General features: G+C 39.4%; 3 protein-coding genes and 1 long non-coding RNA gene across 6 annotated transcripts; 3 read left to right on the top strand and 1 right to left on the bottom strand.

Annotated features, from left to right (window-relative positions):
- The first annotated feature begins 45,738 nt into the window (after positions 1-45,738).
- On the top strand, positions 45,739-46,710 carry mc4r (melanocortin 4 receptor). The gene has a single exon (XM_026292865.1). It carries the CDS (start codon positions 45,739-45,741, stop codon positions 46,708-46,710), a length of 972 nt encoding a protein of 323 aa, XP_026148650.1.
- Positions 46,711-56,658: 9,948 nt separating this feature from the next.
- LOC113122013 (uncharacterized) lies at positions 56,659-57,098 on the top strand. The gene is made up of 3 exons (XR_003294813.1): positions 56,659-56,784; positions 56,893-56,956; positions 57,039-57,098. It is a non-coding gene; the product is annotated as an uncharacterized LOC113122013 (long non-coding RNA).
- A 17,071-nt stretch (positions 57,099-74,169) lies between these two features.
- Positions 74,170-165,854, top strand: drosha (drosha ribonuclease III). Of its 3 annotated transcripts, none has more exons than XM_026291909.1 (32): positions 74,170-74,276; positions 75,044-75,896; positions 75,980-76,048; positions 76,724-77,018; positions 78,455-78,596; positions 79,797-79,957; positions 81,047-81,127; positions 82,823-82,909; positions 83,229-83,315; positions 84,926-84,997; positions 85,349-85,430; positions 86,156-86,230; positions 87,126-87,295; positions 89,305-89,429; positions 93,777-93,876; positions 96,993-97,100; positions 101,276-101,383; positions 115,037-115,175; positions 115,272-115,332; positions 115,624-115,683; positions 117,672-117,771; positions 119,696-119,798; positions 125,998-126,068; positions 133,633-133,677; positions 139,720-139,877; positions 146,408-146,513; positions 147,754-147,895; positions 152,575-152,657; positions 154,215-154,318; positions 156,757-156,849; positions 157,872-157,918; positions 165,250-165,854. In XM_026291909.1, the coding sequence occupies exons 2-32, from the start codon at positions 75,046-75,048 to the stop codon at positions 165,378-165,380; spliced, it is 4,056 nt and encodes a 1,351-aa protein (XP_026147694.1). In that variant the 5' UTR covers positions 74,170-74,276; positions 75,044-75,045; the 3' UTR covers positions 165,381-165,854. The 3 variants fall into 3 exon arrangements, 2 of the variants coding, with proteins under 2 accessions (XP_026147694.1, XP_026147693.1); XR_003294725.1 differs by having other exon boundaries at positions 74,175-74,344; positions 157,317-157,918; positions 165,250-165,350; XM_026291908.1 differs by having other exon boundaries at positions 74,175-74,344.
- Positions 165,855-169,957: 4,103 nt separating this feature from the next.
- On the bottom strand, positions 169,958-221,058 carry LOC113121574 (cadherin-6-like). Its single transcript, XM_026292200.1, has 12 exons — positions 220,896-221,058; positions 201,322-201,704; positions 192,629-192,923; positions 189,893-190,012; positions 186,768-186,935; positions 184,524-184,711; positions 178,913-179,166; positions 174,441-174,577; positions 173,926-174,047; positions 173,113-173,230; positions 172,596-172,847; positions 169,958-171,429 (listed from the first exon to the last, which is right to left on the bottom strand). Exons 2-12 carry the CDS (start codon positions 201,556-201,558, stop codon positions 170,927-170,929), a joined length of 2,394 nt encoding a protein of 797 aa, XP_026147985.1. The 5' UTR covers positions 201,559-201,704; positions 220,896-221,058; the 3' UTR covers positions 169,958-170,926.
- Positions 221,059-288,358: the final 67,300 nt, after the last annotated feature.

The raw sequence follows: 288,358 nt of genomic DNA, 5'->3' as shown, positions 1-288,358 counted from the left end.
TACATTTTTCTACACCTTAGGAAAGTTCAGCTTTGGAAATAAATTCATATCTAAAGTGAGGCTGTTATTTACTTTTCCTGCCTAGTCGGTCAGAACCAATAACACTCACTCAAAGCCTTTTCCCCTCCACCAATCTACCTGACAGGGCAGTCTATTGAGATTTCTTTTATTTGTTATTGCCACTGAGCCACTAGCTGTGGCACACACCCACATTTTACAGATGAGAAACATGATCTTTTAATGTATACAAAGCTGTTTTTAGGCATATTTGAAAGAGGCAGAACCCAGGATGCCAGTTGAAAGGTCGCCAAAAAGACAAAGATATATTTTTTAAATTAATTGCAGACTGCCAATACAGTTTTAAGTTTGTGACTGATGTCCAATGCACCGTTTATAATATTAAGTAAAAATAAAAATGAACATCACATTGCGCTAAAGAGATGATACTGAGAAGCACCTGCAGACTGTAGAAAGGGACATGTCATATGACTTGTTGGCTCTAGCTTTGTGACTCAGATTTCTGATCCAGTGTATGATGTTCTTCCAAGTCCATCCAACCTGCACAGTTGGGGTCTTGCAGAAACTCAGGCACACCACATAGGTTTAAGCACAACAACTAGACAGTTATGTTTAGGCATTAAAACATCTCGGTTAGGTTTAGGCAATGAAATGTCCTGGTTAGGCATTAAAATGCCGAGGGACCTTGGCGTGGACGCCTTCATCAAAACACTGGGGCTCTGGAGACCGGGACTGGACCTCGGCATGGGCACCTTTGCCAGAACACCGGGGTTCTGGAGACCAGGTCTGGAGCTCGGCGTGGGAAACTTCACCAGAATGCCGGGGCTCCAGAGACCAAGGGGGACCACCAGTGAGGACAGCTTCATTGGCACATTGGAGCTCTGGAGTCTTGACTGGAACCTCAGTGGGGACGACATGCTGGCAGCTGGAGTGGAACCTCAGTGGGGATGGCCTCATCGGCGCACTGAGGTTCTGGAGATTCTGGAAAGCTAGCAGAGAACTCTGATGAAGGGCTAGCCTGTCACTCAGATGAAGGGCTAGCCAGGGACTCTGACAAAGGGCTAACCACGGACTCTAGCAGGCTATCTGGCAGGACTCAGGTAGCAGACTAGTCAGGGAGTGAGGTGGCAGGCTAGCCAGCCGTGGGAACTGGAGTTGGGCTAGGCACTCCTGCCTAGCCTCGACGAAGGGGATACATCGGCGGAAAGCATGTCCAGCATGTCTCCAGCCACATGTTGGAGGCGGCGAACAGGGGGACTGCCGCTGCCTTGGAGGCATCGTGAGGAAGCTGCCTCACGCTCTCCTCCAGCTGGGAAGACAACGCTAACGGTTCCACATAGTCGGTATGGAGGAGGTCTGTCAAGGCTAGACGGAACGCCGCCACATATTCCTCCTCGACCATCTCCCCTATGCTGTCCGCTGGGTCCTTTTGCAGTGGGAGCATTCTGTTGTGAGGTAAGAATGTAGGCGTGGACCCAAGTGCAGGACACACAGTCTTTTATTTATTTCCAGGAAACCCAGGCTCAAAACTCCACTACTCGGCGTGCCAAAACTAACTTTGCCACTCAGCGAAAACAAACTTCAGTCTCCTGTTACGAGGGAGAATCACAGACAAACATAAGGCTAACACTAGCATAAGTGATCATGCTGTCCTGTTCAGTCTGAATCTCTTTTTGGATTCTGACGTGGGAGATGACCTGAAACCCTGCGCCATACAAACACATTGCTTCATCCACCTGGACAAAAGCGAAGGCGATATCCCTGTGTGGTGTGCTAAATGTCCAAAACCACTTTTGGAATGGCCTCAAGTGTTTGGGTTATATTCCCCCTGGAGCACCTCATCTTTGACCATGATGATTCTTTGACTATCAACTTTAATTACATGGCCAACGTCAAACCATGTACCATCACAAGTATCGCGTTCAAGTAAAAAATATTCCATGAAGGGAGTTTTTGGAACCAATGGGGTTTCTTGTGAAGCCCCTCACTGTTTCTCACTCTACCTCTGCAACAGACAACCTCGCACCACCACGTGTTGCAGCGCAAGCATCACAGGTCCCTAAATCACAAATGCTACAATAAAGTTAGAGATTAATGATTGTGACCTAACACCCAAGGAACACTAAGTAAATGATAAAACAAAGGGGAAAAAACAGCAATTTAGATTAGTTTTATCAGCTGATGAGAAAGAATTATCAACCTAATTTTATCAATTCAGGATAGGTTTTAAGGTAGGCTATTATTTATTGACTATTGATGAAATCAATCATAATATTTTTACTGTATTTTCAGCCTCCATTAACACACAAGCAAGCTATGTGATGAAAATGAAAAAAAAAAGAAAATGAAAAGCATTAGCTCTGTCTACTAGGTCTAAGAAGAGAAATGTGTTCAGGCATTCAGAAGACAAAGCCTTTTTATAGGTTAAGGAAAGACAAAGGAGCACTTTCAAAGATTTTCTATATTTCATGGTGTTGGCCACCCTGGTGTGCTGCTCTTTTATGGCCACCATGGATTTCATTGCCAAGGGGTTGAAACATATTACAAGAAAAAAGGCAGTAGTTTGAACGTGACTTGGCTTTTTCCTTCAACTATAATAAACTAACTTCAACTAACTTGCAAGTGACAGGGGAGATGGGTTGGGATGGGGAGAGAGAGAGAGACCCTGTTCTATTTCAATAAACTAATTTGTACACATTAACACATTTTCCATTGTACTTTCTGACTGGCCATTGATCTAATTAATTTGTGTGACTGTCCAAGGAAAAAGTGCTTCTTTCACATACTGTATGAGGTGGAGACTTTTCAAAAGACACTATTCCTTAATCCTGACATGTCTTAATTTCCTTTGACAGAGAGAAGCTACAGTAAATGAAATTACCTTCAATTAGTGCCCTAGAAACATACAGATGGTGACAATAAAATATTTTTTGGTTGCCAATCAGTCATGTGAGTGTTTCTGACAAAATGGACAATGTCAGCTAACAGAGATCTGTATTTGTATTTATTTGGCATCAATAATCTAAGAAGAGAGATTTCTAAAACTTCTAATTACTTCATTGTAGAATGGAAAAAAAAACTTTGCTTTATTGCACCTAAAGTTACTGATTTAGAAAATTTACTCTGGCAAGACACACAGTATGCCTTTATTAACCCAAGAAGGAGTGTCAGACTTGAAGCAATCCATTTATGGGTTTACTTAATATATGCAGTGAGAAGTCATTTAGTCTGTAGAAATTGGAATCCATACAAATGATTGAGTTCCAACCAAAATCATTGTTAGCTGAAAGCCCATGTCCTTAACACTAATGCATCAGTATGATGAAATCTCACGTAGGACATTTCCAGGACCCAGAGTGCACTGGCTGTTGTTTCACACTGCCGATGCTGGAAACCCTTTGGTTTGTGTCATTATTGTTCAGATTACACCAATTTTATTTTGAGTTTCAGAGACATTCATGTGAGAGAGCAAATGGAAACAAAAGCCACAGAATTTCCATGTGTAAAACATACAAAATATAATTACAATAGTAACAATAATAATAATACCACATATTTAATTTCAACAAGGACAACCGGTCAAAGTGAAACAAAACTGCCCAAGCCCCAAGTTCACTTTGTGTCAGTTAGTTTTACATAATTTGATTAATAACACATGGTTGTTTATTCAGCTGTGTAGACTGCTCTATCCTCTATCCTATCTTGTGGGTCTTTTCATATAGAGGGACTTTGTGTGAAAATAAAAGTTTTACAACTATTTATACCTGTAGCTCACTTGTTTCAAATTTGTTTAATTTTTCTCCGTGTAATTAAAGTAATTGGAGTCAGAAAACCTCAGGCAAAAAGAGTATAATTTCATCAGAAAACTATAAGACTGCAACCAATAGTTATTATCATTATCAGTAAATGACAATTACTTAATTTAATAGTTGTTTCATTGCTGTGAAATGTCAAAAATAGTCATTATTCACTAAAGCCCTGAAGTATTCATATTGATGTATTTTATTTATTAATTTATTTGCCTGACCAGTAGTCAAAACTGGAACTATCGAGTGAGGTTGGTGTATTCACCCAAATAACGAGTGAAGCCTGAATGCTGGCACTCAATCCTAACTTTGCTTCAGCTGCATCCTTTATTACCTGCAGCTGGAAGCCTGCAGTATAGCTCTTTCTTTTGGGTGTCATTTTCACTTGTTGTCACTAGGAGTGACACTTTCACTTTCACTTTCACTAGGAGTCAAAAGTAGACGGTTGCTGTTCTTTTCTCTCTCCTCTATCCACTCACCCCAACCAGTCGAGGCAGATGGCCGCCCAAACTGAGCCTGGTTCTGCTGGAGGGTTTTTCTTCCGTTAAAGGGAGTTTTTCCTCTCCACTGTCACCAAGTGCTTGATCATAAGGGATTTGTTGGGTTTTTTGTAAAGTGCCTTGAGATGATTTGTATTGTGATTTGGCACTAAACAAATAAATTGAATTGCATTGAATGGAATTGAGGAAGACCAAAGAGGAGGTTCATGGATGTAGTGAAGGAGGACATGAGGATAGTTGGTGTGGGTGAGGAGGATACAGAGGATAGGGTTAAATGGAGGCAGATGATTGGCTGTGGAGACCCCTGAAGGGAGCAGCTGAAAGGAGAAGAAGAAAGGGCTAAAATTTGAAGAAAAATTGCATTAACCTTTAGGTTTTGATTAACTCAAGTATTTCATACAGGACATTCTTGGAAAAGATTAATTTCTGTTTTTTAGATCATTTGTGATCCGACTTTGAAATATTCCATTGTGTCATATACAGTAGATACATTACACAGTGTTAGTCACTGTCTGAGGTATCGCTTTTCTACAAACTCCAGAAGTTCTGGAAAAATGCACATAGTGGATGTACATTCACATTCACTACTCTTATGCATATATTACAACAGTCAGTGGCGTTATATATCCAGATATTTTGCTTGCACTTTGTCACATTTTTCATCAACACACCAACTTTTCCACTACTGCCATGCATAAAGACATTTTACAATATTTTGACTATGTATTTTTTGGGAAAGACACTAAATATGTGTTTGAAGACACATTTTAACTTCCAGTCAATGGTATTTTAGCCAAAATATTCCCTTCCCCACCATTTTATTTAAAAAAAAATCCATTTGTTGTGTCATTTGTGGCAGCAACAGGGCTGAAAAAAAATGACCTGCCTGTCAACTACTTGTTCTGTATTCTGCCGCTGCACTAAATGTGTGTCTCCCATAAGGTTTTGAACCAGATGTGTTACCGTTTGTGTTTCTTGTTTTACAGCTTCAACTAGTGAGCTATGACAGAGAAGGTACCCACAGCAGCTTCCCTTCACAAATAGTAGACCGTACTCAAGACCAAAATTAAACCAAAAAGAAGTTGTAGCCTGCAAGAACTAAAACCTGAATTAGTATTGGTGTTGCTTTACAATCATGGCAATATCTGTTTACATTCATTAGGATAATAATGGGTTTTCTTACATCTGAATGAGCCATGAGAGATGCTATGATCCTCCTTCAATGCTCTCTCTTGTAGAAAAAACAAAATTCTCCTCAATAGTGAGGCAGTGTGTGTGTGTTCATCTGTTCTGGGGGAGTGGCTTTGGAGAGAAGGCAGAACTAAAGGGTGTAAGTTAGAGATTCCTCTTGCTGGTTTTTCCAGGATGGCTTGCTGTACTTTAAACACTGTCATGACTTAGGTATTTACATTTAACAGTGTAAGGCGACATATAAAAATAACTAACCAACTTGGGAAAACAACTGAACCTGTGCCATGGTTTATTTTTATTGTTGTTTTAATGCACTCTATGTATTTTATGCTGTATGCTTCCTTTTTCTCTCTGTAAGGTGACCTTGAGAGTTTGAAAGGCGCCATGAAATAAAATGTATTATTATTATTATTATTATTATTTGTCCTTGATTTATTTTGACTTTGTGTTCCTTAAATGATCATATTTTAGACTTTTGTCATTATGTTTCAGTGGGTTGAAGGGAGGCAAACTGAAAATGGAGACCTGCAACAAATGTCAGTGGCCAGACGGAAACCATTGACATAACTCATGCACTGTGCTTGTGCATGTGGTGTGCCAAACAAAATGTGGATCTTATTTATTTATTTATTTATTTGGGGAGAGGACACTTCCAGAAGTTCTGGAAAAATGCACGTAGTGGATGTACATTTACATTCAGCTCTCTTGATTGACTCCCTTCTTGTTCCAGCAAAAAAATAAACTGGATGATATTGATTTTAATCTCAAATGTAGACATTTAAGTTTTATTTTGTCTAAAGGCAGTATAAAGTTTGTTTTCCTTTTTTTCTCTGGTGTGCTGCTGTGCAGTTTATTCACAGCCAGCCCCTTGGTAGTGGTACCAACAAGGGATGACCATATGATAATCTCATTAATCAAAACACATTCCCAAAATTGCAGCTTAAAATAAGAAAACTATTACAATAGGAAGTTTTTCTTTTTTTCTTTTTTTTAACAAAAGTTGCCCTAAACACAAAAAACACATTCATGCACATTAAAATGTACACTTACAAACGTGTGGTGTTGTGAGCATGTTTTAATGTGCAGGCAGACATCACCCATGTTTCTATGCATGTGCAAAGAAATTATAGCATTGCGAGTTGTAGAAAGACAGAACAGAGTGAAAAACACAGCACAACAAAGCACATAATGAGTGTGTCCCCTTGAAATGATGTGATATTTATGTGGAAGGTCTCAGAAAACAAAGGATGCTTCAGAATCTCCATGCCACTTCCCATCCCATTCAAAAATGTATAGTTCTCTGTTTTCCCATCTCTCTATTTTTGTGATTTGCCAGAAAAGTGCTACAGAAAGTGTATACTGGCTGTATCTAACAAAGGAGAAGAGTTTTAGCAAGCAGAGCCTAACAAATCAATCTGGTTTTATAAATACATCTGCGTCTACTTTTTGTTTTTGACTTGAGGTGGGATTTAATTCTCATTACCTCCAACCAAATATAATTGCATTTGCGAAGAATATTCCCTGTATATATGTATGTGTGCATTTGAAATAAGTGTCTGCAATGACATTTAGTGAGCCACAAGTACATCAAGAAAACACTTCACTAACTAATTAACAATATGATAAACATGTATTTTTTATTATGTGTGGAAACTTTTTTAAATCCTGAAGTTCTGTTTATTGTTGTTGAGCAGAAAATAAAAAGTCTGCAAGTAATTATAGCTGTATCTTACCATTACATCTGTTGTTTTCCAATTTATATTTACACATTCAATTGATGGTTTGATTTAGAGTGATTGACAGCTGGTTTCAATTAGAGGGCATATTCTTAAATAGGACAGGCTATATTTTTGAAGGATTAAATCATGAGTTTATGGTGACTTTTGTTTTTATTTTTGTCAGAATGGCTTGGTGTTTATTTTTGTAAACTTATTTTAGGAGATTAGCTGGTTGTATTAGCCTAGCTGAAGTATAATGAGTTGGCAAGTTGCGATTCGGCTTACTTACTCAAAGACACTTTGACAGAAGATATTTATCACATTATTTCTACCTAAACAGGTAAAGTCATAAACATTGTGAACCCAGACTGGGAGCTTTTTATAAATTAGCCATAAAAAGTTAAAATCTGCACAAAAATTTGACTTTCATGTAATTTTCCTTCAGGCATTCACACTGTCATGGCCTCCTGATGGCAAAGACAAAAAGGCTTTCTGTCTTTGAACGTGGCAGGATTGTTGAGCTGCACAAGCAAAGCCTCTTGCAATGCACCATCACTGCCGAAGTTGGACGCAGTAAGGCATTCAATTTAAATTTCTTAAAAGATACTGAAGGTTATGGGACAAAAAAGTCAAGTGATGGACCCAAAACAATTTCACCTGCACTAAGTCACAGCATCCGACGTGCTGTCTGTGAAGACACTAGGTTGATCCTTGACCCAAATTAAAGCCCTTACTAATGCTGACTGCAGCCCTATAACCATAAAATGGCATCTGCAAGAGAAGAGCTTAAAGAACAAAAATCATCTTCAAATGCCAAGTCTCCTATCATGCCACAAATATGCCTATTTGGATATTGCAAGGGAGCACCAAACATGGGACACTGAAAGGTAGAAAAAAGTTTTATTCTCAGGATAAGATCTCGGATACAAGCGGCTGAAATGTGCTTCCTTCATGCTGCTCTTCCACATCAAGGGGGGCCGGCTGAGGTGGCTTGGCCATCTGGATGCCTCCTGGGGAGGTGTTCTGGGCATGTCCCACCAGGTGGAGGCTCCGGGAAAGACCCAGGACACACTGGAGCGACTATGTCACTCGGTTGGCCTGGGAACGCCTCAGTGTCCCCCCCGGATGAGCTGGAGGAGGTGTCCAGGGAAAAGGAAGTCTGGGCATCCCTGCTTAGGCTACTGCCCTAGATAGGTGGAAGAAGATGAATGGATGGATGGATGGATGCCCTTCATGAAGCCATCTTCACCACATGGAGCAAGGTTCCCACCAACCCTCCCAGGAAACAGTCGCATCAAGCATGCCGAAACAAACGTTTGATGTGATCAACAAGAACGGTGGGGCTACTCAATACTGAATCTTTTTTTGGCACTTTTAGTTCTGTTTTGGGGTTTTTTGGGGCTATGGTTTTAAACTTTTGATCAGCTGATGTACAGCCTGTTTGAGTTATTATTTTTATGTCTTGCTCCTGTTTCTTCTTTTGGCATTTTGAAGCACTACTAGCAACCTTGTTACGATCCAGAAGTGCGAAATGCAAATACTTGTAATGTTTCCCCCCGGTCTTAAGATTTTGTTCAGGAGTGTATGTCTAGAGATGATTCTTTGGGCCCTGATCTGTTAGAATGTATGTATGAGGTGATGAAAAATACTCGTCTCAGATTTGTGTATTTCCTTGAGGCACTCATGGTTTTCCAAGTTTTCACTGTTAAGAACATTTTACCTACCGCAATTCTGAGTTTGTAAATAAATAAAAAGAAAAAAAACTTCAAACTATCAAGTGTGGAAGAAAAAGAAAGCAAATAAAAAATAAATAAAGTATCATTCAACACATGCCTGTTTGTTTGAATTCCACATTTTGAAAATATTGGGCTCTGCATATGTTTTTGCAGCGGTAATGTATGTATTATTGTATCTGCCTCTAATAATACATTTAGTACAGTAAAAGATCCTGTCTCTGTTGGAGAAGAGGAGGAGGCAAATAGGAGATGTATAATAAGATGTCATCAGCATATAAACAAATATATTTGGACCCTTACATGTCATTAGTAAATATTGTATGGTTCTGTCTGATACTAACAGCTCAATGACAATCACTAAAAAGGAAGGGAGTATAGAGGGGGGAGTTATCATGGGTCCCACAATGAACTGCATCAGAAGCGTATTGTACGTCTAATGAAATAATAACTGCATTGTCGATAAACTTTTGTCCAAGACAATAAATAATAAATAAATAATGTATTACATTATATATAAAATGTATTTTAGATAACTTCTTTTGGTCAGGACGAATAATAAAACATGCATCCTTGCAGCCTTTTAGTCTTTTGGCCCAAACAAACATAACAATATGACTGATTTTACTGAAGTTTAGTCAATGTTCAGTTTGGATTTCCAAAACCAAATTTTCTTATATTTTATTCCTCCTGTTTTAGATTCTTTTCACTGGTTACCTATAAAATCCAGAATAGAATTTAAAATCATCAAATACAAAATCCCTTCATGATCAAGCTCCTTCATACCTTAAAGACCTCATAGTACCATATTATCCCAATAGACCACTTCGCTCTCAGAGTGCAGGTCTACTTGTGGTTCCCAGAGTTTCCAAGAGTAGAATGGGAGGCAGAGCCTTTAGCTATCAAGGTCCTCTCCTGTCAAAACAAGCTCCCAGTCTGGGTTCAGGAGGCAGACACCCGCTGTACTTTTAAGGTTAGACTTTCCTTAGACTTTACTTTTTGACAAAGCTTATAGTTAGACTTATGCTGCTATAGGCCTAGACTGCCTGAGGACTTTCCATTATGCACCAAGCTCCCCTCTCCTCTCTGCTCCTTTCACATTTATATGACACTAACTTTGTGCCTTCTCGCCTATAGTTTGTATATTTTTTTTTATTGTGATTTGAATTGAAAATTGAAATTGAACAGAAAAAGACAATTCTACTTTTGTTTTTGTAATTTTAGGATACTGAAGTGTTAATACAATAATACAATAAACTGATAAAAGCACCTAGATATAAAATTGACTTATTGTTTTTATAACCCCAGCAATCAATATGTCACCATAAACATCACTGAAAAGAAAATAATATTATAATTACTAATATTCAATTTACACTCAAACCAATAATCTACCTTTAAACTAATAAGCGCCTATTTAACACTAAAAGGAGAATAGCCAAAAACACTATGCAGATATCTTAATCCTTTTCAAGTAATGATACAATTCAAAACAATCACATAAAGGCAGACCTGCTACTACACAGACAATTTAGGTTAAATCATAGTAGGTCAAAGAAGCTCTGCATTATTTGTGTGCTCTAAACTGAAATAATGGCACAGCAACTTTGCTAGAATAGCTATATATGCCACTCTGCTTCTCCAGTGTGATATATGCAATTGCTTGGCACAGTCTGACTGAGCAGTGAGCATAGCGTGTACAGCAGGTGAATAAGCTTGTAACTACACTGCCAGAGTTAAAATAGTCTAACCTTGGTCAAACCAACTTTGCTTCCCATATCCAAGGTTAAACAGGAAAACAAAACACACACTGTAAGTAACATAATATTCAACTGTCAAGATATTGGACTCTAAGCACAGTCACTGGTCGACTTAGTTTGTAAGATGCTTTTATTGACCAAAGTAAGAATATTGGAACAAAAACATTAGAGGCAGGGGACTAGGCTCTCCATGGCAGTGAAGAAGGCTGGCTGGTCAGGCTGAGACGGAGGCGAGGTGAGGGGCAGAAGCTGAGATGTGGGCTTGATGGAGGATTGACTGGTACTAGGGAGTTTATAGCAAAAACAGGATCAAGGTGTGATACTGTTTCTTTTAAGAAAAGCAGAGAGGGAATAGGGCAAACAAGACTGACAGGGCAAAGACAATATTCATGTCTTGTGACAGGAGTGTAAATATGCAGGCAAACAAATATGCAGAGTTACTGTCAGGGAGCAGGGAAATGAAGATTCTAGTAGGCAGACAGGCAGAGTTACTGATGAGCAGACAGTAGACTTGGTCACAGACAGCCCGATTCAGGTTCAGGCAGGTACAGGAGGCCAGTGATCAATCCCGAGGGGAAGATGTCTAAGGCTGGCCACAAACTAGATGATTTTATGCCTGATTTTGATTTAAAGTGGTGTCAAGTGGTGTAGTTTACGGCTCCTAATCGAGTCGGAAGCTCAATTGTAAATATCAAACATGTTTGATATTTAAGATTGTTGGTTGGGGACACGCTGATCGAATAGAGCCACCACTACTTTTACATCACAAATGCGGCAAGCGCCAAATAGAGCAATGAGAAGCAAGACTTGTTTGTTGAATTATGTCAAGACGTACCACAATAGGGCCACAATGAAAAAGGAGTGGATCACAAAGTCATGTTTGATAACAGGTTTATGTGAAATCACATGTCTGTGAAATCAACATGAAATCATTACTACAAAGGGCAGGTGTGTGTGGTCAAATAAATAAATAAACAATTTCGCTTTGCCAAATACCAGTTTTGGAATTTTGGAATAGAAACTCACTGGCTACAAGAAGCGAAGAAACTTAAGTGAAGTCAACATATTTTGTTTAAGCTGCAATAATGTTTGGGGCATTAGTAAGAGCACACACACAGCTCTAATGGACTAACAAACAGTGGTATAGCATGCATTCAGAAAGCAAAGTGCATTATTACTATTTAATAAATATGGTTGCTCACTACCTGACGAATGTATGTCCTATGCTGTCTCTATGTTGTGCTTCCATTGCAAAATAGTATTTTCTCTTTAACGTAGAAAACTCACATGTTGAATGAACAAAGTTACGGGAACTACATCCTGTATCTTTAAGAGTTTTGTTGCTATGTGTACAACACCATCTTCCATAGGGGTTTGATATCATTCATTCTGAAATGTTGCAAATGCAAACCAGCATTCAGTGGCATTGTCTGTTTGAAAAGGAGAATATCTACCATCCCTGCTTACATGCTTGCTCTTGGCAGATTGGCAGTTCAGCCACAGACTTAACTTAGGGATGTGGACAGCAGAGCTCATTCTGCTGGACGATGAATTTCAGATACCAGGATGAGATTGTGGAATAGGACCAGCGTAATCCCAGGTCACCTTCAAACAGCATCACAATATCCCAGACAGCAGCCGACCCAGATCTCTTCCTCTACTTTCTCCATTCACTCATTCCTTGTCTGTTCATCTGTCTGTCTTTTTCATTTAGTTTTTTTTTCTTCCAAAACACCTCATCCAGTAAGCAATTTTGTCTTTAACTTGGGGGTTATCTGGTCAAAAATATACAGTATGCATATACTGCTACAGTGCTTCTAAACAGAGAGTAGTGCTGTTATAAAAAACATTTCACTTTCCCCATTCTCAGGCCAAATGTTTGTTGTTATTAAAAACAATTGATAAACTAAGGAAGGCAGTAATAACAGCACACTGTGAACTTGATGAAAAAATGTGATGATAAAATGTAAAAGCTTTTGAAGCTGATTATTTGTCATTGTAAAAGATGAGCGAATACATTAATCTTTAACTACATGGGTGATTTTAAAATATATATCACAGAAAACCACATAAATGGAGCCAGGACTGCAGAGGCATCACTGTTATCTGCTATGTTAGTCCAGTTTTACAGGACTACTTTATCTATATCAAACTAACAAATGGAAGCCGCAATACCTTGAAACAACAAACGCAGATACAAAGAGAACATGCAAACTCCAGACAGAAAGACCTTGTGAGGCAGCAGCGCTACAACGTATTTAAAAATGTAAAGTAGAGATGAAGGAGCAGCAATTGTAGGAGGCATGACTGCCTCCAATGGAGGTTACTGTTGGACTTGCTTTTTCTCTGCTGGAGAGTCTGGTGGAGTCTGGGCAGTCACTAGAAACATGTTTATGTCTCTCTAAGAGAGCCACTGCAGACACCTGTATTGTAGCTGAGCTAGGGCTCTTCTACAAGAAGCGTTCTTCTGTTTGTGGGAGAGCGTCAGTATATAGGCAAAGCTCAACTGTTTACCGCGGTTAATGTTACTGTTATTGTCATCACCAATTGAATTCCAGTCTTAGAACATACCATAGTTTGACAGTAAAGGTGAGACCATGAGTGAGTTGAGGGGTCTCATGGAGTTAAGACATATCTGGAGTAACAGCAGAGCAGAGAGCAGTGAACTCCACAGTGTTCAACATTAGAGATTACAGCTGGAACTTAATCATTTTTAAGATATAGAGAAATCTATTAACTTCTAATACCCGGAGCTGCAGATGCTGGGAATTTGTCTTAGGATATGGGAAGAAATCTTGAGCAAATGACTTCAACACTTAATCTTGTTACAGTTAGTCTAAGGTCAGCCTTGGAGGACCTGTCTGCGTCTAATTCCAACAGCCTTGCTCAAATTCCTGTCACTCTGAAATTAACCTCCTAAGACCCGAGCTTTGGTTTGGCTTGCATTTTAGATTTCTTCTAGCTATTTGGGGTTATATTTACCCAATAAATAATGTGCTTATGTTTTGTTATTGCTTTTGTTTTTGTTTTTTTTGTAATGCTCCCTCCAAAACTACTACTCCAAAATAGGAATGTCCTTTTTGTCTGTGGGAACAGTTGGATCACACTTAACCTTTGTGAAAGTTTTACAGTGCAGATAACAAAAAATATGATGTCCACGTATGTGGACGCCAGGCCATAGGAGGTTAAACACAGCACACACCTCCCATTCTTATCTGTACATTATGTTACCTAACCCTTCATCAAATAATTTCTCTTTAAAGCAGTTCAACATCCCCATTGCCATAATGATAGGACCTACAAGCTGAATTAGATTAGCTCTCTCTCTCTCTCTCTCTTTCTCTCTCCTAATCACAAAGAGTAATGACTAAGTAAATACAATCTCTACAAACAACACTGGTCATACATATAAAGTATATGTATTAAATCACTGAACTGTCAACCTCATCACTAGATGTTGTGCCATTGTAATGCTGGGCATTATGTAATAATATTGAAATAGTTTTTTTTTTTTTCTGCTTGTAAATTTCAAATAAGACTTTTATTAAAGCAAAACAGCAAATCCTGTATATGTGTATCTAGGTTTTTTATGTCATCAGTGTGGTGTCTTTGTTATAAAGTGTTTGCATTTCTACAGAATAAGTGATTTGGTGTTGAATTAATTCTTTGCAGTGTCCTGACTAGTGATGGGTTAAATGTAAAACAGATTATACATGTGAACTCGAGGCTCACCAGACAGACACAAAGCACATCCATGGAGCAATGCACTGAGAATAATGAATACTATATTACCCAGTAGAGTTGACTACCCGCATCCTTATGAACAACACAGAAGTGTACTTAATCAAAGCATGCTTCACAAATCTACAGTAAATCAGTGCTGTCCATTTAAAGATTGTGGCGGAATAAACTGATTGATTTATGGGCAAGCTGCTTGTTCATGCAAAATGTACATGTTTATTCCTTTAATTTTTTTCACATAAATTGCACAGAATGTTATTTTCTTTTAGAAAATCCTCACTTTATCTCTACAAAGCTGGTTTTAGTGTGTTATTAGTTAAAACCCAGTAGCAAATTTATTTTAACCAGGCATCTTTCATCCGTAACAACTGCTCATTAGCTTGAGCAGTGAAGTAGAAGGGAAAGCAGCATGCTACCCTGCCCTCTGGTGTTCATGTTTTGCACAATATTTGACTCTTGCCAATTCTAATGTGTACTTGTGAAGACAACATCAAATGTGTCCAGACCTGCCATTTCCATAATTGCTTTGCTTGATGATGATCCTTTTTGATGTGTGTGCATATTGTCAAGATATCATCATGAAAAATAAATGCCCTGATGTTGACAAGACAAAGGACAAGACAAGATGATTCATTTCTCATGTCTGAGGCATAAATCCTACATGAGGATGCTTATTCTGCACAAAAGGTGCAGACCTGACTTTTAGAAACAAGGTCGAACTGTGGTAAAAATATGACAGTCACTTCAGAAGTGTTTTAATCGCGTCAACTGTAAAAAATGAATAAAGGCAGACTAAGATCTAATCTTGGATTTAGATCGAGCTGGTGGAAACCTTAATATCTGCTCCTGATATTGCTGAACAAGACCACAGATGCATCTTTTGATCTTGGCAGGGAACTGCCTCATGTAGATACTGTAGATCAATGAATTAGACAGATATAAACTCAAAATGACACAACAGAATTCATACATCTTATTATTTTATACAATTAAAAGCATTTTCACCTGTGACAAATACACGTTTGTTTTTTTTGTAAGATTGAAACACTACTGCACAAAACATGTCATCTTGAAGTTGTAATGCAAAGTGAATAGAGTCCACTCCACTCAATGCCACAGTGTCACCCGATGAAGTGATGCAACTTACGTTATTTTTGCACTCTTGTTGATCTATAGAGACTGTCCCAGAGAGAAAGGTGTCATCTGCTTACTATAGAAAACTATCTAAAATGTATTATGCATTGTAAACTCATTCATTCATTATCTGTTAGGATCTGCGTACTGCTTCCTGTTTCGGGACTTTATTTTGAAAGGACTTAATATCTGTGGTTTCTCTCTTAGTTTTCCTGGCTTTGCTCTTGACATTAGTGCTAGATTATGTTCAGCTATTCCTTGTCTTGTGGTGTGTGTGTGTGTGTCTCTGTGTGTGTGCATGTGTTTATATATACACCTCCACTTGTCCTTTGCTCAGCATCAGATCCTTGTATGTGATGTGTATATGTTGGGCATATGTTTTGTTCAGGGATACCTTTAGGTGTGTTGTTCTTGATGGTAGGAGTACCAATGATGTAGCTTCTCCCCCTGTTCATGTTATATTGCGTAGCTGTGTTTGCCTTTTCAGTGAAGGATTCCCAGATATGCTTTAGTATTTGTTTTTGTTTTGTTCTTGAGTTTTTTCTGTTACCTGGGACTTCTGTGTTTGTGTTCCTGCTTGCACCTTTGAACCCTGCAAACACCCCAAATCTGTGAAATCTATATTAAATTTTCTATGCTTGCTTACTCTTATTTAGGGTCACAGGGATCAGCTGGAGCCTATCCCAGCTCTCTTTGGGAGAAAGGCAGGGGTACACCCTGGACAGGTCCCCAGTCCATCACCGGGCCACTACATATAAACTGAATTTGTTCAATTTTAAATACGGAGATTATATGGCTTTGACCCTACATCTACACTGCAATATATAGCCAGTATGTGAAAATGTGTTTTTCACACTCTTATCTTATCTCTTAGTTCACTTTAACCCTGCTGTTCATTTTGACCCATTTATACGTCTGAGTTCCCAAGAACGCAGGTAATTCTCTTGTTTTCTCTTTTTTTTATGTTTTATAGATGGTCTGTACTTGCTAAGATGATGTCTGCAGGTCAGTTTCATGCACATGCTTTCAAGTACTCTTTCATATTATGGAAAAAAAGAATAAAAGGTAAACATGAGCTGTGCTACACATTACAATACTGGGAGAGATTATGCCAAAGATAGATGCTATAACATTTGTTCCATAAGACTGACCGTGTTTCTACCCATGGGCAAACATGTATGGGCAGTCATTTAGAGATGCTCATTGCTTTTATACACATGCTGTATAGTGTAACATCAAAATTGTATTTACTGATAGATGTGTGATAGATATATTAACTGAGGTGAAACTTTGTGTTATTTAAAGGATGATTTCGATTGGCTTTGGTGATTTTGCTTTAGTGGCACTTTGTTGTCATCATTTTTGGCTTTAGTCAAACATTTGACAACGATTAGAGGAACTGCAATGTAATCTGATCCTCCCCTTTTTTTCTGGCACCACCAGTAGGTCAAAATGAAAAATCCCTAAATATACTGTGTATTTAAACTATACACTATACATCATGGTTCACAAATGAAGGATCAAATAGTGACTCTTCTTTTAGTCCCATTATCAGATTCACATACGTGATTCTGTGTCATTGGGGAACAGCCTTCTGGGCTCTCACTAATTAGTAGCTCTTCTTCATAGCCCTTCCTCTAAAGAACAATTCGTCTATGCTCACCTCAGACATAAGTTGCGGTTCGGGTGTGTTCTTCCCTATCTTTTTTTCAGGCTAAGCACTAAAAGTGCTATTGCAGTTAAAGAGCACACATTCATGGAAAAGAGGACTGCAGATTGCAATGTTACCACACTTGCAACGTGTGTGGCAAGTGTGGTACTGGCCACATCTTCGGGGACAACCTGGACCCCCACTGTGTGAGGTGTATTTGAGTGGAACATGCTTGCATTGCCCTCACTTCAAGGGCAACCCACATGTTCTGCAAGAAGCTTTGCCAGAAGGCAGAGTTCTTCCTGCTAAGCTAGTGGACAGGTCCACCAATGTGCCTTCCAGACCGCCACTGTGGTGAACAACATCGCTGTCCTTGCACCCTTTCTCTCTGAGCTGGTGATGGACCCTGAGAACCTTCTGCCTGATAGTACAGAGCAAGTTAGCAATATATCAGGCACTATCCTGTCACTCTGCGACAGCCAGACAATGGCGCATAGAAACACATCTCTCCCCCATTCCAGACACTGTCAAGAGGGATGTGGTGGTGGGTCGCATAAGCCATGAAGGCCTATTCAAACTAGTTAGTTAGACTAGTGAAGGAGCTCCAATCTGTTGCAGACGAATTGGAGAGATTACAGCACCACGTCACGGCCCCTCCTTGCCCCATGATGGTGGGGCAGCCGTGAATATTGCCAGAGGCCAAGACTTCCTTCTGGCCCCAGGACTCCCAATTCTAATCTCCACCCTCAACCATTGGTACCTCCAGCTCTGGCTCCTTTCCCCTCAGACCAGGTATCTCCTGCTCGTCGACGGCCTCTCAAATTGCCTAGGCTAGCCTACTCCTGGTCAACCCCAGCACCCAAGCTTCCTTGTAAGCAATGGAGGTTCTGATGGTGTGCGGGGAATGTATGTGGTAAAATGTGTTCCAAGCAATGTTCATTGTTCTTGCTAAGCACCACACTCCCTTCTCACAGTAGTCGTGTCTGGGCCCTCCATCAGCCCTTTTGGGCAGGGCTCCCTGTGGGGTGCCCCTGGTTTTTTTCTGGGTGCAGTGACAGCAGAGAGAGTCAAACAATGGGTGTCAGTGAAACCAGCAGAGGGGCTTCACATGACAGTTCGACCAATGTTGGCTTTTTAGTGCATGTGTTATTGCTGCCAACAGAAATACAAGACCTGTTGTTGAATGGAGTTATTTCCATTGTTCCGCCAGTGGATACGGCCTGTGGATTTTATTTCGACTATTTCCTGGTTCCTAAGAAATCAGAAGAGGTGAGGCCTGTTCGCAGTCTGACGCAGCTCAACAAATTGAAGGTTTCACATGCTCACGATGGCTCTGCTCCTGCAGTGTATACACCCAGGGGGCTGGTTCACATTGTAGACGTGTTTCGCTCATCGGGTGTGGCCTCATTGCCTTCTCTAGGTGTTCCCTCTGCTCTTCCTGATCCCTCCACTGTTGGGTTGGGTTCAGGAGGAGGTCACCTGGTAATACAGCAGCCCTTGTGGGTCTGGCCACTGAGAGGGAACTCTTAAAGGGCTTAAGATTTACCTACCATCCAGGGTGCACACGCTCTGTGTACTATGGCATTGTATGGGGCAAAATGGATTGCTTTTCAGCAATGGTTCACGAAAAACCGTGTTTTGACCATTGCATACCCTCTCCAGTTAGTACTGAAGAGGAATTTGGCATTTAGCCCTATCAAAACGAGGCTCATGCCACGAAGGATTCGGCTACAGATCTGTGTTCAGTCACCTGCTCACTAAGCATTTTCTGCCCTCTCTCTGTGGAACATCTGTCTATTGCGGACACTTACTCTGCACTGGGCAGCGAGCCACCGGCTGGCATCCATGCACCCTCCACTAGAAGAGTGTCATCCTTGGTGGCTCTTCTTCGTCGTTTGTCAGGAGAAGACTTGTTCCTTCATTCATTTCTATCTTGGGATGTTGCGAGTTCATCCCTGTCTCATGCTGTCCTGGTGGCATCCCAGTTGTAATCCAGCCTGCATGTCGAGGGCGCATATGCCTTTTCTTATATGGATACTAAGGAGGCATCCATCTGTCATCTCCGTTAGAGGAATGACTTCGTTTAGGGCTCAGTTCTTTATTATGCTGGTGCTTGTACATGCCAACTGGTGCTCACTTTGCTTCAGGCTGGACAGTCTGTTGCAGTTTCTTTTCTCTGGCTCTTCTCCTGGGTTATTGAGCCCAGTGAGGCATGGAGTATTTGTAGCTATTGCATTAGCAATAGCCCAGAGGGCTCCGCCCCAGTGAGACAGAATGTTAATTACATATTGTAACCCACGATTCTCTGAATTGGACACAGCCCTCTACCTTGAGTTGGCTGAAGAAAAGACTGGTTCTTAGGAAAGATCTCACCTGAACCGCTGCTTATGTCTGAGAATTGCAGAGGTAATTGAGACACTTGGTTCGGGCTCGGGGGCCCACACCAGGTGGCCATAGACGAATTACTCTCCAGTGCGCAGGTGCAAAGCACGGATAAGACCTATTAGCAATAGCTCAGAGGGCTGTGCCCATTTCACAGAATCTTTGGTTTTAATATGTAACGAATATTTTGTCAGATGTTTCTTAACTACCTAACATGAAATTCTTATTCAGTCATTCATGGTCATAGCAGGTTAAATTATAATCACTTTGTTGATTCTTCTAGCGCTATTATCAGATCAACATTTTGATTTGTCCAAAATTTTGGCTAATGACCACATAACTGCAAAACTGTCTGTTTGCAAAAACACTTAGAGATACAAGAATATGTTACTCTATGTATATACGGTATGTGAATTCTCTGAAAAGCCATTCTATGGAAATTGGTCAATTACTGATAATGATGAAAAATAGTGTTAAATGCTTTTTTTAGTATATTAGAAGAATTAAAACAGATGTCATTGCCTAAGTGTCCAATGATCTTTATGCAATAGTGAGCTTCCAAATCCCTGTGCAAAAAGCCAGGTCCATAAAACGTAAGTTTCCCAATTGCTGGTGTATCTACCCCAGCCAGTAACTATATTATATTTTCTACATATTCTACATCTTAACCTGTAAACAAGGCCTTATTGCTGAGTAATACCAATAACATCTAGTAGATTAGAACTCAATTTAAATCATTGGTGTTTATCATTAAGGTTATGATATGTGTAATGTTCTCTACATGTGTATGTATAAGTGTTGAGGATGTTGATGTAAATGTCTGTAGGTCATAAATTAAAAAAAAAAGTGAAAATGAAATAAGTGTAGGATTTATTTTGCAAATGAGAAAATTGGAAATGTGAAGTAATTCAGCAAATTTTTATGTCAAGTTTTATGTACAGTAGTTATTGTGAAGGTGGTAGCATATCATCATCATGCTCAGTAAAGCATACACAACCTTAAAAAAAGTTATCTGCAGAATCATTTTCAAGTATATTTAAATTTTTACTTATTAATTACAGTTGTGGTGCAAAAGAAAAGAAGTTTCTGACAACAAAGATAAAATAGAGTACTATTACAATTGGACATTTCTGAGCTGTGATGCTAATTGCTGGATTAATTTTGCCAGAAAACTTTAACTCAATTTAGATGTTTTGTATGTTAGTATGTTCAATTAAGTTGACCATCTTTGAAAGCTGTCTGAGTGTTTTTCTGCCCTTCAGTTCACATAATAAATCTAGCAGAATCCTTAAATAACATTTTCCAAATTAGAGTATAACTTTGAAAAATGTCTTTTAAAACATATTTTGATTGAAAGATCTTATTTTACTAAAACCACTAAAAGTTGCCAGAATGCAGTGAACTATTTTTCTATCATATTCAAGAAGTTCTCCAACCTAAAGATGGTCAGATGGTCAGTTCATTTGGAAACAACCCATGGTAGCATACCATGACTCTTCCTCAAGATACTGACAAACTGTTGAGATTGTTTTGACTGTTATGTGGAATAGATGGGAGCAATGTGGTCGTAAGAATCTTTCCCATCCCACATGACATGAACGTAGCTTCAGTATGTTTGTTGTGTCCTATAGTCTTTTTGAGTCTCAGTGTAGTCATTTGCGTCTCCTTGTTGTTTTGCATCACTTTCTGGTAATTCTAGTAAGTCTCTTTAAGGTGCATGGTGGTTGTTGTTACCTTGAGGACATTTTGCATCACATTGTGGCAGTTTTGTGCCTATTAACTGAGCTCTATGACGAAATTCCAAACAAGTAATAATACCTTGAAAGTGGCTCTCGACCAGAGGTCCCACTCTCTCAGGCCCCTGGGCCTGGTTTATTTGGCCCATCCGTTAATTTGTCCATGGCAACTAGTCTGTGTCACTCTAATGTAGACCTATGGCAACATGCACACCATGACATACTGGCATTTTGACATTTTAGTATGTGCTTGACAGCTATAAAACCTCTATGTTTAAGACCTTCTGTGGATGCCTGTATACTGCCTACCTGCGGCACAGCTACAGAAATAGAACCATCCAGAACTTGACAGTTGCATACAATGACAGCATGAGACTTCTGACCAAAACTCTGAGAAGCTGCAGCACAAGCCAAGTGTTTGTTAATTTTGGTGTACCGCCTGCTTCTGCTGTTATATAAATCTTATATATACCAATGTATGGGGAGTTTGCGTGAAACTACAATTTATATTGTTGATTTCAGAAGTGGTATTCTCTGAGGTCATCATTTCAGCTTACAAACTAAAAGATTTCTTCTTATAGTATTTTTAAAGCAGGATCAACAGTGTCTGGATCAAGTAACTTCTGAAAAAAATAGTTTGTCAGATTAAAGAAGATGCAGTTGCTTTCAACTGTAGATAATTATCAGATCAGACCTGATACCAGTACCAGTTCTCGCACTTTGCAACCAATAAATAAATATATAAATGACTGTAGATGAATATAGCATACTTTTTTATGTAGTGTTGTGCATGTACCTGTAATCCCTTAATGTCAATGCCATAAGTTCTTTAGAACAAATAACTCCAGTAGCCGCCAGTTTGTATCCCAATGTGCTCACAGCTGAGCAGTTTGTGAAAAGAATGAAACACTAATAAGTCTGAGCTGCTCCTCTGTCTATCTCTGATATGGACCATGTGCCACACACACTGCACACTCTGGTGCGCCGCATTTCCAGCTGACTGTTTTTAAATTTGTTCACCAACAAACTGATAACATGGATGTTTCACAGCGACTCCAGACCAACCCTCTAAAACTGACAATGAAATTCTGATCTTCCTCAGACTGACAAGCAATAGACACAACAATCAGCAGCAGAAACATATTTTCCATTTCATATAAGTGATGCTGTGATATAAACAGACTGTCTCAGACTGTCTTATCTCTGTATCAGTGAGTGATCAGGGTGTAGGATGGACAAATATGCTACAGTTCATGATTGCAGCCATACGCAATGCCAATGTGTTTACTGTGACACAAGGCAGGAGTTCAATGAACATTCAGTATGTTTTGGAGTTGGTTTAATCCTTTTGGAGAACATTTACTTTCTTGCAGTTTTATATGTATATATACATATGTGTGTGTGTATGTGTGTAATAAGTCATACTTATTAGTCATACTATTCTATGAAATCTACATGCATCATATAATTTTCTCAAAAATCTGTTTTAATTTTGATTTGCCAGTACAGTTTTGTTATTGATTTAAAAAATTAATTGTTTTTTTTTTTTTTTAGTTCTTATTTTAGTAAGTAACTACCCCCAGTGTGGAGGGGAGAGTGAGTCTAAGTGACTATCTGATTATACATCTGATTATACCCTGTAACATGAGCACGATACAAGAAGATACAATAAGACAGTTTCTCAAATAAACCAGTAGATGCTGCTCTGGGGCTGCTGTTTGGCTTCAGAGAGCTCTAAGCTTTCAGCAATGTGTACCACAGTCATACCTTGGATCTTTACTCAGAGTACCCAATATGCGACTGCGATGACAAATAAAAAAAGTTAGGGAAACAAGGGCAAAATCTGCTGCACAAAAACATTATGTTTCAATTTTCTCCATCAATTTGTCTTATTAGACTGTTTACAACACGAGCATACAAAATACCAGAAGTAGCAAATTTGAGAGAGAGCTAGTGGAATAAATGTTTTTCTTTTATTTATTTATTGTTCAGAGACATAGTTCATTACTGAGTAATGTGATGAACTCACTTGTATAAGTTAGTGAGTGAGTTCATTGTTTAATTTGTCCTGCTGAACAGAAAATGTGTCATTTCAACAGGCTACCTCAAATATCAGTGCACCCATTGCTCTCACTGACTCAATACCTTGACTGGTTTCTCGCACGAGGTTTCCATGACTACTCAGCTTCAAGGATTGAGTGAGAATAAGCAGCAACAGATGCTGTTGCTCCATACTGAATGACTAATTCTAAAGCTTTAAAATGTTCAGACCGAACCTGAAGTATTATCGTGGATGGGTCATTAAATACAGGTGAATGAACGTGAGTTGGGTGATGCTTGTTTAAGTTCTTTATTTCCCATAGTTATTTATTATACTCTTTAAATGTGTTGTAATTCTTTCCCCAAAATGTTCTTTTTGCTATTATCCTGGTCAGAGTTTACTGTTCAGTTGTGCCATATAAAGGCAGCTCTACCACACCCTCTGATTATTTTGACAATACAGCACAGCAGGAACTTGTATTGTATTTTGCTATTATAATGATGAGGAAAACGCAATAAACAAAAGGAGTCGAGATAATGAGGCACAAACTACTTCCAGGCTGTGTAAGAAAAGAACAAGATGTTTGCTTCAAATGATGAACGGCAGCACAGTCTCTCCAGGTGAAGAGTGAATGTAAAGAAACCTGCCTAGAGCTTCCCATGAAGATTTGAAGGATGGAAGTGTTTCTGTAATTTATGAGGAAATTATGCTTCTTGTGGACTTTATTTAATCTAATCTACTTGGACCTGTACAATGCCAATTTGTAAATCAATACAGAGTGTGCTTTTGTCAGAGGCACAGCTTATAAAAGCAAAATTTGGGATGAAAAACCTTTCGTTTTGAACCTCTCAAAATGTTTGTGTAGAGTTAGCCTTTGGGAAACTTTTCATAGAAATATGTGCTTTTGGTCAATTGCCAAAGGCACTCGGCAGTGCTGACCTTTGAGAGAACAGCCAGAGTACTCTTTATATAAATCCTAACTGTGAAAGTACAAAGTGCTCCATAAAAAGGATGTAGCATGGTTTAGAGTGAGTCAGTCCCGAGCTGATGCACTTTTCTACAAAATGCATTTTCTTTGAATTGAAGCAAAAGGCAGCCAAATGCCAAATTACATTCTCACCACAATCAAAAAATACTACTTGAAAATAGATCTATCTGATGTGTCAGTGCAGTGGTTTGGACTGCACCATGATCTGTGTGGTCAATTTTATGTATCAGCTGAAATAAAGTGAAAACACTGGAGCTAAAACATCAGACTGATTGAACGAAACCAGGCTAAAAACCATCCATTAATGATATTTTAAGATGGTTTAGATAATATCGTCACACAAATATCTCAGAATTTAATAATTTTAAAAAAATCACAAATAACAGTAATAACACTAGTCTAATGTGGAATCAAGAAGACAACAATGCTTACAGTATTAACACCAGGTGCAAACAGAAATTCCAGTCATTAAGATGATAGAATCCAGAAAATGTAATAAATGAAATGTTTAATGTGTCCAAATGCAGATCTATGAGCTGTATATGGGTCTGTACTCGGTGGTTCACCAGTTTACTTCATGTTGCATGTACCACTGAATATCTGAGCACCTGTAAACTACATCTTGATAAGACCTGGCAATTTAGTCACTGCACATATTTTAATACACAAGTTACACAGCAATATATGGCCAACTTTTTTCAGGGTAGAGACGCATTTATGTTTTAGCATACAATGATACTGTAAACAACTGTCTAATTCCATATTTGTGGCAACTATTTGACCCTTTTCTGTCTGAACTTCTTTTTTTTTTCATTTTGGTGTGAAGGGACTTGAGTAGACTGCACAAAACCTTTTCTTGAAGCCCATCCAACACTTTTTGTTTTTCCTTGTATTTCCATTTTAAAGCTAACATTTCAATTGAAGAAAATGGAGCAAATAAATGTAAACAGAGAAGCTTGCACATTATTAACTAATGGACCATTACAGCTGATGTGAGCTGGATCCATTTTTTTTGCACCATGATGTTAATACCAGCTCTGTGTGTCACAGTAATTTGTAGGATGAGCAACGCGTGCCCTCCATGGTAATATGCCCATACTGGTCTCTGTGGTTCGATTTATTACCAAATATTACTAAATTATACCTGACCCCATTTGGCAAATCTACAGAACTAAAGCTTCAAAACATAAAACTAAATTTGGACATTGGGCAAATCAGCCTTTTCCCCCTCTGTTTGATACTTACTCACACAGTCTCATTCACTATAGGCAAGCTATAAATGCCACTAAATGGATAATATTCAGAGAACCTCTGTCACCATCTTATTATTTGATTAACACAAAGTACCATGACATCACATTATGTTAAATTATTTGCATCCCTATATTCTACTCTTACTGGGTTTGTCTTCATCTTCGTTTTTGCTACTACAAAGATGTACAAGATTTAACTAATCTGCAACACATTCTTATAGGTCACAATTCAGTTCTTGGGTATTTTGCTTATTGTCTTAAAGTGAAAGTTGATTTTCCCTTAATGAATTTAACTTTAGTATTTTTTTATACTTTATTATTTTCACTTATGCTCTTTGTTCTTTGTAATAAATGATCTGTCTGTTATTTAAAAATGAAAATGTTTTGCAGAAAACCCCAAAATGGCCAGCTTAGGATCAGGCTGAATATCCATTGAGGAGGTTTTGGAAAGTCAATCAAAAAAATGTAGACTTAAAATTATATAACACAGGGCAAAACCATAGAAGGTGTATCGGTGTCCTTTCAGCAGAGCTACGCTTATCCCATAGTGAGGACACAAAGGCAAAGACGTGGTTACGATTTGTTCAAGCCATTAACCCAGGTGTCCCTTACACCAACTCAAGCAACAGAGTTCCAGCTGTCCTTTTCATAGAAAGGTTGGGTGGTAGAAGTGTGTGACCTTTTCCTCACCAAATGTCTGATATGAAGACATAGAAAAACATGACTTTGGAAGCTTTGGAAAGCTTAAGTAGCTAAATGGTGCATACGGATGTCAATATACAGATCCAATAGAAACATAATGCTCTTATCGTTCCACACTGAAAACACTGCATGTAATATGATGGTTAAGGCAAATAGCAGCATGTGTAGATACTTTCAGAATTTTCTAAACTAATGTAGTCTGATTAAATATTTGCTGAGAGTTTTTCTAATAATAATTTCTGTTAAACAGATGAAACACAGATGAAAAATAAATCAGGCATGAAAGACTATTATCAGCAGAGACAGACTTACATGTCGAATAGCTCCTGCAATAACCAGAATTTTAAAGCATCATTAATGTGCTATTATGTATTTCAGAAGAAGATTTTTAAGATCTGCCTTGTGCAGGGGCCAAAGTCTCCACTCCACTTAAAACAGGGCTCAATGCCAGCAGGAAGGGAGACTTCACTTTCTTGGTATTACACTTTAGTTAATTTGCTCTGTTGCATATTCCAGAAAGCAGGTTTAGTGAAACAAATTGCACTAAGAGGAAAAAGGAATTAGAGCTGTATTTAAACAGACTAAAGCCTGTAGGTGTGAAAGTACCAATTTTTAAACAGCATGCTTATGGAGAAAATGAAACTGCAAAGGCAACAAACTACTCTGGACTACCCATCGTCAAAACAAAGACAAAAACAAAAGAGTGCAGGAGCAGATTCATCAGAGCACGTCCTACCGGACCTTCTTCTGAGAAGTCTAGGATATGGCAATTAAGTAGAAAATCAATATAATTTCTGTGCTATGCTGACGGGTTGCTGTCTGAGTAAACCTAATTCTGGCTCTTATGAAAGAAGTTTATTTTAGACAAGCTATTTACCCAGTTTAAGTTTCTAATCTTACTGATTGATCATCTTCTCCTTTCCAGATAGCATTACCTTAACCACCTAGTTATTTCTTTTACTATAACATCACTCAATGTTGGATACAAATGTGTATTAATGTCATTATCTTAATGCATTTATCTTTGTCTAAGACAATAACGTTGGCCATTTAAATTTACATATAAATAAATATTTAAATACTCCATCTCAGACAAAACACTGGGTCTCCTGCTCTTTTGCACAGAGGTCAAAGATCAATTTGGCTCAAGAACTCACAATTATTAATTACAGCCTTATTCAATTTCAGAACAAATCGGGTTGCTTAGTTGTTGTTGTCCATTTGAAAAATTAATGAAAAAAGAAATTAAACCTGTTTTAGCAGCATGAATGCTCTTTTATGTGATTGGATAATTGATTTTACAATATTTTAGTACTTAATTTAATTTTAGTACCCATGATTCTCAAATTATATTTTAGCAGAGCAGCAGGTCTATAAATGCCTGGGTCTATTTCATCTCAAAACAAAATGACAACAGCGTCTAGAAACACCTGACGTAGTGACCCAGGGGTGCCTGCGGCCCTATCAGTGGGAAACAACTTTATGGCATCTCATAAATCAGACAAAGAATAATCCAAGTCCAGATCCTCCCTAAAGGCTGTACTCAGTGGTGGAAGAGCAACTGGAATCAAAGATTTGTCATAGTCTCCTTTGCTCAATATTGATAGTGTGAAGTGTAAATTGAATCTGAATAAAATAAACTACATGTTTAAACTATTCCTTCCTCCCATTTACGTCTATGAGTATAGTGTCAAATTTTGATTTTATTTTGTAAATATAAATTGTAAATTTATTTTACTCATTGGACTTGTTCTCCTTTTACCTGCTTGGTCAACAATTTGTCCGTTTTTTTCTTCTGTCCAAATTTTTATGGCTTGAGTCTAAATACAATATATCTAATTTGTTGTCCAGAAATAGTGATGTATTCATGTCTGGACTTGAGGATGCTTTTGCTATTGCAATTGCCAATTGCTTCCCTCCAGCAGACCACTCCATAAAAGATGCCTGATGCCACCACTATATTTAAGAAAGTCCTCAGGAGTGTCCCCTGCTCGGCACTCCAGAAGCCTCAGCTGCACTGTGTTGATGGGACAGGAAAAATCAAAGAACATGAAGCTCCTAGGCTTCTCCAGGTAAGAAAGAGCTCAGTGTAGGATGATCCCAGGCTGGTAGGCAAAATTAAGCTCTTCCTTAGAAGTGTGGGTGACATTTGTTTTGCTCTGTACTAGTCAGGAGGTTTTGACACAGCTGAAAGGTAGCCATTGGGCCTAAAATACAGAGAATTCATCATTTTAGAGGGTTCAGTTTAGGAGAAAATCTCCAATAATTACATAATCACTTAATTTGTGTGCTTATAGCAAATTTAATGCACAAAGGGAAGGGAACTTGCTCTAAGTTCACATATTATACTTTGTACTTTTTGTATTTTGTATTTTTTTTTTTTTTTTTGGTGGTTTGTTTATTTCATCCTGGAAGTTAAAGGTAACAATATTTGAAAAACGGATTACTCTTACTATGATAGATGGAGGTTGCTCCAGAAAGCAAGGCATTTGAATTATAAATACTTAAAATAGATATTAGTCAAAAACTTCTAACAATATATCAAAGACAACATGTATTAAATATGATTCATAAGAAAGGGGTGACATATAGTGATGGATCTGCACAGATTATGACCTGAATCTGCAGCTTCATGGAGGATCTGAGGATCAACTCACTGTGTAGCTGTCCAGCCACAGCTTGACTGTCTTAGTTCACTCTCACTACGGCTTTAGTAACATCGTCTTTAAGTGGAGCAGACAACTGTTTTCAGAGAAGAAGCTTTAAAAACCCACTGCAGTACCTGCTCAGCCAACACAGCAGACAGACAGTCAGACAAGCTGGTGAACATAATCGAAACTTTGGGAGGTTAAAGTTCACATAATTCCCTCAGGAGTTATGAGGTAGCCAGATGCAGGTGAAAGTAACACGACTGCTGGTTGGTTAAATAAGTAAACTGATTCCTGTTTGTCACATTGACCTAATAAGTATTATTAAGTATTAAGTATTAAATAAATATTTGGTGGTAATATCAGATATCAGCAAAATATCAGATTTTGCAGATTTCTTGTTATTTTGTAAATAAACACCAGCAAAAAGAGAGTAAGGAGAAGCAGTGTGGCTGCTGCTTTCATGGCTATTTGCCGCTGCCTCTGCAGCTGATGGTTCAACTTCTTGAAAGTGCCATCTTCACTTACTGTGTAACCATGGCGACTGCAAGGGAAACAATAGAAGATCTGTTTTTTTTTCTTTTTATTTTCTGGTGTCTAAGTCTTAATACGCACCTTGTCACATTTAGAACAAATCATAGGGCCTCTCATGCCCCTCTGTGCTTCAACTGAATTGAAGCACAGAGGGGCATGGCAGTTCAGTGAGGTGAGTTTATTACAGGACAAAATAAAGACACATGCAGGGACGGTAACACTAACACAGACAAGCAAACAACAGTGAGGAGTCCGAACAGAATACAGGAGTATATAGGGCTAAATAAAATGAAGCAGGCAAGAGTGAGAACATGTAAGACAACATATTAAACGCACTGAACAAATAAACTAAAACACTGACACAAAGGGTCTAAATGCAGAATGTAGGCTGACTAGACACGTGAAACTAGTTTACATTGAGGCAAAAACAAAACTAGAAACACTGAGGGAAAGTACATGAAGAAGGACGCACTTCAAAATAAAAATTCTAGACTTTCACAAAGCACCATGGCACACCTATTCACCGGCAGTGCCAAAGTCTACCATCGCTTCATCTGGATCTGCAGCTCTCTCATCAACCACATCTCAGTTCTAGCGGTCAATGTCCACCAAAGAAGCAATCAACCCTCTTAAAATTACGTTCACTTCTGCCCCATTGTCACCCAACTTGACCCAAGCCACCAGTTTGTGACCGCCCCAAGTTGGAATTTTGTCAGAGCAATCTGTGGTGGATCCGAAACTTCATCCCTGATCCATTTTCTAAAATCAACTGTGGAGACATTTCGGGGGTCAACGTAACGAGTCCCTGAACTTGCAATGCAATGATTCTAGTTGTCTATTATGACACTAGTTATCCAGTCATTCGTGGTGGGCTGTGCTCTGTGTACCCAAAAGTCAGGCCCCCTGCTGGTTTGCTTCAGCTCCTGGAGATTCCACACATTATTGGACTTTGTCACAAGGATGTGTCAGGTGGTAACTCCACCTAGGGTCCATCAATCATGGACCACTTTTTAAAGGTGGTGCACATTGTTGCTTTGATTGCATTATTGCCCCGCTTCTCCGGAGATGCTTCCTGGACATCTCTGTACTTTTAAGGCTAAACATAAAACCTTCCTTTTTGACAAAGCATATAGTTAGGGCTGGCTTCAGGTAACCCTGAACCATCCCTTAGTTATGCTGCTATAGGGCTAGACTGCCCAAGGACCATCGGTGCACTGAGTTCCCCTACACTAACCCTCCTCTCCCTTCCCTTCCCCTCTCCTCCTCTCCTCCCTCCTCACATGTATATTCCACCATTGAATGTCACTAACCTTGTGCTCTCTCTCTCTCTCCCCTAGTTTGTGCTCTCTCCCTCTCCCTCTCTCTCTCTCTCTCTCTCTCTGTACCTTCTGCAGGTGTCCCTGGTCCTGGAGCTGTATATTGCTGATGTGCAGTTACTGGCCCCACCAACCTGCAGTGTCTATTTGTTGTTTATTGTTGCTGTTCTTTTCTCTCTACTCTATCCACTCACCCCAACCGGTCGAGGCAGATGGCCGCCCAAACTGAGCCTGGTTCTGCTGGAGGTTTTTTCTTTCGTTAAAGGGAGTTTTTCCTCTCCTCTGTCACCAAGTGCTGCTCATAAGGGATTTGTTGTTTTTTTTTTTTTTTGTAAAGTGCCTTGAGATGATTGAATTGTGATTTGTCGCTATACGAATAAACTGAATTGAATTGAATTGAATCTCAGCCAGCAGCCAGCCATTTTGTTTGTATCATATTCGATACATTAGGCATTACACGCAATTCGGACAACAACTTGAACTTGAACTGAATTTTTCTCTTTGGCCATCTGTAACAGTTACATCTTTATTTTTTTCAAACTGCTACATTTTTCAGTGTCTCTTTCTTTTATTTTGCCCCAAGTAGTAAGCAGAAAAACAGTTTCTGTCCTTGTTAAGGCAGAGGCAGACATTGCATTTAGCACAGAACACATGGGAAAAGTGAGGAGTCTCTTTGCAGTTCATGCACCTTTGTCATTGCACCCAGGTTGGGAAGTAGTCGACCCCATCTCTCCTCACGTCTGGAGGCACACTGCAGGATGGCCTCTTCCATGGTGGTGTTTGGTGTTTGTGGTTTGGAGCAAAGTTTTTACTGTATGGTGATGCAATAGGTCTTAGAAATGTATGTATCAAATATGAAACCCACAGCAATTTCTTCTTAATGCTGAGGGTCACTTTTCTTTCTTCCCACATAAAGACCTGTGTCCACTGGAGTACAAGCTGATCTCATCTGAAAGTAAGCTGCTCAAATACAAGGTTTTGTGTTTATTCTTGTGACCCTCACTAATGAAGTTTGATTCCCTGATGGTGAGTCACAGATGCTTGTAGCTGAATAGAGAGATAATCCATTCAAGCAGAAGCATTTTATACAGCATATTGCAAAAACGTCTCTAATCCAGAATGCTCTGCCCACATTTTAGTGCCCAAGTGTAGGGCATTTTATTGATGCCCCTGAGGGTATCTTTGCATTACAATGTTTAATAACAATGGTGTGTGTCATATTATAATGTTTAAAGAACCTAAGTACTCTGGTTAGTCATATGTCATTTTTAAACAGCAGTGAGAACAAATGAACAAGGTCACAACAACTGCAGTCAACAGGTTATGTGGCATGTCCCTTTCTGCAGTCTGTCTGTAGTTTCATCACAGTATCATCAGTGTCTGGTCTATTTTTTTTTTTAGTTCTTTAATAGGGTGAAGGGTGCATTTGATGACAGTGACAGACTTTTAAAAATATACTGGGGTGTCTTAAATGACTCACAAATAATTTCTTCCACCTAATTGTGCCCTAGAAGACAACAAGTTAAAATGAGCATGTTGTCCACAGCAAAATCTAACTCATTATGTTCACTCAGTCAAGAACAGCACATGTTCGTGTCTTCATGAAGTATAGGAAGGAGGTTGGGTGGGTGGGTGGGTATTGGTTTTACAATATATAACTACACAGCTGAATAAGCAAGGCATCTATCAGTATCCATGGTGACAGATTCAAGGCCAACAAAATTCCCTAACCTCTTTAATGTAGAGTGTTCTCTACAGCTAAAAGAGGGACTTCATAAGATAGACTGTGGAGTAAGGGCTTATTAGTGAGCAACTAGTTTTAAAATGGGCCATAGTCTGTTCTAGTCTCCATTAATATTTTTTCTCTCTGTCTCTAAATGGCTCAAACAGTCAAACCACAGCCTCTGTCTGTGTTGCACCTGCGTTCTTGGGAAACATAATGCATAACAACCCAACACTTCAAATTCTTAGTCCACATCTACCACACTCTAATACTGTAACTAAAAGAGGTGTGTTTGGTGCACCTGTGTATAGCAGCTCACACTTTTGGAGCTGACTTGTGTATGACTCTATGTTCCAGGCTCAAAGGGAGGGGGTGGGGAGCAGTCTGAGAGAAAAGCGAGACCAATTTCCCCGAACAGCAGCTTCAGCAGCACTGGTAAAAAACAATTAAAGAATAAAAGTGCACCAATCTGAGCCTGCCCTTTTCCAACAAGTCACAGAAGAAGCCAACACAAGTGGACATCGGAGAAGGAGATGCAACTCTTTGCTCTCCAAGAAAGACAAGACAGAAACATAATGTTATTTAATGTTGTTTAATGCATTGTCACATTCAATAAACTGTATTTAAATCATTATGTCTGTTTTCAAATCTTATACAAAACTGGACATCATATTGTGTGATAGTAGATTATTTTTCCTAAAATGAGTTGTTAAAAAAATACACTCTTCCTACTCTGTTATACATTAATTAAGGGTTAATCATCTAATTATTAATGTTAGACAGGCTGTTGATACATTCAAACAATATCTGTAGTCCAAACCACTGAGGTTTTTACTCTGTAATCCTACTCTAGATCAACATTTTATATATTTTTTATTTACTTTATTATACTTTATTACTTTATTTACATTTAACCATCAAACTCTTGGAAAATGAACTAACTAAATAATGAACTTATCCTGGGATCTCGGGAAAAAAAATGGATTCTAATTTTGTGTGCGGGTACATATGTCATGTCTGTTCACCCTCTGACTGCTGTATGACTTCCTGTCTTCACCAAGTCTCATCAGTCATAGGCTGCGTCACTGTTTCAAGATTTCCCCATGGCTCTCTCTACAGGAACCTGAGCAAATGTGTTGGAAACACAGATATTTATGGTGACTGTTTCAAGGCTGCCCTTGAACTCTGTCACCACTATCTGTTGAAAAAACAGGAACATGCCATGCATGCACAGTTGAACAGTTTCAAGATTCCCTAAAACAACCATTCTCCTTGATTTAACCCACACTGGTGGATCTGAAATGCAATTTCAATAGATGAGTCAAATCTGACCGAGAACAACTTCTCTGTTCAATGTTAATTTTGGGGTATTTTTGTGTCATTTTAGGAAAAGTCACCAAAGTTACTGCTGTCAATTGTCAATATGGGTCAAATTTGACTCAAACACTATGTAAGAGATAAGTCTTGCACAGTCAGTTGATTAAAAAGGTGTTGCTGAAGGCTTATGAAATGTGTTTTTCTGCCACAGAGAAAATACATTTGTGATGGATGAAAACAAGTTTATAGTCTCTCACATCTTTATTCCGGTAATGAGCCATGGAGGAAATCTGTCAAACAGTCAAGAAGTGTTCGCTGTCAAAGATAATGAGCTCAGAAGGATAGTGTGAAAAGTGCTTTCTGAGAAAATGGCTGACTTCTTCCAGGAACATGACGGGAGAAAATATATGTGGTAGACAATAATAAGTGTATAGATTTGGATTTTAGGTGTTTCATGTTTTACTTCTCTGAGAGATAATGTTTCACTGATGAAGTATCTCATCTCCTCAAACTGTATAACAGAAAGTTTTCAGACATGACTAGATTAAAGTGTTCCTTTGCTCAAAAATAGGAAAATGGGGAGTTTTGGGCCAGTACAATATAACATTGCTAAGGGTACAGCCCATAGGTTTTCCAGAAGTTAAGGTTCATGTTTTTATTGGGTAGTAAATGTTTGAACAACAGACATTACATGCAACGTACATAAGATGGACTGGACAATTTTGGCTCCATCTCATTGTCAAATGTCCTTGAAAATGTCTTTTTCCAGAGCTCAAAGTCACATTGTTTGAAAATATTCCCAAAAAGAATTTATAAAAATATTAAGGAGGCATCAGTGTCAGTGCTGAAATAAGACCATCCTCACAGGGAGGATGATGGTCATCTTTAGGGCCAGATATAGGCTGCTGAGATGTGATATGGTCATTCTCGCATTACTGGGAAGAATTCACATCTTCAAAAACGCTGTTGCAAATTCCAAATACAGGAATACAGACTACAAGTCTCTGTCCAAGTATCTTAATAAAACAGGTGGAACAAAACCTCTAGATTTGAATTGAACCCTATTTTAAACTGTCACCGATAACGGGCAAACCAAACTTTGGCTCTAGGGAGGATGACCATCACACAGGAAGATGAGATTTTCAACCAGATTCCTACATTTTAAATATTAACCTCAGCCTAAACAACAATAAAAAACATGAAGATAATAAAGCTGTATGGTCAGAAATCTTATGCTGTGATCAAAACAAGTTTTTTGTTTCTTGTGTGTTAGATATACTTTGTGAAGCTCATCACAAAAACAATTTCAAAATTTTCCCCTCATGCAAGTTTTTTGAGAAATTCTATATTGTAATATAGATTATGAAATGTTTATAGTCATGCCTGGGATGTAGGTCATGATCCTCTTAAGTCAAAAATTTTAAAAAAAGTCAAAATTTAGTTATATTTGTGAGTATGACCTCATAAAGAAGGCATGAGTTATACTTTGGTGCAAAAGTGTATATATATTGTATATATATTGTATATCTGTATATCTTGAGCTACCAGTCCGTGATCTTGGCCGAAGGGTGAAATCTGCTACAGTTGCAAACGCATCCAGCTCAGCATCCAGTGATCTTCATTTAATTTCTCAGGCAGAGCTGAACAATCTTGTGAGAGATCTGGATTTTCTGAAGAATCAGCCAGAAGTGCTTGTGCTTGCACTTACACATCAGGTCATCCCCAAAAATGTAACTGACCCCACACTTGTTGCAGAAAAAAAAATTGCTCATTAGGCAGCACTGAATAAAAGAAAAGGAAGAGCCTGCCCAAACCATTGCTTATATGTAGGCATCACGGACCTAATTGGGACACTACGATCAAATGGAGAGACATCTCCCCCAGGGGGTGGGTGTAGACAAATTTCTCTTCAGTGTGCTGGCATGGAGTTGGGATAGGATCCATAGTGATGGCTCAGAGGACTATGCCCCAGTGAGGCAGAACCTTCCTGACCTACACACAGTATATAACATACGGCACACAGCTAGCTTCTAGCCCCTCACTGACAACCTGTTTCACTTCCTCTTTATCCAGTGAGCAGGCAGATGCAGCATCTCCACTGGCAGCCAGGCTGTCTGAGGGGAGCCAGTCTCCAGAGCATAGCACAGTCAGGTGGTTGATGATGTTTGACCTCCAGATGGACAACATCGGCAGGCATCATCCACCAGTGGGGGCTAGCCTCAATGCTTCTGCAAGCAAAGGTCACAAAGAGAAAGAATGAGAGAACAGAGCAGGCCAGGCCAAGACACGTCACATCTGTACTAGTGACCTTCTTTGAAAGGTGCCTATAATCAAAACATATTACCTTGTTACTTGTCACTTTCCTTATTCATCATTAAAGTGACATGACTGTGAAAAACCTGCTTGGATATTAATCATTAATGTACTAAAACATTGTTGCCTTTCTTCTATGGTATTAAGTTTAGGCACTCTTAAACCAAATTTCATGATAAGAACGTATAAGTGCTTTGTAATGCTTAAAAGCTAAACACTAAAGATGGCTTTTGATGGCTTTTGGAAGAACATTTCCATTACAGAAATAAAGTAATATATTGGTTTTTTTGGTTTTGTTTTTTTTTAATCCATTTAGTTGCTCTACACTTTTACCATGGAAACAACTTTTAAAAGGTATTTTATCAAGAGGTGAAGCAGCCTTGACTGTGGTCTCCTTTGGTAACTCTGTAGTTACATTTGCTTTGGATGCATTAAGTAGCTTTCAAATCTTCACATGTGAGTTAGGATGAGTTGTTTATTCTCTTAGGTGTACAATTTTCACAAAAACATAGGTAGTACTATAGTTTTTCATGTAATAATAATAATAATAAGCCTACTGAGTGTAACTTGTAACTGCTGAATTAACATTTACCTGAATTAACTGCAATTTGAGCACTTTTCTATTGATTTATGTAAGACTTAAACATAACCAAAGGCTGTTTACATCTTTGTAGTACTGTTTATTCTATGTCTGGTTATGTCTCAGAGAGAAGGACAGAGAGAGGTATTGTTAGGGAGGACAAACTTCTCTGTGGGAACTCTGAGTAAACAAGCAAATTTTATATGACACCGGACTCTGGATAAAAAAAACAAACAATACAACCCAGTTTCCAAAAATTGGATTTACTGGTTACCCTATGTAACAACATTAAAAGAGCCTTGAGTTGGCTTGCAACTATGTCGACAAGTTAGAATAAGCCAAGAACTCCTTACAAACCACCATTAAAACCTTAAGTGAAAAAATGACTTGGTCAACTTGAATTATTTTATTGAAAATAATACTTAAAATTAAAACAAAGATAATTGAGAAGGAGGTATGGTAATGGGGCAGCATGGTGGCTGAGTGGTTAGCACTGTTGCCTCACAGCAAGAAGGTCGTGGGTTCGCATCCCGGCTTTTCTGTGTGGAGTTTGCATGTTCTCCCTGTGCTTGCGTGGGTTTACTCCGGGTACTCCGGTTTCCTCCCACAGTCCAAAAAACATGCATGTTAGGTTGATTGGTGACGCTAAAATTGCCCGTAGGAGTGAGTGTGAGTGTGTGAGGTTGTCTGTCTTTGTGTGTCTATATGTGGCCCTGCGACAGACTGGTGACCTGTCCAGGGTGTACCCCTGCCTTCCACCCGAGAGAGAGCTGGGTTAGGCTCCAGCAGATCCCCGTGACCCTGAACCAGGAAAAAGCGGGTATAGAAGATGGATGGATGGATGGATGGTATGGTAATGTGGGCAATGTGTGCAGTGTGTGAGTAGTCACGTGTGTGTAAATGTGGCTGAGTGTCAAACAAAACAAAGAAACAAACAGCATACCTGGAGAGGAGCGAAGAGACAAATGCATAGTAATTTTCTTCAACAAACCAAAACAATGAAAGAAAACTATAATGCATATTTAAACCAGAATCGTGCTGAGAACCTCATTTTTTCCATTGGGGGTGGACTAAAACATTCATTCTGGCTGCGACTCTGACTCTATCCCAGGCCACTGTGTAAATGCAAACCAATAGGCTGTTAATCTTGTAGGCCCCTATTTGCTGATACAACAACTAGTTTTGTCACTATGTTCAAAATACAACTGACCCAGTGGTTTTCAGTGAGGGTTTTAATGGTGGTACTGACCAACAAGCAGTCTTTCTGTATTTCAGTGTATGTACAGTGTGTCCACTTTCCCTATAGCTTGTAATATAATCTGGTGCTGGCACATCCACCATCTTGGTTTAGTACTAGTATTAGCGGTCAAAATATAACTTTCATTCAGTGTCATTGCTATGATATACTGTAATTGCACTACAAAGTGCTAAGAGCTTAAGAGTTATTAAAACAATGAATGCAAATTCATAATACTTGACAGAAAGGTTGCACAGATTTATGGGTATGGAAACGGTTCTTGGCACAGACAGAACTGCTCAGTAGCATTTCTGAATAGGTAGTGTCATAGCCACTGCTTTGCCAGAGGGGTGTCATCAGACTGGAGCTTTATAAAGCTGTAGTCAGTTTGTTAGTAGTCACGGTGCAGGTTTTCAACCTCGTCCAACTACATTAACTTTTGAACAGCAGAAGGAGCTGACCTTTGATGATTTCATGGAAAAAAAAAAAAAATAGGACCACTTGAATTACTATTGATTTACTGTCAACTACACTAGATGTTTTAGTGAAATATGGAAATGAATATTATTAAATTCTGAGTTTAAAAATAAATAATAATATAAAATAAAAAAATAAAATAAATCTAGCAAAGGACATAGAAATTTCATCATTTGTACAACAGTATAAGTAGGCAAAATGGTGTTGATTGAAGAATCTTCCACCTCTCTACACAATTGGCTTGTAATAATTCTCTCCAAACATTTGATTAAGTTGGAAGATAGAGACACTGGCCTATAATCATTATTAACCTCACCTCAGGACAAGACTTTTTTTTTTTCCAGCTTTTCCAAAGTTTCAGCACCGTGTGTGTATCTATAGATTGATGTAAAGGTCCAAGCCGGACTGGTGTGAGCTCTGCAAAAGTTCTTAAGAGAAAAGCTGACATTTGTCTTGTTCATATCCATAGCTTAAAAAAACCTTAGTAAGAGTACATATATCTAATATGATTTGAGCATCATTGGCATTACACCTTTATCACCTGATTTGAAGGTCTTTTTCTTCCTTTTAATGCAGTTTTTCATTTCCTTAGTGATACAGGGTTTATTGTTTGAATATCCCTTGACTGTTTTCTGGGGAATTATTGAGTCAACTCAAAAAGAAATGTTTCAACAATAGTAAGATCATTTTAACATTCATGCAGTATTTCAACCATGCCATTACTTAAGTATATGGTCCTACTTAAAATTTACACTGTCTGCTCCTTTCAGACTTTGTTGGAGGCAAACAAAAGCACCTTTAATTTTCAGCCTAACTAGAAATCCCTGCTCTGATGTTTTCAAGGAATGATAAATGCTACATTTAGTTTAGTGGTAAGTGCTGCAGCTGACATAGATATAGCTATATCTATATCAGTTGAATAGATATAGTTGAACAGTGTCAGGTTGCAGCAGTGGGAAGAAAATTGCAGGTTGGTATAGATATACATTATGTTGTGCATGTTGTGTAGAAATGTTTAATGAACAAATACAGCTGTAGTTATCTGCATGAATCTAGTCATATAGAGTAAAACGACTAGAAAAAGTTTTAATTGGTAACACTGGAAAGATTGTATTTTTTAGATTTTATGTCAGTGTCAGTTTTTTTTTTTTTTGGACCTCTGTATTTAAGAGTGTTTTGATGAATCTGGCTTCTCTGTACAGCCCATCAGACCGTTTCCTAACAGAAAGCAACATCTTAATGTCATTGTATTAAGCATTTAAGGGCAAGTCAAGATTTTAGCCTTGATATGTTAAAATTTCATTTCTGTTAGTGTACTCTTTCCAACTAAATGGAAAAAAACAGCTCATTATATTTAGATTTGGCTTAACTGATAAAAGTGCAATCAAGGTAATAAGTCTGGAGACAACTCATCGATTTCATGCTGACACACTTGCCGATGCAAAGTGTTCTGTTTGTATTTTCATGTAATAAAACTAAAGTTATAATCTATTGAGCTGTTGTGTGCTTTTCATTATAAAATAAAAAGAAGCATGAAAAACAAAAGAAGTAAAATGAACTTACACTAAGATAAACATGTACATGCAAATTTATTACTTATGACATTTCCAAACTGAATGGAAATGGTCTTGAAGTTGCTTTTAAATAAACACAGACTGGTGCAAGTCACAGACACAACGGCTACTAAAAATTATACAGCATCTGGCAAAATCTTAAATGCCACGATAATGGCCACATATTTTTTAGTGCCTTCCTCTGTCACTGTGGGGGGAATCATACATCTGCTTCTTGTGGCCCTGCCATTAAACATGTCCTGTCTTTTATCTTCATTCCCTTGTAAATGCATAATATGTAATTTTGTTCTGTGTATTATTTATTGAACAATGAAAATAAATGACAAATAAATGTTATTATAGGTCTTATTACCATAAAAAAAAGAAATTAAAATGACAGACAATAATAGATGATGAAAGAATATTTATGGTCCTGTCTATCAAACTGACAGACAACAAGAAAGTCTAACTCAACATCTCAAGGATATGGCCACAAAGCACAGGCCTGAACGGACAACAAAGGACTATGTCTGAAACCATTTCCTGCACTAGCCAGAGAGACCAGCCATCCCTGTGGTTGGTTGCTAGGGGCAGGGATATGCTGTCTGCAAGGCCCAGCGCATATGAATGTCAGGAGGCAGCCGAGAATGGAAAGTAAGCTTGGAGTGAAAAGTTGTGGGTTAATGCCTTCAAATGTGCTAATTAAACTTTAAAGGGCAAACCCCCAGTTTTTAATAAAAGAAATCTGAACTTAAGACAACGTTGGGAAATGATTGGTTGTCACAGAAACTGCCTCCTACTGAAGATCTCTAAAACAATGGAAATGTTTTTTTTTTTGATTCTGTGCTCTGTAATGTTGTACAGCTGAAAAGCTCAGCATTAATGCTTGTTTTCTATAACACCAATGAAGACATGTCAGACTGAATCTAAATCAGACGACAATTAGACAGACACTAATGAAACTCAGAACGTAAAATACAGCAAACATGTTCACTTGCAAAATGCCACTGGAAAAGATGTAAAATGTGGCTCTGCTCACGTCATTCACTGCTGCTTCGGTTACATAAATAAAACTCACACTAACCACTATTTATTTGGTAGCTCAGTGGGTCATTCATTTCAGTGTATCTATTGTTCACAGTGGGATGTTTTTTTCATTTCAGGAGCCACCATATTCATTTAAATCTCACAGGCTGGACCTGCTTGCTTCTGTATATCAATTACTGATGACTTTCATTTCTTGGTATAGATATTTACTTATCAGTTTGTTCTCATCAAAACCTACTTCTACCTCTACTCACTACATGACTCAAGTTGAAGACAAACCTGTGCACATACACTACGGTTCTCTGGCCTCTTTTCCATATCCTGACTCTGGTGTGTGTGGCATCTTAATGTTTATAGGACGTAAACAATGCATTCAGAAAGTATTCAGACCCCCATCACCTTTTTCAATTTTATTATGTTGCAGCCTGATACTACTACTTGTGTCTATAGACACACAAGGAATTTGACTCTGGTACAGTGACTCTCAGTGTGCTTGTCACAACACAATAGTTCAAACAATATGGACATCCATCCATCATCTGTACCCCCTTAGTCCTATTTAGGGTCTCAGGGATCTGCTGGAGCCTATCCCAGCTCTCTTTGGGTGAAAGGCAGGGGTCCACCCTGGACAGGTCACCAGTCCATCACAGGGCCACATAGAGACAAACAACCTCACACACTCACACTCACTCCTATGGGCAATTTAGAGTCACCAATCAACCTGACATACATGTTTTTGGACTGTGGGAGGAAACCAGAGTACCTGGAGAAAACCCACACAAGCAAAGTAAATGGTAGCTGGTCTTATACTTGTAAAGCGCTTTTCTGCACTCAAGTGTACTCAGTGCGCTTTTACACTATTTGCCCATTCACCCAATTACTCACACATTCATACACTGGTGGAACAGCCACTGGGGCCAACTCAGTGTCTTGCCCAAGGACACTTCAACCTGTGGGCCAGGTGATCAGCTGCTTGTGGTGTGTCTGAGGTGGAGCGAGTGAGGGGTGTGAGATGTTGCTTTTCAAATCTACAGTAGAACTCATTCAGATAGTTTGCCAGTCTTTTGTTTTCCACACTTTTGCAGGGTCATAGGCTGAAAGCTGCATTTTCAGCTTTTCAGTGTAGCTCATTTTAGCTACTCTGATTTCCTTGTTCAGGGAGTTCCTGGCCTGGTTGTACAGAGTCTTGTCCCCCTCCTGTAAACCTCCATGACGAAGCAGCCTGAGTTTTACAGTGGACCAGGGTGTGTTGTTGAAAGAGTAGAAAGTCTTTATGGGCACACACGTCTTTGCAGAGGCTGATGTATGATGTCAGTGTCAGGGAGTTCTTTCAGGTCTCTGGATGGATCCCTGGACACATTCCAACCTGTACAGTCAAAGCAGTTACGCTTCTGTTAGATTTATTTGATCTGACTGTTACATCTAATGAAAATACAAAGTTCACATTTGTATTTATTTTTTATTCAATATTCAACCTTTATCATTCAATATGTTCCAACTTTAATTCAGTCTATTCAGACCTTCATTCAATATATTCAGACTTTCAATCCATAATCTCAAGTTGTTCACTGAAATTTCTCTTTAATAATTTCCTGAACAACATATATACATGGCACCTTTGCTTGTAGTAAAAGTATTTTCAGAAAGTGGTATAAAGTACATTTGTTTAAATAACCACTTTTTTCTACCTTGTGTGGTTGTGTTGCCATTTTAGTAAATGTTTGTGTTTCCATGAGGTATGCCTGAGAGGTTTCAGAAGGTTTCCACAAGACAATCTTTGTGCCCTTTCAATGAAAACATGCTAATAATCTTTTGACGGAAGATGCTGAAAGAGCCATGTAATTCATAACTGGGAAATTAAGTTGTGCAGCGGATGGAACAAAATTATGTCTGACTTTCAACCTCACCAAACTGCACCTGATAAAATTAAAGGTTAGACAATATTTTACAACCGCTGTTCACAGCTTGTTTTTAATACCTCAGAGTGGCAGATAAACATTTGGTGCACTTTTAAATGTCTGATAATTAATATTGCCTGTATAAACAATGTAGCAAATAAATGTTAGTTTTATAATAATAAAAAAAATAATTATAGAGCACCTTTCTCAGATAGAGTTTATAGAGAAAAACAAAAAAAAAGTTTAATAGAAAGGACTGTCAGGATATGGTAGTGGACCCATATGCAGAGAGCCAGAGACTGGAGGTGAGTGAATGAACTGATGATTTATTTTCAACCTTAGGAATAATGTGATACAGGCTTGATTGGACAAACTAACTAATCCATTCCAGCTGAACTATGGTAAGTAGCACTGAATCCAACGTAGCTCCCTTCTTCTTAGTTGCTGGCCCGATCAAAAACTCAAATGCAAGTGAGGGCAGTGGGGACGTCAGACGGCTGTGTTGCAGGATAGCCATGGTATAAGTAGTCCTCGAGATTACAGATGAGGTGCACCTGTGTCCACCTATTCAGCAATGGCAGCCCCTAACTATACGCTTTGTCAAAAAGGAAGGTTTTAAGTCTGGCCTTAAAAGTACAGAGAGTGTCTGCCTCCTGAACCCAGACTGGGAGCTGGTTCCACAGGAGAGGAGCTTGATAACTAAAGGCTCTGCCTCCCATTCTGCTTTTGGAAACTCTGGGAACTTTCTCAGAAAATAACAACCAAACGTCATCCCTGCCAGTTCATTGAAGCAGATGGAAAAAAGAACCTAGCTTCATACAGGAGTAATATCCTCAGGTGGAACCAATGTCTCACTTACAATAAAAATTTTCAGCTAATGTGAGGGAAATCATTGCAGAGAAAAAATGTGTTAGTATTGGTCACATAATAAATAGACCAGTCTTCACATGTTTTGGGGAAACAGGCACAATCTTAGGATGTACATGAGATGGAAACGAGATTTGAAATTAAGGCAGAGGAACATTTGTTCATATTTACCAGATGCATGATTGGGCATATTATTAATTATGTTTATGGGTTCAATTCTTCTTCGGCCTGATAGTGCATTAGCATACAGATGCCATCTTGTGTGTGTGTTTTTTAAAGGTCATTCTATTCCCAACACAGGTGAAAACTATGCAATTAACATTATCTGTAACACACTTTTGGAGCTTTTCCACTAGCACTTCTGGGCTGTATTTGACTCGACTCGTTTTTTTTTTGGTTTTCCATTAGTGGATAGTACCTGCTGATGAGGTGACTGAGTGGTTAAAGTGATGGAGTGCTACTCCATTGTGCTGTGCACATGTGGGTTTGAATCCCAACTTTGTAGTAGAAGCTGTTATTTGGCAGCACGGTGGATAGTGGTCAGCACTGTTGCCTCACAGCAAGAAGGTTCCTGTTTTGAAACCCATCAGGGGCCTTTCTGTTTGGAGTTTGCATGTTCTCCTTGTGCTTGCGCCCATAGGAGTGAGTGTGAGTGTGTGAGGTTGTTTGTCTCTATGTGGCCCTGTGATGGACTGGTGACCTGTCCAGGGTGTACCCCTGTCTTTCACCCAAAGAGAGCTGGGATAGGCTCCAGCAGATCCCTGTGACCCTGGTTAGGAATAAGCAGGTATAGATGATGGATGGATGGATGGCATGGCACCTGTTAGCAGGTACTTTTTAGTACCTCCTTGGCCGAGGTTCCAAGCAAGTGTGGAGTGTAGGTGGATTAGGTAGCTGATGTGACATATGCCACACCCATACGTAGAAATGTAACTTGATTTGTATACCTGCCCAGCACAGTTTTCCAAAGTGTCCAGGAGTACAAAAAATCCTGAATTTATATATCCATCTCATTTTTGTCCCTCCTGAAGGTTGAAATCCTTCCTTTCAGCTTGGCAATCACGCATCGGCTATTCTGCTTTTCTGTTTACATGCAGGCAAACTCTGACACAGAATGACATGGCAGCAGCTTTCATTATGTCACTTTCAGCAAACATACTAAGCAGCACAAAACAATCCACAATATGAAAAGGCAAATCAACAATGTTAGTGAATAGCTGGTGAAGAATGTTTAAATTTTATCTAGAGAGTGTCGAATGTATCCAATGGGAAAAACTTTGTTCCTCCTCCCACCTTATCAACTAGCCAATAGGATGGCTGACTACAGGTGTGTGTGTGTTTTTTGTGTAGATGTGTGTGTCTGCTCCAGGTATAATAGCAGCGAGTGAGAGAGGGAAGACAGTTTGCAAAGTGATTATCTGACTGCACTCACACAGCAAGCTGCTCCCCTCTGTTCTCTCTGCCTCTCATGCTTCCACTCACCATTAATCAGTCTCACACATGCTCCTTCTTGCATGCATCTGTTTTCTCCTTCTCTCACTTGTCTTTTTCACTTCTTTTTAGAAGACTTCTTTATTTGTATTACACGCTTGTGTTTCGACAGTAGAGAACTAAGAAGAGAAAGGTAATATTGTCTCTGTCTGAGAGTAACAACAGTTTGAAGATTTCGGCTCTGTTGGTCAGTCTGAAGAAAAGAAGGAACACAGCCAGGATTTTTTTTTTTATTTTCCTTGAAGGGCACCAGGGTTTTCCTCCAGATAATGAGGATGACTGAAAGCTGAACATGCTGAGATTTTAACAGTGAGCCACCGGAAGGATACAAAAAAAGAAACAAGAAAACCAAAGAAGACAGAACATTTTTCAACACTGACATAATGAACACCACAGAACATCACAGAGTGAGTGAAGGCTACAACAACACCACTCTGCCACTTCCCAAGGACTCAGAAGCCAAAAAGGACTCTGTAGGATGTTATTCACAGCTTCCGATTTCACCAGAGGTTTTCCTCATTCTTGGGATCATCAGCCTGCTGGAGAACATCCTGGTTGTTGCTGTTATAATGAAAAACAAGAACCTTCACTCCCCTATGTACTTTTTCATTTGTAGCCTTGCTGTGGCTGACATGCTTGTAAGTGTCTCCAATGCCTCTGAGACTATTGTCATAGCACTTATCAATACACGCAGCCTGACCTTTTCTGTCAAACTGATTAAAAGCATGGACAACGTGTTTGACTCCATGATCTGCAGCTCTCTGTTAGCATCTATCTGCAGCTTGCTGGCAATCGCCATTGACCGCTACATCACTATATTCTATGCGCTGCAGTACCACAATATTGTTACCCTGCGAAGAGCAATGATTGTCATCAGCATAATCTGGGCATTCTGTTCTGTGTCTGGAGTCCTGTTCATCATCTTCTCAGAGAGCACCACAGTGCTTATTTGCCTCATCACCATGTTCTTCACCATGCTGGTGCTCATGGCGTCACTGTATACCCACATGTTCCTGCTGGCACGCTTGCACATGAAGCGAATTGCTGCAATGCCAAGAAACATACCCATCCAGCCACGAGCCAGCATGAAGGCCGCCATTACCCTAACCATCCTCATCGGGGTATTCGTGGTGTGCTGGGCACCGTTTTTCCTGCATCTCATCCTGATGATCACCTGCCCCAGGAATCCTTACTGCACCTGCTTTATGTCCCACTTCAATATGTACCTTGTTCTCATTATGTGCAACTCCATTATTGACCCCATCATATATGCCTTTCGCAGCCAAGAAATGAGAAACACCTTCAAAGAAATTTTCTACTGTGGGAACATTTACTTTGGTCTAAAAGCTGTCTGATAAATGTCAGCAGAGCTTTGACCTTGGTAGCCACAATATGCTATTTAAATAAAACACAGCCAACAAGAGCTTTGAGCTGCAATCACTGTGGATGATAGATTATTAAACATCTTGCCTCAGGTTCTGTGAACCAGGTTGCTGAGGAGGTGAGTTTACGAACACCTTGTAACATAGAGTATTGCTCTGCTATGTTGTGCTGTTTTGTTTCGTAGTAAACAGCGCTGAAGTGCGATTTAAAGTAAATGTGACCTGAATGTATTGTACAGTAATACACATGAACACACTGTGCTATCTTTCACTTTCTTACTCAATCTTTTCTGTCTGCCTCTGTTAAACCTTATTTATCTAGCTATCATTTGTTCATAATAATTAATGTGAAAAACAAGTGAACTGCACTATTTATTTTTTATAAGGTTTCAACTCCCTCAATTTCTCTCAAGCGTATAATGTTCCAATCGAGATAAAGCAGATGGAGATGATGCCAGGGACATTCTGCTCAGCTAAAGTGTATTTACCTTTTTTTTAAGAAAGACTATAAATGTAGAAATCAGCCACATTTGAAATGACTAATTTCAAACAGGTTGTTTTGTTAAAAAAAAGAAAAAAGAAAATATGTAATGTGTTTTTCCAAGCTGTTCTAAGAAAACAAGACCACTAAGACCAAAGTGGATTTTTCTGAAAATTGCAAATTAAGAGCAGAAACACTTGCCACATGTGTGATATTTAATGATTTGTTTTTTTCTGTCTGAACTGATCAACACAACAACAGCTTTTTTTCTGATTATTTACTTACTATTAACTCTTTAAAAAATATTGTATGATACAATTTTTGTGTGTTACAAGGAGAAATACACAGGGTAGCCTAAATAATGGTGAGGGTAAATAATTATATTAAGTCAGATATAAGTGAGGTAATTTGGACATGGCATGGGAACAGGCATGCCAAATGTTTATACTGAACTCTCAGTGTGTAGATATTGCTGTAAATAGGTCTATTTTCCATTATGTTTATGCAACAGGACAGATTTTACTGAATATATTTTTGTTTATGTGCTGTGTTGTTGATTTTTTTAACCTTGCCCTAATAATGCTGCACTAATGTACAGAGCAACTGCATCTGTGACAGTATTTGACAAGCTAATTTAGTCAGTCTCTGTCTTGGTAAAAGCTATTTTCGATATTGCCTTATTTATGTGTGCCTTTTATTCTACTGTGAATCGCTAAGCTAATGAAATACACAAGAAAAGCAGTTAAATTTATTGTTGAAAGCTTTACCTGGAATTTGATTCATGTGCACTGATATGTTGGTGTTTGCTTGACCACTGCATCCTCTGTGAATCACTGCAGCCAAGTAACTTCAATAAATCATAATGGCACTTCAGCATCAGCTCTGCTCATGGGTGTCTCTGGGGTACAGGCTTTGACCTTCACACAGTGACTGGATTGGTGATTTTTCGCTTTCACACAAAAACCACTAATTCCTCAAACTTATATGTGAAAACAACCTCACACTCAAGAACAAATGGACTTTTGTAATTATTTCTATGTTGTGTAGAATGTAGGGAGTAATTCCTGTCTTACAGGTAAATTCCTGTTCTGCAGTTAACTCCTGTTTTACAGACAATTCCTGTTTTGCAGACAAACATAGATACAGCCACAATAACAAAGAAAGCTAATCTGCATAAACAGCTTGTCAGTACAAACGGTCACATAGGTCACATAAAAACATGGTTAATATAATTCAGTACACAGTAAAAGAGCAAAATATTATTTTCCAGTACAGGCAAACAAAAATCCATTCTTTCAAGGGAAAACTGCTAGGTGAGGGAGCTAACATTATGCCAGCCTCCACCTCTACTTCATTGCAGGGTATGGGTAAAGGCTCACACACAGAGTGGGGTGGTCATCCATTTCTCAGCCTGTCCTGACCCGAACCTTTATGGATACCAATTTTGCCAGTACAGCGCGCATCATGTCCAGCAACGTGTATTGGTCTGACCTTACTCTCCTGCCATCCCCAGGTGTCTCCCCTCTGCGGCTAGTGAACCCACAAAGCTGAAGGTCCTGGTCTTAACCCAACCAAATGAACCTCCCTGTGTGGGATGGCGGGAGCACCGTCATCACCCCTGCCCCTCTAAGCCAGTAATGAGTTTTCTTACCGTCCCTTTCCTATAGCCTAGCTTCACTGTTTGGGGCAAAGTGCGCCCAGAGGGCTGGGCAGAGGTACCGCCTCCTCCAGCTCTCGCTCCCAAGAATGTGTTAGCAGCAAAGTTAGCAGGTGAGTAGTTAGCCAGCTCCCCAACAAGACTGTAGGTGCCATATTGACTCTTTGTGCCCCCTATTGCTGTGGTTCTGGCAGACCGTGGCTCACACAAGCATCTGGCTGGACTGTTCTCTACTATAGCTGGCAAGGAAGGACCTGCTAGCAGGTGCCGTGAACTACAGAGGAGATGAAGTTACCCCTCCCTCCCTGTGTGGGATGGCAGGAGCACCGTCATCACCCCTGCCCCTCTAAGCCACCTTCTTCCACCTCCCAGCAAAGGCCCAGGGCCAAGAGGCTGGCCAGCTTCCTAGCACCCTGGGGAAAACCCTGTCTTGGCATGAGGAGGTTCCCCACATACATACCCATAACTTGGAAGACTCTAATACTAGAGCCAGCATGGAGATGGCTCTGGAACCCCTGAGAAGGGGAATGAGGGCACTGTTTCTTATATGGACGACCTTCTATTGCTAGTAACTAGTATCTATCTCTAGTATCAGGCTACTTACCACAGGCTTTTAAGACTGCAGTACTAAAACCCTTACTCAAAAAGCCTAGTCTTGATCCAGAAGTCTTGGCTAATTATAGATCAATATCCAACCTACCATTTATTTCTAAAATCCTTGAATAAGCTGTTGCTAAGCAGCTACCAGACCACTTACACAGAAATGAACTATTTAAAGATGTTCAATCAGGATTTAGAGCACGTCATAGTACAAAAACAGCACTGTTAAAATGATCTTCTCTTAGCCTCAGATAATGGACTCATTTCTATACTTGTCCTCCTAGACCTTAGTGCTGCATTTGACACCATCAACCACAGCATCTTATTAGAGATTGGAGCATGTGACTGGTATCAGAGGAACAGCATTAAAATGGTTCCAATCCTATTTCTCAGACAGATTCCACTTTGTTCATGTCCATGATGAACCTTCCACACGCACATAACCTAGTTATGGAGTTCCACAAGATTCTGTGCTAGGACAGATTCTGTTCACCTTGTACATGCTTCCTTTAGGCTATGTCATTAGGAAGCACTCTATTAATTACCACTGCTATGCAGATGACACTCAGTTGTATCGATCTATGAAACCTGATAACACAAACCAGATTTCAAGCATGTCTAACTGACCTAAAGGCCTGGATGACCAGTAACTTTCTACTTTTAAATTCAGATAAAACAGAAGTCATTGCATTTGGGCCTAAAAACCTCAGAAATACCTCTTCTAAAATTATAGCTACTTTAGATGGCATAGCCCTGGCCTCCAGCACTAATGTGAAAAACCTTGAAGTTATTTTTGACCAGGACATGTCCTTTAACTCACACATAAAACAAATCTCTAGAACTGCCTTCTTTCACTTGCACAATACTGCCAAAATTAGGAACATCCTGTTTCAAAATGATGCCAAAAAAATAGTCCATTCATTTGTTACCTCAAGGCTAGATTACTGTAACTCATTACTATCTGGATGTCCCAGTATCTCCATAAAAAAGCCTCGAGTTAATCCAGAATGCTGCAGCCAGAGTCCTGATATTTCTCCAATATTAGCTTCTCTTCATTGGCTTCCTGTAAAATCCATAATAGATTTTAAAATCCTTCTTCTCACCTACAAATCCCTTCATAATCAAGCTCCTTCATACCAAGAGCTCATAATACCATATTATCCCAATAGAGCACTTCGCTTTCAGAGGGCCGGTCTACTTGTGGTTCCCAGGTATATCCCATGTATATTCCACCATTGAATGTCACTAACTTTGTGCTCCCTCTCTCCCCTAGTTTGTGCTCTCTCCCTCTCTCTCTGTTCTCACTCTCTCTGTACCTTCTGCAGGCGTCCCTGGTCCTGGAGCTGTATATCACTGATGTGCAGTTACTGGCCCCACCAACCTGCAGTGTCTAGCCTGCTGGAGGTTTTTTCTTCCATTAAAGGGAGTTTTCCTCTCCACTGTCGCCATGTGCTTGCTCATAAGGAATTTGTTGGGCTTTTTTGTTTTTGTAAAGTGCCTTGACATGATTGTATTATGATTTGGTGCTATACAAATAAAATTGAATTAAATTTAATTAAAAATCACAGAGCTAGTGTCCCATTTGATGGGTGTCGCCTTAATTTGGGCAAAGAGCTCTCCACATAGCATTCAGGTTTTAATTTATGTAGGTTTGGAGTCTAACATGGTCAGTATGAGGGCTCACCTCTGGAAAAAGCACCGTGGTGCTCTTGCCTCTGCTGCACATCTTTGCATCTCACTAGGCGGGCACAATGCTATTCAGTCATGTGCTAAAAGGGAGGCCTGAATATTCTATACTTGGAGAATCCCCTAGTGCTGAGGCAGGGTTTTCCCCAGGGCAATCCTAGATCCGGTGTGACATTGTTATGGCGTTTTTCAACATCATTTTTAATTCAATGTGGAAAGCATAGTGGAATTAATATTTCCTAGTATTATCGAGAACTCAGTCTCAGCCATTTGAAGACTGTACAAAGCACAAAATTAGCACAGAAATATATATTAGCATACTATGTTATTATTGTTTGTCATGACTTCATATTGTGTAACAGTATTTGTTGATTCTCCAGAATGTATTAGAGTGTATGCCTATGTGTTAGAGAGAGAGTGGGAAACTAATGGTTGGCATAGTTACCATAATAAATCATGCACAGGAAAGAAATGTCATCATGTCAGGTTTTATGTTTCTGTTCTGAAATAAACAAGTTCTTTATCAGCACTCATTAAATCTTACAACCATTCATGAAAAAAATTATAACCTACCGAAAATCCAAACATACATACATACGTACGTACGTAGATACATTACAGTATATAATGGGTTTTGTGCATTCCTATTTCTGTCAACAGTCAACTGAACATTATCATTGTTAGTGCCCAGGGTGGTACACATGAACAGCAAAGTCTTCATTCAATATGGCAAATAACTGTAACACACAACAAGAAGGTTCCTGGTTTGAAACCCAGCAGGGGCCTTTCTATGTGAAGTTTGCATGTTCCATGCTTTTGTTTTCTCCAGGTCCTCCAGTTTCCTCTCACTGTCCAAAAACATGTATGTCTGGTTGATTGGTGACTCTAAATTGCCCATAGGAGTGAGTGTGAGTGTGTGAGGTTGTTTGTCTCTATGTGGCCCTGTGATGGACTGGGGACCTGTCCAGGGTGGACCCCTGCCTTTCACCCAAAGAGAGCTGGGATAGGCTCCAGCAGATCCCTGTGACCCTAAATAGGAATAAGTGGGTATAGATAAAGGATGGATGTTTTCTCTTTTATGTAGTGTTATGATTAGTTATTCTTCACGTGTATCTCAAACTTATTATAGCACAGGCTATGAAACTAGGTAGGTCTAATAGTTGTTTTTGATGCTGTAGGGCAATAATAATGATAATGATGATAATAATAATGATAATAAACATGATGATGAATACACAAACAAATGATCAATTTTACTCCATCAGTAAGCTAACTAGCTACTGGATGTAGCTTTACATTTATTGTGCAAACATAAGAATACGTCACATCTAATACTCAAATGAGCTTTTTCCACAAAATGTAAAATTGCTTCTGATTCTGAGAAAACATGATTTTGCCTTAATTTATTTGGTTAGATTAATTAAGCTTTATCTGCGTCACCTCAGGGAGATTATAGCAACCTGTCTGGGTTGGTCATAGGGAAGATTTTTTTGTTGTTGTTTTTGGGTTCACAATCCTAAGGAAGTATATGTTAAAATGTGTTATGTGATTTTCCCTCAGCCCTGTTAGAAATAAACACTTGTTGGATAAGGAAATATCAACAATGATCAGTGCTTTATTATCTATCACTCTATCACAAAACTGCAAACAAGGGCTGGTTATAGTAAATAACACAGTTTTTGAGTTTCACAGACTGACTTACAAAAATGTTCAAAAACATTTTTCAAAAATCTGTAAAACATCTGCCCTTCGCTCGAGGTGAGACTCTCAGTAAATATAGTCTAGGAAGGACATAAATTTGAGAAATATCCCCCAGAGAAAGAAGAGTAAATGAGCTGTAAATGTATCTAAACAGTTTGTCACAGAGAAAGGTTGTTTGTCGACAGTGACAGTAACAGTTCTCATATGCTGATGGTACAGTAAGTTCTTTAATAGTAATTTCTTATGAGGTGTTTGTCTACACAGCTGTAGATACCAAACAATAGCCCTTTTATAATGTGGACCATCAAAACTTTACTAGTACTAGTAGTCAAACACTGGTCAAGAGTTTGAGGCTGATGGTTGTTGATGTCTCAGTGGTAAATATCTATTTCAAAATGTAAAAATAAAATACAACTTTACTGAAGAAGCAGCAGACACTTGCCACACTGACAGAAGAAAAAGGTTAATAAAAATATATTTGAATACATTTGAAGTTAGTGACTGAATTCATAATAGCTAATAGCTTTTATTGCTTTGCGGTGTAGACTTCACAATTGCCCAAAAAGCTGTTAAATGAAAGAAAGAGGGTGCTATTTATGAGACAACATAAATAGTCTGTTGATTTCTGGAACATCTTCTGAGATTCATAGACATAAACTGCCACTCAATTTGCAAATGGTGGTTAAAGCTAATATCCACTCCCTCCTGCAGTGCACATTTAGACTTCAAAATTGCTTGTCAGTAAAATGAGTCAGGCAGTTTTTAATCTTCCCGAACATTTAATTTTGATAGTTTCTGAAAAGAGCACATAAAAGATCTCAAGAGATCTGTGTGCAGTTAATGGGCTCAGCAACCGGTGATTGCTCCAGCACATAATGGTTTCAATTCTCAGCTTTTCCCAATCATATCGTAAAGTGTTGTTGAGCAAGGTACATACAGTGCATTCAGAAAGTATTCAGACCCCCTTCACTTTTTTCAGTTTTGTTATGTTGCAGCAAGATACTATGATTGTTGAAAACAGAATTTTAGGAATGTTTGCAAATGTATTAAAAGAAAAAACTGAAATATCACATTCAGAAAGTATTCAGACCCTTCACTCAATACTTAGTTGAAGCATTTTTGGCAGCAATTACAGCCTTGGCTGTTTTTGGGTATAATGCAACAAGCTTTGGACACCTGGATTGGGGCATTTTCTGCCATTCTTTTTTTCAAATCCTATCAAACTTAGTCAGGTTGGATGGGTACCGTTGGTGGACAGCCATTTTTAGGGCTCTCCAGAGATGTTCAACAGGCTTCTAGTCAAAGTTGTGGCTGGGCCACTGTAGGAGATTCATAGAGTTGTCCCTAAGTCACTCCTGTGTTGTCTTGGCTGTGTGTTTAGGGTAGTTGTCATGTCAGGTCTGGGTAACAGCAGAATTTTTTTGATGGACAGCTGCTTCCTGATAGACCAGAGAAGCAGCTGCAGGACTGAACCATACAGGAGATCCTTCATCCCCACTGCCACCAGGCTCTACAACACTTTAGCCAATGGCAGATGACTACTCAATTTTATCTGACTTTTACTGACTGCTTTTACTACTTAGTACTTATTACTTTCACTACAAGACTACATTAATTTCCTTCCAGGGATTAAGAAAGTTTCTCTTATCTCATTTCATCTCATCTCCTCTCACCATATCAAATATCTCTTTGACAAGTATCAGTAAAATGTTAACCCACACAAGCATGTTGAGAACATGCAAAATCCACACAGATAGGCCTTGCTGGGTTTTAAAACAGGAACCTTCTTGCTGTGAGCCAACAGTGTTACCCATGAAGCCACTGTGCTGATGATAATTTGACTCTTCTGAAACAAAAAAACATATTTTCCATGATCACTAGATTTGTCTCCTGTTTAAGAAATGAGAAGCTACTCACTGCATCAGTATGTGATAAGTGAATTGTTGTCAGCTGAAACATTTTAATCATGGTAGTAATTATTCATTGAAAGACTTGTAAGCATTTTCATCTATAACCAATCACAACTGACATTAGGCAGGAGCTGGGTACACCAGATTGCCAGTCTGTTGCAGGCCTGATTTATAAAAACAGGCACTCACACTCAATTTAAGGCTCCATATGTTGTCTACAAGTTTCTTTAATGCACTGAGCCAAAATACATCACAGAAATGTTTACTGAGTTCACTCCTGGCAGGTATCATAGACCTGCAGAGACTGGGCAGCTGGTTGCGCCCAGAGCTTAAACTAAACACTGTAAAATGAATTTTAGCAATTACTGTACTCTGCTCACTTCTGGAACCAACTCCTATTGTAACTTAGATTTATTCCAACTTTGCTTGCTTTAAGTCTGAGGTAAAGATTGTTCCACAGCAGCTAACTTGCTTTTCACTTTTTCTTTAAATTTTGATTTTGTGGTGAATATAGCTGCTTCAGACTATTGGGACCCCTCTGGAGCTGTGGGCCCAGAAAAGAAACCTCTGTTGCCTGAGTTAAATGCTCTCTCTCTTTGGTGGGCTCTCATATTTTGGCTGGCCTGAGTTGGTCCTGTGTGGTGGTGGCTGTGGGATGATGTTGCATGATCACATCTAATTTAACAAAAATCACCACTATGTTTTCCCAGTGGTGTGTCTCTATGATTTTGTTGAGAAAAACATTTTTTTAGACTCTTCCATAAAAATTTCTACTAGAAAAGTAGCCTTATACTACATTTTCTAATTTGGGAACGGTGGTTTACACGTGTATGAAGGCGCTCTATCACAGGTCCATCACAATCCACAGCTGTCACTGAAATTGTCATTGTGCATTTAGGTTTTTTATGTAATACAGACTCATACCATCTGACATTGACATCTTACTGACTCACCTTACTATTCATTTTCATGTGTATGTACATATTTACTATCATTATTATTATTGTTATTATTATTATTATTGATGGTTTTGTTATTTTAATGTGTCATTATGCTTTGCTATTTTTATTGTGATTTTTGTGGTACCTGAATTTCCCTGCTGATAGATTAATAATCTGATCTAATGTAATCTAATGTAAAATGTAACTAATGAAACATTTACCAATGTACAAATACAATTTCTTTAAGACATTGTTAGTAGTACTGCAGCAAACTCCAGTGTATGGGGTAACACTGTGGTGGCCTACTAAATGTTTCAGGTCAGAAGGGAGACTGTACTGATTAAACCCCAACAAATAGTTTTTTCTAAGGAACCATTTCTTTTTTATTTCTTTGAGATGAATGCTCAGTAATTATATGGTTTGTTTTACGGATAACAACAATAATCAGATATGAAATTAATAATAAAAGTGGGCGGTGCCTAAAATATGGTTTGTTTTAAAAATAAAGTTGGTTAGGGTGAAGTGAAGGGCGTTTTCCAATAACGACTCAGCAACAGTAAGGGCTGTTTTTAAAGATAAGTTGCCTGTTACGATTCACCAACAGTAAGGGCTGTTTTTAAAGATAAGAAATTCGTTTTGTATGTGTGTCAAGATAAAATTATGGTTTGTTTCGTGACGTGTAGGCCAAGAGGGGAGTGACCTTTACCACTGGAATTATAAACCATTAAAATAATTTCTGCTACTCCTTTTTAAAATGAGCGGGTGTTTCAAATGCGTGAATAAGACCATTTTAACCAGAGTATTTTTGCGGGTTGATATTTGTCAATGTCTGTCGGTGCACGTTTAAAATATCGTAGACGGCAATGTTTTTTGGCAACTCGTCCGCCATTTTAGCCCGCGTCACAGAGCGTGGTGACGTAGGCTGTTAATACGTAAGCACGCACGAGTGTACTGAGGTATAGAGGTAGAGGCTAGCGGTCTATTAGCACCCAGTTCGCTGAGCTGTCCAGATCGACCGAGCTAGACTGAACCGGGTAAAACAGAGGAGAATCAAGTTAATCTTTCACACAGGTAAGGCTTCTCTATATACCATTTTTAGCATTAACATTATAGAGAGACAGTGGTATCTTTTTATTGAACGAATATTATTATTATTATTATTGGCATAATTGGAAAAAGCGTGACCCCCGGCAGGAGAGCGGAGCCGTGGGCCTGAACGAGAGCAAGTCGTTATCTAATCATGGTGCGTATATTTCTTTTCGTTCATTACCAATGTTCTTAATACATGTAGTGATAATGAAAAAACGAAATACGTGTTTCACCAGGTGATGAAAATGCAGCGTCGGACTTGATAAACGAACCTGCGTGCGATTACGTTAATAAAGGTGAGATATCATTTGTAAATGTTTTTCATGTAGTCACGAGTCTAGTGTGTTGTAAAAACGGGTACGTTTCATGGTGAATATAGATGCTGTAAGTGATGTTATACAAGAGAATGATGCCAGATGTTATGATTACAAGATCGGCCTTTTAAAAATGGCGCCTCATGACGTGTTTTCACAGAGAATATACCGTCGGTGGAGCGATCCAAGAAAAGTCTAAAAAAAGTCATGGAGAACTGTTAGCAGGTAGGTAAAATGCTAATATAGTTAAAAAGAACATTAGATCAGTCGATGTCTAACGTTTTTTTTAACGTTTTCGGGCTAATCTGCACAGGTGGGAGGAGTTCAGGCAAGATACGGCCCGGCTGCAACTTTCAGATCACGACAGGGCGCGTTTGTACCGCCTGGTCAGCAGGGGGAGCCAGAGGTGCCCTGGAACAGTGCGATATCCAGTAGTGCCCAGCAGGGGGTGCCAGAGTTGTCCTGGAACGGTGCTATATCCAGTAGTGCCCAGCAGAGGGTACCAGAGTTGTCCTGGAACGGTGCTATATCCAGTAGTGCCCAGCAGAGGGTGCCAGAGTTGTCCTGGAACGGTGCGATATTCAGCAGTGAGCAGCAGGGGCAGTATAACGATGATGATGGAGGTAGGATGAAGAATGTATTTCAACACTATCTAAATACGCTATCTAAAATAATCTAAACTAATCTACACTATCTAAATACAATGTGTTGTGCAGTGTTTTTTAAATATGTGTGTGTGTGTGTGTATTTGAAGATTTGCAGGGGTATAAGACTGGGATACTCCTCAACACAGAGCAGCCAGGGGTCAGAGAAGAGCCTTGTTAAAACAACACCCGTTGTGGATGAACACAAACAGCCTGCTTCTGAGACCTTTCAAGAGACACTGTTCCTGGAGAATCTGAACGCCGCACAAGCTCATGAACTGCAAGACATCTATTCACCGGGGACATCTCAAGGTGATGTGAATTTGTTATCTTCAAGCCTGTTATACAGTGACTGTGGGTCAATGCAGAACTCTGTACACACAGCAGACACTCATGACCCGGCTGATGGTGGTGGTTGTGGTTTTGGTGGGGGGATAGAGTTATTTGAAAGTCTAGATAATTATTTGTCCTCCTTTCAAGATAGTAGACCATCTACAGCAAGTGAGTCAGTCATAAACAGTTTGAAATCTTCTTCTTCTTCACCTGAGACTAACACAGTTGTTGTAACCGATGTAGCAACACAGACTTGTGGTGGTGAACACTCTTTCTCTCTAACGCAGCCCAACATAGACCCGCTATCAGACATCAGGGCTAGTCTCAGAGAGTTAGGTCAAAAGCTTGATTGTTTAAATAGCGAGGTAGTACAGTCTCGCTCAGATCTTACACATAATTACCGCTATTTTAGACAAAACAATAATTTCTTAAAAATGGACAGGGCTGCCAATCAGAACAACAATACATCTGCAGATAGTGAACACCCTAGTTTGGCCATGATGCATGATAGATTCCTACGCAGGGCTGTAGAGATTCGTGAGAAAGATGCATATTTCAGACAACTGTTGAACATCCCACCATCACCACCACACTCTGAATATCGTAATATTGCACTATCCCCATCTAAATTCCTCAAATGGTCTGAAAATACACGTATGAAAACAGAGCAACTCAAAAGAAAAATCGAACATCCCCAGCGGGGTTCTCTGGCTAAACGGGGGGTCTTAGCAACAGCAGCAGCAGATCAACAAGACCATAAGACAGACGGTGCAGAATGAGCTCGACCGGGACATGTCACATGTCACCAGACATTGATGTATTCTACAGAGATATTTGTCGCTGGTGAAACAGGGGGAGCATGAAAAGAATGTGCTGACACATTTTGTCAGCCCTGTCCAGGGCTGAAGATGCAGTTTCATGGTCGGACCAGGGTGAGCTCAAAGAGAGTAAAAGAGTACAGCCCCCTACTGTTTCTCTGCAAGTTTGGTGCCTCAGGGTTGGACTCAATTTTTAAAAACACTGGCAAGCCTAAATGTACCATTATCTGCTGTATCAAACACTCAGGCCCGTAGAGATATTGAAGAGATTAAATCTGGTAAAGACAATGACTATAGTCTTTTACACCATCACCACCACCACCTCTTATGAATTTGACTTATTTGACTTTGTACAATGATCATTTTCTTTCATTATGAATAATAATAAAACACACTGAAAACATGTATATTGAATGTATTTTTATTAATATTTTATATGTGTCATAATTGCGCATTGTACACAGGTAAAGTGTTGCTGTACAGGTATAGGACTGATTCTGTTGACAAAGCATAAAACCCTGGCATCATTGTGGGTAAGATCAGAGCTATATTTGTCTATAAATTTTTGTAAGAAATCCTCTTTTGCACAAGCCAGAGAAAAAATACACTATGTTGCCCGCATGTTATTGAGAGGGGAGACTACCTGGGAGTGTGAGTATAACACCCTGCAGGCATTTTTAATGAGAAAGTTGGATATATATGGCTGAAATCTATCTGGGGGGTTACCATAGCTGTCGAAAAACCAGGCCTGATGATAGACTGTGAAATAAATGGCCAACAGGTGCTCGCCGGGCAGGTAAGACGGGTCGGTGTTAACAATCAAAGCAGCAGGTCGTAAAATTTTGGAGTTTGGTCAGCTGATCGTACGGAAGCATCCCCAGAAAATCAACATTTTTACTAATTATCCTTCTAACGACACAAGTCAACTCAATTGTATCCATGTCCTGCTGTGTTGGGCTGTGACTCAGTAAGAGTCCACCAACACTTATCTCAATGACTGAATCAAACACTGCATAACAGATCATGTTAATGGTGTGTTTGAGAGGCGTTCGGAACCTCACCTCCAGCCTCACATTCCCAGTCTTGATCAGGGACACATTACCTCCACCGCCTCCGTCTGGTTCAAGGTTGAAACAATGTAGGGTGTAGCCATTGCCAAATGCTTCTCTTGAAATGGCTAAGGGCCTGTCTTTAAGATGTCTGCCGGTAGATGTTTGTATCATTTGATAATATTCCCTGACATACTGCCCTCTAGGAAAGTGTGGCTGCAGTGGCTTTGCTGGGTGAGTGTGTCCATCAGCATAGAGACTGATGAACTCTGCATCCAAATGTTCAAAATTCAACGGGTTTCTGCCATAGCTTCCTGTGTATGCCTCATTGTCCACAAATGCCACAATGATAAATTTCGGCACTCTCCCTATGAGATTCTCCTGATTGCAGACTCTTGTTTCTGCAGGGACTGAGAATGTTTTCAAGGCCACTCTGTCCACGGCATATTTTACATTGCTGTGCTGGAGCACCCTGCTGGAGCACCCTGCTGTGGGCGAGTCGGAGGGTGGGTGAGATTGAGACTTTCTTCACAAAAAGGCTGGCTGTCAGGATTTTCACAGCATATTGTGTATTGGGTGCTGCCATTAGACAGAATTCATCTTTTGAGCGTATACATTTCATAGAGATGTCGATACCGTTAAGCAACAATTTCTCCTGAAAGAACAGATCAGCATGTATGGGAGCTATTAATTCCACTATCCTGCTGTTTTCTGTATATGCACCCCCTTGTGTGTCCAAGGCAGGACTGAACTGTGTGTCAAGACTATCCGGTCCGTAATTAATTAAACATTCTAAAATTCCTTTATAGGGGTAAGTATTAGACGGCTGGGTAATTAATCTATCTCCGAGCATTACATCGACCTGGGAGAATAATGTACAACCTGGGTAATTAACCAGCCCCACATCCACTCCGTTTGCAATGTTAGTTCCATCAGGATTTGTAATCTTTATAATCTTTAACCCGGCAGTCGGAGTTGAGGGCCAGGTGCATTGTGGGAGTTAAGTGTTGGTTGTTGGTTGACACAGTGTTTATGTCCCGTTATGCTCAGTGTTGCTGTGTTAGGCTGGGTTATGTTGTGGGAATTAGGTTTGTTTTCATGCTGGGTTTATTGAAAATGTAGCTGCCACCATAACTTAGCACATGTATGTAGGAGAGAGAGTTCTGCTTGTTCATTGTCTAATAAATCAGCTGTGGGAAGACAACACTGCCTCCTGCTGATTTGTCAAAGCAATTGTTCCAGCTCACAGAGACCCTCGGGGTCGTGTGGTGTATGGGGCTCGAGTGCTCTCTCTCTCTTTCTGTATCTAAACTAGTACGGTGGTAGCTGCTAGCTCCCTGCTAGCCGTGTAGCTCAGGGCTAGTGACCAGTTAGCCTAGCATAGCTCCAGGGACAACCCATAGTCATTACATTGGTGTCAGAAGTGGGAATTGAAAGTGTTTAGAAGACTGTCTCCTGATGACCAGCGCGACTTCCAAGCCCTGACCACCGCCCTCAACCATCGCTTCGGACAGAGATCCTACACTGAGCAGAGAAGAGCTGGCCAGAGAGCAACCTGGAACTCCACCTCGACCTCATGCATGGCATACTGATCACAACCCCTATCCCCATTATTTTTTGCATACCTGCTAATTTTTGAGAATTCATGCTCTGCTGCCCAAAATGTTAACTGCCCCCTAGGTATAAGGCAGTTATTAATTCTGAATAGGCGTATTAAAGTTTCTTTGTGTCTAAATGAGCTATAGCTTTAGTGTCATTGAAATCAGTGCAAAAACACTGCTTACATACAGTTTACATATGGTATGATATAGAGATGTGGAACCTGTGTCTATTGCACAACAAAATCTGCATGAACTACTCTGCATTTATTAAAGGACTAACCAGACTTAGCTGTTTTTTAGACCAATGGGCCTTATCTGTTTATTTTTTCTTGCTACCAATCAATGGATTATTGACTTATGACTGTTCAGGGAAGCACAACATCTATTTCTAATCCAATTCCATTTCTAATTCACAGGAAGTGTGTGTTTAAGAATGACAATTACAGGAAGAGTTCAACAATTTGATCAGCTTCTGCAAAATTGGATGACAAGGTCAGTACTGCTCTCATGTCTATAAAATGTACTGTACATGTACATAGTTTTAGCTAAAGTGCATAAGTGTAGCTACAACTGTACGCAGGGTTATGGATGTCACTGAGGTCTTGTTGGGGTTTTTTAGAAGTACAGTATAAGGTATACTGCAAGGTGTAATATACTAGATAAACTCTTTTATTACTGAGCTTTAGTGGTGCTGGTGAACTTTGGATTGAGCCAGGCTATCTGTCCATCCCTGTCATTCTAGGTTTCTGCAACTAAGCTAACTGTATTGTAGTTCTATTGTATATTCAAATTGACCTCACAGACATGATATTGAGCTTGTTATCTTACACTCAGCAAAAAAGAATGAGCATGTTTGCCAAATGTTTTAAAAGCGTGAGGGAAAACAGAAAACACATTTGAAAATAAAAGGCAAATGTTGGTTGACAAATAAAATTCTGAAAAAAATCTATTTTTGTTTCATAATATGTTTTATCATCCAATTTTGACTAATTATGGGACCACTAAACTCAAGGCTGACAAATGTACAGTTGCCTTGGCTTTATTGTACTGAGCTATATTCTCTTAAATGAGCCATTAAGATTAGAGGAGACCCAAGCACTGACAGGGCCCAATGAAACAATATCAATGAAAGAGGCAGATCAGTGAGCTAAACAAACCAGCTTGGGACATAACCCAAAATCATTTAGTGTCTTCAGTAATATGTTTGGAGAAACCACCACCTGTGACCATGACTGTGCTGTAATGAGACTGAGCAGTGTAACCAATTTCTTAGTGATGTTGGAAGAGAAAGGTATTATCATCGCCTCCAGTGTGCCATTCATCCCACATAAAGAGCTGAAGGCGAAATCAGTCTGGACCAAGTATATATTGAATTTTCTTTCAATACACAACAGATTTTAACGCTGAGCACATATTATCTGATCCAGAGCTAATATAATACCAGAGGCTACAGAATAATTGAGAAATAATGAGGCATCATAAAGCTGCTGGAACTGACTTCAGGTGAGAGCGTTTTTACATTAACAATTTCCCCTTTGTGTCATTAGCATAGATGTTATCTAGAAGACAACTTAGTAACCACAATTTTTAAATATTGGAAGGTGTTGTAGGCATTGCTAATAAGCCAAACAGGGACTGCCAGGAAATCTTTAGCAATAACATAAATGTCATAATGCAGTCCTGAACTGTTGGAGTAAAATCTCATTAAGCAACATTCAAAGTTATCAACAAAATTAAAAAAAAAAGAAATGTATCTACCCTTCTGTTTCAAATGAGCCATCAATCATATAAACAATAATTTGCATTGACATTAGCATCAGTCCACTACCTTGAGAAACTTTTTGACAATCTCTCTATTGGAGAGATTGGTATGAAATTTTATAATGACTTATAATGACTATAATGTCTAGAGGATGACATCCTCTAGACATTATTGACATCTTCTCTAGCCTAACCATGTAGATGCTAGTTTTAGTATCTGAACATATGACACTCACCACATGATAAACCGCTAATATATATATATATATATATATATATATAGTTAATTTTATTATAGTTTCCTATAATTTGATGCCATCATCATTAATTGATTGATTGAAAACAAACTTTGGATTTCAACCTAGAGCTGTCATACAGTTTGGTTTCACTATAGTGGGCAGTGCAGTCTCCCACAACAATTATATGACCATAAAGGCTTTGGCTTTAGAAAGTCCATCCATCCATCCATCCGTTATCTATACCCGCTCTGTCCTCTTAAGGGTCACGGGGATCTGCTGTGTGCTGTGTTGGACACAAGGAATTTGATTCTGGTACAGTGACTCTCAGTGTTCTACAGTGTTCAAACAATATACCCAGGGTCACGGGGATCTGCTGGAGCCTATCCTAGCAGGGGTACACCCTGGACAGGTTACCAGTCCATCACAGGTCCACATAGAGACAGACAACCACACACACTCACACACAGACCATACACATAAACTTATCAGCTTTTTTAATGTTATAATCCTCCAAATGCACACACCAGACAATTCAATCAGACCAGGAGGTCACACATCTCCCGTTTGTAGTAACAATTTCATTTTAACAATTACAGAACTTTGTGTGATCAAATATGACTTTGTAACCTTGTTGTGTTATTGTGTTACGTTTTCCACGATATGAAAAAAAGACACTTGTCTTGTTGCCATAATTCCACAAGCTTGTCTTCTTTTACAATGTTCCTTTTGGCACTGGTTTTGTTTTGAAGCACTGACATGTTTGTGAGATGTAAAAATACACAACAGCCGGTTAGTGATGCTTCGCATGTTTCTTGCTGTCATTGGCTATTTTGGGTAGTCCATCGGAGCCTCCCCAGTCAAATGTCTATTTACAATACAGACTATGACTTGATCAGAAGTAGTAAAATAATTGTACTTACACCAAATGCTTGAGGATTGTTTAGACAAATAATTGGTTAATTAACTATATTTTACTTGAAGTACTCTGTACTTGTACTTTTAGCATTCCTATTTTATTCTGGCTTTTGATAGTTATTCAGTCAAACACTCAAATGCAAGACCACAACAGCAACAGAATGAGGTCAGTAAGAGACAGTAATGCCAAGCACTATAAATATACATACATACTACAGGTGTTTTGTGTGAATGTGTAAGATGGCTGACACAGGGAAGTACAGCTGTAGGTTTCAAGATTGGCATTCAGAAATATGGGGCAAATATTGTGACAAACCAGGAGGCAGATAAACAGGTTTCCAGGGGAGTAATACTTTCAGGCAATCTAGTTTCCAGCAGGTGTTAACAGAGTGCATACAGGTAAGACGGGGCAAGGGAAGGCATTAATATTAAAGGAAGTTATAGCTGTAGGCAGCAGTAAACAACAGGCTTCAGGTAAGAGATTCTCAAGGGCAGCCAACACGCCAAAACAAAAAACGAGCTGAAACTTAGTCACAGGCAATGACAGTTTGTTACCAGTCAAGTACACTTCAGGTGAAGTACAGACAAAGGGTACAGATAGGGAGCATGCACAGGTCAGAGTCCAATCAACCAGGTCTCAACATACCAGTAGGTCTTCAAGAAAGCTGTGTTTGCTGATCATTTTCATAAGACTCTTACCACAGAAGGTTTATAGCTGCTTATAATCAAGAAAATGACTGGTGTTGTCTGCCCTTAGTCATTCTATGCTGATCAGCTCAACTAAACAGCCAATTAGAGTGGTTTCTCTCACTTGTGGAATCTTATGCCAAAATAATTTGCCAAATGTTTTACTGGCCAAACAGCCACCACACAAATACAGCAAACGACACTCACTGATTGCCTGAGAATGGCCAACAGCCAATCATCAGATTGGTGTGGCAGAGGCCCTTTGCTGACTGAGTGTTGATATGGATAACAAGGCAGGGCAGGGTAAGAGCTAATAGCAAGAGAGGCAAAGCAGAACAAAGAGGAATTAGGGACGGAGGGGAGGGGTGGGGTCTGGAAAACACAGGGAGACACATGAAAACAGAGCCAGTGAATAATAATAGTATAATAGTTTTATACCATTACTCAACTACATTTCACAGAGGAATACTGCACTTACTACATTTATCCATCACATGACAATATTCCATGAAAACAGCCACTCATTATCTACTGCTTATTCCTGCCACCCAGGGTCATGAAAAGGAGGATCCCATCTGACATTGGCAAGAGGCGGAGTACAGATTGCCAGTCTGACACAGAGCTGACGCAAAGAGACAGACAGTCACATTGACATTTACCAAGCAGAGATGGGCAGAACATGTGAGGGGCCTCTCCACACAGGGAGGCCCCAGGTTGATTGAGATTGCTATGAGGCAACAGTGTAAGCCACGTGTCTAGTTAGGCTACTTGTCATGTATCAAATGTCTGAGTTGATACTGGCTTCCTCTCTAAACTTGTCAATTAACGTAATTTATATAAAAGTGTAAATTATTCAATATGTCATTAAAAGAGGTTGCAGAAAGGCATAAAAAACAATGCAGGTCAGTTCCATTAATCATCTCATTTTCCTTCAGATTGATATTTTTGCCCTGTGCTAAATGACCATGCATATTACCAGTCTATTAATGTAATATGTCATAATGTGTATGTAAAATGTTAGTCATAGAGGACATTTGCATGCAGTACTGCACAACCATTTTTTACACTGTATTTCTACTTTTACTTTACTGAATGGTCCATCCATCACTGAGCCTTGCTGCTGTGTATAAATCAACAGTTATGCATCATAATTACACCTTTAATTCGTATCCTCCTATATACAATTCATCAGCAGGTCTTGTCAGTACTTGTGCTAAAAATTAGATCCTACTTCTCTAAATCCAAACCTTTTCTCTCTATGACTTATAGTCTTAAGTCAGAGAAATGTCACAGGTATTATAATATCACACTTCAGACTTTATTGGCTGAAGAAATTTCCAGACATCAGAGACAGGAAAGGGGCTAAGCAGAACTAACACAAAATCACCTCTGTATATTAAGCAGTCTTCTGATTAAGTCTTTTGTCTTGAGGTGAGGTGGAGGTGATGACAAAAAAATGTCTGCTATCACTTTCAACATTTTTGCTTATTATTACTTTCTCACCACTGAAAATCCCCAAATCTAATTTTCATGTAGACAACCACTGAAGATTAGCATTGCCCTACTAACATCATTACAATCCCACTTTGTAATATAATGATAGAGGTGTATTTTTGGACAAAAATAATATCTTGTTTTTCTCAGAACGGGTCGTCTCTTTGGGCCATCTCACAAAAAGCTTCTAATTTCTGCTACTTCAGAACTGAAAGTGGCTATTGCGTCTTTCGAATCAAAAGCTTGATCATCTTACATTCTAAGAGATTTAAAATATTCATTTAATATCAGTATTAATATCAAAATGAGTTTATTAAATGTTAATCTAGGAAAATTGCAGATTACAGATCCCTGTGATATAGTGTGTAATCTTGATGTTTCTTTCCCCCAGGAGGCTGTTGCCAGAGGGAAGAATGAGGTTGTGATTCAAAATGACATGTACTTCAATTATAATAGAAGTATTAGATTTGGTATTATGGCCTCTATTGAAATACTGCTCTTTATTCGTCCACTCAGGAGCATCCAGCTCTTTTAGCATCATTGATTTTTACATGCTGTAGAAAATTCTCACCACGTTGCTGAACTTACCCACCTTATCGACCATTTTTCACCTTTCTTTTGAACATGAGTTACAGAATGTATCTCACTGGTAACACTACCTCATGTCAGATTTAGTGGATTTAACATGGCTCCTGGTAGTACCACTGTTTTAGGAAAATATGTAGTTATACACACATTACTTCTATAGGTATCACACTATCCAAATAACTTCAATAAAGAAATAATAATGCCCACACACTGACTCCAAGACTAAAATTGTATTAAATATGACAACGTTTCTATCTAATCTGGATCTTCATCGGGTCAACAATCTTACAAAATCCCCAAAATAAGTTTATATGAAATCTATTGCCACATTTTAATATATTACCAACAACCAATGGGTTTATGAAGCTCCAAGAGGTTACCAGGTGAAGTCAATCTGCAATCATACTGCTGTTTTAAAAAGTCCATACTGTAAAAAAAAATCTAAAAAGTGAACCAAGATTTTACTAAAACAAATTATAAAATAAAAATACAATGGGAACTTTAGATATTTAATGTGGAATACTACCGGTGATGACTTAAAAGAATCACAGGTCAAATATGCACAGCTCTTTGTTGTTCTGTTTAAATTGAAATAAATGGTTATGGAGTCTAGAAACAGGATAAACTGGTAATCACCTATAGACACAAAACTTTACAGTCGAAATGAAATGAAAATGAAAGTAATAAAATGAACGTAATATCATAAACCAAATTATTAATGCAGCAGCCATATATAATCACATTTACTGTATAAAATCATTATGAATGACTTAAATGGCCATGTGGATTTGGACTTTGGTCTGATTTATTTATTTATATATTTTTTTATTTTATTATGCAGAGATTCGGGATAAACAGGATAACAATTTATACTGGCGATCAATGCACAACCACCAATGCTACTTGTGACCTTGGCCCTCATACGGTACAAAGCCATCTACACATACATGATAAAGAGGATTTTTGTTTTAGTAAAAGAAAACATGGAGGGCAACTATGGCCTGGGAAGTGGATTGATTTCCTAGTCGCACATACAGAGGTGTCTGTGTGGGCATGATACTGAACCTACAGTGGCAAATAAGCTCCTTTAATGGTAGCTTCCTTTCATCAGTGTGAGTAAGACATATATTTTATACATTGGCATTTTATTGATGTACAGGTCTATTTACTGATGTAAAGCACTAAAATGCTCTTTAAATAAGTTTATATTTGAATTTTGAATATATAAAGTTGTGCCAAAATCTGGTATCAGCTCTCTGGTGAGACAGACAAAAACTAAACAAGGCAAGTAGGTAAGACAGGTATTGTTTCCAATACCAGCGTCAGTGTTTGACAAAAACATCCAGCCTTAGCGATTAATGTTTGATTGGAGAAAAAAACAAGATAGCAACTTTAAAACTACCGACACTATCAGATAAACTGCATGCTGTTTGATTGTAAATGTGGCATAGCTTTTGAGAAGCACTAATGAACCATTTACTCTTGCCTATATCACAAAATTTCATCCTTTTTGACAAATTGCCTTATTCATTCAGTGATTTTTGTTTGTCATATTGGGATGCTGGCCATTTTCTGCCCCACTTCTAATCCATTATCTGCAGACTCGGTGCCCATGATATTAATTTCATAAACTGTTTGTTTGAGTACCAAATTGAGAGCAGCTAATTGACTATTCCAGTATTCCTAACATGCACGGTTAGAAATTGTTTAACCAAAAAGGGTTAAATTCCAACAAATTTAGTCTTCCTGATGTGGCTACAGCAGAGCTCTTTGCTGTATTACCGAGGCCAGAAGCTTTTACTGGAACATTTCAAGTAGTACTACACTTCAAGTAGTACTTGTAACTATAGCCTTATAGTATTTGAGTGGGACTACTTATTTACATAATCATACAAAAGTTATGGTGCTAATTTATTGTACGTTCTCACTGGTACAGAGAGGAGACAGAACTTTTATTTTATCTTTCAAATACACCTGAGAAGTTGTTTATGTAGTTTAATTGTTTTTCAATTCAGCGAGAGAGTTACAGACTTTGGAAATAGTAGTCTGATAAAATAATTGTACCTAAAGATAAACTTTTCTCAGATCTTTTCAACCATGTCTTACTAGATCCTTTAGAAATACACTGTTACATCACCTACATCATTTTTTAAGTGGAAGAACCAGAACTGTCACACCTACAAATGTAATAATAATTATTCCTTTACCACTTTGGTTCATTATGGAGCCTGCAAGGTTCAGTCCACTCCAGTTAGCACTATGTATACTGTATATCCCAGTAAAGTACAATGACCCTTCCAGATTAGCAGATCTGCAGACTTTATATGAAATGCAGAAATGCTTGTTGTCAAATTTTCTGTTTATATGTGACTTCTTGTTATTAGCCCTCTGGCTATGGCTAATGCTACTCACAAAACAACACCGTGGTAATCTGAACACTCAGGGCTCCATCAGCTCACAGGAACAACACAGGAACGAGATCTCTGTCCAAAAGAGTGCAGTCCTTGGAACAGCTAAGTGCATACTGTGCAGGACCCTCATGCTCATGCTGGAGTTCATAGTGCATAGTGTTTGTGTAGGTAGTTGAATTTTCCACACAGATCTCCTCCTCTCCAAAAGAAATGGACTCCGACATTGAACTGGTAAAACAAAAAAATAAAGCAATTTGATGCCCCACATAGGATGAACAAGACAGGCAGTGCTGTATACACTGTTGGCAAAGTATTTTTATTTCTCTAGATACTGTATCTGTAGATGAATGTATGAATGATGAATCTATATATGGCATGAGCAACACAACTTTGACTAATCAGCTTCATGTCTGGGCCTGAAGAAATAACCAAGAACCCGTTTAAAAGTTTTCCTAATTCATAAAAGATGTTACAGACTTTGCTCCGTAGGCATGAATTGGACATAGCCCTCTGGGCTGTGGGGCCCACTGGTCCCCTGAGCTAGCTGAAGAAAAGGCTGGTGTTCATTGGGGGATGATTCAGTCCTGAAAACCGGCTTAAATTGGAGAAATGTGGATGTGACCAGGGATGATTTCAATTCAGAAATACTACATGCAGTGTATGTGATAGTAAAAATGATAATTATTTTATTTCCATTAAGAACATACTACTTCTGTTGAATACAAAAAGGTACATTTTCTTAGGGGCTTCAAGTAGATGTTTACTAAATGTCTGCTGAAGGTCTTTTTATTCAAACATTGTCCCTGGTTACCTCAAAGACACAATCAAAACGACTGAATCCTTCTAATTTTAGTTTATCAAACAAAAACACACACAGTGTTATAGAGCATAAGTATTTAATTAAACCCACTGATCTCAGTCTGTATTATATTGGCTCTATTGAACTGTGTGGCTTTTGGGAAAGTGAAGTAATTACATGTAATCACTGCAAAAGCGAGTGTCTCAGTATTTAAGATGAGTACATCAAAGTAGACTTTCATGACAATGATTTTTCTATTAAATTTATTTCCTCTTCCACCCCAATGAATTGCATCATCTTTTCCAGAAGAAAAATGTGTTCCAAAGTGTTTTATCTGCACTCATTCTCCTTTAATTGTAAGTCAATTTCTATACTATTTGCTGTTTATTTTTGCCTATGTGCTTTTAACTTGTTTTTCCATATCCACAAGATATAAAGTGTTTACTACTCAGGGTTTAGAGTCGCTGGAGGTCTGAGATGACAGTGGACACTAATAAGACAACAATAAAAACAGGCACAGACCTACAGACATAGACTTTATCTTTCCTGTAGCACAGATCCAATCTTGTTCTTATTAGTTTCAAGATGAACATTATATTAAAACAGATGACAGAAAACCTTTCTTATTTATAATCTTGACTGAATGTCATGATGTTTTGTTCCTGAGTATCTGGTTGGACTTTTATTTTGGTTTCTGGATTCCTTTGTCAGTCCTACGTTAGTCACAGGTAGCTTTGTGTTTGTTAGTTTTAATACTTTCACCTGTGTCTAATTAGTCTTTGGTTCTGTCTATTTATACCACCTGTCTTTCTTTGTTCCTTGTTGGAGCATTAGTTAGCTCGGGATGTGACATTCGTCTCTAGTCTGAGTTTGTATTTTTTCGCCTGTCCAGTTTTTCTCCTGGACAGTGGCTTCCTCGTTTTTTGTGCCTGAGCCCTGAAGATCCAGGTATAATAAAATCTACTTTCTGCTCTGCATTTGGGTCCTACCTCTTCTCTTTCATCACCGCACCCCACACTTCATAACACTGAATAAATAAGCCTCAAAAGACTTCAGACTTTTCAGTATTTTCAGTGTCATATATAGACTTACATGTTCAACTGAGTGCTGCTGCCAATTCTTTTTCGATTGCTGTAAGTTGAATCAAAAATAGGAAAACCTTAATGAGCTGAGTGCTTTGGTATATAGCTTAGCTTTTCAGAATAACATAACTTAAAACTCTAGTCATAATGTAATATGATATTGTTTTCTTGGTTACTGCATAGAGATGATTGGAGATTATTTTAACCATTCCAATAAATCATCCTAATTTCACAAATGAATGTTGGAGCTTCTCTAAGTCATTTGGGTGAGCCTGTTGCATGTAAATATTTAGTGCCTCAACCTTTCAACCTAGAGTACATGACACTCCCACCACTCTTTGACCTTTTCAGGTACAATGAATGAGGTGCAACAATTCAGTCAGCTCAAGAAAAAAATGCAGTCTGCCTTTTCACATCACAGACTGCATAGGATTCTGTTTTTCAAAGCTTGCCTTAATGCCAGGTCAATACTTTGGTTATTGAATGGATTCTCTTTTTATTTGACACTTACTTGTGTAATATTGTAAAATGCATGTAACATTTCAGGTCCTGGAAATGTTTTAATTAATTTGGCATATAGTCATTACTAAAGTCAGAATAGCAGTGCACAATCTAATAGAATAAGGTTTAAAAGTGCCTTTCAAATAGTCAACACTGCCATGGTTTCTTTTAAATTAGTCTTTACGAATACATGTCAAGTACAGGGGATATCTAATATTATATATCTCTTCAGAAAGACAAAATCACAATTTCTTTTCGAGGAAAAGAGGGTGTGACAAGCACAAATGCAGAAACTATAAGTGCTACTTGGAGTGACCTGAACTGAAATGTTGAAGAGTCCTGCTCTGTACTTCCGCTGACAATCAAAACAAGCAATGAAAATTTTCGTTTTGTTAAAATAGATTCTCTTCTTGTTACCTATATCATGTGTATATGCATTTATACCTGTTTTTTTATATTTTGGTATTGATTAATTACATTTATTAATGTTTTAACTTGTCGGGCATTAATGCATTAAATCATCATGGTTCAGCATTTGTGGGATCTTTTATCTAATATACCACATACTAGTGGAACTAGTGGAACATTGCTCAATGGAAAGGTAGGTGATTAGTGGTCAAAACTGAATGAAAGTGCTTCCTAGAATCAAACTGTGTGGGTGTTAGTACTTTCAGTTTGCTCTTCCACGCTGATCCGGAGAGAGAGTGCAGCCTATAACAGGACAGGGTAATGCAATCACATGCTGATGTTAACAAGTAACTGTGAGTCATTTATTTAGACCACCATCTCCTGAAACAGGGGCAGATGAATGAATTTGAGTGGGTTCCCCACTCAAAATAATGTAGGAGAAGATGCATAGATTGAGATGAAATTAGATCCATAGGCTTGTGGCTGCCTCATTAGTTTTGGAAATATTTTGTGATGTGTTTCCATGGTAATGATTCAAGAACCCCCCCACCTAAAAAAAAAGAGAGAGAGAGGGAGAGAGGGAGAGAGATAGAGAGAAAGTCTCTTCTGCCCTCAAGTGGACACACGACATAATTACACACTGGCCAAAAGAGGAGAAACATGAATGCTGTATATTCAATACTTAATAATAATAATAAATCCTGAAAAATTCACCCATTTTTGGCTATAATGGAAATAAACTCATTAAAGCTCTTGATCTGATTAACAATAATTAGAATATTATACTTCAAAATTTATTTGAAAATGTATTTATTTGAATCAAATTAGTCTCATTGTTTGTATCCTTAGTCATATTTTTAATACAGTGTTAATTATACAGTTTTAGATTCTTATTACACAACACCATCAGGTCTAATTGATCCCAGATTCCTAGTGCATCCCACTGTGCAGGGCAACAAGCCCATAAAGTACCCATTACAGTTCATGAAGAACTATTTTCAGGGGTAAGACAGTCCAGGAGTCCTACAGCAGATGGTCTGACCCCCACAGAGCCCAGATCTGGGCAGTGTGGAGTCAGTCTGGGAACACACGAAGAGACAGAAACACGGTGACAGCCTGAATCTACAGAAGAACTGCAGCAGGTTCTCTAATGTGGTACCAGGAGAAACTGTGTGCAAGGCAAACCAAAGAGAACTACTGCTGGAAATGCTGCAAATACTGATTAGATTTAGGTTTGTTTCTCTTTACTGCACTTTGTATGAAGTTAACTGATAAATGAAAAAAAACTATTTATGTTGTTTATGTTAAAAAGCATCACCTGTGTGTTTTAGTAAACCTAAAACCTTTGCACATTACTGTACTCCCTCTCTTGTCCTTTTCGTTTTATACTTCTATCTTTCTTATCGTTTTTGCATTACTCCTGTGTATTTTTCTTGTATTTAATAAGTATTCTCTAGCTTATTTTCCTTCTGTTACTCAAGTTTTTTCTGTTAAAAAAAAGCGTTCCATGTTTTAGTAAACACCAGTGTAAAATGACAGATGGGGTGAAAGAAACTTTATTCTCATCCCCGAAGGGAAAATCAGGACGAAAAGTCTCGGGCACATTATTACATGAAACGAGCCCACGACAGAACCCTCAAACCAGCAACGCTCTTTCATTGGACAATGCGCAAAGAGTCTGCATATGATTGGTCCATCTGCGTTCCTCTCTATAACCAGTCCGACCAGAAACAAGGCCACTCGGAAAGCATGTTACCCCTCAAATAATTAGTTGTGCTGTGTAGTTCTGTCTTATTAACCACGCTGACGACGATTTACACCGGTTTCTTGGTAATTTGTTTTAAGTCGGAATGCTACGCTTCTGTTGCTTCTGTTATTAGTTGCTCTCATTTTTCAAGGTAATTTCTTCTTCATACCTGACGTGATGTGCTAGCTAATCTACTAATTTGTTACCGGGTAGCCTGTAGACCTGTAGCGTAAACCAGACTATTGCCGCTCTTAATATTTCACAATAATACTAATATTGACTCCACACGGTTTATTTCTCTTCTGTCGGAAACATTCACTCAGTTATTTACCTGCGTTTTATGTGTGTTTTGATAAACGATGTAGCTAGCTAGCTAGCTAGCTAACGGAGCAGTGTGAGCAATTTAATTGTTAAACAGGACCGTTTTATCGGTAGCGTTATATCTTTGGCTGTATTTACACAAAACACGTATCGGTTATTTTGTTAACCATAAACGATATTTTTAATACTGAGTCTTTAACATTTGCTAGAGAATTTAATGTGTTTTGGTGCTGTAACGTTGGCTGGTTCTGTTATTAAAATGTATAGTAGTGTAATATTATGTGAAAACCTACATCCCCAGCAGTTTTGCAACAGTAATCCTAAACTCAACTAGTGAACTAGTATACCAACTTAATAATAACCTAAATTAAGTTTATTTTGGTGTAATTGTTAGTAATTAATGTTAACTGTTCCAGTTAATTAATAAAGAAAGAAAAGGAAGGTGAAAGTATCATCCTGATATATTAATCTCCAGTTCTGTTTAATGTAGGATGTCAGTTTTAATTTGACTCTTCTGTCACGTCCACAGTAATGTCTTTTCATCAGGATCGTGGTGGTCCTCGGGGAGGAATGCCTCCTGGCCAACATGGCTCTCCTCAAAGCTACCGACCTGCCAACCTGAGGCCCCCTCCTCCCCAGCCACCTGTCCCCCCATACCACTATGATCCTCAGATTCCCTCCAGTTCAAGTTACCATGGAAGCAGCAACTACATGCCTCCACACTCTGACTTCATGCAGTATCCTCCTCCAGTATCCTCCCAGACTCCTAGTTGTCTTAGCCAGTGCCCAGTGCGCCCACCTTTTCCCAAGCCACCAGTTCGACAGGGCTTCCCTGAACCTCCACCAAACTTTCCACCCCCTCCTTTGCCCAGCTCCACAGGTGGTCCAATGCAAGGGTCTCAGGTGGCCGCTCCACATGCCTGTCATCCTTACATGATGCCACCAGTGCCCCCGCCACCATTACCACATCCACCAATGCCTCCTCCTGTGGCTGCGCAGTCGATGAACTACCACCCTCCATACTCCATGAACTACCCTCATCCTCCCCACCCACCATTTCCACCTCCCACATTCAGCCCTGGCTACACCCAGAACCTTGGCTCATTCAAGCCAGACCACAGCTTCAGGCACGGGCAGTACAAATATGAGAAGCCCATTGACAACAGGAGGTCTCCAGAAAGAGGGTATCACCACGATGACCAGAGGCACAAAGCCTATGGTTACGGTAACCACGGTGATAGGCACAAAATGGAATTTCCTGGAGAGAGGAAGGATCGTGGGAGGAGTCCAGACAGGCGTGGCAGGCCAGAGGGTGGACGGCACAGGTCTGAATATGAGAGAGGCCGGACACCCCCCAGACACAGAAGCAGAGATCGCAGCAGGTACAAAGATCCTTCAGTAATTGTCCTGAAAGAGAGCAATCTGCAAAAAGATTGATTCTTACTCTGTGTATGTTTAATAATAGAGAGAGGTATCGTCACAGAGATAATCGGAGATCCCAGTCACCCGACAGGCACAGAAAGAGACCTCGAAGGTACACTTCACACACTCATTTTTGTGTCATATAATCTTTTCTTTCTGTTTTGCAACAGTTACATAGACAGCAATGTTTTGGCTTTTTGAATTGAACTGTTGTTAATGCGTTTGGTTGCTTGCATGTTGTTTGAAGTCATTCGATATCTCCTATAAATGATGAGAGGGTCCTAGAAGTTAAACTCAAACTGTAGAAAGTCAAGGGTTTTTTCAATCATCTTGTTTTATTAAAAGGTATACATGATTAACGATGTGTTTTCCTCATGCTTATGCAATACTAAACACATTATTTGTTCAGAGATTTGTAATTATGTGCAACTAACAAATGAACACGATACAGATGTCCCTTGTGTCTGCTGAAATTTCTACTGTATGACATCTTTTATATTCTGTGTTTTATATCAGATGAATAATCATACAACTTATCATCTGTTGATTAAGTTGTCATGGACACTAACTTCAGCGTAGCAAAACTGAACAAACTGTACTGTTGAGGATCTACTTTATAGACCATGTAGAACAGTGAACAGTGTGCTTTCTCGTGTCCCAAGACAAGCTGTATTTTGTTCACCATCATGACATTGGTCAAACCTGAGTTTATATCAGATGCTTATATGCGAATCGGATGATTTCCTCTCATCACTGCTCACTGTGATCACATTTTTGTTGTTTGTAGTCGGTCAACAAGCAGAGACCGGAAACGTGTTCGCTGGGAAGAAGAGAGGGACAGAAAGTCTGAAGGCTCCTCAGGGCTGAGCAGAGAGCGCAGCTATTCGTCTACCAGAAGCAGAGACTCTGACGAAACCTTCAATGACAGAGACAGAGAGCGGGACAGGGACCGGGACAGGGACCGAGAGAAGGTGAAAGAGAAGGGTGATGATGAGAAAGAGGAGGAAGAGCTGCTGAAACCTGCCTGGATCCGCTGCACCCATGCTGAGAACTATTACTCGAATGACCCCATGGACCAAGTGGTACTGGTTGCACTCTTAATTATCTATCCTATGTTCTGTAATGAATTGTTCGCTCAGATATCTACATTTTATTACACACTTGGTACCTTTTTGTAAGAGTCCATAGTCATAAAAATGTCCTTGCTGCAGTTTGTTATAAGTAGGTAAGCCATATAGAGTGGCTGCTTTTGATTAATTGGATTTAAAAATTTGCCCATTAACGATAACTATGGTCTATTGTTTGATCCACCTGACTGACATCGAAAATCTTCCTAATATTATTTCTGCCATTTTATCAATTATTCTTATCATTATTATTTGATAGTGTTGTCAGTTTGGGTAGCAACTCTCAGATGCTGCATGCTTTGCAGAATATTGAGCACTTACACACCTCAGTCACATTTTACTATTCACCCTCATAGATTCTTGCTGATGTCTTTGGGCATGGATTTGGATATGGATTTTCTTCTGTGAAACTCTGACCTTTACTTGCAGTCTCTGAGTACTTGCTTCATGCTGTCCTCAGCTGCTTTCTTAACACAAATTACCCATTCTGATAGAGACCTGACCTGGCCTTCAGAAAAACTAAAATGAAGATAAATGTCAAGTTGAACTTTATTTTCTTCCCCTCCACAACTATATTTAGTAGTCTCTCTGTCCTTTATGTTTGGACAGAAGGATGCTACCTGTGGGAAGGTATCACACTGATGGTATATGGTACTTAAAGTGCAGGACACATAGGTGTAATGGATGTAAGGACTGAAAGCAGAATCTCTAAAAGAACAATTATGGATATATAAACAAATTATTTTCTCATTTAGTAACATTTTTGTGATGGAAGAAGTACTCAGATCCTCCATTTAAGTAAAAGACCCAAACATTACATTAATATATATTAAGGGATTCAAATTATTGAATTGAGTATGTTATTTATCACTTTAAAGTAGTAGCTGGTAAAGATAGAACTAAATTTCACTACACAATCCTTATAAGTTGGCTTAATATACATTCTCCTGGGTAGCTTGTGAATCTCTCCTAGGTATCAAACACTGATGCGTATAGTGTATTTAGTTGTATTAAACTGATTCAGAAGAGTAATAAGTAACTAAAGTTATCACATAAATATAGTGTAGTAAGAAGTACAATATGCCTCTTCATTTTTGTGTATAAAATAGCAGAAAAGGGAAATAATCAAGTAAAGTAGAGATACCTCAAAATTGTATTCAAGCACAGTGCTTAAGTAAACGTACTTCGTTCCTTTCCAACACTGTTTCAGAGCATGTCATTGTTGCATATCATTACCCCTGACTCTTCCCTCACTTCCTATCTGCTCTCTACTTGTACTCAATACAATGAAGGCACAAAACAGCCCAAAAATATATTTACATTTAAAACGTCAAAATATCCGCCAGGCTCTGGTATTAGACGTGTCCTTTTTTTCAACTTGTTGATTCCAGGGAGACTCTACGGTAGTGGGTACCAGTAAACTCAGAAACCTGTATGAGCACTTTGAGGAAGAGCTGGGGAAGAGACAGGAACGAGCCAAGGCTGCTCGACCAAAATGGGAGCCACCTAAGACCAAACTAGACGAGGATCCAGGTAGGAAGTAGTTGAATGTACTTATGGAGGAACATTTTGGTATCTAAAAATGCTGTCACATAATTCTGTTGAATTAATGTACAGTAATTTTGACAGTTTTTGTTCTGCCTTTGTAGTGCTAAATATTATGTTTGATACCCTTAACAGCCAGTCAGTGACTGCTGAGTTCAACCTTTATTTGAGTGGTCTTGTTTCTTTTGTAAGTCTGTAAGCTGTTCTTAATTAGTTCAGCAGCTAAATAGCAATGTGTAAACAGTTGGCACATCTGTTAATAATTTTTATCACTGAAACATGCTGTTCTCAGCAGAGCATTACGCTGAGGCAGAGATTAAGTTCAGTGTTTGTGCTGTTATTTGCAGGGCTGTCTCTTGATTGTAGGCATGTGCGGTATATACCATGTAAGATAATATCTTTATTGTTGTTTTAACGATGTGCCAGTTGCTATTATTCAGTTTGTAACTCACAAAAAAAAAACAAAGAACAACAAAAAAAAGCAGCCATCAAAAATGCTTTGCGAATGAACGTAGTGATGTGCTTCAACGTTATGGTGCATTTAAAGTTAAAAATGAGTGAACAAACAACACCAGGAGACAGAATCCTCCAACTTCTCAATAACACAAATCTGACTCAGGGACACCTAATTTGCTAAATTTGTTCTTCCATGCTTTGACTTCACAATCAAGCTCTTGAGTCATGCAGCTGAGTGGTAATTATAATCCTGATTTTTGGTGTAGGTTTTCTGTTCGATCAGGGGCAGTGACAGTTGAGACATTATAAAAAGCAACTATTGCCATCGCTATTGGCAACTGTACTGCTCCTTTGATCTCATAGATAGATTAAGTCCAAAAAGTGGAAGTTTTAATGTACTACAATATTTGAACAGTGAATCCAATATAGTGGCTTGTAAGTTATGCATCTATATTTATTTCCTAGAAGAAACAATAACAAAAGGAACACTGCATTATTACCATGAGGATGAATATTCCTTATTTCTCTCCAATATTTGGCAAAGCCAGAGTGCACACAATTTAAAAGCATTTTCGCTGATTAATGAAACTTTATGTTATATTATACATTGTTGGGGTACAGCTGATCAAGGAGGCTTAACCACTCGACCAGTTCTGGGTCAGTGAATTATGTTTCAGTTGTCAGGCCTATAAAGTTCTAATGATTTAAGAGCTTTTTGTACTTTGGTTCCAGATGACAGCAGCAGTGACTCAGACTGTGAGTCAGATGATGAAGGAAGCACCTGCTCTAGCAGCACCGACTCAGATGTTTTTGATGTCATTGCTGAGATCAAGAGAAAAAAAGCTCACCCTGACCGCCTGCATGAGGAGCTGTGGTACAACGACCCAGGACAGGTCTGTCTTAACATAGGGATATTTGTTTTAGTATTATTTATTATGTTACCAAATCCCCCAAAATATGATCTTGTAACATATTGTACTACATGAAGAATGCTACGGTGAAACAAGAATACTTCACATTCACATTATTATTAGTCATTTTTTTTACACAACATAAGTGCATTACAGAAGAAGGGTATCAGCTGGTCCGTAAAAAGTCTGAAAATATCATAAATACAGTTTTACTAATAAACAGCTTTAAAAAAGTAAAGTATTAAATTATCCTGAGTTTGGATTGAATAAATCCTAAATTGTTTTGTCACATCATAGTGAAAATTGCTTCAGTCTTCCAGATTGTAGAAAAAGAATTTTCCCAGTGTGAGATGCTTCCAGTAAAATAATCCCTTGCCTACACCGCAGACGTTTCAGCTGCATTTTAGAGATGTGCATAGTATGTGTTACTCACCACATGTACTATACTGGCTGTGTAACCCCTCAATTGTATTGTGCGCATCACAAGCAAGCTTTCTGTTTGTATTCATACCAGGTGCATGTTCAATCACACATTGGAAGCATTTTGTTTGTCTGCAGGGAAAAGGGAAGTCTGTGGTCTAAATCTCTGACAACACAATAATATTGTGTTGTTTTGTGCAGAACTGGATCATAAAACCCCTGGTAAAACACAAGAAACCAAAATACAGCACTTAAAAAGAACTGTATGTTCAGTGGGATTGATGACATTTCTGTTGAGTATTTTATTTTTATAAGGCTATTAGTAATATGCCTTTTCATTCCTTTCACATTAAACACATTTTAGATGATGTTCTTAAACTCCGGCTTTAACGTTCAAGTAAATTTTCTGAACTTCAGCTTTCTTAAATTTAGTCAATACTGGAAGTCATACACTTCAGTAAATGAGGTAGATCGAGTTATGTTTTTTTTAATTTTTAAATCTAATTTTAGGATTGCATAGGAAAGTTTAAAAAAATCAAAATCCACTGGAGGTCAGGAGTAGGCAGTTTAGTATTGTAGCATGTACTGCCTTCGATGTCATACGTGGCAAGTGGAGCAGTTGTCTGATTTACGTATTTTCTTTCTGTCCAGATGAATGATGGTCCCTTGTGTAAGTGCAGTGCCAAGGCCAGACGTACAGGGATCCGCCACAGCATCTACCCAGGGGAGGAGGTATGACACGGTGTGAATAAATCACCCTTTCATAACCTTGAAGTTATGCCACAGAGGGGCAAGGACATTATTCTAGTGAGCCTGGATGAATTCACTACATACAGGTCTTTTTTTGTTTTTGTATTAAAGGGACAAAAAGTCCAAAGAACCAAATGATGATACTACATATGAGAAGAATTTGACATTGATTCGATTATTTTGCAGGTGCTATGATTTCCCACCAAGAGGCATCTCCAGCTGACAAATTTTAGCAACACTTTTTAACAATAAAGGCAATCAAGAACAATCAATCTCAAAAGTTTTTATAATATTCTTGATCATAGCTCTGATATTATTCCCGTATTGGACGTTTATTTCACGATGTACCTTTAATGAGAAAGGGAGGCTTTTTAAGACAAGGTGAAGTCAATTAGTATTGCGTTATTTTGTTGTTGATCAACAGTAGAGACCCATAAATGTTAATCTTTTGAGAAGTATTTTGCAGGGAGGTAAATTAACCTCAGCCTCCCTACTGGCAAATGTTTGCTATAATAGATTTGTACATACAAGCATGTACGCATTATTTGAAGGTGACATTTTATTCTTAGGATGGCAAATCATGGCTGTATTCATTAGAAGGTTGACAATTAAGTTTGTAGTCACTGGTTATTAGTATGAGGTTATGAGGTTCAGAATTATGACTTTGTCTTTAACAGTATCTAGAGTAGTACTGTACTTATACAGTACTACTCTATAGTATATATTAGTATATAATACAGTCTGCCGCCATCCAGTGTGGGCTGTGGGGGAGATAAATGTTTTTCTATCAAATCAACAAATAGATTGCCAGTAGAAATTACTGTATTTTCTGGAAGTCATACTTCTACTCCTCTGACTTGTCCTGCGACTTATACACTCAAGCGAATATTATGTCTATATTTACAGTAATTGTGAGTAGTCACTAGCGTTAGATAACGCTTTTGACACTTTTGACTTAATTGAAGATAACATTGTACCACTAAAAACCTGAGAGAGGAGGAGGAGATGCTGTTTCATCTCCTCTCACCCTGACGTTGCCGCAGTTATCATTATATAACATAAATGAATTAATTTCATAATGCACTTCTGCTTGTTATTTATATCTAGCCTACGTTCCTCATAGGCTAATTAGACTATAATTAGTGTAAATAGAAATGCGACTTATACACCAAAGTGATTTATATATGTTTTTTTTCCGTTCAACAAGGCTGTTTTTGCTAAAAATGTATACTCGGTTGCAACTTATGTCCCGGAATATACGGTATTTAGTAACTATTTTAGCCTTTTTCTCCAAGCTGAAATGCCAAATTTATTCGGGTTCCAGCTTCTTAATTATGATGATTTTCTACTTTTGTGTTTATCATTGTAATTGAAGACATTTAGGATGTTGGTCAAACAAAAAGACATTTGTGGGCATCACCTTACACTCTGAGATTTTGTGATGGACATTTTCATTAATGAGAAGGTATTTAGTCGGTTGATTTGTAATGAAGTTGTTAGTTCCAGCCCTGTAATTCAGCATGCCAGCAAAAAGTTTAAAAAGACGGTTTTCAGTCTTAAATTTGTTTTGCATAAATGCATAATTTGCTCAATTCAAGAAGAAAGCATATGCATGTGATGTGCCAAATTCTGTAATGACGATGAACAGCTGTACGTCAGTTATTGTGTGTTTTTCAGCCTGTGAAAATGTGCCGTCCGATGAACAACAATGCAGGGAAGCTTCTTCACTACAGGATCACCGTGTCTCCTCCCACCAACTTCTTGGTATGAAACTGTTAAAATAAGAGGAAAAACAAGAGGAAAAAATGCATTTGCAAAAATCCTAATCCAAATAACAATATATAGCTAAATAGACTCTATAACATCAGTGTAATTAATGCACATTGCATGCAACTTATGAGAATTTTTGTATTTTAACAGTAGTCATGCACTGACACTGAAGTCTGCCTTTTAAAAATGTGATTTACTGGTAACATAAACTATATGTTTTATACACAATCGTTCAGTAATCACTGTCTCTATATTCACAGCAGTGTATCGAAGATAGAGTGTGTCTGAGTGGTGCTACTGTTTTCTGTTTCAGACCGACAGGCCGACTGTGATTGAGTATGATGACCATGAGTACTTGTTTGAAGGCTTCTCTCTTTTCTCCCACACACCTCTAACTAACGTAAGCCTTCTTTGAATTGTTGGCGTTATAGATGATAAGATATGAATTTTACAGCACAGTAGTTTGGGATTTGTGATAGAAACAGTGGATGTTATTGTTTCTGTATTGTTGTTATTATTTAACTTTGCAGTTGAAGCTTAGAAATACAGGCATTTGACTTAGCAGGAGTCATTTTATACTCGATTACAACAAGTTATGTCCTGTATGTATGTATGTCCTGTAAATAATCTCACTAGTGACCTGAAGACAGTCAAATCATTTACATAGCCATCGTATGCATAGCTGGAAAGGGCTGATAACTCTAACCTGAGAAGGAACCTGTAGGTCAGTACAATGTTGGTCAGTTGTGCTGAATTTAGTTCAGACACATCCTTAATTTTGATTGGAATTCACTTTGCTGTCAGATTTATATGAAATTCCATTTAATTAAAACGCAAATTCATTCAAAATGTTTAAAAGTAACTTAAGTCCATGTTAATTCAAAACAAAATAAGTCTTTTCATGCACATATGTTTCATGTTCATACAATGACTTTGAAAAATCTGTAAACCCCTTTTGTCACATTTCTCCTCTTTTCCCCCCTTCTCATACATGCACTGTTAACACAACAGAGATTATTTAGGAGAATGGGAAAAGTCCCCCCTTCCTTTCATTCCGCTGTCCTCAAAATAGTTTAAAATGACCTTTTCACTTTGGGTTAGCTTCTTTTCTTCTTTTTTGCCTGGACAAAGTGCTCCTCTCTCACAATGACCTTGTGGCATAGTCCCTCCCTCAATTTTGCCGCATCAGTGACTGTCAAACATTACAGAGGTCATGACTTAAAATACAAATACTTAAAATCATCTCCTTTAGTAGCCGGTGAGTTGTTTTACCCTAAAAAAGAAGTATAAAGGCAGTGAAAAATCAACAGGAACACTTGTTTATCGTGTAAATATTTCTGCATGCAGATATACATTTGGACTTTTGTCCAGTAGCGCCCGTGTGTGTTTTTTCTTTATGTATGAATAATAAAATACTTGGTCAATATCCAGCTAGCTCCACGAGAGCCCAGAGGATTAGGCATGATTTGAACTGGATAATTTAAGCAGCTCTTGTTAAAAGCTGAAGTAAATGCTTCGTTACAATGTGCAGATTAGGAACCTCAGGGCATGTTGATATTAGCCCCCTGCTAGATAGCTGCTGGGATAGGAAGAACAAAAGTGACTCGTAGATTAATCTCTTTAAATGGACCCCCATGCCAACAAAGACCTTGTAACTAGGGAGATTAAACTCAAAAGAACAGACTTATTTATTTAGCAGGATTTGAGTAGTTTAATTTACAAGAATCGTGGATGCATGCTTGAATCTATGTAGTTATTATTTTTTTTTTTTAACTGAACAAAGTTTGTGCATATTTTTATGCAAATTAATTTATGGTGGGGTTTCTTGAACATACAGTACTACTTTTTCTTTTCATACATTTGGTTGCAAATGCCATTGCGGGCAAGCTCCATACTAGAGATGAGGTTTTAATGAGTTTCCTTGAAATGCTGTAACCTCTGCCTAACGCCATGGTAATGAGTCAGTTCGTCCTTTCTTCTCCTTGTCCTCTGTTCCTTTCATCATCACAGATTCCATTGTGCCGTGTGATCCGCTTCAACATAGATTATACCATTCACTTCATAGAGGAGATGGCACCTGAGGTCAGTAAAACCCCACTTTATCTCACAGCTCTTTCACTCTTCTTTCTCAACCTTTTTGTTTTTATCTCAAGTGGCTGAATCTGAGCACAGCTGAGCCACACATAACCCTCACACCTCAGTGCCTGGGTGAGTGAAGGTGCTAATCCTTTTACAAGAGGGAAAAGAGATTCTTTTTAACCCAGCGAGGTTGATTACATCAATAAGGTGGCTTATGTGATAAAGTTAGAGGACTGGATTTACTTATCAGTCATATCTACATTAAAGTTGTGACAAGATGCTTTGTTGACTCTGTTTGCTGTACTGTATGCTCACAAAATGCAGCTATCAAACTGTCCTCTCTCCTTTGTCCAGAACTATTGTGTCCAAGGCCTGGAGCTGTTTGCCTCTTACTTGTTTGAGGATATTCTTGAGCTGTATGACTGGAACCTGACAGGTACAAACCCCAAACCAAGGGCCAGTTATTTGCCAGCAGTGCTTGATCTCATATAGCAAATAGCACATTGTGTCTCACAAAGGGTCCTTCGCCCATGGCTCTCTTATTCTCTGTTTCTATGGGTTTCTAACATTTTACATATAGTAATGGCAGGTAGTGAAATTTGTGCTAGAGTGGTTAGTTAAATACATAGTAACAAAAGTATGTAAACCTTTTGTGCTTACATAATTGGTCATAAAATGTTTATACCTCTATTATACAATAATGCAACCTCAAATAAGTGTTCAGGTAGCTGAGAATCAGTCCTGCCCAACATTCAGGAGGAATTCTGAACCATTCTTTGTTACTTCAGGTCAGCTATGTCCTTAAAGGATCTGTGGTGTCAGTGTTTCTCAAGCAATTTCCCTAGTGGATCAATAACGTTTAGTTTAAGTCTTCACTGAGCTCATGCGGCAACATTTCTGTTGGGTTTTAGGTCTGGACTCTGACCGGACCACTGTAAAAGTGCATCTTTTTTTTTTTTTTTTTTTTTTGAATCCATTCTGTAGGGGTTCACATACTTTTTTTCACCTACACTTTGGATGTTTTTATGATGTATTCAGTGCGGATGAGAGCCATGCTGTTAATGTGTACCATTAATATATATTTATTTGTTTTTATTATTAATATTAAGTCCTGACTACAATACAAGACACATTTAGAGCGAAAAACTCTTCTTCTTTCAGGCCCTGAGTCTGACAGTGAGGTCTCTGGTTGCCAACGGTTCCACTTCATGCCCCGTTTTGTTAGATTTTTGCCTGGTAAGTCTTTGCTTTGTTCTTTCTCTCTTTTGTTTGGTGGTCACAGTGCGCAGTTCTTCAGTTTGAACATACAAAAGAAAAACTGCTGCCAGTTTCAACTAATGTCTCATATTTCTGCTTATTTGTGGCTTTCTTATCAAACTGATAGGTTCACTTACAGAGCCTGAGCTGCTCTGTAGCTGCATGGTATTCATCTTTGATACACATGATGGTGCTGATGCACTATATTTCTACAGTACGTCTTATGACAGCAGTGCCACCTACCTTCTTTTCAACAAAAAAAAAGAAAAATCATCTCTCCTTGTTTTTACAGTTTAGTCTTGTTAAACCTAATCCTTCTCTTTTGCAAGAAACACAGCACTGTCATGTCTGATGTTTTTGATCTGTAATTTTGAGAGCATGAGGAGAAAAATAGTGCATGATGATGTACATCTTGGTTTGAAAGTTTCTGTAAGAGTGTATCCATTATTGTCTTAATGCATTTCCAGGACTTGTGTGTCTGCCCATGTGAACATTTCTAAATAGAGGTGAATCAATTTCACATGATTATATAATAAATTTGCTGTTTGGCATAGTAGATTGAAATGCTTTTCCATGCCTAGCTTTATTTCTCTGCACATGGATTTGTATATTTTTCCAGCATCAGAATTGCTTTGAGGGTTTAGAACAGTAAAGGAATGCAGGCTCTGTGAAACATTTTCCCTTGCTGAAAAAGTCACAGCTTGGTTAATTCCATAAACTGTAGCTATAAAGACTGAGTTTTTTCCCTTTTTAATTAACTGCGAATCCCTGGTGAACTGCAAGTCTTGTGGTAGTGTTTTTATGCTTCTGTCCATACATGTATTTATTGTTTATTTTATTATTGTTTTATAATTTTGTTTATAAATTGTCTTAGATGGCGGGAAGGAGGTACTGTCCATGCATCAGGTGCTGCTCTACCTGCTGCGTAGCAGCAAGCCCCTAGTTCCTGAGGAGGAGATTGCAGACATGCTGCAGTGGGAGGAGCTGGAGTGGCAGAAATATGCAGAGGAGTGCAAGGGCATGATCGTCACCAACCCGGGCATGGTAAGGCCTCAGTTTCTCAGTTACTACAGGAGGTGGCCTTGTCTGCCATTTCAAGGGCATTGGCTGCCCCCAACCCCGCCATTGCAGGAGTAAGGTTGTTCCTGCTAGCTTGTGACATGAACATCCTCACCTATTATCTCCAAGGGTGTTTGCTGTCATCAACAATATTGGGGCAGAAGCTTTTTATATCACAGTCAAGCTGGTTAACTTTCTTGTCAGGCCTATATTTTAAAGGATGTACATTAAGTGTGTCTTTATAAAAGCGATGATGCTGTTGCAAGCTAAAAGGTTGCATATGAACAGTAAATATAACTGTGTAACCTTTGGCGTGGGTGAGTTATTGAGTGAACTGCTCTCCTTGTAAGGACTGAATTGTTTCTGTCAGGTTTTTCATGTAGGTGGAGTATAATAATCTTAAATTCGTACACTCAAGTTAAAGTTTGACCTGCCAGTAAAATGAAGTAAATTTAAAAATATTTAAAAAAAATAAAAATGACTTATCCTGTGGTGAAAATAAAATTATCTGGGACAATGGTTAATTATCACTTTCACTGTCACTTAAGATTTTGTTGTAATGAGTTTGGTAGTGGTCTGTTGGGTTTGGTCATTGTTACTGTTTCATTCTGTTTAAAAGTTGTGATGTTTTAAATTACTGTCATTCTCAAATGTTTTTTTATATGCCCCATGATGGATAGTATGTTCGCAACTATAAAAAATTGATTTGATTGGTTTATTCTGTCAAATATATTTTTTTTTTAATCAGCTCATTTTGTCAGGCTAAAAGTAGTAAAAAAAAAAAAAAGCCCATTAGTTCCTTGAGCCTATTGTGACATTTTAAAATAAACTCATTTGTCCAACTAATAGTCCAAAACTGAAGGATATGCAATTTACAATAATGCAAAACAGACAAAAGGAGCAAATTGACACGTTTGAAAAGTGGGAACCAGAAATGATCAACTGATTGATTTTCAATATAGATTCTAATTCATTTTCTAGGTATGAAATGTTCTTGACACCAACTGATTATCAAAACCTTCACCAAAATGTCTTTTCAGAGCTAGAAGGCCCTGTTCAAAACATACATGCCCTTATTTTGTAGAAATCTCACCCACAGCTTTATGTCAAGGTCCAGATGGTTCCAAATGAAAAGGGTTCAATGCCAGTCAAACACATCATGTTCAAATGATTATTTCACAGATTGGCATGGGCCACAAATGAAGTTTCATGAGCATTGGGTATGTCATATTAAAGCATAGGTAAAGATGCAGTGGACGCCAAATGGCCTAGTACATATAAATTAGCATTTTTACAATGTATTTGTATCAATGATATGAACTGGGCAATCAACAAGCGTTCCATCAAGCCAATCAGGCATGATTAGGTTGCTTCATAGGCAGAATCAGAGTTGGCTGGCGACCTCTTGCTCTCAAATCTACGTCTGTATGCAGGCCATGACAAGCGAGTGCGGCTAATGTCAAGGTGAGCCTGAGCCTCAAGCCATCTGCTGTGCACCTCATCACACCTTATGCTACAGCCCCTTCCTCTGATCTCGCCAAATGCCTGACAGGCCAACTGTGATTTGGGAGTCAGCTGAGGACATGTTGCTTGTCAATCTCCTCCCTGATAAGCACATCAGAAGTTAGCTCGCCATCCCTTAAATCACTTTATTATGCCTGTGTGGTCGCTACTAGCTGAACCTGGGATCCATCTTATTATATTCCCATAAAAGATGACTGCTCTGAAGTGGATTTATTTATGTCACATATTGGTAGGTGGTGATTGAATGATGGCTGTATTGTACCTATAGTGGCTTCAGAAAGTATTCAGACACCTTTACTGTGTTGTACATGTAGAATTAATTTTAAATGCAAAACATTTTCATTTTGCTCATCATTCTATACTGAATTACCCATAATAAGGTGAAATATATATTATATAGAGCTATATGCTCATGTGTAATATGTGCATAATTTAATATTACTCACTGTACTGGCTTCTTTTCCCCCTAGAAACCAAGCTCAGTACGTATTGACCAGCTGGACAGGGAGCAGTTCAACCCAGACGTCATCACCTTCCCTATCATTGTTCACTTTGGGATTCGTCCTGCTCAGCTCAGCTATGCCGGCGACCCTCAGTAAGATCACATACATGCACACAGAAACCCACACATACACAGAGATAAAACTTCATCAGCCATCCAAATACACCTCTCTACCCATATAGCTCGCACTCACTGTGTACTGTCTCCCTAGTTCCTTACAATCAGAGTTCACTGGTACTCTCTGGGGACACTGATGGCAAAATCCTTTGTGTCGCATGTTGAGGGGGATACGAAAGGCTTATGTCCTAAAGGATGGTAGATGGATAGATGGAAAGGGGAATATACGGATGAGAAAATGAGTGGCGTGACATTTTCACATGCACCATCACGGGTCCCAGGTTTCTGCTGGGTGCCTCTGCCATGGGAGCTGCTGCAGTTTATGTCTTGTGAATAGTAATGCTATACACACATGCCACAGGACTGTAATAGGGGATAGGGTACTGTGCTGCTGCATAATTAACAAAAGCAGTGTATTAGATCATCTGAGCTGTGGTCTCTGAGGTGTTCAGAGAGAGGCAACAGCACCATACCGTGCACCAGTCAGAAGTCAATAAACAACTTGGTTTCTGTGCTCTTGTTCTAAATTTAAACCTGTGGATTTCTTGTTAACTCAAATATCTGGTCTCAATCACAACAGTCAGGAGGAGGTGCAAGAGGAAAATGGTGGTGATGAAGACACAAACAAGAGGATGATCATTAGGAAATCCATTTAGACAGAACTAGTTTGCTTCCTCCCTCTGACTAATGTCCTGTCCCCCGCCGCTACATTTTAGCTGTCTGTCCATTGAGCGCTTTCATCCCTGTGCACCCTGCTGCCATGTCAAACTCCTCAAAGCTGCAGACAACGACAAATTTATGGATGGACTGGGACATCATTAGCTGATGCAGAAACAAGTAGTAAGAGACCAGTGGAAAGGATTTCCTACCACTGCTAATGATGCGTGTAGCGAGGCCAGGAGTCTGTGTTGATTGCAGCGGTGGCAATGCCACAGAGAGGAAGCCTTGGACACAGCAGCAGCAGCATATATTAACTCAGGAGACTGTAGAAGCTGTGTTGTCTTTCTCCGTTCATACTGCCCACTAGATGCATTTGTTTTCAGGCCAGCTATTCAAGCTCCCTTAGCTCTAGCGTGGCCGGTGAGGCAAGAATGACGACATGTATGAGGTTAGGGAAAGTAAAGAAAGGGAGCATCATGGATGAATGGAAGAGCACAGAAAATGATAGAAAAAGAGGGATGAAACTTTAGTGTTAGTCTTACATCTTAGTTTCCTTAAATAAGTCAGTTTCTTTTCTATAAAAAGTAAATATGAGGATGGCAATCTTGGACCAGGTAACATTCCTATACCTCGGCTGAGGTTATTTTTATTTATCTGTTTTTTTTTTTTTTTTTTTATATGGGTGCACACTCACATAGCATTCCTTTAGCCCTTTGTTTCCATGCATCATTATTCTTATACCTGTCATCACAGCTTGTTATACTGTAAAGAAGTTTCAATCGGTGCTTTTGAAGATTTTTATATGTATACTTAAGAGGAGAAGAGAACTGAGCACTTCTGCTTAGTGAAAAAAGGAAAATGGATGTGTCAGGATGTCTCCCGTGTATCTGGAAACATTTGTATGTTGATGTTGAACCACTCTCAACTTCCCTGCTGGGTGGGTTCTGAGTGTTTGAATTGTTTTGGACATTGGCAAGTTTTTGAGGTTCAGATCTCAGTTATAGACATTTCATCACATCTGCAAGGTTCCAATGTTTCAGTTTGTGTTTGAAATAATCGCAAAACCATATTAAATGCAGGACATGTTCTGCCTTCTGTGATTACTGTGATATTATACGTAATATACGACATGATGTATTAATGAGGAAAGTTATTTGATTTTCTGACCTTGTGGGTTGCGTCTTGTGAAAGTATGACTTTTGCAGTCCTTGCAATGGTCCAGAATATTTAGCTAAAAGGGATCCACAAATCTGTTGCACACATTTTTAAATTTAATGAAATTGGTGCTTCTTTATTATATTAATTATTGGTGCCTAATGATACAGAATAATAAAGTGAAAGTACATCAGAAAGATTTTTTACAAATGTATTAAAAATTAATAGCTCAAAGCTCTCATTTGCAAAGCTATTGAGAGTCTTTATTGTAGTTTTGAAGTATTTTGAGTGTTGTTGAAATCGTTATCAGGTGCCTCATGTTTTCTTTAATTTTTGAAGTTATATCTAGAACTTCATCTGAGTCCACGTGTGGTAAATTGAATTAATTGGACAAGTGTCAAAAGTCACATACTTGTGCTTTTTATGTCCCAGCATTTATGCTTCATCTCAAGACAAAAACCGAGACATGAAATCTGAGAAACTCTACTGAGGTAAACTTTTGTGGTGAGGGATAGATCAGGTCAAGGGCATAAAACCATTTCTCAGGCTTTGAGTGTTCCCAGGAGCACAGTGACCTCAATAATTGTGAAATGAAAGAAGTTTGGAAACCAATAGGGCTCTTCCTAGAGTTGTCAGTCTGGCCAAGCTGAGCAGCCAGCCAAGATGTGCTGAAGAAGAACACTTAGTCTAATAGCTCTTCCTTTGCAGAGATGGGGGACCATGTTGGAAGGAAGACCATCTCAGGAGCACTCCATCACTCAGGACTTTGACAGTGGCTAGATGAAAACTACTTTGTGTAAAAGTCATGTAAGAGCCTGCTGGAATTTGTAGACCTAATATAAAGGACTTTGTAGAGCAAAAAAAATGATCTGATGACATAAAAATTGAAGACTTTCAGCAGAACACTAAACACTGTCTTGTAAACAGGCATTACTCATCACCTGGCTAATACCATTCATGCAATGAACCATGGTAGTGGGACCGTTATAGCTATGCAGGTGCTTCTCAGCAGCAGGCACAGGGAGACTAGTCAGAACTAAGGGCAGCATCAATGCAACCAAATGCAGAAAATTCCTTGAATAAAACCTGCTTGAGTGCTTGTGAGCTGAGACTAGGATAAGAGTTCGACTTTCAGAGGGCCCACCAGGAAGAATGGGAAAACTGCCCAGATCCAGGTGAACAAAGAGATTTGTAGAGATTTACCCCAGACTCAAAGTGTAAAGATCGTCTATAGAGTACAGTTTCTGAAGTGGAGATTTGAGTATTGGTTTTTAAGAACTAAGAAGAAAAATTTCTAAAAACATGTTTTTGCTTAGATTTGCAAAAAAGACTTTCTGAAGCCATTGACTGTTTGAATGCCAAAACAAAATGATGAGAATACAGTTGAAGCCAGTATTACATATACCATGTCTGAAAATGGCTAGAGATAGGAAACAGAGAGGGGGTATAAAGGAAGAAAGAGGCAGCATATGCTAATGAAGGCATGTACACAGACTGACGAGAGCCACAGCGCTGTTACTCTGAGAACACACAGCCGATCTGTGGAAAGGTCATTGGAGCGGATTGGGAACGATGTGGCCTCCCAGGCTGGATAGACTCTCTCTCTCTCTCTCTCTCTCTCTCTCTCTCTCTCTCTCTCTCTCTCTCTCTCCTCTTTGCTTTCTTCCTGTCTCTATCTCTTGTCCGCTTGGGATGCTTCAGTGCGGAGGTGGTGGTGAGCTGATAATCGGGGCAGTAAAGCCCTCTCATTCCCTTGTCTCAGTCTCTAATGAAGTCCCCACTATTAAAGCTCTATAATTCTTCTATTCCACAGTACACCCCCACCTCTCTCCTTGTACTTCTTTCTCTCTCTTCCCTTCTATTTTTTTATGCCTCTCTCCCTCTTTCTGTCAATGTGCCATCCTATCCCTTACTCCTCCTTCTCACCAATCATAATTGAATAACTGGGGTAAATGAGGAGAAAGTCTCCTGAATGGGAGCAGAACGGTCACACTGAGTCCACAGTGCATCAGTCATGAGGTCTGATTGAAAAGGGGTGCAGTGGGGGTGGGTAGTGGTTAGTATGGTGGTGGCTGCATGTCACCTTGCCAATAACTCCCTGCTTCTTTTGAGATGCAAATGAAGGCAAAGACAATGGGTTTCATAGAAAATGAGAATAAGGACGTTGTGGAATAGCTCTTGAGCCATTGTCAGAGCTGCTGAAATGTTACATGACTTACAGCTTTTTCCTAGTTAAAGGAAAATAAGGTGAACTGCAAGTCATCTGTCAGTGTATGTGTATGCACCTCTGATGACAGTTCAAACGGTGGACATTTGAAACTTCTGTGTCCACCGCCCTCACATGCAAGCATCTAATCCAGTAAAGGCCGCAGGCAACTGTTAAATTATTTTTGAAATCAGGGAAACTGCAGATGAATCATTGATTATTGTTGTTTCAGAACAGGAGAGTGGGGAGGGAGGGGATAGACTCCTGTCAACCTTGACACCACCTTATCTGCTTGTTGGCAGGTACCAGAAGCTGTGGAAGAGCTACGTGAAACTACGCCACCTGCTGGCCAACAGCCCCAAGGTCAAGCAGATTGACAAGCAGAAGCTGACACAGAGAGAGGTGTGTTGAAGCAAAACAAAAACATACTTTCATGTTTTTTGTTTAACTCTGTCAGGTGGCCTGCACTTATTTGTGAGCATCTAGTGCACCGTACTTTCAACTTAAATATTTAGGAAGCTCATTTCCTGCAGCTATCAAAGACTACACTGAAACACGGGGGCACTTGCACACTGCAGAAATGAGATATTCATAGCCATTAATTTAAAAAATAAGAAAAAGTTGTTACCATTACTACTATTCCTGCTGTGTGCACTGATTCAGATGCTGCTGTGTCTCTGGACCCTGCTGCTGGTACAGCCATTGCATCAAAACAAAGATGCTGTTTCACTAAATACAAATGAGACATCCAAAACCTACAAAGGTGGCATTATTTTCTGGTTTTGTTGATTTTTGTAAAAACCCACAATTTCACTCTCATGTTTCATGCTTTGCCACAAGAGAGGAATATTTACATATTTGAACCTACAGCTATGTTATATGCACATTAGTAACACATATTTATTTCTCTCACAAGATGTGATTTTTGATATTGAAAGATTTACTTCAGATATATTATCATATTTATTGTAGCCTGTTATTGAACAGTCAAATTGTGCAATACCAGTCATCTTCATTATTTAACAAATGATGTATAAAATGTAGAGAAAGTTGAAGAAAGTGTAGCTTCATCACGCTGAGCATTCATCACACTGATGAAGCTACTCGGATAAGTAGTGAAACATTTCGACCTAAAAACTAGAAGTCCAGTTGTCGTGACTTAACCTCTAGATAACTTCACCTGGACGACTGAGAATCTTCACAGACACGTTAAATAAATGTATGGCTCAGAATAAAACAGCAGTAACTGCTCTGCTCAGAAACTGGCTCTGAAGGTCAAACGCCCCACTAGATAAAGGTTTAGATTTGGTAATAACTATGTAGTCATCAGAGATTTGCCATGTACAGGTATTGTGTGTGGCCTGAAGCAGCTGAGCACAAGTGCCTTGTCCCTCTATTCATTACTGTTGGACTGATTTAAAAGTAGATGCAGCTTTTCCTCTCTCTCTAATGCGTAGGTATACTACAGATTCTGTCTCTTCCTTTGGCCTGTTTGATATACTCTGAACCAAACTCTGAGCTCAATTAGCTTGTTTCCCAGGTAGTTTGAGAAAGCTTTCCAGCTAACAGGCCCTGACAGTCCTACTGTCAACCTGCTCTGGAGCAATTAGTCAACCCCGATATATATACACACTCACACTGAGTGCAATCGGCACCACCACAAACAATATCCATGTCAGTGTCTCTTCACTGCAGGGGCAGTGTGGCATCACTTCTTACTTAATGATCAAGGGAACACTGAAGTTTCCTGTCTAAATGGTCTTTCACTAAAAGACTAAATGCCTCTCCCTCTCATAGGCAATTTATACCACTGGTCAGAAAGTAATCAACTTCTCTGATTCCTTTTGTTTTTTTTTCCTTTTCTTTAAGTTTCATTGGTTTTGGTTGTCAATGCAATATAACCCATAATGACAGTATGTTTTGTAATTGTATTGAAAATTAAGTGAAAACACAAATGTCACTTTATTCTATCTCTAATTTGAATAAGTGTTAAGCCTTGGAAGAGAATTCAACTTTGAGTCTTCTCTGTCATCTCGGGTTTTTGAGGATTTGCTCTGATTCTTTCCTACAGATTCATATTAATTTGAGCTGTATGAGAGGTGTATTTAAAAAAAACTATCTTCAACTCTTTCCACAGGCTCCCCTTTGGTTTCAAATTTGGGTTTCTACAAGAACTACAAGAACTTAACCTTGTGTTTCTTAGTCTAAAGCAACTTATTCAGTGTCTATAAAAGAAGCTGGAGCAAATGAAAGTGCATCTTTCCCAACAGGCAACATTTGGCCATCGAGACGTATAAAACAAAACATCAGGGAGTTCACCAAGATTCATCCTCTGGAAACTGTATATTTCCTGTTAATTAGAGAGAGATCTTAAGTTGAACTGCCCTGAACTGCAACAGCATTGCTTTGTTAATTTAAGCAATACAGTGTGAATAAGCTTAAGGTCCTGAAATAAACCTCCAAATGCACAAGTAAGCAAAGAGGGCACACATGGAACAGATGTACACTTGACTTCTATAGTCATTTAATTTCAGGCAGTGTATTTGGAGTTTAACCTCAGGCTGATCCAAAACGCAAACACTCCAGAAGAATGTGATGATAAAAGTTAAATGTGCTCTGACTTGTCTGTTTGACTAGCAGAAGGCTCTCTACCCTGTCTTCCTGGTTAATTATTTACTTATTATATTTCTGTCCATTTTCTGCGTAATATAATCGCAGTGTATGATTCCCACTTTTCATGTGCGGTGGCTGCCTGTCTTTGGAAAGATTGGTTATTGTGTGGTTATGCATGCATGTGTTGTGAATGGGTGAGCCTGTTCACTTTGATCAAAGTAGGATGGCATTATTTATTCATGTCTTTGTTCTTATTTCCTCTGCAAGTAAAAATAATTCCTGGGATTCCATTTTAGGCAGATAATGACTTACTGAGATTTGATACCATCTCAGTTGAATGAAACACGTGTGCACACATATTTAGGAGGTGCAGTCTATCAGTACATCTTCCACCTTAGTTGTTATTTGGAGGACACCCCTTTCTCAGACTTAACCTTTTGCACCTGCCTAAATTTCCATTTATTTCCTGTAGAGCTGACATGTTGATTCTGTGATTTATTTATTTATTTTAATTTTTTTTTTTTTATAAATGATTTTTAGTTGTCGCTGATCAAGCTACCTCTGGGCTCTTTTCTAATAGTCCTAATGGGCTCGCAGATATCTGGCTGGTAGGGATTAAAGGCTCAGAGTCACTTTCTACACCCAGTATCACCACCACTACTGACAGTCATGCTGACCCACTGCAATGCTTCAATTAGCCAGGAGCAGTGGGAATGTCACTTCTCCTTTTCTTTATTGCTGCATGTGTGTTCTACCATGAAAGCTTAGATTTTGCATGTATCATTTTGGAGAACGTGAGTGAAAGAAGCGAGAAGGTGAAGGTGGGGTGGGTTTTTTAGGATGGGAATTGTCCCTGTGGGCTGTGCTGCAGCAGATCAATAATTGACAGGCTGATTGTTTGGCAGGAAGCTCTTCAGAAGATCCGTCAGAAGAACACTATGCGCCGTGAGGTGACAGTGGAGCTCAGCAGTCAGGGTTTCTGGAAGACCGGCATCCGCTCTGACGTCTGTCAGGTAACACCTGTCAACAATATGCATGTACAAAAACTGGCACATGCATACATGCAGCAATATATGCTCACTATGGCTTATATGTGAATGCATGCACACATTGAGATGTGTGATACAGACGTAGGTAACTTCTCACTCACCTATTAACATCAGTCTGTACTTTGGTATAACTGTTAAGTGTGGGTCCAGGTGTTCAGCCTTCTAAACAGCATACAGAACACATGGGCTTAGTAGATATCAATAAAATGATAATATAAAATAATATAAAACTGAAAAGAAGCCAATGCAAAGCAGCAAAATTTTTCATCATGTGGTCATATTTAATGGACACCATGCTTATTAGAAACTCACAGTTTTACCCATATTTTGTGGCAGCTGTAATAGCTAGGTTAAGAGCTAAGATGAACAGTGAAATTACTACTCCACTAAATTCTCTGTTGTAGATAGTGTTGAACGGTGTACAGATACTAGACAGGTATCACAATACAATGCTGTTAAAAGCAGTACAATACCTCATTTTATACATATCGGTACTTGATTAATTAGTAAGAGCCATAAATCTGTTGCTGTGCAGCAGCAAGCAGGGCTGTGTGTGTGTCCGTGAGCGGGCAGGGCTTTGCTTCACACTAGACAAAGTGGGTGTGCCGGCTGTTTGTTTTCTCTAATGCTTCTCTCTGTAATTGCAGCTTTTATGGTTAAAAACAAAAAAAAACAAAAAAAAGAGAGACATGGCTGCAAGTGCTCTTCCAGACTGTCTACAGTTTGTAAACAAAACAGACACACAAAGTGACATTTGGCATTATCTCGCTTATGTAGCTGACAGTCAGGACAAGACCCTTGGACACTGTAAAGCCTGTCAATAAAAGATGTTTCAAACCAGCTAAGCTAACACGTCCAACTTGGCAAAGCACCTCACCAACAGTATAAATAAATAATTCAAAGTGCGACAGGGTAGCGATTAGCGAATGGGATAGAACACATTTGCTATTTCTAACAAGCAACCTTTTTTCACCATTAGTCTGACAAGGAAATTAAGGGCAACTGCCTAATTTCGCTTTGTAATCTTTAAATTTATCAGTGTGACTAACAGATTTCACTCCTGTTGTTTTATGACCTGTTTTCACATTCTCCATAGTGCTGACATTGTCAAAATATTTTTTCTTTGCTTTGGGCTTAATAAATTCCATGTTCTGTCATCTGTTTCCTGATGGTTTAGTTTTTTCCATGGTATAGTTTCAGTATTTGTATTGAGATAACTCGGCATTGGTTTTGATGTCATAATTTTGTTATTGTGACAACACTAGTTGGAGACATAACCATGACATGTAAAGGTTTTCTGAACAATGATGGGGAACAACATAGGGTGTATAGATTTTTAGATCTCCCTCCTATAAAAGAGAATGATCTAATTTTGCTAATCTGCTGGCTTGTCTGCGAAGCGAATACAATAACTGAGAAAAGCGATGCAATTATCATTTAAATTTGCACAGGAAAACAGCAGCACTTCCACTTAGACAGACACAGACCTGCACTCATTGCATAGCCACCGTAGAAACCTGGCTTCCTATCTTTCCACACATTGCGTCACTCCTTCATTCAACTGCCAAAATATGTGTAAGGAAAGTGGACTCTGCAGAACCCCGGTAGCGATACTATTCATTAAGCAGTGTCTCAGACCTGACAGTTTATTTATACACCATACAACTCCACCAACACTCACTATGGCAAGACTACTTGTACAGTTATCTCTTTTATGCACTCTTTAGAAACACATATACTAAGGTATGTTATCTTGATCCCAGGGAAGTGGGACAACATATGTAGATTAGTTTTGCATGCATACAATTAGGCATGAGTGGCCCTAACAAGACTGTAATCCTGTGTCAGTGCCGTATTCACTAAACATTTAGAGCTGCATTTGATCTGGGATTTGTCCATGAAATGCATCATTATACTGTATTTTATTGTCTCTCCTAATATTTTCTGCCTGTTATTCAAAATACGATATATCTTATTCTCTGAGCACATCCTCTATCCCCTGCATGTAGGATAGCTTATAGCTGATATCTACTCTCACATTTTGAGAAGAATTACACAAGGTTCTAGCCTCACACACCAGACCTCTCTTACAGCAAGGTCTAGCAAAGAAGGATCCGATCCATAATTGCTGCCCAATTATATTTGCTTCAAGCTGCTGCAGCTAATTGGTTCATGAATAATTTCACTTCGAACTGCGATGGTATGCTCTGCACAACTTGTGACACAGACAAGAGATTACGGAAAAATATGACCAATAGTTTCTTGATTCTAAAAGCAGGCACTGTGTTCAGAACAAAATCAACCCCCTTGTTACTGACATCGCTCGAGTACACCAAGGTTGTTTGACTTGAAAGGATCTGTCAAGGTCCAGGATACACATTGGAGGCAGGGATGGGATTTATTTATTCATCAGTGTTTGCTTTTTTTAATTTTATTTTCATATGTTTATTTTTTGACTTGTTCTCACTGTTGTTTTTATGCTTTATCTTCTTCATTTTGTGTCCCTGATCAGTCATCTGAAGGCTGAGTTGGTTAAAAAAAAAAAAGGCAAAAAAAAAAAAATTCACAGAAAAGGCTGCTTACTTTTTCCTTCTACAACAGGGAAAATAAGTGTGGGTGGATTTTATTCACTGTACCACTGTGGTGCATTTATTTGTTTATCATCACTTACTATATGCGTTAATCCACTTAATTATGTAGCACATAACCATGTCCAAGAATGGAAGAATGCAACTATCTAAATTTCTAATGGTTGAACATGCGGAGGAAATACATTAAATCTTTTATGGAAATTTGAACAGCTTTAATACTTGGCATTATTGAATATATGTTTACTAATAAAATCTTTTAAGATAAGCTGGAGTATAAGACTTAAGATTTTTATGGCATCTGTATTGTATAGCCCTGTTGCACAAGATACAGAATACATCAGAATAAATGAGCCTTTAAACAGCCCATATTCAGTTTTGTTTACTTAATCCTTTAAAAACAAACTGTTGTGATTAAATCTGGAAAATACGTTTTCAACAGTTTTGTCAGATTCAGTTAATAAAATTATGATATAGTACGTTAAAGTGCAATTTAAAATTTGTGCTCCTCATATCTTAGCGAGGGCAGGAGGAAATTCAGGCTGTTGATACATTTGGACGGTGTCCAAACTGTCCAATCGTCATCCATGACAGTAAATCAGAAATTTTCCCACATTGTAATTACTGGAGTATCAGCTCTAACAAGCCCCTGCCCCAAATTGCTACACACACACACACACACACACACACACACACACACACACACATTCGCTCAGACACTCAAGTCGCTCAGTCATCAGACAGGTCAGAAGCCGCAGACATGACCAGGGCCTGACTTGGTTAATTGGTTGCTTAACAAGGCCCAGGGAGTGTGTCACCACAGCCCCTGTGATGGCCCCAGGGCTACGTGGCAACAGTACTTGTAGCCGCCGGGCCTTGGACTTACACTCCCCAGAAGCACTAATTAAAACATGCATGGCTCCCTCCTCTCTCATGTGGTGGCATGGGGTTAATGTGTGTACACCAGCCTTTGCTACAGTTTCTCACCCACTCTGGTTATCTTGATAATGATTCTGTAGATTGGCTTTTTGACTGTCAGATTAATTTGCTTACTACTGGCTATTTTCTGTTTTGCTTTCATTCTCACTTTCTATGTCACATTCTCTCACTAGTACTCGTACAGCTCACAGCTCATCTAACAACTCCTCCCCTCTTTCACTTTTTCATTTTCCGTTCACTTTGTTGCATTCAAACTTTTTCTTCCACTACATGAGGGTCAGTGGGGCTGTCAGTGTTTGTTTGAATCTAAGTGTGTCAACATGTCAATATAGGGTTCGATTTGACTGTCCTGTCCAAATGTGAATTTCCCTCCTGTCTGTTATTCCCTCTCACAGTGCAGTGATTGGGTTTTTGATTATTTCATCTTTCTGTTGCAGAGCGCCACTTAATAAATAATGACTGGCTGATTGATTTCTCCCTCCCTGCTTCCTTTTTTGTCCCCACAATCTAGTTTTCATGCTTTCTATCAAAACATGCTACCTTCACTCTTACTGATCCTTTTTCTTTGACTTTCTCATTGTACTTTTTGCTAATTTTCTTTGTCCTCCACAGCACGCTATGATGCTGCCTGTCCTCACTCATCATATCCGGTATCACCAGTGTCTGATGCATTTGGATAAGCTCATTGGCTATGTGTTCACGGAGCGCTGCCTTCTTCAGGTAAGGCACAGTCATGACAGCAGCTTGCTTACAAAACGGATGACACTACCGCAACCCAAGCTGCATTATGTAAAGGTTGGCATAGTTGATACCTAACAGGACAGATAATGGTAGTCAAATCCCTGTAGTTCTTTTAGGCAGAGCACAGTCTACAGTCTACCATTGGTTATACAGCCAGACAAAAGAAGTAAACATTTTGGGTAGGGGCTTCTTGTGTGCAGGGAGGTAGGCAGGGAGGCAACATTTCCCTCATTACTGTAGATAGCTCTGTAGATAGGGATAGTTCAGGTGGAAACAAGGACTCAAGAGTCAGCTGAGGTAACCCGCACACCGGCCTGAGTCATATCTCTGCAGCAAGCAGCCTAGGTCTGCTGTGAGTTGAAGTGACAGTAGTCAGGACAACAGCCTCTTCCGTAGTGCCAGCTCTCCCCTATCATGTCACCAGCCTCAAGCTGTGTGCTCTTGAAGTAAGCCCCATGGTTGCCTCCAGAAATATTGAAGAGCTATCATAACCTGATACATTAGAAATCAATGTGTTGTAGCCTATACATAGTTAAAAAGGGGAAGGATGCTTTAAGATTTGCTTAAAGCTCTGTTCATGTCTATGTGTGCATCTGTGTGCATGACTGCTCAGTGCACTGGGTGTGTTAATGTTTTGTACATATTGATCCATGATTGTCCTATTTGTCGTTTCTGTAATGATGACCTGTCAGTATGAGTGCTAAAAATCAAACACTGACCTGTTGCGAGTCCAGCCAGTGACAGTCAGGCTGCTGCCCTTTTATCGAGGGGGACACCCCTTTGAGCATGACAATCTATCTCATGGGACAACTTAATGGATTTGTCCCTCCCTTTTTCTCATTCAGTTCCTTTATCTTCCAAAAAATATAAATAAATGAAAAACACTGTCTGATCATGACAGCTCACACATTGGCCTGCAGCGTGTACCTGTCTGTCTGCATTGCAATTCTGTACACTGAGGTGTTGATACCACGACATTGCTCTTTGTGTGTTGTGTGTTGTGTGTTGTGTGTTGTGTGTTGTGTGTGTGTGTGTGTGTGTGTGTGTGTGTGTGTGTGTACGTACACAAAGCCAGAGCTGTCAGCAGTTCAGCACTACTGGGACTGAAATGGTCCAAGTAGAGAGCCATCATTGCTGGGCTTGCAGCACCTTCCTCATTCACAGCACAAACACATCAGCAGCTAATGTCCCACGGTACACACACTGTCTGCCCAGATAGATTTGGACAGGAAGGCTGCAGAAGTGCAATGATGCTTGTTCAAACAGCCCTCTCTGAGTCAGAACTGATTTCAGATCTGCCATCACTTCTCATTTGCCACGTCTCTGATGGGATGATCAAATTTAATGAGTTGAATATTTTCCAGTGGCAGTATATTCTTCTTTAAGATGAGAAAATCTGGTACCATTCTTTGATTGCAGTACTTCTGTAAACTGTTTGTGTAAATTGAAATACTTTATCTGTAGGTGTATATAATGTATGGATCAGTAAAAAGAAATCAAACTACAGTAAGGTCGCTAATAGGGGTGGGACCGTGTACACATTAATAGCATCATAATTGTTTTAGCAATGATCCGACTTGGGCTTATATGTACGCCCGATATGTTAACCTCATCTGAATAAAGAAACTTTTGATTGTGTCATCTGATGCCGACAGCCACAGGAATTCCTCTGACTCTCAAACATGGAACATAAACATGTTCTTTATGACTTCAATCATAAATTTGAATATATTTACAGATTCATGACGTGAAGAAGCATCTGATATTACACCCCCTAAAGTAAATCATACTGTTTCCATGAGTGACAGCAATGCACAGTGTTTTGATTTTACCTGCCTCCTTTCACTCGCACCTGTAACATGACCAATCGAGGCATGTATGGAGTATCTATTTATAATGGCTCATCAGCTGCTTATTTTTTGTGGCTGTATGTAATTACATATGTGAAGTTTGTGTTGTATCAGTGATTCTCAAGGACCAGCTGAAGTGCACCTCAGCTCAGAACACGTTCTTGTCCCCTGCAGTCTAGGAACCAGTGTAATTATGGAATTACCTGTTATCAAAAATCTACAGGTACTCATTTTTGAAAAACTGTTTACACCCCAGTTATTGTAAAAAAGTTTATATTGGACGCCTAACTCCCAAAAGGCATTTACAAAAAGGCACTAGTAGCACTTTGAAGCTGGTGATAGCATGACACAGAAAAAAGCTGTTAGCTGACAGTGGCTTTGACACCACTACGTGTGCCATTGCATCTGGAACATGGAAGATTTCATTCACAACCATTATTATGCTGTAACCACAACATAATATAGAGTTCCAATGCCTACTCCCCTGAGTAGATATACATTTTAATCCTCCAGATTCACACAATGTATATAACCAAGTACATGACCGATGACTTTGTTGTCATAGCTGCTCCATTAGTAAAAGTGTATCAGTCACCTAAAACAAACTATGTCCAAAAACTATCCATCCTATCCTGTCCATCTAGGGACATTTGGGAAAAATAATGGATGGCCTTACTAGGCATTGGAACTCTATATTATGTTGTGGTTACAGCATAATAATGGTTGTGAATGAAATCTTCCATGTTCCAGATGCAATGCAATGGCACACGTAGTGGTGTCAAAGCCATTGTCAGCTAACAGCTTTTTTCTGTGTCATGCTATCACCAGCTTCAAAGTGCTACTAGTGCCTTTTTGTAAATATCTATATCTATATCTATATCTACTCCCCTGAGTAGATATACGGCAGATTGCAGATTAGGGCCTAATAATCTTTGGCCAAAAACTGGATGTCTTTCTTGTAAACCTTTGCGCACTGTTAACAAAAACATTTCAATATTCAAGGAGGCGACAGTATTGACAACAAAATTGGTGACAAGTCCAGTTTGGGAACCACAGGATTGCGTCTCTGCTTTTTGCAGATGATGTTGTGCTGCTGGCCTCATTGAGCCAGAACCTTCAGCATGTGGTGGGACGATTTGCAGCCGAGTGCGAAGCGACTGCGATGAGAATCAGCACCTCTAAATTTGAGGCCATGATTCTCAACCGGAAAATGGTGGCTTGCACTATCCGGGTTGGAGGAGAGATCCTGCCTCAAGTGGAGGAGTTTAAGTATGTCAGGGTCTTGTTCACAAGTGAGGGAAGAATGGAGCGGGAGATTGACAGATGGATCGTTGCAGCTGCAGCAGCAATGCGGTCTGTTGTGGTGAAGAAGGAGCTGAATCAAAAGGTGAAAGGACAAGATCTCAGATACAAGTGGCCAAAATGAGTTTCCTCTGCACGGTGGCTGGGCGCTCCCTTAGTGATAGGGTGAGGAGCTCGGTCACCCGGGAGGAGCTCAGCGTCGAGCCACTGCTCCTCCACATCGAGAGGGACCAACTAAGGTGGCTCGGGCATCCGTTCCGTACCACTTAAATATCTGACCCCCACTATACTGACTGGTGTATGTCCATAGGTGGTCACTAAGTAAAGGCTGAGTTCCTGTTCTTCAGCTGAAGGGTATGATATGAGTTTCAAGCATACCTTTGCAAACAAGATATATGATGCCACGTATCTGAAAGCCAATCAAAAATATACCAAACATAAATTTGATGTACTGTCCTACACTTGAAAACTTTGGTCTTATAGTTTTCTGGCCCTTGCAGGTTCTTTCTATGATTTATTTAGTATTTCACTTTAGTTTATATGAGATGTTTGGCTCTCTAGTAGTAGCCCAACTGATTGCTAATGGTTATCTTATTGCTAATCAGGCAATGACATCCCAAGAGAATGGACCTGAGCTGGTGTGGGAGGTGGAGTGGTACTATTATACCCGAACTCAGTATACCCTACGGTAGCACCAGCTCTTCAAACAAACACCTGAACATGAGTTGGGTTTGGGGCTCCTTTTGTAAAATTACCCAGGATAATTGGCATTGGCCAAGTTTAGGAATACTAAGGTGTGTTGCACTGAGCATAGCCAAGATGGAGTTTTCTTTGGAGAATAAAATGATTGCCTCTGTGCAATATACAGACACAGAGGCTCTAATAGCAGAATATACAGGATACACAAAAAATGAGTACTCCTTGCCAATTTGACTAAAATGTTAATTAATTACAAATAATGTAGCTTCGATATAATTGTATTTGATTTTAACCAAGCCCAAGGGGGGGGGTCTGGAGGGGTAAGGCAACTTCCATTTATTCATATAGGACATGTCATACATAGAGGGAATTTAAAGTTCTTAACAGAGGCAAACACCTTAATAACAACAGTAAAACAAGAGGTAATGAAAATTATAACAAAATCTGTTAAGACAAAATTGATATAAATTAAAAAAACATACTGTCTGTATTCAAGTCAGGGGACACACTTGGACATAATGCTGGCACTATGCAGTCTTTATGGTAGTTGTAGTTGTCATTGCTAGGCCTTGTGTGATTCATCATTGAGTATAATAACATATGATATATTACAACCAGATTTGTAATTCCAATAGGATAATGATATATAGAACGTAATTTGGAGTGGCACAGTGGCTTCAGATAATATCAAAGAAAAAATCCCAATAAGACAATTTAACTCTTCTGTACTGTTCGGGATGTTTTCATCCACCAAGGGTAATTTTTCACTCTTAATGTGGCCATAACTTTCACTGTATTTCATCAAATGGAATGATTTTTGGTGACAAACCTTAATTTGACATAAATTTTGGCGATAATACACTGTGGGCAAATTTACTACCCTTTGAACAGGGCTGAAGTTAACAGATTTATGCAAAAAAAAAGTTGAAAAAAATATTTGTGGTATATTTTTACAGCAGTTTATTGTAGTGGATGTTTTCATCCCGAACATAACACAAGGGTAGTGAATTTGAACAGTGCACAAGGGTTAACAAAATATAACAAGGTTTATTGTACGCCAAGCATTAACTGGACAGTCAGTACCCAGAGTGTAAAAAAAAAACAGGCACAAAACAATGAAACGCTGTTTAATGTTGAACTGTTTACAAGTGTATGTGTGTGTATACTTCATGTGTAGGTTGTGTAGGTTCATATTTGTGTAAATAAGAAAACAAGAGACAATATGTGTTTGTGTGTAAGGGGAAGGTCAAGATGTTGGCCACCCCAGGGCTGCTGAACACAATGGCTTCTGCTGCAATGGGGCTTTGTGTGTGTATTAGAGGGAACTAACAAAGAGACTTTAAGATTGAGCAGAAAGTTTGAATCCCTGCTTGGCCTTTTAAAAGCAAATATTTCATTGAGCAAGTTGCTCTGAACACTGCGTGTGTTGTTGAGAAAGAGAGGGGCAAGACAGAGTGGGAGCATGTAAAACTGTCTTTACAGCGAGCACAGAGTATTGATTTTAAATCATACTAAACACAGAGTGAAATTACAAACAAAACCTACTAAGCATTCAACATCAAAATTGGACACACATCTAGACAAGCTCTCTGCCCAAAAGCAGCCTTGCGTTGACTGCATTGCACCTGTTTACTGTGTCTTTTTAGTCCCTTCCTTCTCGGAGTTATATCATGGTTGCACTGTGATGTGAACTTGCATTTGTGTACACAAAGTCATCAGTTGCAGTTGCTATGAAATGTTGTAATTTTGTTTAATGCATTATGTGTGAGTGGTTAATAAAAGAGACTTCCACTGACATACTACATGTATGTCATGTAGTAGAAAAACGCCTGATTACAGAGAATACAACCATAGATCACTTATGATCAGGGTGGCAATGTGTAGGCTACAAGGCCTTCTTTTTTTTTTTTTTTTTCTTTTCTCTTCTGCAGAAAAGGCCTTGTGTCCCTTTCAGCTATAGTGTTACAGCTTAGGGGAAGGACAGGTATCCTCCTGCTGCAATATGCAACACCAGAGAGAGAAAGATGTTAGCTTGTATGATCGTTTTGTTGTGGGCAGGGTTGCACTATATCCATTTTTATTGAACGTCCAGTAAGAGGCTCTAACGTGAGTCTGTGGTAAGGTTTTGGTAGGAAGCAAGAACAGGTATTAGAACAGGTCATGTGACTGTTATGACACTATTGTCTTGTCCAGATCTGCACTAAACATTGCACGTTGCTAAACATACCAAAGAATGATGCTGGGTTTGCTTATGCAGGCTAACATTCTCCATTTATTTTAGTTCTTCAACAAGATAAATGCACACTTTGATGATCATTGAGGGTTTATAAATTAACATTGAAACCATGATTAGCTTGTTTCTGATTGGTTACATGCAGCTGTCCAAAGACAAATCACAGTTCTTCACTCCAGCAGAGTGAGAGCTTCTGTTGGAGGAGTATGAACCTTTGAAGATTTCATTTGTACACAAAGTAACTGCAAAACTGGCAAAAATGACAAATATTTTATAAGTAATATTGTCATTGTAAGCAACAATTAGATTCTTCAGCACAAATAAACAGCACATATCTTTCTTTCATTATAAGTAATCTTTGTCTGCGTTCTAAACATATTAGTATCACTCCAGCATCAGTGGATTGCTTGTGTGAGAATGGTGTATCCATAATTGTATGGACTTCCTGTTCAGTTATCTTGTTTGCACTGAAAAAACCTGAGAACAAACCTGCTTCTGCTAAGGTTGAGAATGTGGACATGTTGCATGACAGGTTCTGTGAGACTTTTAAAAAACCAAGACGATCATGTTGAATTATCTGTTATTATCTTTAGGTTTTGTTCCATTTTGTGTGCAATGATTTTCTTCTTGGATGCTGTTTGTAGATGTTGACATCATTCAGTGTCCTTCACATTGTCTGATCAGTCACTGAAACACAAATAATTCTTTTGCTAAGGCAAAATCACTTACCTTTCTGTTTTTCAGTTCAAAGCTGCGTGAACGTGCATGGTGTATTTCTCATGGTTGGGCAGTGTGCCTTTTCTTATTGATAGTCTGGATATTCATATATTTACAAACTGTTCAACTAATTTCTGTTTTATATAAAATGAATAACCCTACATTTCAACTTAAGAATAATAAATTATTGTAAGATAGAATAGCTTTGAATAATTCGACATTATTAGTCTCATAAATATTTTTGAAATTGTGAACATGCAGTCCTTGGGTAGTAAATCTTCAAAAGAGACATGCAGTTATTTCAGAGTTGGAATTTTTGTTTTATCTCTGATGAATATTTACTCTCGTTTAAAGAATTACAAATTCATATTTTCCTTAGGAGAGATGAAAGCAGCTGATCATCTAGGAGAGCTGAGTGGGTTTTTAAGGTTTTAGTGAAAACATATCTGTGAATGAAAACCAAATATGTCCCACAGTAGATGCATAATCACTACTACTAAACTCGGAAAACCATACTTGATACTGCAGTACTGAAAGGCAGTGTGGCATGAGGCAACAGCAACACCCAACTTGAGAGCAGGGACCTCTGCACTCCACACCCTCCAGCTCCAGTGAACCAACAGCCCTTTGAAGCTCCTCTTTAGAGAGCCTCGCAGTTAACCATTTAACAATTAAAACTTAAGGGGGGCAGGTGGCGTTGAAGAGACATGTTCATGGTCACCACATGCCCCTGGCTCCCAATATTCATCAGGCCCTCATAATTCTACCTACCTCATATTGTTTTATCCTCATTCCTCATTGTTGACCCATGCTGACAGAATGGGAGGCATCACAGAGGATCTCAATAATTTAACTGTACAACACCTCAGCCCAGCTCTGATATTGCATCTTTTTGTTTGTGTGCCCTCATGGATGAGGCTGTGACTGTGTGTAAAGAAGGTGAAGTATTTAATTTGTTTTGTTATTCATGGCTGTGCGTGCTTGGCCATGTGATTTTACACTTTTGAATATTTGCTTGTCTTTCTGAATGAACATTTGAATTTCTTTTTTTTTTTTTTTTTCTTACAAAATTGAATTTCCCTGACAAGGGACCAGTAAGTGTCCAAATATAAATCTAGCATTAATACTGGATATTATGAAATTGTTAATCCTACTTTCTCTTCATTCAGCATTGGACATTAAGCATATGGCCTATATTTATTATCTAGACATTAAAACGGTGGTATACATCAACTAAATCAACTAAAAATAGGTGCAAACAGAACATATATCCTGAAGTCAGAGCTTACAGTGGTGTGAAAAAGTGTTGGCCCACTTCCTGATTTCTTATTTTTTTGCATGTTTGTCACACTTTATTTCAGATCATCAAACAAATGTAAATATTAGTCAAAGATAACACAAGTAAACACATCATGCCGTTTTTAAATGAAGGTTTTTATTATTAAGGGAAAACAAAATCCAAAACTGCATGGCCCTGTGTGAAAAAGTGTTTGCCCCCTAAACCTAATAACTGGTTGGGCCACCCTTAGCAGCAACAACTGCAATCAAGCATTTGCAATAACTTGCAGTGAGTCTGTTACAGCGCTGTGGAGGAATTTTGGCCCACTCATCTTTGCAGAATTGTTGTAATTCAGCTACATTGGAGAGTTTTCGAGCATGGACTGCCTTTTTAAGGTCATGCCTCAGCATCGCAATTGGATTCAGGTCAGGACTTTGACTAGGCCACTCCAAAGTCTTCATTTTGTTTTTCTTCAGCCATTCAGAGGTGGACTTGATGGTGTGTTTTGGATCTTTGTCCTGCTGCAGAACCCAAGTTCACTTCAGCTTGAGGTCACGAAGAGATGGCCGGACATTTTCCTTTAGGATTTTTTTAGTAGACAGCAGACTTCATGGTTCCATTTATTACAGCAAGTCTTCCAGGTCCTGAAGTGTCAAAACAGCCCCAGACCATCACACTACCACCACCATATTTTACTGTTGGTATGATGTTCTTTACCTGAAATGCGGTGTTACTTTTATGCTAGACATGGAACACACACCTGCCAAAAAGTTCAACTTTTGTCTCACAAAGTATTTTCCCAAAAGTCTTGGCAATCATCAAGATGTTTTCTGGCAAAACTGAGACAAGCCTTTATGTTCTTTTTGCTCAGCAGTGGTTTTCGTCTTGGAACTCTGCCATGCAGACCATTTTTGCCCAGTCTCTTTCTTATGGTGGAGTCACGAACAGTGACCTTAACTGAGGCAAGTGAGGCCTGCAGTTCTTTGGATGTTGTTGTGGGGTCTTTTGTGACCTCTTGGATGAGTCGTCGCTGCGCTCTTTGGTCGGCCGGCCACTCCTGGGAAAGTTCTCCACTGTTCCATGTTTTCGCCATTTGTAGATAATCGCTGTCACTGTGGTTCTCTGCAGTCCCAAAGCTTTGGAAATGGCTTTGTAACCTTTTCCAGACTGATAGATCTCAATTTCTTTCCTTCTCATTTGTTTTTGAATTTCTTTGGATCTCAGCATGATGTGTAGCTTTTGAAGATCTTTTTGTCTACTTCACTTTGTCAGGCAGGTCCTGTTTAAATGATTTCTTGATTGCGAACAGGTGTGGCAGTAATCAGGCCTGGGTGTGGCTAGAGGAATTGAAACATTTTTTCACACATGGCCATGTAGTTTTGGATTTTGTTTTCCCTTAATAATAAAAACCTTTAATTTAAAAACGGCATGATGTGTTTACTTGTGTTATCTTTGACTAATATTTAAATTTGTTTGATGATCTGAAACAAACTGTGACAAACATGCAAAAAAATAAGAAATCAGGAAGGGGGACAACACTTTTTCACACCACTGTAAGTGTGATTTATATTTGTTGTAAGGGGGTAACAGCAGTCCCAGCATAGCTTTTTAATTATAGTTTGCTTAATTTCACAAGATGAAAGCGCCACTGCAACACAAAATGGATATAATCTATGTCATCAAGCTGTATAATTATACTTGCCACAATAACCATGTTTAAGCTCTTTGTGATGGATAGTGGCATCCACATTGTATTTCCAATGACAGCATTTCCTCTACAAGTAGTTAACATTTTGTGGAGGTAGGTCTCCTATAGTGTTTCTATGCCCCTGTCTAGTGGGGTGTGACCGCAACTTTAAAGCTGAAAGGTCATTCCCTTCCCAGTCCCCAAGCCAGTCTAGATTCCAAAATGTAGTGGATGGATGAAAGGTCACATCAAAGAAATAAATTTTACTTAGGGTAAAACAAGGTCAAAGTAATCCCCAATCCCAATCTCTACAAAGATGTTTGGAGGCTGAGGACACCTAACACAGTCAATTTGACTGTTGTCTTATTATTGAATAAGTATTGAATAAGCATTATCTAGCCTACTATACCTACTGGAGGCAATGAGAGTCGGTGACGACTAGCATTAGCAGCTGACGTGAATGTACATTTTTATGTTTTCTTTTCATTTTGATGCCTAAACCTAACCAACACATTTAAATGCCTACACCCAACCAAGAGGTTTTAATGCCTAAACCAAACCGAGACATTATATTTCCTACATCTAACCAAGACGTTTTATTTCTAAACCTAACAGACATTTTATTGCCTAAACCTTACCAACATGATTTAATGCCTAAATATAACCGAGTCTTGCTTAAACCTAAGGACATACCTTAAGTAAGGACAGACAAGGGTAGGATGAAAATGACCTTCTTAACTTTCCAGCAAGTTCGAGTAGGTTCCAGTAGGTGAGGCGGGCCCTACTTGACCCATGACCATAGTTTGAAGAGAAGCCCAAACAGGCTTCACCATAACCCACAAATATAAATACAACTTAGACATATAACTACAACTCAGCCGTGTAACTAGTAAAACAACCGATGTATTTAATGTAAATATATTAAAGAAGACTCATCTCTGTCTTTTTGTCAGAGGAACATGATGACAGGTGGGAGACAAGCAGAAAATCAACGCTTTTGCCAACTGACGAAGCAGAACATTTTTTTGTGCTATACAGTGAAATTGCTTGTGTTCCCATTTACTCAGGAGTCACACTGGGGTTTTGTGCCAGAAAAAAAAGAGGGAAAGTGGCACTGCTGGAAATTGCATGCTGAGTTTCATGTATTACATATGTGAATTTTGTTCACATACAGGGACACAACAGTAAGGGAGAAGATAACGAAAAGGTATATAAACTTCTATAGCAGCTGATTGAGCACTGCTGCAGAAGGTGTTGTGCCTGATATTTAACGTGAGGAGAAGGTAGGTTTAAAATTAGTGCCGCTGCTTTCAGCATGGCAGCTGTTATTCATTACAGATGTCGTCTGTCGTTTCATCGACAAACGTTAAACTCCACATCCAGTTGGGATGTGCAGAGAGTTCAGTCTTTGTGTTATTAATTTTTGAGTATTTTATTATACTACTAATTCTACAAAATGTGTTAAAGTAAGTGTACTTCAATAAACTTTTATAATTATAATAATTAGGAGCCTCCTAAATATAATATTGGTTAACGGTTTTCATAAAACGTAAAACATAAGCGGAATTCAAAGGGACTTTAAAACTAACATCCAGTTTTTAATCCACACTTAAAACAGGAAGCAACAGACTTAAAACACAAATACCATTTAAAAAAATAAATAGCAAAATATTCGAGCAAAATAGGAACATAGCAATATACTATGTTTTGCCTATATTGTAATGAAGATGTGCCGCTTCTTTTCTTTCTGCTCTCCACTGTCTTCTTTAGTCATGTCAGTACAGGCATTTATTTATATATAAATATTATGTATGTATTGACTTACAATACTTTTTCTTCTGTGCTCTTTCAGTCAAAATAAGCTGTAATATAAAAAAAAAATCCCTCAAACTTGTTAAAATGTCTTTTCTTATCTTATTTTCTGTGTATCCAAGACACACCACCAATGCAGTTAAAGCATACCTTTTATTTTTTAACCCTCAATTCTTATTTGCTTGTGTATTGTATTAAATGATGCAGTACATACTAATGATATTGTAGGGTTCTGTTTGGCAAGCAGGCCATTTGCCCATCAGTTTCCCTGCATGTGGGTTCAATAGCAACACTCCTACCAGTCAAGTCTGCCGTTCTCCGCTGAGCGATGATGTTTATTTCTGTTTAGCCAAAGGCTGTTGCGCAGCAGCTGAGGCAGTGATCACTAAATCCAAATCCCTCCAATACTTTACGCAGTCATTATGTTGACAGGAACAGTTGCACACGTCAATCCTCTCCACAGATTCAGCTTAAAAGCCAATACTCTTGTTGGATGTTGTCCTTAACTGTGAAGGACCTGTAGTGTTTACAGACCAACTGATGTATTTTGGTTGATACATTTCCTTTGGAGTACCCAACTCTGCAGTTCAGGCTCTGTAGTAGGTTGTCATTGACTTGTATCTGACATCACACATTGGGGGAGTTAAAATTGGCTGTTGCTGTTTTTATTTATATATATATATATTTTTTTATCAAGCTGCCAGAATGGCACTGAGAATTGCTACATTTCTGCTTGTCTTGTCAAATAACACGCTTTTTTTCTCTCTTAAAAAATGGCTGTTCTTCTTAAGCAAAAAAAAAAAAAAAAAATACAATTGCTGTTGAATTTGTCATCTCTGTGTTCAACGCTACAAAGCTGAAGGCCTCATGAGCAACTATAAATATTGAAACCTCTCTGTTAATGTTTTACATATATATCTCATTGGAGCTTGAAATTGATTTGAAGATGGGTGAAAGGAGACAAGCATTTTGAAAAGCAAGCCCAGGGGGAAGAGTAGTTAGATTTTTTTTCCTTGGCTGAGATTAACATTCTCCTAATGTAAGATTGATAAAGGCTTGACATATCCTACTGAGCCCTATCTTTTTCCGTTTTCTACCCTCAGTGAGATTGAGATGTTGAGCTGCAGCAGTCTTTCCAGGCACAATAATTTTTGTCCTCTCTTCAAATGAAGCTGAATGATGACTAATACATTTCCATTAGGGTTATTTTACTTTAAATTCTCACTTTTGTCTATAACGTGTTTGAAAGTTGAAGTTATGAATTTTCAGTCCAAAGGGACACCCTTAGAAAGTGTATATATTACCTCTGTTTCCTCCTCCTCTTTAAATGATTGCTGATCTAACATTACATTACAGATTTTTGCCAGAACACACAACCTGACTAGTCTGATTTTTTTTTTTTGACTATTTACTATTTATTAGCCTTTTGTACAATGAACTAAGCCCCAGTAGCCCCAAGATCACATTAAACAAAAGTATATCTAAAAGCTTCATTTGTAAGTTTTTTCATTTTGACTACATTTTGAAAATCATAAAAATGAGGTAAATTAGACCAATAATCGAAATTATTGAAAACGAAATGCCTTGTATTTGTTTCATGCTTTTTTTTTTTTTTTTTTTTTTTTTTGCACTGTATAAGAAAACATTGTTTCCTTGCATGTTCTTTGCAATTTACTGTTTTGTGACGATTGATGTTTGAATGGATGTCTGAAAAGTCTGTGCCTGTATAAACAGAAGTACTGGTTTGGCAAACTTATTTGTTTTTTTATTATTATTATAAGTTTTGTTCAAATAATTTTAAAAATGTATGTTTTCCTGCTTTTTATGTATTTATTTTTCTGCTGCACACTAGTTGCCTCAAAGTTTGTGTAACCAGTTAATGCTGCAAACACTCACTATAGTTCCTAGGTCATCAGAAACGACTTTTTTAGGGGGGCAAAAAATAAAGAACTACAGTAAATTACACCTCTAGTTTCTCTGGATTAAGCACAGAGAAAGGCTCTTAAAGTGTTGAAATACTCCTAATTTCTAACCCCCTTATTCTTTTTTTCAGCTGGCTATGACACATCCAAGTCACCACCTAAACTTTGGCATGAATCCTGATCATGCCCGCAACTCCCTTTCCAACTGTGGTATCCGCCAGCCCAAGTATGGGGACAGGAAAGTCCACCACATGTACATGAGGAAGAAAGGTGTGTAATTTTTTTTCCCTCATGCATCCCATGAATGACCACTGCATATAATGGTCCCTAATCCTTCCACCCTTGGGTTTTTTTTTTTTTTTTTAGGAATCAACACTTTGATTAACATCATGTCTCGTCTGGGGCAGGATGACCCCTCACCCTCCAGGTAGGCTACATGCAGACACATATCTGTTCATGCTATCACTGACCACAGGAGCAATCAAAGACGATTCTTGTGATTAATATACCCGGCAGGCCTGCTGACAAGAAAATTAACTTTAACTGTGAAAGGAAAGGATATCTCAGGGGAAATGAAATGAGCTAATTTTAAGGACAATGACTACGAAGTAGCAGCGAGTAAGACAGACTTCAGGCAAGCTGAAGTCTGTCTTACTCGCTGCTACTTCGACTGTCACATCTTTGTCTTTTCTTCATTGTCCTCCCCTCCTTCCACCAGGATCAACCACAATGAGAGACTGGAGTTCTTGGGTGATGCTGTTGTTGAATTCCTCACCAGGTGAGAAAGCACCTGCACATCTTTGGAAGATGCAACCACTAATTGAAACTGACACACCACCACCAGCTTTTCTATTTCCCCCTGTTCTTTTCTTGCCCTCTCACTCCATTTTTTCTTAACACTCATCATCTGCATCTCGGTTTCTCTCAAAACTACTCTCCTCCCTATGCTTCCAACATATTTAAGACAATGACTTACTGGTAATTGGAACTGGGAAGAACCCCCCCTACCCCCCAACCTTTTTTAGCATCCTAAAATTCTCCATGACAACTTGCAATTAGCTGTCTGGAATGCTGACTATGTTATTAACTCCCAGGTGAGTGCATACGTTGCTGCCATGCACTTACCTAAGCAAAGTGCTAATTATATGTAGATATTATTAATCTCACCCAGTCCCTAGCACGTTACTGGAGTCTCCCACCCACCTACTATATTTCTACATGCTCTTCTGAGAGGATAGTAGTGCTAGAAAATATATGAAATGCAATTTTTCTCTTGCCATAGGGTGTAGTACAGACAGGTTGCAACAAGGAAAAAAAAGGATGATTCTTTCTTCTTCTCTGGACATCCTTTGCTTCTTTCCTTCCTTCTTTCCTGTCTTTCTCTGCCTTCCTTCTTTGGTTGTTAGCATCTGACGAGACATGCTTGGCCTACGCTCTGGCCCTCTGAATTATTTATCAGCCTCTTGTCCAGTTAAATGGGTACAGCAGATCCAGCCAACTGCCTTGTGGCCCACCAGTGCATTCTGCCCTTGGAGGCTATCTGTGCCTCTGCTCTCTTTCCAAATGTCGTATTTAGCCTTGACACAGGGAGTTAGTGTTGAATTGTGGGGTGGAGGGGGGTTGGGGTCATCATGGGAGAACTAAAGAAAATTTTCAGAAAAGAACTGCAAGAAAACACAATGATTTTAGTTGTGATTTTTTTTTTTTTTTTTCTGAAAAAGTTGATTTCATCAGTATGAGTTGTTAAAATATATATAAAATATATATATTTTTAATTTAGAAGTATAAAGGTCTAACTAAAATTTGTCTTTGGAGAATACAACATAGCAAGTAGATATCACTTCTGTTTTCAAGATTTATGAGCAATAAAATATAAAAAATGCTACTTCAGAACATGTAGGGAAAGCACAAGGAATTCATTACAGGTGAGCTTTAAAGTTTCTGGCTATGAAGAGCCACAGTTTCTATGTTCACCTAATGATCCTTTGATGTACTATGCTGACAGTATGGTCAATCGTGGAAGATGTTTTTGATAAAATAGTAATAATAATAATAAACTCAAGTGAAAATACATTTTTGTATCAGCAGAATATCAGCAGTTTGTGTGACTGACATTTTTTTTGAGCAAACAAAGTGGCTCTGGCCTAATTATTTTTCATTACACTAAGTGGTTTTTATTAATTCCAAGTGCTTTGTTTTCACACTAAGATCACAATACCCTGACAAATAGACCTCTCGTGAATCTGGAAAACAGAATGCCACCTGCTTTCCTCTCTTTGCATTGATTAGAAATGACTGAATTAAATGGCCTGCTTTAATTCAAATGAAATCAAATGACATGCTGTGGTTAGGGAGATGCTGGACTATAATGAAAATGGAACCTGTTTGCCTGGAACCCAGCTGTGGAACTACTGAAGCGTCTGCAGCCATTTCTGCGTTCCAACATGGACCTGGAAAGGCTGGAAATCTCTGGGAAAATTAATTAGGTGGTCTTGGAAAATTTAATACATACAGGATGAAAAAAAATGACACAAATATCTTACTTTTGTTGCTGTGAAAACTAACTTTCAGCAGAATGTGTGATGCATTTTTCAGGCACTTTTTTGTATGATATTATTCTGTTGCTTTTTAGAGTATTTATCTTTGTGTTCACTGCAAGAATGAGATATACAATACTACAAAAGTGCAGTATATTTTTCAACTAAAATGTCTGCAAACCATGCAGTCTGAGATTCTCTAATGTATATTTCATTTTTCTGTCCACAGTGTCCACTTGTACTACCTTTTTCCTAATTTAGAGGAGGGTGGCCTGGCTACATACAGAACAGCCATTGTACAGAACCAGCACTTAGCCATGCTAGCCAAGGTAAATGCACCTCCATCAACTCAACCTAACCCAAGCCAGCCCAACCAAACCTTCTCTCTGCGAAACAGCAGAATAGTTAAAAGATCTGTGAACTGATAGAACAATTTTGAGACAGTGTTATTGTTTTGTGTGTTGCCATTATGGCTTTGCTTCACTTCAAGAGGGCACTGGGGAAAAGAGTAATTTTGTCTTGCTGCCATCCTTACACTTTTTTTTGCCCCCTCAGGTTTGTAATTGGAGTTAAAAGGTGGTTGTTTTGGAGGACTAGACTAGTACGGCTGGGGTCCCAGTGGGCCCCTAGAGGTCTCCCTGAAACACTCTCCAGTTTCTGTTATCGCTAGGCCCCCTTGTTTCCTCCCTGTCTCTCTTGCTGGCAGCTTTGTAGAGCCAAGCTGCACTCACTGGCACGTTTGTAAAGAACACAACAATAATCGTCTCGTGATGTGGAGAAAGCAATTAAAAACTTCAATCTTTCATGTTGCTCCCTGCTGAATACAAAGATGCAGCCACCCGAATCTGCATTAGTACTGTGCAGAAGTTTGGCTTGTTTCAATTTGCCGCTCGCGGTAAAGTGAGTGTGATACAGTGTTTGACGTTGCCAAGTTGTTTACCAGGCTCCTCTAAAGTTGTCTGCTCAAGAACACTTGCAATTATCTTTCAAAAAATATCTTCAGCAAGCAACGGCACAATCCGCCACTTCACTTGGAAGGCTTAAAAGTCAGAACTTTTCCCTCTGAGTTGGAGTATTTATGAATTGTGATTTAATTTGTGTGTGCAATCACGGGGGGTGGGATACCACCAACAGTTATCAGCCATAATTAAATAGCACCCTGACTGTTTTTTGTTGTTATTCATGTGTGTTGCACTGGCAGTAAAGTAATATTGGTCTAATTTTGACTTGGCTCAGAAAAAAAAGTTGGATAAAGTTTGACTGACCCACAGCCCCACGCATCAAACATTTACTTACATGAAAGGCAAACTATGAAGATAATTATTATGTAATAATAATAATAAATGATAATAAAAAGTAGCATCTGCGGGTCAACTAGAGGAGAGTTTCTAATTACGGTACGGTACAAATTTTCTGAGCATGTCGGTCTTATTCTAATATTATCTGTGTCAATGGGCTCAACAGCCTAAATGAGAAAAAAAAAAGAGAAAAATAGAGGACTTTAAAATTCTAAAGGAAATTTGTGGTATTACAATATCTAAGTCATAGATAGGCACATAAGGGGACTCCTGGAGGTACAGTTATAAGGGTGCTAAATTCAATAAAGAGCAGTATATAATAAATGATTAGCATGAATGAAGGCATTTACTGTATATAGAGATGAAACAAAAATCTAGATTACTGAATAATATTTGTTGATTTTTACACTGTACAGTGCCAGTCCTAGTAAAGCACTGTCATTAGTAATGCCAGAGATAGTATTCTGCACATGCAGAATATGCAATATGTATCCTGTACAACAAAGTAATACATTTATTATGTATAGATGAATGTACAGTGAACTGTATATGGAACATATTTGTATATATTGTATAAACACACCCAGAGGTAGAGCCAAGTACTAAACAAAACAAGGATATGAGATGTGTGTGTCTGTGTATATGTATGTGTATGTGTAACATGTGCATGCATTTAAACACGTGTATGTGAACATTTTCCTGTGCTGGCTTTGTGCACCATGCCACAGCTGGACAACACATGGCTACATCTGTCAGTGCCATGATGTTGAACCTTTTCCAGCAAGGACAGGCAATCTTTCTCATTTCCCTTGAGTTTTTTTTGGCCCCCTTTACCCCTTCTCTTCCATGGAGACCCTATGAAAATGTGCAATGCCAAAAATGCTATTACTTTTTCAAGAGCCTATTACTGAGGTGTCGGTGGTGATGCACTGATATGAATGTGTTTGTCTTACAGAAATTGGAGTTAGATCGCTTCATGCTATATGCTCATGGACCAGATCTGTGCCGGGAGTCAGACCTGCGACACGCCATGGCCAACTGCTTTGAGGCTCTTATCGGTGAGCTCCTCACAAGGCAATAATAGTTTCAGGGAAGATGATGTGCAGAAAAATAAAAAAATGAGGAATGCATGTGAACTGAATATATAAATCTATTGCAAATGATAGATTAGGATATACTGGAAAACAAATACTGTCTTTAAATACAACACAAAAATTAATAGGGGGTTTAGTATGCTAGTTTTAGTGTAGTGCTGCTTTACTGGATTTTGCAGCTCCATGTAGGCATTTTATCAGAGGAGCTTTATGCATAAATGTGTTTAATTCACCTGCTAACTTCATGTGCTTTGAATAAAAATTAATCCTTTAATAGTAAATCTGATGTGTGTGGGGGTGTGTGTGTGTATGTGTGTGTAAGCTGTGCTAAGCTGTGTAAATAGCTGCAGTGGATCTCCCATTAGGCCCTGAAAACATTACACAGCTTTATTGATCTCATGAGATGTGGTTTGACCTCTGGCTGTACTGGCAATCCCCAGAGCACTGCTCTCCTTTACCCAGACCAAACACATACACAAGCATGCTGTTCATCTTACAAGGAGTTCAGTTGTAGAGTTTGTGCAGTGATTAGAATCCGGCGCTGGAAACCACACACATAAAATGTATATACATCGGTGACGAGCTCTCTCTCTCTCTCTCTCTCTCTCTCTCTCTCTCTCTCTCTCTCTCTCTCTCTCTCTCTCTCTCTCTCTCTCTCTCTCTCTCTCTCCCTCTCTCCCCAACCCCATGGGCAGTGCTAAGCTAAGCCGCACTCCTGGAGAGCTGCAGAGTCGGCAGCTTTCGTCATCTTATCACCATCATGATTGAACCAATTCAGCCATCCCTACACTCTCCTGATGATAGATACAGAAAGTGGGTGGCTTTAAAGAGATCGTCTTTGCCTCCCTCCCCTTGCACCAAAAACAGCATTGAGCGAAGAGCGGCAGCAAAAGTGCTGACTGGCACCATGGCCCCTGTCGGCCCCAGGGCCCTGTACTTGTTATAGGTTCATTATCGGCAGAGACAAAGTCATAATCTCTTCTGTCCCATGGCAAGGCAGCAGAGTCACGACATTGGATGCCTTTTTTTTTTTCTTAGTCCTCTTTCTTTCTGAAATTTCAACTTAATAAAAGTGATGAATAAACAGGGATGCTGTTATAAAGGAACCTGTAAGAAAGCTACTGCCAGAGAGCACCCTGTGGTGATGGGTTTTGGATTACTAACTCAAAAATATCACTCCACCTCACTCACCGCACACACTCATGCTGTGGGGCAAAATACACACAGACACACACAGACTCAACACATTCAATGTCACTTGCATTGAAAATGCTGTCTGATGTTGCTTCTCTTCTTTTACTGAGCCTTTTGTCATTTCATTTTTTAGCTAAAATATCTCCTTTAAGACCTTGTTGTTGAGTAGTCTTTTGTCTCCACACTGCTACATCTCTTCCTCTTTATGTCCCATTGCGTTCCTCCATCTCTCTCTGTTCATCCCAGTGATCTAGAGTTAGGGTGTTATTAGGTGAAAGATGTGCCACGCAGATGATGAGTCATCCTGTCATCTCCTCCTTCCCCCTCAACCTCCAGCCCTCCGACTCTCTCACTGAACAGCGTTTTCTTCTTACAAGACAGATTGTTCACGTGCTATAGGATGGTATGAGGGGCACACAAATGCTGTCATTTCCTTCTCACAAACGCCTTCCATCTGACAGAGACGTCAAAACACTACTTTCCCAAAAGCAGCAGGCACATCAATATACATGCACTTGAAGACGTGTCGCTGCTTTGTTGTCTGTAGGTACAATTTTTTTCCCCTTTTTTAACACACTTCTTTTCCTCCAGCATGCACATGTGTAGAATTCAAATGGTCGTCTTTCTGCACGCTCCCATTTTGAAAGCTCTGATGGAATATGACATGCTCATAATGTTTCCAAGGCCTTGGCAGATAGCTTTAATAGCTTACTATGCATGTTTTCTGACCTTTGTTTTGTTTGTTTCTTTGTCTCAGTGACCATTGAACCTGGTCTGTGTTGGAAATGGCAGATAATCTCCTGCTTTGCATGGGCGAAGCCTTCCCTCCATAGAGCTGAGAATGTGTATATCTCCTAACCCTGAGGCAGGGCCATTCTCTTGCTCAAGACAGAGAGAGCTGGAGAGAGAGGAAAAATGGAGGGAGAGCAGTAGAGGAATGGGAAGTAAAGGCATCTGCAATGCAAATGGGTGCCCTGCAACCCTGAATAATTCAAAGTGTTGAATAGAAATCTTGCTTTTCTGATCCCCTGTCATTAACTTCTGCTGGAGTGGGCTATTCTCATTTGGGCTCTTTTGGCCTGTGCAACTCCCATTCTGCACTATCCCCTCCCCCTTTTCTTTTTCTCTCTCACCTACTTCCTTTCTACTTTTGCTCACTTTACCTCTTCATCTTCAGAAACCACTTTCTCTGCTTATTCATTGAAACTTTCCTCACTTGTTGCCCTCTCGTTTCCCTGTCAGGTCTTCTTCACTGATAAGCCACGTCGCTTCCTTCCTACTGAACAGTTTGAAAAGAACTGAGAGAAGAAGAAAAGAGGGCCCACTCTGTTTTTATGGCCCTAATTTCCCTGTACAGTTGATCTGTGGATTATACGCTGCCAGCAGCCATGGGGGATACAGATGGTGAACCTTTGTGAAGGGCCTCTCTAAGCTCTTCCTATTAAAAGAATGCAAAGAAAGGATTATCTCTCACTTGAATATCAGATTCATACACAATACGCTCGTTGTAGTCATTGAGCGAGCACTGCTCCCTTTGCTAATTGCTGCAATGCTAGCAGTGGTGGAATCGGTTACTTACATGTTCTCTTGTTTCTTCATTTCACCCCCGACTCCAAGCCTAATTTTTGTAGAAAGATATTTGATGTTGCAGTGCATTCAGCTGGCCTTTGTCACAGCTGTGGTGAAAATTCTATTTTCTTATTTTGGTTTCGTTTATTTTTGCCTTTAATGTGTTGCTCTCTGTGTCCATCTGCTGTTGCAGCCCCCATTGAGCCGAGAGGGAGCGGCTTAATATATTATTTGATGGATTAGAGCCTGAGAGTTTTTGAATAATTCATTCTAGGTTATTAATGTGACTGTCAGCCGTTGGTGTTTCATATGCCCCTGACTTTGGGTTTTTATTGGTCAGTGAAAGCCCACAGACATTGGAATTCTATTCCTAAACATAACACTGTACAGTCGGTATGGCTGTCTGAATTAGACTTGTGACAGATGTGAAGATTCATTAGTGGCTGGCCTTTTCTGGCTATGACTCATTTGCTCTACACAGTACTGGATGAAAACCTGGTTAGAGTTTATAAACTATGTTTTCTCTGACCTGTATAAAATTTGCAAAGTTGAAAGTTATCATTCATCAGTTTAAGGTTGGATCCATTAAGCATTGGTTTCATTTTTAAGACCATTTCAAAGTTGGGAAAATACCAGATTCATTAAGTTCAATATCAAACAGATGTTCAAGTCAGAGATGGCAAAGAGCAGTGGAAAGGTGATCATTAATCAGTAAATTGGTAGTCTACCTTGAAAAAGTTAGACTTTAACTGAAATATTTAACAACAAAATGCTTTTGAGCTGTAATTCTATATTTCTGATCATATCACAGTGTCACTCATATGTCAAAAGGACATCCAGTGCACACTCCCATCTATATTCTGTGCAGGTGTGTCGGCTGTAGATCTCTTGCACTGTGTTCTACCTTTTCTGGCTGGCTCAACAACACAGTGAATGAATGTGCTGGAACTCTGAGACTGAAGAGTGTTTTGGCCAGGGCATGATGGTACTGCAAGTTGACCTGCAGAGGTGCTAGCATATAATTGCCAGTTAAGTTGGCAAGGCAGCTTTGTGGGCTATGTATATTCAGGGTATCAGCTGCAACTTTGCAAGCTGATGGGGTGGACTGTGAAGCACAGATCTCTGTTTAATGATTGCGGCAAGTTGTGAGATTGATTAGATCGCTTTGGGGCACACTTGCACGGACAGCCTCCTTGTCAAGAGTGTTCTCGCTAGAATTACCTGCATATCTTGGTTTCTTCATCCACAGACCATTTGATTGGCACCAAAGGTGTTGCTTTGAGATTTTTAATACCTTTTTAAATCCGTTGAGGCTCTCCTGGTTTCTCCCTCACTCCCCTGCTTACACCCCACTTTCTTCCTCCTCTTGGAAAAAGTTTTGAAAATCTAATAAGAAGCAAAAATCTTTGAGTTTCAGTGACTTTGAGGTTTCCATTTAGAGAACTTTCCAAATCTGCTGTGTCATCAAAACATAAAGGCTTGCCAGCCCCACCCACATCCCCATAGCCTTAGTATTCACACACATGAATGCACTATGAGTGGTACTTGAAAGACATTCAAAACTTGGTTCCAGGAAGGAGTTTTTATCCTCCCACATCTGGTCTCCAGAGGAAACATCTGGCATGTAGCAACATCTAGATCTGAGGTCTACATCATGGTGAAACCACAAATCTCAGTGCTGATGCTTAGTGGAAAACATCCTGTGAAGAACCACTTCCCTCTCCAGAGCCTCCTGCGGTCACCCGTAGTGAGACGTTCACTCCATCATGCAAAGATTACATAGTCCTTGCTGACTGATACACATCTGCAATGGGTTTAGTGGCATGTTGTGTTTGTGAACTTGCTGATTGCAGATTTATAGATTTTATTTTATAGTCAATTAACGTTAAGATTTGAAATGGTCATAAGCACTGTAGGAAATTTTTTTTTTTCTCTGAAAAACACAGTAGCTGTTGCCTTCCAGAATTTGCAAACTTCATTCATCATTTTATATCTGGAAAATATTTTTCTATTAGCAGAAGACCTTCAAATGAGTTAGACTCTATTACTTGCCAAAGTGGCTGCTAGGTGAGACAAAGTTGTCAGGCTTAATCAAATTTTATGAACATTTCGAAAATGGTTCGCAGTAATTTCCCAGTCTGTTTAGATGTAAAGGGCATGCAAGGAAGATTGGGTGGGTGTGCATTTGTTTGTCTTTGTGCTAGGTGGTTTGTTTGTATTTCGTTATGGTTTTGGTTATGTAGGCTGCATCTTCAGTAAAATGGCCTGTTAGCCATCTGAAAGCAGTTTCCTTCCCCAGATGATGAATCTCTCATATGTTTTTGATGTCATCCATGAAAGCAGTTTGCCCATTTAGACTTGCAACCGCACTGCGCCCCATTTCAACTGGCTCATTTATGCACATAATAAAAAATGCTGCACAATTGTATACCCAATTTGCCAGGTGGTTATTGCTTTCTAAATTGAATGAGCCACCCTAAGTGTGATGGCTTGAAGTTGTATGCAGCTTAAGAAGGCACCATGATAGTAACACAGATTTTAGTAGGAACAGTAGAAGAGCAAAACAATAAAACACACAAAGGAGGGTTGACTTGCAAAAGAATGAGCTGAAGATGCTGCATATCATTCCTGTGTAGAAAGAATTTTTGGGATACTTGTTTTCTGGTTTCTATGACAGCAACTTTGCAATTTGGGATCAGTCCTTTACATAATTTCTTTCCTGTCTTTTGTGTGGTTGGTTGTGTATATACATGTCCATTTCCTCACAATTCAAGTTGGCACATCGTGTATTGTGTGCAGACAAGTCTTGTGGTAAGTGACACTGTCCATGAATGGCTTTGAGCATGAAATGCATACATTAAGCTTGTATGTGGGCTTGTATGTGGTTTGTCAGTTCTGTTCATATCTTAGCACGTGGCACAGGCTTAGTCTGCCACTCTTAATTCAAGTTTGATGTTTATGTGACCTTGGACAGTTCCAGCGCATTGTAGTGATGCAGCAATCCCTTCCTCTCTCCTTTCTCCTCCTCTTGTGCTCTGACAGGGGGGAGGTGGATCTGCAAGGGAACCCTGAGGTCATTTCATCGTCTAAAAGCAATAAAAATGCACTCCTACTTTTAATAAAGCAATTATAACTCATTGCCGAGTTCAATTAATTTTAAGTTTTCCATTAGGAGAGAAGTTGCCTTAGTATTGCTAGAAATTTTTTACACCACTTGTGGTATGTCATGCTTTTCACAGTTACCTTAAATTTGTGTGGGTGGGCGTCAGGTGCTAGTTTAACATTTTATATGATATAGAAAGTGTCCTGCATAATTTACAGCAAAGACTCAATGCAGTTTACACACACTTAGTTTATTGATTTTTATTTTCATTCATCCCCATTTTCTTGTTTTATATAGGTGCTGTGTATTTGGAAGGAGGCTTGGAGGAAGCTCGGCAGCTCTTTGGTCGACTGCTTTTCAACAGTGAGGTAACTAAAAAGTATTAAAGATGTTTATATGTTATTGGTTTTCTTCCCTTTGACACTGTGGTTTTATGTACAGCTTGCGTATTTACAGTACATGAATAAGTGCATCTTTTTTACTATATTGACAATTATGCATGTACCCATCAGTCATACAGTGTTGTGTTATTATATTGTGTATATTAGAGCTTTTTCAATTTGTGAAAGACATAACCATGTTTTCACTTATCTAGTCTTTTATCCATTCAAACCCACACATTTTGTTTTGGCAATGTACTACACATTCCATGATACTGAGGCCTTGCCAGGCTGAGAACCTGAGATCCACATAATTTCATTTTATCCTGCACTACTTTTGACTTATTGTGTGTACGGTGATATACACAGAGATAAAACAACGAGACTGTGATAGAGATCTGGATGAAATCATAGCAGCAAAATAGGCTGAGTCTCTGTATATTTAGCAAAATGAACTAGAAGTGTGGAACATTATAGTTTGCTAGTCTTCAGCAGGACAACTGCTATTGTTTTCTGAGTGGGTGTGTGAGATCAGCATGCATGAATAATTAATGAATGAATCAGTATTTGCATTTATCTTGGCAAGAAATGTTATAATTCAATTAAATCATTGCAGCAAGTCTATTATGTAGCTGCAGACTTGGTTCTAATTGGCTATTGAAAGTGGATGGGATTCAGCTGGTGACTCTGCCACTACAGAATACAGCAATGCATCATCATATATATGTGGTTGTGTTAAGACAAAATACTTAAAAACCTCAAACCCCAAACAATGCTAGAATGTTAGAAGGATGGAAACAAATATTAATTTGACTAATTTTTTGGAAATAGCCAACATTGTATTCCTTTTTTTTTTTTTAGCTTTTTATTATTATTATTTATATTTTAATTAACAATAAGATTGGCCTTGATTTGTTAGCATGCATGACCATATTTTCTGAAATTCTTCTGCTCTGTGGATAGCTATTGTGCTTGAGTAACGAGTGTAGAGCATTTCTTTGTGGAAAGCTAAACTGTCCTTGGTAATTTTCTACTGATACCCTCTGGCCCTGAAAGTGGACAGCCATCTTAAAGTTATTTAGTTGTTGTGGTTTGGAGGTCTTTATTTGCATGATCAGATGTTTTGGATGTCCTGAATAAATATTGATTAGAACACTGCAAAATTTCAAGTTATTCTGATAACCTAATTGTAGAAAGCAGTGCATCAGTTTCAACAAGCAGAGGATAGGGTGCACTGAGATCATTACAGCCGTCAACATTTAGACAAAGAATAGCATGCATACATAAACAAGCTTTCACATGCAAAAACAACAAAATTGCCACATAAAATACCCACTTTTGTATGTCTTCATGATAGACATTCAGATGTTAGAGCACAAAGTGCCGTAGTTCCTTTAATCATTAAGGGAGACAGTAGATAAGAGGAAAATGCTTATGATAAAATATCCAGATGGAGCATCCATGTACAACAAGTAAAGAACAAAGACACAGTGTTTTAGTAGCATGCTTGATGGATAATTAGGAATCCAAGTTGAAAATGGTAACGTATCAGATACAGAAATGTGTATGTTTTCTATATCATCATTAAAATTATAAAAAGTATAATACAGAATCTAGTAATAAATGTTAATTTTAGAATGTGAGTTTGAACATGGTTTTTTGACAAAAATGTACTGCATATTAGTTTTAAGCAAATTTTAGTCTTTGTCTAGTTTTTGTCACTCACGACTAAAGACATTTCACTCTGTTTTTGTTTATTTTTATTACAAATGTTTCTATTTTCAAAGCATTGTGTTGTATACAGTTACGATGGTTACATATGTTGTCATCTATCGTGGGGTTTGTGGGAAAGATGCACAAGGTGGATTTGCTCACATTGCGACTTCAGTACTGTTAACTGGGTTCAATTTGAGAGGATAGTCTAAATTGTGGGATGGTATTAATATGTCGTATGTCCGCAGTGAATATCTACAGGAATTTTGCCTGACTGCCAGCATTTATCCTGACACTCATCGGATGTCATTATGCAAGCCAACAAGGAATTAATGGTTGATACAGAAATAATAAAATAGTAATTTTCACGAAATATGAAAAGGACTAATGCTGCATTCACATACAGATTCAAAAGGCCTGGACAGCAACAGCTGCCATTTATTGTTAATGAAGCCTGGCTGTGCAGCTCCATGCTCCCCATGGAGCTTGAGATTCAAAAAGCACCCAGCTACTCTGCACATTATATAAGCTTCTGATTCAAAAACTTTAGTGGCCCAAAATGAAACCTTGAGGTGTTCCACATGTTATATTTATAGGAAGTGGAAATACCAAAAATACGATTAAAAAAAAAAACAAAAAAACTGGCATGTTGGAAATAAACTAGTAACTTATATTCTAACACATGAAGTCTAAATAGATAATTTTATGATTGGAAGGTGGTTGAAGAGGACAAATCTACCTCCTCCATCTCTCATCGGCCTTAGACATGGAGTTGATGTGCTCAGATGACTTAGTCATCAGTCTACAGACCCCCAAATTTCTGGCATACCTTTTGCGGGCAATCACTAAAGATTGATGCTGTGCTGTATGGATGATTTGGCTGAGGAGATCAGAACTTCTGTCTTGGAGAGACTGAGCTGAAGATGTCTTTCTCTCATGCAAGCAGAGATGCAAATGGTTTATTTTGAATGCCCTTTCACACAAAACCAGAATCGACACGACAGAATACGTCAGTCTACAAAGTTACAGAAGTCTGCATTGTCTTTTAGCTTGGGTGGGATTGATTGAATTGACCCTTTTTACACAACTGGCTCCTGTTTTCGATCTCATTAAATGTGGTTTGTGATTTGTTTTGCAGAGTCGTTTGGTCCCATGTATTCTTCAAGGACACTCAAAAAAAAAAACAACAAAGGCTTTGCAGGCGACATTTACTATTACATTCTGCTTTAGCATACTTTGTTGTAAAGTTTAAGTCCCCCCCCCGACGCACAATGATGTCAGGTGTGGTACTGTGGCATATTCTGTACAGTCACAGTTGCACAATGTAAAAGCCTGTTCAACAGTACCTTACAGTGACTAATAAGTTCAACTTCCCTGCAAAGTTAATATGGCCAGAATGGGGCTTCACTCAGCACATTACCAAACTAATTACAAGCTGTGTAAAACTGAAGGGCTTTACTCTTTTCAGACATCCTTGTGCTATCTTTCAGCATGGTATTCCATTCATGCGTGGGTGATCAGCCTCACATCTACCCCCCTCCCCCTTTTGTCTGCGTAACAACAGGATGCTCCCTCTAGTTTTCTCCCCCGTTCTTTCCCATTCCCTCCTTTCTCTAACACCTCAAGATGTCATTACTGTAACAGGTATTTCACTCCAGTCCTCTTATGACTGAAGGCAAAACCAAAAACTCACTACTACGGTAGTAAAATTCAGAATTGACTACCCAAGATGAATGCATGTAATTTCCACCTCAAAACATGGTCAGACAAACACTGACCCCATTTATTTATTTATTTATTTATTTCCACTTTTTCTCTCGCTCTGTTATTGTCTAATTGGTGTGACATTCATGTTTGGAGCACAACAGTTATTTCTGTCCTCTTGTTTTTCTCTCAACACATCACCTTTGCTGGCACTGGTTGCCAAACAACATAGCTCTTGCTGAGGATGGAATCTAGCTTTATTGCACACAGAAGCCCTGAGGAAACAATACTAATTTGCTAATGACATTACTGTGGAGGTTATTAAAGCATTAGCAGAGAGGCAGGAAACATCCTCTTCAGGGGGAGCTGCTCGATTGCTTCCAACCTGGACTCAACAGCAGTACGATATTGCTGGGAAAAGATGTTGATGCCACTGTGCTAAAGGAAGTGCCTCTTTTGAGCGGCAATCACCATAATGATATCTCACTAGTTGCCCATGGGCTAGTCTGATGGCTTTTATTAACAACACCACACAAGTAAACATACTCCAACACCAGATGGAACAAAGGTTGCTGTGACAGCTGAGACAGTCACCATGGCACTATGATGGCTGCTTTTGGTAGAATGATATTGTAGCCGCCTTCTTTCCTCGCTCACTTATAGGTGCAGTGCCAAAAAGGGTTTTGGAGCAGCTTGCTTTCAGCTGACTCAATCTGAGATACAGTTTAAATGTTTAAACAATTTCTGCCCCTTTTGACACTGTTCACACCACTGGTATGTTAAAGTGATTTTGCAGAAATTTCCCTGATGTCTTAACTATTTGATTATAATGACATACTGATATTATTTTGGATTCTTGATATATCAGTACAGTGTGTTACAGCAAAGGCATATTAAGCTGAAACTAAAGACCTTGCAACGTGTTGATGCTGATCGTAGCAGACTAGTGCTGACAATGTGCTAAAACCTCAAAGATGAGGGTAACATTGCACACTGATTGCCCGACTTTTGCCAACAGCTGTCTGTTATGGACCTGCTAATACAGGTGAAATGTAGGCTGACAAGTCACTCCATATGAAGCCCACATTACCTACTGAACCACTTGCAACAGTTACCCCTGTTTCTTTAGGTAAATTCAAGCTTGGCGTTTCTGCTTTAAGATTTTCCTTAAAAGAAATCTCCCCTGGGCATGAGTGTTTCTGATGGTGAGTGAATGCTTTTGGCTTCTGTTTGTATAGTGTGCTTTTCTTTTAACTTAGCCACTATTCACACTTCTAACACCCTAGTGCCCCCGCCTTTTCTCTGTTGACATTGGTGAACTTTGTGTGCTTTGTCCTGTGACAATGGTCGCTAATAGTTTAAATTTTTGAATGAAAGCTCACATGCCCTCTCTACTGTGTCCTTGCTTTTGTAACAGCCTTTCGAATAAATGCATGCGCACATCTACAGGCCATTTTCCATTCAGATACACTCTCCTGCCGGTACTCAAAGAAACAGTAAAAGGTTTTGTCTACACCTCAACCATAAATCTCATGATTAAGAGTTGTCATTAGATTAGTTGCTATTAGGTTTTGTTTTTTTTAATATCTAGAAGATCACGTTGACCATTTAGTGATAGAAGCCAGCTTTTTGGACTTAAGGTGGCTTTTATGTTGCTATTGATCAGTGATGTGTGTTTTTTGATGGATTGATTAGCAGACTGTTGCGTGACACCAGTTTGTCAGGGGGCCATGGACCCAAAGAACACTGTTATATGCCATAGTCATAGATGACTAACAATTCCATTGGTGTGTGGAGGTTGAATCTGAATGGAGGTAGATGACATAGCAGTTTTACCTGTTCATGGTTTGCTTGTGAGCCCTTTGTATGTACAAGCGAGGGACTGCATCTCAGTTACCCTGTGGATTAGAGTAGCAGTGATTGAAGCCCACTGTAAAAAAAAAAAAAGAAAGATCATAGGCAATTTCACCAAGTTGCTGTTCCTTTTGCTTTTAATTTCAACTCATTATGTTTAGGCCATTGACATGAAAATAAACATGTTTCCATATGTTCTCCCCCACATTTTTTTTTTCTTGTTTATGGCACAAGACCTCCAACCTCGAAATGGCTGTTCTTCAGCTGCTGCACATAATGCTTTGCACCCACAATAATTATACATTCCTGGTTCTGGGAGAGAGGGAGCATATTCTGATGTTATTCCTGTTTGATGCTGGCTTAATCATTGTCTGCCTTGTCTTTGGAATGAATGTAATTGAAACATTAGCAGATCGGGTCTATATACAGCATGTGGGTGGATTGCATGCGTCCTGTGGACAGATTTTAATCATGAGCCTTGATCATAAACAGAAGCACCTTGTGTACGCTTCATTTCTTCTGTTTTTTGTGTTTTCTTTTTTTCTCTCATTTTATGCGTTCTTATATCTATCCATGTCCTATGTTTTAGATGTGTCGCTTTCAAGTAGTCCGACTAACCATAAAATCACTATATGGAAAGCCAGTGCAACATACTTTCCTGTAAATCAAACCATTCTCTATAGCCATGTTATATACACAAGTAGACTGTGTTGACTTGACAACTGCTCTTGCGTTTCAACTCCATTCCCAGGTTGAGCCACAATAAACCAAAAGGAAGCATGCACTAAAAAAAATATTGACCACTTTGATAAATTTTTCATTGTTTCTCAAAGTGATGGGTTGCTGGTTAGCTGTCCTGAGGAGGTGTGATGCCCATTTAAGTGTTCATCCCTTTGAATCTTTTAAACACCTATGTAGTACTGCACTTAAGAGGCCCTTGCCACATTTTTCTTGCCACTAGGACTCAGACAACATTTGAGCCCAGGCCCAAAACTCCCTCAACTTGCAATACCTTGAAAGCCAATTTATGTTTCTGCATTGAATCTATACAGAGCCTACATGGTAGATAAAGCATAGCCAAGGACCCTTCGTCATAGCCTGATGTGCACCTCCCCAGAAATGTAACTAGATGTTGTGGCGACAGAGCACAACTGTGACTAGTACTCTCCAGAACACCCTCTTTGTGTATTAGTCCATTCACTGGTTGTACAGACCTTCTCCTCCAACATATCGTATCTTTCCCCACTGCAGCACAGTCCTCAGCTGCTGATTTGAGATCACGTGTCCAGTGTGTCTTTGCAACTTTCAATGCATATGAGCCACTTCAGTCTCTCCTCTTCTAGACAATTTGGCAGTGCAGGCTTAATTTATTTAATTCTGCTAAAAGAAGTCTTCTGCTGGTATGGTTAACACAAGAGAACTGAGGCAGTTTTAGTCAGTGTAGCTCAGTCAGGGTACTGCTTGCTAAAGTCAAACAAGCAATTTGTAAAATGTTGCAAATGTTTTGTCCACTGCATTGATAGTTTCTGCCTTTCAGGTTTAAAATGGGCTATTGCTTTTCTTGCTTCGGGGCCTGTGGTGTTTGAAATATGTGAGAAAAGACTTTACTAACTAAAGAGGGAAATCGAGTGAGTGTACAGGTTATGATAGAGAGAACTCGGAGTTTGGAGATTCAGGGAGTGTTGCTGAGTCTGACGGTGATGCAGCAGATTCGGAAGAACAAGACATTCCCCATCCATGGCCGTATTTAAAAGAACTGTTTGATGTTGTCGGCTTCAAGAATGATTCATGGTGAATGCAGTGTGTTTTGTTCCCTGTGCCAGCACTGTGCAGGTGGTTAATAAAAGAAGAAGAATTTCCTTTTTTTTGTGTCGAACTTTTTTAGTTTTGTGGAGTTATCAAAAGATGCATTATGTATCATTGACGGCAAAAACACATTTTTACTTTTTACTGTTTAGGCACTTAGGCACAAGTATCTTTAGGCTAAGGCAACCGATATATTGTAGATTCCTTAGCTGAATGGAAGTGGGCCTAGTAGCCACAAGTGCAGTGCAATATAAAAGTGCACACTTTTAGGGAAACTAAGTACTGTAGCCTCTTAATAGGCAGTTTTGCTATCAAAACCAAAATGTCCTGTTTTGAGATTGTCTTTATTATAGCTATGTTTTGTATTTTGAGCATCTTGTCCAACTAATTTTTAATCTGTGATTGTGTGACTATAATTTTGTAATCTCTTTCCTTTGACTGCTCATCTCACTTACTCCTCCTTTTGTCTTCACAGGACTTACGGGAAGTCTGGCTCAACTACCCACCACACCCCCTGCAGGTTGGTTGAGAGATGTTTTATTATTGAGGTTTATTTTGCGTTGGTGCCTCTTATTATAAAACTCATCTCACCTGGAAGACACAAAACCATTCTTGCATCTTTTTCAGCCTGAATCTGTTTCTTTGTGTGTGTGTAGTTGTAGTTTTATCTGTGTGAGGACAACTTAGAGCTTTAATTCTATATGAGTGATGACATTTTAGCAACGTGATGATATTTTGAATTGAATGTATTAGAATTAGGATTATGCTATGGTTGGAGTTAAGTTTGAGGTTAAATATTTGGTAATAATGGTCAAAGTTACTGTAAGGTGCAAGGGAATGCATTCTGTGCATTGTTTTGCTTCCGTGTCAGGTTGATCTCCATTTGGTTGACACCCTAATCCTTCTTTTCATTTACTCACTCTCTCGTTCTACCTTTTTGCTATGTGTCTTTCTTTCCTCTCACTCCACAGTACCATTCTCCTCTTCTATAACATCATGCTTTCACACTCATATGCTCTCGCATCACCCTTTCTCTGTTCTGGTGTTCTTTGCTTTGCATGATCTGCCCAGAAACATTGAACAAGTCAACAGTGTTTGTTTGGATTTGGGAAGAAGAGATCAAAGATGTCATAAAAGGATTACAGTCCCAGATCACATGAGGCCTCCAGGGACAGTCAGGCATCCTTCTCTCTGATGTGTTTGTAAGGAGAAAGTGTTTCTTTGTGTGAATGCTAAGACTTGTATTTAAGCAGTTTATTCTCTTCAGCTCCCTGCTTGTGTTGCTCCGTTTTCAAATATATTAGCATATTAATGTTTGGTCGAAAACAAAATAGTTTCTCTTTTTTTTATTTTTATATATATATATATATATATATATATATATATATATATATATATTTTTTTTTTTTCATCCCCATCTGCATCTGCTGAAGGTCCAGAGTATCTGCAAATTTTTGTTGGGTGTTTCATTACTCAGAATAAACCTAGTGTAACCAGTAGTCAGTTTACCCAATGAGTAATACAGCAGAGTTCATAGTAGCAGGCGCTGTGGTCAGGGTGGAGCCGTGGGATCAGCCTTACAACCACTCCGTGCAAGGGGAACCTTCATAGTGTGCTGCATGAATCTTCATTAGTTGCTTCATGCTGTAGACGCACATTGCATGACAGAGTGATTATCTCCATATGCAGAAATACCTCTTAAATTGTGCCACTTTAGGCTTGATAGCATCCTGACTTTTTTGGTTTGAGAATATATAATAATAACAGTTTCACACAAGGAAAAAATAAACATTTTCCTTCATTATTTATTTATTTGCATTATAATTGATGAAGACCTGTAGGAGTTGAGGTAAAAACATGGCACCCAAAGTTGCTGCTGCAAAGTAACAAGTTGTTACCTCTCTTCCCTGCCCACCAAGATGAGGGTGACAAAAACAGAGGTGAAAGTAGAGCTGCTTTAATGAGGTTTGAGTGGATGGCAATGGCAGCTCGCCATGGCATGGGTAATTATGCGTACACCTGTCTTTGGCATACACGCATATATTAATCTTGCCACCGATGAGCCCGGCAACGTGCTGTGGTATGCTGCGTGGTTGACAGACACATTTTATGTCTTTACTGTTTGTTTGATTCGCACCAGTGCATCATCACTCCCTCCTCTCCAGAATAATTTACCATACCATCATTTGAGTCTAGATTTTTTTTTTTTTTTTTTTTTTTTTAATCAGGGAGATACATGAACATCAGGCTTTAGGGCCTCAAAAGATCTTTGCTCTGATTCTACTTTATGTCTGGACTAAGCTAAAAGTGGTACTTTGAACCCTCCCAAGTGTTTTTTTATTTTCCCCAAAAATTGCTATCACGTTTTTCTTCTCCTTTCTCTACTTTGTTTCAAGCCCTGCTGTTGGCGATCCTCTCTACAAGATAGCTTATGACTAGTGCTGAACTCATCAGATTTTGTTAGTTGTGATGCATGACATTTACACACCATTCCTTAATTAACAGAGGCAAAAAAATATAGAAATGAAATGTTTCTTAGGACATATTGGAAGATGGAACTACGACATTACCAGCAGCACTCCAATTAAAATACTGAGTTTAAAAATACATCTCTGCTTTGCACACTCGTTTGACAGACTCAGAGAAAGGTGTTTACTTATCATTTATTCATGAAAACACACACAAAGAAGGTGCAGGAAAATGAAGAAAATGGCTATTTTTCCATGGAGGGTCTAAAATAAAGTATTCTTTATTTATATCTTTGGAGTACTTTAGATTATACAGCTAAATGGAGCAAGCTAACGAGATCAATTGAATGTGCCTTAGTTTCTTGTGAATGTCCACACAAAATTATGTGGCTCAATGTTTCTGTTTTCTTTAGAAAAGATGTCAAGCTTACAGTTGTACCACACAGAGACCAATTAGAGGTTTCTAGCAGCCTAATTAATGCACCCATAAGGATATCTCTTGATTCAACAAACATGTATTCACATATTTTCTTAGGATATCATTTCTTTTTTTATATAATAAGCACAGGCATGAGCAAATACTGTTGTTAAGGACGACAGCGTTCTTATTTATGAACCCGTATGCTGCTGTACTCACGAATGCAACCACAGGGGGGCACAATCCAATGTCTTCATGTGCCGGTCTCAAGTCCGGGTAAATGCAGAGGGTTGTGTCAGGAAGGGCATCCGACGTAAAATTTAAGCCAAATCAAACATGCGAATCACAAATATGACTTCCATACCGGATTGCGGCCCAGGTTAACAACGACCGCCACTGGTGCTGTTGACCTACAGGGTGCCAGTGGAAATTGGACTAACAAAAGGAGGAAAGTGTGTTCGTAGGCAAAGAGAGAAGAGGAAGGGCAGGAGTGTAGGACTTGGAGTAGGGACTTTGAATGTAGGGACTGTGTCAGAGAAAACTAGAAAGTTGGCTGATATGATGGAGAGAAGAAAGGTGGATATCTTGGGTGTTCAGGAAACCATGTAGCAAGGCCTATAGATTAGGAGCAGGGTTCAAGCTGTTTTATCATGGTGTGGATGGAAAGAGGAATGGAGTAGGAGTTATCCTGAAGGAGGATTTTGCTAGGAATGTTCTGGAGGTGAAGAGAGTGTCAGATAGGGTGATGAGTCTGAAGCTGGAAGTTGAAGGTGTGATGTTGAATGTTGTCAGTGGTTATGCCCCACAGGTAGGATGTGAGTTAGAAGAGAAGGAGAAATTCTGGCGGGAGATGGATGAGATGATTCAGGGTATCCCTAGTGGTGAGAGAGTGGTGATTGGGGCAGACTTCAACGAACATGTTGGTGAGGGAAACGGAGGTGACGAGGAAGTGATGGGTAAGTTTGGTATGCAGGACAGGAATGCAGAAGGACAGATGGTGGTAGACTTCGCAAAAAGGATGGAAATGGCTGTAGTGAACACATTTTTCCAGAAAAGGTAGGAGCATAGGGTGAGATAAGAGTGGAGGCAGGAGCACACAAGTTGATTACAGCTTGTGCAGACGTTTCAACCTGGAAGAGATCAGTGACTGCAAAGTATAGGATGGTGGTGTGTAGGATGACTCTGGTGGTGAGGAAGAGGAAAATTGCAGATCAGAGGACCAAGTGGTGGAAGTTGAAAAAGGAAGAGTGTTGTGTGGCTTTCAAGGAGGAGCTGAAACAGGGAGTGATCAGGGAGACAGGTAGGAGGGTACTTGATGTGTCATCTGGAAAGAGGAAAACAAAGAAGGAGACTTGGTGGTGGAATGAGGGAGTTCAGGAGTGTGTTAAGAGGAAAAGGTTAGCTAAGAAGATGTGGGACATTGAGAGGACAGAAGAGAACAGACAGGAGTACAGGGAGATGCAGCGTAAGCTGAAGGTAGAGGTGGCAAAGGCCAAACAAAGGAGCTGTATTGTGTCTTTGTAGATTTGGAAAAAGCGTATGACAGGGTGCCGAGAGAAGAGCTGTGGTTTTGTATGAGGAAGTCTGGAGTGGCAGAGAAGTATGTTCGAGTGGTGCAGGACATGTATGAGAGCTATAAGACAGTGGTGAGGTGTGCTGTAGGGGTGACAGGAGTTCAAGGTGGAGGTGGGACTGCGCCAAGGATCGGCTTTGAGCCCCTTCTTGTTTGCTGTGGTGATGGACAGGCTGACAGATGAGGTTAGACAGGAATCTCTGTGGACCATGATGTTTGCAAATGACATTGTCATCTGTAGTGAGAGCAGGGAGCAGGTGAAGGAAAATCTAGAGAAGTGGAGGTTTGCTCTGGAAAGGAGAGGAATGAAGGTTAGCCACAGTAAAACAGAGTACATGTGTGTAAATGAGAGGGACTCAAGTAGAACGGTGAGGTTACAGGGAGTAGAGGTGAAGAAGGTGGAGGATTTTAAGTACCTAGGGTCAACAGTCCAGAGCAATGGAGAGTGGAAAAGAAGTGAAGAGACGTGTGCGAGAAGGTTGGAACGGGTGGAGGAAAGTGTCAGGTGTGATGTGTGACAAAAGAATGAAAGGAAAGGTGGACAAGACAGGGGTGAGACCAGCAATGTTGTCTGGTTTAGAGACAGTGGCACTGAGAAAAAGACAGGAGGCAGAGCTGGAGGTAGCAGAGCTGAAGATGTTGAGGTTCTCTCTGGGAGTGACGAGGATGGATAGGATCAGGAATGAGGACATCAGAGGGACAGCTCATGTTAGATGTTTTGGAGAATAAGCCAGGGAAGCCAGATTGAGATGGTTTGGACATGTTCAGAGGAGGGACAATGAATACATTGGTAAAAGGATGCTGAGGTTAGAGCTGCCAGGAAGGAGGCCTAGAGGAAGACCAAAGAGGCTGGTTCTTGGATGTAGTGAAGAAGGACATGAGGGTAGTTGGTGTGGGTGAGGAGGATACAGAGGATAGGGTTAAATGGAGGCAGATGATTCGCTGTGGAGACCCCTGAAGGGAGCAGCCGAAAGGAAAAGAAGATGCTGCTGCTGTACTCACGAAGCCCTTCGGCTGATGTTAAAAGCATAATCTACAGCGATCATCATAACCCAAAAAAAAGACTCCTTAAACTCACAAGGTGAGGAGTCTGACATAGCTTACTCTAGAGCAAGTGAGGAAAGTTAACAGTACCACAGTCATCAGAAGGGCCATATTCACAGCGTCATCCACAGATGTGTTGGCTCTGTAGGCGAACTGTATGAGATACAGGAGAGGGTCTGTAATGTCCTAGAGGTAGGACAGGACGAGGTACTCAAAAAGACTTCATGACCACGGAAGTCAGGGCGATGGGTCCTGACTTCCTGACTTAATCATTAAGTCCTGTGATCCCTGTCGTTTTGGGGACTGGGATGATGGCTGAGGTGTTGAAGCAGGCTGGTACATGGCAGGTCTCCAATGAGGTCTTAAAAATGAGGTCTAGGAAAACACTGGGGACAGCTGAAAAAGCAAGCTTTTTTGTGTGTGGTCCTGGCGGGATCCTAAAAGTGGTTACATTGGTTGTTATTGGGCATATATTTGCTAGCTCAGGATCTGATATAAACTGAAATCACTTCTGTATATCCTTGTCCGCAGGAATTCAGAAAAACTGTGTATTCCTATGCTGTTTCAAATCTTGAATCCTGAATCACACCATATAGCCAGAAGTCCTTCCTAGCGATTACTGAAATCTGGTTACAAAGGTTTTCTTACTTTCTGAGTATTAGTGAGGTCAAACACTCTGGATCGCATCAGGAAAGTGTAGGAATAGAGATATGGATATATAGAATTGTTTTTGTGCAGGGGGAACAAATATTTCCTAAACTTCCGCAAAGGTAGGAACACATTACTGTAATTGTATGCTGTGATGTTAATATTTACCTTCACTGGAACCAAGAATTCTTGCCCAAACCATGAAAAACTGCCACAGACCAAAATAAATAACATATGTGACACTGTTGTCAAGAATAAAAATGTTTATATGCTTTTCTTCATTTTGCCAATACCTAGTGTAAATTGTGTGCTTTATTATTGTTATTATTATCATTGCTAGTAGTAGTAGTAGTAGTAGTAGTAGTTGCAGTTGTAGTATCAATTTTTATTAATTTTTATAACCTTGGCCAGGTCCAGGAGCCTCAGACAGATAGACAACTGATTGAAACATCTCCAGTCCTCCAGAAACTGACCAACTTTGAGGAATCTATCGGAGTATTGTTCACACATGTGCGTCTGCTGGCCAGAGCTTTCACCTTGAGGACTGTGGGATTCAACCATCTCACCCTGTAAGTACAGTCGTTTGTTGATAATAGAGTTACAGCCAATTAAAATGCAAAGTGAGGCGCTAGATGGCCGGATGTAATTTGCAAGGATGTTGCCAGAGTTCTGTGTTGTTCCCTTTAGAGGTGATGAGGCATGATGCATTATAATTTAATATACAGTGTGATCTGAGATGCTGGAAGTTTTTATCATATGCCAAGCATTTTAAATGGTTCTGTTTGTTTTGAATGCAGCATCCTCCTTCTCTGCATCATCATTAAGTTTACCCCCTGTAGCTTATACATTTTCTTGCAGTCATTAAACTGCCTGTGTAACAGGTGATGTTTATAATGTTAGATTCAAAGTAACTTTGTGAAAGATAGCCTCTTTTTTTTGTGGCCTAGTGTTTAATTCAGGGGTTTCATAGCTATGAGGGGGAGTCCTTAGGGACATGTTATCATTCCTCTATCTATCATCTGCCTGTACCTGTGAGGCTATAACCCTGCTGCCCCTTGGGAAATAGGGCTTTGATTCCCTGTGTTGTTCAGGGCAAAAGATTAAAAATGTCTCCCTTTTATCAATTGAAGCCACATCTCTAATTGGAGTGATCTTTTTTTGTCTGCTGTCAATATAATTCTGTCAGTTCTTCTGAATTCCTGTATTTCCACTTTTTTTTTATCCTGATATAATTTAGACTGAAAATACTGTACAATACATAATATATGATATCTGATAGACATTCTGTTTGGAGAAAAATGAATTCTGTTTTTTGTTTGTGGTAATTCAGCACTGACATTACAAATGTATTTTCCTCTCAACCTTACACCAAATTTCTTACACGCACATACACTTATATATATGTGTGTGTGTGTGTGTGTGTGTGTGTGTGTGTGTATGTATGTATGTATATGTCTATATGTATATATGTATATATGTGTATATATATGTGTATATATATATATATACATATATACATATATATAAAGAGCTTCACTGATTACAGTTTACTCTAATCTGAGGTGTTTTGATTCTGAAAAGGGTGAGCTTATTGTCAATGGAAGCTTAACTCACTTTTGAGGTTTACAAGACTACGCAATAGTGAGTTTGACAACTAAAGTAAATTAGCCTTGGCAGTACAGCTCTGATATCTTATTGGCAGGCTGCTCTCTATAATTGGTTGCTTGGGTTTGCCACAAGGACATTGCTCTTTGTGCATATGGGTGGGTGTGTGTGTGTGTGTGTGTGTGCGTGTGTGTGCGTGCGTGCATGCGTGCGTGTGTGTACACTGAAGTGTATGTTCTAATCCAACACTCAACAGTCAAACCTCTCCTCACTCATTGCCAGGGAAGTTGATCAGATGTGCAAAGGTTTTTCTCCCAGTGAGCTTAATTTTATGCTTTATAACTGAAAATTGATATTTTCAATATTTTTGTCCTACTTATTTTTATTACTTTTTAAAAGGACAGAATTCAAAGTAATTTATGTTTATTAGCTAATGAGGGGCCAAAGACAGTTTGACCTAAATAAAGCTGACTGACTTGAAAGCTGGAACTGAGCAATGGCTACCCATAAGGACCAAAGGTTATACCAAAGTAGGTCATATTGTTGTGATAGTGGGAAGAATGAGGTCGTACTTTGGAAAGGAAGGTCAGAGAATAAGGTAGGCAGCAGATGAGAAGACAGGACCTGAGTTGGCCTTTGGCCTATCACTTTGCGCAGAAGTAGAGGACAAACTGACCTAAAAGAAGATAAGACAAAAAGTAAGGATAGAGTTGACCCTGTCGAGAAACAGTGAAGACCGGAGGCTATCATCAGACAGCAGAAATGAATAGCTGTGGCCCCTAGGCACTGGGCTTCCTATCTCCTCTCACACTTGAAGAGTTGGGTGTTGCAAGAATTTCACTGTTAGTGAAAAAGTATCTGTCTCTTTTCATGTTCACTCTGCTACATGGAAAGCAATTCCACTGTGCAGCATTTGGGATAACAATTTAAAATTTCATACATGCAGTTATATTTTACTAAATAGATTTATATTGGACATCATTGAACCTGAAGTGTAATATTTCTGGCTCTTGTTTTTTTTTTTTTGTTTTTTTACTTGACACAAAAAACAGTGATAACTTCAGCACACAGGCTTTATTTTATTCATTGTTGCAGACTGTCCAAACCATTCATCCATTATAAGATTAAGTAGCTCATTAAATTGTTCATCTATAAAGATTTTATATGATTGTTACTATAACTTTCAAGACAAGGCAATATTTTTCCTCTGTTGTTTAAAACAATTCATTTTGTGTTTAGTGCAATTTTTGTGAGAAAATATTCTGAAATGTAATTATTTTGAAGTGCAATTTTGAATTTATTTTGATCATTTGATGTAGCAAAATTCTCATACTTCTCGTCATGGAGTTCAAAATCACTGCTCTCCACAGTAACACTTTGTCAAAAGCATCTCTACAGATGATACATTTGAACGTTACACAAGCATGCATATATGAAACAATAACAGTATTTCTCTAAGAACTGAAAGGGGAAAATGGCCTTGAAAAAATGGAGTGCTCCCCTCTTTTGGTGCGAACAGCCTGTCGCTGCCTCTTCAGAGTGGCTGTTAAAGGTATTTTAGATCAAAGTCAAAGGCGAATAAAGACCTCTGCTCCACACTTTACTTCAATTTCCCCTACCGTACAGGGGCATTGTGCCACTGCTGTTGAAGTGAATAAAGGATGGCTGCTTCACCCAGCAACGCATTTCTCTTTGACCCAATCTCTCTCCTTTACCCCTCTCTTTTCTATTTTTCTCCTTTCCTGTTTTCTGTTGCTCCCCTGTTCCCCTTTTCACCCCCTTTTTGCCTACTGTTGGACATAAAATAATCTTGCGCTACATCTTATCAATTTATTTCTAGCCAGCGTTTGCTCTTTCGTATTTCTCTTTCCCAGCTTACATACAATATATATGATAAAGCAAACCTGTTGACAGATGCTACTCCTTAACTGCTCCTTAAAAAGTGAGTTAAATGGAAAGTAGTTCTTAAAGTTCTTATTTGCTCTCTTTCTCTACAGTAACTGCAGTTGCAGAATATGAATTAACAATGATGATATTTAACAAAAATCCCAAGCATTTACTCTGTTCTTTTGGATTTGGTTATTGAGACAAAAAGACAAACAAAACATATTTGGAAATTATTCTACACTATAAATAATATCCAATAAAAATATGTAATCATAAAATAAATTGATGATCAATATAGCAAAGTCAGTAGCAGCTTTTTTTACTACACCTTTCACCAAGCCCATCGGCTCAGATATTCTGTGGCTCATAAAAAGCAGAAGTGCCAGAAATCAAACAATGAACTTTGACCTTTTTTTTTCTCTCTCTCTCTTTGATGTCAGACTCCTCCTTGTCTTCTGCCTATTCATCTTTCTTTCTTATCATCAGACTTTCCCTCCTGCAAGGAGCTCATATCTATAGATGGATATGTGCCCTGCTGCTCTTATGTATCTCCTGTCTTTATGGTGCTTACTGAGGCCCCCCATCCGGCACTTCCTCCCTGCCTGGCACAGTACTAGCCTACATCTGCAATGCTAATCTATAATTCTGTTTAATTAATGACCATTACAGCAACAGCAGCAGCAGCAGTAGCATGCTCCCCCTCCTGCTACCCTGTCTAGCACTGAATCTGAAGAGTAACAGTATGCTCTCTGCTTTTTACTGATGTTGAGAAAGGCAAGAAGTTGATGTATGGTATCACAGTGCTGCCATTAGCTTTTCTAGGAATTATTTGAAAGTTGAAACTTTTTTTTTTTAAACTATCCTGTCTAGCTGCTTGGCATACAATATTGAGGATGTGGATGCCTTTTTGAGCTAACAGAGTTACTTTCCCAAGAGGTGTTAAACCAATTCCTCTTGTTGAATTGAGCTTGTTTATTTTGATGATGACAGCTACAAGACAATTGAAGGGTTAGGGGGAGAGAAGGGATAGGGATAGAAAAAAAGACAATAGAAAACATCAACTGTAGTTATGCATATACAGTATAAACCTACATTTCTAATAAAATATCAATCCTTATACAATGTCAGCAGTGCAGTGTGAGAAAGTACTATTGTCAGTGATTACAGTGCAATACAAGGTTAATAATAATAAATTTATAACAATGATTATGACTATAATAATACCTATATGTTAGTTTTAACATACATTTACTGATGCACTTGGACATATCATCAGTGAAGTACCTGACATCCTCAGGGGTTTCTGGTCTTTCAACCTCAGACCCCTCAGCCAGGAGACCTGGCTGGGAGTGATCAAATCCCAGCCTGTGTCCAAGCAGCGTTAGACCATGGCTTATCCACAGCCACCTTGAGGCCCTCTCTGTGGCTTCTCAGACTCTCCTGGTGGCTTTATTTTTGCAGCCACCACTTATACTTATGCCCAGGACAGTGTAGACCTTATGCAGAGACTTTCCTGGTCAATGGTGCTGCAGATGGACTCACCTTGAGAACCTGGTCATGACGCCACCTATATCGATGCTCTGTTAGCACCCTAGGGCAGCTGCTGAGGATGTGTCCTTTTCCTGGACACTGGGGACATAATGTTCAGTCTGCCTTGCATAAGAGGTTGGTTCAGCTGGACAAGACATCATAGACAGACTGGATGAGGAATCTTACACTTTGTCTTCCATAGTTCTGATCATTAGATTTTATGGTCCAACACATTTTCCCAACTAGTCCAGGCCCCTTGTGGCTGCATACCCACAGCCTTGCTCATACGCAGCTTCTCGGCCAACTCTCTTTACTGGACCAGATCACACCTTTCTTTGCCCTTTGCTTTTGCATAGTTAGGTGTTGGTATCATGCCTTCCTTCCAGTTCTCACTTCAAACCGTGTGTTCAAGATTACTGGGTCTCTTGACTCCCTGTACAGCAGCACCTCCTTGGCTTGAGTCACCAAGAACTCCTCACTCAAACTTTTAAAGGGTAGCAGTCTCTCCAGGCCTTGGAGGATCCATCTAGTTCCAGAAACTGACAAAGTTGTTTTAGCATGATCATCCATAAACGCTTGAATGGGGGGTTACTGCACTCTAGACTAGCATGTTCATAGCTAGGGAGAAGAGGATGACAGATATATGCACCCTCTGCCCCTCAGATGTTACAGTCCCAGTGGAGAACCTCACCTGGAAGTTGTCATGGAGGTTCTTGATTTTGCTCAGGACAGCATCAGAGCCCTTTCCAGTAATTTGAGTGCTATGGAACCATAAGCATTGGTGAGGTTCAGCCACACCACAGCCAAGTGTCCTCTTATTTCATGTGCCTTCCTGATCAGTTGAATCACCAGTCTGCTGTATTCGACACAACCTGAAACACCCAGAATCCTACTTTTCTGAACTGAGGTATCGATGTACTGGTTCTGAAGAAGGTACTCTGTCAGCAGCTGGGCTATGATACTTAAAAATATCTTGCCCTCAACACTAGGCAAATAGATTGTTTGGACCTCTTTGATGTTAGTTGAAATGTCCTTTAGCATGCATCTGCCTTCAGCAAATTTCCATTGTCGTACTGCCTTCCCTTTTATCCAAATGGCCTTCAAGATCTTCCACAGACAGTAGGCAAGATTGGGGCACCTCATGTACACTAGATATGGGACTCCACTGGGTGACACCAGGCCTGGCCCCTCCGTCGTCTTACCAGAGATTCTCTGGCTGCCGTCTTTCCGAGCTGTCTGCAGTGTCTCCAGCTGTCGCCACTCTTTCATGGTAGTCATTCACGCCCTTCTTGAAAGTCACTGGCTATGCCAGGCAAATCTGAATTTACTGATGCACTTGGACGCATCATCAGTGAACTATGGTAATAATGCAATTTACACTGTCAGCAGAGTTGACAACTACAATAAAATATGTTTATGTGAGTACGTGAATGTGTACATGAGTATATTTTTGTGCAAGTTTGTTACCGAATATTGTTACCACAAGCCCCAGAAGCGACCGCATGCACAACCCTAAGCCAAGGAGCAGGGTGCCACAGAGGCATTCTGTGGTGCTACAGCCATGGAACAAGACAGGCAGACCCCAGCCCAGCCAGTGACCCACCACCCAGATACGAATGGAGCCCAGGCCTCTAAACTCATGTGAACAGCTACTGCTTTTATGGGCTTAGGAATTTGACACGCACTTATACAGGTATACCAGAGGTTTTTAAGCATACATTTTCTTGCATTTATACTTGAATTGCAATAATTTTCTACTGAAGGGCTGCTTTTTCAGGCAGCCTCAAAATTGCCACACATCCTTTGACAACTGTTCCCGGAGGCCAGCCATGAAATGTATATAAGCCGACTCACCATTTTAGTTAAAAGACTAAAAGCCTGGAAGAGTTGTCGAGAGAGAATGATGCCTTTCGTGCATCACTGATGTGTAGCTAAATAACCTCATATGAAACCCTGCCTGCCCCCACATTTTTACCCAATTCCTCAAACATATTGGTCTATAACATTTTTTTCCTCTTCTCATCCATCCTCTTCCCTATTTACCTCTGTCTATGGATCCATACTTCCTCTTCTCAAGGGGCCACAACCAGAGGATGGAGTTCCTGGGAGATTCTATCATGCAGTTGGTGGCCACAGAGTACCTCTTCATTCACTTCCCTGATCACCATGAAGGACATTTGACAGTAAGATAAAATCACTTAAATCTTATGTCAGCATACTCCTTGCATGTTTTTCTCCACCCCGGGCATACATTTTTATCCACGCACCTCTGTTTTGTCTTTATTCCATCTTTGTGCTTTTACTTTCTGATGTTGCCTAAAACTGCTGTTCCTCGCTTTTGGGGTGTGTGTGGGTGTTGTTGTTTTTTTTTTTTGTTTTGTTTTTTTTTTTTCACTTCCTCCCCTTCTATCAAAATTTCTTTAAGTGCCAGCCAGGTTTTCACCCCCTTCCTCTTTTGCTTGTTTCCACAAAATAACTCCTCTATTCCTCACCCCACACTGTGCCTGTATGTTTACTGTACTTCTTGTGATGGGTATTGTCATGAGACAAAATTGTTCAGTGGTTTTCAGTAACACATCCTTGTCGGCACATTTCTGCAGAAGCTGTCAAAAAATAAAGCTGTGTGTGTTTCAAAACTTGCATGGCTTGTAACACAGGTACAAAGTAAATGATCACACTTTGAACATGAAGTCCATTTTCTGACAGCGTCAAACGGCAGTACAACTCCCTCTTTTCATTTGAGCATCAGCACTTCTCTTCAGAAGACTGACTGCTCTAGGCTGGAGCGATTGAACTGGTTGAAAACTGAATAAGAACCTCTGTGGTTAGAAATTTATTTGTGAATATGCCTGATAGATAGAAGCCATGGTGTTAGTCATATAAAAACTTGCAGCAAGCTTTCTTTAAAGACTAAAAGCTTCAGCATTGCCTACACCCAAGAGTCAAGATGGGGTACATCTGAAATGGATTTCAAATGAGTGTGTGTTTGTGTGGCTCCAATTGTGATTGTGTGTGTACTGTTAAGGAGGGCACATCACAGCAAGACAGATTCAGACAGTCATATTGAATTCCATTTGCTCTTTTCCGCATCTTGTAGCTATATTTGCCATGTTTGTGTTTTTCCTTTTAAAGACATAAATGTACCTCACCCAGCCTAACATGTTGTCATCCGCTCAGCTCCAAGTCACAATGTAATATTTAACAGAGCAATGTGCAATCTCCCTGAAACATTTACTCTGCATTACCATTTCTGTCTTTGATGAATAATTCCAAGTGGAGTGTATTTTGATGTTTTTGCGTACTTCTGTATATTCCCACATAACGGCATCAGTGTGTAGTGTTTGTGTGCATATATGTTCCCATAGTGAATAAAGTTCTGACAGGTAGACATAAAAAAGTGATGCTCTTTGTGCTTGTCCATAGCTACTCCGCAGTTCACTGGTAAACAACCGCACACAGGCCAAAGTAGCAGAGGAGTTGGGCATGCAGGAGTTTGCCATCACCAACGACAAAACCAAACGACCAGTCGCACTACGGACCAAGACTCTGGCTGACTTGTTGGAGTGTATGTTCACTTTTCTTCCATTAATGTTCAGAAGTAAAAAAAAAAAAAAAAAAAAAAAAAAAGTCTTTATAGATCTGTTGTTTTGTGTTTCTCTCCAGATTATGCAGATTAATATGCAAGCATGAGGTACCAATATTTTTGTGATCCCTTTATTTTAGGTGTTATACAGAATAAGACATCCAAAGTATGCTTAGTCAAATAAGTGAACAGTGGAAATCTACACACTAACCTCCTGAGTGAGAGTCGGTGTGTATGTAGCTGTTAAGCTCATAAAAGAAAATTAATAATAAAATCAATAAGGATTCAAGAAATAATGTATATGTACTCCAGGGGTAGCACCAATGAATAAACACTACTTACCACTTGGTCTTGCTATAGCAACAGGATAAAAGGTGGGTAGCACAATGGTGCAGTGGTTAGCATTGTCACCTAAAAACAAGAAGGTTATGGGTTTGAGCCTGTGGCTGACCCAGGACCATGTTCCTCCTGTGTCTGTGTAGGTTGTCTTCTGGTCCTTCAGCTTCCTCCCATGGTATAAAGACATGCGGATTGGGTTAACTGGTGACTCTAAGTTACTGATAGGTGTGAATGTGATTGTGAATGGTTTTCTGTTTTCTGTTGTGTTGGCACAGTGATGGAGTGGTAATCTGTCCAGGCTGTAAGTTGAATTTTTTTCATAATGCATTTTAAAACATCAGTAAAAAGAATAAAAATAAACAAAAAATTAATACTAAAGGCATAAAGGTACACCCAGGAATCATACAGGTTAGCTAGCCAAAAGCCTCCATGAATAAAATGGATCTTAAGCTTGTTTTTACATTTGACATACAAAACATTTGGGCTGAAGTGGCTCTACTAAGCTCAGAATGCAGGGTATTCCAGAGGAAAGCTGCAAGCTCAGAGAAGGCGCAGTGGCCTGCAGATGCCTTTAAGACCGTTGGTATAGAAAATAAACCAGCATTGGCCAGCAGCAGTATTCTTGATAGCTTGATGACTTGTCAAGGACTTGTGAGGCTGGCCTAAGAGTAGCATATTACAGTAATCTAATCACCTGGAGATTAAAGGATGTTCCAAAAAGATTTTATCCTGGCAATATTGCAAAGATGAAAGAGCAGACTTGCAGATCAGTTTTATATAATGGTCAGTTTTATATAATGAAAGTGATTAACCATTGATACCTAATTTTTTTAACAGTTGATCTAATAGGGACAGAAAATTTGTTAGATCATAGGAAAATCATCAAGAGATTGACTAAATACTTCACTGTTAAATATAAGAGAGTTGAAACATTCAGCAATGGAGTTATAAATATCAATGTTTTATGTTGGAGCGAGTTAAGAGGCCATAACAGTTAAATAAAATATACAGTTGGATATCATTATCATAACAATGAAAATTCATATCAAAATATCAAATGATGTGACCAATAGGGGTGGACCAAACATGGACCCTTGAGGAACTCAGGAATCAAGACATTTAGTTTCTGACAGAGTATTATTAAAGACGACAGTTTGAGTGGCTCGTCAAAAAAAGAAATATAACCCAGCTAAGTGGTGACACTTTAATATGGAAAATGAATATGAAGCGCAGAAGTGAAACACTGATTGATAGTGTTAAAAACAGCACTAAGGTCAAGCAGCAACAAAACAGAAATATGATTGCAGCACTCTAATAAACCCAGTTGCGCTTTAACCAGAGCAAAACGTGGATTGGAATAGTTTGTGTAAATTATGAAAAGATAGATGCGTGGCAAGTTGAAGCTGTGGAAGAAGCACAACTGTTCACTGCAGTGATTGATCATGAGAAAAATGGTCTATACATACATACATCGGTATATATGCATGATATGATATGATGAATGTGGTGGGAATGGTGACCAATCTTGTGCTCTTGTGTATCATTGCAGTCCACATTAGGCTAACAGTGGGAGCTGGCAGTAACAGGAACTATAGTAAATAAAGACAAAACAAAAATACTAATGCCTTCTGAGTCAGCATTCAATAGGCAGACCTTAATGTATTAATCAAACATGTATCCACATAAGAGTAAATGACAGCACAAAGCCTCATATCATTTCCTTTCCAAATGATCCCTGAAGTTCAGGCCAGAGTGGGTTTATTGCACAGGAAGGGGACACGGGTCAGATCTTGAAATGAGTACAGCTCTTCCGCATATGAGCAGTTGTTCCCTGCAGCTACAGCAGGCCAGCAGTGGCCTCCTGAAATATTACCCATTATTCCACTCTCATGTTCTGCTGTCTTAGTGCATTCAGGCATCTTAGTGACTATCTAATAGAATAGGAAAACAAAGAAAGCCACAAAATGAAGATAACACCCAGCACATATTGTTTATATTTAAAATCCTTTTCAGTGGATCACCAGTTCTTATCTCATAGCAATATTTCTTTGAAAGAGCATAGCCCTTGCTTTTTTAGTTTCCTGTGTAAGGTAAGGAAAGAGGTCATCTCTTGAAATCTGGCTGACTTTATTAGCCAACCTAAAGTCTGACAATCCAGAAGCGAACTGGGTCGGAGAGACTCAGTCTTAAACACCTCTCTGTAATTTCCTTAGAGCTGTCTTCCCCTCAAACCCCATAGAAACTGTCTGCTCCTCGACCAATCTAAGCTATATAAATCAGAACTAACACAAGATGAGTTATTCATAGAAACCTAATAAAAATTAAGAGTACTCCTCGTACTGAACAGAAAACCGGAACAGTTAAATGTGGATTGCTACATATCAGCTCTCTTTCATCAAAAACTCTGTAAGTAAGTGATTTGATAAGTGATCATCAAATTGACTTATTCTGTCTCACTGAAACCTGACCTGCATACTATTCATCACTAATAGAGGAAAATAAGAACAATCCCAGGTTTCTTTTCAGCACTGTAGCCAGGCTGACAAAAAGTCACAGCTCTGTTGAGCCCAGTGTTCCCTTAGCTCTCAGCAGTGATGACTTTATGAGTTTCTTCATAAATACAATCACAACTACTAGAGATAAAGTTCATTAGATGCTTCCATACAGATGTATCTTCTACTACAGTAGCTCTTGAATCATCTGTAAGACCTCAGTTATGTTTAGACTGCTTTCCCATAAAACTCATGTCATCTGTTGCTTCATCAAAATCATCAACATGTCTCTTAGAACCCATCCCAAATAGACAGGTCAAACTATTAATTGACATTAACTGACATTAATTGACTCATCTTTATTAGGCCTAGTTTATCCCCAGTAACAGGCTATGTGCCTCAGGCTTTTATGACTGCTGTAATCAAACCAACTGTTACTCAAAAAGCCTAGCCTTGATCCAGGAGTCCTGGGTAATTATAGACCAATATCCAACTTGTAGTTTATTTCTGAAATCCTTGAAAAAGCTGTTGCTAAGCAGCTATGCGACCACTTACACAGAAATGAACTATTTGAAGATTTTCAATCAGGATTTAGAGCACATCATAGTACAGAAACAGCACTGTTAAAACCTTTGCCTCAGACAATGGACTTGTCTCTGTACTTTTTCTTTTAGATCTTAGTGCTGCATTTGACACTATTGAACCCAGAATCTTACTACAGAGACTGGAACATATTATTGGGATTAAATGAACACCATTAAAGTGGTTCCAATCTTGATTATCAGATTCCAATTTGTTCATTTTCATGATGAACCTTCCATGCACAAATATGTTATGGAGCTCCACAAGGTTCTGTGCTAGGACCGATTCTCTTCACCTTATACATGCTTCCCTTAGGAAGCACTGTATTAATTACCTTTGCTACACACCTGTATCTCCATGAAACCTGATGACAGAAACCACTTAGCCAGACGTCAAGCATGTCTTAAGGACATCAAGGCCTGGTTGACCAGTAACCTTCAACTTCTACTTCTAAATTCAGAGAAAACAGAAGTTATTGGATTTTGGCCTAAAAAGTACTTTAGATGGCATAACTTTGTCCTCCAGCACTATTGTGAAAAACCTTAGATAGATATATGTTCTTTAATTCAAACAGAAAATAAATCTCTAGAGCTGCATTCGCAATGTTGCCAAAATTAGGAACATCCTGTTTCAAAATATGCAGAAAAACTAGTCTATGCATTTGTTACTTAAAGGGCTACATTAGTGTAACTCATTGTTATCAGGATGTCCCAGTAACTCCATACAGAGTTCCCAGTTAATCCAGAATACTGTGGACAGAGTTCTGACAGGAACTAGCTAGAGAGATCCTGTCTCTCCCCCTCACATGTGTATGCCACCATTGAATGTCATCGTTTATTTGTTTATTTTTCTTGTTCTTTTCTCTCTCCTACCTCCATTCACCCCCACCGGTTGAGGTAGGTTGCCTCGTGGAGGTTTCGTCTGTTAAAGACTAACTCTTCACTGTCACTGACTCATAAGGGATTTGTGGGGTTTTGTTTTTGTTTTTTGTACAGTGCCTTGTATTGTGCTTTGGTGCTGTACAAATAAAATAAATTGAAACAGGGATTTTAAGAGCCAGAATTAACATTATGTCACTTGCTGTGGAGGGCCACAGCTGAGGTTTATCCTTAGTTAATATTTTATTTACTTTAGTAGGAAGAAAACCAGCTGTTAAGCAGAGCACAAAATGAAGCCACATACCAGCTATGTGTTTTTTAATGCTTTATAGATACCAGATATATGCTTTCTTTCTTTTTCTTTATGCAGCTTTCATTGCAGCACTCTACATTGACAAAGATCTGGAGTATGTGCACACCTTCATGAATGTCTGCTTTTTCCCTCGACTGAAGGTGAGCATCTATTGATAGCCATTCACCTCTTATGCCTGATCAATGTGCCACTGAGCTAGATAGCTCCAAGAGAAAGAACCAGGGAGATGATGAGGAGGAAGCTAATGGCTGGCCCTTAATGGCTCTAGCATCGACACAAGGGCTGAAGTGGTCCTCTGCTCTTGAACGCCTCTCATGATGGTGGCTTGGATTGCTATTTTAGTCATTTTTAATGGGAAGTGCACCAGTGTCGGGACGCATTTATGGGATTGTTAACATTAGTCATCAGTGCTTTTTTTTTTTTTTATTGATTCAAGAAGTGCTTGGGCTGTTGATGGCATGTGCTTCTGTAGTGTTCTAGGAGTTGGATAAATCAACTAAGCTTCAGTCAAGATTTCTATGGCCAGATGTGAGTGAGGAAAGGAAGCCTTTTTACTCTCAAGCACCTCTGGGTTTGCCAAATTTAGATAGAAGAGGCATAAAACTGCCATTTTCCTATTAGTACAGATAGCTGCTGTGGTAAAAGATACAAACTATCACATACACTCATATATAAACAGACACTCACACAAATGTGAACACACAAGCTCACTGATGAGTACCCACACAGTGTGGACTTCTCCTTGTGAAGCTGCTGCAGTGGTCTGATATGCCATGCTAATTGCTGTCTTGGTGTGCCTCTCCAGGGAGAATCCTTAGCTCTGGAGGAGCTGAGCTTTGCGTCATGGTCGCTGCAAGAGAGCACCTCATTTCCACTTCCAAGCAAAAAGTTGTGAAACAGCCAGCACATCTTTTTACATAGCCTTCTGGAAACCACAGTGTTGCACACTGTGCTGCTTCATCCAATTTGGATGGAAATAGAGAGGCAAACCAGGGACGCAAACGTAAACTAAATGCTGCTTTTCTTATGTTCACTTTTTTGCTGTACTGTGTGATTACACATATACAGGGAGTTGCACATCTGTGCACTTGAAATGGCTTGTACTAAAGCTGGACTATATGCTACACTCTTCAAAACAGCCAATTTTTTCTGCTTTAGGCAAAAGGAGTGTAGATGCCCCCCAGAGAGAGGAAAAGTGGGAAGGAAAAAAAGGAAAGTAAAGCGCAGAAGCAAGAAGAGCAGAGATCGAGGGGTTGGGGGGCAGCAAAGCGAGAGAGTAGGAGAGCGCAAGCAATGGAAGCAGAAGCACTCTTTGTAGAAAATTAATAGGAGCAGACAGTTCTGGATTCAAAGTCTGCCTTTTTATGACAAGGCTGCTTCCCTGTTAATGGAAGGGCTTTTAGAAGTCCCCCTTGGATAAGAGAAATGTATCAGGGCTACACACCTGGGAGACTCCCAGACGCTCTTTATTTCTGGCCAGGGATTGGCTTTTGTCTTAAGTAGCCTGTGATTTGTACTCACTGTGAAGACAAAAATGGAGAGAGCAAATGAGAAAGGGTGGAGAGGGTCAGAGCAAGAATGAAATAAAAGCATGACAAACTAAGGTGGAGAGAGTTTGAAACTACAGCTGATGTTTTTCCTGTTTTATTTTTTTTCTCTTTTTTTCTTGATGCACACTTGTTTGTGCGTTGTTGCAGGAGTTCATTCTGAACCAGGACTGGAATGACCCAAAGTCTCAGCTGCAGCAGTGCTGTTTAACCCTGAGAACAGAGGGCAAGGAGCCCGATATCCCACTGTACAAGTAAGACCCCAGAAAACACTGACGCCAGCTGTTTGCAGCTAGCAAGATCACTTAATTTTATTAAGTAAAACATTCTAGCTACCAAGAGTTGTTCACCCTAAATTTTGGTTTATATGACGTTTTTTTAAATGGCTCGATATGAATTTGCCCCTTTATTTAAAGATTTTCTTGTAGTTTAATAGAATCTAGAAGTAGACCATGTGGCTACTTTCCCATATTAAGGTAATTTTTAGAATCTCATAGGAATATAAATTCTGATATCGAAAATTACTTGAGAATCATTTGAAAAATAATTTATCAAAAATAGATCTATCTATGACAGTTGTTCCCAACATGTTTCATCAGATGAATCTAGCCTGTTACCCCTATATTTTTTATCATTTATCCTCTACTTTTAGGTACTTACTTACTTTAGCAACTAGTTATCCTTGAATTTTAGCTGTCATTAGATATGTCATAGTTATCTAAACATTTATCTAAACATTTGTTACTTTTAGCTACCTACTTAAACGCATTACCCATTAATTACTGCTGTCTATTCCAACCATTATCCAATTAAGCCCATAATGTATAGTTGTTACAGCTGATTTAACATGTGGATATATTTTATCTGTCTCTTGTCTCACATTATATATTATCCCACAGCTTGACCCTTAGTATGATCTGCTGTGTAAAAGATTTTTATAACATTGCCCAATTTCAGCTTTTAGCTATAGCTTAAATGTGCTTATAAATGTGCTTTCAAAAAAAAAAAAAAATTTTTAATTTCCAAATGAAAATAAAAATAAAAGTGATGTAGCATAAACTACTTATATATTCGTTCCCGAACATGCGAATAGCTGTGAAAAATCTCTGTTGTTGTGGTGATACATAAACATGCCCAAAGACACCTCTATTTTAACAAAAGATCATGGAGCAAGTGTCATTTGACAAAATGCTTTCCAGTGCTGCCATGAAGCTGCGTTTGTCACCATGGAAACTGAGTGTTTTCTTTGAGAAAAAGGGCGGTCAATGTGATGTGCAAGAGCAGTTAAATAAGCAGTAGTTTTATGTACAGTGAACTTCACAATCATCCTTGTATTTATTTGAACGTATTTTTAGCTCTCCTCTCTTTAGTATATAACTGCCCACTGTATGACTGTAATGGTTTGATTATAAACATTTCAACAAATGTGATGTGAACACAAAAATGGACAAATACTTACATAAAGCTAACCACTTAAACACCAGATGCCTTTGCCACACCTTTGAGGTAATTAGTACATTCTTTGCTGTTCAACAATAGCAACTGATAATCCTCCTCAGATGATCTGACCCCTGCTGGTCGATACGTCATGCATCTTTTATAGCAGTACATAAGGCAGTTGTTGGCATTAAATCTGTCATGATTTCCTGGGGGTGTGTCTGAATTTGTTTACAAGTGTAGAGAGAGGCAAAACAGTTTTTTTAAATATAAAATAATGAAAAGGTGGGATGCTAAAAGTTCCCTGGTGATAGCTGATGATAGATCCCCGACACAACATCAGCATCATTACTGTGTACCACATTTGAACAGGACACACTAGGGGGCAGACACATGTGACATTGTACAGTAAATGGCACAAGTCAGCAAGTAGTGACTTTTAACATGAACTGAAACCTATAGTGGCCCCGTATGGTGCGCCGTCTTCTTCCTTGCTTTAGACAGCCTCCTTTTGTTCCTTCATGTTTTGTTATTTAGTCAGTATGAGAATTACAAGTAACAAGCTTTCTGTTGATATTTGGCGCCAGTCATTTGCTCTGCACGTGCTATGTGCTTCTTCATTTGTAAGTGAGAAAAAGGCTGAATTATTGATAAAGTGTCATAAATGACCACATTGCATTAAAAATGGATTCCTCTCCTGAAACAAGTAAATTGTCTGTAAATAATTTAGGTGACTCACAGCTTGGTTCTGAGATGTTTATGCTAATGTTAACAACTCAAACATCTCCCAGGTTTTGTCTGGTGTCTTGTACTCATGTCCCAAAGGAAATGTCACAAACCATGACAGCTTGATATGTTTGGTCCTTCTTTGTCTTTATCGTTGTTTAGCCTTCTAGTGCGAACATACCTGTGGGTTTCACACCAGACTACTGTCCTTGCTTTGTTTCAGTTCACCTCACAACATGTTTTTTTTTAATCAAACATTAGACATGTGTATCTGAAGATAATTGCAGAGGCTTTTAAAGTTGTTCATATGGCTTCTGCAGACTCTCAAAACATGCTAGTGAAACACAATGCCATTCTCTTTCTATCAAAACATTGGTGATGAATTATATTTGTTCAAATTGCAAACTTTCTCTTTTATGTTAATTCTCAATAGGGCAATGACCCTGAGTTTCATTGGGCCATATCCTGGTTATTATTATCTCTATGCTCATCTTTTTCTCAGCCAATATGTCTGTGTTTGAATTTGCAGAACCCTACAAACAGTGGGGCCCTCACATGCCCGCACCTACACTGTTGCGGTGTATTTCAAAGGAGAGCGGATTGGCTGTGGCAAAGGCCCAAGGTGAGTAAGACAGTACAATATAATAAGGCACAACAGGATAAGGCACTCTCCCTTTCAATGCACTGCTAATGGGCTTGAGAATAATGGCTGTGCTTTATTGATGGTGTTTATTATAGCAATTAAGCTCTTGTTGGCCTATTCTGTTGGGAGAGATATTATGCAGAATGAAAATGAATCGATTCATTATTGATTTGACGTAAATTGCGTTATGGAAATATCACTTTGTGCAGAAAGAGTCTATGATGAGGCGAGACTACATCTAGAGCTGCTTTTAGGTCTACTTTGGTTGTTGTGCTCACTGCAGGACAACGGTGTGTGTGTGTGTGTGTGTGTGTGAGGGTGTGTGTGTGTGTGTGTGTGTGTGAGAGATTCTTATTTTTTTATGTTTGCACCTTTGTCTCTGCTCATACGTTCACGCTTTTGTAAAGAAAGTGAATATCTGTATGAAGATTTTTTTTTTTTTTCAGTATTGGAGAGGTTGATGAGAAAACTGCAACTGAGCCTGCAAGAAATGAATCCTAAATCCATCAGACTTCCCCCCTCCAACACACACACACACACACAGAAATCCCCTCTACTCAAAGGCGCTCTCTCCCGCTCTAAGCTGGCGATAAGTTTGTCCCTTCCATAGGATCTTTGACAGCTTACTGTTTTTGTATTTACATGACTTAAGCTCGCAGCCACCTCCGCTGCTGGGCTATGATCACACAGCACAAAATATATACGAAGGGACAGTGAATTGCAGGCATAAACAGTGCCCAGCACAGAGCTGCCAATAGGCTTACCTTTTAGAAATCTGTGCCCTCTGTTACCTGGGATTGTTAGTCAAAGGGGGTTCTTTCAAAACAAATATAAAGCACTTTTGATAATCCTCTCAATATTGGGCCTGTGTTTTTTTTGTTTTTTGTTTTTTTTTTTTTTGACAGAATTTGTAAAAAAGGAATATTTTGAATATGCTTTTCTCTTTCTCTATTTTCTCTGTCTCCCTCACTGACTCCTTTTTAAAATAATTTCTAATCTAGCATCCAGCAGGCGGAAATGGGAGCTGCAATGGATGCGCTTGAAAAATGTGAGTTGTTTGGAAACACAACACCCTTCTCTTCTTACACACATATGCATTTTCACACTTTAAGCCTTTCACATGCTTTGCCTCAGTGTAGAGTATTAGCCTTGGCTGTACAGTATGCAAGATGGCTGGCAGAGAGCTGTGGCCTGACCAGCCGGTTGGCTTCAACATATAGGACATTAGGCTGTTTGAAGTGCTAGCCCGGAGCACAGGCATGGGGCCTAGCCAGAGATGAAGAACCAATAAAACAAGGATGGGTGAAGCTAAGCATCCTTTGCCATGTCAATCATCTCAGGGGACCACATAAAGTTTGTGTTGAGAGCTGTGCAAAGTTTGTATTTTTTTTTTTTGTGTGTGTTTTCAAACCCTTTTATAGACCATGAGAGTGAGGCTTCACACTCTGAGCAACTCTCTTATGCTCAGTGCTCCTCTTCAGATTTGAAGGAGTGCAGCTGATGTGTTCCCTATGTGCTGCTTCACTCCTTGGCTGTTTTTCATCTTGTCATCAACTACCACTTAAGGAAAATAGATTGTGGTTTTTAGGCATTTACAATGCCTCATTCAGTGCCAAGTAAAAATACAATTACAGTGCTCTCTGAAACACTTCTACAAGCCATTTCCATCATCTCCTATTTGCCTCTTATACTCAGTTCATATCTATGTGTTGGCATTATTTCATACGTTACATTGACTGTGTTACCTAACTATTTCGTTGGAGGTGAACACAAATGGCTTAGTTTAAACGGTCCTATAGAATTGGCGAAGGGCAAGAAGGTCAAACTTTAATTTAAATCGCCTCATAAATTAGGCCTTCAGCCACTTGTGATTGATACTGTTTAGATACTCAAGCTTTAGTTTCAGTGTTAGGGTGTTATTTAATGCCGTGCTTTCCTTCTCCCTCTGTCTACTTTTAGCTCCCCTTTTCCCTTATCCCACTCACTCCTTATCAGAGGGCGTAGTTCACTGCTCACACTCTCTCTCCAGTGTCTTCCTCCCTCCCTCCCTTAATTCCTCCCATTTCCTCTCCCTAGTGCACACCTCTGTCACCATGATTGATAGATGCTCATTGCTAGTAAATGAACATTTCCCCCTTCATAAATTGCTGTTTTGTGTGACTAGATTAGCAATGCCTTTTAAAAGGTCACTTAATTTAAAATCATCTCTTCAAGTCTTCCTTCCTTCAGCACAAAATACTTCTACTTCGAGTGCTTTGTTTGACTTTGTGTTGTCACTTAATTTAATGCTGCCAATTTACAACTCACCCCTAACTCGATATAGTCTTTTCTTTTGGTAAGTGTAACTGAGATGAACCTATCAGTGAGATGATTTTAATTGATTATTATAATGATAAAAAAACAGTTTTAGAATTACTAATGTTGTGATATTAGTCTTATAATAGTATAGAAAGAAAATATTATATAGCCAGTCATTGGAAAAGCTATCAACAATATGTTAATAATTGGTTAATTATTTTAAGACCTTTAAGTCATTTATCAGGAACAAAATGCAAAACAATGCGTTTCTGTTTTATCATTTGTTAAATATCATTTTGGACAGTCGATTAAACAATCAATTTACAGACCTCATCTTCGTCCCAGGGAGCTAACATATTTTAAATAGGTTATAAATGAAATAAATTATAAGCTATAATAAAAATTTGTATTAGTCATAGCTATGATGTGGATAAACCAAGCTGACAAATCCCACCAATGAATTCCTGGTTGTATTTGGTCGTGACAGACTGATCAGTTCACTGTCTTATTTAAAGGTGCTGCTTATTATTTAGAGGTCATATTGTTTTATGAAATATGGTGGGCTGATGCTGAGTCCAGGGTGTATCCCCGCCCATCACCTGAAGAGAGCTGGGATAGTCTCCAGCAGATCCCCATAACCCTAAGTAGGAATAACCAGGTATAGATGATGGATGGATGGTGGGCTGAGTGTATTTTATTTTCTTTTTTTTTTCCTTTATTTTAATATTCAAGCCTAAATTAATAACTGCAGTATATGGCATATTAACATTTACATTCTGCCATTTCATTATTTAACACCTTTCTAAGCTACATATGCAGGGTCAGTCAGAAAGGGTTTAAACACGCCTTTGAAGGATGTGTGTGTCTCCTGACCATGATCTTATTTAATGAGACAACAGCTCATCTGCCACAAAACCGCTTGACACATCAACTCCTATTCAGGATGGATTGTCTCTCATGTGATTGTCAAGGGCCTCGCTTCATCTGTTTGTATAGTAAGACTAATCAAGGACGGTAGTCCTGGTGTCATGTAATTCGTCATTGATTGTCTTGTTGGCCCTCACTGCAGCACTGGCTACTGCATTACTCCTCTTGTACAACAGACCAACCTTGTGTTTCTTTCGGATCGAAAACCCCTCCCTGCAACGTGTCGGGTTTCATTTCCATGTTTTATTTAAGGTCTCCTCGAGTATCAGCAGCACTTTGAGCAGGATTGAACTTTTGTTTCTGCTGCAGAGCTTTTCCTGGCTGACAGAATCCATGGCTCCAGTGGTGTCGGAGAGGTGAGAGACATGACTGTGTTCAGTCAAGACAGCTCAGAGCTCATTAGAAAGACCAGGGCCCAACATTTGGTGTGTGCTGTCTGCAGCCGATCCACTAGTGGCTCAGGTGATTCACATTTCATTATTTGATGGCCCACATTTTGACAGTCTCCTGCCTGTATCTGTCAAGGTAGAATTAAATGTTAACCAAGGCCCAGACTGGGAGAAACATGAGTGCAAACAAATCGAGCTGAGAGCAGCCAGGTAGGGAAACAGTCGGAAGGAAGGAGTTGGCAGTGCAGAGCTTCACAGGCACTGCGCACGGTTAGGTCTAAGGCAACATCAAATATACATGGAAACGGCTTAACCATTTATCATTCATCCTTACAGATAGTACTGTCTCTGTTTAGTCTTCAGTCTCTCTCTTTAAGACTCTGCTCTACTTCCCATTTTTTCAGCTTCCTTGCAGCTGCTTGTTTCTCAAACAATGCAATATCTGTTGAATAAGAGAAAAAGCCTCAATCTGGCTAGTAGCTAGAAGAGAAATGCGTTCTTTCCTCAGCTTTCCTTAAACCCCTTAATCTTTGGATGAAAACATTGGATGGATAAAGGCAAAGTAAAGTACAGTAGGTACAATCTCTATTCACTAGCTTGACTCTTTTGTTTGCCCTTTGGCATTGCAGGGAAATCCCTTCAGCAGCACAGGCGCACTACTGGCTTGTTGAGTGATGCTGTACATGTGAGCTTTAGGTGATAGATTCAGCCGGCGTAGTCTTTTGTGGAGTCATCTCACAGCCTGAGCTTTGGGTGAATAGTGAATACCTTAGTGAAAGGACACTGTATGTTCTCGTGCCCATAAAAGGGAAGCTGATCCCTCATCACAGATTCCACATCATGCCTCTGCGTGAGCGTGCGATTCAGCACTGCAGTTGGTGGGCACAAGAGGCCACGTTGTTGCTGAAGCCTCAACTGCCAGCACTGCTGCAAAAGCAGCTACACCCTGGATCTCAAGACTGCAACCTCCGCCCTTGACAGGAATTACTGCATGGTCTGTAAACAAAAGACCTGAGCTGGGCTAAGTGTGTTAACACCTTAAACCAAATGTAATCAGTATGCAGAATGCGCTGTCTCTCAAAGGTGTTTTTCGCCAGAATGCTGGACAGCTGAGAATTCTTAATAAATCTTGTCGATGCCCAACACAGACTGAAATATAAGGCCTTGTCTATTCTTTAGCAACCCTATTCTTTGATGCCTGGTCTTGTGTCACATGTTAAATAATGTAAATGGCCAAGCTTTTCTTTTTTCCTTTCCTCTTGAGTGGGTTATTCTCAAGTCATCTCCCAGGGAAAAATGCTGGTGATTTCCATATTTTAACTGCAATATGTAGTTTTCTCTCCAAGGCTCAACAAGCGTTGCTTACTCACCGTAAGCATATTGAAATAGACCGTGTATTTCTGTGTAAGTGTGTGTGTGGGTGTGTGTGTCCAAATTTTCCCCCAAAAAGTTTTTTTTTTTTGTTTTGTTTTTTTTTTTCCTTTTGTCCAATGTATTTTTTATTTGATCCTACTTTTTAATATTATGGGTTACTTTGCATTTTTCTACTGTTGCTATGATGATGAGTTAAAAGAATACAGAGTCACACTCCCCTATTCACAAGTCAGATAGATATGCTTTATGAATTGAAGTGTAGCTCTTATTTAATATAGGAGGTTCTTGATTTCTAGCTACCTAAATTAATCATAGACAACCAAAAAGTGCGATCTGGCATTTAAATGCTCATTACAAATTCCTGCTGACAGTCATTTAAAAAAAAAAAATGTGGCTGTGGGTGAGGCTAGTTATAGTTTACTTTATATAATGACATAAAACAGTGAAACATACTTGTCATAGCTTCCAAGATCTGGGAACCAAGAAAATGGTTATTAGACATTAGATCTGGCATTCTTTATGCAAAATGCTGGACCGATGTGGTTCAAACTAAATTACTATCTATCTGCTTATTACCTCCAGAGAGGGGTTTCAACACAATCCAGATGACTAATGTGTCGTTTCAACATGTGAATTCAGTTTTTACTTCTGGTCTCATGTTGTATTTCTCCAATCATGGATATGGGTCTAAAGCAATGGGACAGCAACCCTTTCAGGAAAACAGATATTGCAGCTTAAATATGCATGCCTGATAGTTGAATAGTTGGCTGAAGCCCTAAGGCACCATGTTATCAGCTGTGAGTCCACTGCAGACAATAGTAATAATTAAATTTTCTCATTTATCTGACAATTATATACACTATCTGCCTGTGATACAGGGGAGAAACAGCATTTAGACAGTGCCCCATGTGCCACACGTTGTCTATGAAACAATAGCAATATATGGCAGGGTTTTACCAATGGAGCTACATGTGTCTCCTGAAGCCTGCAGGTTACAATATGAATATTGTATTAATTAGTAGTTGGTCTAATATTCCTTTGTGCTTTAAATTTGTTGACTATGTATGACCCACATTCCACAGACTCAGGACCTGTTCACGCTCTTCCCGTCTCTTCCGACTTTATGCTCAGGTCAGGAGCAGTCGGGAGAAATTTCATGAATATACCCTTTACCCACGCATTACTCACACTTCAGTCACGCTCCACCTATGACCAATACACTTAACTTAAAATATATACACCTAAACCCCAAGTCAGCTGCCATTCAATGTTTTTAGCCGATCAATCACGCTGTAGATATGCTGCCAACGACCAGCTCACGGGGCACGCCCGCTGTATTTACCCCTACCCTGACTAAGATATGCTCATTTCTCACAAAAGCAGTCACTCTTTGCCATTCAACAGTTATTTGCCTACCATCGTGCACACCATGGATTGAGCTTGAGGTGCGCTGCTAAATACAGTGTTTTTGGAACAAGTCCTTGCCCAACAGCAGACTGATGTCGCTTTTTTATACAACTATCCCCCTGGCCCTTCTAAGGGCTCTTGGACATCAACAGTATGTGGAACATCGGCGTGTTCACCAACACTAGAAGCTGGTGACGCAGGTGCCTGCACCACCTCTCTCTTCGGTTTGCCTTTGCCTCTCATGGCCTTTGCACAGGCAGGCGTCTTGGGATAACAGAAGCAGTTGGTTGATGGGAACTTGGAGGTTCTGTTTGGTCGGCAGTCAAAATCGGAATGAGGGGAAGCTGCCAGCTGCCTGTTTTATACAACGCAGATAGCATGAGTTTGTCTGCAGTTGAACAGAACAATCCAATTGGGCACGGGCAGGGTGTGAGTAGAGCGGGAATTAAATAGTCGGTGCCGCTGGTGTTAATGAGGCGGTAATTAGCGGTGGTCAATAAGCGTGAGTCAAGTGTCAAATGGGAGCATTGAGAATGTATTGGGAGTCAAACGGCAATGATCGGTAGAGACTGGCAGTGAGATTTTGCCTCCTGACTCACTCCCCACCTGATGCCATCCTGTTCACGCTGTTGCTGCATAACTTTAGTCCCATTCCTATTTCATTTTCACGCGTCCTGATCCATTCCCACTCCACTGGCATCTCTAGAGGGTGGGAGAAGTTTTTGAGCAGGTTCAAAACCAGCTCCATTTCTGATCGAAGCCGCCCTGTTCCCGTTTAGATCCCGACCAAAGCCGTCCTCTTCCCATCCTCTTGGGAACGCCCAAAATTTCAAGGTCAGGAGTAGAGCGGGGGTCTGTGTAATGTGGGTGTATAAGAAAGACTACAGGCCCCATCACTGTCAGCATGCTGAAGTCCTAAAATAAAAATATTTAACAAACAATACAAGTACAGAGTATATAGTAAATCCCCAACAAAAAGGCCCAAATGAGAACCATTATCACCATTATTACCAATTTGCATTCAGGTACAGATCAATTGTGGGTCCTCTCCATTTTTCATCAGGGCTCACATTAAAACTTCTCTGGGAAAAGGTATTTAAAGACTAATTTGTCTCACTTTGCCTGGTCACATTCAGTGACCAGAAAAACTGCACAGTCAGATTTGCAAGTTGACACAAATCACTGGGCTGCTGTCAGGCATGCTGTTTTAAATTGAAGTGTACATTGGCTAGAACTTGTAATGTGAATGTTTTTCTGATATTCTGGAGCTGCGTTGTTTTCACAAGACCAGTACACACTGTAGAAATGACTTGGCATGCAGGAGCAAGAGTAAACATAAAATAAAACATTAAAACATTTTCTAACTTCTGTTTAGAAACTAACAGCTGATGTAGCAAATGCTAAATTCATGTTTCACTACAAATTACTGATTGAATACCAAATAGCAATATTGTTTAGCTATAGATTGACAATCCATTGTATGCAAATTTTAAAGTAACATGAGACAATTAACAAGAATAATCTGTTCTCCTACATTAAAAGCAACTTATTTTGTCATTTTGTCTATCGCCTATATGTTTAACATCCTTTCAGCTTGTATCAGTTTCTTTTTTTCTGCTGTCACGCTACATCTTATTACAGTTCTGATTTAAAATGTTCACTTGTAATTATGTTACCAGATAACATAGTCATTTTGCTGAAACTAAACAAGGACTGTGTAATTTCTTGTTACTTCATCATTATTAATGAAACAACATGGGGATAATTTAACTGCAGTACTGCCTGCACCATTTTTGCTCATTTGACCAAAGTGACAATATGACACTTCCTATGAAAACTATAGCAATTTGAGTCCTAAATTGCTGTCCTCACCCAGCTGGAAACAGACCTTGTCTTTTCACACCCCTGCCTCTGTGACTCTCTCTTTATCTGTTCTCCTTGGTCGACTTCTCTCTGTTTCCCGGTCTGCCTCTCCCTGTACCAGATAACTTCCCACAGATGGCTCATCAGAAGCGCTTCATCGAGCGGAAATACAGACAGGAGCTGAAGGAGATGAGAAGAGAACGGGAAAGGCAGGAGAAGGAGACTGATGAGGCAGAGGAAAACAGGAAGTGACAGCACTGTTTTTGGAAGGGTCAATCAGAGCCCACATCCAGATCAAGGAACTGTGACTGTAATGAGTTGTCAAGATGGAGGCCACCATTTGATCATGGAGCTAGTTTAGGAAGAATGATTGACTGTTCCTAAAGTTCTCCATGAACATTAATGGGACCGATGATTAGTTAGGTTGACATTTAACCCAGAGATTTAGGGTTAAATTAGTTTTTGGTTCACAATTTTTACATTGTAAATTTGGTACAAGGCAAACACAATTACCAATGAAGCAAAATCTTATGTGTTTTACTGTTTATTACTGTAGCACTGTCAAAGGTGGCCTTGTTTAAACTTGTTGCTTGATTTTTAAATATTTAATTATGGCTAATTTTATGTCAAAAACTATATGATTTCACTGTGTTTTTAAGTGGAATATGAACTGTTAAATAAACTTTGAAGATAACACCATAAATAAAGTTTTTGAGCCATCAAAAATCTGTTTTTGTCTTTATTGTAGTCCTCAGCCATTTGGTGCTTTAAGATTGATGCCTAAAACTTAAAAAAGGTCGAGTCAATCATATTCAGCAATTCCATGATCATTTGTAACACATACTCAAAAAACTAAAAATGGTTTTATGCCACTCTCATTTTTAATCTTTCTCCAAATCTGATTGGCTGATCTTAATTATAGATTGTCTAATTAATAATTTCCTCAGCTCAGTAGCCTCTGGATCTCATATTAATAACTGTTTGCCAAGTAGAGTTGAGCACTTTTATATGTGCATATATATATATGTGTGTGTGTGTGTGTTTGTTTGTGTATAAAAGAAATGTAAATGTCTGTTGTCATATTTTACATAAAGGTTGTTACATTTAGTTCCTTAACAAGAAGAAATAAGTGGGTGCTTTGCAATGCAAACCTGTCAAATTTTGAACTTTATCTTGGTAGAAAATCTTACATAGAAAATTAGATGATTTTAAAGATTTATTGTGTCATATAAATATTCAGTACAAAAGATCACATTTTACAAAGCAGATTGATGAATACCCAGTGATGTCAGGCCCCTTACAACTACGACAACCTCTCAAATTGTTTCTACACTGACAAAAAGCAACTGCTCAATCACATTGTCACCAACTTAATATACCGAGAAATGAGCCTCAAACCTGACCGTGTCTACACATCAACAACAACAGATCAATTGTAATTGGAGGAGGATATTAGTGTGTAGTCTTTTTAAAAAAAAAAAGTCCCAAAAGTGGTGGTGCAGTACAAAACAATGTGCAACATTTTTTCTGTTATCTTAGCTGAGCATGGTGCCAAGGCAATTACACTGTCCACTGGAAAACACAAGCACATATTTGTAATGCTGATATGCAGACATCCTAAATCAAGACAGAAAATATGTACCAAAGAAAAATGCTTTTGGTGAGTGCTGCTGTCATGTTGACTTCCATTTGAGACCCCCTTGTACCATGAGGCAGAAAACCAGTTTTCCTAGAGTGTAAGATTTTTAAATTCATTAAATGCTTGTTAAAGCAACAATGCAGCAGTCTGAAATGACCATGTGCAGAAAAGAGCACCTTTAAAAAGTGATTAAACTAAAAAGAAGATGTGTATACATCTAGAATAAAGAAAAAAGAATTTTCTAACCATTGTGTTATCATTTGGATTACTTAAGGTACTGCACTGTTGTTGTCAAGCCCAATTCAGAATACAGAGGGGAAAAAAGTACCACTATGGCAATTATGCTGTTGTGTTTTGTTATTACTGTTTCAAATGTCTGATAAATGTCAGCCTCTTCACAGATTGGCCTTTTGTGAAAGTGAGGACCAAACTTAGCCTGTTACTATTGTTCTGCCTTCCCAGTTCAGCCAGTCTGCTTTATTTCAAAGCTGTTTAGTCATAGTGAGGATATCCTTATTTAATTCAACAAGATTGCTATTTAAGTAATTTTCATGGTCTTTTTTTCCCTTTTGTAGTCTAAATCACATTTAAACTAAACTGTGTTGTGTGTTCTTGCTGCAAGGTAATGTTTTGACCTTCTCTCTAAGCTGAGGACACACCTATGGGTTTGAGAGCTGTGCTCCACACCATTCAAAGGTCAGATGCCCCCAGATGAGCATCTTTATGGAAAAGGCTTTTCATCCCATAAGAAATCCATTGGATAAGCATTAACATTTGGACTGTCTTTACACACTACACTACTTCCAGTACAAGTAAAGAGGATCAGGGACAAGGTACAGTAGTAGGAGAAATTGTAAAGGAAAATACTGGTATTCTTTGCTTTTTGGCACATTTCAATTAAATTGCTCTGTTACATTATTATACATTCCACTTTGTAGGACAGAGCCCTTTTCAGTACACACAATCTTCAATGGAGTGTATGGAACTCTTTGTAGTGTGGAACATTTATCACAAATGGGTGGTGTTACAGCTTCCACTGATACACCTCAACGAGTGCCAATGGGCCAGGTACAGGGTCGTCAGCCAGGGGCCACACTCATCCCCTCTGACCCAGGAACACCTCAGGGGTGCAGAGACATGATAAGGGGCCTCTCCCTGCCACCCTGTGTACCTGAGCCCTTGGATCTTTGGAAACATTGCCAGCTGACTTGTTTCCTGAAGCGCAAAACTTCTTAACCAGAGCCAGAAGCTTCCTTTTTTTGCCATATTCAACCGAATTTAAAAAATTTTTGAGATCGATGAAGTACTTTGTCTCTGAGGGAAAAAACACACTTGACCTCTACAGGAAAGATCATGGCCTTCCAGCTGTTCTCCATGCATTTGTCTGCCAAGTTGGTGGAGCATGCTCTCTTCCTTTCATGCTGGTTCAGTTACTTTCCTCCCAGGGTGCCATCAGTTCTACCTGCAGAGACTTCTTCTAAACCACTGACCAGATGATCGCATCTGGCCTTACAGAGGGGCAACGTCCAGCTAATGGTCCATGTGTACCTTCATCTTCACACACCTGTACAGAGGCCAGACTAAGTGGCACTTGGCACATTTAAACTCCGCTCCATAAAGTCCACTTCTGCCTGAGGGTACAGAAGAACCTGCTGCATCTTGATTTCTGGATCCAGACTTGCCTCAACTCTTGTGGGCTCTTTCAGCTTGGCCAAGTTTTGCCTGTTAACAGCACTACCTTAGGCAGTTTTTGCAGCCACTGATAATGTATTGCATATTTTCTCTCCTAATATCACACAAGGATCACTTCTCTGAGCTTAGTCAATGCTGAAGGCTCTCATTTGTTGTCCTGATCAAGAAGCTCAAATGAGCTAGGAACATTAGGCAGAGATCATGGAATCCCATAGATATTTGCAGGATACCTTCCCACATGGTTCATCTACCCTGTACCCTCTGGTCAACTGGTTTCACATGGAGGCCACCTTTCTACATACTGGTTACTTCTGTAACATGGTTCTTCTTTTGGAGGCTGCTGACCACATTTGGTTTTGCTCACCACATTCCAGGCCTGCTGTTTCATGTTGTATTCACTTGATGCATTAGTCTGTAAATGATACCCTGGTTACAATTGTTCCAAGCATGTCCAGTTCAGATTTGGATCTCTCAGGTCCTCACACAAGATGGTGGCTGGACACCATTCATTTCACTGCATTGTCTCCTGGTTGTACCCAAGCAAGATGGGACTTAAGCAGTAGAGTTAAGATTGTTTTTGAACAGTGAGGATGTAGAGAAGCATCTGTGTAGCTATTTTCTTCTTGATGAGATTGTTGGCCATTTTAACTGCTGCTGATTTGCTTATTATCGAAGGCCACATGATCCCAGTGGTAGAGGTAAATTGGTAGCATCATATCTTGAACTTACCTGGGAGACAAGATTGCTTAGCCTTACCGAACCCTGCTTTGATGACAGATGCTGACACCTTATCTGAAAGCTCTACCATGTACCATCTTCCCAAAGTGATCGGTTGGATGACCAGAACCAGGATATTCTATGGTTCCACACTATAGGTGATGTTGACCTTTATGAATACACTGCAGGACTTTTCTGGTTTTATCTTCCATTCATCTTTCTTGCCTATAATAACAGTTCTTCCAAACTTTTAAGTGGTCAGGACATACAGAGGAATGTTGAAAGCCAGTTCATCATATCATGACATTAGCTATGAAGGGTTGGGATTCTTGGGCATCAATCATGCTTTACTTCTCCGTTGATTGTCCTCCCTCCTATTAGCAGAAAGCAGAATAAACAGGACTGGTGAGATGGAACACCCTGTGGCACCCCAACTGTTGTCTGCATGCCGTCTACTGCTCTAATGGGTGGCAGATCCTCAGGTCCCAAAATTAGGTGTCAACGAAGATCTTGAGGCACCATAATACGTGGAAAAATTCCAAAAGATACCTCATCAGCTAATGGGAAACAGCCTTACGTGTTAGCCATGTCCAGCTCGTTAGCATGAAGTTAGGTCTCTTGAATGAGGATTCCAACTTACTTGTATTTCTTTTGAGCAAAATACAAGTAGAAGAGTTTCATTCTGTACAGAAGTAAAGCATTTAGTTTCTGTAATCAGCATGAGCAAAAAAGTCCAACAAAACCAGTATTTTCCACTTAACTGAGCCTGACGCACATTAGATTGATGATTTTTTTTTTTTAATCAATGTAGCATAGAAAATAGCATTATTCTGTGTACATACTTTTTCAGCCAACAATTTGACTGCAAAGACAAAAATTGTTTTTGATGACATTCAGTTCAGTAATATTTGGTATCTTGGCTCACCTCACAGCAATTTCTCAAAGCTGTGTGAAGATGAAAATCAGATACTGCGTTTGTGGATGTTTGTTGGGCTGTAAATCCCATAGCTCCTACTGCAGCTGTACATAAGCTTTAAAGAACATTAGCCACTTGACTGAAATGTGCCACAACTAACACAAATTTTGATACTGTATACCTCTCTCATCCAATCTGTGTCAAAGTTTTTCACTAGAAACAACAATGCCAATTTTTTTTTGGCACTTGTGGCTTGAGCACAGCTGTAAATAAGTGGCTAATGCGAGGCAGCCATTACTAACCGGGGATCGATTGGACAATAGAAATCCCTAGAAAAACAGACCAACTGTACAGCGTATTGTATCATATTACCGTACATACACAAGCTAAGATAGAACTCACAATATTCAGCATGTTTTTGTCCCAGAAACACTGAAAAATACAGAGGCATATGTGTTGGTTTACAAAACTGCTTGTTTGAGTGACAAGCAGTTTTGGAAAAAGAAACAAAAAATACTGGTATAGATATATTTGGGCCTCGTAGACACCCATTTACACACAAAAAAGGTTTTGACACAAAATCGCGTCACTGTGTCCTTGCAAAAATGCAACTAACACTGACTGAACACACAAAAAAATAAAAATAAAATTAAAAATAAAAATAAAAACCTACATCTGGTCACTGGGGATACAACTTAATTGTGACCAATGGCGGTGAAAGAGCACTTGCAAAAACAGTGCTCCTTTCTTGGTCATTTCGCCATTTTTCCCACCACACATGCACCAGATTTGTTTGAGTTTTATCCATGTTTTCATTTCACATTTCTCTTCTCATTAGGAATCCCTGTCGCTGTTGTCACCCCCATACATATCTGCCAATTTCTTAAACCGGGGTCCCCACTCGCTCAGGTAGTTGTAGTCTTGGTCACCCTCTGTGGTCACCGACTCCAGTGAGCTGAGGGACTCCGCTATGGAGCCGTTTCCCTCGTAGGCATAGGTGGCCAGGGAATCATAAGGTGGTGCTGTTGGGTCACTGTCGTTATCCTGGAGCCTCTGGTTGATGAAGTCTCTCACGTCTCCATTATTGTCCTGGGCTGGGGGCAGCACAGGCCGTCGGATTGGAGGGTAGAAGGTCTCTGGGACGATGTCCCTCCGCTGCTTGCTCTCCTCAATGGCCTCTGGGTTGCGCAATGTGCCTATATCAAAAGCTTGAGTGTCCTCCTCACCGCCCCCCTCATCGTTGTAGCTGACAACGTTGTCTCTGACATCCTCTTTGGAGATGATCAGAGGCTCCTTCTTCCTCTGCCTCCTCAGGGCAGCAAACAGCACCACGATCACTACAGGGAGAACAAAAATAAAGACAACAAATAACAGAGTTTGGTGACTTTTGCGGTTGTTTCTTTGCTCCCTCTCCTTGATCTGAAGGCCAGTGCCTGTCCAGGGGGAACTGTTGATGTTGCATGAGTGCTCATTGATGTTCAGGGACTTTGTCTGACTTTGTAGAACAGACTTTGCTACAACAAGGATGCATTATGTATTTTTTGCTCCTCAGGGCCGCTGCTGCTCAAAATTACAAAGGAATGCAGTTTAAGACAGCAAAGTACAATGTGTGCTAGAAATGCAACTTTAGGTGCAATTCTTCAGTAGCACTATGACATTAGAGTGATGGATATGAAGCTGACCTAACCTCTTCAAGTCAAACACAGACTCAATCAATAACTAATTTTTTTTTCTCCATTTTTTTTCTCCAGGCTGCATGTTTGTTATTTAGAAGGTCATTGGTCATTGGAACAAATTTAGATATGATTTGGAAACACTTTGGGGTCAAATTCTGTTTTTGCAACAGTTTGGACTTAGGCCTTGATACAGTTTTGTTGTAGTCTCCTGAAATTGAACATGGGCCTTTCATATAGTAGATATGGGATTCCCTGGATTCCTATTGATATTTTTTGCTGAAGAGAACAGAATCCTAATACTCTGATATAATGTAAGTGAAGAAAGCGCTTTGGAGTTGCAGGAAATAAACCATATGTGATGCATAAATGCTATAACTGCAGCATCTGTACTGTGTTAGAAAGTTTTATAATGACGACTGAGCTAATGCAGCTATACCACCAGTAGCAATATCAGTGAGTAAATCCGCTCCAGGCAGGAGTTTTAAGTAAAATGCATCTGTCCTTCCATCTTAAATCACAAAGTAAGTTTGCAAGAAAAGTGCAGTGTTCCATTCCCCCAGCTGTAGATTTCTGAATCGAATCAACATGTCAGCCATTGTCACTGACAAAATTATCCACCCACAGGAAGTGATGACTCAAATTAGGGAATGAAATACGAAACTGTCTCTTTAACACCTGTGAAAGATAGTAAGAAGCTCTTGAGTGTAGCTGTAAGAAACACTCAAAATTAATAATCAGTTGACAGAAAAATCTCAAATTGAAAAACAGATGTCTGTAAAATTTAGCTGCAGGTGCATGTGGGTAGTTTTCTTGAAGGCAGCACTCACTGAGCAGAATGATGATACAAAGCAGGATGGCCACCATGGCTCCTGTGCTGAGTCCTGCCCTTGCTGTGAGCGCCTCTGCATTGCACAGCTTCATGTTGCCTTCACGATCACAGGTGCACACTCTGATGGTCAGTGTGTTGGTGCTGCTTTGCATTGGGAACTCTCCGTCAGAAATGACCACAGGGACGTGGTAGATGCTCTTCTGTAGACTGTTGTAGTTGTTCCTCCGTGTCAGGATCCAGGCTGTATTGTCTGACAACAACAGAATATCCACTTACTATGGCAGAAATCAATAATCAGAAAGAACTTTTCAATAAACTCTACTTGAAATTCCATTTGGTCCGTGAATGTGCTTTTAGTGCTGTGGGAATAAAAACCACAGAATATCAATAAATCACATGTACAGGACAAGATGTTGGATGTGGATGTGCTTAAGGTTAATCAGTAAAAGCCATATGGGAATATTATAAACAATTATTAATCTGATGACCACAGACGAGATCTGAGAGTGTATTACCTTTGTTATCACGGACAGAGAAGTTAGCCTTCCCAGCAGCCTCCTGTGCAAGACTGAAGAAGAACCGGTGTCCTCCAAGTGGCTCATCAGGATCTGTGGCACTCACGGTTTGTATCCTCTGAGACAACAAAAGGACAGGTAAGGAAGAAATAAACTTCTAGTAACAGAAGGAACTAATACTAGTTATGAATAATTACAATTCAACTGCATACTGTAACCAGAGAAATTATCTAGGAAGTAATCATACACCACTGCAGACAGTTAATGGCAAGATGTGTAAATCCAAAAATAATATGTTAATATATTTACTATCTACCAAGCAGTAATTAAAAAATATATGTTTATTCAAGTACTGCACGTAAACAATGTTCTGATGTACATTTTAGAGACAGAAAATTGAAACTAATCACTATTAGTCAACCAATCATGTGTGGTCTAATATTACCTGAATAAATAAAGTGAGCCACAATTTTCCCATTAAAGTGATGCTTACACATTAAAGCCTGAGGCAATAGGATATTCTGCAAAAACAGAACAATCGAAAAACTAGCTACGAGAGAAACAATCTATTCCTGAATTGCTCAATCAGGAGTATTTTGAAACTGTGCTGAAAACTGCATTTCTCAAACTGATATGTGGACAGGTTCCAAAGTACTGTGCATTAGCTATACCACCCATATAGTAGCTACTTCAAGCCTACTACAGATAGAATAACAAATTCTCTGATCTACAAGTGGACCTACTGTATAATCCTGACAGGGACGTTATATAAAAACAAGAGTAGGCTACTTCTCTGTCTCTGGTCATACTCACCTGATTAGCCTTAGCGTTCTCACACACAAATGTCTCATAATTTGTTGCAAATGTTGGAGCGTTGTCATTGATGTCCAACACTCTGACGTAAACAGGCACACGACTGCTCTGTCGTGGGTTGTCTAGGGGACACAAGGGCAGACAGTGAGCATAAAATTATATGTGACATGAAAAATAAACTGTTAAGTTGCTATAAATGATAAATAACTAAAGAAATACAAACAATTAAGGTTCTTTCATTAACAATAAATATAGACAATAAAATGAGGAATCCCTAGTTCTCATACAAATTAAATGTAAATAAGATCACCTGACACTTTCTGGACATATATGTCACCAGCTACAGCTAATACTGGGTGAACTGGATGTGTCTGGTTCTAGGCATCTCAAGCCCCCACCTTTATAACTTCAGCAAACAACATACAGAGGTTAGTTTAAATTCAAAAAATCCCAATTTAGCTGAGAGAAGAAGTGAAAAGCTGGTAAAGAGAAATGTCTGCTTCCTGTGCACTTACTGAACTCTGTGGCAATGATGGAAATGTTGTGCCAGGCGTACTCTTCTCTGTCCAGCTCCCTGAGAATGAACACTGACCCATTGCCTGCATGGACATTGAACACTCTGTCCATGTCTGTGCGCCGATCAATAGAATACCTGCACAAAACACATGAAGGGATGAGCTTTTAAACTTGTGCACTCTGCCTGTGAGGAAGTGTGCTGTGTTTCCTGGGTGAGGGATCAAGGGTGAAGTCACATTTACAGAGCTTCTCAGGTGCACACCAGAGTGAAAATGGTCACATTTACTGGTGAGTCTTGATTAAATTGACAATTTCTTGGGTTAGTGGTTTCACTAGGCAGGAAGTACTAAAAAGAAGTCCGACTAAGCATGACGTACTTGTCTGTATTCTCCTATTATTCTTCTTTTTTTTTTTTTTTAAAGTGTCCTTGCAGCTCTGGACAATCTATTGTCCTCACTGTCAACACGTTTTGACAGATTACATATATTCTTTTTGTACTAAGCAGCTCAAATCACAGTAAAATCTTTTGATTATTATTATTTGACTATCCAGGATATTATTTCTGGAAGGGAATTTAGTATAACAAAATTACATTCTGCTGTGTTGTATCTAAAGACTGACTTACAAGCTTATTTTCTCTTATTTGGTGTTTCTTTGATAGAGAGCCCAGTATATAACTACCACCATCCTCAACTGAGCCAGTGATACATTAATTTAGCCTGTCTGGTCAAAACTGATTGCATGGCTTTTCTAGTTCTAGTCTCTCTCTAATTAAACTCTAATTGTTTTAATAAAATAAAGTATCTGTTGTGTAAATCATCAGCTAATGCAGATGAAGCTATTGCTTCCTGCTGTAACAATTTTTCAAATATCAATATTTGTTATTTTCAGTGTTTTGGTGCAGTCATGATGCCACAAGAGTGAATAATAAGTAAATATTTAAATTAGTAACGTGGTAATTATTAATGAATTTGACAGCATGTGACAAGTAATAACATGTTAGTAAGCTACTTATTTGTCAATGGTATTTTAAATACAGTGGGTGGAAGTGAGTTGTATACATATACAGTACTGTGCAAAGGTTTTAGGCACTAAAAACACACAGGTGATGCTTTTAGCATAAATAGTTTTTCATTTATCAGTTAACTTCATACAAAGTGCAGTAAAGGGAACCAAACCTAAATCTAATCAGTATTTGCCCTTAAACCAGCAGCAGGTCTCTCTGGTTTGACCTGCACACAGGTTCTCCTGGTACTTTGGAGCACCTTGGAGCAGCTGCTGCAGTTCTTCTGTAGATTCAGGCTGTCTCTTCACGTGATCCCAGACTGACTCCACACTGCCCAGATCAGGGCTCTGTGGGGGTCAGACCATCTGCTGCAGGACTCCTGGTTCTTCTTGCCCCTGAAAATGGTTCTTCATGAGCTGTAATGGGTACTTTATGGACTTGTTGTCCTGCACAGTGGGATGCACTATGAATCTGGGATCAATCAGACACCTGATGGTGTTGTGTGATAAGAATCTAAAACATCTACACTGCCTAAAACCTTTGCACAGTACTGTATAACAGTTGCTGAAAAACGAGTAGGTAGAAATAAGAGGGCAACAACAGGCCACTGTGAGTAGCAGCAGAAATATTAAGACTACCTGCATGGCCAGATACCACCTTATATAAATAGCACACTGTGTTTCAGATGAGCTGATTATTTAACATACAGTACATGAGATACTTTCAGCTCTGAAACTAAAAGTCTTGGATAGTCTGTCCTGTGGTGATGACGGATTTACGTGCTTGTAATCCCATACACACACACACACACACACACACACACACACACACACACACACACAAGCCAACAGGTTATTCAGTCGTGTTGTTTTTCTCTGCTTCCCAGACTACTGTGATACATCAGTGTGATTAATGGAGTAGCAGGCATCAGGAGGGCCAGCATAAGAGGAAGGAGACCCCTGAGGGGAAACTATGAACCGGGGCTCGCAATGCACCACCGCACCGCTCTCTCTTCTCTCTGCAGATCCTCACCCTCCCCATGGCCCCCACCCCCTCTCCAGGCTCTCCCTGCTGCTTATCCTGCAACATATATATAAACACTCCCTCACAATCTCTGCTTGCCTCTCTTCCTCTCCTGCCACCTCATTCTGCAAGACAGTAACTCTAACCTCGTTAAATCTGTGTCGGCCATGGGCTTTACTAATTGCTTTTCTAATATTCTCAATAATTCAGCTGGCTGGGCCTAGCTTCTCCTGATTAATGACAGAGAGATAACAATGCCTTGTCCTGACCGGGCACCCAAAGTGCTGCTCTCAGCAGGCAGCTGATGGGATGGAAGGCCAGGCAGAAGGACATAGAGGGTTACAGAAATGTTAGTGATCACTGGGTTGAGATATATTTCCTCCTCCCTACACGACTAGCTGGTATTTTCAAAAGGCCTTCATTGAGAGTGATTTTGCATGGATGTCTATTTTGATCTAGGCTAAATTTGTAGGAGTTTGAAATGTGTAATGTAGCTTTTGAAAACCTTTGAATTATTATTTTAGAACTAAAGCAGCATAAAATGTCTCAATAAATCCATGTACGTATGCTTAGACAAAAGGGATCTTTGAATGAATCAGAGTATAACAGATGTTTTATTTCAGGTTTGACCAGTCTGAATATCAGGGACTAACTTCCACCATAGTGGCATAAGTTGACCATAACTAACATCTCATGACAAATAAGAGAAACCTGATTAATCAGCTAAACTACATATGCCTATGTACTATACATACCTGTCTACTTATACATTTGTGTATACATGTTTGCATCCATGCCCCTATGTGAACATGCCAGGTGGTGAGTAGCATGGGCTAATAAAAATAACCATCTCACTGACTTTCTCATACCAGGCAGCCTCCAGGCTTCCAAACCGTCCTCCACTGCGTTGCTTTAAATGCCACGAGGTAGCTACCTCCTTGATGATAGGCGATAAAAGAGAATGATATCATATTTGACACCTGCAATAAAGTGGTGGAACTTCAACCTTGAGAGCCAACTCCCTTAGTACATCATAAAAATGAAAAAGTCTTTGAGACAGAGTCGAAGGCACAGCCTCACACCCCGCTGCCATTACTCCCATTTAATAGACGACTTGCATAATTTTGCATCTCCATACCACTAAATTGTAGATGTAACTGTTACATGTCAGTATTTAACATGTTTTTTTAATGTCCAACAGAAAAACGTGTCTGTATAAAAGGCCCCATGATGGAGTTTAACATTGTTTTGCTTCTAATGACTGTACAGTGAAATACATTTTTTTAATATCATCGTTCAATAGTTGATTCTAAATTGATTAGAGAAAGAAATACAATCTGCCAGTATTGTATATTAAATATAAATTTAAACTCCTGTAATATATGTGACCAAAATGTCTAAACTCAAGGTTCACTTTATTATTTCTTCCATACTTGTTGATCATGTGCCTCAGTCTTCTTTCTTATTTCAGGATATGACCAAACGCTCTGGCCAAGGCTAGTAAGTGATATAGATAATGAAAGAATGTTTACTTGGACCACAAAGGTGATGGGAAGGGTGAGGTGTAATCTAATCACTCCAATATACTTTTTATCATTTTCTGAATTCTGTCATCACATTTTCAAACATTAAACATGATCATACATTCCTTCCTATAGTGATAATATTTTGCTTCTAGCTCCTGATATAGAGGGTTTACTTATGTCGCACATGTTGACTGACTATGAAACTGAAGAGTAGCTCCCTCACTAGAGCATTTAAGAAACCTCTCTCAAATACTTACATGGCCATACACACTTACAAGTACCAGTTGTATCTACTTAACATGTATGTCAACCACATTCTAATGTAAATGCAGTTATAGGATGTATTTTCCTGCAAAAGCAGGCAGTTGTTGGTTTCCTGTCATGTTTGACCAGTATGAATTTTACAGATTAACACAAAAGTGACACCTTAACTGCACAACCATACAGCGATGATTATTAAAAATAATTAAAGCAGATGGATTGCACAGCTCATATAATGAATCAACGACGATGACAAAATGATTCTAACTCATGGACTGCTTAATAGCATTTTGCTTTTAGCAGCGTATCTGCATTTTTAGAATAAAAATACAAGCTTTATGAAAGGTTATAACGTATCCACAGATATTACTGGAAGCTCTAAATAAGCTCATGAATTGACCACGATTAATATTATTTTTGGTCATTTGGTAAATAAGTTTTCACACTTAATGTAATCTTTTTTATATATATTTATATACTCTATACAAATGAATGTGAACCAATGGCTGCCTTGAAGTGTGTTATAAAAACTGAAACATACGACCATACAATATCACCATCAAATAAAAACTATATATATGGCTTTTAATAATAAAACTAAAACCTGCAAAACACTGGTGACATTTTTATGTTAAGACATGACGAGGTGCGGTACCTGACGAGACTATTTTTGTCATCAGGATCAGATGCACTGACAGAGCCGATCACGGTGTTCCTGGGTGCATCTTCTTTGACCTCCATCACATAGCTGGCACGTTCAAACACTGGTGGCTCGTCCACATCCTCCACAATAATCTTGATGGTGGCCTCATCCTTGAAGGGGCCCATGGAGAAGAAGCGTGGGTTGATGTGGACGTTTTCCACTTGAACACGGAGACTGTACTGACGTTTTTTCTCAAAGTCCAGGGGCTGAAAAACAGATGTATGAGGAAGCTATTTAACACCCTGTAATTTTACATGTTTCGTTTTCATGAATTACAAAGAATATTCCTCTGTGGTGTTTAGTTGTTTGCTTTAAACATAGCTTTTATCCCCTGATATTTACTTTTAGAAATCTGTATGCAGCTGCATGTTCAACTGTTGATTTTCAGGAAAACTAATCTCCATTCAGAGCACCCTGCCACATTTAATTTCAGGTCAGATTGGGATTTTATTCATTAAACTGACAATCTTTTCCAGACCATCCTCTAATGAGTGCCTGTGAAGGGGCTCAGTGCGTTGTTCAAGGACACTAACAAGACTGTTGATGGATACACTTGGGCTGCTGCACAGATCAAACCTGTGCTCACTTTAACATGTAAAGGCCTTGTTTAACTGCTGCCATTTCAACATTGTGAATAATGTAGCATTTTGGCAGAACAATATAACATAGCTGGGGTGATTTACAAAAATCATTTTGGAATTATATATATATTTTATATATATATATATATATATATATATATATATATACACCAGCCAAACTGATATAGTGCCTTTTTGTCAGTAAGACATAGGCATGTCACATTTTCAGTTTTATGTTTATGAGTTTGATCTCCTGATCATACACACATTTCATATGCACATTTCAAATTTTTCATGTATTAATAAAGGTAATTACAGAATGATTAAAAACAGCAAAAAAAAAAAATCTTGACAGATGAATCCTTTCAACATCACTGCTTCTATGTTCAGTCAGGACAGATAAAGTGGTAATGACTGGCATGCAACAACAAATGATCAAAGGATCCCTGGTGAATGACACTGTACATTGTCCAAAGAGACAATCTATTTGGGCCTGCAAATCCATCAGGGGAAGGAAAAATGTAATGGCAGCAGCCAGATGCAGGCTTGTACTGGAGCAGCAGGTCAGACAAGGACTCATATCCAGATTGAGGACCACAGTGCTGCTGAGCCCAACATGGTAAATGAGTAGAGAGAGGGGACATCAACATGAGGACAGCCCACAGTGTGCGAGTATCACAAGGAAACATCAAGCAAGGAACCCACAAGAGGAACATCAAAGAAGCCAATCCCAAAATCCAAAATCAAGAGACCAAATGCCAGCAACAAAATTGCATGGAGAAGTTTCAAAACAGATCTTACACACCACTTTCCACAGAAGCTCTCAATTTAACATCTTTGGCCATGTCAACACTGAGTAAGGTAAAGAGAATTCTGGAGAGGTTCCTCAGAGGAGGATTACCCCCAAAACAGAGCAGAAAATCCCCCACCTGGTAAACGAGTAATCCCTATTTCGAAAATCATGGAGGAAAGCCAAGGAAAAGGAGGAGGACTGTGGAACCAGATCAAAGAATCAACTGGCTGAGCTGAGCTGAAAGGATGAGGAAAAGCAGAAGCCTTAGCAACAAAGCCGTGGTCAGTTTCTTCTGAGATTTCTTCAAGTAGAAGAAGTCCAGGACACTGGAGCTAGAGAAACAGTCCGTCCAAAACAGCAAGGCACAAATTTATACTGGATGTAAGTGCAATGCAGGTGATGGATTATTGCAGTCAGGTAGATCAAGGCATGGATGGGAGACAGGAAGAGGGGAGCTTTACAATCAGCTGTTGCCCTGGACAACCTGGGAGGCCACGATCAATAGTTTTTGGAAATGTGGAGGATACCACATATTCTAAAAGGAAGATACTCTTCCCAGGGCCTGGAACTTTTCTCTCTCTGGTATGGATCAGAGACCTGCCAACTCTGAGTCCAACAATCCAAGCTTGCAGCACATTCCTTCTGGATACAAAGAAGCAGGACCAGTGCAGAGAACAAGAAGACCAAGTCATCCATGCAGGTTGAAAGAAAATATGGCCAGCCTGGTAACACCACAGTAGCTGATAGAGCTTGTCAGGCAAAGGGATGAGGCTCAGAGCAGCAACAAAATGAAATGGTCCCTCCTCTCACCTGGAAGTGTGTGGAACGCACCTTGGACATCAGTTGAAGTTCTTAAAAGAACTCATCATACCCCTATGGACAAATATTGATCTTTGTACAGTGTAAATGGCTGAATTAGAAAGAAGGAATGGAGGCATCTTTGACAGGAACAAAGTCTGCCATGTGCTCACAAGCAGGGTAGATCAGGTTCACCTACCCATCGTAAGCTGGTTGCAGAGGTTACACTGGAACGTCTTATCTACGGTTCGTCAAATCTATTGGGATCATATGATTTTATGATCTGGGATTAAAGAAGCAAAACATCAGTGGAGGGTGGCTCCTGAGTGACGAACATGAGGCCGGAACAATAACACCATTGGGTCTGTGTAAGGCAGAAATACCTGAGGGTAATTTTATTTCTGCTCCACTGTATTTATATTGTAGGTATTTTCTTCATATTTGATATAGCATAGTGATAAACCAAGTAAAATTAAATGTAAGGATCATGACACTTCTAAATGTTTAACAATGTTTCATTTTGTGGTTGTTTTTGCCACTAACTAGCTTTATACTATATTTATGGTAGAGATGTTTTTTTGATATACAGACTTTCATTTTACCCATTTGTTTGCTTAAAAAGAAGCAGTTTGTTTTATATGTATGATCCATTCTAATCGTGCGTCTACTTTACACTGCTCTTACATAATTGCAGCACAGTGCAGGATGAATAGTAGCTTGATTCCTGTGTCACCACTAATGCGTTTTGTCATGCATTATAGCTCTATGTTTCTGCTTTTATGTTCCTTGCAGACTGCCTATCGTACATATTAAATGGACTCCTGTCTGTAATCACTGCAAAGCGCCAAAGCTTAAAAAAATACAGATGGAATGAGCCATTTTTTGAAGACATGAATAATATCCTGATATGGCTCATTGGAAGGGGGGAGCACAAGTCAATGACAGGAATATATTGTTTTGAAGGGCCAGTACAAGTAGAGATGGGACAGACTTCCACTTGACAGGCTCATTTTATTAATAAATTCAGAATTAGGGCAAGCTCACTCCACACACACAATCTACCAGCCCACTACATCCACTACAGCATGGCCACAGCTACAAAAGGCAATTATGTCATATTCTACATAATGACGCCATGATAGAAGGGATTGATTGAACGCTGCAGACAGGATAAGGCACAATGCAGATTCTGTTGAATACATTAAAAACAGACCGCAGCACACTGCAGTGCATACTGAGAAACAATACTTTTGCTTTGGTCCCTCAGCTGAGAGTAAGAATTAATCTCACTTACAACATATGTAATGGGAATCTGGGCAAGTGTAAGTTCAGCTCTCATAACTCTACTGTCCATCTTCTGGGAGCAAGAACATGTACAAATAAAAAAAAAAGTTTCAAGTTGTTTTTTATCAAATGATGTTCATTGTGCTGTTACTATTTTTGTTCAAATAAATAATAAATAAATAATGATAATCACATGCAAGGGAGCTGGTTTGGTTTAAGATGAGGGAAGGACAGCCTGAAGTTAAGGCATGAAACCCAGAACTAAAATTATGCGAATGCCCCTTATATCAATGTAGCAAATGATACATTATCACCCCACTTAAAACTACCTCATTTAGCAATTCACTATACACATTTTATAATTACCTCAACATTATAGTAAGTTAGTGGCAGGGTGTGCCATTCCTGCACATGATTCAAATTGCCCTCACACACGATTCACAGGAAATGATACGTCAATATAATTCATAGTTACTGTTTGACAGCTGTTTACTTCTCACTCCCTTTACACTATGTCAGAGCTTAAATTATTAGTAATGCATACCCAACATTTGATCATACCACTTAACGCATCATATAACTAGCTGGTATAACTAAGAAGAATCCACATGAAGTGCAATGTATGTCACCTTATTTACACTAATAGCAATTGCTTGTCAAAGAAACATCTACAGTATATAAAACAAGATAAAGGTAATTTTCTGGATTTTCTGACAGCGGTTTAATTAAGATATTGCAGAACAGAACATTGAGGAACTGCTGCAGTAGACTGTGGGATAAAAAGCTGCAGGTGACAGACTGCACACCTCCAACACCTCAACAGTGTAACCAACTTTCCTGCCCTATGTGTGAAAAACTACTCATGCCGAGTGCAGGATGAAATCGAGACCGTGTTTTTTCATGGCATGATGGAAACTAGCTGTTTAAGGAGTGTTTGCCACAGTATTACAACCCCACTTGCTGTTGCTACCTCTAACTGCTGTTGTCTGCTTTTACACGCAGTATTGTGTGTATAGAGGGGACATTGTGAAACACGAGCCTGTGTAGACCGCTGTATTCATTAAGCCAAACGTGTGTCTGTGGGGCACCAAAGGGATTTCACTGTGGTTGAGAGGTGCTAGTTCTCTAAAGGTCTTCATCCAATGTTTATGCCACAACAACAATCAAACATCTTGGTGAGATAAATTTTCTAAAGGTTTATTTCATCCCAGCATTTAAAAAAAAATGTTAGAGCATTGATAAATACCTCTTAGCTCCATGTATTTCACATAAAGAAGATCCACCTCCTGCTGTCGTGGTTAATACAATGAAAACCACTATGACACATTCTCAACGTTACTCACTTATCCTCAGCTTGTTGTTTGTGTTTATTGCCTCAGACATTTAAGGCAGTAAACCTTTCGTGCTAATAAAACAATAAAACCAACAAGTGCTTTTCTGAGCACAGTGAGTGGAACCTACGCACAGAATGAGTAGGTTTCTATTCATCTCTGTAGCACTGAGGACAGTCACAGGGACAGTCCATTTGCCATTACTTAGCCTACCTTTATTGTAATATAAATATCACACCCCAGTGCCTGCCATCTCAGATCCAATATTCAGATATATATCTCAGATGTGCATGAAACTATTCCAGCATCACTAACAAATTCCATCTGAAACAACAAGAGTTTATTGTAAATACAAATGTAGATCAAATGGCCCTTTTCACTGGAAAACACACAATAGAATTTAGTGTCGTGTTTTTTTCTTGGTTTATGTCTGCAAGGCTTCCTCTGAGGCAGCGTGAGGCCCCAGGCTCCTCCAATCAGAGCATTAGGGTAGCCTGAATGGTAAAAAAAGGGCAAAAAAAGATACAAAGCACTCACTGTGGCTCATGATGATAACTGCTCTTACAGCAGTCATGAGCATATCAATGCAGTGCTTCTTTCAGTACATAGCACTGTTTAAAGAGATTTTAGTGAGAAAAACTACTGTAAGAGAAATTATTAAAATATGGGGAGGTATTTCTTGAAAATAGCAGAAGGCATGCCCTGTGGAAAGAACACCATCCTTGCTCATTTGGGTCCATAACAGCCCCACATAAAACCAACAGAAATTCCCTGACCTTCCTCAGCATGACGATGCCCTGCTGTTTGCTCTTGTTGGTGGTGATATCAAACATCCCCGGCCCGTCGGTGCTGATGATTCTGTAGTCCATCTCTGCGTTCTCACCTATGTCAGCATCCATGGCCCGGATCACTCCTACCGCAGAACCAAGTTCGGTGGACTCCGGCACTCTGAACTCATAGAGAGCTGCAGGGAAACAATTTTATCTTTGTGATTTGGTGGTTGCATGAAAAAAACTGGTCAGTCGAGTGAGAGATTTTGAGCACCACCGTGATATCTAAGACCATGCCTTAAATATTCCTGTTCCTCCATGTTTTTCCGCAAACAAGTTATTCCTTTAATAGGCAAATCAATAAGATTTTATAGAAATGAAAATGCTCAAAATGCTCGTAAAGTTTAATTTACAAATACTGAGATGAAACACCATCCAAAAATAAAGCAAAAACCAAAAACCTAACAATAATACTTACCCAATAAGCAATCATAAAGTGTGTTTTTCTGACCCTCTTAGTGAAAAAAGAAATAACTTTAAGTGGGTGACTCAGAGAGCAAGAATTCAAGAGAGCAGGTCAGGTAGAGAGTGAGTTAGAGCCAATCGGAGAGCAGCAATATAAGAGCCAGGCAGGAAAGCAGAGCGTGTCAAAATCAGAAGCCAAGTGGGAGATTTAGTACTGCAACATTTGTAGATCAGCTGTGGAGCAGACATTTCATATGCAGTAAAACATATTTCAGTTCCAAAACAGACATTTAGGCTCTCACGTAATTTGCTACAAGCGGTATTGACACACTACTCGAAGTTTAGGATGTCACATTAATTCTGAACCAATTTGCTCAACACAAATTAATTGCTTTTTCTTTTTCCTTCTTTTTTTTTTTTTTTTTTTTTTTTTCTTGAAAGATAATTTCCTGGTTTGAGGCGGATGAATTGATGAATTGATGGCTGCCTGTCAGCCGCTGTGGCCCTGGCTACATCTCGTATGCTTAAATAAATAGCTGGACTGCAGGAGGGAGCGGGTGTGATATACACACAGCCTGCAGAGACAAACAGCACTGACAAACTAATAAAACATGCTGACACTGTTTTGGCAACGCCTGAGTCGGCAGGTCTCTGTGACACACACACATACACACACACACACACGCACACACACACACAGATACACACACAGTGAAAGTGACGCACCATGAGAAGGTTTCCCTAGGCTAACAGGTATTTAGCAATGGGTGGAAAAGAAGAGGCATCACTCCGGCAGACAACAATGATATCGCTTCCTGACACTCTACCACCTCTGGGTGTCCCATTACAATATCTCTTCCTCTTTCACCCTCTTTCAATCTTACTCTCTGTCTGTCTCCCCTCCCTCCGTCCATTGCAGTTTGTCTTTCTGTCGTCCACCTCACTCCTCCTCTTTCTTCCTCTATCTTCACCAACTGTCACCTCCTCCATCCCTGTCAAATCCATCTCCTTCCCCCCTTTCAATGTTCATTCATTACCAGTGGAGCTGAGATGACAGTGTCCATCTCGCCCTTCCCACCAGGAGGGTGGAGTGATTAATGGGCGGACGGTGGGAGATCTCGTCATGAGGTCAAGTCGTGCAATTGCCTTTAGTTTGTGATTATCCACAAGTCGCCTAATGTACAGTTGGTGCTGAGGGAAAACACGGTGCCACCAGTAATCTGCCAATCTGCTCTGGCTACCCTCACCATTTGCCAGATGCACGAGAGGAAGTGAGACACATCGGAGGGAGGTTTGATAAAAGCAGGCGATTAGAGAGGGAGTAGAAAGGAATGACTGATGATTGATGATTAAGACGGTAACAAAAAGAGAGAAAAAAATGTACCAGGGATAAGTTTGAGCACTAAATTGAGAACATTGGTTATTTGGAGTAAAAGCCAGCAGAAGAAAGATTTAATAGCAAAAGACAGACAAAGAGAGAGGAAGGGCAGATAAGACCCAGTAAATGTACTGCTTTCATTTAATAGGGATTACAGGGCTGATCTGATGCACTTTGCAGGACCCTTCACTCCGTCATATGGCCCTGTATTTAATAATATGCTGCTTTTAAGAGGCCTGCCTTAGTCACACAAACCCCAGTGTTCCCTGCAATAATTCATTTTCATTCTGAAACAGACACCAGATGGGGGCTGCCTGTCTGGCATCAGTTCATACTAACAAGTGGTTTTCATCGGCGAAGGACTGGTCACTCTGTGTCTTTCTGGATTTCCAGAAGGCTCTACTCACTCTTGGTGAAGCGTGGCGGGTTATCATTCACATCAGAGAGGGAGATGCTGACCGTTGTGGTTCCTGAGAGGCCACCCATCTGTCCAGCCATGTCTTTAGCCTGGATCACAACCTGGTAGTTTTCTTTGACTTCTCTGTCCATGCCAGGCAGGGCTGTCTTGATCAGGCCTGATGAAAAATACACAGATTTAGAAAGAGAATTCATTGGAAAGGACTGTCCAAAACATATCCATTTTGTTAAAGGGTTTCACAGTCTATAGACTCAAAGGAATCATTATTTTCCATTTTTATCTTATTTGTATGATTTCATCTTTTTATTGCATTAAATAATTATCAGTGATAGGAAAGTGAAAAAAATTGGGAAAACAAGCAACACAACAAATTCCATCTGCAGCACAAAACCTTGCAAAATGAAACCACTTGTTTTTGCTAGAGGGATTAGAGGATTGTAATCAGCAGCTCATTTCCCAGTTGGTCTGTAACTGAAGGCCTTTTTGAGGAGTGTTCAGCACAAGAGGACCTTGTCACCTTGTTGACCCTTCAACATCAGTAACAGAACAGTGTCACACTGGAGCAACACAGTTATCTTAACAAAGAATATTTTTCTACATCTTTCTATGAAAATCACTAAAAAAAAAAAATATCAGCAAAGAAATCTCTTTTTTGCAATGTAAAGCAAGTACTGAGCAATGCGGCTCTAAATTACTTTAGATTTATCCAGTGCCATTACATCTTATATTGTTATGTGTTGGAGGGAAGAAGGAGCGGTAGGACCCAAATGCAGAACCAAAATGAGCTTTATTCCTCCTGGGATCAGCAGGGCAGGGGAAAGAAATACAAAAAGCAGGGCCGAATGAAACGGGAAACTGAAAATCACCGAATGAAACGGGAAACTGAGAAAAGCCAAATGGAACGGTAGCACATACATAACCTATGAACATACAAATAATTGCAATAGGCAATAATGCTTCTACACAAACAAAGCGAACAAACAGAGAAGCCTAAACAAGGACAGGAACTGTTTTTTCTGCTTACTACTTGGCAAAATAAAAGAGATAGTGAAAAAGGTAGCAGTTTGAAAAAATAAAGATGAGGATGCGCTCACCTTAAACATTTCTAAAAATAACTCAGCTGCATCAGCTGTATTGAATTAAGGATATTTCATTTATTACACTTATGTATTTACAGACCAGATAATTAAACCACTAAGAAGATTTTATTACTGAAAGGTCAGTGCTCTTGTTCAGTATACGCAACAACATGAAGCTCAGCGGCCACCCAGGAGCACATTTTGGTGTCTGTGTTCACAGGATTTAACTGGTAAGTGGACCAAAGGGCCAATCTACGAAACCACAGTGTACTCCTTTAATTTCTTAAGTGTAGCATTTGCCTTCAAATGCATTCTGCATCATTTATCTTCTCTATGGAATTAAGACTTTGTTGATGTTCAACCTTTCAAGTGCTGTGCAGTTGCTTACTTCTCAGCTCTGACATGTTAGATCTCTAGTTTGGAGTCAGGACAGAGACCGAGTGAAGTGGTAATTGGCAGTATATTCAAACGGTGTGCTCCATCTCTCATCAGAGCTAGTCTTAAATCCTGTCTGCTGTTACACATTTGAATTTGAAGCCTCATAAAACTGAGGCAGGTGGGAGAAGAGAAAGAGAGACAAATAAAGATGAAAAAAATCATAAATAAACTGCTTTGACAAAACTTCATCACTATCAGCCTGATAGATGATTCACTGCGTATCAAACAATAAGGAAGAGGCTAATGTGCAATATCACTAAGGCTCTGATGCCAATGGCCTACACTGTTCAAAAGGCCTTCCAACTTGTTCTTTTCTTCCTCCCATACATGATACGGCAAAAAGCAAAAGACATGCACAATACAACTTCTTCCTTTTCTCCTAACTATGTGCAATTTAGCTCCTCTATGACACACAAAACAGTGATTATACAGGCTGTGTTGCAGTATGGAAGTAGCTACCATATAGCAGCTTTAGAAAACAGCATCACACTCGGTCTATAATTTAGTCTGCCTTTGTTATTAATGACTATAAAACACACACACCCCCACACACAGAGGAGGAGAGGAGAAATAAATCGTGCTTATAATGTGATGTCCAGGCATGTCTTTGTGTAAGAGGGAATGTCAGCTTACACACTATGAGGGATAAACCATATTACTGTTAATCCCTTCACTAATCTGCAAATGGCTTCTTTTGTCATTTCACTTTTGTTTAAGCGAAAAAGGACATGAGCAGGGTGTGTTCCAAACTGTACATTATTGATTAAAACTACCAAGCAGCTAGATTTGGGATTGGTGATTTGCCGCTCTCCCTACTACAAATGCGCCTCACCCATCAGCATATGAGTGGAAGCAGTCATATTGGTATTTTTGGTTCAATCGAAGGAGAGTTTCCTGTATTCCAGGAGTTATTTTGTGATAAACTGTTTTAATTTACTTTCTGAGTAAAGCTCAGATTGCCTCCTCTATTTCTGCATCAAGTAATTTGTTATATTTCCCAGAATGGCCACCTCCAGACAAAAGGTGTAAATGTGTTGGGATCGACTGTGGTTACATATGTAGGTGGAGAGTGCAAAGGCAGCAGCACTGTTAGAGCAGACAGACAAATATTACAATTTCATAAAAATGAGGAAAAATGTATCCTAATCTCATTCTGGACTCAGGTTTCCTGAGTTGAGAGAAAAGTGTATGTATATATATATATATATATATACATACATACATATAGATATATATATATATATATGTGTGTGTGTGTGTGTATATATATATATTTACTGAAGATGAATTTCTAGAAACCTGGTTTCTGTTGAGCACTGATTTTGTTTATTATGTTTCACTTCTCTCAAGAAACCAGAAAGGTCTTACAATGGAGATTTTTGATTACAGTTGACTTTGGGAAGCAAAAATATTCTTACTGACTATTTTGTTGACAGGATGTAAAAGCAGTAAACGTGATGTATCCACATTTGAAAAGAGTCCAAAAAAAAGGGAAGGCAGGTATACACACTATACCACCAATCGCCATATACAGCGATGTATACCAGTTGGATTAAACGTACATACAGATGGTTTTTACACCGAACATGACACTGACCGGTTTCTGGGTCTACAGAAAAGTACGGCTGGCCCTCCAGGATACTGTACACCACCTTGGCACTGTTCCCGTACGTGGCGTCGTCTGCGTCTGTGGCTGTCACCTGAATTACTGAGGTACCTGGGAGAAAGAAGATTCATGACAATGATTTAGATCAACTCTTCAATTCTGCAGAAAATTGCCTGTTGGATAATTGGTTAAGCTGATGCACCTTCTGATGAGGTGTCGGATCCTCTTCGAATAAGGCTCATGCAGAATGTGACTGATCACTTGTGTCCCTTTGCATTACCCAAACCAATTTTTATTCCTCAGACACTTACACCCTTACACATGATTAATTTTCACAGGCAATCAATAAGTTCTTCTTTTTTTAAGTATATCTCTCTTAGAATACAAGCAGCAGTGATACCAGCTCTTTGCAAGGCCCAGGAAGCCTATTAGTGTAGTCACAGTTCTGCTGTGTCTAAGAAGCCAAATATCTGATAGCAGGCTAACGACTGTGATCCATTTCTTTTCCAGAGAGGCTGACGCCCTATTTCAGTAGAACAAAGGGAAACGGTTAGCCAAGTGCTACCTCCCAAATGGCGCCTTGCGGGGCCAAGTGTTGCCTCATTACATGCAGAAGAAAATTAATTGAGTAGAAATATTTAATGGCAAAGTGGTATAAATATAGAATTGTGCAATACAATGAGATAATGACCTCATGAAACTTCACTAATTTGATGTCAGCTGAGATCTGTGAGGGTGGCTGAAGTTTCCTTCCTTTAAAATCGATGTCATTTGTAGGGATGAAGGATGCTGGGGGAAAAAACGGCTGGATTGGGGTGGGGGGGACAACCGAAACACCCATAGAGAAAGACCATGGCTGTCTGATTTGGTGTAAGTGACAGTTCAGGAGGATTCTTCTGCAAGTTCACTAAACCTTGATCACTAATACCTTTAACTAGGGAATTAGACTCAAAGAAGCTTTTCTGACATGGTGGCTTTTAGAAAATATCACTGATCCACATCAGCCATCTCATCGCTGATGTTAAGCCTTTGAGGAAAAAGAATTTTCTGACAAACAAGTCAGGAATAATCACAGTTTTGTGCAGGGGGAGTAAATTGCCTTGACTGTAATCATTCAGTTGTCAAAGAAAGGGTGCATCAAAGTCATCCCTGACTGAAAGCCCAAGAGAAGAGACTATAATAAAACTCAAAGTTTATGTCACATTTAAAGGGGCAGTGTCTTGATGCAGTCACTCGTGAACACATGCTCTGCCAAGCAATGACATCACACCTCAGTTGTTGCCATGGGCACCCATGCTGCCCTTAGATAAGTGCCGGCCTCACTCTTGGGGTTGCTGAACCAAGTGACAACTCTGTCACATGTCTGGGCTGCAAGACCGATGTCCCTCAGTCCCCGAAGCACCATGACAGCAGTAGAACAGTTCAGTCCATGTTTTCACACAGGTATTGATTAGGAGCCTTTTTTATGTTGTTTGTCTGTATTCATGAGGCCACTACATATGTTTAAGAGTTAGGGCCAACGTGCTTCCGAATTGGTGTTAAAATACAGTATACTAATACAAAAAAATGATGCTGTCTCACAAACTGGCATCCAAGTAACAGATTGTACAAGTATTTGCTGTGGTGACATTGCTGATAATGTTGGTCCTTTAATTAAATACTGTTTTAGTAAGATACAGTACTACATTTAAAAGAATATCTGTACCAGAGCCCCTAGTCTCTCTGTCCCGTTGATCCAGCAAGACTGGCACTTTATAATGTCTCTGCCATATTTGAATCTTAAGCCCTTTTAATCCAGTGCCTTGCACACACTTTCATTTATGTAAACACAAATCAGCACAATTGTTGTCCGATTTATGAGCACTAACTAAGAATTTACCAAATAAATAAATTGTCATTACCTGCTGTAACAGTCATTACTTTTCATTTCTTATTTCTCATTTTATCCTTTCATTTATTATGTTATCAATCTGTTTTTGTTCCCATTACTCAGTCTCAGAGGGAGAGTAATGAGGAAATGACAATTGTTACTTTTGTTATTACTGTTTATAATGACAACATTGATTGATAAAAACAAACAAACAAGTAAAAGGAGTTAGCTAAGTTAGTTAAAAATGTTCCACTGCTGGGTCCCTGGGGGGGAAAAATCCCTTTTGTTAAAATAAATAAATAAAGTAGAATAATTTAAACCATAAATACAATTTTAAAAGTTATTAGCAGAGGACATAATACATTAACATAACTGTAAAAAGATATACACAATATATTAAACTAGTCTACTATGAATTGCCAGGATAGTAAAGGAGGAATAGATGCACTTTAACATCTCACCCCAACATACAGTATAAAGAAGGATAATGTAGTTGGTTACTTGTTGGAAAATACAGGTGGCTTTGTAAAAATCGAACTGATGGACGAAAAGTGTTTTGACTTCCATTAAGAATATTCAATTATATCTCACTGATCTAGTGACTGAGATTCTGCAGATAAAGACAATTAGATACAATTAAACAGTCTAGAAAAACAAAGTAAGCAAGTGGATCATTAATTTATTAACTGTTTCCCAGAACAAAGATGAACCATCACAAAACCAAATGCTCAACAACTTCCTTTGTTACTTTTTACTTACAATTATTTTGAATTATTGCTTAGCCCTGTAATGTAGTCACATGCTTATGACATATAGAGTTCATACAATTATGGGGAATAGTTCAGTGAAGAACTTACCGATGTCCGACATCTCAGGGACTCTGGCCATGTACAGGTCCTTGGTGAACCGCGGTTCGTTGTCGTTGATGTCATGGATCTTGATGATGAATTCGGACTCGCCCTCCAGGGCCTGATTCGTGAAGCGGTTGACAGCTTTGGCATGGAGGATGTAGTAAGCCTTCTCCTCTCTATCCAGCCTCTTGGTGGCGTGGATGTCTCCTGACTTCTCGTCTATCTTGAAGAGGGTACCGGCTCCTTCCCCCGTGAGGACGTACTTCACACTTCCATCTCCTCGGTCAGAATCAGAATGAAGCTATAGAAAAAAAGAAAACAATTTATGATAACATGGATTTCCTGCAGCACCCAAACAACAATTAAAAGCAACAGTAGCACTCTCTTTTTTAATAAATTTCCACTTTGCTGCTCTCTATTGCTAATTGTTGTAGCACAACAATGAGTCAAAAACTGGTTTAGGAAAGCTTTCACATTTGCGTAATTTGCTCTTATGAAGACCAAATGTCGGCTACCTTCCAGGGAATATTTTCCTACTTCATATGAGCAGCAATATTCAAAGTGAAAAGAAACTTCATCTACATAAAGAAAAAAAAAACACCAGTGCTGGCTCAAGTGTTTGATTGACAGGTCAGTTGAGATTCTAAGAAGTGCAGAAAACATCCCAGCAATGAGCACTTTGTATCAAGGATGCCAGCAAAATCACATTTCAAAGCAGAATTGCAGTTTTCCACTTAAATATTTCTGATACACTGCACACATATCAGTGATCTGACCAATCTGGGTCTTGGCAAAGAAACACTGACAGCTTTGATAAGTGTTTTTGGTGTTATTTAACAGATTCATATCATCTTTAGTAAACTGTCATTGACAATACACATTTGTGGCTTCACCTTGTCTCTGTGAAAATCACACCCTGCCAACAAGAAAACAGATAGCTGGAGCATTTAAAATATTGCATTTACTAGTATTGTTACATGCAGGTTGTCCTAATGCTTTCTACAATAAGGGCCACAGTGGCATTTTCACAATGCTTTAAAACAGAATGCCACTGGGTCAAAGTGTGTGAAGTGGCAACATGAGTGTGCACATGTCTGCTGTCTGCCAATCCCTGATGGATCAGCAACATGGCCAACATGCCAGAGGACCACAAGAGTCCACTTGTCTGTGGAGCTTCTCATTAGTATTTGCTCTCTACCTCCTGTTTAATTTTTTTTTCCTGCATGAACAGCAGCTTAGCATGCTCTGACATTTTAATTCCACTACCAAATCCCCCCCCAACATATTTATTTCAGAGAACTCATCAAAAGCTCGTCCAGTAGATTCTCCTCCCACTGCTTTCCTGCCGACTTCCCTTTCCCCTCTTTAATAACCAAGGACATGGTAATAATTGCAGGGGGAGGTAAAGGGCAAAGGGAGGGCACATGTTTGCAAGTATAAACTGAGGCAAACTTCACCCCGATAAGTAGGCACTAGCATATAATTCTAAGGTCTATTATTGACACCTCATTAACTCAAGTGCTTGCCAGCATGTTTCTTGATGTTTGAATGCATATTTTAATTTGAGCATGAGTTGTTGTTGTGTCTACAAGCTTTCTTGGCTCTGCCTGTGGACAGACCGAGGGGAGATATTGTGCGTGGCAGCTGGGTCACGTGGGCGCACACTGCAAAGTCTCCCTTCTCATCATATATTAAAAAGCTTTCCATCGCAGGTGCTTGGAAGCTTTACTAATTCATGCTGTTTTATCAGGGCAAAGCTGGCACATGTGAGATGAACAGCTTTGTGGATTAGCATCTTTAACACTATTTTGTTTGCCTGCTTGAATGGTGGTAAAATGACAATTTTCATTCTTTTCTCTGATTGTCTAACCAGTAGAATGTGTTGCACAATGTTAGCAACTTTGGATTAGGATCTAGAGTGGCACAGTGTTTCATTCACCCACTTGAATTCTGGTCAAAACAACTCTTTTTTTTTTTTTTTCACTGTCTAAAACCATGCCAGGAGAATATCCTGCAGAATTTTATTTGTTTTCTGTTCTGCTTTACAGTACATGCTTCCAAACAGAGACTCAGTTGGCTGAAAACAATCCACTTCAACATTATTATGTTTCTCCTGCTGTTATAGCTGCAATGTCCTTTTCTATGATTGTCTATCAAGCTGCCTATCTCTGCTGGCACGACATTTCAGTTAATAACCAGCGGGTCCCCTCCTTTCAGCTGAGACGTGAGATAGACAGTGTGACATATGTGTCGCCTGTCATTTCTATAGAAACGGACGGATCTGGTGGTTCTGAGGAGTTTCCCCTCACTTCCCTGGAGGATAATACGAGGCAGCTCAGAGTATTGAGCTACAGCGTCTGCTGCAGTGACCCCATCCCTCCCAGTTGCCCACCTTGCTGGTGAGGAGAATTTACTGCTGCCCTTCTACTCAAATTAAGAGGGAAAAAAGCCTCTCCTGGTAATCAATGTGGCAGCCCAACGTGCATTCACAATGGCCCTTTGATCAATTTATATTGAAAATACAATTAAACTGTCACAGAGGGAGAAAAGAAAGCCACATGTGCATTCAGTATGGTCACCGAGAAGCCCTGACACATCAATAGCTAGCCCTTTCTCTTCTGCCCTCCTATGGTCCCAAATCATAAAAATGGCAGAGAGCATAACGGTATATCCATTAATAATGGGACTTTTGGTTTTTTCAAGCAAGGACACTAGAAATAAATCTCTATCTTATCAATTCATTCTCCCTATAATGTGTGCCTTGCTTTCTTAAAGGAATACATTGACATTAGAAAATTATAGATTGTAATTCAAATATATAGTTATTCCCCTTCGTGACAAGACTGAGATTAGATTATGTCACTCTCAAATATATGTGTAAAATAGAAGGCTGCAGTCAGTTCCTGGAGAGCTTATCTTGGATCAAAAGTTGTTTTTTTTTTTGTTTCTTTGTTTTTTATTGGTCAAATTAGTTAATTACTTACTTGCATGTTTCTAGGTTTTATCCTAAACTAAGTTACAGCTTAAAACATTGCAGTGATAATTTTGTCATATAAGTCACTGGAAAGACTGCAAATATGGTCATTTCCCAAAATGTCAAACTATTCCTTTAAAACTAGTAACTATTTCAATTGTTTGCAACAGAAAATTTTATGATTTTCAAAAAAAAAAGAGAAACTGTAAAAATGCAACCTGATTTTACTTAAACAAATGGAAATATTATCACATTTTCAGAAAGGATTCATTTACAAACTACAATGAAATAGTGGGGCTATTTATTTGCTATGGATCAGCTGTAAAGCTAACAATTAAATATCCACTCAATCCATTTACTTATATCATCAATGACATGCTACTGCATATATACACCTTCCACTCAATTAGCCATTTTCTGAGTAAATGATACCATAATATTTCCAATGGCTGGGATTCACAGTAGAAGATATTTATTTCTATTCCTACATGCTTAATCTTCCAGTCTGAAGTGGGCTGCAAAGCTAAGTGGTACTCATGAGACATCTGTCGGTGAAAACTTATAAGCAAACGGTCTTTGTTTGTGAAATTAATCAGCTTCAAGAGCAGCAAATGTTTGTGCAGACTCTATCTGGTCGCCATTTGTGCTTCACTTGAGTTAGGCCAAAAAGATGGCACTGGAAATGGACTGCTTAGGGCAATTAGCCAGTTAGCCTTTAAGGCCTTGTGTCCTGGCCTGTCGAGAACTGGCTGCCTTCTATGTAGCCAGATGGTAGCCTCAGACTGTGCACAAAAATAGCCTATCTGATGTCTGTTGATGTGTAAACTTGAGACATGCAGGCAGAGCTGCACAGACTTAAAGGTGAGATGTCACTTAACATAAATAGATCAGTTATTTGTGTGTTACATGCAGAATTTTCATCATAATTTAATTATGGACAATTGTCTTTACCTTGAATTTACTTTGCAGGGCCATGACAATGACTGAGGACACCGAGGTCATGTACATCTTGCTTTTGAGATTATTTTTATATTGTACACATAAAAAAAAAAAAATACTTATAAATACTTATCACTTCTGAAGGTGCCAGGCTACTCAAATGACTACTGTAATCTTCAGGTGCACCCACATTACATCTCTGTGTCTTTAAAAGGAACAATTAATATATATATATATTAAGTGATGTCTTTATAAACTGTGAAAATCGAAATTTAAAAAAACCTAGTGTAGCTAGCGTAGAAAGAATGTTCAAATCCTTTTCATATAAAAAATAATTTTCTAAAATCTGGGTTAAATTTTTTCATCACTACTGTGTCAACCACTTTCTTTTTGTAAGACAATAAATCTTTTAAATTCTTGAAAATGTTACTATCACTTCTTTCTTTTTTTTTTTCTTTTTCATCTTCTGGGAAGAAGTTGTAATATTTCAGCCTGTTAAGAGTTCTGCATTGTTTCATGACGAAATTAAACACTAGTTTTTGAGTGTGGACAAAAAACAAACAAAATTAATTAAAGTAAACACTTTCAAAGCTTTAATACACAATTCAGGTGATCATGTAAATAGAAAATGATAAGATAAAGGGAAAAAAAAAGGAAATAAAATTATAATAATCATAAAAGTATAGATGTGGCTAGACCAGGTAGTGCTTTGTTGTCCCATCTATGGTAATTCCTAATTTTTAATTAAATAACTTCTTTAAATAGATATTCTAATCCATAGAACAGGACTGACTGTTTAACGTCACCTTGACAAAAGAAATGGGTGTTTAAAACTATAGCAGACAGGTGATAGGAGGAAAGCAATTGCACGGTCCCATGGAGACGTTGGTATACCTCGCTCAGGCATCATGTTGCCACCGCAACACTGTCAGACAGATGTTTGTAGGGTCTCATTACTGCATGCCCTCATCAGACCCCTTTTCTCCACCATTCACACTGCAAAAGAAATTAGTATAATTGAAGTCGCCTCCTCCCAGTGCACAAGCAGGAACTTATCGCCTAATCAACAAACACTGCCAATGTGTGCTCCAGGTGGCTGCTAGAGACCACAGGGGTTGCCATGTTGTGGGTATAGTCAGGTCTGCGCCATATTGAAAACTCGTTGCCTCTCTGCCAAGGTGAGCAGCTGGTAATGGGGGAGCATGAACACAGACCCAAAATCAACCCATCCTCCACAAACACACGCTCAAATCCCTGCACCTTTTCCACCACGCCATAAGATGCTCTAGTCCTTCCCGCAGGTTGTCTCAACCACTGAGTCATAAGACTGGAAAGCATATTATGTCTGTGTTCATCTGCCTTGTTTCTTTCCTCTGAATTCCAGCCCATTACTGGAGGCTAGTGTTTGCAGGCATGCTGGTGTGTACATAGAACATTGCTCACTTGCTAGGGACTATGTTGAGGAGTCTGCCCACCAGGCCTAGAGCCACTGGGGCCTATCAGTGGCTGTAAATACTTTATGAGATATGATAGTGCAGCACAAACACTCTTCAACCACAGGCCATTAACCATTTTCAGTGGATATGTGCCCTTTGGTAAAGTAAGAAATAATGAAATAAACAAACATTCTCTCCCCCCAGTGACAGCTCAGGCCCTCCGAGGCCTACATGCAGCTCGCCTGCTAATGAGAGAGAATGTACAATTCCCCTCCTGCAGGGAAAAAAACATTGGCCAATACAGAAAATTAACAAGATTACCAGCCAACCGGCTCCCCAACAATGTATTGCCAGTCTCCTTTTTTTTTCTCTCATCTTGATTGCTGTTCTTAATTCCTTCCTCTTCCATCTGGTTTTGTTACCCTTGTTCAGGAACGATTGAAATTTCATTTGTTAGCACTTTCATAGAAAGAAAAAAATATGAAAAAATAAAAAACAACCAGGACAAACTGAGTTTACCATATAACTGGAGATGAGATGTTGTAATTCAAGAGCAGTTTCATCATTCTATCTTTTACTGTGTGTCAAAAGCTGCTCCCTTGTTTATAATAACCTGCCATTGTGTTATTTCCAATTCATTCTTTTCAGCACAAACTAAAGTGGTTTTCTTCCATGCTGTTTTCTCCAGTTGCCATGATGTCACTTGCAATGACAAAGCCTTCTCTGGTTTTGTGTACTTTTTTTTTTCCTTCTTCAGACCCACTTGGCTGTGAAAATATGGCCTCCACCTGAGGATGTAGATGCAGATGGTTGTTCTCAACTCAAAAGCTATTAATTCCCTTTAGGGCCTCATTCATCACTTGTACTTTATCTAGCAATTAACAAACAGTAATTGCAATCAGATAAGTTCTACATACAGCAATCCTATGTGACAACTGGCTAGTGAGCTGACGATCAGGAAATGTGCACAGCTGAATGTACTTGGGGAAAACAACAAGCACTCAGAGTCATGATTAAGTGTGGTGCTCACACGTTGATGCCTTATTGCCATCTTCAGGACACGTGGTTTTAGGCTGTGCCCTCTGACTCTCTAAGTTTATACCACACTGAGATAATCCATTCTTCTTCTGCTATTAGTCCTTTTACAAGCTAAAAGGATGACTGGCACATCAATCACCACTCTCTGAAGACAAAGTGGTTTGATCATGCTTGGTACTTACTTTTGATCTTCATTCACCCTGTTTTTATTTTTTTATTTTTTGGTTCTTTCTCGTATTTGCTGTCCTCATACCATCGCGAGCGTTGTAATCCTTTTAGACCAGGGCTGAAAGTCAAACATCAGTCAGGGAGGATGTATGTTGCAGAATCTCATTTGGTTGGATGACTCTATCCTCCATGGACACACGATAGGAATGCAAAGCACTAGCCCCATTCAACTCCTCGCACAAAACAGCCTTTCTTCCTTCTTAGTCGTCGTGACCTTGCCATGTTGCCTCACAATCTCCTCAATTACAGTAGGTTGGAAGAGAAGACTCATATCTTGACTTCCGCTCTGCTGCATGTAAAACAAGCATTATTCGGCCAGTCTTTTTGTACATCTCCCAGTGTTATCTGGGCTGACACTGTGTTTTCATTTTGTTGAACAAATACCTTAGGAGAAGTCATATTTTAATGTAGGGCAAGTCTGCTGCTATAGGAAAGCTTGATGTGAGTGGAATGGACATTGTGCAGGCAGCCACAGAGCTGACATTATGCACTAACTATATTAGACAGCCAACAGCAAACAAAGCCTGAGGATGGAGGGACAAATGTCCGATATATGAGCATTAGCCAATCGGAGTATCATGTCATGTCTACTATCAGATCATGGGATGATTCTTGCATTCTTACAGACAGAATGAAACAGTCAAATACAGCATGTTATTTGTTATGAAGCATCTCGTTAGGAGCAGATATATTTAAGTTTGTAGAAAATGAATAGATTATCTATAAATCCAAATAGCCACTAAGGTGATGCCCCGCAGTTAGTTTGGTCTTCTTCCGTTAGTGCCACTAAACTTTCCAGAATTTTTGTCACACATTGAGATTATGTGTATCTGTAATATGCAAATGGAGAAGCATTTGGTGAAATTTGCATTAATCTGGTTTGAGGATGCACAGAATAAAAAAAAAAAAAAACTAGAACTCTGTCTTCATAAATATATAATATGTAAATATGTATTGACAAGACAAAACTTTATATATACCATATATATATATATATATATATATATATATATATACATACAGTATATTAATCAGCTCAGTGGAGTAGCCAGTACCCCTGAGTTGCCTAATGATGAAGTTTAGGATATGGTTCCTTGCCTTGCTCCAGTGGATACTTATGGCTATACTTCCCCTTTCATCTTTTGTTCATTCTGAGCAAAGTGCTGCTGGAAATTGAAAAACATTGAAAAGAGTTTATATTCAGAAGGAGCTGGACTTATTTCTCTCAAGAGAAAACACTGTATCTGGGTGGGTAAGATAACGGGTTTATCATATACTTTATAGAACATCAACCAAACATTTCTTCTAATGCAGTGTTAGTAACTGTTCTAAACTGGTTAGTTTAGATAAATAATTTAGAAAAACCCTAACAGACATAAACATGGTCATTAATGTTTGCTTTAAATAAGCTTGACCTGATACCAGCATATCTAATTTATAAATGGGACTGAGTAAAAATATTAGTCCAAGTCTGAATGTTGGTAGATTACACCTGGGTGCAGTTTAAATACATATATATATATATATTTTTTTTTTTTTTATATTTTATTTGTTAATTTTCATTCTTACTTAAAATAATTTATGATTTGCAGAAATTACATCAGGACCTGTTTGATGAAAAAACTGCAGTTGGACTAGGGATTTCATACCAACTTCTGTTGCATTACTTCTTTATGCTTTTCATGCCCTAGATATGTCACATTTTAGACAGTTTAAAATGCTTTAGGGTCAAAGGTAAAGCACTAGTCAAGCTCCTATATTGTGGCTGCTTTAAATTTTTCATTTTTTCTGTCAGTGTCACTGAAATAAAAACTGAAAATGTGTGTTTAAGCCTGTGAAAAGTCATCTGTGTGGCCTGTGCAAAGAAATCTGTGTACAGACTGAAATTGTTGCCTCCCAATGAAATAAGCAAGCTGCTCTAGATTTATTATGTTTAATGTGTTATTGCATGGTGTTTAATATTCTATTTTTCTGTAATACTCATATGTGAGTTTGATTTTTAATCAAATAAGCTAATGTGAGGTTCACTACTCTATGATCATGTATGTAATCAAAAAGAAAAAAAAAACATGCAATTAATATACCTTTCCAACATACTGCTGGTCTGAGCCGGTATACTCCTCCAACAGAAAGAACTGGTTCCACATCCAACCTCGTTTGGAGCGCCTGAGTGACACTCCATTGGTGTCCTGTCCTGTCCATCCTGTGGATCCTTTTCGCCCCCCTGTAGTCCTTCGCAGAGACCTGAATCCGTACCCTGGAAAGCTGAGGTAGGCCACCACCCACATCACCATCAATATGAAAACTTTCCTTCTACCCATGGCTACACCACGACAAATGTCTGTCTTCTCCCCCCTCAGTGGTCTGTATCCAGTGGTCTTTGGTCAGAGTATTGGCTCAGTCCTCATGCTGTAATCTACTGAAGCAGGAAAGGCTCCTCAAACTCACATAGGGCAGCAAGCAGCACCTGCAACATTTACACAGAAAAACAGTGAGTCAATACTGGGAGGGGAGGCAGCAATTTGTTACTGCACAAGCTCTCATTTTGTTTCATTATCTGAAGTAAAGCCCAACTCAGTACAAGTACAGCTGTGAAGTGAAAGAACACAAGATGTCTTTCCAAATACATGCTTCGAGTATTTCCTAATGATTAATGATCTATTACAATCAATTAGTGTAATTCCAATATCCAAAGAGTTGACCAAAATACTGGTGACCTGTCCAGGGTGTACCCCGGCCTTTCACCCAAAGAGAGCTGGGATAGGCTCCATAGGCTCCAGCAGATCCCTGGGACCCTGGTTAGGAATAAGTAGGGATGGATGGATGGATGGATGGATGGATGGATGGATGGATGGATGGATGGATGGATGGATGGATGGATGGATGGATGGATGGATGGATGGACGGCTTGACCAAAATATGAAAATTCTTTTTTAAATTTTGTGGCCCTGTAGTTCACTCTAACTGTCAAACATGTAGGTTATTAACAACTTATCCAGTGTGAAGATTGTTTTCTCTCTGATTTATTACATTATAAATCTAATATTTTCATGTTTTTGGACTAAAACAAATTAAGCAGTTTAAACACAAAACCTTGGGATTAGAAAGAGTTCATAAAAATGCAGAATTTAACAACTTATTAAAACTATCCAAAAATGATAAATGCAATGTGGAAAGTACATTTGAAATCTGAAAAACTGTTCTGCGTTTGATGTACTGGTTCTGCTGCCACGTACACTCACACACACATCCACACATTTATATGCACACGTGCTCTACACAGCATGTTAAATACCAGCAGTCTGATTGATTGACAGGATGAATACTGGCTGAGTACAGATAGAAGATTAAAATTTGTGCACATCAATGTATAGGCTTACATCTTGTACATGTGTAGATACTTTATCTGCATTAAGTCCCTGAATCAACATCTAATAGAGTGCAAGGCTCTATGTGGAGCGAGCTGTTCTATCTTTTTAAACAATCTGCTTCGCACACTTTGTTATCAGGCCCAGCAGAATGCCAATGGAGACCCTGGGCAATGTCAACCCCAGTTTATTACCTTAAGATCAGTTTAAAGATATAGAAGTGAATCACTGCTTGCAAACAACAGAGAAAAGCCCTGATGCAGGAGGCAAAGTATCTCTGTGTGCCTTCTCTCAATCTTTTCTCCCACCCAGTGTTTCCATCCGTCGTCCTCAGGAAGACCAGTGCAGAATGTACTGGCTGTACTGGCAAATACGAGAAGGAAACGGAACAGGAGGAACAGCGCAGGAGTGAGGAGGAGGAGGGGTTGGTAGACAGAGAAAGAAGGCAATGTATTCTGCTTTTGTTCTCATTATTCCTCCCAGACTGGGCAATAACCAGGCCGCCAGTATTCCTCGACTGGGGTTTGGTAGGAGGGTTATCAGCAGGTCAGCTGGGGAGCGTCTACAACGTTCGCACATTCTCTGAAGGTGGGTGTAGGGGGAGGGGTACCGGAGGAGAAAAGGGTGCAGTCTCTCCCCAATGTACAGCAGGTTTGGTTGGCTTCCCTCGCACAGTATGTTAAGAAATGAGGCAACGGTGTCTCTGGACATGAATTAAGTACCCTGACCTGCATGCAGAAGCCAGACAGACTAAAGGGAGTGAGGGAAATGGAGCAAGAGAAGAGAAGTGAGGAAAGAAAAAAACTCTGGCTGAGGGAAGTGGAAGCAGTAGTGCTGTCACAATACCAGTTTTGTCTTGGGTACTAATGCTCAGTGTTTGAAAATCTGCTACCACAGAAATACAGGAAAAAAAAAATCAAGCAACACTACAGAACAACCACGGAGCTTTATACAAACAGATGTCTCACCACATTGATGGGGAGGGCTTTGTAACTTTTGATGTCGACTGGGTGTCTTTGTTGGCTTGATAAACAAAATACAGTAGCTGAATATTTCACTTTTGTGCAAGTCTGTCAAACTGTGGTGAAGAAGGATTTGATTCCAAACATAATGGAGAGTTTGAGAGTTTGATACCATGTTTTCAGCTATTTGGCTCTGCCTGTTCCACTGGTTCATAAAGACAGTTTGACTATCTTGTTTACTTTCACTCCTACAAGCACATCCCAGGGTGCACTGAAGGCACATACAGTACTCCAGTGCCATCTAAAGACACTTACTGACTGTGAGACTTTTTTTTTTTTTTTTTTAAATCAACAGCGCTGTGCTAGACCTTACTTTGCAAAAAGTTTACGAATCTCATGGTTGTCACAGTTCCAGTGTAAAGTAGTTTAATGGTGAGATGCAGTACCACTTGGTAACTAGCAAGCAAAACAAACTTTGCTTATTTTATGTGCCATTTCAGTGGAGACTGGTCTGAAAAGCTTTACAAATGGAAGAAGGAAACAATTAAATAGTCAAGAAAAGGTAATGACACAAGGAAGACATTTCTTTTGCTCACTTGTTCACTTGTTAGCACACTGACTGACTAATTTTGTCTGACCAACAAAATGAAAAGCAACAAAATGAATCCAAATCCAATTATATTCAATTTACAATTATAAAGCTGAGAAAATTTACAAACGCCTACATTTGTAAAGCTGCATATAGAGAATGATCATCAAAATAAATAAAATTGTAATTGTTTTGCAACACGATATTACTGGCCTCTCAGAACTAGACACCTCTTTTGCTCTTCAACTCTTACCTGTTCAGCTTGGATTGGTAAACAGCAGTTTTAAGCTGCTGATATTGGATTGGTTATTGATAACTGAACTTATGTCACGTCCCAACCCCAGTGTTTGTTTATCCCTTCTAAATATACTGGTGATTCAACATGTAGAATTCAGTTGCTAAAAAATGTTGATATCAGATGTAGTTAACACTGAGGGGCAAATGGGGAGAGAGAGTGAAGGAGCGAGTGATCCTGTCACAGCTGTGTCAGCAGTCAAGCTTGGAGACAGGCCCATCCATTACGTGCTACCTGTCGACCAAAGGCAGCCAAGGCATGCTCTTCTTTCCCCTTATGAGGCAAATTGTGAGTTGAAGCTAGGGGTTATGTCCCTGCTTTTGCCTCTCTCTCATCCATTGCAGTCTATAGCACTCCACCACTCTCCAATTCACCCCCACCCTCCTCCTGCTGCCTCCACATCCCATCCCCATCCCCCTGTCTCTGCCTACTTTGCTTGCATAGGCCAGAGCTGATATGCATTATCGCTGGGCTTTTCGCTGAAAGCCAGTCACTTTGCATGTGTCCTCTGCCTGCATCAGCACATGAAGGGGAAGAAAAAAAGACTCCTGGGTCAACAGTGCATGTGCTGATGGAGGCAGGTGAAAGTGAGATGGACTATATCAGGCTTCGTAATAATGGTTATAGAGAAATAGTCTCTCAGGCCACTGCTGTCTACTTTCTCTAAGCTGTAACTCTCATGGCACAAACTCTGTTTCCTATCCATATTGTCGAGATGACTGGATGATTTTTCCCTGCTTTCTCTCGCCTTGTCTCTCGTATTTCCCTTTTCATTTCCCTCCCTCAGCTCCCACCACACTCAACTTTATGAATTTACCTAATTGACGCTGGTGAAGAGCAAGTGGGACTTTCAGTTATTGATTTGCTGTAGGCTTCAGTGTGGTTTAAAATACCAGTCAGTCTCTAGGGTAGATTCATGAAGCTTTCTACCTTGAGTCCCCTAGCACTGGGAAGCCAGCCTTTTCAATAGATTTCTTTATAATGTCATTGTGGAAAGCTAATGCTTTCACTATATGGAGGGCTCCACTCTCCCCAAGGAGCATTTGCCCCTTGACCACATATGTCATACCTTTAAAGCCATATTCTACAGCTTGCTTTTCTGATAATTCTCTTGACAAGGGACTCCAACCAGCAGTAAGTCAGCTGCAGCTTTATTTTGCTATGCCAGAGAATGTCACAGCAGGTTAATCATGCTATGGTGCCTCATGTAATGCCTGCTCTTTAACTACGCTGAGACAGAAGTTTACCATAAGAGAGACAAAGACATATAAGAAAGTAAGACTTATAAGAAAGTTTTAATTTCTTTAAACTTGGATCTTATTTGTGGCAGTGGCTTTGACTTATGTTGGCAACAACTCAACTACTGATAATCTGGTATCACTGCTAAGAAGAAGTCTGATAGCTGAAAACAGATCAGCAGTCAGACAGGTTTTACGCTAACCCTCTGTGTAATCTCACTTATAAAGAAAGCAAAGGTGAACGATAAACATCCATTACTGTCCTGGTTTCACTTTGACCTTCCAGACTTCCTGTTTTTATGGGCACAGTTTTATTAGATCGTTATAAATCGCTATCAACATTTTGGGTAGACCTTCACTTGGATGTACCTCCAAATGAAATGTATCTAAACCGTCTGTCCTTGACCCATCAAATCTTACTTTACAGTGTCACTATGACATTGACATGGTCACAGTCGCAAAGTAATTATATTAAAACCAGTGGAAATGATGATTAAGTCTGTATACACAAGTTGCATTATGCTGGAATTTTATTCAAAGAAACAGAAACTGGAGCAAGACTGTGTAACCATGACTAAGAAAGTGCCAAATAAAGAGTGCGAGTTCTTGTTCACAGCCTCTTCCTCGAACGCCTGTCGCTTGAAAAAGAGCCACAGGTCTCGTCTTTCTCTGTTCACTTTCTCAGGGAGCACCATCATCATAATGAAGGTGTGTAATAGAACATGACACCATAATTATATTCTCTCAGTTAAGAGGCAGTGTTTACAACAAGCACAAGGCTGCCTTTATTTTCTCCCTCCTTACACATACTCGCTCTCTCTTTGTCTCGCTCTCTCGTCTGCCCCGACTTTGCTTCATATCATGAGCCATTTAATTGCGTTAGAAAAAATGCTTGATGAAAAAAATGAAAAAAATTAAATTGCTTTAAATTGCCTGTCACAGATTGTGTGGAGTCGTCATAGGGCAATAAGACTTGTGCATCGTGTTGGGTGCTGGGTAAGCAAGATTAATGTGTCTGCTGCAAATTTTTGAATGCCCTGTGATTCTACGCTCAAAGAATTGCCTGGGATAACATTTTGAATCAGAACAATTAGCTATTAAATTTATCTATTGCTTTTATTGAACACAGGACCATGAGGGTAGAGACAGGGACACACAGAGTCCCACAAATGCATTCATCAATACATATTGGATCTGGCCAGCTAATGGCCCTTTTAGTGCATATGTGCTGTTACACAGAACAGGCATAGTTGGCATTTTAGTCTAATCTAGATTTGGCAGTGACCTCGTAGATTACTCCTTACTCCTTATCTTTACCTCTACCCCTGTACCTCTGACTACCTCTCCCACCTTCTCCTCTTGTTTTTGTTTTTTTTTTTTCCCTAACGAGGGATATGAGCGACACGACAAAGCACCCTATCATGTCCGTTGAGCCGAAGACTTCCACAGCAACCCAGAAAGAGCCCCAGGGGTGCAATTAAAAGTGAGAGAGGAGAATGTCAGCCGGGAGGTGAGCAATGGAGATGCAAAGGGGTGAGGGAGAGAGGAGCATGGAGGGAGAGGAGGAGGGTTCAGCACTGGTCTCACAGGTAATGTGGTCATGTTACAATTCACAGAGGAGGCCCGTGAAGGCTGTTAATGTGTGAACGTGTCATCTGCAGGTAGTTCGACCATTTCTGCTCTTTCTGACCTCTTTGCCTCCTCTTCCTCTCACTTCCTTCTCACCTCATCTCAACCTGAGTTTATTAAGAAGACACAGACTCAGAGTAGGTGTCATTCGCAATCCATGCTATGCTGCTTGCTGGAAGTATTTACAAGTGTTAATTGGGAAACCATGCGCTCAAACGAATTCTAGTGCTCTCAATTTGTCTTATTACTCATGTAGGTCAGTGGTTCACAACCTAGTTCCTAATGGTAAATTATCAAAAACTGGATAGTGGGGTAAACAATTTCTCGCCAAATGTATAAACGCAACATTTCTGTGTCCCTTCTTCTTGTAGCAAAATGGATACAGATGCGACCAAACAGACAAAAAATCCTTCAGAATCCTGTCAATATATATTGATCTTGTATTTAGCTGAGAAACACTGTCTAGACACAGTGCTGCATTGTTTTGAAAGTAACTTCACCGTACTCCAATATGATACACAGATGCACATGCCTCACAGATTAAGGAAATTGATCACTAAAAGGAGATTTCAGACAGATTGGGGATATTACCACAAAGGAAATAAAAATAATGCCTATGAATAGAGGACGGAAAAATCATCATAATAAAACTTTGGCAAATAAACAGCTTAAAATCCCCAGTCAAATTGGAATGCAAAGCTGAACCAAACTGAATGTCAGCAGTCTAGAGCAAAACACCAGAGTCCTTTAGTCAAAATTAGGATTCAACCTTCAACACTTGGATAACACCAAGATTTAGTTAACCCTTACTGATTCTAAATAGCATATTAAGTTTCACTCCAAGACGTTACTAGCATTTCTTACTCATACTAATATTTAACTGATATTGTGGGATGTTTATCAGCCAACTCTTACATATCTTAGGAAATATTGAGAAATAAACATAATTTTCTATCTCTTTTCTTCACAAAAAGGACACATAAGGATTGGTATGAAATCCTCAAATTGGGTACAATATATTTAGTAAATAAATTTCCTGATGATACATAAAAAACCTTAAAACTGTACCTTTCACTGAGTACTAATAATCCAAACAAATTAGCTCATACTATTCCTGTCAGAGACAGGGGTGTGCCCAGAGCATTCATCCTGGTGCGACGCTCCAGAGCTCACTGCAAACACATTACCTTGCTCCGCTGCCCAAATGCATACCAAATAACCAATATAAATCATACAATCTGGGCCAAGTCAATGAGAGCCCACTATGTTCCCTGTTTTCTACTTATTGCTAGTGTCCCATCATTCAGTAGCACTAACATCACTCAGTCCAAAGCTCTCTCAACCATTGTTGAAGTGGCCCAGTTTAAAACCCACAGAGGGCTTCTGAAGTAACCCTTCCTCTATTCCACTTGATTTTATGTCTCCACTGTCTGGACTAAATTGTGAGTTGCAAGCGATTCTTATACTGTTCACTCTTTCAGTTTACTCCTTTTTCTTTCTTCCTTTTGTGACTGGCAGAAAACAAAGATGGGGTTCTATGAACTTATGGTGTTTATGGATCTATTTGCCAGTGAGCAAAATGGCAGTTGAAGGGGCTCCTCTCTCAGCATAAATTTATATAGTCCCTCTTCTCCTGTCATTCCTGGTTCTCTTAGTTTATTAGGGAAGCATCATTTCACTTCAGCTCTAGTGCCAAATAATGTCTTTCAGCTCCTGAAATATGGTTTTGAACTGTGTCATCATAAACAACAGAGACTCGCTTTTTAGCAAGCAGTTTCTGATTCCACTTTTCAGAATTAATTGACTAAATGGGAGCTTAAAGTCATTATCTCCCCTTACCAGTTCTCCAATCCTGCGCTAGGGGCTAATAAATGGAGGTCTGATTTCGCTAAATGTCCTCTTGCAAAGATTAATAATGCCTAGGACCCTGGTGGCAAACAGATGTGGTCATCCTTGCTCAATTGCAGAACAAATGGGCACAAGACATCCTTGCACACAAAGAGCAAAGAAATAATATCTTAATGGCACTCATCTGATGACATGTTGGTAGGTGAGACATCCTTGGTTGTGTGCCTTTTTTGTGTGTTTACAAGAGCACATTTTGTCACAAGCAGCCGTGTAGTCTAACACAGCTCTCTTGTGAGGGACTGACAATGACAGAGAGGGGGAGGGATGGGAGGATGGGGGAGATTCAATGAAGGGGTCTGCTGGCTTCCTGCTTTCCCTACTGTGGCCTTTATGGTAATACACTAGTGGATATGGGAGCCTCCCTATCTATGCAAATCAGTGTTTGCTTCTCAAGTGTTTTGTGTGCCATGAGCAGTCAAGCACAAGAGTGTTTTTCAACATTTAGCCCCATGCAGACCGAAGCAAAAGGCCAAAAGCTGCATCAATGTAGGAATAATATTCACAATATATCTGGTAATTAAAAGCTGTTACTTCTATATCAGTAATGCTGTTTACCTTTTAATAACCTTGTCCTACCAGGATATTAGATCACATTGCAACCACTGCGATTAAATGAATAGTGTGTCTGTAGAAACAGATGCATTGATTGAAGTACACAAAGGTCAAACTTGGTGCAGTGAATTGAAAATCAGTGAAGGAGTTGTGTTCCCACGTTTATCTCAGCCTCCCCGTTGTGACAATTACATGAAAGGAACGACGTGGAAGCACATTTCCATTCAGGCTTATATCGACAGTAACAGCAGGTCAGCAGCAAGACAGCTACAAACGCAACTGTCACACAACACTAAATAATACATGGAGCTAAAACAAAGACATCGCACACCTAAATTATGGCCCTAATAAAAGACTGCACAGAGAAAATGTGTTTTCCCCACGACTAAGAGTAATGACCTTTCCTAGAAGTCTTCCATAAAATAACACAGAGACAGTTAGGAGCACCTGTTTTTACATTATTAATAGTGGAGGCTTCACACACACTCAAAGGTTAGAGACATGCACTGATACTGTGGCTTTTGACTGCTCTTAAATTGAACAAAATTCCTCACACTGCACCCAAATAAAACTACTAAGGCATTTCAGCATTAAGAAAGCCATTTTTCACAGACGGGTCTTCTGCCAGGGTATCAGCCCACCCTTGGGATAAAAAACAAATGAAAATAATATGAATTGTATGAATACCACCCAAGAATAAAGCCACACAATTTGTAAAGGCACCTGAAATCAAATACATTGTATAAATACATATTGTGTTACCAATGCTCCTCAAGAAATGAAAGAGGGATATTTGGTGGCTTTTCATTTAAACAGATCCGGCAGTGTTGCTGTGAAAATAAAGGTCCTTCCTTACAGTTCTGAATCCGGTCATGTCAAAAGGGATCCAGGAGTCTTCTGAGAGGAGCAGATGGTCACGATCATCTCTGACCTTAACTCTGTTTATTATTCATGTTTATTTACTTCAGCTAGTTATCCCTCATGACTTAAATGAATGTTGTGATAGGATGAATGGATGACTCTAATGAACAAAGAAGCTTGATTGATCCAAGTTAGTATTTGATTCCCAAGAGTTGCAGAGACACACGTTTGAATATGCTGGGATGGCAGTGGAGCACCTTTTGAACTCTGCTGTACACACATCTTTAATCACACTCACCTTTTCTCGTGGCTGGTGTGACTTCCAGCTTATTTGTAATTACCAAGCTCCTCAGGAGGGTTGGCTTAACAACAGACCAGGCCATAGGTCACAGAAAGACACCGTAGCTGGCCATATGGGCATCGGGCCTAAGGGTAGAGTGTGGGTGGACATGGGGCAGTTCCCAGTATGGTCAGAGTAGGAGATTGAATTATTTGGAGACAGGAGACAGCCTTATCGAGGAGCAACCACATTGCACTCACGTTTTCACCCCAGTTTCTATTTCCCATTTCACACCTGGACTATTGCCAGATAGGATATGTTCAGCCACCTCGTTTTACCCACAGATTCACAATCACCAGCCACCAGTCAAAAGCGGTTATAGTGTGTTATCTATCACCACCTTACCACCCGTGGCAACATACCTTCTATCCCACAAACCCTCTCCTGCCTCTCCCTTCCCTCCCCTGTTTTCACCAGCACAGTAACAGCATGGTGTTATTACAGATAAACAATCAATACTACATTAACGTGTCCGTTGAGGCTACCAGGAGTTAAACAGGCAGACGAGGAAAATAATTCAACCCGGTGTCAATGTCATCGGTGGACTCCAAGCAATTAATGTTGCTTACCAACTCAGAAAAAAAGAAGGAAAATTTTATTTATATTTATATATATATATATATATATATATATATCAAACACTGTGTTATATATGTATATATTCCCTCTTTCCTTTGTGTTTGAGGTCACTAGATACATTTATTTTCCTTCCTCTCCTCACTGGTTACAGAATGAAACCCCACTGCATTAAAGAAGTAATACCTTACTTTATAGCAAAGGTGACCATGAATATTGGAGAGCAGGGACCCATACGATCGATTTAGAGTGAGGAATGGAAATTTTAACATGTTTTCCAGCCGGGCATTTTAACTCAGGAGTACTGGACCCTCTCTTTTGATGATTGCTTCCAATCCAACCTACTACTCTATTTCAAAATTCTGATGACGTCTTTATTTAAGGTAAGGGCAGTGAGTGTGGCAAACTCTTGTGTACTACTGATGGCCGTGTGGTCCAGTTTCTCTTTGCAAAGCTTGGATGCAGCAAATTTGCATTTACATTCCTAACTCTGCTACTGAAAAAAAGCACTTTTTTTCAGAACCTCTGTTAAAATGAAAACAAAGGCCTTCTTATGAGGAGGCCCAACAAATAGTCCCTGCATCTTTCAGACAGGAATTAAATACTCGTCAATCCACCCTCATTCATTAGCTCCCACGCCTCACAACCCTAACACCATACGGTGATATGAAATACCCTGCTCACAATCAGACTTGTTTTCACACCTCATGAGGACATAAAAGTAACTTAACATTCATGTCCTGGAGATCTGTGCAATTGTTAACCGTAACCACTACCTGCCTAACCCTAACCCTTGTCCTACTTTAACCTAACCCTAACCTCTCTCTAACCTTAACCCAAGTCGTCTCTTTAACATTCATAGTAGAGATTTGAATTTGGTCCCCACAAAGAAGTGAAGTCCCCACATGTGTAAACAGGTTTCAGCCCCCACAATGTAGCAAAAACATACACATACACACACACACACACAAAATAAAGGAGTTGGACTTGGCTGAATGATTGTGGAGACTGTTTACTAATACTGCTGCTCACTCTGCTTTATTACAGAGTGCCAGGCTTTCCATTACTGCAAGGGGAGAGAGAAAGGGGCAAAGGAGCAGAGGAGGTGGGAGAAGACAGAACAAAAAAGAGAGAGAAAGAGAGACTGCCAACGTCAGATTAAAAGAAGAAAAAAAGAATGGCTCAGTTGATTTACACCTTCATTACTCTCCCCTAACTCTGCTTATTGCAAATCATGATGCTGCTTTATGAGCTGAATCCTCTATTACGACAAGGCCGGGAAGACAGTGCTTTAGTCCATAAAGCAACCGTACAGTAACCGCCAGCAGGCAGCACCCATCCCACTCATCCTAACACCCAGCTGCCACAGGGGAAGGGAAGCAAGACAGAGACCGAGCCCCTACCAAATCTTGTTCCAGTGCACAAACCCTGTGCTCGCTTGTTTGCTTGCTTGCTGTCCCTTTCCTGGCCATGTGCCCATGGACAACGCACACAGATTTCTTGGAGCCAGATACCAAGGAAATATGTCTTAGTGTGTGCAACGCACTGGCCTCCGGTCGAGGCAGATGGCTGCCCAAACTGAGCCTGGTTCTGCTGGAGGTTTTTTCTTCCGTTAAAGGGAGCTTTTCCTCTCCACTGTCACCAAGTGCTGCTCATAAGGGATTTGTTGGGTTTTTTTGTTTTTGTAAAGTGCCTTGTGATGATTGTATTGTGATTTGCCGCTATACAAATACAACTGAATTGAAATTGAATTGAATGCTTTGTGCATATGTTGGGAAGGAACACACAGTAAGTGTTTAATGTTAACAGCAATATTTAACTCAGCAAACTTGTGGAGCATTGAAGGTGTGTGTTTACCATTTCTCCATCACCAACTGAAGAGGTGCTAGTAATGTATTTACTCAAAGAGCTTCAGGGAGTATGTGTGTATTTAGATAGAGTAAAGACTGTATTTTTTTTTTTTACTTTTATTTATTGAACCAGTGAGGTCTTTGGGTCATACTTGCTCTTTTTCTTGCAGTGAATGAATTTGTGTGTGGTGAACAAGCCCAAGAAGAAAACGTCTGGGTGCACGACCTAATAAATCAGCAGATAGGTTGAGGCGTGTAGGTGAGCATGGGTGTCAGTGTGCTGATGTAAACAGGGCACGGGTGCATGAGACACACTGGATGGAGGTTGGTTATGTGTATGTAACATGCTGCTCCAGCCTGGCCTGTCTGACTCCCATCTGGAGCAGGGTTGACAGAAAAGTTGACAGATGCTTCACCAGTGTCCATTATTTATGAGACTGAGGAGATCCACACTCCATTTCACAATTGTCTGCTTCTGGTACTGTAGTAGGTCGAGTTCCGACATTGTAGTTTGTGTGTGGGTCCTCACATGCACACACACACAAATACACTTCCTTTTGTTTGTGTGGGAGGTGGATGAGTGGGTAGCTGAATGTAGAGGTCCAGTTTTTTGCTCAACTGCATGTGTGTGTGTGCTTATTCATTTGTGTTTGTACATTCACTCCAGTGTATGCCCAATCCAAATAACCACTCCACCTTCCTCTGTGAGTCTAACCCTTGACCTCTGGAGTGTCACTAAATCCCTGCTATACAGGCAACCCTTCAGCTCCTGCATCGAGGACCATACAACAGCAGACTTTAGCTCCTTCAAAACCCACTTAGAGGCTTATGTTTGGGAGGCCCAACCATTGGATTGAATTAAAGCTATGATTAATTGAATCTAGTGTTGAGTATCTTGACTGACTGATGTCTCGTAGGAACAAACGTCTAGACACAATGCTTCAGAATAAAGCTATATTCGTTAATTCACTGACATCACAGTTACACTGTGCCTGAGGCATTCATGGTTTCCTCTAATATTATTGCTCCGAGTGCTGCTTTAAGCCCGATACCACCAACAGAACTGCTGCTGCTAAGAACGCCAATGTTAATTAGAGGCATAGTATAATTAATACAAATGGAATGTTTAATGCAATTTTTCCATTTCAAAGAAATTGCGCTGGCATCTTTCCCAACAACAAATTCAACTCCTTTGCATTGTCCTCAGGCAAACAATAACACAAGTTTGCCATTGCCTTCATTAGATCAAACTCAATTATTTCAAAATGCTTGCAGCTCTTTTAACACAGGGGTGGACTCTGCGGCTGCCTGCTCTGGCAATCTAACGGTCCTCAGGTCCTGACCTATTTGTCTTTGACAGACAGCTGCGTCAAACAGTAATTGGAGGCCTTTGAAACCTGTACACATCCATTTTCAGTTATTCATGTCAAAACAGTGTTCAGCTGTTAGGGGTCTCAAACAATGACCTTTTCTCAAAGGGGACAGGTTTCCCCTACTGTCTGAGTGACGGCCTGGGTATTATTCAGCCCCATACTGTAGCATGCTGTTATTACTGTGTGTCCCACGTTGCTGCAAAAAGCTTGTATTGTGTCCTTCCCTGAGGAATATATGGTCCCATAATGGCACAGGTGGTTTGATTCAGCAGGTAGTTTGTGCAGAGGTCTTTATATTTCTCTTGTTCACAATGAACCATCCTAATGTTTTGAGGGGTAGCAGAACAATGACAGAAACCTCTCTTTTTTTACTCCGGGGATTGAAAGTAAATAGGACCTTTGCTGATGTGTTTGCCTGTTCATTTACAGCACCTCAGAATACAACCTGCACATTGAACATCTACAAAAAAAAAAACTCACAAAGGCATTCTGCAGGACAATAGCACAGTGAAGGGAACAGTCGCACAATGGAGTCCAGATATCATTCACAACATAGACAGGAGACCATTATCCACAGAAGGACGGGCCCATCTGAAGGTGACAGGTTTGGGAGACAGAAATGCAAAAAGCTTATATTGTGTGTGGCGCTGCCACCAAGACAACAGTCTCCCTGAAGCCTAACCTATAAGGACAGGTTTTTGCAGCGCCAATGCCCGCTGGGTTGAAGTGTTACACGTCATCTGCAATACCCTGGATCATTACTCCTGGAAGCTGTTAGAGGGGAAAATCACATCACTCTGCCTTCACTACTGCCAAGAAAAATTGACACGCTAAAAGTCACACAAAGACACACCTCAATATGCACACACACGCACAAAGGCCCACAAACAGCCTCACTGTCACCCTTCTTCACTTGCAAACAAACACACACATGTAATTGCACACTCACAATCTATCACATACTGTCAGTTGTATCTGGAGATTTAACATACCAAGTGCCATACCAGCAGCGTCCTACCAGCCAGTGTTGCCTGAAGCTGACAGCTCTCACAGCGGCTGCCTTGCAGGAGTAAAGTAAGCATCATTATCGCCTTCTCTCACCCTACCTCTGTCTACTTGGAACAAGCATAACACTCTTTCAAAGTCTCCCTTTTTTTATCCACCACCCGACCCTTTCCCTTCACTGCCTTCTGTCTTCATTGTACTCAGGCAGTAATTCTCCTTGTCTTGAGCCTGGACTCTCTGATCTCCTATTACCCTCTCGTCATCCGACAGTCAATAGTACACCCCACGAACACCCCCCACCTCCTTGCTTTTACAAAAGTCTCAAAAGTCAGACAGACAATGTCCCGTCCCCCCCACCCTCCCGGCTACTTCATGCACTTGCTCGTCTTCCATACACTTATTAACTGGCTGTCATGTTCAGCAGCCTTCCCCCAGACAGTGTTTAGCGTTCCTCAGTCCACTTACTGCAGCCAGAGTTAAGCCTCTGGGCTTTGCACAGACAGGAATCCAACTAGAGGGGAAAGACAGGACCTGAGGACATGATCTGTCTGCTGCACTCACACTCTTCTTCTCGCACCAGCTACCTTAAGGCAGGGCTGAAACACACATGTCGTACAAGACATTACTTCCAGGAAGGTTTTTATTATGTCCTGTAGGATAATAGCAATACTATCTTTACTAGTTACATACTTTTACTACATATATACTTTCTCCCTACCTGGCATAAAATCTTTATAAACAACCTGATCTCAAGATGTAATGTTTCCTCTACCATGGAAGTTGTACTGTCACCCATGTTAGTTACTCTGTATGTCAGCAGGGTGTCAGAGTAACTCATGAACAAATTTCCATGAAATTTGGTGGCGAGATCAGCCTTGAGCCAAGGAGCAGTTGATTAAATTTTGATAGTGATCTGGATCTGTGATTTCCACTATTAGATGATTATTGTTTTCCCCACACATATTGGATATAGGGATTTAATTCTGAACCCAATCCACAGCCTAATGGTACGCTTGCAGGGTCAAGAAATCGATTTCACCTCTGATTTAAGAATGAAGAAATGTTCAGTGTCCTTGAAGGTGGCTTATTTCTAGTTTTTGCTCATATTATAGATGACACCCAAACAGAATTCAGCTCCCTGGCTCAACTCACTATTGTGTAGTAGCAATAGTAGTACTGTATTTGTCACCTGCCCCTTCCTTCTTCACCCCCCCCCCCCCCCCCCCCCCAGGGCAAATGGTGTAAGAAATGAGACATGGCTGGTGGATAGACTTTCATGCCCCTGCTTTACCAGTGTCATTTCCACAACTCTGAAATTGCGCCATGGTCTACAGGGCTTTGTTGTAAATCACTATCTCCCACTGTCAGACTGCAGTCTGCTGTGCACTGTGGATTCCGAGCTTTCTGCTGCCTCCTGGGTGACTAATATATCTTGTTAAATTGCGCTGAGAAGCGCGCGGAGAACTGTACACCTTCTTTCTTTGTACTATGTTTGTTTGCTTGAATTTGTGCCTGTGTGCATTTGTGTGTGCCTACTTCAAAATGTGTGTCAGTCTGTGTCTACATTTCATGACTGAATAGGTAGGCGGAGATGTTACTTTTGCAAATATGTCCACTAAACTCCACAAGTCTGTCAGGCTCTGTTAGTAATTCAGTTAGATTGCTATTCGGCCAGCTTCCACTCACCACCACCACAGTATCGGAGTTGTGAAGCTATCTCTCAGCTACTTCATAATTAGAAAAGCTGTGGAGCCAAGCCACAGTTTGAGGGGGAAGATGAATAAAAAAAAGCTGTTGGCAGACTGCATTATTCAACATTGGCAGAATTGTATTCTGCTTCCCACCCCAAAGACATGGATATAAGTGATTTCATAGCAATGTCTGTCCTAGTGTGTCATGCTGTATAAAGCTGGACTCCTCTCTTATCACCAGTTCTTAAGCCATGTACTGTATATTATCATCTTCATGCATCCAGTATACATACACAGCACATACACTCACCATGTCTCTGTCCAACCACTCTGATAATAGATTTATGAGTATATTTCTGTGTAATTGCTGTACTCCTGCACAAAGCAGAGAGAGATAATTACCTATTGTTAAGTGAGGTGTAAATTGTCTGATCCATGTGCATTTATCTTGTCAGTGCACAGGGAGCAAAACAGGCCATTTGGGGGATTTAGGCAGACTCTACAGTGACGTTCTTACACTTCTGCCCACTGTCCAGCTCTCAAATCCCTTTTGTTGAAAGAAACAGCGTTGCTGGGACTTAACCACATCCTGTCTAATTTTGATGTCTTTCCTAGTCAAACCAAATTCAATCTGGAACTCTGGTTGCTCTTCACAGGGAGGTGGCCTCAGCCCAAAGTAGATTTAAGTAGAAACAGGCATCACAGTATCTGCTTCTGTGTGATGGTGAGTGAGAAATACGTCATACAATATTGTGGTTTCTCTGAAATTATGCTTCTTACTTCTCCATTAATAGGCGTCTCTAAAGGGAATCTGATTCATTAGAAAGGGGCTGTTATGAAGTCGCCATTTGCCTGCATGAAATTTGCTCTAATGGTCACAAGTAGCCTCAATAAACAAAAGCTACAGTGTCAAGGTGGGGATCTCATATCTGGCAGTCTTAATTAAATGAGTCTGTCCTAAAGACCAGGGGAAGAAAACTAAAGTAAAGAAGCCCAGTTGACTGACACTGAAAGTCGCATCTCAAGATGAGCATTTAACACAAGAAAATCTTAGGAGGAATCCCGGAGCACTCAGAGTACAAACAACGTCATGATTTATTATCACATCATACAGACCATGACTAATGCACTCAAACAATCAAGGTGCATCTAGTGAACTACAAGGCCCAGAGGTGCTCTCTGCCACAGACTTCAAACATTTGTAAATGAAGCACACAAGCATTAGAGCGACTTGCTGTGCATGCAGGCTCAACAAATATCCACAAGTATCTGAACACATACACAGAAAAGGAAAGAAGGCCATAGACATTCCCATAGGGGATTCAAGTGTGCTTTAGCACTAACAGTGGCCACTGGGACATGATTTTATTAGCTCCAGATGCTGCTGTACAGAGGACTTGAAACATTCAATATTATGAACAGGACACATCAAAATGATGCTGCCCATCTGGAGCACAAATAATGTAATCAGCTCGGGTCACCGGTCATCATCATCTGGCCATCGGGTAAAACCACCATCCTGTGATGTCACCGCTCACAGGGACAGGCTGGAGCCGACCGGCAGACTGAGACTCAAGCTTTTTGGAAAATCCTTTAAGCTTCTGCACATGACCCACAAACTCAAGATGTATGGCAGAGGAGAAAGATGAAATGTGATGCACTGTCTATTGTAATATGAGTTCTGGTTTTAAAATATATATATATGTCTCTGATGTCCATCCTGCTCCCCATCAAGCCAGTTCTGCAATATGAGTTTGAACATTTTCATATTAAGTGACCACAGCTTGGACCACAAACACATTTACAGTATGTGCTGTATGTTCCCTACGCGTGCACATAGTAACTCTATTTGCAGAGCCTTTTAAATATTCAGTACCTGCCGTGTTTTCTCTATGACTTTGATCAGCCACAGATTCTACTCTGTCCCTTTCATCTATGAACTTCAAACCAGCCTGTGAAAAACCTGGACCACAAAACCTGTTCTGGTTCAGACCATCTTATTTCACCAACCTGCACTCTACAACATAAAACAAGTAGGAAGTTGTTATACATGAAGTTAAGTTACTCTCTACTCTTTACACATGCAGATTGTTTTTTGTTTTATTGTTTTGTTTTTTTCAGGATCTCCATCATTGCCCAATCACTCCAGATAAGCAGGAGTCTTTGATTGTAATTAAAAAAATATGTGTGCAGAGGAGTGATTATTGTGGAACAGTCCCTGGGTAGCTAGTCAACTCCCTCAAACAACTTCTTTACTACCTCCAGGCATGTTACCTCAGGCTTACATTGAGCCAGCGCAATAACTAACATGGAGCAATCTACAGGCAACAGGAAAGCCAGTAAAACTTTCTCAGGCACTAAATTCAGTTTTCAGGAGTGCACAGGACTGTTAGATTCACTGCACCTCTCCCCTTCACTTTATTAATACCTGCAACTTTTGAGTAAAGAAGTTCATTCGTTTATACCACTGCCTGCATAATTCAACAATCACATTAAATATTCACAGCCACATCACTGCTCTGATCTTGTTGTCAATAACGTTGGAGGACATGCTGTTTTAGTCAACTCCAGGAGTGCTCTTCTAAAATAAAAAAAAAGGGGGATGGATAGGTGGGGGTGTGGGGGGGGGGTGCTTTTAATTATTCTCAAACAGCAAGTACAAAAAAAGGCAGCAGAGCACCACAGTGCGACTCCAAGCAACTACAGATAAACAGTCAGCCGCCTTTATCAGAGTATGCTGTCCCACCTGCATCGATTCGTATCCCGTGGATTTGCCACTAGCTGCAGCAAGAGCATCGGAAGAGTGGGGTTATGGTGGGGGGGGTGAGGGGTGGGAGGGGATAGCTTCACGGATAGATTCAAGCAAGCTTTAGAATGACTTTCAAGTTTCATCCAAACAAGGTAAAGATGCGTTTGCAGTCCAGGCCTGTTAGGATCGCGGCGGGGCAAATGTACTGCGTCTCTCGGGACCAGATAGACACGTTTCCACATCGACAAATGAATGAAAATTACGCACAGAGCAATTTCAGAAAATACAAAACCTCATAAACCCGCCGATCATCCGCTGAGCCTCGCTATTAAGTTAGATGAATAGGCTGTGAGTGTGAATATCAATAACTTCCGATTCAAACTCGTTTTCAATTCAAAGCCCCAAGTTATTCCACTAATTACGCAACAGCAGATATGGATTTTACTGCGCGAGCTGTTCCATTAGTCTGTGGAAGAGGAGATGAAGCCTTTAGAAACAACAATTTCGCTTTGGTAATTAGTGCTCGGGCGGCGCACAGTAACCCAGCTCGGGCACTCCTTCACAGGCTACCAACACTGCACAAGTCACTGCTCTGTGTTCGAGCGAATAGCCTGTGTCGCAAATGAGACAATTACCACAGCGGATTGAAGTTGTAAGCAAAGCCGCGCTCACCTGATAATGAAGTTTATTCTAGCAGGAAATTTTCCAAAGCTTGTGAAAGCGCAGACCGGAGCCAAGCGTATCCGTTCACTGCAGCTTTTGTTACCCGTTGTTCCACCTCAACTGCGCGTCTCAGTCGCGCTGCATCACTTCTTGCTGTAGATGTCAGGGAGGCTGAGGGGACTGAACCCTCCCATTGGCTGCCATTCACAAGTCCCCAGCACAACTCGGCGCAAAAGGAGAAAGGAAGTAAAATAAATAAATAAATAAATAAAAACCACAACCACGATCCACGAAAAACAAGGGACGGGGGATTAGATCTGCGGTCGCGCTGCGCTGTGGACAAGCGATCAAGTTTTAATAATAAGAGCCAAATGTTTCTGTCCACGCGTTATCTTTACACTACACATCTCAAAGTTGCATGGGCTCGAGTGTAGGTTTTTACCAATCAATACATTTGTATTTTCTGTAAATTAAAAAAAAAAAGTTAGACTTGCCCCTTCATATAAAAGATTATCAGCCTAAGACTGTGTATGATTACAATACCTAATAAAATTCAAAAACCTTGAACTGAGTAAATAGATAAATGCACCAGTAATTACAATACCAGGACAAATGAACACGATTTCAGTAGTGTCATGTTACCATTGCTGCCTACAGCTCTGTCTTTGTTTCCAGTAGTCTACATTTTCAAGACACTTTCTAGTGGTATTACTTTTTTTTCCCCTTGCTACTTACAACACTTGGAAACGTAGTTCAGGTGTACTTGTACAGTGTCTGTCAGCTATTTAAGCTCTAAATGAATAATGCTGCTGCCTTGTATTGTGTTACTGCAGCTAATAGATCCCTTTGTTTCCACTTCTAAAACCTTCTAATGTTACTAATAATACTAATGTTGTAATGTCTTAAAATCACTATTTTGTGGTCCATTGCTAGGGTTGTAATTTTCAAGTGAAAAGTTAATCTGTTTTAGGTGGTTCGTTTATGTCTAGGGCTGCTAATAATGTCAGATTCCTTTTTGGAAAAGGTTAGATGGAAATCAGATTACAGACCAAGCCTTTAAACTGAGGGATTTTAGAGTAATCAAACTAATGCAGCTCCTAAATGCTTTATCCAATGCCCTGCCTTTGACCAGATTACAGACTGTAATCTGTTATATTTTATTTGTGTGTGCGCATGTACATGTGATATACATGTAATGTCATACTGCCACCTCATACTGTGCTTACATATATATATTATGAGGAAAAATAGCATGGAAAAATGTTATGTTCCTGAAGCTCAGATGTTAACTAGGGGCAACTGTTCCATCAAAAACTAGGTGAGGTTATTTCACTTGGGCCATGAACTTTTGATGGTGTGACCTTTTAAAAACTGAGATACATATCAGGAAGAAGCTCATTCTCAATAAAGTTCAGATGCAATAAGGCAGTTGGCTTGACTCTTTGTAGCTATGCAGCTTTTTTTTTTTCACAGCTGAGGTTTTGAAAACACTGAAATCCTACTTTCTTGAAAAATAAATAAACAAATAAACAAACAGTTTAAATATGGACACTGACGTTTTTGACAACCTGCAGTATGGTGCATATGTCTTTTCTCATACATTGCACAGGTGCATTTCAAGTTGTCTCTGTTTACCTGAAAGCTATAGGTTACTGATACAGATCTGCTTAAAAATCGTTGGTCCAAACCTTAAATCAAACAATTTGCTGCTGGAAAGTAGTGTTACATCAGACATTTTTTTTTTCTTTTTCAAAAAATATCAGCCTTACCATCAATCAGAAGCTTTAAAATCCTATAAGTGAGATTGACCCATTGCAGGACTCTGTTAGTCTTCTGTCTGGTAAGTGCTAAATAAACTTTTGGGTTCTAAGTAGTCCTGAGTAGACCTTTAAGGGGCAATAAATGTAAACGTGTCTAATTAATACTGATTGGACTGGAGCTACTAATTCGCTCAGCTCTACCGCAATAATATATGTTATATTTGTTTTTGTTGCTTGTTTATGAAACAGTATATCATTTGGGGTGCAATTAAAATATTCTGATAATTACAGTGATGAAGTATATGGTTTTCAGACAATGGTGAATATTTCTAAATGTGTGTTTTTGTAAGTGCACTCAACTGACAAACACAGTGATGTGCATCACCAGTAAATGTGCAATATAATAAGTGATATTAACATTGATATTAACATTAACAGCAAAGTGAAGAAAAGGGTAAACTGCAAAACACTTCTGGTTTCAATGCACAGACAAAAGGTGGTCTAACTTAGACATATTACAACATATTTTTACAATGCATTTTGGTGAATTGCATGGAATATTGCAAATGATATTTCTCTATGTTATCGCAATACTTAATCATAATATGTAATAACCTCATGTTAGTAAATGGACATTTGTATGTATGAGCCCAACCTCTTCAAGCCAGTATCAACCTTCAAGAGGAATGCAGTCTAGTCAGAATGTAAATATCAGCATAAAATAGAGATATCATGGTTTGTCCAAACATATGATTTTGGTAAGGTCAAGGTATGACACAAACACAAACTGTGATCTCTTGACATCACAGTTAAATTAAGTTATGATCACAATGACACAAAGTTTCTTTATGTGATTTTACATTCATATATAATATGTATAATATCTATGTATTGGAAATAATATGTCCGAAAAGTTAAAAAGGGCCTTAACAATGAAATTCTCAACACATTGTCTGTCTCATAATTTTTAAAGCACATGACCAGAACCACAAAACATATTTCGTGTGTAATAGAGATGTGGTGCAATAGGAATTTGAAAGTCTGCATGTGTTTACGGTTGTATGTTTTGAAAAATTCCTTTTTTTTTTCCAAGCCCAAGACCCCACACTGTACATGTGTTACCACCCATGCAGTGTTTGTCTCATGATGACCACTGACTGCTGTTAGATTCATGAGTTTAATCCCTGGAAGCACTCCAAACATCCACTTTGCTGCTGTCCTGTCCTCTCAACCAAACATCAAACTCTTGCCTATAGCACAAAATGCAGTAAGCCAAAGGGATGTCTGCATTTGGCATCATGTTCTATCAGGGGATCAGCCTGAGATGAATGACCGCTGCCCTTGACTGCATCATTGCCACTGAATGAGCTTACATTGCCTCAGTATTTTCTGCAGTTTATTTAACAGCCTGCCTCTGTAAACATATCACAACAGTAAAAGTGGTCTGTGAACACCAATTTTGTCCCTAAATAACTCCTGCTAATATTAAATGCAGAAATGCTGTGTTAGTCTCCATTTGCAAAATGGACACTAACAAATAACATTGCAGTGATATTCAATAATTAGGCAGTAATGTTTTAATTTTATTCTAAATCATCTTTAATGCTGGTTTTGTGAAAGGCAAGCTTCTATTAAAGGAAAAGTGTGATATTTGAATAGGAGGCCTGGATATTCATCCTCATCCACCATGTGTTAGTTCACGGAAAAATGACATTTATAGGGCATGGAGTTAGACAGGGGATGTAGCATGCAACCTCAGTACAAATTTGTACTCCTATTAATCCTGACAGCTGAGATACTTCAGAATGTGTCTGAGAAAGAAATTGCTAAAAGTATCGGATCTGAAGATCCAACCTCATTTGTTACCAGTACTTCTGGCTGCTGTGCTTAAACGTGTCCATATTGCATTAATCTGTGTTTCACCTTCCCAGAGTCTGAGAGAAAAAAGACAATAAAAATGGAAGACACAATGTGGTATGGTTACACTGCTTGGTAAAAGTGAACACATCTGATCTCACACTCCTAACTCCCGCTCATCCTTCAGGATCAGTCCATTGAACTCATTGCACTTTCAATTTGGCTTAATAGTTACATATGTAGCTTATTTCTACACACTGTGTGTATTGGTAAGAGGGGCAGCACAGTAAATACAGGAGTCAGTAAACAACTGTGCAGTACAGTTTTTTAGCAAACACTATTCACACTGGAGTAAATAGTGTATTTCATATATTTGGCAGGGGTTATTTTCACTCACCCACATTTGTGACCTAGTGAATATTAACGGCAGGAGGACAGCGTATATAGGAATGTGTCAGAATAAGATTCAATGTCCATATTCAAGGAAATGAAAGAAGTCCCCCAGTGTGATGGTGGTGTCTTGCCATACTATTTTTAATAGATTTTTTTTAACACCACTGGAACTACAAATATCAGACTTCATCTTGTTTGTCTTTTTTCAACAGAGGAACCACAAATATAGCTTTTTCTCTGCTTCATGTTGTATTAGAAACTACAGTACTTAGTAGTAATCTCAGACACGACAGACATTAATTCAGATTAATATTTTATATTAGGAGTTCCAGTGTTGTAGTGACAGACAGAGGTTTTGGATTAAAACACCCAGAAAGTTAGCATGAGCAGTGTTAACCTGTTATTGAAAAAAGAAAGCAATCAACCATGCTGTGTCAAACACTTAAAAAGTTCAGTGTAAACGCACTATATCAAATATGTCATGAAACAAAATTAAAACTTAAACAAAAAAAAATCCACAGATTACACACACAAAAAATGCCATTATTAACACTCATTATGGCTGATTCAGTTCACTTATTTTATTACATGTTAATTTTATGGGTGAGGCTTAGAGCTCTGCTGTGGCAGAACCCCAAAGAGAAAATCAATAGGTCTCCTTTTAGACACATGCAATCCTATAAACAATCCCAGAAAAAGATCAATATGCTACAGGAAACTGAACAAGGAGCACAGAGGAGTCAGGCGCCCAAGAACCCCGTAGCACAGATATCATAGTCTTTTTTTTTTTAAAGAAAATCAGATACGCTGTTGTTCTGCAAGACAAAGATAAGTTTTTATCAACATAGTTTCCCAACTCCTGAGAGAAATAAAAACACAGCAAACTGATTGGATTTTTTGACTTGGTGGACTCTGTGGCACGCTATAAATATCCACTATGTCACAAATAATGCTACATCTTCTACATAAACTGGACCTCTGCCTAATGCTATCCATATTTCCTATGGTATTTTGCAAGTGAGATAAAGAAATAACACAAGCAATCCAGTCACAAGCTTGTTTGTAGTACATATACAGTGCATTTTGTCTTTGTCTTTGGGGGCATTTCTTGAATCACTGCACTGTTTTGAGTAACTCACACTAAAAACAGCTGATGATCACAAGTTTTCCTCTTCATGGTAGATTGTTTTCTCCATTGCTTTTGGGTTTGACCTTAATATTGTTTTGATATGGTTATATTATTCACATTTCCTTTTCTGATCAAGTTACTTTTTTTTCAGCAAGCCAAAATAAATATCACTCCTGTACGTCCAAGCACTCGTGTGTGGAAAATCATGGGGTAGTCAGACAGGAATATGATGTTTTTGCAAGTATTAACAAGGTAGAAGTTAGAGCAGATGGTGGATTAAGGTAAGATAAATCAAAGCAGATAAAAAAAAAAAAAAAGTTATGAAATCTCCTCTCTCCCCAACACATATCTCATCATTTCAAGCCACTGTAAAAATAAAAACAGTGGCTTGAAAGAGTCAAAGGGCTGATATTAAGAACGTCTGTGCTCCTCTTAAGTGGAACATGTGACACCACCTTTGAAACATGTGAATGCATAAGGGACATTTTGTGAGGAGGATGTGTTAAAAACGATAACACACAAACAATTGAATTTCTTGTGTCTATTACAGATGGCCATTAAACATTGCTATTGCTGACGGAAAAAGTAAGTGAACCTTTAGAGGTAATAGCTGGTTGAACCTCCTTTGGTAGCAGTGACTTCAGTCAAGCGCTTTCGGTAGTTTCGGTAGGATTTTTTGACCATTATCTTTAAAAACCTGCTTCAGCTTCTGTATGTGGTCACTGTCCTGCTGTATCATCCAGCTTCTTCTGAGCTTCAGCTGATTATTACACAATAAACAGTATCCTGCAGGTCATTTTGGTAAACTTGGAAATGTATTTTCCTTACAATGATGGCAAGTGGTTCAGGCCCTGAGGCAGCGATGTAAGCCCAAATCATAATGCTCCCTCTACCATACTTCACCAGTGGGATGGTGGTTTGATTATAGGAAGCGCTGTTCTTTTTGCACCATACAGTGCTGAGTGTTCATAACTAGTCAACTTTTGTTTCATCAGTCCAGAAAACATTTTCCCAGTAGTGTTGCAGAGTGCCAAGGTGCTCTTTGGCAAACTTCAAGTTGACTCATGAACAGAGATGTTTGCCAGTTCCAGTTATGTCTTCAAGCCTTTAGCTGTTACACATGGGATCTTCTGTGTTGTCCCTTTGCAGATATCTTGGCTGGGCACCCACTATTAGGAAGAGTAGCCACAGTTCTCAACTGTCTCAATTTATAGACGATTAGTCTGCCAACTGATGGATGCCTAAACTCTGTGATTACTCTGTATCCCTTTCCAGCCTTATGCAGATCAACTGCTCTTCAGAGGTCTCTGTTTTGTGAGCCATGGTTCATATTGGCTGATGCTTCTTACGAATAGCAAATTTAAAATGTTTGAATGTTCTTTTATCAATCAAAGTGGGTCTAAACCACACCTCCAAACTAATGTCATTAAAGGGACTCCAGGTGTCTGAACTACTGACTCCAATTAGCTTTTATTTTAGTAATTAGTTTATGTCTAAATAAAGACATATTTCTCATGTCTGAAGATAGAAATTAGTGTCCATTGTTGTGATGTAGATGAAAATGAGATCATAATTTATAGCAAATTAATGCAGAAAACCAGTTCATTCCAAAGGGTTCACATTCGTTTTCTTGCCACTGTATAATTTGCAGTATGACACAGTGCTTCTTTATATGAAGTGGTTTACAGGCTACTGCCATGGGCACCTACTGAATGGGAATGGACATACACCAAAGCCAATTAATCTGTGAACCTGCATGCTAACAATGAGACAGACTAACTGCTGTTTCTTAACTAATTTGGAAAACTGATAAGGTCTTTGTACTTGTGTTGTGCCTCTACATGTACATACTGAACACAAGGTTATGGCTTCCTCTGGTAATTCTCAGTAATGAGGTGACCTTTTCCACTTTCCAAAATGCTTTTTTTTATGGCTCAGAAGGATGTTGTGAGGGAATTCTGTTGAAATCCTCACCTAAAATGACACATAACACTACCACTATGATCGTTTTTTTGACAGGTCCCACACAGAGAAGTGATTACTCTCCACTGAGTGAAGATTTGTGTTGTGCAGAGGAAAGTTGCACAATAACTGATTCTGGACACCTCAACACCCACCCTCAACCTACGGCCCTCCAACTCAGTACAGATTTTCTGACATTGTGCAATAATCAACATAATTCACTGCTGACATAATGGCAACCACACCCCATGCTAATCACTGGATTAGTCAATGGAAATATTTTAAAGTGTTCACAGCAACTCAGCGGGCCAAGAGACTAATTAATCCCAGATCATAAATACTTTACTGGCAAACATTCATATTTCAAACAAAGAAATATTGCAAAGAAGTAAATTTTCTTTTGAGGTGACTTATATACTAGGGCAAATCATCTGGCTTCCATTGTTGTGTTTATTGAGAAGCTAATAGAATAGCATAAAAATGTCATGACTCTGCTCCTCAAAAGTTCAGACTACCTCTCTGCAGCTAAAGCACACCAGGACTCCCAGTTCAGTCATGTCATTGAATAAATTGCTGTGAAGCATTTAAATTTGAACTTGGATCCACATTTGACAAGCTCATGCTCCACAGAAACTAAATATTGGAAGTCAAAACAATACTTGAAGCCACCTTAACAATAGTGAAAGAAAGTAGCATGAATGAACTGTATCAAACATGCAGTGAAATTGGCAAGGGAATTTATATTTGCATGACACCGTGACACCATTTGTTTATTAGCATGCAACCTCAGCTTGTGTACTCTGCATTTGCAAAAACTATCCACCCCTTACCCAACCACTCCCTTGGCAGAGCCAAATCCATTCCACCTCTTTAATGACAAGCCTAAGCATCCAGGCATGCTCAGTGAGTGTAGCTAATCAACCAAGCTAAGCCGTGCCCTTTGACGGTGAGAAATCCCTCTTGCTGTAGATGAACTGGTGGTGCTGTGACTCCATTGGAGAGAAGTAGGTGTGCATGAGCCTGTGGAGGGGAGGGGGAGTAAACGAATTAGCCCCACATCTAAACAGTTTGTCATGTCCCATTCACTCTTTCAGATTTGGCAGGAAATGTACAAAGTGCCCTGTTAAATGATGATAATTTTACTTCGTCCAGAATTTTGCAAGGTGTGTGGGAGTTTTCTCAGCAAAGGTTTGAATACCAGAGCTTTGTGCATATGTAGAGGTATGAATTCAGCAGTTCACCATTTAGAATGAAATTCAAAGCTTAATAGTCCAATCTATGTAGATGCAACTCTGCAGGCTTCTCTTTTAATTGGTGAAAACATCTTAAGACTATGTGGGCATATAGCATCTAAGATACTGCTTCCTTACAGCAGCAAAGGCAGAGAATAGATTCTATCACAGCATCAAAGAATAATAAGGAATAATAAAAATGTAGGATTAGCATTTAAATGTCATATTTGGGTACAGCAACTAAATGGTCAGCGACTGCTGAAGATTAGTTGTTCTTTTTTTAGAAAGCATTGGGGCACAGTGGGAGATAGAGGCATCTAAGACAACACAATGACCCTTGGTAAAGCAACAGAAAAAACAGCATACATTTTGACGGCATCATAAATCATAGAGCTTATGGCAGGCAGCCCAATCCTGCTGCAAGGGCAAGTTGAAGCTACCATCATCCCTCCTCCTATGTCCCCTGGCTGAATTTGAAGAAAGAAGTGGAACGGCAAGAACATGTCTGCTTTCTCTGTCTCTTTCTCTATCAGCATTGATCTCTCAGTGGGCTGGGGGAGCAGCTATAGTCATGGCGTGGCCACTATATTGTGCCTTTGTAGCATTTTGTTATAGAGTTGACAAAGTATGGACAAAAACAGCACAAGCCCTATGTGCACGAGGTTTAGCATGGTTGAGTTGCACAGAAATGCACTCTGGGGGGAAGTCGTCTCAATCTTTTAACTTGGAAAGAAACACAGATAGAACATGAAAAAAACTGTATGACTGCAAAAGAGGAAGAGCAAATAAAAGGCAGAAGTGAAAGTTTGCCAAAAAAGGCTATAAGCCAGACTTGGTGTGTGGGTTTGGAGGAGGGCTGGTGGAAATCATTTTTATCCTAAAAGTGGAAGTCTTTGGGCTTAGTGATCACAACAAACACGGTCAGCCTGGGTTTTGGCTTTGGTTAAGATGACTCCAGGGAGTATGGACAGTGGGAGGAAGCACTGGATGCTTTTCTCTTCTTTCCCCTTGCTTCTCATCTTCCCCACCCACTCCAGCAGCTGTTGACGTGGGCCATCATGGGGAATTTGTACAGTCTCATTCAGTCGGAGGGAAGGATTAGGCCTGAGCTCAACCACAGATGGACTGAGACTGCCCCCTATTAATAAATCCTCCTGTGATGCTGTAAATTCATCTGGACAGTTTTTTCTCTTTGCTGAGTTACGAGCAGCTAGTGGACATGAACACAGCAGCACTCTAATCTGCCTGTTGTGAAAGTTACAGAGAGAGAAAGTGACATGACGAATTGAGAGAGGGTAGAAGGAGGGGGAAAATGGCCTTCTTCTTTTGCATAATTTGGTTCCTATTAGCAACATCATTCAGTGGGTTTTTCAGATGATAATTTGGAAATCTGGGGTTGTTGCGCTAATCCAGCAGCATTACACTTTACCAAGGGATTACTGAGTGACAACTTCAAGTGAAACGAAAGATGTAAGGGCCTCTTAAGCCGTGTTCCTATTAAAAGCCACAGTTCGGCATGACACTATGGCAGGCTTCATTGCACACTTGCCAACTAGTTGGGGATATATATCCCCTGATAAATGCTCCAACGCTCGTAGGGATTTCTTCATTTTTATTTTATTTCATTTTTTATTTCTTCACAGTGCATTCATCCATTTTATTTATTTTTATTTTTTCAGGCAGGCTTTTCTTTTCTTGGTAGGTTACTGTTTGATTGGAGCGTTCTGGGAGCTTATATCTTTAAGTCCTTACATTTTAAAGGGGAAGGCTGAAGGTCTTTGAGCTGATGTTCAGTGTCAGCCTTTCTGATGCTTCTTTGTTATCTAGGGGAACAGTGAAGGCATGCTTTATGTAGGTGACTCCCCAAACAAAGTTTACTTTATTTAATAGAACACTGCTAAAACAATGGCCATGACTAAAAAAGAGCAGTCCAACAGGATTTAAAACAAGATAGTAGTTTAAACACTTCTACTATAAATTGTCCATAGGTATGAAAGTGAGTATGTGTGTTTATCTGTCTGTATGTGTCAGCCCTGCCTCTCACCCAGTGGCGGCTGGGATTGGCTCCAGCTCCACCTGTGACTCTGAATTAGACTTAGTGATAGATAGAATGGATGGATGGATGGACGGACGGATGGATGGATAAACTGACATTTGACAATTGTATGTAAAATCGAAAGTCAGGATCCCTAAAATACCAGTACTAATACCGGACTAAACCAGAAAGCTGTGCATGATCTTACATTTGACTTCATTTGGACTAACTAGCCCCACAGCAACACAAGGATAATGCTGTTTGTTTATTATTCTTTATGTTATATATGGAGCATCAAGTGGTAAGAAATCTGATTTCTTGTCTGGGTCCTGTTTGTTTTTGCTTCAGTTTTCTAGCAGAATGTCACATACACAGAAACACATTATGTAAAGTAATTCATGTAATTAATGTTAGCCTAGTTGGCCAGATACTCACAGCTGATAACATCGATAATATCAGTTGTTTCTTCAGGGGATAAAATAAATGGTTAAATAAGAATCCAATTCTTGTCTATATCTGTCTGAAATCAAGGCATAATTGTTTTAAAGATTCCTAAAAATTTCAAGAGGTACATCTTTTGCCATTATGATTATAAACTGCATATTTTATATGTGAGAATGAAAAGCTCAATAGGGATAGCAGTGTGATGACAAAGCTTAGAAACCCCCTTTTATTAATTAATAAAAACAATATGTAAGATGAAGTTGCCACTGGCCTTCCACTATCTCCTCTTGGGGAGATATTGGTGCACTATGGCTCTGATGAAGTGTGTCTGACTCTTAAGCCAAATGCAGAGATCAAAGAGACACACAGGAGATTTAAAGCAGGTTTGGAGGGGGGGGGGGTGCAAGGTGTTTTTTTTGCACAGTGACCTGGATATGCAGCCAGTTCAAGACGCATCGCTTTCCTCTACCGTCTGCTGACTGGATCCCTGGAGAGGGACAAAGTAACTGTTCAATCCCAGGTAATTAACTTCACCACGACCCCAGGAACACTTGCACCAGACACCACAATCCTTTAAGCACAACACTCCATTAGTCATATCCCACAAGGCCTTGCAAATGGCAGGACAAAAACAGGGGCATACTGGGGGCTCATCCTGCCCATATAATCACCAACACACAGGCAAAATAAGTGTATGAGCATGAATCATAATGAGAGAGTGTGTACGATGATATAGATTGAGCTGGAATAAATAATAAATACCAATAATAAAGTAAAGCTGCTATTTCTTTGCTGTAATACTGTGGACAAATAAAGGTTAATCTTATCTTATCTTGTCTTGTTTTGGCTTATCTTATCTTATCTTATCTTATCGTGTCCTATCATATCTGATCTTATCTTATCTTATCTTATCGTGTCCTATCTTATCCGATCTTATCTTATCTTATCATGTCCTATCTTATCTGATCTTATCTTATCTTATCATGTCCTATCTTATCTGATCTTATCTTATCGTGTCCTATCGTATCCGATCTTATCTTATCTTATCGTATCGTGTCCTATCTTATCTGATCTGATCTTATCTTTTATCTTATCATCTTATATTTACTTTAACATCATCAATCCACTTGGCAGATTTTCACAGGGCATACATTTGGTTAAGAATCTAACTTTAATCACTGTGGAGACTTGCAAAATAATGCAGATCTAGTCAAAAAGCAGACGGGAGGCAGTGCTGAATCAGGTCCTTGGTGTAAAATGGACAGGTGCTGTTTGGATAGAAATAACAGCTAGGCCAGTACATGATAAAACTCCCTAAATGTACATCAAGAACTGCTTATTATCTGTGGTTTCTTACAAAATTACCAAACTCTATTCAATATATCTCATTACAGACATTTTACCCTTCAAAGAAAAGTGATTTCTTTTTGTGAACCACATTTACATTCTTACCATATAATTTCATGCGTAAGTTTCAGTTGTTTCCAGAGTCATTGGGTCTAATAACATAATATTTCATTTGGAATTGAAAGGTGAAATACTAGTCATCCCATCTACTGTAAAAAACTTCAATTTCCCATCATGTTACTGTGCAGCAGCAACATGATGTGACGTGAAAGATTTCACGTGACTATTACATGTGAAGTATAGATTTACATATAGCATGTGATGAATAGACATTTCACAGGTAAAATACTGTATGAGAAAGATGACACATGACTAAACTGAAGTCCTTTCAGGCAGAGCATACTGATTAAATGTTAAACTGTTTTCACAGGGTATAGTGCAGTTACTGTAGTTTTTGCAATGGCACAGCAGACTTGTAACAACAAAGTAAACACATTTACATTTAAGTACTTTACTATTTTTTGACATTTGCCATTACACTTCAGCGATTTTAACTTCAATGTGCTCCTCTATATTTCTCTGACAAAAATGAATTGAGATTAATACTTTACATTAACTCACACTGACCAGTTATAACAATAAGTTGTTGGCTACTTGCATGTAATATTAATATGAACATTTTAGGAATACAATATCATAAAACTGACCAGTGTTTTTCTCCTGTACAATGACCAGTTTTTTACTTTAATTAAGTAAAAAAAAAGTTCAATTTAAATTTTAAGTTAGCACCGAAACATCATTTAGTATTTACTTAGAGGTTAATACTCAAAATTTAAGTTGATTTGCTTCTGCTTTGCTTTTTTTTTTGGGACTGTGTGGGTGGGGTTGGATCAAACTTTGCCAACAGTACACTATATAGTATAAATGAAAAACAGTGCTGTTATGTAATCAAATTTAAATTTTAATATTGCTAACATCACTGTTTTCCAGCCAGATTTGGCCTCAGGGGTGGGCCCCAGAGAGCCAGGCCCTCCCACAAGAAATCAGTATGTTATCCTAATTGTTATGGTCTAACCCTTTGTCTACACTACAAGTGCAGTGTGTGCAGAGCAAAGCATCACTCATGAACAGTGCCTTGTGTCTATACTTGGTGTGTGTTCAGTCATGCATTGGAAGTGGTTTGTGTACAAAGAACAAGGAGAAGAGCTGGCAAGATCACCATGGAAAAGGCAAAAAACAACATTTTACACTCTTCTGTCATGTGCAGAATTGGATCATGAAGCCCATGGTAAAACAGAAAAAAAGAACAATTAAAAAGAGTTGCATGTTCAGTAGGATTTGTGTTTCATCTGTACGTGATTTATTTCTCTGCTGTGGTTAATGTTTGGAAGTAATGGCCTTTTATTATTTTGGTGGATTTCTGTGGAGTCTTTATGCATATAACCTTGAAAAATAGGTCAAGTATAAAAATACACTCCAGGTCATGCTTACATGCATAAAGCATAAGTGATATGTGAGGCAACTCGTGGCTGAACTGATTAAAATAGGAGGCCTAGATTCGAAAGCACAATTAAAGTACCAATTCACTGTAACAACCCCCATTCAGAGTCAGCAGTTCTCCTCCCCCTGTTGCATGAGTGTGAAGTTCCTCAAAAGAACTGTGGAATCAACATGAGGTGCCATTTTCAGGATCCCAGCCAGTTTCAAAGAAGGCTGGATAGTCTGAAGTGGTGTTTGATGCATACAATTGTGCTCATGAATTTACATAACTCTGGCACAATTTGAGAAATTTTGGCCATTTTTTGGAAAATAAACTGAACATTCAGAAGATATGTGTCTCTTTTTAAAATCACAATTGCTAAAGATACTATAACACCACTTTATTAAGTTTTATTCATGATCACTTATATCTTTTAAAAATGGCCAATATTTCTCAAATTGTTCCAAGGGTAACTGTGCTCATAAATGTAAATTTATGAGCACAGATGTAAGTGCAGACAGCAGTCAAAGCCTTCCTCTGAGCAGCTTGCAGTTGCATGAAGGCGACCCTCTCATTCTCTGGGGAAATCTCCAACACAGCATCATTCAGCCCAAAGCATGTCAGCATCCCTACACCCACCCACTGCCCCTCACCATGTACAACTCTGCTACTGAGCCAGCCTTAATGCAGGAGTTGGGTTCCAGATCCAGCACTTTGCGTGAATGTGAACCCCATTATATCCAGTTGGTACACCTTGGTCTTCGTCCGGCCCCTCCCTGAGACCAGTTTTCCTCCATATTTGGAGGTGTTGCTCCTCGATAACCTGACTCCCAGCATCATTGGAGCACATAGACCTCTCCACCATGTTAAGGTGGTCAGTTTTGGAGGTGTTTTTGACAAACTTAAATTATAATATACTATCCTTCTTATGGTCATGGTCGAGGCAGATGGCCGCCCAAACTGAGCCTGGTTCTGCTGGAGGTTTTTTGTTCAATTAAAGGGAGTTTTTCCTCTCCACTGTCACCAAGTGCTTGTTCATAAGGGAATTGTTGGGTTTTTAGTTTTTGTAAAGTGCCTTGAGATGATTGTATTGTGATTTGGTGCTATACAAATAAAATGGAATTGAATTGAACTGAATATACTGATAATGCAGGTCTGCATTCCTTGTAAGAGGAGGACACAGATTTCTTCAGCTTTAAAACAAACACAGCATTTAATTACAATATGGGATGACCCTGTGCAACAAGCCTAATGACTTCCTGTATTAGAGTACAAAAAACTGATAAACTGCAAAGAAAATGTAGATAGTACAATGCCTTATGCACCTATTTACAATGATTTCGATCAAGACTGGCTGGCACAAACAAGGCGTAGGTTAATAAAAGAGTGTAGTCCAATACAGTTAGCACAAACTGTCCAAACCAACATCTTTCTATGCACCCAACGTACATAATTTTCAGATCCAAGTCTACAGCAACTACTTTCATGTGTATGTTTGGGGTTATATGAACAAAACATTATCAACATGCTCGATCCTTCCGTTCAGATGTGTGTTTCAGCTTGTTGCCATATGAGCCAGAGAAATCAAATATAAATACAGTCCATGTCCCTGGGTGTAAAATAGAAAGTATTCAGTCAATAGAATATCTGCAAATGTCAAAGCGGCTTGAATCAAAAGCTTATTGAAATTTCAATGCAGCTGTATGGGTGTCTCTAATGAGGTAAGAAAAGAACTGTGTTTCTCTGACTGTGCAGCAGTCTAACCAATTATCAGACCTCCCTGCTGCTGAACCATGGGAGAAAGTCCATAGGTCATGGTGGGGAGGATCAGGGGAACCACATTGTTTAAGTGTGAGAGAACAGATAATGGACCTGGAGCTTCTTTCCACAATACTTCTCCCTCACTTCCTCTCTGACACTCTCAACAAAGACAGGACTCGCATTTCTAGATGACAGCGATCAGAGAACCAGGCGTGTGAACTGACTATATATGTCAAAGAATGTTTGATTGTTTTTGGAAATGTTTTATTCATCAGATAAGGTTTGGATGCTGCTTGCCTCTGTTTCTGATTTTCTGGCAAAACAAGTCTGTCAGACAACATAATACAGGAAGTATAGTAAGTGTTACCCTTGCACAACTGCCCATTTCAACTCTGATCCTCCAATTTCAACTTTAAAAAGAATGAAAAATGACAAATTTACCAATTTACATCTTTGCACATACATCAGACATCAATCATCAGCCATTCTGATATAGGCTGAGGAAATACTGTACTTTAAATCACTCTGTCTATATGAATCTTATCTTTCAACATCCTGTTTGTTTATATGTTGCTCTAGATCAGATTATTAAAATGCTGCAAATGTACAGTGCAGTATAATGTGATGTATTTAATCTGACAAGCTATCAATACTGTAAGTACTGGCGCAGAGCAATTTGTTTTCTTTTACTGTCAACCTCTGTTGAAATTTACTTTGGTTCATTCTTGCAATTGGCTCATTTAGGCTGGCACTACCCAATTATAAGCTGACCAGGGTCTGGACTCACACGCAGCCTGTTAATTACTCAAAGTTTTGATTAACGTCACCCTGCAAGGTTAGAGATATGGTGGTTGCTGCTGGTGGGTTATCTGGCAAATAATTTGACTCCCTGAAGCATTGTTGTCACTAATCATAACTGAATTCTTTGCTTATCCACTCTGATATCATTACAAGGTAGAAAGACACAGAGAGGTAGTGAACATGAGTTTTTTTCTTTCTGCTGTCTGCATATGATGAACTGCAGGTGGACTATCTGCCTTGACATGCCCATAAACTATAATCTCCAGCCTGCATTCAGCAATTATTTCACTCCACCTGAGTTTAAATGGCATTGTCCTCACGTGTCCAAGTAAACCAAGTGACAAAACACAGAAAAAAGTCTGCCCACTGACCAGTCAAAGCTGGTGGTGACACTGCCAGGCAGGGAAGTGGACCTGAAGCCTGAATTGCGCCTCTGGGTCACAGAGGAATCAAAGAGTGACTATTCCAAACAGGTTCCTGTGGAGAGGAGGGGAAGCGAAGTGTGGCAGGATGGCCTGCTGCTGTTGTCAGTCAATGAATGGCAGTGAGCGGAGGTCGTGGAAGAGCAAGAGATGACTGATTCATGGAGTGGCTAGCAGGCTGTGTCTGGACATGCGCGCCCATATTTGTGTGAATGTGTGTGTGTGCCCTGCAGGACATACAGTGGATGACAGATTGGCAAGGCCATGGATAGGCCAGGCTCCATCAGCACTGCAGGCTGCAGTGATGTGTCCATTCCCCCTTCACTCACTACACCCTGCCAGACCAGAGCTGTCTGTCTGATTGTCCGAACACGCAGGTGTGTTTCATTGTCTCTTTCCTAGTTATGGGTGTGTTGTTTCGAAATCAGGACCACAATTGCATTGTTTGACATGTACAATAAAGGTAAAAGTTTGTCTTGGTGGTGCTGTTGCAGAACCATGTTGACAGCTAACACTGTAAATGAGAACACAAGGACACAGCAGCTGGTTATGGGTGTATATCTGAACATGTTCCTTTTTGTGTCTGTTAATGGCTCTGTATGGGTATTTCACCCAACATTTGAGCATGGATTTGTGTGCATATTGTTTTTCTTCATAAATGCCTGCACATTAACATTCATGGGCTGAACAAGACAATAGAAAAGCTCATCAATTAGTCACAATGAGAGTTGCTGGATTGTTTGCATAGAGAGAGTAATGACATCTGTATCATTTCAAAACCCTTCTAAATGTTCTAAAAGTTCTCAAAACTAGTGGAATGATAATGGATTCATCTCATATTATTATTATCCATTTGTTACTCATATTGGAAATTCAGTGAAGAGCAGTTGCAGTATATTGTAAAATGTGTATTACTTTTACTTGGTTATACATGAATAGGAACATGTAAAAATTTGTTTTATAACTGTCATACATATCATATAGAATATGTATGAAATGGAAAATAACATAAGAAAACCATAAAACACTAACAATTAAAGCAGATAAACCTTTTGGTTTTATAGAGTTATTTTAATTCATTAATTTTTGCACCTTTTCATTTATGTTATTAATATTTTATACTATGATTTTGCAAATTTTTCCTAATTTTCCTCATTATTATTTCAGCTGACATTTTCTAGTGCAAACAACTGACTTTTATTTTAGGTGATTTGTTTATCCTCATAGTGTTAAAATGGCACCAGTGAAGCTGTTTAAAATGATCAGCGTAAACTAATTTTGATGGATGTGGACTTTCCACTGCTTCAACACTGATATGAATTAGTGCAGATTATTCTGCAGTGCACTCTTTAAAAAAGACTACTACAGTCCAAGTTGAGATCAACATTTTAACATTTTATTCATCACATCTTGACAGATTATGACTGATGAACTAAAGAACATGACAAGCTTGGCATCTCACTAACACTGCCCTCCATCCTCCACTTCTCAGTGTCAGGTAACCATTTTCCAAGTGCCAGCTTCGATTACTTAGGATGTTGCTAATGATTATACATTGTATGTAAATGTAAATGTGTGCCAGGAAGTTTCATGATATAAAACTCAAGTCAGCTGTAGCATGACTAATAATGTTCCAAATGAAGGGTAGACTTCAATGAGTGTCTTAAAGAGCAGAAGAGATTTTAATTACTCATCTGTCTGGTTTGTCTGCATGACCTTCAGTCAAGACCTGGACAAAAGTCAATTACAGTGATGATGTGCTGTCTCCATATCTGACCGTATACCTTGCAATTGAGCAGGCCTTGAAAAAGGCAGATTGTCAAAGGTCATTATAATATTAATCAGAAGGTCAGTAAAAAAAAAAAATTGAAATCAGCCATGCTAGAGTATATTCACTGGAAATATTATAGTGTAGACAGTGTACACTTAGTGTCAAAAGTTTTTAATTTATTACCCTCTCTAAAGTTGTGAGCAATTTGTGTTCAGTAAAAATGAAGAAAGCTGGTCATATAATATTGTGAATATTAAATAAATAAATAATATTGCCTCGCTTCTATCTTTTGGTCATTTAGTTTAGTGCTTTCAGTGGATTGCTTTACGAATAAACATGCCGACTTGACATCAACACCCACAGCTGCACTGGGAGAGAGCTGTTTTACTCAGGAAGTCAGTTGCTTGGAGTCTATTTGTCTTTTGTAATTACCATTCAATATAGGAAAACCCTTGGTAATTATCCTTGATGCTCAGTGAAACCAATCATTGTGAGTTAACATAAACACAGACCCGTTTTTAAAGAGGCTGACTCAGATGTGGTCCTGCCTCACTGGGGCCACAACTCAGATCAAACAAAGTGGTGAATGTGGGCAGCCAGACCCCATCTGTGGCTGTGACCCCCTTGGAGTGCAAGGTTGTGACCTCATCTTAGAGTTCAGAGTGAAAGAGAATCTTGCCAGGGCAGCCCCCGCTGAGGACCGCATCATGTGCATCATTGGTTAAAGGACTGTCTGGGTCAAGTGAGACAGGAAGACTAGCTCACTGGCCTCCGCTAGCACTGAGGAAGCACATGGATTTAATGTGATTGAGTTGGAACTGAGTGTTGGAGATGAACACTCAACAGACAATTTTACTACAGAAAACCACCCTCTTTAAGACTTCTCTCCTTTGTTATTTTGTTGGTATATAACAATTTCTTCACGTGCCTCACTCAAACTCAAATGAGGAGTGTATGGAAATTGACATTTGCCTATAGGAATTAAAAGATGTTTATGGAAATAGTCTGCCATTCACTGTGTGAATTTTGTTAGTTCATCTTAAACTAGAGACAGCCAAAACTAGGTGACATAAACTTTGGATTGCGAGTGAAAAAAGGCAGGGCAATTCAACTCAGAGTGACTATGGTGTGCAGCATCTGTCAGTACCATGCACCGACACATACATACAATCCCTTGCTCTATACCTCTACCTCTGCACTTTTGAGTGTGCCTTGACACTGTTTTACTGTCTGGGCTTTCATCTTCCTTACACGCCTTTGCCACTGACATTTACTGAAAGCTATAGTCCTAGGTTAGAATGATCTGCAGACTGAACATCCTGTAGCTGCAAGGGAAACAATAGTTAGACTCCACGTATGTATCTACTCAGTAGTCTGCTGCATCTCAAAAATGTCTGTACACAAACAGAGATACCATCACAGATAGCTACTGGTCTGTTCATGGGTAGAGGAATAGATGCATAAGATACAGTATACACTTCTACAAAAATATTTGTGTACACAAGGTATATAGAAGTTATTCTTGTTATTCTTTATTTATATCTTTCTGTTGTCCACAGAATATACTACATACAGTAAATACACAATATGAAGTTACACTAAAATAACCCCTTTTTAAAACTACCCTGTTTTGCCACTTCTGGTTTAATCTGAAGAAGTGTGCCTAGTGTAAACACCCTAAAATTAGATAATCTAATTATAGAAAGTATAAAAGAGACGTAAGTAAGTATGACTTGGAGATCCATTAGGATCTGAAATGTTGCCAATTAATAGGTTCTTAAATGGACGTCACTGGTAGAACACTCTAAGGCACTCAGCAGTCATCATGGGAACAAAATGACATGGCAGCTAATGACAGCTAATGAAAAAAGGCAAGCTGATATTACACAAAGGAAGAAAGACTACCTTGAAGAGATTTCTCAAAAAAAAAATAAATAAATAAATAAATAAAAAAGTATTTTTGAACAGTGTGACTTTTGCTATGAAAACGTGTCAAGTAGCTGAGAAGGACTGTGATCAAAAAAGGCCCTGGCATATCTAGATCGACAATAAAATCAAACAACAAGTTCATAACTTATCCAAGCTGGCGTAACACAAGAATGGTTGTGCCTGACAACAAGGCACAGTTGAATGAGTCAATGCAAGAAATTCAGAGAAAGCAGGAGGCTGTACTGATGGTTCATATATTACCTTCGAAAACTATATTAAGTCATCACAACAGGGTTAAAAGGCTTCTTGGGATAAGGGTGGAATGCTGCAGGGCAGAAAGATTTATTCTGGACTCATAAATCTAAGTTTGACATTTTGTGTTTAGTAGACAGCGTTTAAAACTACCACATTTGTAATTAAACATTACTTACTTAACAATTAATTAATTCTTATGTACACATTCAAATTTATGGCATCTACATCTGCACAGAGGTTTAGATTTCCCCCAAAATGCTACAATATAGGGTGCTCAGAAACTTGACTGACAGTGCACCAATGCATAAAAACATGAGGATAACAGCAAGGGGAAAACGAGGCACATTGCTAATTAGCTTTGTGGTTAACACAAGAGTTGGCATGGCAACCAATAAAGCTGCGGAAGCCAAGCTTAATGGGAAATATCAGCATGGATGGAATGCTTCTTTCACAAATTATATTTTGCGGCTGTCACATAGCCTTGTATGTGTGGCCATGTGTGTATTATACAAATGTGTGTACAGCATAAAGAGAGATGAGGAGTTTGATTCTTTCTGACTGTGCAGCAAATCCAGGGGCATTAGCATGAGCACATTTTTTTCTGAATGCATTTTAAACACCCTTAAAGAGTCCTCGGGGTGGAAACTAGCTCTCTAATCATACAATGGACATATTTTCCTCTGTGAAAACAAGCCCCGGGCATGAAAAAGCAAAGCCTGAAAAATAAATAAAATAACTACACAAAACAAATGTTTATGAATGATGAATGAGAGTGTTTTTGGAATTAGAAGTGGTGTTTAATAAGGTAGTTCAGTCTATGTATTCATCAACACCAAGGCCAACTAAACTTTTCTTCACCTCATTTATCCTGAATAACCCCAACACCTCGACTCCCCCTCCACACCCGATAACGATAATTGTTGAAAATTACTGGAAAATTAATCTGGCAACATGTCTGTATGAATAAATTGTGTCATTATGACCTCATAAAAGTACTGAAGGGAATTTACTCTGCATCGTAATCCAATCTGCTCATTAATTCCCACAAATGTCTTTTATTCCGCTGTTGCAGAGGAACATGTGTGACTGAATCAATATCACACTCATGCTTCCAGTATATAATGTTATTCACTTCTAATTGTCATAGCACACAAGGGTTTTAAAATGCACGCTAGATGAACAGAACATTTTACACCAACAAAAGACTCATCTAAATGCACATTGTACATTATAAAGCAGGTGTGTTTCCTGATGATGAAAATGAAGAGTTCTTGATTGTTTACTTGATTATTTATATTGTATGACTGTAACAAACCTTCGTGAAAGCCATGTCATATAAAAGATAACGCACATTTACTGTTTTGATTAAGTTCACTGTTTTGCCCAGCTGTAATATATGAATCTATATTGTAGTAAAATAACTAAAATAAAATAACAAAAAAAAAACCAAACAAAACAACATTCAAGATGTCCAACAATAAACAAGTATTATAAGATAACAAAAATAAGAGAAATTTTGGTAGATTGAGAAACCTTCAATCACATATTTACAATTTACTTGAAAGGATGTCTTTCCTGTTCCAGAAAACCCTTTAAACAAATTGCACTTAAACAGGTGGAGGTAATTACCTGAACAGACAGTTTTACTCATTTAGGGATGTTAGGATGGAAAATCTTTTGCAATATGGCATCAACTGCAGTAAAACCCAGAGATGTGTCACAAAGCAGCTTCCTTTGTCATTTTTTGATAAAGCAGAGAAAAAGGAGGACAGACTCTGTCATTTTCACGTAGAAAGGTGTTGAGGCAGAACCTATTCATTTTGACCTACATAGGATGGGTCGTCTAGAGCGAGGTTAACGCTCCAGCACTCCTCTCCAAGCATCATGGGATCATTAGTATCCTTTGCTATAGCAGTGCAGAACTCTTTTGATGCCCCAGTCTCCAAAAAACTACACTGGGGGACGGCCCATTTTCCAGGACCTCTTTGAAAATGGCCAATTCCATTTGGAGGATGACTTCCTTCCTCTCCCCTCTCTCCCCCTCTCTCTGGTTGAGTGCAGCCATGTAGAAATGAGATGAAGAGGAAATTGAAGCGGGGTCAGCTGAACAGCAATGGCATTGATGTCATCCTCACCTGGAAATGATCAACTCAACAATAAGTCAGCCTCTAAGCAGCAAGATTAGAATGTGCTGGGAGGGGGCGGAGGACCACAAACCATTCGTTATGTTTGGCAAACAATTGCTGACAGGTGGCAGAAAAGCAGCACTGCTGTTAAAATCCCATTATGCAGGCTAAAACACAGCTTATATGTGGATCTAATCCACTTTAATGTTGCTTGTCAACATAATATTCATACAGTATTATTCCTAGTGAATGTGCAATGATAAAATACATTTCTTTTGTTCATGGCGACAAAGTATTGATTTATAGATTATAAAGCAACAGTGGTATCTGTATATCCCTACTGTGTTTATTGGAGACTCTTATCCTACATATAGAAATGTATTTCACTGCAGACTACCTGAGTATCTGTATTTATCTTGATACAAGTCTTCTTTTTTTTTCAGGCTTTAGATTGACTGTGACATTTGAGAATGCAGGACAAAATAAGGCCTTGAAATTTAATAAGCTCCAGCAGTTTTCATTTGCATGAATACCAGTAGAATTGACTGGCTTGGCCTGTCCTTGCAGCATTGTATATATATATATATTTTTTTTTTTTTTTTTTTTCCAAAGGAAGGGTGCCTTGCTCAATCCATTTCCATTATCAATTTATTTTCATTGAGACCAAATGTTAATTTGATTACACACAATCTCAGAATAACCTTTTATAATTTTGTTCTCTGCTTTCTTTACCCTTAAATTTCCTAAGTTTGTATCAGTCCATCTTCATCTGTCTCATCCTAGTAGTTGGATGTTATCTTTAGCTGTCTCTCCTAAAAAAAAGTGTCTCAGCTTCTGTAATGTCTTTCTCTTTCCTCTGCCATTTCCCAGGCTGATTCAGGGACCTATACAGTTATTCTATGTTCCACACCTCATTAGAATCTCAGCTGAAAAAGCCAGTCTTTCACATGTTCTTCCTGCTGGAACAGAACAGCCAAACTGCTCAACTCTTTTGTCTCCATATTCAGTTTTTAAAATTTTTTTGAGCTTTTGGCTTGTTATCTTTTTTTTTTTTTTTTCCCCTTCGGGAGAGAACATGCAGACAGGAAACGGGGAAGATATAAGGAAGGGGGACACCTAAAGCAAATATCAGCACCTTGACTGAAACTGCAGAAGTAACTCACACTGTATTTTTGTGTATGGTGTACTGCCATTACAACTCTGCTATCAGGGTGCCCTGTTATTCTGCGGGGCACCAGTTAAGGTTCTGGAAGTGCTTACTCCACCTATTAGGAGCTCCAATAGGTAATTATCATGTTATACACTTTCTCCTACATGCTAACAATAATATCATATAATATATCCCTTCTTTGCACCTGTGCACTGAAGAGAAATTCCTTTACGCCCACCTGGAGTGGGCCCCCTCACCTGAACCGAGTGTCCCAATTACGTCCGCAGCTCCCAGATATAAAGCATCATTGGGGGAGGTGTAAACTCCCCGTCCCTCCTGAGCTGCTCCCGGATGCCCGCTTCAGCTGGTACAACCCATGGCAGGCTCCACGCCGGGTACCTGTTTGGCATCAATCTCCTGCCATCGCCGCTTACCTTTCCACAGCAGCAATGGGAGCCAGCCAAGCTAAAAGCCCTGGTGTCAACCTTTTTTCCCCATCACGCAGGTGACTGACCTGATGATAGGGGGTTTTCCCATGGTCCCTGCACTGGAACAGAGCCTGGCCTGATCAGAACAGGTCTGATCAGTGCGCCTTCCAGACTGCCACTGCAGCTAATAACATCGCCGTCCTGGCTCACTCCCTGTCCGAGCTCGCAGCGGACCCCGAGGTCCTCCCGCCTGATCGCTCAGAGGAGGTTAGCAAGACAGCGGGCACTATTCTGGCTCTCTGTGCCCCCCTTGCTGTGGGAGCATGGCAGACAGTGGTGCACTGGTATTTGGCTCCACCACTCCCCCATCCCAGAGACGTTGAGGAAGATTTGCTGGATGGTTCCATCAGCTGTGAAGGCTTATTTGGACCACACTTCCAAGAGATGGTTAAGGAGCTCCAATCCGCCGCAGAAAAGGCAGAGAGGTTTCGACTCCATGTTACATTGCACCCCTGGGGTATGGCTTGGGCGCCATGATTATCGCCTGAGGGAGAGACGTCCTACTAGGTCCCACGTTCCTGCTCCCAATTACTGCCCTCAACCAGCGGTCATACCGACTCTGACCCCTCCCTCCTCAGACCAGACGCCTCATGCTCCTCGGCGGCCACTAGACTAGCCTGTTCCTGGTCTACCCCGGCACCCAAACCTCCCCACAAACAGTGGGGGTTCAAATGATGCACCGGGAATGTGTGTGGTGTTCTAAGTTCTGAGGAACATATATGTCATGTTTACGGTTCTGAGGAAAATAAACATGTTTACATCCCCCTGAAGGTCAAATATTCGTCTTTTGCTCAGCCGACTCCTGCCCGTCATAAGGCAGCCGTGGCTATTTCACACACATTTCCCACACAGTGCAGCCCTCGCGCTGCTGAGCACATTCTGGTTAGCCTGAATGAGCATGCTAATCAGCACACTCCCTTCACACAGCTGTCTCATTTGGGCCCTTCGGTTGCTGACACAAGATCTGTTATCAAAGGGAGTCGTTTCTGTTTTTCCACCAGTGGATGTGACCCGAGGATTTTATTCCTATTTCCTGGTCCCCAAGAAATTGGGAGAGATGAGGCCCATCCTAGATATGACGCGGCTTAACAAATCAGTGCAGGTCAGACTGGATCACGTCGTAGATCTGAAGGACGCATATTTCCACATCTCAATCATCCCCCAACACAGGGAATTCTTGCACTTCCGTTTCCTGGGGACAAGCTACCGGTACAACCACCTGCTGTTCGGGTACTCGCTGGCTCCCCGCACTTTCTCAAAGTGCGTTGAGACGGCACTGGAGCCCCCGTCTCCAACAGGAGACAGGAAATGAGAGTCCTTTTCTACCTCGATGACCAGCTTCTGCTGGCCCACTCCCCAGAGGAGTTGTGGCAGCAGACAGCAGAACTAGTGGATCATTTGAGCACGTTAAGTTTCACCATAAATTGGAAAAAGAGCACGCCCCAGCCTACTCAGTCCATAGTGTATCTGGGGGTCAACACGGCTTGATCAGTGATGCGCCTTCCGGAGATGATGGCAGCGGCTCACCCAGTGGCTCAGCGCTGGTTCATCCGACTGAGGCTTGACCCAGTATGCCACCAGCGGCTCATACTATACCTCCCTCTGTCAGTGGGCCTGGATCTATTACTGGGGAAGCCTCTGTGCTCTGACGCAAGGGGTTCCCCTGCTGAGAGGATGCGGTTAGAGAGTTTGGGGTTTTCCCCCAGTGTCGTTGCCACCATACAAGGTGCGCGAGCCCGGTCCACTACAGCATTGTAGGGGGCTAAATGGACCGCATTTGAGAGATGGTGCATGGAGTCTTATCTCCAGGTATTACTATTACTAGCACCATTAATACATATGCTGCAGCTATTTCCTCATGCCATGAGGGGTTCAGTCAACAGATCAGTGTTCAGTCACCCGCTCACAAAGCGTTTTCTAGTGGGGAGTGCGCAGGCAGCGCCACATCGCACTTCCCCTGGCTCGACGATGGGACCTCACTGTCGTTTTACACACACTCACGGCCGCTCTGTTCGAGCTTTGCACGCACGCTCTGGCATGTTATGTAGACTGCATGGTGAGGCGTAGAGCATTTCTGGCTATCGGTTTGACCCATAGCGATAGCCCAGAAGGTTGATATCAGCTTGGACTCATCCAAGCTTATTGAAGAAGACGTTAGTGTTCTAAAAGAAAGATGATGCTCAGTGTTTTTTTTTGTTTTTTTTTTTTAAACTTCCTGTGAAGGTCTGGTTGTTTTAGTTATCTTTCAACAAATAGAAAAATGCCTTTAATGGGGCTTTTAATGGGTCAAATGACAGACGTAAACATAACCAAATCTATTTCTGTAGTAGCTGCTGTAGTTGTCAATCTCCTGGTTGACAAAAAAGCTTTTACGTGTGTGATTTCAACATTTCTGAAGTTTGAAAACATAGCTGTGTTATCAAAAATGGACTGAAATATAAGGAAGAAACTGACTACAAATAAAAATATAAGCTATCAGAAGAAAGTAAATCAACAACATGGCTGCATTTTAACGCTTCTACTCCCAGTCATTATAACCATAGCTGATCACTCATTACTAGATGTTGTGTAACCTATTGCAGCATGAAAAAAACAAACAGACAATGGCTTCCTGATAATAATATGATATTCCAGTGAAAAGTGACATTATATGACCATTTAAGTCAAGTTCAGTGTAAAAACACCAAACTCTCTCTCTCTCTCTCTCTTCATCCCGAACTGCTCATGAAGACTCCCCCTCATTCTCACAGCTCAGCTCTTTTGGCCTCAGTCTCTCTTGTGCTCCACTTCGCACTCCCTGCATTCCTGTCCTGTTGTTGTGACACTTGGTTTCCATTACACCTCGATCAGTCTCTGTCCACCATCTCACTGAGGAGGAGATGGAGGAAATTACTGCTGCCCCCTTTAACCCTGTCCTCCAGCAGTCACAAGCTTCAGAGATACACCACTGGATGCAGTGATGGATAGATAGATAGATAGATAGATAGATAGATAGAAAGAATGGAATACACAGATATAATGGTAATCATAGCTTTCTAGAATAAAATAGTTAACCATGACTCCAGAAACAGTATAAATACTAAATGTTTCTGTAACCTTAACCAGAGTATTTTTGTTGCCTAAACAACATATGTCACTACAAACAAACCTCAGTCTCTGCTGTAACAGTCAATCTCCAACTCCACTGATGTTAATAAATGTAGCACTCCATTCATTAAAAAAATGAAAAAAAAGAAAAAGAAGAAAATTGCCTCTGAATTTAATCCTGAGTGCAATTATGCTGACACCACAAAGTAATTGAGAAAGCAGTTTAGTAATATAGGAACGCTGTTTCTAGGAGACAAGGTTGGATCGAGAGATAGATAGAACAAGAGAATAACAGATAGATGCACAGATAAAACAAGAGATGGAATGATAAAACTAGAGAATAATAGGAAAAACCAATAGAACAATAAATTTAACACTAAATCGAAAGAACAATGGCAGGATAGATAAAATGATAGAATGAAATAAAAAATAAATATCTATTGTTCTATGTACACAAAGATAAAATTCTGTACTGTGTAATCATAGTACATACAATTAATATATATTTGTGATGAGTAACATCATTTGAGACTACAGAGAGTGATACAGAGCCACAAACAGTTCAAGAGAAAGAACACCATAATCAAAGAATGATAAAAAGAAAAATAGATTATAGAGGTAACGATAAATGGATAAAACAACAGTGCAATAGAAGCATAAATGGATTGTTGGAATGATAGAACAATAGAAATCAATCAGATCAAAACTTTTAATATTTGGGCTGTCATGTGGATCTAATGAAACAATGGTATCCCAAGTCATGTGTCTCTCTAAGGTGCAAGTTGTGTGTTATGGGCCAGGATCCATGTGTCCTCTCTTAACATTGTTTTAGTATTACATTCTAACATTTCTGATTTTACCAGACTCCGCAGAGACCTGGAGGCTGGCAAACTTGGATTGCCTTCTATTTTTGGAGCTCACCAAAATGACCTCTAATTTCACTGTTTTATCAAAGTAGCTGAATATACTGTAGGCAGCAGGAGTGAGAGAGGGAAAAAGAGATGTATAGGTAGAGAATGCAGTGAGAGAAAACTGAGGAAAAAATCATAATAAAGCCAATAAAATATTTTATAGCTGCTTTAATATAATGGTTTTAAAAATCTATGGCAACCATCATAAGCAATGCAACAAATATGACTTCTGCAACAGATGTAAAATAGAATATCTGTGTCTATGTGCATTTGTAGTTAAAACAAGGTTCTCAATTGTGGCTGAGATGATGAAAGTCTCTTTGCAATCCACAGACCTCAGTGGACTAGACAGAGGTGTTTGTGAAAAGTTCTCCATATGGAGGCAGTGTGCATCAGGGCTATATAGTTTCATTTTAAAAAATCATTGTCTCGTACGTGAAATTGTTTGGTGTAAGCACAATGCCCTAAGACACACAGAAGATGGATTTTCAATATACAATAATCTGAAGAAAATCAAGACAATACCTTGCAACTGAATGGCAGATGAGTTATTATTAGCCAATTTCAAAACAGTCTTTTTGCCCCAGCTGCAGCTGTACTGTCTGTACAAGGCCCTTGTCATTGTCCAGGAGTCAGGTGCAAGAAAAAGAAAAGAAAAAAAAAAGTGAAATTAAACATAAATCGAATTCTGTTCACTCGGCCTGTTGAGCTCAGCTGCTCTCCAGGAAGTTTTAGAAATATTTCTTTCATTCTGCACCAGGGTACCCATAATTCGGTGCTCCTCCTTGAGACTCTTGCATAGTAGGAACTCACAAACACAGCTCACTCCTTTATTATTTCTGAAGAAGGGTTGCAAAAGAAATGAGCCATGTGGAGGAGGAAGGCACTTGATCAATTTACCGAAATACCAAAGACTGACGTTTCTTTCAGCATTCCTACTTTACTTTCTGAGGTATTCAGTGTATTCTTGGCACACGCTAATCGTAACACTTGTACCACTGAGTACCGACTGGTAGCATGCAGATATGTGAGACCAAATACTTCCTGTACATATATAAGATTTGATATGCCTGCTAACGCTTTTCAATCTTCAGGACTTTTTAGATGCTATTAATTATATGCTGTGAGTAGGGCTATTCATGTAATTATTATCTTTTGTATTCATAAATCAAAACTGAATGGGAATTGCAGTAGTTAATCAAAAGAACCTAATTGAACAGTCACATTTGTTTTCAAATAGCGGTGGGCTTAGTGGTTATGTTTTTCCTATGGGATGTTTTTTGACATTGCATATAGTCTTATGGCATATTATCTATAGATTTTCAGATGAGCTGTTTTTTAACAGAATAAAGGATTGACTATTAACCAGCAGAGTAGCCTGTGAATCAATTGGAGAATCTATTTGCAGTGAATGAAATTTTTGCTGCCTGCATTTTTCATGCCAGAAGACATTTTGGGTATACCTTCTAGTATAGGAGGTAACTATGGAAAACGCAAACAAAACTAATTCTATTCTATGAAACTATGTTTCCATGCCACTTTTTGCCTTCCAAAAGAATTGCTGCTCATAATGGAAAAGGTTCAAAACATGACCCAGAATCCTACCTAGCGGGTCATCTGGCCTGTTATCTAATATGGTCTAATCTCCAGGTTTTTCTCCTCTGGCAGAGGACACATGGGCAGACGGCTAAACATGTCAGGGATATTGGATGTGTTATGGTGGTGTTTGCTCGAGGTGTCTTCGTCAACTTTGCCTTGGACTCTGATGAGCTGAGGGACCGTTATTCCCCAGGTGATTCTGCCTGAGATTAACTCTGCTGATTCCCAGTATGTAATTTCCTTTTTTAGCACCAGAACTAGTAATCTCATACAAGAATTGGTAAAGGTTGTTTTGTGTGGGTTTGTTTTTTGGTGGATATTGTTTTCTGCTTTATTCCTGAATAATAAATCTTGCGATCTTAACATTCTCTGTTTCTCCTTTTTTAAGAATAGCACTGAGAAGTTTGAGGTGAGATGAGAGGTTTCTTCTGCAGGATGCTGCCTTGAATCTCTAGTCTCAATTATCTGATGAATAGAATGGCATTCTCGTGTTTTTTTTGTTGAGGGATGCCTGCAAATTGCAAAGGGTACCAGCAGTTCATTTCACACTTTCGAGTGTCCTCATACTGTAAGCAGCTGAAAATAATTTATAGTTAAAGCTGATAAATTCACACTGGTCTTATTTTTTTTAATTTGTGGGAGGCTAAAATACAGGCAAGAAGCCATCAACTGAATTACTATTTTAAACTAATTTTTCCTAAATAAAATGGATATTGGGCCATATTGATATTGAGAGCTACTGAAAGGATATAACATTTTAATTTTAAAAAATACATAATTTAAATAACAAGTTGATTGACTGGGACTTGACCTTTTGAAATATAAACACCACAAAGGTATTAAGAGCCAACAGAGAACCATAAACTGTAGCATAAACAAAAGACAATTAATTTCCCTTGCTTCTTGCTTCTGTGATTAATTATACAAAGAAACCTGGAGGCTGAATAACACGATAACATGATAATACAGTTTTCTATATCAGAAACATGATATCTCACATAAATTACCCCCCAATCTCTCCTAAACATTATAGGGATTATTTATATTGTGCAATTTATTTGTTATTTGGCACATTTTCATTTACAGCACCCAGTTACAAGCAAACAGAGCTTCCAAACAAAAGCAGCTTGTTAGCTGGACAGCATTTTGGTAACCTGTCATTCTGCCAGGTGGTGATTGGATCACATCCAGCTAACCTATCTGAACACTTTTCTGTAATTTACATCCTCTGAGAGTAAACACATAGGAGTTTGAATACATGGCTGATATTATTGCTTTACTGCAATTCACCCATAAAGATAAAAATCCCCTCCTGTGGCCTCAGAGCGACAGATATTTCCTCTGAGCTCCTGATGGATGGTTGGTATTATTTTTATCACTGTAACATAATCAGCCCATGTGGCCTCTGTCTGTGTGTGGTGTGTACACTCTGTTAACATAACTAAAAATACAACCATGTAATATTTCACTGTACTGCACTGTACATCTACAATTTATCATGAAATTGGAGGTGAAAGATCATTTATGGTATTAAATATGTATGACTTATTAGGGCTCTACCACACACAGGCATCAATCATGTGTCATACATGGGGGGGGGGGTGAAGCTTATATAGCATACAGTCAGTTACTTTGCAATAATTCTCAAAAATGTATTTTAATATAAGTGTATTAATAAAAAAAAAAGATTAAACCGCTATTGTTCTTTGAAACTTTTCTAAAAATTAATCTTGTAGAATTGTTTCTGAAACTGTTTTTCTTCTTTTTCAAAGCCCAGTTTTGATAAGCCACTCAAGATGCATGAAAATACATAATACTCAGAATTAGGCTAATTTAAGATTCTTTTCCCTGCCTCTAAAGCTTAGAAGGTATAACTATAACTAGAGGGCTCTAACAAATAAATTATGAAATGCCTGCAGTTTTTTTTTTTTTTTTTGATAGAGATAAAGCAGATACAATATTAAATCCCTCCCAAATTAGTGGCGTATGTATAATTTAGAAGGTGGGGAACATCAGCTGGGCTGAAAGCAGGCACTAATGAGATGTGGGCAAACTGCATCTGAGGTAACTGCCCTCCTCTTCCTCTCTTTGTCCCTCTTTCTATCTTGCCTTCTTTTTCTCTCTCTTTAATGTCTTTTTTTGGCTCAATCAAGTACTCCATAACACCCATAAACACAAATTCGCTGTAGGCCTTGTGAGCAGAACAGAATGGCATGCTGAACACATGGCACAGCACAACAAAGGCAGATAGTTTCATCATAAACAAAGCCAGACTTAGTGCACCCATCATTTGTGTACTTTGCCATTTGCAGAATTGTTGCACTATTACCAGACTAAGGACACATTTTGTTTTGGTTCAGCACATATAACCTCAGCAAGGCCCTTCTTTGCATTCTCCACCCCAGTGAAAGAACCTTGGCTGAATGGTTTCTGTCTCCTGATTAATTTCAAATGGTGCAAAAAGCTCAGTTTCAAATCTGCTGAAATGCGACTATGAAGTTTGGAACTGCCTTAGCTTTGTACTTTGTAATGAAATATTGGTTTGCTGAAATGCCACAGTTATGTAGAATGAATCAAAAACTATTTTATCCTCTACAATAGATACAGCCTTTCTCCCATTATAACATGCTGATTTATTGTGAGATTGGCATCTGACAATTATGAAAATGACTGTGCAATATGTTTTAGCTCAGAACATGTGATTAGGCAGTTTTCTGTAGTGCTTTCTCTTCTTTCTAAACCATTTGATGGAATTGGTGGATATGCTCTATATAGACAATAGTTTCTCCCTCTTGATGGACAGAGGCTGCATGAAGATCAACTACAAAACCATGAACTAGATATCCAAACTTTGCACCCATATGTGACAGATGAACAAAACCTTTCTTTCCAAAACCACAGACTTTAATCTGCAGCTAGAAAAGCCTCGTATCCCGTTTTTGATGAAGTAATTCTTCATCAATTAATCATTAATTAAAGGGATTAACAAAAAACTACCTGAGATTAACACAGGTGAAATGGGAAGTAGAACCAAGATAAAAGTCCAAAACAGAAAGTCCAATATCAGGATCCTGACATCTCCACTTTTTCTGGGAATATTTTCCATTAGATTTTGCACTCCCTTTCGGCCATAAGTGCTCCATACGGGTCCAGCACCAGTGCTGGGGGATGTTGGGCATGTCAGTCAAGTGCTTCCACACTAGGAAGAACCAGTCCTTTATGGACCCCCTCTTTGTACATGGTCACACTGTCATGCTGAAACATTAGGATGCAACAAAGGTGGAAGTATTATCTAAAATATCATACTCTGCATATTATATATGGGATTACCCTTATTCTGTTGCTGTCAGCACTTTGACGTGAAAGACGTTTCTTGTAACAACATGTGCTATGTAGTAAAATAATATTACATGCCTTCACTTTAACTAGGGCCTTATGCAGATTATAATAGACAACCCAAAAGTACACAGCACAGCATAGCTAGCTAGAAACAAGACTTTATGTTACACAAATCAAAACTAACAGTGTACAGCAGACACTGAGTATGTTGGTTTTACAACTCAGCTGTTATATCTTTATTGTCAGGCATTTCCACAGCTAATATGACAAGATTTTCTGAACATAATGGTGATTCAATTCACAGTCACATAAAATTCGGTAGAGTTGTCTAATATTGTTTCACCATACCCTGATCAGTGTATGCTAGTGTGTATATTGTTTTAAGTCTGATCTTTTGTAGTTTTGGTCATCATCTCTGATAGTTGTGATGCCAATACACCAGTCTAATGAGTAAACTGTGATCTGGTAGCATAGTGGCATTGTTACATAAAATCAAAGGCCATAAGAAGAAACACACAGTTACTTAGGTTGTCCCAGTCAAGGTTTTATCCCCAACTGTCAGTCTGATACTTGTACTGTACTCCCCTGTATAATACATTTACACATCGCACACTTTAACTTCTTTGAAGTTATTGAAATCAATCCAGTGGATATGCTTGACATTTGCTGTAGCTTTCCAATGCATTAAGAAAAACCTGACAGCATCCCAAGCTGTTCCTTAATGTTTTAATTATTTTTTCCAAATGAAGTAAACAAAATAAAAAGATTTTATAAAAATATTTTATATGGCTCTTATTCAACGTAGTGCAGAATTAGTGTTGTTTGCTTTTAAATAAAATAAACAAGTGAAAAAAGTAAAGAAATAATGCCTTAAATGCCACGTCGTACATTTGTATTACAACTGGCTACTGGACAATTTTAGTTTAATAATTCAAAATATTTTCACACTGGACATACTTTAGCCATGTTATGCTGTGAATTGTCCTCTCTGGTTAAACAACCATTTCCTTAGAAGATAAGCCTAAAGTGAGCACACTCCAAAAGTTGCCAAATCTCTGCTAATGCACAGAAATTGTGTAATATACAGCTATTTCACACACCTTAGATAAAGTGTTTGGTTTGTGTAATAATGTGATTGTTTTAGCAACGTTATCAAAACCATCAATACAGTGCTTGAGTACAATATTAGGACAGTGAGGACTTGTTCACAGCGCTCACAGTGCAGTGTCTCAGTTACTGTGCAGAGGAAGAAGTGCCACTTCAGGAAATTAAACACACAGACAAAAACAAAAAACAAAACAACACAAGATGTGGATATGGTGCATTTCAAACACCAACAATCCCCACTTTATAAGTGCACTGTGGCATTTGTTTGTCCTGTTGGACTTGTTCTCAGGAATGTAAGTGCAGAAACTTCTATTAATAACAAGGCATCTCAAATGTTTATCAACTCTTTTGCTAGTCATACACTGTGGGTTTGTACAGACTGTGATCACTGAAAATAAAAGTTATAGGGGACTGGATAGCTTTAAAAGCTATTATCAACTTCTCATCATCTATCCTCTTGCCACACAGAGCTTTGTTCACAAAATAGAATCATCTCAGTACAGAAGTGGAAACATTTTTCAGGCATTTTGTGGACAATCACCGAGTGGGAAAGTTCAGTTTTAGCCAACTCTTCACAGCCAACAAGCTTGTTGACTGTCCCCAGTCCCCCAGCTCTATAGGATATGTTGACTTGTTCACAGCACTCAGTGCAGTGTGACAGTCATTGTGCAGAGGAAGAAGTGCCACTTCAGGAAATTAAAGATTTAATTAAAACCACTATCAACATTAATAATTTAATTTTTTCAGTACAATGAAATAATTTAAAACCAGAAAGCTTTAAACTTAAACTCATGTCACTGTGCATTGTGAATTTATCACTGGTCTTTTTTCTTCTATTGGTAGGAATAAATTTAGCAACTGTTATAGAAATTATTACCTTAGGGCACCACATGGGTCCACATGGTAGAGGTAGCTGTGGCGCTTAACTAAGTACATTTACTCAAGTACTGTATTTAGATTAATATTTAAGTACCTCCAGTTTTTCATATTCAGCAACTTTGGGATCTCAAGCCTGCACTTACAGTGTAGAGAGATGCTATGCACATGGTGTACTTCATATTGTACTCATCTAGAAACTGCTGGTACTGCTGGTATTTTTTACAAAGAAAATTCAATGATAAGACTTACTAGCTTTTAGTTTTTTAACCCGTAAGCCACGACACCCAAGACCATGTGAAATCTACTATTATTTAACACAGCATTATGGAAACAACAATGCCAGCATATGTAATCTGGACTGTAACATGTTTCAGTGCAATGAATAACTTCTGTACTAGAACTTAATCTGACTACTACTGGAGAAATCGTCTTAATAATAATCATCATCATCATCATCATCATTTCATTTTTTGGTCACAAAATATTCCTGAGAACAAATCCAAGGTCACATTACTGAAACATAAACATGCATAAGACAAAACATAAAAACAGACGCCAATACAAAATAGCTAAGTGAAAAGGAATACTGGATGAGTCAAATGACAGGTTTACAATTTATTCTGATTTAAACTGTACATAGAATATAATGAATTCCAAAGTCTGGTGCAGAGCAGCTGATGGCTCTCGTCCCCATGGTACTGAAGTAAAAAAAAAAGAAGAAAAAAAAAACAGGGACAGACAGCAAAGAAGCTGAGGATGATTATAAGGAACAGGAAAAAGATGTGAGGATGGAGAAGGTCAGACAGGTAAGGAGGGAATAAAAGTATGGAGGACTTTCATAGTAAACTGTGGAATGGTAAAATGAATCTGTCGATAAACAGGGTGCCATTGAAGCTGGGCGCAAAAGGATGTGATATGTTTGGTGGAACTGATGTGGGTAATAATCCTTAAAGCAAAGTCTTGATTTGGAGTCCATGGTGTAGTTTATTGGGGATACCAGAAAGGACGTTATGGCAATAATCAATTGGAGATAGTACCAGAGTGTAAATAAACTTGAGTAATGTGATATGTATGTGGTAGGTCATTATGGATATACTGTGTAGATGGAAACAGGCAGTGTGATATTACCGATGTGAGGATAGCACTAAAACTAATATCTGTCAGTCATCAATAGAAATATTAAAGGCATGCACTGGAGAAAGAGTTGCCTGAGCCAGCGAGCATGATCTCAGCTTTACTATCATTAACAATGAGAAAGTTGTTACACATCCAGATTTGAATGACATGAAGACACCTAGGGAGGGGACGGGGGAGTAAGGGGGGTGTTGCATTCTGGAAATGTAAAGTTTGGATGTGATCAGCGTAACAATGAAAGCATGTCCCACAGTGATGGAGAATATGGCCAAGGCGTAGGAGACAAAAAACAGGAGTAGAATTAGCAACTAAGTACAGTCAGTAGACTGTGGTTGTCTGGTTCAGTAATAGACTACCTAATATACAACACACTGTTTAATAACAAGGCCCAACATTTTAACTTGTGATCAAGTAGTGTACAAAAAATCAGTGTCATAAACGTTATTATCATACACTTTGCCTGTCTAAACATCTCATTGTCACCATAAAGGTAAAACTATCAAATATTAATCATGTACATGCTTTCAAATACAGTGGAACACGTTACATTATTTAGTATGAATTGCCTGTGTTTCCAGAGTGAAGGCATGTAAATAACAGATGCAGTATAAATATGATATAAATAATTTGTTTACAATCTTGGATTGTACAATACATTTGGGATGTAATCATTACTTTAAACACACACAAGTTACAACCACCACCGTCTCTCTAGACACAGTCCAACAAGCACAAATGAAAATCCTGCTATCAAGAATAACACAGCTGCATGTAGATATTTCCCTTCTGGCAAACTTAAAAAATTTAACAGAGAAAGTTTGCTTCTGTGAATTCTGCTAATGTTAAGGCTGCACTTTAGGTACAATTTTGCAATACAGATGTACAGAAAACGAAACATCTTAAAACACCGTCAAATGCTTTGGGATTTTAAGATTTTTAGTTTTTCACACCAAAAATAGTGAACAAATATTACTCTCTCATTATATTTCATTGTGATATAAAACTCAGAATCATACCTCAAACAAAAAGGTCATATGTTTTCATCATTCAACAGATATTATGCTTACCAGGTATGCATCCTGTCAAAATGTCCTTTAACGCCTGCCTCCTCCTCACTGCAAGCCACTCTGGATAGGGGCATAGGCTAAATGTCTTAAATGCAAAAGCAAAAGCTTTTCACTAAAATCAGATTCAGCAAAAATCCTGAAATTGTTCACTGCAGTGGCGACATTTTTAGAAACTATTATTTTATCTTAAGGACCCTAATGCTGTTAAAAACTTTTCTTATCCACTGAAAAAATGGGATTTACATCATATTCATATTCTGAAATCAGCAACAATTTTGTTAAGTAGTGACATTTTCATTATCTGTCCAAATAAATTGTTTTTTTTTTTTTTTAATCACAGATGTTTTACAATTAGAATAAACAGTAAGACATCTAATTGCTTTGTGTGTTGATTTGAATTGAGTGAGATATAGCAAAGATTTAGAGTGCCTAGCTGAGTGGTTCATCTCCTGCCTGCTTGGTTTATTGCAGTTCATTCCCACACTGTCCATCACCTTTTAGCACTACTGATTATCCTGGCAAAAGATAATTACAAGGTACTACACTGCACTGCAGAGAGAAAAACTAACAGATACCAAAATACCTAAATAACAACTCCAGGATAGGGTGAAAAGGTCTGCAGGTCTGACCCCAACATTACCAGTACAGATGTGCACATGTGTGACTAAATGTTGCTGAGATCATGCTACTGAGTTTATATAAGGTGAGCAGATCCCAACATTTAGCATTTTTTTTCTAAAGTCTGAAAAAATAGAGAAAAGGTGTTTTTCAGAGCTTTCCCACTAAAAACAACTGCTGCTGGAAAAGCAGTAGATGAGTGTAAAATTTACAGATTGCCCCACTAATAACAATGAGCTGAAACAGGCTCAGTAGTCCCACAGAACTGCAGAATTGACTGATAATTGGTTTCACTACAAGTTTTCCTTTGCACATTACATAAAACCATTTGATTCATTTGTAATATACAAAAATACTGGTGGCACTTTCAATTTAACCTTGCTTTGAGATGCATTTTCAAAATGCTTGCCACTCTGACTGTCAGTCAGATAGTGGTTTTGTACATCACAACTACAAATACTGATTTCACATAAAACATCTGCGTATGCAAAACACAATGTCTTCGCTAACTATATGATTTTCTGTGACTTAGAAATGAACTGTGAATACTCTCAAAACTATCTTTACCTTTGACACAGTAACAAAAGTACAGTGGTGTTTCTTTTTTTTTTTTTTTTTTTAGGTTCAGCTGAAAATGAATAGGTAGTGTACGGTAGTGGGAGGCAGTTTTGTGTGTTTGGTTGTGTGCTGATATATGTGTGTGTAATTATCGCCTCTGTCTCAGTGGTGGTGGTCTTGTCTCATTACCGTCGTGGCGGGGTGTCTGTGCTTTCCATGAACAGCATGGTGTCTCCTGCCTCCCAGCCCCTTGAGCTGAGGACATGGACACACAGGTTTCCAGTCATCTCCTGCACATCCCCTCCTAAGCTCCTGCCACAACTGTACCTGAAAACCCGCTGCTAACCTTCTGCTAATGGGCATCCCCTATCTGCAAATAAGGCCCTATTATCTTGGTTACAGAGAGTGATGCATTCACTTGGCCAGACCTATTATTCCCATTGCCTATAATTCCTTCCTTTGCAGAGCATTGTTTTCAGCACCTTTCCCTCTCTCCTCTTCCCTTGCTGTGTATGCTATGGCCCTCCTCTCCTCATACAGAGGGAGTCGTTATCTCCTGTAGATAATAATAACACCTATCTAAAGGAGATTTTTTGTGCCAGATAAAAAACGGAGTGTCTCTGCAATATGTCCATCGGCCACAGCTGAGGTTGCTCTGCACTACCACTGAGTTAGAGCTGTTTGTGAAGATGTGCTTCAAACTATTGATGCTGCATGAGGGATCTGCAACTGTGCCCTCGGGTGTGTTTTAGAGACCCCCATTTTCACCTCCAGATCACATCTGGCACCTGCAACCAGAGCTACAGAGGTGTCTGTACTTGCTCAGTGGTAATTGCTGATGGTAATTACCAACGTTTTCTGTGAACCAGGAGGCTTATATAAATAAATGACTGGTGAGGTGGGTATGGCAATTTCCCAGCAGCGCCATGTATCTCTAACGCCGTCCTTCACCGTAATTCCACCAGTGGGGCCCTGACTGGATCTCAGGTTGTCTGGCCCACAGACTGCACCTATTATCTTCAATGGCTGATGCTATTAACCAGTGCAACCCTGTGCAGTATGTTTATTCTCTTTTATGTTTGGCCGAGCATGTCAGTTCTCCTTAGGTCCCAAGTCTCTTTCGCTATCTTCTACTCCAGAGCTTTATGTGGGTTCATACCACCTGACCCTTTGAAACTCTTTCGAAAGTCATGCCTCTTAAGTTTGTTCTCTGAGCCACAATACTACACTCATACCACTGATAGTCCATCTGCTGAGTTTGAGGACTCCTCTCTGCATGACTACCTTCCCCCCTGGCACTTTCACCATGCCACCTACATCACACAGAAAGAAAATGGCTGAGATGGCAGCAGAGAGATTTGCCTCCAGTGCAATCCCCTCCACATCTAAGTTGGAGGCGAGTTGACTTCTTAAGACTACAGGGATTCAGCACTGCCTCCTACTGAGGAGAGAGATGCTGTGGAAAGAAATAGACAGAGGCAGAGGGTATTTAAGGTGGGAGAAAACAGTATGCAATAGTGAGGAGTGAAGTCTTCCCTAATTAGGCACTGGGCCTTCATTCAGCACATTTATAGTCTAATAAAGCATGGAGGGTATGTGGTGCACTGTGATTAAACAGACGTTTGCTTTAATACACGGTGGCTTGAACAGTATGTGGGGGCTGGTTTTGGATATGTGCCTTAGACATGAACAGCCCCTGCTCATCTTCTGGACTAATTATCCCAGTGTTCTGGTCTTTATGATTTTAGTGCTCAGCAGACAGCAGGATGGGCCCTGAGTAAGCCAAGACAGCCACAAAAATTGTCAAAATCATTTAATCCATCTTCTGAGCATGCTAAAGTAATTGCTTTTTGATTAATTGTGCCAGTGGGGAAAAAAGAGCTTGCCATTGTTGTTGTCAGATTATTGCTCAGAGATTCCTCAAAATGATGATGGTTGTAAACATATCCTTTTATTTCAGCTCTTAATCAAAGACTGCACACAGAATCTTTACTGTCCTTTTCAATATGTTCTGAAGTCCATCTAAATGTTGTACTGGAGCAAGGTTTTGACCTGCTGACTACATCATCTGAAAAAGCTCAACATTTTAGTCACTAGAAATTTACTCAAAGGTATACTCACAAAAAAACTCTCAAATTTAAATTAAAGCATAAAGAGTATTTCACTGTATTAAAAACCTCTTACAGTAGAAAAAGCACAAGTGTAAATCATGAAACTATTGATGACATTTGTCTGCATGTTCCTGATGTGTAACTAAACTGCATTGGAAAATGTGTAACTTACTCACTGTGCTAGTAAAATCTCAGACTGAGCTGTTTTGTGAACACTTTCTGTCTTACAATAAAAAGGCGCTGCATTGACCACCAATTCTTTAACTTTCAAAATCACTGGCTGTTTTGCACTCTTCTGAGGCTTAGAAGAGGAGATGTCAGCAGTGTCTGCAAGCATTTATGCAAGCACAAGGAAGAGGGAGAGACAGGAGGGAGGAAGTGCACATGGAGTAACTGTGCCTCTGACAGAGAGTTAAGGGTAGTTTCCAGTTCTCAAAGGAAGCCTGCCTATCTCTTGTACTGACAGAGACTGCAGGCTACCATAGTCAGATGCAGAGTTTGACTACTAAAGGAAAGTTAATAGCTTGGTCTCTCTCAGACAAACAGCAGGGAGAAAAAAAGAGCAGAGGGAGAGAGAAGAAGAGAGGGATGCATTGTGGTAAGGGTCCATTAGCATTCCTGTTTTCAACCTGACACTGACAGCTGACACTGACCTAGTGTCCAAGGTGAGCAGGAGACATGGCACAGGAAGCAGAAACCCCTAGAGGCAAACTGCCGTGTGTTTTTATGCTGTTCTCTGTTTCCTTTGTGGTTGCAGTTGAGTGGATTCTAAATGTCACAGTTCTGTGACACATGTAGATGACTTTGACCCTGTTCCACCCCAGCCATACCTTTCCTTTGTCACTTAAAGCTGCACAAAGCAAGAATTTATAAAAAGAATATACTTTCTCTTATTATGATAAATCTCAAAAGAGACAGTGAGTTGAAAGTGTTGAGTGTCTCATCTAATCTCATGGATACCGTATAGACCACATATACAGAATTTCTGTTTATCACTCTGTCTATCTATGGAAGATGATTATGATTAGGATAAAATGTTCAACCCAGGTATCATAGTAAATAAAATCCTGGTAGCAAATTGTTTTATTTGCATGTGCTAAGGAGAGTTATTAGCATTCCTCGACCAAAACTGACATGGCTAAGTGTGAAAAGCAATGCAGCTTAAAGAAAAGATAACATTGTTTTTGTCAGCAAACAAAAAAAGACATATGAGCATGTTATTTTGTCTATACTGTATACTTGTCTATACTTTGTCAAATAATTTTAAAAAATAAGAGAAAAAATGTTTTAATATGTCATACATAGGGTTTGACTATGCTTCAGACATTGGCAACAATTCTACTTTAGCTATTTTTCCCATCACTGTCACGCATTCAAAAACTTTGGCAGTCAGTGATGGACATCTGGGCCACAACAGCAGGCAACCTCTACCTAAACAAATGGCATGCAAATAATTATGTTAGTACACAGATTCATATGCTCCCCACTGCAAGCATATTGTCATTATCTCTCATTCTCCCTGTGAAACATTCAGATTTGATTTGAATTAGTGACTCCACCAGTCACACAGCAGGGTGAAGGAAAACAGGGAGAGTGGTAGAAGAGACAAGTTTTAATTGGTCTTGTCATGTGATGCTAGGTTAAAGTGGCATTAGAAGACAAGCAGTCCCTCTGAAACTGGGGAGGGGGTTGGTGTGCACATACTAAAATATTGAGGTCATAAACTAGGTCCTTGTAAATTCGGTAAGTTTTTTGACAAGACCCTGACACTTTCCTGCTCAAAAACAAAATGCTCCCATTCTAATTATTGTTGTGTCCTCCTGTATTGTCACTGTGACATTTATTCACCCCATGTGGAAAATGAAGAACTGAGTCAGTCTGTCAAATGACAAACAGTCTTGTAAAACATTGTAACAAGTCATTCCAACATGCACTATTCATGCCTTGGAAACAATTCAAATGTTTATAAAACCATTAACAATTAAGGAAACACTTCATCACCACATTATATTACCAAGACCTTCTAGCTCCAGGGACATCAATCTGTCCAATTAGGTAGTCCAGTTACTCCAAGATGGCACATCCATGCATGCAGTCACAAGAACGTTTGCTGTGTCTCCCAGGACAGTTGCAAGAGCATGGAGGAAATACAAGGGGACCGGCTGCTACACCAGGAGAGCTGGACAGGGTCATAAAAAGAAAGCAAACCCAGCATCAGGACCAATATCTGCTCCAGCACTGTGACAGCCCAACAAAATGACCTCAGAAAGCTACTGATGTGAATGATTCTAATCAAACTGCCAGAAACAGACACCATGAAGGTGGCATGATGGCCCGACATCCTCTAGTACAACCTTTGCTCAGAGTGCAGTACCATGCTGCTCAATTTGCATTAGCCAGAGAAAACCAGAAGGTCTGCATCTCAAGGTCTGCCACTGGCGCCCCATTCTCTTTACAGATAATAGCAGGTTTACACTGACTACAAATGACAATGGGTCTGGAAATGCTGTGGTGAATGTTAACACTGCCTGGCAGCATGGCTGCTTTGGTGGTGGGTCAGTAATGGTCTAGGAAGGCCTGTGATTTAAATTTTTCATTTTGATTTTCACTGTGATTTTGAATTCAGCTTTCTGTCACGACCGGCTGCGTAGAGACTCGTATTTTGAAAGGATTCCCCCGTGGGAGTAGTTATCTCTGAGCTTCCCTGAGTAATTAGGCAACTCCACTCACCTGTGTTCTCTTGCAGGTTTTCACGGTATTTAGCCTCCTCCCCAGCAACAGACGGATCGCGGGATTGTCTGCTTCACCACCGAGAAGTACAGCCAAGAGGATTCCAAGCAGACGGCGGAGACTCTTCGTGACAGACCGTCTCCAGGACCCTGCGCTAACTACGTCAAGTGTAACCAGTTCCACGGTGAGATCCGACAACCCGTTTCCACGGTGGGTTCCGTCCGTAGGCCCGGAGGTCTACCTTTCGACCCGTGACTGTTTTGGGTTTTGCTCCGTTCTGATTATCTGAGGAAATCAGCCTCAGGATTCCATGAGTATTGTTTTTCCCTCCTGTCCCGACAAGGATGCTAAGGGGAGGTGTTTTTAGTTTTGAAGAGACATTTATGTTTGATTATTAGACTCTGCCCTGCCCTCCTAGCAGGGAACCCGGTCACCGTTCCGGACGCTGGGCCAGTGGTTCCGTTTCCGTGAGGAATTACCCTGCGGATCAAGACCTGGATTTATCTACGCCATTCCCCTAAGAATCCTACGGAGTTACCTGGTGGGCTCCAGGGTGCGAATCATTCCAGAGTAGGAATTAAGATGAACTATTGCTTCCGTTCTTCCATGACCATTTACCTGAATCACTACTACGTTGTTTACCTTCCTTGTCAATAAACCAGTGTGTGTATTGGAACTAGAGTTGTTGTGTGGCTTTTGGGTCCTCTTACCTTCGAATCCTGACACTTTCCACAGTTTGATGATTTTGGCTTTCATTGACTGCCATGCCATTTTGTTCCAAAGACTGTTCCAACACCATGTAGCTCAATTTGCATTAGCCTCCATGTCGTCTTGTGGGATATATTTTAGTGTTGTAGTGTTGTAGTCTTTTACAAAAGCAATAGCTGCTAATGCAGCAACGGACAACAACATAACACTCTTAATCATTTGTTAACTACTGATGCCATCTTCAGTGTGAAAAAATAAGCAACAATCTTCACCCCCATCCCCACCATTTCCCTACTCATAGCTATAAAAATATGGCATTGACTATCCCCACTCCACTGTGGGGCACTGTTTTGAACTCGTTTACATCATATATAACAAATAGGACCTTTTTCTGTTACAATTTATTTGCCTCTTTCTCACCTGCCCCTTTCTCCCGAGGGGTGTCTCAAGGTTCTATCTTGGGACCTATTCCTTTTCACACTACATTCTGCCCTTGGGTTCAGTCATTAATAAACACAATATTTTCACTGTTGTTGTTGCTGATTAACCAATACCAGTGAAATCATTATCCAGTAACTCATGACAGTCTCTAGCTAAATGTCTAAAAGATCTTAAGACCTAGCTAGGGGCCTCTGATGGATCCAAAACCCTTTGACCCTAAGCACAATTTAGTAATTCCTTGGTTGACACCTATGGTAAGGAACCTAGGCATATGCTTTGACAAATACTTGACGTATAATAAACGTTAATTAAAAACCTTTTGTGTTCAAAACCACTAGACTTGATTACTGTAATGCTTACATGTTGAACTTCCCAATTCCTCCATTCAGTATCTTCAGTTAATACAAAATGCCACTGTTTGCCTCCTGACAAACACTCATAGACACAATCATATTATCCCAGTTCTTCAAACTTCCAACCTCCTTCAGAATCAACGTCTGCTCTATGTGTGTAAGTCACTTAATAAATAAGCTCCTTCTTATCTTCAGGATCTACTTAACTTTTGTAAGCATGATAGCTAAGTTCCTGAAATCAGCTCCTGGTTGAGATTTCAAAAGAAGAAGAAAAAAAAAAAGGGATGATTGTGAAATTGCAGTGTCTTCGTATAAATAATGGAAATCCCTCCCTCTTTTTATTCACAACTCCGCTGACATTGCAGTTTTGCAATGTCAGATATACCTTTTAGTAAGGCTTTCAATTACTAATCTCACCCATTTTATTATTTGCCAATTTTTATTTTATTTGTCTTTCTTATTCTGTCTCAATTTGTTTGTGAATTACTTTGCTGTATTTTAAGCAGTTCGGGCAACCTTGTGTATTTAAATGTGCTATACAAATAAAGGTGGATTTGATTTAATCTGATTAAAAACAGTCATTCTTGAGAGAAGTGAGAGAAATGTAGGTCATAACAAGGATGAGAGATAGCAGGGTATCAAGCTTTTATTTATTTATTTTTAGTTTGTATATACTTTGTTTTATGATTAGAATTTCTATAACAAAATTGATTATTGATTATTTGGTATGCCCCCAAACCTGCTCTGCTTTGGATTTTTCAGATCTTAACTTATTTTCTCTGAGCTTTTCAACCAGACCTTTACATTTTTTTTTACATTGTTACTTAAGTAAAGGGAGTCAGCTGCAGATACAAACATATAATTGGCAAGTGGGTGGGTGTAGCAATGTGGCTCTTATGTTTATGTATTAAAAACTACAGGACAAATTGAGTCATGCATCTGATTCAGTATAGGGCAGAGCATTTTATGTGCCAACATGAGATTCTAGTATTATAAGGGACTGGTGGCAATCCTACTGAGAAAGTCACTTTAAATATGGGAATTGTTAATCTTTTTAGTAATTTCTAATTTTATTGAAGTCATACTGTTTTCATGGTGAGAGCTGAAAGTGGTTATTCACACCTCACACTGTGGTTAACAAATTTATGTGTCAGCTCATAATATCGCTACTTAGTGGCGCTCTACTTGCACAGCGTTACTACTCAGCGCCCTCCAGTAGCAGGGAAACGTTTACCCTAACAGATCAAGGGTCTCTGCATACCTGTCAGACTTAGATCAGAATGTAAACATACAGAAAAGTACTTCTAAATTTTATGAGCATAGTGGCTGTGAAAATACTATGTAACAATTTGTACAGCCATCCAGTCTGAAGAAACGTGACGAGCCACACTTTGTTTGGGTGTGTATGTGTGTTTGGGTGGGTGAGTGAATAAATGCATCAGCTTGTCTCTACTCAGTTTTAGAAAGCTAACCTATGTTGCAAGAAAACAGTTACCAGATGTTTTGAGGTTGATCACAAGTCTCAGAGAGCACTCCCTCAGTCATTTTATAGCATTCAGATGAAGTCGGCTACAGTATGTTGAAATTAAGATTTTTACTGCAATTCTCAGAAGCAATCAATCATATCTGAGATGCCATATGTGCTGAGATGCAATTAAGTCTATTCTTTGAGTAACTGGAGTGACTGAGTTGTTGCATCAACACATGGCTTGGCAATTGTGTATTATGGTCAGGTTTGTAGGCCACAGGGCTCATATTCACTGTGCATATATATAAGGATCAAAAATATAGTAGGCCATATAGATATATGTATTTATATATATATATGTATTTATATATATGGCACACAAATAATTCAGATCATTCTGACAACGTAAGTAAATACAAAATGCACTTTTTAAATGTTGTTTGCATTTATTAAAGGAAAAAAAGCTGTCCATACCAAAAATACAAATCCACCTGGCCCAAAAATTTCCGAAGCTGCTGCCACATAATTAAAGTGGACTGATGTGTCTTACCTTTTACCTTTACTGTTATTCTCTTCTCTTTTTTCAGCTTTTTTTCCAGTAATTGCTAGTGCCATATAAGTACAGGTGAGTCAAAGTGATATGTTGTGGTGTAATATGGTTATAAAAGAAGAGTGCACTTGGACAAGGGCTACTGCAACCTTTCCCGTATGTCTCTGTGACTCCATCATCACTCATATCCTTCCCTTTTAAAAAAGCATGAGACTTGGTCTTCACTTTATTATCAGAGAACAGGTTTCAGGTTGTCTGATAATGTAAAATGCAACAACTGTACTGAAAAAAGAGGCTTTGTGGAAGAATGTGTACAGCTTCTCATGACCATAGACTAGACCCTTAACTAGACTTAATTTTAAAGTGCTATATTTAAAAAATTATCATAATATTCTTCTAGCTTTACACGTACTGCATGAAAGATTATTTGATAGAACATGCTCAGTATATGATGTCCTGTCTGTTCATATCAAATCACACATTGCTCCTGTACACCCTGGAGCCCATATATTACAATCTTTTATGTGTGTTTTTCTGTTTTGATCAAATGCTGTTGTCAAAGGACTGGACAGGTGACCCCTGGGCAACATGAGTGGAAATATCTTTTGGGGTTGCATGATTTTACCTGGCAAGGTGTTGTCTCTCTCCATTAGCCATGCAAGCGATCACAAGTAATTCAAATGTATTACTATGAGGTCTGTGCATTTTCAATCCAAGAGCTTTTGAGAGAAGACTATTACTAAGAAAAAATTATGTTTGTTTTTTCTCCCTCTGATTAACTTAAGTTATAATAAAAATAATGTATCTGCACTCTAGATATTATGCATCACTAGGAGTAGTGTGTTGCTTGCAGAGTGCACATAGTAGTTGATTGCTTGCACAAAGAAGGGATGATGGGCAGGTTTGAGCTGTTTTAAAACCACCAAAAACATTATCCAGAAATGAATAAAACAAGTTTGAATTTATATAGTATGGTAGAGTGAAGCCATCTCTCATAACGTATATCTCTCCTGAATTTATGTCTGCAAGAGGGCAGAGCAGTTTTTAATTCATCTTCCTTGTTTATGGCTCCATCTGTTTGTTCTGCAAGTGCACTTGAGTTTTTTATACTATATTTAACTTTTCAATAACTGTGACCTCTCTATGTTCACCTGTTCTACTTAGGTTCCTTTACCTCGCACAGTCAGTTGCTCACTATAAAATTTATTATTGAACGTTTTCTTACATTGAAATTGACAACAGCAAGGTGCTTTAAACACCATAAGATCACTTCATGATTTATGGTGGGAATGTTTGAGTTTGAGTTTGTAACTCTGTAACAATAATTTCATTGTTGAGAATAGGGGTGCACAATCCAGTGTCTTCATGTGCTGGTCCCAAGTCCGGGTAAATGCAGAGGGTTGTCTCACGAAGGGCATCCAACGTAAAATTTAAACCAAATCAAGCATGCGAATCACAAATATGACTTCCATACCAGATTGGTTATGGCCTGGGTTAACACTGGTGCTGTTGACTTACAGAGTGCCAGTGGAAATTGGACTACTGTTGGTCGAAGAAGGAGAGGAGGAAGGCGTGTTCGTGGGCAACAAGAGAAGAGGAAGGACAGGAGTATAGGACTTAGATTAGGGACTTTGAATGTAGGGACTTTGTCAGGGAAAACTGGCTGATGTGACGGAGAGAAGAAAGGTGGATATCTTGTGTGTTCAGTAGACCAGGTGGAAAGGTAGCAAGGCTTATAGAGTAGGAGCAGGGTTCAAGCTGTTTTATCATGGTGTGGATGGAAAGAGGAATGGAGTAGGAGTTATCCTGAAGGAGGATTTTGCTAGGAATGTTTTGGAGGTGAAGAGAGTGTCAGATAAGGTGATGAGTCTGAAGCTGGAAGTTGAAGGTGTGATGTTGAATGTTGTCAGTGGTTATGTGCAGCAGGTTAGAGTGATCAAGGACAGGGATGGAAATGTGTTGACAGGTGTCACAAGTGTGATGGAAAGATGGAAGGAATACTTTGAAGAGTTGATGAATGAGGAAAATGTTAGAGAGCACAGAGTAGAAGAGGTGACTGTTGTGGAGCAGGAAGTAGCAAAGATCAGTAAGGATGAAGTGAGGAAGGCGTTGAAGAGGATGAAGAGTGGAAAGGCAGTTGATCCTGACGACATACCTGTGGAGGTATGGAAGTGTTTAGGAGAGGTGGCAGTAGAGTTTTTGACTGGGCTACTTAACAAGATCTTGGAGAGTGAGAGGATGCCTGAGGAATGGAGGAGAAGTGTACTGGTGCCCATCTTTAAGAACAAGGGAGACGTGCAGAGTTGTGGAAACTACAGAGGAATAAAGCTGATGAGTCACACAATGAAGTTATGGGAAAGAGTAGTGGAGGCTAGGCTGAGGTCAGAAGTGAGCATTTGTGAGCAGCAGTATGGTTTCATGCCAAGAAAAAGTACCACAGATGCAATATTTGCTTTGAGAATGCTGATGGAGAAGTACAGAGAAGGCCAGAAGGAGCTGCATTGTGTCTTTGTAGATTTGGAAAAAGCGTATGATGATGTTGTCTGGTTTAGAGACAGTGGCACTGAGAAAAAGACAGGAGGCAGAGCTGGAGGTAGCAGAGCTGAAGATGTTGAGGTTCTCTCTGGGAGTGACGAGGATGGATAGGATCAGGAATGAGGACATCAGAGGGACAGCTCATGTTAGATGTTTTGGAGAAAAAGCCAGGGAAGCCAGATTGAGATGGTTTGGACATGTTCAGAGGAGGGACAGTGAATACATTGGTAAAAGGATGCTGAGGTTAGAGCTGCCAGGAAGGAGGCCTAGAGGAAGACCAAAGAGGAGGTTCTTGGATGTAGTGAAGGAGGACATGAGGATAGTTGGTGTGGGTGAGGAGGATACAGAGGATAGGCTTGAATGGAGGTGAATGATTCGCTGTGGTGACTCCTGAAGGAAGCAGCTGAAAGCAAAAGATTATACTTTTTCATCCATGTATAATGACCCAAAGAGAGAAAGTGTTTGTTGATATGCATAAAAATAGTTTGGTTATAAGGATAATTGTTGGATATATTTCTAAACCTATAGCTGTATATTCGCAGAAGCAGAGCACTAAATGGGCCAAGAACAGTTCCTCTAATCTTTTTCAAATGCTGCAAATTTGCCTGATTGGCAGGATTTCTGCAATTTTTAGTGACTTCAGCAAATCAACATTGAAAGCAGTTGTGACTGTTGACTGGAGTCAATCTAAAACTGCCTGTAAACAAGCACATAATTCATGATAAACAGCAAGCAGTCTGGTGTTAAAATGGCTCACTCAGGATTAAAACTGCAGTCTCTGGTATTGCAAACTTCTACATTGCCAGCTGAGCTAATGCAAGGAAATGTGAGAATGAGACTCATAATGTCATTATAGCTCTGTCCAGAAGCAGCACATGCATAGTAATGGCTTTTGGGACAGTGACTGTAGTTGTTAGTCACAACAAAGATACTAATGTTCTCATCTTTAACCATATCTACATGAAGAGTTTATAAACATCCATGACAGGTAGGTCACAGTAAATAACAATCATGTTTAAACTACTACAGTGATACTGGTAAATGATAGTCAGGACTGACAATTGAAATATGACATCAAATAAAAATCCTAATCCAGAGGTAAGACATTTTTTTGTAATAATGCAAATGACAGTGTTTTAAATTTGAAACTACTAATTCACTTGAAAAACACAATGTTCTGAGCCCATTTGGTGTCCATTTGCATGTCCAAATTATTTCATCACAATGTCTACTGCAGTCTTGCTTAAGACAATTAGTGCAATAATATGAATGTCATCCATTTATATGTCCTTGATGATGGTCTTAGGAATATTAAGTTGGTAGAGCAAATAAATAGGAACCAAAACAGCATGTATCTATATGCTGAAGTTTTAAAACTGTAACCTTTATGAACCATGGTTTAGAGGCAGGGCCATCAGGTGACTGCGGGTGACTATGTCAGGTGCATGTGGAGAATGAATGGGCGGAGGAATGACACAGCTGGGACCAATTCGACTAATTGTCTGTATGCCTTTTTTAGTAGGTGGGGCTTGGCTAGAGAGCGAGACTGCCAAGACAGACACTGTGAGCCCATGAAAGCAACACACCCTGAGACACTGGTGCACTATTTTCATTATTCTTCACTGTTTCTAAATAAACACGAACTGAGCATGACACACTTCTGTATGTCAACCTTGCAACCTCTTACACAAGGTCAGACACCTTTGCATTGAACAGATGGCTTCTGCCACAAGCACCCTACATGATACAGTCTAATTGGCAGTACCACATTATTTATTGACCATTTACTGAATTGGTCAATTAGGTTAATAGGATACCTCACTGTTTTCTCTGATTTAGAAACCTGGAGCTGATGAGAACCTGCCTAATCCCAGGTAATAACATCATACAGATGGTCAAAGAAGATATACACAATTGAAATAAAATCTCTATGGACTCATGGTAGAAAATTCAGTGTAATATTTCAGGGTTTTTTCAGATGTAGTTTCCCATTTTTGTACTGTACTTTGTGTCTGTGAATGTTTAACAAAACTATGTTTCATTTCAAAGGCTAACTTGTTTTAATGCACATTTTATTTGACACAAGTCACACTAACCCTAAGTATATGGACCCTTTTTTAGGTCAATTTTTAAAAGTTTTTGTCAAGGTACTACTGGCTTTGGAAAACTTGACAGCTCAAGGCTAGTTATCTTTGAACTAGATCCATATGGTGCCTTGCTTTCTGTTGACAAGAGCTCTACCTGTCTCTGTGGTGAGCTCCTGATCTCTCACCATAACAAGTTTGGGGGATGGCAGCACCACGAAGCCCTAGCTGCCACCCGGTGTCGTACACAGCACAATACCCGGCACCTTGTCTTAATGAACACCCTGAGCTGTCACAATGCTCCTCACGTCCCGGAATCCACTTCACTTTGTTTATTTATTCATTATCTCTTATGTTCCTCTAATAAGGTGGAGCTTGTGTGAGATACACTGAGGGATGAGACGTCTGCAGAAGATCTGAATGGAGGCGCTGTCTTGGGCAACAAATGTGCCAGCATTGTGGGTAATGGGCCCACCCACAGGCTGACAGATCTAAAAGGGTAATTAATGAACACCCAAGGGAGAAAGGCAGCAGGGGGTGAGGATGTGTGTGTGTGTGTGTCTGTGTGTCTGTCTGTCTCTTTAAATAATTTCTCTTTGTTTCTATTTCTGTTTCACTCTATATTGTTTTTTGCTTTTCACCTATGAAAAACACTGCACGCATTTTCTCAGTCCCTTGTTTCTGCTCTAGATGTTAATAAAGAAACAAAGAACCATACACAAGCAAAAAAGGGCTTTCTTTTGCTCACTCAAATTGCTTCACACCAGGTTACCAAGGTAATCTGAATCATTTTGCTCACAAACATGTTCATGTTGAGATGGTGACAGGTTGAGCAGCTTCTATCAATCTAAATAAGGTTCAGCGATGTAGCCCATACATTTTCTCTGCCTGAATGTCCTCCTCCAGAGAATGTGTTCACAAAAGCAGCTATTCCTCAGATGGTGGGATAAGTCCAGCTCAATCTCTAACGAAATGTGGAGTCCTATTTTATTGTGCTATATAAAGGCCAGGTTGATGGGGTTCTAAAAATATGGTGGTCTTAAATTTCTAGACATTCTTGGCTCTAATAAAAGGATGCAGCAGCTCATTGTTCTACTTTTTTTCTGATGTGTTCTCTATGCCTGTCCTGAATTCCAATGGGGGAACATCCTTTTCTTTATCACTATCACTTTCTGTCTCTTAAATCTATTGCCACATTTACACCAAAGGCTTCAACTCTGCAACTCCTCCCATTTGTCATATCTTGTTGAACTATTCCTAGCACATAATGCAATGCCTCAGACTTCTAACTTTCCCAATTACAGTCACAATCTGAGCATAATCTGTCTTGCCTGTGATCAAAATCATGATTGGGCCATAACTTTTCTCTGGCAGAATGTTTGTGTGCTTTACACCAGATTGTCAACTTGTTATGTATACACCAGATGCACAAAATTATAAAGGATGTCAATGATGATAGACAAAAATGACAATGCTATGAAGTTCAGTCCAACAAGGATACTGAGGTTAAAACCCAGATAGAAAGGGTTAAATAATCACTAGCCACCTCCCTCCTCCTGCCCACTTTGGAACATGACAAACAAGCACACCCAAGACAGTAAAGAAAGGGACACTGTCCTGTGATATTTCTTCCCTAATTCTGTCTAGTTTCATTTATACTCCCCATCTTCCCTCGATTTTCATTTTCTGCACTTCATAATGCCTGTTGGTCATTACCTATATTCTGTTATTAAAGGAGTAATAGAAAGTGGAACAATAACAGCTCTAGCTGAGGGGACTGGTTTTCAAACCACAGACCATTACCAGACATATGCTTCTACGTATGTGGTGCTAAGAGTGCTGTGATAAATCATATACAGATACTGTATGTGACACTTAATGCTATGCTTCCCAGGCATCTGTCACAACCATTGGCTTGTGCATTCACTGCCAGGAGGGTGTTTTGAGCTGAACACAAGCACATTGCATGTCTTTCAGCTAATGGTACACTGCCGTGACATGGCTTTTCCTTTTTCATTTTGCATGTTAATGGCCCTCAGAGTGCTGGCATGCTGACATGGGGTCAGCTCGTTGATCACTTTATATATGGTGAACACAAGCACGGTTGCTGCTTTTTGATGGGAAGGATTTTCTTTTTTTAATGCAGTCCTATTATTGAGGCTCTAGATGGAGAGGATGAAACAGAGAAAGACAGTATTTTTTTTAAGTCAGTTAGCTGTGGTGGGAGAAAATGAAATGCAATTTGTACACAGAAAATTGGCCATTGTCTTCAGGAGGATTGTTCTATTCAAATAATGACATTGAAACGACACTGGCCCAAGTCTCCAGACAGCACAAGGAGACAACAGAAAGACATAGCTCAAATAAGCAGAGACTTTTGTTCTTGATTATGGTCAAAACAAGATGGAGCCTGAATTACAATCTGGCACTGAGCATGACCATGAAATTAGAAATGATTTGAATGAGAGCTGAATGAATGGCACTTCATCTTTTCATCTTTTAAAACAATACATACCTCTGATCAACTCAAGTCTTGTTTTCATGCTGATAAGCAACCGTATGTCATTTAGGCAATGGGCTCTCTGGGTGGCCCTTGTCAGCTTCCATGTGTGATAGCATGTTATGATGACCGCCTTAACGTTCTGTTCCTAAACTGTGTTTTTTGTTCTAATATTTGCACATTTCCAATATGTGCTCATTGACATTTGGATTTCCCAGAGAGTGTTGAGGCAGGATGCCAGTCCCTTTTTTTCAGTTCCCACTGAGCATGAATTTATAAATTGAAAAACCAGGCAAAAATGACCTTAATCCGCTCTCTATCATTCTGCAGGAAATGTTCGTGCTCTGCAGGGACTGGGTTTACATCCACCATCTGTTGCATTTTTCATTAACAAAATCTATTTCGTCACTTAACTATGCATGCTCAGACAATACTATGGCTCCCATAACACCCCTAAATCCTGGATTGGAAAGAATGAAAACACCAACTTTCCATAGAGAACATGTTTTCAGATTAGTTCTGTAATTGCAAGTATAATACAAGTATATTCATCAAGGATTATGGCTATGACCTTTTCTATGTATTCAGGTAACAGGGGACAGCAAATTCATCTAATAGAGCTGAGTCAGAATGGATATGAAAATAACTTTATGTGATAATTATTGCTCACTGTCTGGTCAAGAGAAGCTTATAATACATAAATACACTGGGAAGTTCAGTGTGTCTTGCTCAAGGACACTTGAAAATGTTGGGATTTGAACCATGGGAGAAAGTCACAATGCACAAAACTCTGTTTATGCCTCAGATTTAAAAGTCTCAACAACACTAAATCTTACATTTTGTGATAAATGACAGGGTAAGACAACTACCGATAAAGTTTTGTTTTTACTGTGCACAGTTTATGATATTTTAAGTAGCGTATATTCATCTTTTCATGGCTGTGCCAAGTCCTCCTGCTTTTGCAGAGTGGCTGCCCAGCCAGCATATATCATGTCACCATTCTCTGATAGGTTTATTGATTTTGCACTCCCCTCAGCACCATCTCTCAAACTTTTCAACACCAGAACTAACTGAGACAGATATTTTCCAACTGCTCAAAATAGATCATTAGCCAACTGGAAAAGATGGACTTTAAGCCCTACAGATCTATACAAAAGATTAGGAGAGATGGAAAAGGGACAAATCCTGACAATCAGCACTATAAGTCCATGTAGAAGAGAAAAGAGAGTCGGCCTTTTGTTCTATGCTCTCATGATAAATGCAACTGAGCACGAAAGACAACAGCTGGGCAATGAAATGTTTATGGTAAATAAATGGGAATAATATTTTGTCTCGGGTGATAATAATATGCAGCTATGCCTGTATCTTTTCTCCCAGCATCATACCTTCAGGACCACAGAGAGAAAGATGATGGACAGCACAGAAATGAAGACCATCACTGCTTTAAATCCTCTCCCTACTGATATGACTATAGGTCTCTATCACTGTGTCAGAGTACATCCATATCAAAGGGGACAATCGACCCTCTAGGACGGGTTGTTTCTGCCAGCTTCCTTTTTCTTAGGACAAATAGGGTAATAATTCCATCAAGAAGAGAGGATGAGGCAATAAAACACGAGAGAAAGGGAGGGGTATTTTTAATGTGCTTCGTTGTCTCGGATGCAATTACAGTGCCCATCATGTGATGCTTTATCTTTCAGTCTCCATGGATTCTGCCCTTGCTCTTGCTTGTTCTCTCACATGCACACACATAGAACTGTGATAAAAAAGAAGATGCAAAAGGGGGAAAAAGGCTGGAACCAAAATGTCATTTTCAATTTTCATTTGTTTGTTGTTATAGTACAAACCTTTTAAAGAATGTTCTGTGAGTTAAAACACACACACACACACACACACACCTTGAGCCAAATAAATTATGATAGTACATTCCCAAACCACTTCCCAGAGAGTTATCTGTAAGGATTTAAAATTAGGCAGCTCTCTATGCATAGAAATTGCAGACAGCGTGGGATAAACATATAATTTCTGATTTTTTTCATGTTGTTAGTTATTTCCATGACGTATTTTTCTGATGGCACTCCGACTTCAGGCAAGGTCTTTTCTGATCAAGTTAATTACTTTGAGGGGAGCAGACAGTGAGGCTAATTAAGAAATATGTCTAACTGAACTATGGTCAATGACAGCCCTACTCCTACCACTGGGTTCTGACCTAGATCACTAATGCCTCCTATTTAGGAATTTCCACATGACAAATATCCAATCAAACTTCCAGAAATTGCCCTCCATCATTGCAGGCTGAACTGTCATAGCAGGCAAGTTTACTGGATGGCTTATGAAGCCACCAATAATCAGAGGAGTTCATGCAAAGTTGTTGATTACCTCAAATTAAGTGTCTAGAAGCCACTGAGACCCAAGTGTGTCACCCATGGCTTAAAAAAAGACATGCAATAAGGCACAGTAGAAATTATAATCAGTAATACCGATGGACACCTAGCCCATGGCAAACCACTAATCAGTCTCTTAGCTTTAAATGTGTTAAAGGTGGCTCACAATGACTTGAAGTAAGAAAGCAATGTATTTTTTGCTCACTGGATTTCTTATAAAGTAAAAAACATTAAAATAATAATAATAATAAAGGATTAATACCAATAACTTTTTAAAGTCTCCTTCAAATGTATCCGACAAATGCAGCCTTCTTCCCCCAGGAAACAAAGGCTTCACCTGTCAGATCCTTTGTGACCCAGCTTATCTTAACATTCCTCCCATGTCAGTGTCAAAAAGTGAATATGCCAGATACAATTGTTGAATTAGTGGATATGGCTGAGCAGGAATTCACTTTTTTACACAGTTGTAAGTAATTTGTTTCAACTCAGTCAAATAGATACAGATACAAATGTTTAAAAACAAGGGCCTAAAAAATCTGGTTGTGAAGCATCTCATTTTCCTCCAACAGAACATAAAACATAATAAAGCAAACAAAATAATCAAAATTTCTAGCTTCATCCTTAGTGATAAACTTTCATATGTCCGTTGTCCAGTTTCGGTCCAGCTGCAGCTGTGATGGTTGCTAGGCAACAGGAGTGGCACTTTGTGACTCAAGAGTACGGGCGGAAACATTTGGTGATGCAATTAGGAAATCATCCATAGACCAGGCCATCTCATTTTGGTTCAGCCTATATGGGCTACAATGGCTACAAAGGTCATGCCTTTGTAGATTGCATCCTTTGAAGGATGCAGCTCCTAAATTTAGACACAGCTCACTAATTTTATTAAACTTTTGTTCTAGAAAACCTTGGTTACATTTCAGAGATAATAGTAATTCAATAGGTTTTGCATCTAGAGAATACTGATAGGCAGAAAACTGGGCCTTCTTTAAATACTAGACACTTATCTTGTCCCCTCTTATGTTAAGAATTAAATAAGAAGATTGATATCACTCCTCTCTGTATGGTTAAATGTGAAGCTAATGCAAAACAGCTACCATAACTCTGATCAAAGGCAAAGGCCTACCATACCTACTAAAGTTTCCTGTGTAACTTGTTATATTATGTTTGTTTTATCTAAATAAAACATTTTTAAAGTGACAGTTTGGTGCTAAGCTAAGCTATAAAGCTTCAAGTTGTAGTATTATATTTAGTGTACAGATATGAGAGGGGTTTCAGAACACACCAGTTCTCTTTAGCTGCCTCATAATAAAGGGTAAAATAAAAATAAAATAAAACAAAAACTTTAAAAAGACCACACAAGGACTGGTCAAACACTAAGTGAAGAGAGATAGAAAAACAGAAAATCAGCCTGGGCACTTGGGACAGATGGGATCCAATACAGAGGTCGGGTGACTTCATTGGCCATAAACAGTCTTTTTCATGAAAATATCCTATATAGTGAGGCACTGGTGGCCAAAGGCAAAGACAGCAGAATTATTTATGAGTAACATTTTGGAAACAGCAGTGAGAATTTGTGGATAGGGTGATGCATATCCGGTGGCCTTATTTTGTGGCAGCCCTTAATGCTTTGATAAATGGCTGTTATCTACACCCTTTGGTGTATGACAGCCAGCTGCTTGGGCTCCTTGAGGGCCAAATGGAGATATTCCAAAATCTGGGTCAGCTCAGGTGACTGCATTAGAGGAAAAGGTTGCTGACCATGAGAAGTCCGGCAATCTTATTCTGTGTCAAATGGCCACAATGAGCTCCTTATCACTGTGGACAGAAATCAGTTTTCTATTTGTTCGCAGCAGCTCACCTCAGAGGGACTTGCACCGAATCAGGATGGACCTACTCATTGCACTGTCATTTCTGCACACTCATGTCTACCTGAGCAGAACACCAGTACTTCTGGAAACTTCAAGTTACTATGAGATATTGCTCAAAGGCAAATAATACAGTCACCTGTTTGTCCATGTATATGCATACTGAATTTCAAGAAGTTAAGAATGAAAAGTTATTTGGAAATTGTTACATTTTTAAAAAGTGGTTTCAGTTTAAGAGGATTGTACTTTGATGCTTTAATCTACCAAATGCAAGGTAACCTTCATGTATCTCCACAAAGATGCAGAATGATTAAGGGTGCAGTGCTGTAAGATCCATGCTTCCCTTGTGTCCACGGCTGTCAGAGTGTATCCAGGTGGGTGGATTGAGTAGTAACTTGAGGCAAAGAAAATACTAAATGGTTAAGTAGGTTTGTTTGTTCCTTAGGGGTTCAGAGCCTTTTCTGGACTAAAACAGATGAGACACCTAAGCAATTAATCATGCTGATATTGGCATGGTGGATACTGTATCCACTCAAGGACAGCTTTGAGATGCATTAAGTCAAGTGCTGCCAATCCCAGGGCACATTCAGCCCAGGGAGGATGCATGCATCTCTTGCTAAACCATGCATTTCCCCTAGTCTTACACTCACCTACTTCTATTTGGGTACACTGGCACTGGTTGGTTTTTCTAAAGATTTGCTACTCTTGAACGGCTGAAGCTGTTTGGCTTTATCAACAGGAAGATGATGTGTGTTCACAGCTTCACTTGTCCTCATATTGACTATGCTGCAAGTGCTTTAATCATCCTTTACAATAAATCTCAATCAATTCAGCACTGAGAATGCAGGACACGTGCAGATGGCATGCACTGATAGTCCTAACACATTGCAACTCAATCACACAGTGGCACAATAAAACACCCCCTCCCCCGCCTTCTCTCATAGGACAAGGATCTGTGAAGCGGGACTCTTGCTAATCTATGCCATCGCTGTGCCATGTAATCAGAGCTAGTATCACCCTCCTCCGTTTTCCAATGTCAAACCTTAACAATGATATGAGGACTTATTAGTTTAATATGCAACATAAACAAATCACAACCACTTAGTGGAGTGATTATTTCAGGAGCACTCAGTGGACATCTTCTGCAAGATTTCAAAATTGAGACTGTGGTCAAGGGGATTGGATTATGGCATGATAGTGGTAAACAGGTGGCTCAATCGGCAATTTGCCAAAACACGCTGCACCAAATGGAATAAAATGGTGAAACAGATGTTCTGCTGTGCTGTGCCTTGATTTAAGTGGTGCTCACACTTTTAAAGCCTACTGAAGTATACACTGTCCCTGGCACTGGAATGGCTGATGGACCTGCTGGAGGACTTGACAGTGGCTGTGAACCCAGTAAACACTGAGTCTGACTCCTTGCTGAGTGCGGTCTGACATGGGTGTCAAGCAAATGAGAGGAGCCTGTGGAGGAGAGAATGAGGGAAAGAGTGGAGGAAGCAGACAGCTGGTTGTATATGCAACGCAGTTGATCCGAGACATGCAGTGAAAGGGAGGGAAACGTGAACAGAATGCATTGGCCTATAGGTGTTATGTCAGAGGCGCTGGCCTCAGTTTGGTTTTACTCTCTGAGGCCATTTAGATATTTAGGTACCACTGCCAAAATCACTGACCTCTTCCCTCTGAGGCAATCAGACAGTTTTAACAGTGGTGAGAGAAGTAGTAAATCTGCATGACAGTGAGTCAGTAATAACATTTACGGCCAGAGATGAGTCACTCTCAGTGTAGAAGGTTATTGCAACACTCCTCCTGCAACAGTGACAGTTAATGGAAAAAGACTGAATGATCAACTAATAATTGCCATTGTGGTTTTGATATGCTTTTAAGAAAAGAGGAGAAGGAAGTTCACAATGAGGAAGTGTCTGAAAGCCTGTAATGACAGCGGACGGTGCTCAGAGAGATGGAGTGTGGGTGGATAGTGTGGATAGCTGTGAAATTGATGCGACCTTGAAAAGATCTGGAGACAGGGAGACTCTGCCTGGTAATTACGGTGAAAACGTGTGTAACTAACTACCATGTTCAGCCCGCCAATGAGCACAGGCTCCCTGACCACGCACCCTACTCAATTACAGGGGAGAGAGATGAGGAGAGGGCCAGCAGGAGAGAGAGGAGGGAAGAACTAGGGTCATTTTCCCCTTCGATGACCTTCAGACTAATGCGACCCAGGAGAGCTAGCTATTTTCTGAATCTCAGTGAAAGATGTCCCCACACTCTTAGAGATTATTTTCTTCTGTTTCAGCTAGGATTCAGGTGGGGAAGGATGGTAAGCTGAGAAAGAGTAAACAAGATAAAGTCAACATGTTTGCTTCAGTTAAACAAAGAAGAGTAACTTAATTAGAGGAAAATGTGTGTATTATTAAATCTGATATTCTATCTTTAGTTTTTCGTTCCCTCATTCTGTTGATGTCCTATCCTGTTATAAACAGATTAAGCGGTATTACAGTAGGTGTTGTATGTAATTGCGCATAGTTTTAGTCTTCTGTCACTTATAACTGTGGCCTCTTATTTGTCTTGTCATGTTTTTAAAGATGCATCCATGCTTTCCTGATGGATGTCGATGTTCCTTCACAGAGACATAATGCACGTTTATTCTGCGCAGCAAATAAAATGATTCTGATGTGAATGTGATATCAATGAGGCAAATATTTATTTAAAGTTTGCTTGATTGGCACAGGAAGAACATCTTTGGAAATGTTTGAATATAATTAGAAGGGTGATGAAATTATTTTCTAATTGCTAGCTCAAAGCTCATGGCGTGTTAATGAACTTTGCCTCCTAACTTTGAAGCCTCAAACAGATTGTCCATCTGTATGATGCCATATGTGTCTAGTGGCTGCAGCAACAAACTGAATAAGACCATGCGTGATGATACAGCCTATTTGTAAGAGGGCTCTGTGTATTACAACAGCTTTGTTCCAAAGTCAGACATACAGCATCTGAAAAGGGTGACAATGATTTATGTTTTTACAAAATATAACACATCAATTAATTATAAGTAATATTATTAGCCTCAAAAAAACCAAAAACATAAAAAATGGGTACTGGGTATTTATTCAGTTAAAGAATATCAACTTTTTAATGTTCTGTTGGCTGTGAAATTAGTTGTGTTGTGATTATGAATTTCTCGCCACTCCATATCCTCTAACATTTGCTATTTAACAGTTTTTTTGTATTCTAAGCATTCAGCTATAATTGTGTTTTGCATATTAAGCAGAAAATCTAATAAATATTTCATTGCAGTTTGCTAAGATTTGTTTTATTTTAGGCTGAACGGTGAGGAAAAAATGGTCACCTGCATTTTTTTTTTTTTTTTTTTTTTGCCTTTCAAATTATTTGATTTGAAATAATTTCTAATCTCAGAGACTGAAGAGCATCAGGGTTCCATATACATAGGTAATCACCTACTGCAAGAAATAATCACTCACTGGAGAAATGCAGTAGCAAATGTGCTAAACACTAAAGGAATAATTACTTATTTATCCTGTTTCACCATAGGTAATAAGGATTTTTTTCTAAGAAATGAGCAATCAGCCAATGCGAAGATCCATTCACAAATTCAATATTGTTGTTCCCACAGTGACTATTATCACCACCTATCCATCTCTGCCATGATTAGATGTATTCTAAATGTTGTAAATGCAAGTTTGATACACACATATGTAAAAAAAAAAAAAAGTACTCTAATTAATTTATCAGGGAACATTTGATTGGAGTTTTCTTTCTAATTGCCTATTTATATAATTTAACAATATACATTTTGATATCATACGGTTTTCTGCATATCACTGGAAGGATATTTTTCAGTGACCTTTCCAAGATACTCACAGCAAAAATATGTGCAATTTTGATACATAGGATTTGTGAGGTTGTTGCTTGACAGTTCCCTGGATGAGGTTCAGAAATTCTGCCCACCATCTTTAGTATTGTGTTCACTAACAGCTGTTGTCTTGGTTGGAAAAACAACCAAACTGTTCACAACTTTGTACACAAGACGGAGAATGATGATGCCGTCTTCTCGAACAGAAAAATGACCCCGAAAACAGTGAAAATGTGGAAGAAATCAACTCAGCTGTACACAGTGTTGTAGGTCAACTTAAACAAGTACTGTAACTCTTATATCAATCCATTCATCCATCCAATCAGTTTTTTCTGCCACTTATCCCGATTTGATTCAGGGTGGCGGGAGGTACAGCACAATAGTCCAGATATCATATCCAAAACGTTTCCAGGTGAGATGACATAGTCTCTACAGCATGTTCTGACTCTACTCTAGGTCTCCTACCAGTTGGTTGTGCCCAGAAACCATACAATGGAAGGTCCCCAGGAGGCCTGATGGGATGCCAAAACCACCTCAGATGGCTCCTTTTGACTCCAAGGAGCTGCTGCTCTACACCGAGCTCTATGTGGATGCCTGAGCCCCTTACCCTGTCTCTAAGGCTGGGCCCAGTCACCCTACAGAGGAATGTTATTCCAGCTACAATTCACAATCCCTTTCTGTCACTAGCCAACGCTCTTGACCAGAGGTGGAATGTAGACTGAGTGAAAAATTGACAGTCAATCTCTTGCTCCATTTTACCTTCACTTGTGGACAAAACTCTGAGATATTCAAACTCCCTCAGCTGGGGGCAGCAGCTTGCTCCCAGTGCTCAATCCACCATTTTCTGCCTGAAGTCTTATATTGGAAGATTATTTCTTCAAACATTTCTTGCAGCATGTCAATTGGAAATTAAAATTGAAAAGAAAAAAAAACACTGATAGTTAAAGGCAATATATCTCTAATTCCCCATGAACCAACCCTAACACAAACACACACACACACACACCTCTCATCTCTGCTCACAGAGACACCTGCACAAACAAAAAGTTACTGGATATGAAAGTCATTTTAAGGATAGGTTAGACAGACAACTTGATAACCTCACTGAGCCCTGACCTAGTTGACTTGTGTTACTTTTTTTTTTTCCAGCTGAGGAGAGACAGAATGGGGAAAAATAAAATCAAGGCCTCACTCTAACTTTCCGGCACTTTGAAGGTGCTCTGTTGCTACTGAGGTTTCTTTATAGTACACTTTCTGTGGAGGCATAAAGCAAAGTTGTACAGCTATGCTGTCTGAAGTTACCGCTTCCTTACAGTGTTATACAGTGAGTGTACAGGACTCAACCTGACTACAAAGACTGAGCTGATACAGGTCTTACTGTAAATCTGCATTTGACACTATATCCAATGTGGAAATAAACAGAATGGACTTCATCATTTAGATAATAAAATTGCTGCTTGTCAGTAATGGCAGTAAAGATTCTCCTGTCTTTGTTTTATTGTTATGTTGGGAAACGTGTTTTAATGAGTCTTAAATAACATTTTTGTTGCAACCTCTTTTAATTCTTCTATGAGTATTGGTTCTGGTGGTTCTTCTAACATAATTATGTTGCCATTTTACCCAGAACTCACCTGGACTCTTAGATTTCAATCTTAGGAGACCAGCTGTGATTGAATACAGTTTTTTTTTTTTTTTTGGTTAGAAAATTACCTCATTGCCAGAGGTATTAATTTATCATATTGTGAATATGATTCAGGAACTGAAGGCTTTGCGTTTATGAAATGGTTTATTTCATAATGTTAAACATCAGTGAATAGTGTGTGTGTGTGTATGTATGTGTGTACAAATGTGGTGGTATAACCTTGTTCTCAAAGAAATCTAGACATGTATACAACTGCAATATCAATATTAACTGTAACTGTAATAACTTTAAATAAAAACTGAAATGAATGTTTCAAAACTCACTTTTTTCCACTATATTCATCCTGTAAGAGTACAAAGATGAGGTATCTAATAATCAAATTCACAGATTTTATATATGTTTATTCTGTTTATGTTTATTCTGAAGCTGAGATAAGCAATGCATTCTAAAAAAGTCAGGAAAAATTCAATAAAAAATTGAAAAGTTGTTCCTTGAATGTTTAAAAATCTGGTAGAACATCCATCCATCCGCCTACCCCCTATTCCTTAACCAGACAGGGATCTGCTGGAGCCTATCCTAGCTCTCTTTCGGCTGGAAGGCAGGGGTACGTCCTGGACAGGTCACCAGTCCATCACAGGGCCTGGTAGAACATTTTCCAACTATGCAGGTTAGTGGACAACAGGTCAGTATCAGTATTTGATATAAAAAGTCTTGGGATGAGGAAGGGATCACCACTGAAAGTCTGCATGGGCAAGTAGTTCAATAATTAAACACAGTTTTTTAACCCTCTGATGCACAAGCTGTGTCAAAAGTGACCCAAATGAAAGATTTTAATATCTTTGGGGTGAGGCATGCAAGCAATCAAAATTTTATGAATTCATCTATGTGTTTTATTCTTCTGCACAGGAATAAAACACATTTTAGTATCAGTAACCTGCACAACAAGGGTCAAGAATGACCCATGGGTATTATCTAATTGGTTTATTTATTTATAGTTAGGAGAATATTTTAATGCGGATCACTCCCCTCAGGGTCCAACTTTCACATATTTAGGCTTCTCTTTCGCGTCTCCAGCTAGTCCAAAATGCGGCGGCACGTCTTTTAACTGGAACGCACAGAGACTAAGTATCATATCAATCCTGGCTGCACTCCACTGGCTGCCTGTGTCCTTTAGGATTCAGTTTAAAGTTTTGTTATTTGTTTTTAAACCTTTAAATGGTTTTGCTCCACCTTACCTTACTGAACCTCTCCACCCTTATACTTAGATCAGCTGAACTATTGCTCCTTGATGTACAGACGAGGAAGAAGCTTCGTGGTGATAGAGCTTTCTCTGTTGCTGCCCTGAGGTTGTGGAACAATTTGCCTTCGTGTACAAACCCATGTTTAAAGCATGACTCAAAACCAATTCTCTGCCAACGGCTCGGCGTGACTGACTGACATATTTATAATTTTATTGTTATTACTTACCTATTATATTTTTTAATTAGCTATGTGTTAAATTGATTTATGTGTTTGATATGGTGTACGGTATAGTATTATTTTATTTATTTGTAGAAAGCCTTGGCATATGTGTGTGATATATGTGTGACTTTTTCACTCAATAGCAATTATGTACATTATTTTGTAAATAATAATAATTTATAGAATAATTTTATGTTGACCTGTTTCATAGCTGACTAGCTGATGATCTGTTGTCTTCCAGATAGGTATTTGATAATCCACTATGTTTTAGCTGCATAACACAAGAACTTCTGGCATTTTTTGGTTTGACCCTTCTTGCAGGTTTGAATAAAAGCTGAAATGTGTCCTTGAGAGAATTATGCAACTTGCAATTCAGTCAGAGGGTTTATATAAAATTCCAAATTCATTTAATATATCATCTACAGAATATAATTTTATATATTCAGAGATCAGAGTAACATTAGGGCACTTCCAAAAAACACTGTCAATGAACAGTTTGTGGCTGTGTCCACAAGTACACAGGTTAAAAACAAATTATAAACAAGATCCAGAAATGCTACCACCTTGTAAGGGCTTGACCTCATTGGTGCTAAATGGAAAATGAACTGTGGTCTGATGAGTCTAAATTTCTGTGTTTTTGAAAATATGTGGATTTTGAAGAAACATACTGTATGCTGCATATCCAGATATATTCTCAGGGAGGCCCTTGCTTATATCAGCAAAACAAATCCAAAACCACATTCTGATTGTGTTGCAACAGCAAGGCTACGTAGTCATGTGTGTGCTAAACTGCTCTGCCTGCAGTCCAGACCTCTCACCCACTGAAAACATTTGGTGGATTATGAAGCGAAACTGTTGAGCAGCTGAAACTAAAGCAAATGGTCTTCTCACTTCACAAATGTTTACAGTGTTGATAAAAGAACGGGTTATGCAACACAGTGGTTCCAAACTTTTTTGAAACTTTTTGTTGCTGACATCAAACTCAAAATGGGCATATATTAAAAAAAGACCTTCGGTTTTGCATAGCGCTATTCTGCAGAAAAACAATGCATCATCTTGTCTCCATTGAAAATAGATTTTTGGTCATTACCTACAGACTAACTCACATAAAACAAATACAAGTGAGTTAGTTTTCCATTCAGTAGCTGATGAAGACACTGACAAAGACAAGAACTCCAAGAAAATATAATTTAAAGCAGACAGCTTGACTGTCTCCACAATATACAGCCCCCTCTTAAGTTGGGAACTATTCATTTAGTCTTTGTCCCCATCTGTTTTCTATCTCATCTTGAAATTGTCAGTTTCACTTATTGTGCAGCTTCCTTGAGAAGTAATATTCTAGTGATATTATGCTCATAATGGCAGTATTCAAAGAATCTCCCTTGTAGACTTAGATCAAAAGTTTATTTTGAAATGGTAGATAAAAGAATAGGAAAAAGTTATATTATAGTGTTCCACTGAGATCGACCCATCCAAGAAATTCAATGGAAGTGGAGTTCAGTCTCTTTTACAAGGCACTTCCAGCTGACTTCAGAGAAACTGAAGTCTGGGACCATTAAAACATATTCCAAGTTAAGTTCAAGGATTTTTCGTAGAATTTCTGCATAGCTTTCCTGAAGAGTATCTTCCTGAAATAGTGAGTATTTACATATACATATATCATAAAATAGTTTATATAACGTTAGGATTGTCCTGGTTAAGTTCAATGTAAGCCTTATTTTCAGCATAATGATCATATTTAGTGCTACTTTGTTAGAACTTAGCTCATCTGATTTAATCTTCACAGCTGGACCTAAGAATAATAATAATAACCGGGGGAAGAAGAAGAAGAAAACAAAAAAAGATGTTTCACTAATTGCTCTAATTCAGGGGGAAAAAAGCAGACAGAATAAAAACATATCCTAGCTCTCTCCTGAGTGTTCTGCTGTTAATAAATGTAACATTTTATTTATTCATTTAATAAATAAACAAGATGTTTCTGAACATTATCCCTCCAGCAATCATGGAAATGTACCAACACAAAATAATTAGGAAAGCAATTTATAGTCAATAATAAAGTTTTATGTAATTTGTGGGATTTGAGTATTAATATTTTGAAAGCAACACAGAAGGGACTTAA

This window comes from Mastacembelus armatus, chromosome 20 (genome assembly GCF_900324485.2).
Source record: "Mastacembelus armatus chromosome 20, fMasArm1.2, whole genome shotgun sequence".
NCBI lineage: Eukaryota > Metazoa > Chordata > Actinopteri > Synbranchiformes > Mastacembelidae > Mastacembelus > Mastacembelus armatus.
The sequence above is the reverse complement of the archived record's forward strand: the minus strand, read 5'-3'. Positions and strand labels throughout refer to the sequence as shown.

Bases quoted from the DNA above. Each gene is read 5' to 3' on its own strand.
- LOC113121574 (XM_026292200.1), bottom strand. From the start codon at position 201,558: ATGGGTAGAAGGAAAGTTTTCATATTGATGGTGATGTGGGTGGTGGCC. The intron at 174,578-178,912 runs GTACCGCACCTC...TGTTTTGTGCAG, and splicing joins GACAAAAATAGTCTCGTCAG to GTATTCTATTGATCGGCGCA. The intron at 173,231-173,925 runs GTGAGTATGACC...TTGTTGTCTCAG, and splicing joins AGAACGCTAAGGCTAATCAG to AGGATACAAACCGTGAGTGC.
- mc4r (XM_026292865.1), top strand. From the start codon at position 45,739: ATGAACACCACAGAACATCACAGAGTGAGTGAAGGCTACAACAACACC.
- drosha (XM_026291909.1), top strand. From the start codon at position 75,046: ATGTCTTTTCATCAGGATCGTGGTGGTCCTCGGGGAGGAATGCCTCCT. The intron at 79,958-81,046 runs GTCTGTCTTAAC...CTTTCTGTCCAG, and splicing joins GGTACAACGACCCAGGACAG to ATGAATGATGGTCCCTTGTG. The intron at 81,128-82,822 runs GTATGACACGGT...TGTGTTTTTCAG, and splicing joins GCATCTACCCAGGGGAGGAG to CCTGTGAAAATGTGCCGTCC.